The 288,358-nt window shown below is 40.1% G+C and overlaps 2 protein-coding genes across 2 annotated transcripts in view; one reads left to right on the top strand and one right to left on the bottom strand.

Annotated features, from left to right (window-relative positions):
• The window catches only part of Cftr (CF transmembrane conductance regulator), a 145,743-nt gene extending 61,272 nt beyond the window's left edge, over positions 1-84,471 (top strand). Inside the window, exons 10-27 of the mRNA XM_051151883.1 lie at positions 2,311-2,517; positions 6,693-6,884; positions 26,245-26,339; positions 29,242-29,328; positions 31,982-32,690; positions 34,388-34,516; positions 38,603-38,640; positions 39,439-39,689; positions 42,867-42,946; positions 45,520-45,670; positions 47,114-47,341; positions 50,944-51,044; positions 62,790-63,041; positions 68,430-68,585; positions 77,180-77,269; positions 81,981-82,153; positions 82,728-82,833; positions 83,967-84,471. Of these exons, the coding sequence (XP_051007840.1) occupies positions 2,311-2,517; positions 6,693-6,884; positions 26,245-26,339; positions 29,242-29,328; positions 31,982-32,690; positions 34,388-34,516; positions 38,603-38,640; positions 39,439-39,689; positions 42,867-42,946; positions 45,520-45,670; positions 47,114-47,341; positions 50,944-51,044; positions 62,790-63,041; positions 68,430-68,585; positions 77,180-77,269; positions 81,981-82,153; positions 82,728-82,833; positions 83,967-84,167 (3,246 nt within the window). The 3' untranslated portion in view covers positions 84,168-84,471. The remainder of the gene's footprint in view (positions 1-2,310; positions 2,518-6,692; positions 6,885-26,244; positions 26,340-29,241; positions 29,329-31,981; positions 32,691-34,387; positions 34,517-38,602; positions 38,641-39,438; positions 39,690-42,866; positions 42,947-45,519; positions 45,671-47,113; positions 47,342-50,943; positions 51,045-62,789; positions 63,042-68,429; positions 68,586-77,179; positions 77,270-81,980; positions 82,154-82,727; positions 82,834-83,966) is intronic.
• A 40,165-nt stretch (positions 84,472-124,636) lies between these two features.
• On the bottom strand, positions 124,637-276,445 carry Cttnbp2 (cortactin binding protein 2). The gene is made up of 23 exons (XM_051151881.1): positions 276,258-276,445; positions 263,674-263,781; positions 210,417-210,638; positions 197,805-199,431; positions 191,717-191,920; positions 190,208-190,307; positions 188,096-188,246; positions 185,029-185,280; positions 173,184-173,301; positions 168,640-168,915; positions 166,727-166,822; positions 165,585-165,664; positions 157,230-157,316; positions 157,048-157,147; positions 148,849-149,001; positions 147,874-148,061; positions 140,903-141,081; positions 137,685-137,884; positions 137,187-137,363; positions 134,933-134,996; positions 132,636-132,768; positions 131,310-131,408; positions 124,637-124,981 (listed from the first exon to the last, which is right to left on the bottom strand). Exons 1-23 carry the CDS (start codon positions 276,336-276,338, stop codon positions 124,736-124,738), a joined length of 4,941 nt encoding a protein of 1,646 aa, XP_051007838.1. The 5' UTR covers positions 276,339-276,445; the 3' UTR covers positions 124,637-124,735.
• Between the last annotated feature and the right edge of the window lie 11,913 nt (positions 276,446-288,358).

The raw sequence follows: 288,358 nt of genomic DNA, 5'->3' as shown, positions 1-288,358 counted from the left end.
AGCAAGTATCAAGAACAAACAGACCACACTTTACAATTTTTATGAATAGATAGATACTGTATTTTTCCAAGTATAAGATGCATTGGACCATAAGATACACTCAATTTTTAGAGCAGAAAAACAATAAAACCAGCAATTGGACCAAAAGGCGCACCCTATTTCCACCCACCCCCGCCACTTCTAGGGGAAGAAAGTGCATCTTATGGTCTGAAAAAGACGGTAGGTAGGTAGATAGATAGATAGATAGATAGATAGATATAAAAAGGAGGGATTGCTGAGTGATGGTGGCAAATGCCTTCAGTCCAAGTACTCAGAAATCAGAGGGTGGCAGACCTCTTTGTTCAAGGCCAGCCTGGTCTACAGAGTAGGTTCCTGGGAAACCAGGTCTACACAGAAAAACCCTGTCTTTAACCCCCACCCCCAGGAAAAAAACCAACCCTAGGAAAAGGAAGCGTTCCAACTCAGATGTGATATGTGATTATAGTTCCTATCATACAGCTATATGTGATTTTTTTATTTCTTATATATTTCATATTTTCTGAAATAAGTTCCTCTGCAACAACAATAAGAAGTAGTGGCCACAATTACCTGACCCTGATCTGAGACATTACTAGACTGATGTCTCATTCATTGTGTATGAGGTTCCATCTTCCTAGACCACCCACCTATAACTATTTCCTGGTCTTGTGAAATGCCACTAAAATGTAATCGAGCAAGCATGTATATTACTTAATATGTAAATGTTAAATCAGTTGCTCTGCTCTATAGTTCCTTAGGACTTAGTAATATTTTTAATTGTAGATTCTCACACATTATAATTAATTATCTACTCATGCCTCATGCTCTAATGCTGTAATTTTTTGTGGGTTGAATTATTTAACTAAGTTTTCTAGATTGCTCACCCTGTTCCCTCCCTCCCTCCCTCCCTCCCTCCTCCCTTCCCTTTTTTTCACACTGAAGAAAGACAGTTCTCTGATGAGAGTTGAGTGGAACTACCTGTGTGACAGAACAGAAGTTAGGTTTGCATTGTAATTCCACTCTGTGAACTACATATTGTGACTGATCATTTATCCTTCTGATCAGTGTCTACAGTTTTAAAAGAGGAAGATTATAACGCTGGCCTCATATATTATACTGAACATAATTTAATGTTTATATACCAAGTCCGTAGGAAAAAAGGATATATGTATATATTCTTCTTTCCTATAGTGTTGGTATCACACACACACACACACACAAACACACTTTACCCTTTAAAACCATGTGCATTTTAATTATATATTATAAATTAACAATACATATGTATTATAATGGATCCTGAACTGTGTGTTTCTTGAATTGATCGTAAAATTATCTATGAAAATATCTGTAAATAATTGTGTTGGAATTTTAATGGGAATTGCACTGAATCTGTACATTGCTTTTGGTAAGATGGCCATTTTTAATATATTAATAGTACTGATCCATTAACATGGGAGATCTATCTATCTTTAGTTATCTTTTTCAACTTCTTTTTTTTCCAGAGACTTGAAGTTCTTGTCATACAGGTCTTTCATTTTCTTGGTTAGAGTTATAAGATATTTTATATTACTTGTGGCTATTGTGAAGGGTGTTGTTTCCCTAATTTCTTTCTCAGTTCATTTATCATTTGTATACAGGAGGTTACTGATTTCAAGTTAATTTTGTATCTGGCTATTTTGCTGAAGGTGTTCATCAGCTGGAGGAGTTCTTTGGTAGAATTTTGGGGGTCACTTGTCTATACTATCATATCATCGGCCAATAGAGATACTTTGACTTCTTTCTTTCTAATTTGTATCCCCTTGATCTCCTTCAGTTGTCTTATTGCAGTAGCTAGGACTTCATTTACTATGTTGAATAGATGTGGATAGTGGGGACAGCCTTGTCTTGGCCCTGATTTTAATAGAATTACTTTAGGCTTCTTTCCATTTAATTTGATATTGGTTAATGGCTTGTTGTATATTGCCTAGCAATTGGGAGCAAGGCTGTCTCTGACATGGTCGTGGTTGCCTGCTTTTGGGTCACTTTCCCCCAGCAGAACGGCCTTGTCTGGCCTCAGTTAAAGAGGCTGCACTTAGTCCTGATGTGACTTGGTGTGTTGGGGCAGGTTGCTACAGGGCAGGGTGGAGGCTCCCCTTTTCTTAGGTGAAGGGAAAAAAGAAATGGGGGAAGGCGATGGGAGGGCGAGACTGGGAGAAGAGGAAGGGCGTTGCGATTGGAATGTAGAGTGAATAAATAAAATAATGAGAACAAAAGAAAATACCTGAAAACACTTCTTTTTGATGTGTCTAGGGATTTGGGGAATTATTGGAGAAAGTACACCTAAGCAATAAGGACAGAAAGCTTTCCAATGGTGATAACCACCTTGGTGTTAATGGCGATAACCACCTCAGTTTTGGTCATCTCTGTCTTCTGGGAAATCCTGTGTTGAAAAACATCAGTTTTAAGATAGAGAAAGGAGAGATGTTGGCTATTACAGGATCTACTGGAGCGGGAAAGGTACTGTCTCTTTAAATTTTTAATTTTTTTTGAGAAATTCATACATGAATACTGTGTTTACATAATTTCCATTCCCTATCTCCATCTCCATCTCCTTCCTGTTCCAACTCTTTCCCCTCCTCACTCCCATTCAAATTCATCGCCTCTGTTTTGTTTATTACTATTACCATATATAATGTACTAGATCTATTTTGTGTTGTTTATATGCACATGTGTTTAGAACTAATCACCTGAAATTGGAAAAGCTATCTAGAAGCTCATTTCTGGAGAAAATTGATTCTCCCTCTCAACAACGTTTGTTTGCCTGTAATTTTTCTTCTAGAGGATGGGACCTAGGTCACCATGTCGACTGATGATGTCATCATGTAGGACTTGTTTAGGTAACAGTTTTTTTTTTTTTTTGATAGGTGTAGCAATATCTCAGTTCTCTGACTCTTATGATCTTTCAGCTTTTCCTCCACAATTTGCCTTGAGCCTAACTACTGAGGTTGCACTGTGGATGTATCAATTGGGGCTGGGTAACCCATGATAAATTAGTCTCTGCTTTTTGACTAGTTGTGAATCTCTGCAATAGTTTCCATGTACTGCAATGTGATTTTGATAAAAGAGGTGAGAACTCCACTTATCTGTGTGTATAAAGATAAGTACTGGGAACTCAGTTAGAAATTGTATTAGTTTACAAATATGGCAGTGGTAGCATCTCTTCTAAGGGCCACGTCATCACCAGGTAGTTAGTTAGGCTTACATTACTAGATTACTAGGTATGAATTCAATAGTCTTAATGAGTTGACCTTGGGTTCAATTAGAGAGCTGTTGGTTACCCCAAGGATGCCACTGTTGTACCAATATAAGTGTTGTATATTGCTAGGACAGTCTTTTGGGAGGGTGCTATTCCTCTTCATTAAGAATTAAGTTTACCATTCATTTCTCCATTTTCTTTAGTTTGCAGTATATGCAATATTTCAGAGAAATTCTTTTATCAACATAGGAATATTTGAGTGTAATGTTTCCTTAAAATATAAATTGTTTCATTAATATTTTGGTCAGGATTTTAGTTATTCACATTATTTCTTGTGACTTTTTTCTATATCTTTATATTTTGTATAAAATTTAACCTTGTCATACATATAGAGGACTTTCAGTAAACTATTGGTTTAAAAACTATCCCTTTAAACATTATTTACTATAGATCTAAGTTTCAGAGCTGGTACAAAAAACATCATGGTTTAGATTTGATCTCTCTCTCTCTCTCTCTCTCTCTCTCTCTCTCTCTCTCTCTCTCTCTCTTTCTCTCTTTCTCCCCTGTCTCTCTTCTCTCTCTTTCGTGTATGTATGTATGTATGTATGTATGTATGTATGTATGCATACGACCACTTTTAATTTATAGATTTTTTGTTGAATGGACCCAGTTTTCCTTGTTGTATACGATATCTCAAGTGAAAGATTTAAAAAAAATGTTATTCAGTGCCTATCCTACTCCCCACCAAGTCCCAAGAACAGTCTATTATGCTTATATAAATTTATGGTCTTTGGAGAGACATCTGACAAAATCTAATCTGCTAGAAGGGAAAACTGTGCAAAGATCTAATTTCACTGCAAAGAGGCTTTATCTTGAGGCATTATCTGTCATGCAGATAATGGTAGACACTTGATTTCTAGTCGTTACCTAAATAACACAGTGAAAGACCAAAGAAATGAAATTTGACTTGAGTATGTGCTTCCTGATGTTGGGCAGCAAGTATTTGCTGTGGAGATCTATAAAGCAGATCTTGTTGCTGTTAGAGTGCTGTTTAGAGTATCCTTCAGTAATGCATAAATATGTAAGTCCCTAAAATCTATTCCAGGATATAAGGAAGGAATGAGTGTGAAAGCAAAGGAGGAAAAAACAGAGGAAAGAGAGAAAGAAGGAAGGTGGGCTGTTATAAAATAAAAATGAAAATTGAAGATCCCGAAAGGGAATTTGTTTCTATTTTATATTAGTATATTAAAGAGGGACAGCTTTATTTTGAAGAGTTTTATCTGAGAGTTTAGAAATAAAATCCACAAACAATTCTAATTATTGTACATTCTGCTGCTTCTTCTTTTCAGTAGTTTCCCTATAAGTGACATGGGCTTTTTAAATAAAGTAGCTGTAGTTTTATATTTTCTTCTTACAGAAAAGCTTGCTCCTCAAGTGTTATTTTTCCCTCCCTTTCTGATATGCAATTAGTAGCAATTTTCAGTATTAAAACAAAATGATGCTACAGGAGTCTAAACTGATACAAAAAGCCACAAATGACCTAAACCAGACTTTTGGCTTAGAAGAGCAATTTTGTGTTACACAAAATTTTAAAAATGAGTTGTTCTTATACTTAAGATCAACATGTAAAGTAAATGTAAACATAGCTTTGTAATAATGAATTATTGATTACAAGTTACTGAAAATTGACCCTCAGGCAATTCTATGAAAAACTGGTGAATAAGTAATCGCATTCTGAGACTGCTCTGACCTCTCCGGAAAAGTTGCTATGAAAACAGAGGAACGTGGAGTGTGATAACTCAGTCAGGGACTGTTTAGTTGCAATAATAGGAAAGAAAACTTTATCATGTGCCTGGGAAAAGGGTCTAGCCACTATATAGGTTTTAATAACTGAAATATTAACATTCAAGGTTAATTTTTACCTCTCAATTTAATAACTTGTATGATGTACCATCATATAGTTACAGACGTTTTATATAGGTATTTTCAGAGCAACATGGACATGTATTAAAGCTTTTTAGTCTTTGGTTATAATTTTTTTTTTAAGATATCTAGTTAAGTGAGAAAAGAAAAGCAAATTTTTTGTAGTATGCTATATTAATCCTACTAATTCAAGAATACTAAGGAATCTCTAAATTATGATTTTTAGAAAAATTTGTACTTTGTTCTATTGGTTACATTTATACTATTTATGCATGCTTCTTCTTCTTCTTCTTCTTTCTTTTTTTTTACATTTTTAACACATAAGGGATTCTGATAAAATCAGTACTTTCCTTTCCCTTACTAGCTATTTTTCTTTCTACTAAATGGTGTAGTGGGTTAAGAGTACTTTCTGTATAAACACAGCGACCTGAGTTTGAATTCCAAACTCCCACATTAAATTTTTTCTTAAATGGGCGTCGGTGCACCTGTACATTGATTGAGAGGCCAAGACAGTAGGATCTTAGGAGATCACTGGCAGCCAGTGTAGCTGCAACTACAAGTTTTGGTTTACTGAGAAACTTTACCTCCAGGAAATAAGAAGAGACATAGAATATACCTAATGTCCTGCTCTGGCCTCCACATACACACAGAAGGGTGCAGGCACCCACATATTCATATTTAGGCAACACACACACACACACACACACACACACACACACACACACACGACATTCAGGTTTTCTTAAGGAGATAAATTTTCTATTCCTCACCCTTCCCTGTTGCCTGGTTTATATATACTTGGTTTTTACTAAGGACTCCTCTTGTAGAGCACATAAAATATTTTAGTTCTTTTCTTGCTTTTTTATTTTTATAATTATAGAAAAGTGGCACACAAAGAAAGCATTAAAATTTTTAGCATTTAATTTTTAGCATTCATTAAAGATGAAAACGAATTTTCTTAATAAGATGGAAATACTTCCTTATTTTGTGTGAATAATATTGATAAGTCTTCATTTTATGATAGTTCTTTTTGCTTATTTCTTGGGTTGTCACAAAAAGTGAGGAAGGCTGTCCAGATGTGCTTCTTGTCTGCCTAATATCCATTTAAAGAGGAAGATAACACTGAACCTACATTAGTTTATTGTGATGAATAAGCACACTCATATAGTTATAGAGCATAGAGGCAGTACCTTCCAGTATGCTCTCAAGAAATGTTCACTGCTACCAAACACATACCTGCAAACCAATCCCAGCATATTTAAGTAGGGACTCAACTCTTGGTGAACTTTGATCATGAATGTAGTGCATTTCCCTCTGTGTTGCCAATATCTTCCATTCCCTTTGTATTTTCAGGTGCCTAGAAAAGTTCTTCAATCATGATGTTCTCAAAAATTCTATAATCAAATGTGGTAATAGACTCTTTAAACATTGGAAGACTTCTGATTAGAATAATTAGAGGCAAGTAAAACCAAGTAATTTGACCAAACAACTTAGCAATGATTTCTATTTGTAGACATCACTCCTGATGATGATTTTGGGAGAACTGGAAGCTTCAGAGGGAAAGATTAAGCACAGTGGAAGAATTTCATTCTGCTCTCAGTTTTCTTGGATTATGCCGGGTACTATCAAAGAAAATATCGTCTTTGGTGTTTCCTATGACGAGTACAGATATAAGAGCGTCGTCAAAGCTTGCCAACTACAGGAGGTAAACAAATTTATGAAAAATGCTGACTGTATTAGCTACTTGTCTCATTGTTATGATACAGCCCTGTGACAGTGCAGCTTGAGAAAGGCCGGGTTTAGTTTAGGTTGCTGTAACAGGAGGATACTGTCCGCTGAGGCAAGTGAGTGAGATGGCTAGTCACATTGCGCATCCATGTTCAGACGCAGACAGAGAACTGGAATTGGGGCCGCGGCTGTGCATCAAGGTCAAGTCCTAGCAGGCTGCTTCCTCCAGTGTAGCTCCTCCTCCTCCTAAAGCTTGTGTATCCTCCTTAGCCTCGCCCAGCTGCAGGCTAGGTGCTCAGACACCACTGTGGCTATTTACATTCAAACTGCTGCACTGATTGTGCTCATTAAATCTTCAGACTATAAATCAAGCATGCCTCTAGGAGTAAGCTATAGCCAGTGGGTCATAAATAAAACCCATGATTCCTACTTTAAGCTTGCACATTTATAAGTAGATGCAGTTTTTTTTTTTTTTAGTTGCATTTGGGTTTTGTAGAGATAAAAATTCTTTACACACTGGGTATCGTACATCATGATGCAATCCCAATACTCAGAAGACTGAAGCAAGATCATGAAGTTGAGCCCAGTCTTTGCTGTATACTGAGTTCCAGACCCATCTGGATTGCATGGTAGGATCATATAAAAAACAAACAAGCCAAGACTCTTCATGATCAACAGTAGTATTTTGTGTGTACTCTGAGACCACTGTGGAAGGAGAAGCTATCTTATAAAGCATTGGGTTAAATTTGAAGAAGATATCCATGATCTCTCATAACCCCTTCTTTTACAACCTGGAAGTTGACATATTCTGGGTTTGTTACCAGAAAAAGATCTGTTTCTAGAAGGGTCTTTGTGGGCAAGAACTGGAGGACGTGATAGGTTTTACCTGGCTTATTTATGGGGCCTAAGGGGTGAGGTGGGGTGATAGTTCTTGCTAGATTTAGTTTTTGCTTTGAATATGTATTTTTTCATATAAATGATTTTACAGATGGTATTCTGAGTCCCCAAAGTCAATCTATAAAAACGTATACAACCTAAATATAGCATTTACACATTACTGGTATTAAATTTATATCTGCGAGTCTCTCATCCATGGGACTAGTATTTCCACATGGGTAGGTCAAGGGAATATTTAGTTGAAGAAGATTGTGTATTTTGAAAGGTTCCTGTATTAATAATGGAGTATTATATGGTATTAAATTATATCTCAAAAATGCTGTTAAAAATAATAAAAGGAGGAAAGTCAAAAATATATTGTTTTTCTTTTGGTTACAATGTCATATTAAAATTCTTTTAGGGCATATGATTTATGTATTTTAGTATATTAAAATGGTTGTGCAATGATGGTCACGGTTTTAATACCTCTAAAAGAAACTCCATACCCATTAAGAATCAAAGTGTGTGTGTGTGTGCGTGTATGTGGATGTGTGTGTGTCTGTGCCAGCTCTAAGCAACCATTAATCTGTTGCCATAGTTTCTCCTGTTCTACATTTTATATAAAGGGAATTTATTGAGAATTTCTTAAAAGGATCCAATGTAGTTTTTCTAATTCATTCCCCTACTGTCTTCCTTTTAAATTCTTCCATACTGCCTCCAACCACTTCCCCACCCTCATCTACACTCCTGTTTAACCCTCGGTGTTTAATCAGTGCTCCCACTGAATGGCTGTATACCCAAGCATATACTGGCAGCTCTAAAGAAATTTTAAAGTAGAAATAGTCTCTATCTAGAAAACACCTACTAAGAATTGTTGTATTTTTAGACAGTATACCAAAAGTGGTAGAAATAGATCAGTAATTAATTTAATTGAAAACAAAACAAAAATGTTTTAGGAGTAAAAAAGAAAAAACATAGACTCCAGCTGTGTCTGCTAAGAAGTAGCCTCCAGATGGAGAAGAGGGTAATATCCTTAGTGAAATGGTTCTCTGCTAAGACCACAAGAAAGGCTCATGACCCCGAGGATCCTTTATTAGTAACATTAGAGCTATGATAAAAAACAGAGAAAAAGTTAGGCTGGACATAAGAAGTAGGTGAATTGGGTCTGATTGTTAAGATTAAGTGAGGAAATTGGTGCCCAACAAAGCATTTGGTTCAAAATTCTTTCAGTGAACATTATTTTTGTTTCTTTTGAAGTATAGAGTCATACCACTACAGAGAAAAACAGGAGAAGTATCTTGAGAACCGGCTGCTCTTAGTGAGTGAATACTGTGGAGATAGAGTGGGTAAGGAAGAGGAGGAAAGCCATGAAACCAAAGAGTAATGAAATGAATATGAACTTGATATTGGCATCACTGGTCATGGGAAAAATGACAACAGTGGTGTTTTAAAGTTTTTGGCTTGCATGACATAGTTAACAGAAGTTTGGTATCTATCTATGGTAGAAATCAAATGATAGCAGATGTGGGGGGCTTGGGGAATGTGGACATACTGGCTCTCTGCTCACTCAATATCAGTGAGAGTTGGAAGTAATCCCACTTCCTCTGTGTGTGTGTGGGGGGGTGTGTTTTAATACAACAGTTATCTGCATGATTCCTTTATGTCAGACTGTTCTGGTTTGATTTTTGGTACTGTGATTTTGATCAAAAGCAACTTAGGGGAGGAAAGAGATTATGTGGCTTATACTTCAGGGTCATAGTCTATCATTGAGGACGTCAGGGAGGGACTTGAAGCAGAAGCCAAGAAGGAATGCTCTTTGTCTTACTAACAGGCTTATGCCTTGCTAGCTTTGTCATACAGCCTAGACTACCTGCCAGGAAGTGGCACTGCCCACAGGCAGGCTGGGTTCTCTTACATCAATTAGCAGTCAAGACAATGTCCCTCAGGTAGCCACAGACCAGTCAGTCTGGGCAATCTCCCAACTGAGATTTCTTCTTCCCAGTGACCTCAGTTGTGTCAAATTAACAATAAAAACTGACTTCACTGTAGGAGGGTCATGGTGTGTATCACTGGAACACTTAGTCAATCTTCATGTCAAAGGATTTATAAGACAAAATTTGGGGATACATACCTAAGGTTCCAATTCCCAAATATTATGGAAATTGTTGGATTACTGTCAGTGATGGGCTTTGAGCCTACTTGGATAATTCAGGAAGCCTGTCTCTAAGAGAAGGCTTCTTGAAGAGTAAGTCCAAAAGATAAATAACATTATGTATGAAAGAAACTGAATAGAAACTTGGGGTTTGGAACCACTTCCTTAATACGGGGGGGGGGGCGGTATAAGCATCTTGGTAGAGCCAGAGTGTAATTAAGGAGGCTGAGTGAGCAGGAATGGAGTTGGGGAGCTAGTCTTGGGATTTCATCTCGAAGAACTTTGAATTCAAGAGTGCTGCTAGAGGTTTGACATTTACCCCTGTCACTCTGTGGTGATGGAGAGCAGATTTAAGGTGGTGATAAGAATCATGCCAGGGAGTGGGTATTAAATGAGCCAATTCAAGACAAGTTAAAGTATATAAATGCAGGTTTATTGGGAGCAGCTCTTGCCAGATTCACCAGTCCCAAAGAACAGAACCAGAGAAGTTGCCGTGCATGGGGAGACAGAAAAGTGTGCCTGCAGAGAGAGATAAAGGGGGCAAAGGTGAACCAAAATGTCTGGATTATATAGTGAAGAGCCTCTGGGGGAAGGAAAGGCCTGCCAGTGGACTGGAGAGTTCGGGGTGGAATGCAGGGTATTCCAGCTATGCCCTGTAGCAGGTAGGGCCAAGAGGACAGCATAAATAGCATATACTTTGAAGTTGTACAAACCTGGGTTATAAAGTTATTTAACTTGTTCAAATACTGGGATTTTTCCCTCTGCAATATAAATCTAATATTCCCCTTTCTATAGCTGAAGGAGAGTTCTCTAGTACATAGAGAGTAAAGCACTCATTATTATTACTGTCAGTCATAATAGTAGTGCTCTGTTCATGCTGTGGCTAGAAGGACAGAGACTAATAGGAAGCTATTTCAGTTACACGGATTATGGTCATGATGACAAGAAGAGACAAAAGGTATGCAAAAGAATTGTGGGAAAACAGGAAGGTCATGTCTGTGTAATTTTCATTCATATGAAAGGACATCAGTAAAAAAAATGGCCATTTATGGAGAATAAGTTAGTACCACAAATAATTTTTTAGAAGGATATAAATTGGTTAAAGATGAAGAGATCTGAGTCTTTGAACAACTACCCGAAAGGGGACAAGCATAGGTCATGGCTTCAAGAAGGACACAGAGACATGAGAGAAAGGTAGAAGGGTCAGAGATTTGGAGGGTAAATACTAGGTAAAGACTCAATAAATACTTATAAAATGGTTATTATCCCTATTTCTCATTTTAAGAGTATTTCTTACACAGATCTTTATTCAGTTCTAGAATATTTCCTGTTGTTTTGCTTTCAAGTATGACTTCATTTTTATTATTCTCCAAAACTTCCTATTAACTGTGTTGAAACTATCATCTGCTCTGTCCCCTACAATGCTAGAAATTGAATTCAGGCCCTTGCTTAAGCTCTATCATTTTATCCCTAGTTATACTCCAAATTCCTCATGATTTCTTGTAACTGTTTCCATTTCATTTGTCTATGCTTTATTCTGAGTATCTAGGTTCTATTTCTAAAATTTTTATTTTTGAGACTATACCATTATATCATTTTCCCTTTTTTCCCTCCAAACCCTGTTATGTACATCCCCCTCCACCTTGCTCTCATTCAAATTAATGCCCTCTCTTTCTTCAAATGTTGTTACGTAGACTACCTTCAACATTCCTTCCCTGCTTGTAGTTCTTTGCCTAGGATTGAGGCTCCTGAAAATTTCCCCTTCTACATTAACATGTCCATTGGCATCATTGTTGTTATTGGTTATCTTCTTAATTTACAAATTACCCTTATTTTTCTTAGTTAAATTAAATGTCAAAGCTTTTTTATTGTTAAAGAATCTCTAAGTCTTTGTTCCTTTTTGTCCTGCTGCTTTTTGCAACCAGTTAGAATATTTAATTACCTTATGAAAGGCAAAGGCACACAGGATTTTTCTTAAATCACCTTGAACTTTAAAATGGCAAATGTAGTTTTACAAGGAACTAATAAATATAACCTATATTATAATTATTTTATTTATTTATTTATTTATTTATTCACTTTACATCCTGATTGTAACCCCATCCCTCCTCACCTCCCAATCCTACCCTTCCTCTCTCTTCCCCTTTCCCCTATGTCTTAGGAAAGGAAAACTCCCCTTCCCATCCACCCCAGCTCATCAAGTCACATCAGGACTGAGTGTGTCTTCTCCCCTGTGGCCTGCCAAGGCAGTCTCCCACCAGGGGAAAGTGACCAAAAAGCTGCCAACAGAGTCCGTGTCAGAGACAACCCCCAATAGTAAATCCTTACTGGGTGACTGTTTTGGAAATGGTTTGTGGTACATGTTAGTTGAAAGAATTTTGTTCAGAAAAGGCTCTGTGAATGTTAGTCTCAGAATCTGAGCAAACACTTTCTTTAAAGCACACACTTGTGAGCATCTAGAAATGATTGTGCTTGTCTGACAATAGAGAAAACTATCACGAGCCTCTCCAGTTTGTAGTGACTGAAAAGTCCATGTTTCTGTTACATAAAGGCTCACATTTTGGATAAGGTCCGTAAAGAACATCAATATAGTATAATCTCTATGAATATTCATATAATCTCTACTAATCCCTTTTAAGCATGTAGGAATTTTGATCACAGGAGCACAAGATACCCACAGGGTCCTTGATGGCTAACTAGCTTGGCACCAACACAAGAATCCCTCAGTATAATTTGTGGGTAGTCCTGCTTGCCAATTCCAAACATTCATGACTCCATTTTCATTTTGACTGCTGAAGGTGATCTGTTTCCTAATGTGCTGCATGGAGGCTTGGAATTAGAGATGAGGATGGGGCCTATTCCTCATGTTTGTTTTTGTTCCTCTCTAAGATCTTCAAAATGTATGTCATGTATGTCATGACGCTCATGTCCTAGGAATAGGTTGGTGTGTGTGTGTGTGTGTGTGTGTGTGTGTGTGTGTGTGTGTGTGTTTGGAAGGGCAATACATGCACAACATATTTCACATAGTTTTCTGATATCAGTTGGTTGTTGGAAATTATTCACTAGATAAGACAAGTAAAAGCCTTTATCACAGGGAAGGGCACAGTGGTAGTTCTGTGTTGATAGAATAATAATTTATAGCATGCAGTCTCAAATGAATAAGTTATGTTGGTATTTTTTACTTTTGACCTCTCTTTGGGGGAAAACTTCATATCCAACTTTATAAAAATGAATTTGAATCTAGATTATAATATAATGGACTTGTAGGTGATTGAGAGTCATTTGCAAAACACTTGTGCATCCTTGTGTCTGTTGACTGTTTCTTCATTTTCCTTCATGGTCTTTAGGGTTTTCCTTGATAATTAAAGGTTCACTACCCAGCATTAGGAGCTGTGCTAGCTTTAAAAAAGGTTTAGTATAATTAAACCCCAGACAAATTACATATCTTTATGAAATTATAGTCCTGTGTCAGTACTGAGAGAGACAGCTTAGACTGTTCTCTTGCCCACCTTTCCTCCATCGCTTTTATCTTTAATTTCACGTAGCCCACTGACAAGAGAATTCTAGACATGCCAGTGTTTGGGTAATAAGTGATTGGACTGTCTCTACTCAGTGACTCATTTTCTATAGTAGTACCTGGGTTTGGAGGAGTAATTGACTTTTATAATACTGTATGGGGGGGAGTAGGGATGGGGCATGTGTAGAAGAGGCCAGTGGCTTAGGATATGTAATTGGGTTCCACAAAATTGTGTGATGCTTTTCGAACCACAAAATGATCCTCAGTAAGTAGACATCTACCCTGACAGACATTACACGGCATTGCAGCAGAGATATTTACTATGCAGACTAAAGCAGGTAAAAGGTGCGTACCTTCTCTTCCATACCTGCTTAACAGTTTTTGTATTTAACATGCTAGAGAAAATACTGAGAAGGAAATTGCCAAGAATTCACTAAAAGATTAAAAGAGAGAATTTGGCAAGAAGTAATGAAAATTTGGGAGGGAAATGAACAGAGAAACATGGCTGTTGTAAAAAATAAATTCCATCATAGAAATTCCACATGACTAACTGAATTTGAATTTGACCTCTGGGTCTCCAGGTGCTGCCAAGACCAACCTAGAAGAAGGTGAGACTTAACCTTTGAATAGTCAACTTACCAAGGTAGGATAATTCACAACCCTACAGTAAGAAGTAATGAAAAGATAAAGGTGCCAGGGCTTAGCATTTGCAGTAGCTCAGACATAATGGATAGCCAAAGTAGATATCTGACACACATTGAACTATGTCCCTTTCAACCAGAATAAATCATATTGACCATGCCCTGAGCTACCTATAATTTTCTGCTGATCGGTGGTTAGAAAACACTGGATATTATTTACTGTAACGTGAAGCCACGATACTTTATACAACTACTGAACCAGAACTAAATGGGAATGCCATAGTGCTTTATGGCCTGAACTCTTATTTCATTTCATTTGAGCCCTGGAACTTAAAAAATAGTTAGTGACTATACAGAACTGGCCCACTGAGTTGTCACTTCTAATTTATTTAGTGACAGTTTTACCCAGTCTGCAGTTGGGGCGAGAATGTGCTGATTTCAAACTGTAGTCTAGGCTTTGGGTCTGAAAAGCATGAAGTTTAGGAGCTAATTATGAGGTTAACAAATCAGGGTTCTTACGTCTCCAAAACCAAAATAGCCAGGGATTGCTACTCCTAGTGCGATTTGGTCAAGCCACCCGAGCGGTAGTGTAGGAATATAATTACAACTGTCTGAGAAAAACTACCCTATGAACAGGTAGTGAAACTGGACTATTTAGGCCTGGCCTTCAAAAAAATTTAGGCCGTAAAACAGAAAATGTAACAACAGTAAAACTTCCAAAGACAAAAATCTTTTTATAAAATTCTTATGATTTATTTTCCAGTTTCAATCTTTTTAAAGAAGTAGGGATCTAGAGTCAGAGTTTTTCATATTTAGGGATAAATAGTTTGATGATAAACAAAGACATTTTTAAAATATATAATTTTAGATCCAGGAGGGTGCTCATAAGCAAGATATCTGAAGCAAGATTTTGACATCTTACTGGACTTATAACTCTATAGGTGTTCTTAGAATCTTTTCCAGGAAAGGGACCTTGGTGTTTCCAGAGTTTAGTAGAAAGTCTTCTCTAGGCAGGCGGATTGTACTACCACTGTCACCATTTAGAAGTAATCCCATAATGAGAGGATACATATTTTTATTTATATTTTATTTATACCACTTAGTTCATATTGATGAATTAAAAAGAAATCAACCTGAACAACTTTTTGTTGAGTTCCTATTGTAATCATGGTACTGAACTAAGCATCTCACATGTCACCTGCAGGTATAACAAGAAACTTGTCTACAGTGAGGTTTTGCCTACAGAAACTTAAAGCAGGAAGACATATTATTCAGTGAATACTTATGAGTAAAAGTACTGAACTAATAACTATACCAGGCTCTGGGAATTACATTGATGAGCAAGGCACAATGCTTATTCTCAAAGAAGTTTTTTTTTTTTTATGTTAGTAGAGAAAAGGAACAATTAGAGGCTAGTGTAGGTTGATATATTCTTTATTTCTTAGGGTTCTTACATAAGGAAGTAACAGTGTGGTCCTAACAGATCAGGGAAGTTTCCCCAAGGAAGTGACATCTAAAGTGAAAGATGAATGAAGAAGCAGAACATTTCAGGAAGGGAATGGACTGGACATGGGCTGAGAACCAAAAGAAGACACTGCACTAGGCAGCTAGAGTTACTGTACTACACATTGAAATAAGCACAAATCCTTTGGCAACATGGGGAGCTGTATGTATGCAGTATAGTACGCATAGGAGTGAAAAAAAGGATAGGTGATGAGAGGTGAGTCGGTAAAGGGTAGGTATATTCTGAAGAACCTGTTATGCTACAGTTAAGAAGTAGCATTTCATATAAGGGTTATGAGAGTAACAGAAGGGTTTCCATTAGGAGGCCATACTATATATTTACCTTTTACAAAGTTCTGAGCGTAGGGTGGAATGGCTATGCTCTAAATTAAAGGAGTAGCAAAGCTAATGGCAGGTAGATAATTTTGGGGGTTGTTTCAGTGATTCAGATGATAAATAAAGTTGTCCTACTAGAAAGGAGAAAGACAAAATAGTTCTCATTATAAAACTGTACAATACATATTTAATATGGGGATTAAAAAAGTGGTATTAAAGATATGGCCAAGTTTTAACATTTTAATTTTATTTAATAAATTTTGAATTTTATTTTTTTTAATTTTTTATTATTAATTTATTCTTGTTACATCTCAATGGTTATCCCATCCCTTGTATCCTCCCATTCTTCCACCCCCCCTCATTTTCCCCTTATTTCCCTCCCCTATAATTGTTCCTGAGGGGGATTACCTCCCCCTGTATATGCTCATAGGATATCAAGTCTCTTCTTGGTAACCTGCTGTCCTTCCTCTGAGTGCCACCAGGTCTCCCCCTCCAGGGGACATGGTCAAATGTGAGGCACCAGAGTACGTGAGAAAGTCATATCCCACTCTCCACTCAAGTGTTGAGACTGTTCTGACCATTGGCTAGATCTGGGTAGGGGTTTAAAGTTTACCACCTGTATTGTACTTGGCAGTTTATTAAGGTAATTGACACATATAACACATATATTTGTCATATACTGTATGATATGAAATGCATGTAGCAAGTATATATATCTGTAATTTGCATGTTACCTAAAGAGAATATTTAAGTTATACTTTCTAGGTCAGGTATTATGTACTATACTTGTGATCTCATTACTAGGAGACAGAGACAAAAGGATTCTCCAAAATTAAAGTCAGCCTTGTCTTTGTAGTGAGTTCCAAGCAAGCTGGGGCTACAGGGTGAGACTATGACAGAAACAATAAACAAACAAATAAAACCACAACTATTCACTGAGAAATGACCAAATATAAGATGTAGTATGCCTGTAGCCACCATGCCACACATTAGATCTCTAGAGCCTCTTCGTCTTGTCTAAGATATTGCATCCTCTATATACTTTCCTATTCTCCTCTCCTTTCCTCATCAAGATTTATCATAGCCATCCAGGTAGATGATGAGACTATTTGCTGAATCAAGCTGATAAGATTAAGACATCGTTCTTCATTATGGAAATTGGAAGTGATATGGAACCATGAGGATGACCTTGATAGAAAGGTTTGGTTAGATATGGACATGAAGGTATCCTCAGCCTATAGATTATAAATGAAGACACAGAAGAACATGAGGGTACCAACGCAGATTATTGTCAAAATATCTAATGGATGATAGACTGTCAATATTTAAGAGGTGGCAAGTGAAAGGGATTTAAATGTAAATAATACAAAGAATGGGCTAAAAGTTAGTACTATGAATATAGAATAATGTAGCTGGGAAAGTCAAGGAAAGAGCATGTTTAGTAGACAGTACTCAACAGTGGGATTTTCTTTGGAAAGATTAGGGTTAATAAGAACTCATTAATTTTTTTAATGTATATAAATGTGTATCAAAAAGTATACAAATTATTAAGACGAGCAGCAAGCAGGCAAGGCATACTAGCAGAATATATAAATAAACTCAAGCTTGTTCATAGTTAAATAGTCCAAGGGGAAGAAGCAAGCAAAGGCTCAGTACAGAAAATCAGACATAACTTACAGCGTAAAAAGGCCAAATCCATAGAGAGTGTTAATGAGTCTGAGACCAATTAAGTGAAGGGGACCTTCCTTTGGAGAATTAAAAGAATAAAAATAAAACACTGCATATGAAAACATAAAGTCAAAATAATGGGAAGTTGGAAGACTTCATATTTGTATTTATTCAAACTTATTTACCAAGCTGCTTTGTGGCATCATTATTCTGGTAACTAAAGACACAATTAGACAGGATCTCTGCGTTTAGCTACTCAAAGGAGGTAACATTAGTACAGCATAAAACAAAAACAAAAAAACAACTGAAGTCAGCTCTAGAGAAGCAGAAGATTAGATCGGGACATCAGAGGTGGTGGGTTTGAAGCGCTTCTAAGAAACTTGAGTTGCAAGAGGCTTAGTGGCAGGGGAAACACAGAGCAGGAATGAATTCATGATGTTCTACAGAAGTAATGTGTTCTTTTCCCCAAGATTGGATTTGTCCTTGCATTAGGGGTGGGCATAACGAGAGAGTATAAGGAATTGGTACCACTTAAATGTCCGTAAGGTTAAGATAAGAATTATCCAGAGAGTTTTCATGTACCTACATTTAAGGACAATTAGACAGACTTTGAAATGTGCTATCTAGAAGTCTATGACTAAACGAGTCTAAATGAGGCATAATGGGATTACAGACAGTGACATTTGAAAGGATGCTTGGTTGGTTGGTTGGTTGATTGATTCCATTTTGTAAAAGCCAGTGAGGTCCAGTTCTCACACCATTCTCTAGGTGAAGGGGAGTTCAGAAATCTCAGCACTTTTCTATTCTTAGGGACTTTCAACGGACACATTAAATCAGTGTACTCCTTGGTTGTTCTTTTAAGAATGATTGAGCTATCCATTTTGAATTTGAATACTGATCTATACACTAAAGCAATACATAAATACTAATAGTTATGTTTATATTCACAGGCTCACACACACATTAAAACTGGTTCTAAAACAAGAGTTTTGTTTGTGTGTACATATGTATGATATGTATAGGTATGTGCTTGCCTGTGTGTGAATGTGTGCATATCATGGTAAATGTGCAAAGTCAGATGGCAACCTTGAATACTGAGCTCTACTTTCCACCACGTTTGAGGCAGGGTCTCTCTCTCTCTCTCTCTCTCTCTCTCTCTCTCTCTCTCTCTCTCTCTCTCTCTCTCTCTCTCTTTCTCTCTCTCTCTCTCTCTCTCTCTCTCTCTCTCTCTCTCTCTCTCTCTCTCTCTCTCTCTCTCTCCTCTCTCTCTCTCTCTCTCTCAACAGCTGTGAGCTTCTGAGCCTCAGACAGTTCTCCTGTCTCTACCTCTTGTCTTCTAGTACAGGCATGATGGGATTACAGACACTTGAGGTACTTTCTAGTTTCCATGTGGGTTCTGGGTTTCCAAACTCAATTGTCAGGCCTGTGGAGCAGGCAATCTACCAACTGAGCAAGCTTTCCAGCCCAAAGCCTTTAGTGTTAATATCTACTGTAACACCAGTTTGTATATTTTCTCAGTCATTATAGAATTATATTAAATACTGACTTTAGTTTTCTGCTATAAGCTGTCAATATACATTAGTGAAGCCAAATCTTTTTATATTTAAAATTGATGAAAACTCTCACAATTTTTTCTAGCAGGGCTTGGTCTTCTTCCAGTATTTCTACATGCTGCTATTTGTAATATAGTTTGACTTAGGTCAACAACATATCTAGTAGACATAACTCAATTTAAATTATGAACTCCTTAATGCTTGTTATGAAGCATACTTCAGTTGATCTATATCACAAACTATTGGGTAGTTGTCAGGCATACACTCACATGTACAATCAGCTATGTGAAGAGATGTTTACTAGGTTTTCCTTTTCTTCCAGTGCTTTCTTGCCTGTCTCACATTTTCCCACCTTGACTTCTTTCTACTTGTATTTTTTTCCTGCCTTTCCCTTATATCTCTCCTCCACTGCCCAATTTCTGTGTGCACAAAGCAAGGCAGTGTTTAGGGATTTTTAAACATTAATAACAATGGCACTAATCACCCAGTGATTCACCGTTAAAGATCTGCTTTATTGAGCGGCATTACCCTGAAGTACATGTTCCTGTAGCCCTAGCTTCTCACCACCTTCCTCCCCACAGAAATCTGTATTGTCAAGGTTGGTCTGAAAGAGATAAGCCAGCCATAAAAACAGTTTATGGTATTTTCCTATCTTCAAAGCTGCAGGAAGCTCAAATGTACTCAGCAAATATTGCTCAACGACACAAGACTATTAAATCTAACACTCCACCCTTTCTTCTGAAAAGCACCCCTCTTCTCTCTTTCCCTTTTCTTCCTTAGTATAACAGTCTATATCATTATGGCTCTATTTTGTGATCAATTTAGAACAATTGAGCTTCATATTAGGAAGTTTCTTAACTTCTGGTGTGTTTGGTATAGATGAATGATGCTGAGATGATAAATATTAACTTTTTAAAAAGAAATCAAGTAGTAAATGTTAATAAATGGAATATACCACAATGAGCCTGTTCTCCACTCCTTAATAATAAAATAAGTTAATCTTTATTGCACACATATTATAATATTACTTTGACCCTCTCTACTGTGCTTATCTCAGCATTTTCAAGTGTTTTACAACCTTAAACACACACACTTGTGTTGTGTGCACAGACTGCTTTGAAGCTGACATTTGCCTTTGTGACTAGCCCATAATAAAGGAAGTCAACTGAGAGAACAAATGTCTGATGAAGATCTCAAGCACTGGCAAGCGCCACTGTCCTGGGTTGAATGCAGGTTCCCAGGTCTGGTCCAGATTCCTCTGAATAGCCGGAAGTGCAGCAGTTTAACAATATCTCTGTGTTTCTGATAATTGGCTCAAGAGCCTCACCTTAGTAACTAGTTATGTAAATATTTGATATTATTTGTACATAAACTACACTGAGCTGGTGGGAGAAAAGGGAAGACAGAAAGTGATATAATTCTATTTTACTAAAAATTTTATTATAAAAAACTTGAATGGGGGGATAGAAAGTCCTGGAAGGGACAGGAGCTCCACAAGAATACCAACTGAGCCAACAAATCTGGGCCCTCTGGGGCTGGACTGATGTGCCAAACAAGGACCATGCATGGAGAGGACCTAGGCCCCGCACTCAGATGCAGCCAACAGGCAGCCCAGTCTCGATATGGGTTCCCTATTAAGGGAGCAGGGGCTGTCCCTGCCATCGACTCTGTTGCCTGTACTTTGATCACTTCCCTCTGTCAGGGTACCTTACTATTTTGCCACAGAGGAAGAGGATGCAGGCAGTCCTGATGAGACTTGACAGCCTGGGTCAGATGGTAGGGGAGAAGGGGCTATGATTGGATATAAAGTGAATAAAAATTTAAAAATAAAATTGAGTTTAAAAATATAAAACAAACCTTGAATAAACGAAATATCAAAATTTAAAATGACAAAGAATAGTTTGAAAGAAAAATTTCTAATGTTCTCCTTCAGTGAGAATATTCTTTGATTGTGTAAGATTATATTTCAGGACAGATACACTTTTATTAAACAAAATTCTACTGGATATTTGATTAGCGAATGCCTTTATTTCATCCGTAGCACCAATTAAAAAAAATAAGTAAAATATAAAAGCTAATTTTTATACAAGGTCAAATATTATCTAATATCTTTATCTAGGACCCTTGTTTCAATGGGTGATTTTCTTCAAGAGGTTTTGTAGATAAATCAAACAATCAATCAATCAATCAATCTAAAGAATTTTCAGCATCAGCAAAGAAAAGTGGCATCTGTCCCTGTGTGTCAGCTTACTCTGAAAGCCAAATGTGTTTGTGCGGCATTTTAAGGAGCATATACCATACCCCAGTAGATGAGCACACCGCATATATTTATTGAGCAACACGAATTGATCTAAGGGGATTATTATTTATAACTACTATCATCATCATCATCATCGTTATCATCATCATCATCATCATCACTGGTTTTTTGAAACAGCGTTTCTCTGTCCTGGACTCCCTTTGTAGACCAGGATGGCCTTGAACTCACAGAGATCTGCCTACCTCTGCCTCCTGAGTGTTGGGATTAAAGGCGTGCGCCACAGGCCTTACTTTTATGTTTGCTTTTGTTTTTTTTTTTTAAGGAATTATTAATAAAAATAAAAAGACCAAGTTTGAGTGAGATGGTGTTGGGGGCACTAGGGGAAGTTAGAAAGAGGTAATTGTAGAATTTATATGATCAAAATACATTGAATAAATGTTTGGAATTTTCAAAAAGAAAAATATTTAAAAAGATCCTCCCCAACATGGCTGCCCAAACATGAGTCGAACAGTAACAACACCACTGGACATGCCAAAATGGACCGGGGAAAGCCCAACAGGCCTCAGTGCTACATCAAAACTGTAAGACACTGAGGAAGCTGGAAGGTGGTCTTCTTCAGGGAAGAGCACACCAATTGGCTGTCCAGCACCAAACAGACAGCTCTGAAAACATACAAAATAATATATTACGAACAAACAGGCTATATTTGGGAATATATATGTATTGTGTATATATATATATGTATGTGTGTGTGCATATACATAATTGTATATGCATGCAATAGCAGTTAGTGGTAAAAGAACCATGGATTTGAAAGAGAGGGAGCAGCATTTGAGGAGGGCCTAAGGGAGGACTGTGAATGGATAAATGTAATTATATTGCCATTATAGAAGTGAAAATAAAAGATTAAAAAAGAAGCCCTAGTGATAGCCAGGAGTAGTATCAGTATAACAGTTTTTAAGTTGTAACCTTCACATATGGGGAAAATCTACTATGAAATCTGAAACCAACACCCTTAAGATAAATACATTACCAGATTTAAGTGTCCTTAGTAGTCAGCAAAGATAATGTTTAACAATGCATGCAAAGCAGAACACTTTATGTTAAATCAAACAGTGTCAAGTACTCATAAATCTGCAAATGGATAGGGCATAAACTGTGTAATCAAACCAAGTACTCCCATTAATGGGCGGATATTGGCAGTGCTACTGTGTTAGGTTTTAATGAGCTTACTCTTAGCTCTCAGTATACCCCACTTCTGTCATTTCAGTCTCAGCAGCTTCGTCACTATAGGTTTGGAGATCGTCATTCACTAAGTTAAAGTTACCCACATTTCTCTTCACAAGTGGTTTCACTCCATATAAGGAGGCTCCAAACTTTGACTCAACACATCAGTTCTGTTTTCATACCATTGAAAATTAAGTCATACCACATAATATGTTTATAGAATAGCACATTGATATGACAGTACCCTTATTATGTTAGAAGCATTGTTAGAAGCCTAGACAACATCTTAGTAGGACTTTTTAATCCCAGCATCCTAACTCTGCCACAAAACTCTAAGCTTCAGCAATTAGAATAATGATCCATTTAAAATATTAATGCCCACATATGCATGTGCTTACTCATGGACAGTGTTTCATAGTATTTTTTATTCAGTTTAAAAATATGCATAGTAATATAATTTGTACACATTATTCTCTAACTTACTTGGTTCCTCTTACCTTTTTAAGATATAGCAATGTCTATTTATATGTTTATTGATTTATTTAGATTGGAGCGCATGTATATGTGTGGCAGAGGGCTTATGTGAGGTTTGCAGGAATCAGTTAATCCCTCCACCTGTGAGTCCTAGGGACAGAACTCAAGGCCTCAGGCTTGGCTGCAGAGACCTGCGCCTGCTGCGCTTTCTTGCTACTCTCATTTGTCTTTTCCTGCTATATTGTTCATATGATGAAAACTTCTGAATATTTCTCTTTTGCACACAGGCATGTCTTTTTCTGTCACAGAAGATAGATAATAGATGAATTGTTAGGTCATAAGATAAATACACTTAAATTTTCACTGGATGTTGCCAACTTAAACTTTGAAATAGCTGTATCGATCTTCAACTTTGTCATCAATTAATAAGAATTTACCTTCATTCACATCATTAAAGCTCCTGTTACTGACTTTTTTTCTCATACTGATTTGTAAATCACATTTTCTCTTCTTCTGTCTCTATTATTCTAACTTAACAGTTACATGGTTGTATAATATATTATAAACATATTTTCAGATTTATAAATTACTTTTATTTCCTACCCTTTGCCACTTTTTATAAGTTATTATGATGGTCATAATATATGTTGCATAGACCATTGCTATAGGGAACATAATATATGGTGTTATGAGTGAAGGCACCAGTTGTGTTTTGAAGGTTTTTTTTTTTTTGTTTGTTTGTTTTTGTTTTTGCTTTCTGAGTTTGTCTTGACACTACCTCTACATTCATGAATGTTTCTGGCAGGATTACTAAAGTAGATTTCTATTTTGAAAACATGAAAGGTATTAGTGGATATTTGGCTGCTTTGCCAAGTCTTTCCTTGGGCTGCAGTGGTGTACTGGTCTTCCATACCAACCATCTACCCTTGTACTTTAGGACTGGAGTTACGCTGAGCTCCTCAGGCTTCCCTTCTTCCCTGTGTGCTCTCTTTTCCACAGTATTTCCCTCTGTAACTCTTGGATATTTGATACCACACTAGAATTTGTTTGGAGAACCTAGAAAGATAGCTATATATATTACATTGTCATCCTCGGCTTTTCAATGGACTCAAGGCATGCTGAACAGTCACATTTTCTATTCAGGAAAGTAATGTGTTAGGTAAATTTCCTGAAGCTTCAGCATCTTCATTATTCTAATAGATCTTTTGACATGATCCTAAAATATCTCTAAATCTAAAGCTGTCATAACAAAGTAACCAAATATTTTTAGGTTCTACTAATGGCGATTACTAAAGTTCTGTTACATTTTATGACATATGTTAATTGCAAAAGCTCTTTTAATATTACTCTTCATCCTGATCAAAATGGTTTTTACAGATTTGTATCTTCTTTTACAGACACGTTAATTCACTGCTGTTTCTATTGAAAAACATGACTTAGCATGATGAAATGAGTGAACTGTAGACAAGCATGTAAGATAACTAACTCTTATAGCAAGACAGCCGTCTAAAAACATAACTGGGAAACAACTTACTTAGTTTACAATAATGGCAAACATTAAAATACTTAGTGATAGTAATAGCTGTAATGGGACATTAATAGAATATGAAGAAAATTACAAATCTTATTGAAGTATTTAATACAATATCTGCATTTTAATTTAGTGCTGCAAACTAAAATCCTTTGTAAATGCATAATATATAAAAGCTGCAAGTAAATTCTAATGAGATTGTCTTAAACTAAAATATTTGAAGTATTTAACTTATGGGCAAATTGCCTTGGTTGGAATTCTGGCTTCATCAACTATGGCCTTGATACAATGGTATTAATATTTCTTATATTTGAGGACCAACTTCTGCATTCAGTGTGCTCAAGTCAACGCTTGAGACTAATTTCATATTATTGTAATAGTTCAAATGGTTACTGTGTGAAACCCTGACCAATGAAAGGTGACTATTTTTGAGTAAGGATTATGTTTTATCAGGTATTAAGTAATATGTAATTCCATTAAATATCAAGGCACCCAAAAGTCTAGAAAAGTAACAATACGGGAATAAAAAATGGATGAGGAAAACAAGAGAACTCAGAAATAGGAATGATGACAGATGATGCATGCATCAGTAAAACAGTATTCATTTGACGGATATTATTGCCTCTTAACCAATTAAAGTTTGATTAGACAAATATAAAATTGTACCTTAAGAATTTTAAAAGTAAAAGGTGAAAGGTTTATAAGATCTAAAGAGAAACCAGATTTGATCACTGCCCCTTGGCAGAGAGATCCTATGGGAACACAAAGAAGGGTGATGCAGACTCTCCAGGTGAGACCTGATAGGCTGTGGTCAGATGGTAGGGGAGGAGGACCACACCTGCCAGGGGCCATGGGCGGAGGGGCGGAGGGTGGGAACAGGTTCACACTGCCTGGAATCCTGGACTATTTCTTAGAGATGCAGATCTTCTTTTACTATGCCTTCTGTGTTGTTGCCACAGAGAAGCTCATTTTGGGGGGTGGATTGACAAGTGTGACCGGAGAGGCAGCCTGGGTGGGCAAGGACACAAAAATATCGGACATGGATGAGGATGTTTGTGCTGCTGCTTGGGAGGTTAATGAAAGGAATGCGCAAATAAATTGACCTGTCCTGCTGTCAGACAATAAAGATGCCTGTGTACATACAACTAGATTGTGAATAGCTTTGTTTCAGTGTTTCTTATTAACAGACTTATTCAGTGTTTTGACATTTTTTGAAGAGTAATTTTAAATTGAAAGTACATTTTAACATTTCAATAGCCTTTGAGTTTATTATATGATGGGCTTATGGGTAGTCTCCATGTATAAGCATTCCACAAATGCACATTTATTTTAGTTTTTATATTTTACAAAACTTATTTAATGATAACATTTTTAAGTGAATAACATTTTAAAATTGAAAAAGAGTTTTACATCTAAACTTTGGCCGTGTTATTTTAACCAGCAGAGTGAATTGTGTTTGAAATAATTAAGGCACAGGTTAAACATTTGAATAGTTGATGCAGCAGTAAGATATATAGTTGCACCTGGAGGAAAATGTGTTTTTCAATGTCAGGTTGAACATACTAAATTTTCTTTCTGGTGTTATGCTTTTGATAATAGGACATCTCCAAGTTTGCAGAAAAAGACAACACAGTTCTTGGAGAAGGTGGAGTCACACTGAGTGGAGGTCAGCGTGCGAGGATTTGTTTAGCAAGGTGAACGTTTAGCTCTTGGTCCAGGGAGCATTGCTGTGCATATCATGCATGTACAAGCCCACGTACACATGTCCCTATTGCCTTGTATTCTATCTCTGGGATTGGCAACTTCTTTTAAGAACTATATAGTATATATTATTCAGATTTGGCAAAGATGGTGGCTTTTTTTCAAAATGTATACTCTCGTTTTTATTTGTCCATACTTGTTGATTATGCGGCATGGATTGTGACAAACAGAAAACTATAGAATTCTGAAGAGAACAGCAAGGTAAAATTACACGTTTCTGTTGATCCCATCATGCATCTGTCTTTTCTCCCTGTCCGCAGATAGCTCTGCATCAGGTTTCTGTGTATGCTTTGATTTAGACACTATACATTTTCGAGTCTTAATTTTTAGAACGTAATTTATGATTTTATAACAAAAATAGTAAGGCAAGTGATGTCACTAGGATTAAGACTCCGTGTTTGTTTGAGAAAAAGGACAAGCTCCCAGTGTAGAACTCATGCTCTTCCCATGCTGGTTTCAGAATAGGAGGATGACAGGTGCATGCCACCACACTCAGCTAAGCTTTATACTGAGCATGCCTGCATTTGTGACGCTGACTGTCTTCAGGGTCATGTTTAATTCTTGTCAGAAAGAAAACATCTCATTTAAATTGTTGCTTCTGCTTAAAGACAGTCTGGCATGTGGGATTTCAAGTGGTCTCTATTTTAGTTAAACAACATTATTTTAAATACATTATCAAAGTTGTTAATGAGAAATTACATGGACTCAGTGGTATCTTGGCATCTTGGCCTCTTTTCTTACTTTGCAAACCTAGAAGAGTAAACACTAAAGAACTACAGCTATGTCTTGATACCACTAGCACCACTCCGTGTGTGTGTGTGTGTGTGTGTGTGTGTGTGTGTGTGTGTGTGCGTGCATGCGTGCGTGCATGCATGCATGCGTGTGTGCGCGCGCACGCGAGATCTCAAGCCCCATACAAGGCTAGAAGCAGAAATTGTTCTCTTTGTTTTATGGAAGAAATCACGAGATAATTGAGGTAGTCAGACATTAACTTGCCAAAGCCACAAGGAAATGCTATAGTCACTATTTGATCCAGGTCATCTTGACTCCTTACATTAAAGTGTGCCTTGATCTTGAGAATCCACTGGGAGATCAGATCAATAGTTACAGAAAATTCACAGATGAGATAATTACTTCATAATCATTGAAAGTTAGTTCCCTTATCGGTGAGGCAAAGATCATGTGTTCAGCATCACATTTGAGGTTTAAGCATGGTACATGACTTCAACATAGTATTCATAAGTACTAATTGAAGATTTAGTTATATTTGCTATACATAATGTACTGTACTATACAAACACACACACATCTGCACATACATACACACACCACAGCACATAGCACATACACACACCTGCACGCGCACACACACACACACACACACATTGTTTACTGCTACTTTTTTCCAAATATATATGTTATTTACTTTTATATTATGAACACACAAGTACATTTTAATCATGAGAAACTGCTAATACATGTGAAGGAAAGATTTTAATCTATTTGTATTGCTATTCATTCACCAATTTCAGAGTAAATTTTACAGAAAATCACTTTATTTTGGCTCCCAATTATTGTTTAAGATCAAGAAGTCATATCCAGTGATGGTATCTCATTGTCAGAGTCTTGATACAGCTCAGAAAATCATATGTCAAGAAAAAAGGAGTGTGTGTGTGTGTGTGTGTGTGTGTGTGTGTGTGTGTGTGTGTGTGTGTGTCTCTCCCCTCTGGTATCTCCCTCCTCATAAAGCCACCATTACCCAATCATGAAATCCACCTTGATGATCTTCCTTAGCCCTAGTCATTTTCCAAAAGCCCCACCTCTGAGCATCACTGTTGGCCTGTTTCTGCCCCCTTGCTGCCTCACAGTGGATTAAGACCCTAAATTAGTTTCAACTGAGACCAAGTATATTTAAATTATAAATCACAGAGAAATAAGTAAAAGCCTAATATGGCTAAAGACTTGGAAGTACATTTTCTTGAGTCTACTAGTTCTTCCAGGTTACCTTCAAGATGATTAAAGTATAAAGGGCCATTATGGTTTTACTTGGAATTTTTGCTATTTCTACTTTGTTTCATTGCTTGTCTTAATTATGTGATGATCAAGTCCACTTTAAAGACAAAAGTATCAGTAATTACCCTTTAAGGCATGCAATATGTAGCTGGGATAGAGGTAGCATTATTAGTAATCATGCCTGAAAATTTGAAAAGTTATGAAGAAATTATTTCCTTTTTGTTCATTTGGAAAATATGCCTTTATGTCACTATTGTAAAACAACTCTAATTGTTTTTATTTTAACTTAGGATAGATAAGACGTGGGGGAAGGCAGTTCAGTGGTGAAGAGCATTGGCTGCTCTTCCAAAGGGCCCAGGCTTGGCTCAGAGCATCACAACCATCACTTCACAATCACCTGTAACTCCACCAGGGAAATCTGCTGACCTCCACCGGCCCTGCACACTCATAGTACACAGACATGCAAGCAAACACGCAAGCACACACAGACCTTTAAAAAGGAAGTTAAATAAAAAATGTATTGCTCCTTATTGTGAGTCACGAATCCTTCGCTTATGTGTAACACATAGGAAGGAAGTTCAGGGACATATGATAGGGAGCAGATGAAACCCTTGTTATTTACTTAGTGCAACGTGCGCCATTAACACCTGACAAATAGAAGTTACTAACAGTGCTACTTCTGCCCTGTGCTGTGGGACATGCGCTTTGGGTGCAGGACTCTGATGAGCATTCTGTAACACAAGCACAGTGTTTAAAATATCTGTTCTAAATGAAGTACAAAAAAACGGAGGGACCCTAACTTTGTTTCCATTTTGTTTATAGAGCAGTATATAAAGATGCTGATTTGTACCTATTAGATTCTCCTTTTGGATATGTAGATGTTTTAACTGAAGAACAAATATTTGAAAGGTATGTTCCATGACTGAGTTACTTATAATGCTCATGCTAACAAATGTAGGTAGCACGGCAGGATACATATTTGCTCTAGAGCGATATCGCCGCCATTTCTATGACTCAGAACAATAGAATACAACACAGCCCTTCATAGCCAAGGTTGAAGATTGAAAACTTTTCTGATGACCACATACAAAGTCAATTTCTTTTATTGTTATTCTGTTATAACAATTGATAGTTAAGTATTTTTTACATTTTGCTATCTTTTTAAAAATTATAAGTTTTTTATCAAATATTTTTACATGTACATTTATATTATTATACGCATATATAATAAACTACCTACAGCAAGAAGATCCAGGAAACAATAATAAATTATATGAAAGTTACACACGTAGTGTTTTTGGCAATTTGTATTTGGCAGCCTTGAAGAAAACATCTTTCCTATCTTGCTGTGTCTAAAATTCCAAATGTAAATCAATATCTATCATATCTTGTCATTATCAACTTAAAACATCTATCTAGACCTAAAAATCTTTTGCTATCTTGAGATATGTCTTCTGATATTTTAAATTTAAAATTCCATTTACCTTTCTTGATTGGTATTTTATTTTAGTTTGCTGCAGATAGAATTAATGACTACTTTAATGGTGAATGAACATCCGTTCTTGGATGCCTCTCCTGGGTCACAGAAAACATGACTATATACTTCCTTAAAGCTCTTATTAGAGCCCAATGGGCTTGCAGTCTTATAAGAGCTGTAGTTAGTCATATGATTTGATTTTAAATTTAATAATAATTTCATGAGCAAGAAAGTAGCTTATTATAGTACTTTATTATAGACATTATAATATTCTAGAAACAAATGTTTGTTTGTTTTTAAGTGATATGATGTATGTGTGTTAAAATGATTTAATTATTGGTTTATCTCAAAGTTTTACTTTAGAACATTGTCAATGGTTGAAATGAATCTAGTTTGTTTTATGATATGTTTAATACGTTTTAATTCTGGCCTTAATTCTGGACTACATTTACACATGAAGCCAACAGAAAGCCCTTGTTCTGAAGCTAGTTTTATTTGGATGTCAAATAATGTGGCATTATTTTGTTTGACATTTTCAGCTTATGTTTCAGTTGAATGGTATATATTAGCATGGTTTATCTAGTCCCAATCCCAAGAACATATCATCCTGATTTCTAAATGAAATGCCAGCTCCCATCAACACCATCTCAACCCCATACTTCTCAGTTTCCATATTTGCTCATAAGCTTCTGAATTAATCTTTTGTGAAGAAGTGCATACATGACAAGGTATTTTAAAATTCGCTTTAATCTTCTCTTGCTTTTTTCAATCTAATGAAAAAGGCTGTAGAAGGCCCTAATCATGTTTCTATTTACCTTAAAGCTTATTGCACCTCCTTCAATACAGCATTGCATTTGCATTTACATGCCTGTTATCTTCTGAGTCTCTAAAGTTCCTTTGTAATGGTCATTGCATCAAGTTCTCTGAGTTCATTACAGTCAGAATGCTAAATAACCATGACCACTTCAAGCATATAATGTAAGAGAAGCATTTTCTAAGCCACTACTAAAAATACAAGAGCACAAACTCCTGAGTGGTACAGGATCATACGAGTTCTGCATGATGCTTTAGCAGGAGGGTTGCTCCAGAATTTTACACGAACCATTCTACTAAGTCCAGGCACAAATTACCTTTGCCTAGATTATTTGTTCAGATCTTCTTGGAGTCATTTAGCTACTTTTGTTTGCTTTGCTTCACATATAATAGAATTTAGCTTCTTTTATGAAGAGAAAGGGTGATTTTGAATTTAAGGGCCAACTGCTCCCTCATCTCTGGGTGTCTCTGCTTAGTGCCAGAAATATGAGATTGCACCATAGTCTTCTAAACATAATTGTCTTTTAGAAGTCAGTTCCCAGCAAATCTCTCTAGTTTAAGACAGAGAAAATTCCATTAAATGTAATGCCCTCCAATGCTATGTTTATGATCTGTGACTATATTAACAGATGACTTACTTTCATCAACTTAGCTAAAGTTTTTATTGTTCATATTTAATGGTATAGTAATGACTCTCTTTTTTGATATTTTAATGCATAATAGAAACTGACCCCCCCCCCTAGAGAGTCTACTTCATGATTTACTTTTAAACTATAGGAAAATTTTACTGGAAGAAAGTTAAATTGATTATGTACTTCTTAGTGTTTTGGTTTTTTTTTAACAGATTAGTCATATGAAATACAAGAGAAAATTAATTAAAAATTTAAATAAACCCAAAATCTCTGATGCTTTAGAAGTTATATGGAAATATGAAGTTTCAGGAGCATCTACCAATCCCTTTATTTTCTAGAGAAGTAAACCAGAACCTAAGGAATATTGATTTTGTTAAAACCAGATACTTACTGATTATTAAAAATTGAATTTCATTCTGCCTACTAGTATTCACCCTTACAGGAAGATGTGCTATTTCCTACTATAATTTGAGAGGTACCTAGTAGTTATCATGGAGTACTTACCTATATGACCATATTAAGTAAAGTAATAAAATGCTCCCATAGAGATGTTATTCAATGAAGCATTAATAAGATGCTAAAATTAAATATACAGCACTATTCATGAATTAACATCTTATATCTTTTTATATTTCCAAAGCTGCATCTGTAAATTGATGGCCAACAAAACTAGGATTTTGGTCACTTCTAAAATGGAACACTTAAAGAAAGCTGACAAAATACTAATTTTGCATAAGGGCAGCAGTTATTTCTATGGAACATTTTCTGAACTACAAAGTCTACGTCCAGACTTTAGTTCGAAACTCATGGGGTATGATACTTTTGACCAGTTTACTGAGGAAAGAAGAAGTTCAATTCTAACTGAGACCTTACGCAGGTGCTCAGTAGATGATTCCTCTATCACCTGGAACAAAACCAAGCAGTCATTTAAACAGACTGGAGAGTTTGGAGAAAAAAGGAAGAGTTCTATTCTAAATTCATTCAGCTCTATAAGGAAGTTTTCCATTGTGCAAAAGACTCCATTAGCTCTGGAAGGAGATTTTGATGAGCCCCAAGAAAGGAGACTGTCCCTGGTTCCAGACTCTGAGCCGGGAGAGGCTGTTCTGCCTCTCAGCAATGTGATCACCACTGGCCCCACATTTTCAGGCAGAAGAAGACAGTCTGTTCTGGATCTTATGACATACACACCCAGTCAGGGTTTCAGCAGTCTCCAGAGAACCAGAACTTCCATTCGGAAAATTTCCTTAGCCCCCCAGATCAACTTAAATGAAGAGGATATATATTCAAGGAGATTATCTGAAGAGATTCCACTGAACATCACTGAAGAAGTTAATGAAGAAGATTTAAAGGTATGTACCCTCCAAGTCTTAAGATGCACCTCATCCTCGCCCCATAGTTTCAGTAAATTTTGTTACACATTACATGTTTCATGCCATTCCATTTTGGTCTCTGGGGTAAAGGTGCAAAGTCCAATACCTATGTAAGCAACTTCAAAATATAAAACAACTTTTTCTGGTTATCATTGAAGTATCATCTCCCCACAAAGTGTTGTAAGCCAAAACAAGATGTTAGTATTGAGTCCCTTTACCAGGCTCATGATGTGATATTCATCTTTATAACTTAACAATTGTCTGCTTTAGAGTTTTTCTGGGACACAGTGGCATATTTTGCATTTATGTAGGCACCAAGCAGCACTTCTAATGCATGGCCTTGATAAAGACTACAGACGCCTGGTTTCTTGACAACATAATTCACATTCTTGCTTGAATTTAGCTAGTGTACACTTTGTAACTTTCAGCTCCGTCTTATGTCCTGCATTTTTGAAAGGTTTCTTTTAAAGAAGATATGTGAAGCTCAACATATATTAGTGCCAATATTCAGACTGAAGTTAAGAAGCAAAACGACTTCTCTTAAAATAGAAAGCAATGAAAAACTGGAGGACTATTGTTTACTAAACAATGCATGTGCCTTAAGGAAGTGAAAGGAGTCCTAGTAGACTGGCATACTTAATGGCACCAGTCTTTAAAACAAAGTTACCTTTTGGACAATTATAAGTCCTTTTGTGTATCTGGGCCAGAGCTCATTCTGTTGTAAAATAAAGGTATATAAGTAATTTTTACAAATAAACATTCAGTATTTCATAGTTTTAAAAAGTTTGATAAAAGATAATTCATCTATATGATTTAATATCTAAATGAAACTTCCATATTGAAGTCTATAAATGTTAGTATGCATCTTAAAGAATGATGTTTTGACTAATTATGTTGCCAGGTCATCAATTACTTCACCTTCTCGGTAACACACTTGCCCTTCACTGTAATTGAAGCTCATATCATTGCCCCGTTTACAGAGAAAGAAAATCAAGTTCAGAGAAATTCAGCAGCCAGGACCCATTCAAACATTCTAGGATGTTGCTTGTAGGTATTGAATTTAAATAGAGGCCAATTTAATTACACAGCCTAATTTTTAATTGGTGAACCTTACTCTCATGTAACAGGACTTCTTTGTGAGTCTAATGTCACCTAATGAACATCATGGATTCTACAAGGAACAACCCCATGATTTTCCTTTAGACGCTATGAAATCTCTTTATTTCCCCTCACATTTTAAAAATGTATCTTCTGAACGACAAAGGCTTCTAGAGGAATATATTTAAGACTAGAGTTCTGGACTTTAACTCATAGCTGGAATATGCAACATAAACCAGCTTTTTAAAATAAAAGACTCAATAGCTAGAAAGTTGCAAACTGCACTTGTCTATGGACCATTGAAAGAAGTTAAGTCTTGAAGAGTTTGGGAACTTCAATCATTTAGCAGAAGGTGCGGTGCCAGAAAGCATCTAAATGCTAACGCTCAACAAGTGTTTCTTACTTTTCAAAACTATCTTGCTTCATCAGACATCCTACTTGCTGTGGCCATATAGATTTATATTTTTAAAAGCAACTTAGCTGTAAACTGTACTGTTTCTTTCTTTCCCTGAATTAAAAATAAAGCCTCAGTGCAGCATGGACTAGGACTGGTCTCAGAATTGCACTTCTTTTCTCAGGAGTGTTTCTTTGATGATGTGGTGAAGATACCCCCAGTGACGACATGGAACACGTACCTCAGATACTTTACTCTCCACAAGAGCTTGCTTGTCGTGCTGATCTGGTGCTTGATTGGTTTTCTGGTTGAGGTGAGAATGTTTGATTATAAACTGTTACTGTGACTTTAAGGATAGTTAAGAAAGCTGTATGTATTTCTCTGGGCATGCACACATAAGTGTACATGTGTGCCTGTGTGATGGTAGTTTCCTATACAGGTCATAGCTTCTGAAAATCAACAAGAGCTGATGAGGTGGCTCAGTGGTGAAGGGCACTGGCTGCTTTTCCAGGGGACCAAGTTGCTTTACTAGCACCCACATGGTGGTTCACAATTGTCTGTAACTCAAGTCCCACAGTATCTGGTGCTCTTTTCTGGGCTCTGTGAGTACTGCATCTATGTGATATATAAGTGAGCATATACTCATGCATACAAAACTAAGTCAAAAAATTTTAAATCCACAATCAGGACTACTATTGATATCTTAGTATTTCAGACATAACATAAAATATCCTTTAAAATATACTGTATATGAAGAATTGTTCTAGAGTAAATTTTATTGGGAATGTTTAATATATTCAACATATTTTAGGATTTGTGCATATTATTAAAAGGTTACTTTAACAAAGCCAATAACTATCATTTCAACATTTTTTGTTCTGTTAGAAGAGTGACTAATTCCCACATACCTACCAAGTACAATATAGTTTTATTACCTATAAGCCTCGTGTTATTTGTTATATTTTAGTACATTAGTTTTTGACAGATTCAAAAGCTCAGTGTAAAAGGAATGCATATGAATGGAAATTAAGCACTGAGAAGAATTATAGATGTTTGGTTATTAACTGTGCAGGCAGTGACTCATATGGTGGTGATTATTTGTCTGTAGCACCTTTGTCTCAGGCAGCGCCCACTGAGGGAGGCTTGGGCACCTTCCGCAATGACATAATTATCTCATTGTGTGTTGACCTGCTACACAAGTATGCACTATTATTACTTTACTCTATTACTATGATAAAGTACACAATTAGTTAAAGAAAAGAGAATTAATTTTGGCTTAATTTTTGAGGGGATATATTCCATGGTGGCTGGGAAGGCAATACAACAGGGGTAGTAGGTTGGCAGGTCATATTGCAAATACACTCTGTAAGCAAATAGTGGGCAGGAAGTAGGGCCAGACTGTAAAACCTGAAGCCTGTCCCCAGAGACCCACATACTCCATCAAGGCCCAAGAACCCAGATTCCACAGCCTCCCAAAATAGTGCAGTGGCTTGAGACCAAGAACTCAAATACTGGAGCTTATGGGACATTTTACATCAAGGCGTCAACATTCACCTAAGAAAAAATGTACCTTGTCATCTGTCAAGAAATTAACTATTAAAGAGAATACAAATACTAACTGAAAAAGGGCGGGTGGTGGTGATGGGGAGGGCAAGGCAGGCTAGGGCAGAACAGGGCAGTGCAGGGGAGGGAAGGGAAGGAACAAATGTAAACAGAATTCAACGATGCTCTCCTCTAGGCAGAAAACAGTAGAATAGCATGGGTTTTTTTGGTTGGTTTAGTTGGTTTGTGTGGTTAGTTTTTGGTTTTTGTTGTTGTTGTTTTGTTTTTGTTGGTTTTGACAATATCCTATAGACATTAGCCAGTTAAGTAGCTCTCAAAATGCTGAATTATAAGAAAGCAATAGTAAAAAATATAATCATTTTAGATGATATGTACAGTTGTACAGCCAAACAACAGTTAAATTCCTTTCTTTCAGTCAAAATTTATATAGATTTTCTTTTAGTCTAAACTTTTTTCTTAGTATCAATGTGTACATTTGTTTGGTTATTGGAATGCTTTTCTGGTACATTCCATTATGGAACAGGTGTCAATCCACAGTTGTAGTTTAGTTTTTATAAGCATTGTTGAAGTCCTTAGTGATGAGGAACACAAAAATGCATATCCTTCTCCATCAAAGCAATTTACCTAGTTTTAAGCTTCAGTAAAGAGTTTTATTTTGACTTAATGATTTTATCCTATTCATTAAGTATGTTTCACATTTGTAATATGAAATATACCCAGTGACCTAACCCTGTCTTTTCCTATTTTTTCACAGTTGCTAAACTAGTGGAGAAAGCAACTGGTTATTTACTTTGCTAATGGTTTTTTCAGTCATGTCATTTTGAAAAAGTATATATTTTGTACATTTTCCCTAAAAATCAATGCCTTCTGTAAATTCTTATTAACACTGAGCAAATAGACTAATATTTCTATTGTGTCATGCTTTCTAGTGGCCCTTCTTGGCAGTGTATCATGGACTAGAAAGGGAAAATGTAAACAAAGGATTAGAGGATGTTTGCTGTTTCCTCTACAATAACCAGATGGTATTTTGAGTGCATCATCTGAAGGTCCTGTTCTCTGCTCTGTCTTGTGGCCTTTGAGGTTGTCAGAGAGCTGCTGTTCTGCTCTTAATAAGGAATCCCTCAGTGGCTTCGCATCAGCTTTAAAATGGAGGTGTAGTGCAGTTTCATAACACTATATTTGCTGTGGATGATGGTAGTCCTCTTATCTCATCTTATTGTTGGTAGATGTATATTTTAGGGCATTATTTGTCCCACGAAGTATGTGAAACCCGTGAATTAAGAGTACATGGAATTCCATGATATGGGACAGTGTTTAACCTTTCCAGCTTAGAAATGAAAGATGACTATTTATTTTGCTGCTGCTACATCTTAATCACCCAGTAGTATCCTTCTTTCAAAAACTCACATGAGCTATATATAGTCAGTCTTAAAGCATTTGGAAGTAAAAAGATAGCATGTACTCTACTGTTTCTCTAACCCAGAAAAAATTTTCCTAAAGACCTCCTAGTTAGTCTTTGACAATGCTTTTTTATTTATTTATTTTTAATTTATTCACACCGCCCCTTGGCAGAGAAGCCCTGTGGAAACACAGAGAAAGGGGATACAGGCTATCCAGATGAGACCTGAGAGGCTGTGGTCAGATGGTCAGGGAGGAGGACCACACCTGCCAGAAGTCTAAGGGAGACAAATAGGGCAGAAGAGGGAGAAAGGATGGGAACAGGATGCTAAGAGTGAGGGGATTACAATCAAGATATAATGTAAAGAAATTATAATAAAAATAAAAAATAAAATTTATTCACTTTATGTCCGGATTCTAAGCCCTCTCCTTGGGACCCTCCAGGTCCCTTCCTTCCTCCCTCTTCCTCCTATCCAGTGTCCTAATCCTCAGCAAGGGAGAGCCTTCCTCTCCTACCATATTAGGCCACCCACATAATCAGTAGATAGAGTTTGGATTGGTGAATCCATGTGATAGACAGGAAATAACCGTCCTAGGATCTAGGCCCCTCCTTAGAAAAATTTAGAAAAGTTGTTTGTTGTCCTGTTGGTAAATTGGTATTTCTGGGAACTGCTCCTATTCGGAGTGTGTTGGCAATGACTGTTACTAACTTTCCTAATTGGAGGAAAGGAATGAGAATAAAAGCTGAAGAGTGTCTCAGAACATGTGCTCCATTTAGAGGCTTGAGTAATTTGATTATTCTGATGATAGAGGAAGACATTTATATTATATATAAAAATACTTTGAAAAGCTTAGAATATAGCTGGGCTTCTTGATTTGCATTGACTTTAGTCTGGATAAAACAGAGTTTTTGTTGTGAGCCTAACCTTACCAAGCTGAGCCTCCTGAGGGTGGGACTGGGAAGACAGGAAAGAGCAGGCTGGAATCATGCTGTAAAGTGATTAAATACATAAAAATAATATAAAGCAGATTCTTTTTCTTTACTAACAGAATACATGGAGACTATGTGTACAGTGAGAAAACATGACAAAATAATGCCATTGGATTTTCATCATAAAAATAAGATAAACTAAAATAAAATGTATTATTTAAGTAGACAACTCTTAACTTTCATGTAGGATTTAGTAAATCCTGCTTGTGGGATAAATGAGGGAATGGAGAAAATGAGTTAGAATGGAATTCCATAAGTTTAATGTGCTCTTACATTAAACTTTACATATAAAACAATTGCTGAAGCTATTGAGTACAGAAGTACAAAGCCAAGTCATTGAGAGTGGGTGCACTTTGTTGTTGGTCGTATTCAATTTATAAGTGAGTGTGGGAAGCATAGGTCAAGATGCTAGAAAAAAGAATAAACTGTGGATTGTTCCATTTCCAGGTGGCTGCTTCTTTATTTGTGTTGTGGTTGCTTAAAAAGTGAGTATTGCACACATTACTGTTGATTGTGTTTTGTTTCCATTTGGAGTTTATAGAATATTTCAATATCTACTATGTTTCATTGCAACCCCCCCCCCCCACCCGCAATACAAACAATCTTCCAGATTATAAGAGGAGAAATACAAGTTCCAGTCATTCTTCACTTTCTAAGATTAGGTTCCAGGGCAAGAACAGTAAATTCTCAAGCCCTATATGTAAAATTGTATCGTATTTTGCATGTGTCCTCTGCATGTCACTACATGTTCTTAAAGACATCTTTAGATTTATATGGTGCCTAATATAATATAACTTTCATGTAAACAGTTGTTATAATGAATCATTTGGGGAAATGATGACAAGAAAAATACGTATGTGCATTTTCAGTAAAGATACAGTTTTAACAGCCATTTCTTCAGTCTGTTGATGGCTGAATCCATGGATACTCAGGAGATCCACAAGGCTTACTTTATTTGTTGACATTGTAAGCTATTCAGTGCCTTTATCTCTTCTTTCATTTCTGACATATATGTTGTTTTCAGCTTTCATGAAATGAGAAAAAAACACATGAAAAAACATTTCACATTTAATGTTTTCCACTAAATATTTTTGCTCAAATAAGGAAGAGTTACATCTATGTCAAATATGAGGAAATTTAAAACATTTTTGCAATACAAAATTTATAAAGCTAAGAGTGTAGTCTCTTTTAAGCCAGTATTTCATTTTTCTTTATATTTATTTTTATTAATGATTCAGTTGATATGTTTGATTGTTGAATAACATTTTTCCATTGTTTTACAGCAATCCTGTTCAAGATGGACAAAATGCTACTACAAATACAAATAACACCTATGTTATTATTATTACCAATACCAGCTTCTTTTATATTTTTTACATTTATGTGGGAGTGGCTGACACTTTGCTTGCCCTGGGCTTCTTCAGAGGTTTGCCACTGATGCACACACTAATCACAGCATCAAAAATATTGCACCAGAAGATGTTGCATTCTCTTCTTCATGCACCAATGTCAACCTTCAACACACTGAAAGCAGGTACTTTTGATTAGGTGTATAAAATGGAACTGCCGCTCACAGGCTCACTTGCTTCCTAGCAGCAGCATAGCCTTGAACACAGGCATCTGCCCCTTATTCAACCACCTTATTTTACATTTCTAGAATACTGCAGGTAAACATACCTGTGGCTCCCAGATTTCTCTCTCAGATTAGTAGAATAACTCATTTTGTTACCATGTGGTTCTACTGCAATGGCCTTAGCGGAATCAGCCTCTTTTGGATAATTTGCCATTTTTCTTTTGGCATACTTGCTCTAGCTTTTCCCAGGTGTTATGTTGTCATCTTTAATATTGTTTACAGGAAGAAAAAAGTTGAAGTTGTTATGGAAAAATATAAACTCTTCCTATGAAAAGTTATCTTGATGGGGAAACTAACTGCTTCATGTGACTCCTCAAGAGTGGCCATATGAATGCATTAGAGAACTTGTGGGAGCAGCAAGATATTTTTAAAATATTTTGAGGCAATTACAGTACATGGTACTTGGTATCATGCATTTGTCACCAATTTAATTACAGTCACAGAAAGAATATTAGAAAAAAGGAACCAAACATTCTAAAACCTATGAAGGTCTTTGAAAGTGTGTTGCATTGATTCCCCTGTGGATAAACTCACATTTAAAGACTATGTAGATAATAAGCTCCCTCAGTGCTCTGATGGCAGTCACTGGGTATCCTGCTATGTGGCAGTAAGCCAGGGAAGGCCTGGCACATAAAAATGAATAAGGTATCATCCTTGTCCCAGAGGCACTCACAAACAAGGAGAGATGTCAGACAGAAATTACACTAAATGTAGAATAAGTTACAGAATTCAGACTTTTTAGCATGATCTAGTCCTAAAAACTTCAAAATAAAGGCTCATTAATTCTTCTAGTTAACAAAAGTTAAGTGTTGGTGGACTGGAAAGATCATTATATTTATCCTGGAGCCCTTATTCCTCACCAAGGTTTGCCTCATTTGCATATGATTTTGGCCGTCCTCTTTTGTTCTAAGAATGTTGGAACTAAGGGAATGGCCAATTCACTTGATCCAGTGACTTTGCTTGTATAGAATTCTGAGACCCTAGTAGGGTAGGAGTTTTCCCATGTTTCTAGCAGAGTAAAACATGGACCATGAAATACAGTGGAAAGTACACAAACATTTGAAGCTTAGTTTGGCCACTCACGGATGGTAATGATAGCTGTTAATAGCCTATGTGAAATAAATGTTAGCTTCTTCCTGCCATTCCTTTCTGTGGGGTGTTGTTCCCAGAGGAAGTGTACCCTTCATTCTCCCTCTCTTCCCAGAGCACCTCCTCTCCTAACTCCAACTCACAGTGCATTTTCAGCCTTCTCTGTTTCCCCATTAGTGACCATTTGTCCCCCCTCCCCCAAGACTTTCATCTGTTTCTTAGACTACTTCCTAATCTCCTTTGCATCATTTGTGGTCCTCCTTGTTTGCCCTCCTGAGCACTAAATAGCTCTCAGTGCTGTACATGAGGTTTTGCTTCCCATTATAACAAATGCTATTAGGTTCTTATACTTGGCAACAACTACTTGGGATTTTTCCTAGTTATGCTCTTCAAAATTGACCTTGATTTTTCTTCAGCTCTTTGATCTTCATATGTTAGTTTCCTCCACTTTGTCACACTCAAATGACTTGGCAACCATATAGACATATAATATAGGTCCTCAGCAAAGTGTAGTTATATTAGCAGAATACTACTAGTTTAAATAATATTTGAAATATTAATATCACTATGATGACACTTTTTTGCCAAAGCAAATTGTTCAGTGACTAAATAGTATTACAAATGTCATGGGATGTATGTCCTTTCTCTCAGTTATTTATGGAAGGATATGCAAATATCCTTAATGAATGTATTAACTAGTGTATGTCACATGTCTGTAGAAGGTTTTTTGCCTTGGTCTGTGGGTCATGTAAAATAAAGATGAAATAATCCTATTGATCTTAAAAGTCTACCATCTTGGAAATGAGATAAGACATGTATACATATGAGCAACTGTGATAAATAGCACATGTGGTCTCTACAATTCAGGCGTGTAGACAGGAAGAGCTTGCTTCCAGATGCAGTAAATACCACTACTCTCTTGCAGCCAGGGTATAAGAGATGAACCAGGGAATATGTACAAATTTGATTAGAAGAGATGAGGAGGAAAGGTTTTTGATAGATGGAAATGACACATAGGCAAAGTAGAGAGGCATGAAGAGTAGACTGTCTAAAGAATAGACACATTTACCTGAATAGAAAAACCTAAGTTAGTTCAGAGCATATTATAGGAAAGTATTAAGTATTAAACAAATAATTTTGGACTTTACCCTGCAGCTGGTAGTGAATGAATAAGCTTCACTGTTACATTGTTGCTATAGTATACTTTATCTAATTGATTGGTTAGCTCCTTTTTAGACAATGAATCCCCGAAGGACAGGGAGAGTGACTTAGTCACCTCTGTTATCTCTGTATCCATCATTGTCCCAGGCATGTAGTAGACATGGAATTTTTAGTTCATTGAGGCAACAAATAATCACGACTGGGGAATTGGGGAAGGGGGATGAAGGAAGAGGGAGGGAGGGAGGGTGGGTTCAGGAGGAGAGGAAGGAGGGAGCTATGGTCAGGATATAAAGTAAATAAATAAATTTAAAATATTTTAAGAAGACTCATATGTGAGTCTGGAATTTAAAACACAGGTTGAAGCCTAGATTGCCAGTGAAGAAGATAGAGAAGAAAAATCCATCTGTATGAAAGAGTCAGCTGTGAATTCTGGAGCAGTGCATCCACAGGGCAGAGCACCGGGAAGGGACAGAGTCTATGCCTTCTATAGTGGAGCTGAACATAAAGAAATGGTGAAAACACACCCATTAAGCTACTTTGAAACTCAGAGTGGCAGAAGTAAGGTTTGAGTGGTAAAATGACTGAACATTCCTAACCTTAATTATAGTAAGAACGTGAGCCTGAGAGGGCTCTTTGTTTTATGAAAGTTCAAAACTAGGGAAACAATAGCTTAAATACATAGTTAGACATTTGAACAAAGCTAATATTTAATAAGTTCTTGATTTTTTGATTAGGTAAATGTTTTTGCTGTCCTCCAGATTTAGTATGAAATATATTACTGTCCTTTTAAAAGTGACTACTTTTTGAGAATTTTTATTTGTATCACAGGTGGGATTCTTAACAGATTCTCCAAAGATATAGCAATTGTGGATGACTTTCTGCCTCTTACCATGTTTGACTTCATCCAGGTTTGTAAGAAAAATTTTCCCATAAAGTTTTATCAGTAGTTTCAAAAAGAAGCAAGTGTATTTTTGCTACTTTTTCCTATACTAGTTGAATTCCTGGCTAATAAATAAGTTTTATGAAGGGCAGTGTTTAATAGTTCACAAATTTAGTAAATTCAGTAACTAGGCAGGTCTGTTTATTTCAGCCAGACCCATGATATAATATTATCCACTTGGATTGACTTGCAAGACACAAAAGATCATTTTCCACCAAATTATTGGCCATAAATCTGACTGTGTGATAGAACACACCCTCTATTCCTTAAGTCCCACACTGAAGTGAAGATGGAGTTCCAGCAAAGGCTACACTCTAATCCAGCTTTGCCCATGAACACCTCAACTTAAGTTAGCTAAACAATTTCCCCACCAAATGGGACTTAGTGGAAGGATGGAAGAAAAGGCTGGGCTGTTGAAAACATAAAGGAAAAGAAATATTCTGACTCTATGAGGGCTATCCTTGAGTGACAGTTGTGACTAGACCCTCCGGGGTAGCCATGCTGTGTGGCTGACTTCCAGTGAGTTGAGTTAATAAAAGAAGATGGTTGGTGGAGGTGAAAGTGACCTTTAAGATGCTACATTAGGACTTCAAAGTCACAGGTCTCCAGGAGAGCTGTAAGCTGATACCCTTGCCTGCTGAACTAGGTACAGCTTTTTTAACTCCCTGATGGTTCCCTGAAGCTTCAGAGAACAAATGCACCTGGAGAAAAAATTGGATCATAACACTGCCCTTATTGGGATAATACATTCTTATGGATTGTCCCCCCCCCTCTCCAAAATAATACTGCATTTCTCAAAGAACATGAAAAAATAAGGACTATTATCTTCATGTGTCTACACAAGCAATATCAGCAGATGCAGAGAAATGAGCTGTTGGTTTGCCTCCTCTGAACTGATTGACATAATCAAATACACTTAGGGTTCTAAGTAAACTTTATTTTGGATTTCCTTCATTTCTGCAGCACCTGTTAGACCCATGTTTTGATTCACATACTCAAAAGTGTTATTTTGCGTGTGTGTCTTTAACATGAGACATTTGTTCCCCATTCTAGGAGGGTAAACCATAGGTCTATCATATAAGTATACTAATCTAATATACACTAATAAAATATAACGCAATGCAATATAATATAATCATGTACAAACTGGAATGTGGATATCGATCTGAGTCTGTCTGCAAACGTATTAAAAATGGTGCTGAGTGATTTTTTGTTTTGTTTTTATGGTCTGTTAAGTGTTTTCTGTCAATTTAAAGTTCACCTCAAATCTGGGAGAGCTACTTTTCAAATATTTACCTTACAAATTAGAGTTTTTGACATTTGTGATGGCTTTCAAGTTCTTCGGTGTAGCTTGAACAGTTTTAGCTCTAGTCCTAGAGCTGTTAAAGCTTCACAAAGTAGCAAACCACTCAAAGATTTCCATAGATCTGAGGTCAACCCTACTCACTTCCCTGCAAGGCACCAACTAGTAAACCAATGGAAACTAGCAGAGAATTACCATAAGGAAGTTACACTAAGTTGCTTGTAAAAATAACACACACTTGCTGTACATCTATATGGTAAACACCAGTGAGATGTACTGAGTTTACATACTAATTCTAATTTTCATGGAGGTAATATGGTGAGCTGTCTGATTGGATAGGCAAAACTCATTTCGATAGTATGGATAGGAAAAATGCTTAACTTCGAATTAAATCCATCCTCTATAATCTTTTTGAGTTATTAGAGTATCTCCAATTATTACAACAGCAGTTGAGTTGAGAAGAGAATAAAACTTATTAAATAATACTTCTCTCAATATTTAATATGGAAAGTTAGGATCAAAAAAGTGGGCTTCCCTATATGACTAAACCTATATCTAAAATAAGTATTTGAAACTCAAAATGTCCTGTTAAGAATGTTCCATTTTTAAAATTTATTTATTTATTATTATGTATACAGTGCTCTGCCTGCATGTACACCTGCAGGCCAGAGGAAGGCATCAGATCACATTATAGATGGTTGTGAGCTGGGAATTGAACTCATGACCTCTGAAAGAACAGTCAGTGCCCTTAACCATTGAGCCATCTCTCCAACCCCCAAGAATATTCCATTTTTAAAAACCCTCCTAACAAAATCACAAAAGATAACATTTATAGTAAAATTTCAAAAGTTTAATTTTTCAAAAGACTAGATGAAGAAAATCATACTCATTTAAAATTTACTTTTTATACAGTTTATAATATCTGATAAAAATATCCTAAGATCAGAGAGTACCATGTAAAGTTTCAACAATTTAAGTATCAGCAAACTACACAGTTTTAAACACTGTTTTAATATAACTTGCAGAATCTGCCTTTGAGCTAGTACCTTCCTCATAGGATGCACATTTATTATTATTGTTATTGTTATTATTAATTAATTTATTATTATTATTATTATTATTATTATTATTATTATTATTATTATTAAAGCAGAGTGCAAGAACATGTGTAAATATAACCTTGTCCACCTTGCAAAGTAAAAAACTCACTCACCACCATGTGTTCTTTGACCCCACAGTTGCTGTTCATTGTGGTTGGAGCTATAATAGTCGTCTCCGTTTTACAACCCTACATCTTCCTAGCAACTGTGCCAGGGCTAGTAGCCTTTATTTTACTGAGGGCGTACTTCCTACATACCTCTCAACAACTCAAACAACTGGAATCTGAAGGTACAACATGGGACGGATTACAAGGTTCCCCTGGAGTTAGGGGAACCACAAGAGCTTTTTGTGATTCACTACCTTTATCCTACTTTCTAAAAAAAGTTTTAATTTCTAATAATAACAGTGATGTGGGGGGGGAGAGAGGTAGAGACACAGAGAGAGAGAGAGAGAGAGAGAGAGAGAGAGAGAGGGAGGGAGGGAGGGAGGAGAGAGAGGAAAGAGTGAGAGAGAGAGAGAGAAAGAGAGAGAGAGGGAGAGAGGAGAGAGAGGAAAGAGTGAGAGTATCTGTGTGGGCATACGTGTCCATGCAGACAGGTGTGGGAACCAAAGGCTAATGCCAAGCTATCTTCATAAATTGCTTCTCTTCTCTTCTCTCTCTTTCTACTTTTTTTTTGTTGTTGTTGTTTTGTTTTGTTTTGTTTTTCAAGACAGGGTGTAGCCTTGACTGTCCTAGACTTGCTTTGTAGACCAGGCCAGGATCTTACAGCAATCTGCCTGCCTCTGCCTCCCAAGTGCTGGGACTAAAGGCGTGCGCCACCACACCTAGCTTCCCATTCTTTGTTTTTGTGAGTTACTCACAGATCCCGAAGCTTGCTGTTCAGGCCAGCAAGGCACCGGGTCCCTCAATATCTGCACTACAGATATTCAGTACTGGCCCACTGTCTTACATGTTTGTCTGGAATCTGATTGAAGCCCTTGTGCTTGTGTAGCAAACATATGCCCCGCTGAACTCTCCTCATGCCAACGATGATTTTTGAAATGTGTAATAGAACTTATAAACTATACATGGATTGATTTTTTTCAATTAATAAGACTTTGTTTTGGCTTTCAAAGAAGTATATAACCTTACCATGGTTATCATAGACATAATTTCTTACATTGTTCAAAGTAAAAAGAAAATAGCAATGCTATTATTCCTCATAATTTCTTCCAGATTTCAAGTGAAAACAGACAGAATTCTTCCCTTCGACTTGCTGTCTTCAGACCTTTCCTTAACGTCTTGACTTCTTTTTGTTAATCTTTGCTTGAGCTCTTTAGGAAGCATCTCTTTCAGAAAAGGCTTTGGTGAGGGGCTTTTTTTTTTTTTTTTTTTTTAAGAAAATAAACTTAAAGTGTGTTTCTGCTTTGAATCAATTCACAGAATTCTTCATTGAAAGACTTCGAAAATTGACTGTTCTCAGCAATTAGTAATTTAGGATTAACCAAGTAGTGACTATTTTTTTCCAAGAAATGTGAGTTAACAAGGAGAACAGTTCTGTGCTGTTATCACCCATGGTTGGCGGGTGAAAGGGAAGGGCCATGCATTTAACAGTGAGCCCTTGAGCGCCCCTAGAACCATTGATGCTTACAAAAAGGTTACCCTTAAGTTAATCTTCGTCAGAAACATGGTGATAGAAATTCCATTGTATATTACAAGCTTGACATGATCTCCTATGGGGTGATTCACAGGCAGGAGTCCAATCTTCACCCACCTTGTGACAAGCTTAAAAGGACTCTGGACACTTCGAGCCTTTGGACGCCAGCCTTACTTTGAGACTCTCTTTCACAAAGCTCTGAATTTGCACACTGCCAACTGGTTTATGTATCTGTCAACCTTGCGCTGGTTCCAAATGAGAATAGACATGATTTTTGTCCTCTTCTTCATCGTTGTTACCTTCATTTCCATTTTAACAACAGGTACTGTGAACTTATTATTGTTAAACTTTGAGCATTTGGGTTAACATTTTGTCAGTGAATAAAATGCTGTATTTTTACATTAAAATTTAGATGTTTTTTAATTTTTAATTTTTAAAAATTTAGATGTTTTAAAATAAACTTCTGGAGCTTATTAACCAGTACAAGTAAATTATTTGCATTTCTATAGTTTTGTTTCCAAATAATTGATTTGGCTTAAAGGATTATATAGTATTTTCCCTAATTTTATTCACTGTTTTAAAAATAATGACATTGAGTCCAATAGGAAAAAATGTGATTGACAGGAAAAAAAGTCTCTTCTTGCTAATGTTGGCAAAAGGTCAGATATCAAAGTTAGTAAAAAAAATTATAAAAGAAATCTCTGAATGGTGGAAGAGACGAACATATATGTGCACTTGGGCATGTTCATGTGCACACACACACACACACACACACACACACACACACACACACACAAACACATACTATCCTTTCATCTTCCTATAAAATTTCTTCTGTTGTAACAACTACTTGTTGGTAAAATTCTTCGTCTAATATGGATTTTGAATGAATAAAAATTGCTACCGAAATGAAATAAAAGGGCATTATGTTTTAAAAACAAAGGCTCTGAAATTTAAGATCTTTGAGTGAAAAGCACAATGTATGTCACAATAAGAAAAAAATTATACATATAAATGAGTACCTCTATTTTAAGGTGTTTCTGAGTCAAAATCTACATATAAAAGATTATATATTATATATATGGCCAAAGTTCAGAGGGAATGCCACACCAATGCCAGATTTTCAACATTATTTGATTGTAAGAACATAATTACTCAACACCAAATGAGGCACCCCTGGGCAAGTTATCAGAAGGCCTGATGCAGCTTCAGGGTGAGTGTCACAGTTGGTTACCTGGAGCAACCAGAACAGGCGCTGCAGCGTCAGGCTGCAGCGTCAGGCATAGATAGGTGTGCTTCTATCTCTCTAGCAGATAGTAGCCTGTGTTTACTTCCTTGTATGGATGCTTCAGTTCTCTCTGTGTCTCGGTCTCTCTCTCTTTCCACCCGTCTCTGTCTTTCTGTCTCTCTGTCTCTCTCTCCCGCTCTCTCTCCATTCCTTCGCTCCCGTTCCCCCTCTCCCCTTGCCCTCTCTCAGAACATTAGCTGTCTTCATTTAACAGGACCACATGAACTTCACGTGGCTTCTCCACTCTGCCTCTTGAATTAGCAGTAGAGCTCTGCTGTCTAATGCAAAGTTCTAGAGAGAACAGAAATGAGATTCCTTCTGGTTTGGGGCCTTCTGGAGATAATGCAGCTGCTGAGAGAATGCTCAACTTTCCACTCGTTGCTTTCTCCTTGTGTGGCTTGGAAATGATTCTATGAAAAGATTATACATGGGTAGGCATATTTGTGAATTTTTAGAAGTACGGTCATCTTGAGATCTTAAAAATAATTTAAGGAGCAAAGTATTGATTATTTTTATATAAGCTAGTTGAAAGGGGATCAAAGATGACTAAATTACACATATTAAGACTTATTAATAACCTCAGTACTGAGGAAGGCAGTGGTAGGTAGATCACTGAGTGCAAAGCCAGCCTGGTCTACAGAGAACAGCCAAGGATATACAGAGAAACCTTGTCTTGAAAAACCAAAACCAGCCAAACAAATAAATAAACAAACAAGCCAAAACAAAACAAAAAAACAGAAGCAAAACCAAAAACCACTTATTAACAAGTCACTCAAGCTTAAAGTCAGTGTTCAAAAACATTGAAGTCAGCATAGTACAGAACTTCCAGTAGGGATGAGAAGCACAGCTCAAGAACCCAGCCATTACTCTTTTATTGGTCTTATTGACCAATAAATGATATTAACTTAATTTCCTTATATGTACAGACACACACTAATATGTCTCCCATAGTAATGAGTGTAATAATTTGTGCAAAACAGTGTAGTCTTGTCTGTAATAAATGCCCAGTAACTATTATATTGCTTGTTGTTATTACATTTTTTATTTTCTTTTTAGCCTTCAGAACAAAAAGTGTACAGGGGCCCTGTATGAACTTCTAACAATTTTCAGTACATTGTTTGACGCTGACAAAGTGGACATGTGCTGTCTATCGTGCACCTAATTTGGGGAAAATGTAAACCTGAAAATTTCAGTCAGCAATAGGAAGGCTTTTTATCTCTGTGTTTAACTTTATAATTCTTTAGTGCTACATTCTAACCCTATCAGTTGGGACATGATAACCTGAAATAATAATAATTCTTGAGCATTTACCTTGGAAATTTTTTGTGGTGATAATTCTGAAATTTTAAATTTTAATTAATTGTTCTTCCTAATCCTAAAATAAATTTACTCTAGAACTACAGGTTAGCACTGTTCTTTTTAGACATATTAGTCTATTTTCTTCTTTCTTGTAATATAATTAGCAATCATCTCTCTTAAATGGCTAACGTTAGTGTTCTGACTGCCTGGTGACACACAAAGTCTGCTTTCTTCCGGACAGCCTCTGCTTAGCTAAGTAGTGACCCTTGCAAATGGGCTAAGCATATCTGCCCCTGCTATTCAAGTACATGTGGCCCTCCTTTGACTTTTTGTAGAAGGTATCATTTGGACCTGCAGTTTGTTTCCCCATCTTGTGTTCAATCAGAATTTGTTTTTATTGTTATATGCAACATGTTACATACAATTATGTCACATACCCAATAGCAAAAGTCCCTTCAAGACCTAAACAGCACTTAAAAGTGGCACTCAAAGAAAGAATAGGCAGGCTACCAAGATGAGACTTGATAGCCTGTGACCATAAAGTGGGGGAGGAGACCCCCCTCAATCATGGACCTAGGGGAGGGCAATAGGGTGGGAGTGGGAAGGAGGGAGGAATGAGAGGATACAAGTGATGGGAGAACAATTGAGTTGTAATCTGAATAAATTAATTAAATGTGAGGCACCAGAGTACGTGAGAAAGTCGTATCACACTCTCCACTCAACTGTGGAGAATATTCTGACCATTGGCTACATCTGGGAAGGGGTTTAAAGTTTACCTCCTGTATTGTCCTTGGCTGGTGCCTTAGTTTGAGCGGGACCCCTGGGCCCAAATCTGCCTATCATATTGTTCTACTTCCTGGTGGCACTCAGAGGAAGGACAGCAAGTAGCCAAGAAGAGACTTGATACCCTATGAGAATATATAGGGGGACGTAATCCCCCTCAAGAACAGTCATAGGGGAGGGGAATAATGGGAAAATGGGGGGGGAGGAATGGGAGGATACAAGGGATGGGATAAACATTGAGATGTAACAAGAATAAATTAATAAAAAAAAAGAAAAAATAAAATAAAAAGTTACCATGAGAACTTCAAAAAAAAAAAATAAATTAATTAATTAATTAATAAAAAAAATAAAAAGAAAAAAGTGAAACACTTTCCCAGTATTCAGTCACTATTTGATTTTAAAAATTGGTTGAAAGCTTACTCTATGAGGGCATGTGGAGTCACTAATATCAGCATTAAATTTAAATTTATTGACATGCAATGAGAGATATGAGTAAAGTAATTCACGGAGGAGAGCAGTGACATGCACTTTGTTGAACCCTCTTTCCTATCTAGGTGATGGAGAAGGATCAACTGGCATCATCCTCACCTTGGCTATGAATATCATGAGTACTCTGCAGTGGGCCGTGAACTCCAGTATTGATGTGGATAGTTTGGTAAGTTGTTATTTTTAATTTTATGAAAAGTCAAGAAAATAAAAAACAAAAACAATTGGTAATAACATCAGGGCTATATGTATCATCCAGTTTAAGAAATAAATGTTAAGGTAAATTTAAGGACATAACGCATCACACATTAAGCTGTGGCATGATCTATGTTACATCCTCATGGATCATCACTGTGAACATTTGTGCCCATGTGTCTTTGCCCAGGAGTTTTCCAAAGCAAATCCCAGGGGTGGACTGAATTACTGGGAATAGAATTTCCCTAACCTCGATTTTACCGATGCCAAGTTACTCCCTGGTCTGTTGTGCTAGAATATACTTCCACCACGAGAGCATGTATATACTTCCAGCAATACTTCTTATTCAGACATTTTAAAGCTTGCCAGTCTGATGAGTGTGAAGTAACTACTGAAATGTCAGGATAACTTAATACCTATTCATTGTTGATCATTTGGGTTGTTTGTTTGTTGTTTTTCCTTTCTATTAAGTGCCTGTTCATGTTGTTGCCTTACTTTTCAACTAGATGAGTTGTGTTTGTGTTGATTTGTTTTCCATAACTGACTTGTAGGTGTTCTTTAATCCTGGACCAGTTGCCAGTTCTATATATTTGAGAGGCCCTGGAGCCAGTGGCTTTACATATAGTGTCACTTAATGAAAGGAAATATTGAATCCAATAGAGAGTATTTTATTAATTTTTTCCTTTATGGCTTGTACATTTGGTATCTTATTTAAGAAATCCTTCTGTTTGTTAGGTTTCCACCTTCAGCAGCCTGACACTTTTCATGGTGTCCTTGTCTTATTTTTACAATGTCTATTCTCAGTGATTGTTCCCTCCTAAGTGTTTGTCATTGTTCCTCCCCTTTGTGTTTGATTGATGTTGTCTTGCATTTGTGTACTTTGTATAATTAAAGACCATATTCTGGCTTATTGTATCTTCTACCATAGACTGAGATCCAAGAGTGATATTTTTGTGCTAAAATGGTGTCAAGAACTATTAACTCCACAAGAAGTGAAAGGATACTAGATAAATTTCCCTATTTATAATTTAATAAAAGGCATATTTTCAGTTAGATGATAGAATTGGCCTTAAAAATTCATCACTGACTTCTTTTTAAACTTTTTATTACATTTACTTATGTAATAAATAATGTAAAGTAAAGGATGTCCATGCCATAGCATGAATGTAGAGTTCAAAGGAAAACTTGTGGAGGTCAGTTCCCTCTTTTCACTATCTGGGTCCTAGAGACTGAACTGAAACCATCATTCGGCTTAGCAGCAAGTGCCTTTCCCTGCTGAGCCATCTTTGCTGGCCCACCGTTGAATCTTAAGCTTTTGAACTACATTCATCCATTCATTATTTCATTCTCTAAGGTCTAGAATTCCCAGTTAAGAATCATCGTAGAACTCCATTTAATTACATTTTCAGACACACATTCATGTGATGATAAAATTTCCTTAATCAAATTTTCTCATAACAAAAATCATAAATACATCTCAAGGGAAAAACCTAAAATCTTTTAAAGCCTCTTTTTGTCACTGTGCCTTTATAGTTTACTGAGGTATCTTAATAATTCCTTGAAATAGTTTTCTTGATTTTTTTTTTAGTTAGACCAGTTCTGAGTCTTTTATCCATACTTCTTGGATGCATTTTTGTTTTGAGAGCTCTTATAAAGAGCACTTAAATACATAGGGTGTAGGTAAAGAATATTATATAAGTGCTGTGTTTCTATTTTTTTTTATTTTTACAACTGTGACTTTATAATTCTAAACTCTTGTGCATATTACCTATTTCATTCCTTTAAAAATATCTGTTCACCTTGTCCATGTAAAATTCCTCTTGCAACATTAATTTTCTGACTTAATGTCATATCCAAACTTTCAACATTGCAACACAGTGTTGTCATCTACAGAGTTCACACTCGAGATCTGTACAAATGAGCTACAAAGCCAAGTCACACACATGCAAGCAAAGGTTTTCAGTAAGTTTAGGATTTTGTGTTGGGCTTCTCTTACAGCTATATTTGTACAGCTGGATGTGGCCTGGGCACTGTGGGCTGGAGACTCCTGTTGGAACAGCACACAAGGCTGTCACAACCCTTACTCAATACATTTTATTCTATGTGTCTAGTGTCCACAAGAGATACTTTAAGGTATTTAACTTTGCCAGGCTTTTCCATGGGTTTGCTAGACTTTGTAGCCTGTTCTTTGCCATTTTATCTTTCATGGTGTATGAAAGGACCTTCACAGGGACCTATTGTGTCTTATGATACAGTCTATGAAAAGTAACAGTATTTGCATTTGATTACATTTTCAAAAGTTACCGTCTTTTGTTTGAGATCAAAGAGCACATGTGAGTTTTCATTTCCCTGCCAAGCGATGCTGGTGGGCCTTCCTGGCTGTTTATGTTCCCTTTCTGCTATTAACTCCCATCGTGCTGCTATTACACTATTGCTAAAACTACTTTGCAGTGCTCTTATTTTCATTTCTTCCTTTGGCAGTCAGAGAGGAGAAAGACTGAGCAGGTCTGCAGACTTCACATCTACATGATGTAATACCAAGGTCTTACATCCTTAAGCCAGTGTGATGTCATTTTTACCTTACTGAGTTTTTAAATACATTTAGAATGATTTCAGTTTAAAATGGAACAAACACAATGTTTTCTTTGCCACACACTTCATTGTAAAACTAGATACAGGGCCACGCAAGAAGAGTCTTCAGAACTGGAACAATTACTTCATTTACCCATCTGCCCCAATTTAAACATGGATGCTGACTCACTTTGACTATGTAGTTGTAAACATGGTAGTGTAACTTTTTTTTCTTTACCTACCTACAGATCCCTAGCGTTCCTTTTCAGCTATTAAATCCAATATCACAGTAACACAGCTACCTCAAGTTATGTTGTATTTATGATTATATATCTGAAATGATGACACTCAGAACTATCCATCAACCCTTTTATTATGTTCTTGTAATAATTTTTTTATTTATTCCCAAAGACAGTTGTTTCCTTTATTCCTGCATACCTTTAGATGTCATAATAATTCTATTCTTTAAACTCTCAGCCAATGACCTTCCTATCTCACAGAAATAAATGTGTATGACCAGAAATAATTCCCTTACTGCTCTCTACTAGCTGTTTCTTAATGCAGCACACTGCTAGAGCATCTTCCAGTGGACATGACATCTCAGAGCACAAGGTCCTATGCAGGCTTATGGGACCTCTACTCATATTTACTGTCCCTCCATGTCCTTCTGCATAGAAGCAAAACCTGTGTAGTTGCCTGCCCTTGGGAAGATTTATCTTGCTAGTGAATACTCTCATTTGGTCTCTAGTTCCTATTCCAACTGTTTGACCTGTATACAGCAAAACTTATAAAGGGATTAACAGTTATTTTATTTCCATCACCCATGCACACGGCAACATCTTTGCCACCTGCAGTTGCTGAGCAGTATTTTCCATGGATCAAGCCTTACACTCTTTCACTCTTCTGCCACTGCCTGGACCCCCATCTCATGTATCTTCTAAAACATCATTTGCATTACAGCTGTCTTCTATCTGCATATCTAACCCTATGCTTCAAAGCCGTCTCTTGACGAAGCATAGATTGATATGTTTAGTATACACCTCTGTATTGCTCTCTAACAATGCCCAGCTACCATCTTGGCACCTCATGCATCCATAAAGCACACTGCTAGATTTGACATGCTGGGGTATGAATTCCTGTACATCAAGTCATAATGCACACAAGATCTTAAGTGATCATTAAAATGACACAAAAATTCTACTCCCTTCATTTGCTTAGAAAGCTAAATAAATAAGGGCCAGTAAGGGTATAAAAGGTGGCATTTTAAACTTAGCACTATTAAAGCATTGGGTGACAAAGGAGTTGTTCACACATAATTTCTTCATTTGATAACCATATCCTTCTATCGACCACATAGGAAACAAAAAGTGATCAATCTAAATATGTGAATGCTACTGCCTTAGCTCTCCAAGAAGACTAGCAGAAAAGCATACCCATTTCCAATAGATGATTGTCCTACTGAACTGAACTCTGTGTCCCTAGTAAAAAGAAGGGAGCCACAAGGTTAAGGACAACCAGCTCACAGGCTTCCATTTAGATCACCGTTAATGAAGTTCCAGAAAGTTCTTGTATGGTTGGTGCAATCTGAGAAGAGTTTTCTGTCAATACAAACTCCCTCTGTTTCTCCTTTGTCCTTTCATCACCTGTGTTTATTTTGGGTTCTACTGAAGATCAAATGACTAATTGTAGAATGAGCAAAGCGAAGTGTGGTGGGAGAAGACAAAGGGAATTTCTCTTTTCTTCATGACTGCTGTTACCAAGTGTTCTTGTAATGAAAGCAGTTTCTGTTATAAGGATCTGACTGAGGAATTAATTTATCCTCTTTGTGTTTTGCCTCTTTTTAATGGTAGCTTGAGTGTGCTTTGCTGTCGTTCTTACAAGTGGTGTATTTTTCAAGACTTACTACCCATCTATCCACAAAAAGCCTTATATTTCTTTCTGGCTCAGACACTAAAAAGCTGTGTGCCTTTAGGCAAGTCATCGTTCCTCATTTCCAGGGCTTTACTTTCCTGTTCTTTAAAATGAAATGGTTTGGTTAGGAATATTTTCAGATTGCCGGCAACTTGGACATTCTCTCTCTCTCTCTCTCTCTCTCTCTCTCTCTCTCTCTCTCTCTCTCTCTCTCTCTCTCTCTCTCTCTTCTGAACTCTTCCACATAAAATGTAAACTCTTAATGTATATGTAGAAATTATTCCAGATCTTAGGAAAACCACACACCAACTCCTTCCTGAATGCTGAACTCCATTGAGTGTTAACCTGCAGTTACTACAGCTGATCAAATTTAACTCAGTGTGTTCCTACTGCCAGCGAAGACTAAATAATGCATTATATTCTTGAACCTTGAATTAAGAGAAGAAACTTATGAGCTCCCTCAGGAATTGCTGGAGTGTACAAAAATGTGTGATAAGCTTGGAAAATTGCTTACGGCTTTGTGCATGCCACTTTAACTTCCTGGTTTAGATTTTCTCATTTGTAAAATGAAAGAATGGATTAGATCATGTGTTATCAGTCTGGCTGAGAAAAAAACATGAAGAAAAAAAAAACCACTAGAATAAAGCTTCTTCAGGTTCAGAAAGGCCAGTGAAATTAGTTCTTCTGCTGGGGGCAAGGTGACAGGACCTGTTGTCTGTGTTTTGAAATGTGCCCAGGTGATTCTAATGTGTGTCTGGGCTTTTAAATCACTGGATTAAGTGATCTTGCAGATTCATTTTTGCTTTGATTTTCTGTGAGTTATGTCACAAGGACTAGCAAACTTTTTCTATTAAGGTTGAAATAGGGAATGGTTTCGGCTTTGTAAGCTTGTTGGCTTAACACACCAACTAACCGACTTTTGTAGGACAAAGTGATAGACGTGTGTGTGTGTGTGTGTGTGTGTGTGTGTGTGTGTGTGTGTTGTTTCATTATACTTTGGTAATTAATTATTATTATTTTCAGTTTTTATTTTCAAGGAGTTTTTGGTTTGAGAAAGAGGGAGGAAATAGGAAGTTGAGTTGGTAGAGAGGTAGGGAGGAACTGGGGAGAGTAAAGAATAAGTTCAAAATATATTGAATAAAAATATAAATATGTCATTTTAATAAAAACAAGTCTCAAACAACAAATTTTGTATCTTATCGATATTTCAATGTTTTTCTCTAAGCATCTAGATTTTGAAGTATTGTAACGTCTCCAAAGCATTCTTTCAGTTAGCATCATATTTTTTATGTAGTGTAGATACTTATGTAAACATCATTCATTGGGAAAACACAAAAAATGTTTGCTAGTGGTCCTTCCATATGCTACTAATCATAACCCTTAGACCAGGAATGAGCAGAAATATGGCCAATAGGCAATATTCCACTCCATATGCTTATATATTACCTTGACCAACTACTTCTGTGCATGAGGCCTGTTTGGGGGTGTGGCAGATATACCCAGTGACACTCCATTGAAGAAAACTGATTTTCCCTTTCCACACAAGTATCAAATAGTTTCTTGGTTAAGGGTGAGACATTCATGTCCATGCCCCCTTATTGGTGCTGTGATTTTTATCTGGTTTGAACATGTGCAGGTCTTATGCATACTATCACAGTCTCTGTGGGTTTCCACATGTATCAGTCCTGTCCTTTCTGGGAAATGATGTTTCCTTAGGATCATCTACCACCTCTGGCTCTTACATCTTGCTACCTCTCCTTCCTATAGATCACTCAGCCCTGAGAGGAGTGGCTCTCTCATTCTCTGCATATTGTTCAGTTATGGATCTTTTGTTAATTAGTATCAGCTGCAAGAAAAGGCTTCTCTGATGAGGCTGAGTGAGGCACTGATCTACAGGTTCAGCATTATGTCATTAAGCATTTTATTTTATATTCTTGTAGCTGAGTAATAGTAGTGGGAACTTCTCTACAGCCATGACCTATCTAGTTACATTATTGCCCACTTTAGCAATGTCATGTATTGCATTTCATAAACTAGGTCTTAAGTCCAATGGAATAATTGTTGGTTAGCCCATAACACCTGTGCCACTATTGCACCAGCGTATCTTGCCCTGTTACAGTTGCAGGATTTGCATATGGATGATATTGATTATTTTACTTATTTATTTTATGTGTATGGGTGTTTTGCCTGCATCTGTTCACCACATGTACACCTGCTGTCCATGGAGGCTATTAGAGGGCATTAAACTCCCCTCAAACTGGAGTTAAAGACAGTTGTTTGCTGCTATGTAGATGTTAAGAATCAAACTCACATCCTTCCGAGGAGCAGCCAGTGCTCTTTACAACTGAGCCATCTCTCCATCCTCCTCATAATCTTTCTAAAATTAAGAATGGCATTTTTGTCTAGTATTGATGAAATTTTAGGTATGGAAAGTAATGCCTCTGTTGTTATGACTTTGTAGTGTTTGGCCATTGAAGCATAACTTTCTTATCATGACTTCTAAACAACCAAGTAAATATAACAAATATTTCTGTGAGGCATTTCTGGATTCCTGAAGTGACTGTGGTGATGTGAATCACTAGCTCATAGATGAACACTAGAATCTCGAGTTATTTTCTTGTTGACAGAGTGGCATTGCTTGTAAAGTAACATCAAGAGGAAGCTGTTGAATGGCTTTTTGTTATTGCCATCATCTTACTGCCCTGATGCTGAGGTTAGTACCTTAGGCATCATTATAAAGATGGTGACATTCCATTTTAAGGATCAACTCTTCCTAAAGATGTTCAGGAGAAAGCTCTTAATGGCTCTTAATGAAATAATATACTAACAATTGAAGCAGACGAATCTCAAGCAAACATTTCAGTTTATTGGGTACATCTCAATTTCATAGAATTATGTAGAATTTGTGCTCTTAAATTTTCCCTCCATAATTAAAGAATAGATTCAGTGCTTTAGCACTTGGCTCTCATTTTGTGTTTTGCATTCAAAGTGTGAGAAAGGGTGCTAATCCCTTGCCTAACTTCATTGCAGTTTAACTGTAGCGACAGGGGACTTTTCCTTCCTGAGCAGGGTGCCCCACCCTCCTTTCCCCATATAGCTCCTATGCACAGGAACTTGATGAGTATTCTATTTCAGCCTTAATGATAAGTGCCAACTCTGTCCTACGTCCAGTACCATGACACCATGGTTCTTATATATCACATAGATATGTATAGTAGACATTCTTTCAGAAGGATTAATTGAAATGTACAAGTTACATGAAAGCAAATGGATGAGACCAAAATTAATCAGTGTGTTGTAACTTCTGTCCAACTGAGAAGATGAGATAAAAATTCCCAGTCCTGAAGACATACCTTAACAATCCTTTCAGCATTGCCAGTATTACTGCATAGGAGAGAAAATAGAGGCTTTATTAATTAGTAACAAAGGTTTACATGGCTTCATGGTGTTAAACACTGGGTGACCTGAATATTTCATGCTTTGAGTATAAGATATACTGTGAACAATTACTAAAACAATTAGAATAGGTTAATCACCAAGCCAGGAGACATAAGCTTTTGGTCTTCTCACTTGTATAAATCCTATCAGAGATCCTTAGGTGAGTCAGATTCCTATCACTGTGACAAAATACCTGATGCAAACAGCATGACAAGATGGAACATTTGTTTGTCTCATAGTCTCAGAGGTTTCGGTACATGGTTACCTGTCTCTATTTTAGACCTGTGGTGAGGCAGAACATCATGGCAACAGGGCTATGTGACAGAGGAGGCTTCTTACCTCATGTTAGCCAGGAAATAGAGTGAGGGCATTAGGATGGTGGATATCCATCAAGGACCAACCCTCAGGGACCTACTTCTCCTCATATTCTGTACCTCTCAGTGTTTCTATATGTCCCAAAAGCTCCATCCTCTTCAGTCCAAGCCTTTAGCATTGAGGGGCATTTATAACCCAATTTGTAGCAACTAGGTTTAGGGAAAAGGTAGGTCCAAGGGATATATAAGATTGATCATTGCCCAGATGGAGAGAGGGTCATTAGCATGCCAGGGGCTGCCTCTGGCATTCTCCATTTAGGACGTTGCTAGCTGGAAGTCCTGTTTCCAGGAAGGATGGGCCTTTTACTTTTTGGCTTGACAATAACAACTTTGTATTTACTTTGATGTGTATAATTGGAGTTTTTCTTTAAAAGGATCCACCAAATTGCTTGAGCTTTTCACAAACCTGAGATCCATTTTTATAGAGGATATGAGTCTTTGACAGTGAAATCAAGCATACAACGAATACTACTTGAAATTTTCTGTAGATAAAATTATTTACTATGTGAATCCTTTTGTTGAGTAGAGAGTAGAATTCTGGCTAATTTGAGATCCAAAAAGGTCCCAAGTCAAGTTGAGCTCTTACATGCACCTTTCTGTGCTCTCTGTCTCTCTGTCTCATTAATGTTCCTATCTTGTCTAGAAGAATTGTCTGGGAGACTTTGTCTATTTCTGTCTTCTCTGTTTTGTGGAACTTTTTCCTGGTATCTTCCATGTCACTTAGGACATCAAAGTTTAGTTATAAGTCAGGATACCATGTTATTTAAGGCTTCCAAGTTGCCCTTATTCATGGACAACCTCTTTTCATTCCCATATTGTGGACTGAAGAGGCTGACAGTTTCTCAGCCATCCTAAGACTATAACTGCAGATTTTTTTTTTTTGCAAAAAACATTAAGTCTTCTGTGTTTAGACTAGAGACTTTCATTTTTATAAGAGTTAAAGTCATGGTTTCTTGTCAAAGCTGACACCTGAGCCTGAGCTTAAATGATCAGTGTCTTGGCAGCCATGACTACCTACAGGTATATATATACCTTATGGGGGCCTTGGCCTTTGAAGTTTAAAAGCCAATGTTCATAGGAGTAAAAATGCCAAACTTTCATAATGTCTTGACTATGAAAAGCCATCTTTTGAAACTTAAAGACTAGTATTGACTTCTCTGCTCTGGTTCCTATGTGACTTCTCCAGTTAGAGGCAGTCACCATGCTGACAGCCCTCTGATTTAGAGGAATTGGTTAGTGAGTGGCCTATACCATAATGTCGTTTCAGTAGTTACAAAACTGACAGTGATGAAAGTGCCTGCACTTGCTACTTTATCTGACTGTCAGAAAATGTTCTAAGATATTAAACTGAGCCACACTTTGCTCTGATGTTATAGAGCATGTTCACTATTAACAAAGAGTGTCTTGGGCAGGGATATTTGACGATAGGAATAGTCAGACCTGGGGGGTCATTTTCAGCATTTATACTTTAAAGAACAAGTTACAAACTCTCAATTTTCATGCCCAGTAAGTATGCTTCATTTTGCACGTGTAATATTAGATGTTCTAGATTTGTTCTTAATGGTGACTGTCATTGATGGAGAGTTAAGTTATATTTCTTAGGCCAAAGAACTGTATATTACCTTTCAAAATGGCTAAAACCTAGGTGTTTATTGATTTGTATGTATTTACTCATTATATACTCATTCATGCCTTCATTTATTAACTGTTTGAATAGACAGTATCTACTGCATGTTAACATGTTTTAGAAGTGTCTTAAATAAAAGTTGTCATAGTTATTTAGAGCAGTATTTGTTTTTTTTGGGTTTTTTTGTTTGTTTGTTTTGGTTGAAAAGCTGGACTATCCTGAAAACTAGCCAAATTCCTTCATTTCTGTGTACATCAAAATACACTTTATTAAATATTGTTTTGAAAGATTTATAAATCAGATTGTTGCATTAACTTTTCCTGCAGAAATGTGAACAAACATTTTTGCCCCTAACAGACCCTGAAGACAGACCAAAGTAAGAGTTTCATCCGAGTCTGACTTGGTGATAATGAGTTTTCTGGGCTTACCATAATCATGGATGGCATGTTACTTACAGGCTGTGGAAACTGTGAAACTGTCTTACACACCATAAATTCAGCTCCATAATGGATGATGACCTCATTGAAGCTACCTCATGATTCCTACTCCTAGTTAACATCCCACTTCCTCTCGTCCCATATACTCTAGGGTCTCCCAAGATCACTTACAGCTGAAAGGGAGGGGAAGCAAGAGGGACTGGTGGTTCGAATTCCAGGTGAGGGTCTAGAACTCTACTCTCCTCCCTTTTACTAGGGAGTCTCAAAAGCTCACTATTACTGTAGACCTAGCTGTCAGTGTATTTTATCCTGCTTATTTTGCCACATGGCCACCAGGCCCAAGGACATCTCCACTCTAAGGTGATGGAATAGTCGTGTCATAACAGGAAGGAGAAGCTATTCTACAACCATAGGTCCATATTTAATTGAAAATATAACCTTTATATATGGCCACATTTTGCTAATGATGGAAATTGATTTTAAGTAACTTTTACTAAAAGTGTAAATTTTTAACTTCCTACCTGTGCAACAATGTGAATTTGAACATTGTAGACTCATTAAAAACTCACTAAGTGTGGGGCGCAGTGGTGCATGTCTGTAATTCCAGCATTCAGGGAGACAGAGGCAGACGGATCTCTGTGAGTTTGAGGGCGGCCTAGTCTATAAAGCAAGTCCAGGACAGCTAAGGGTACACAGAGAAATCCTGTCTGGAAAAACAAATCCAAAACAAACTAAATGGTCAGGTGTGGTTGCACATACCTTTACTCTGAGCACCCAGGATGCAGAAGCAAGCAAATTTCTATGAGTTCAAGGCCAGGATGGTCTACAGAGCAAGTTCCAGGATAGCCAGGGCTACAAAGAGAGGCCTGTTTTGAAAAAAATTGAGCTAAACATCAGGAGTCTATTCATAACTGAGTTGACACAGAGAATTGTAGAGAGTTGTTAGCAAAAATGGAGAGAAGCACACAAAACTCTGCAGCGGTTTAGAAGTGTGCTACATACTGACTGCACAGAATTGTGCAGTACTCTCAGAGTGGGGAAAATATTTCTCTTTGACATCACCCAGGCCCTTGAGAATATTGTGGTTGTTTGTGTGAACTATGTACCTGAGATTTAAGCAATCACAAAAATAAACACATCTCTATAGAACCCAATTATATAAGTCTTAGTCGATTCACTGCTTAAGCTTTTAATTATATCTAATTATTCCCTGTTACTTCACTGAAAACCCTGTCAAGTAACAAGTGACAGGGAGCTTCCATCATAATTTACAACTCATTTTTTTTTTAGGTGACATCAAGCTAATTACAGTACTGTCTACAGTTCTCAAGCAAACAAAAAACCTGTTGTTTTCATTTCAGATGCGGTCTGTGAGCAGAGTCTTTAAGTTTATTGATATTCCCAAAGAAGAAAGCGAGTGTGCCAAGACAATGGAAGGGCCACATGGGGAAGACTCGTCTCATGGTTTAGTTATTGAGAATGAGCATGTGAAGGAAAGTGATGCCTGGCCCTCCAGGGGTGAAATGGTCGTCAAAGACCTCACGGTGAAGTACAGAGATGATGGGAACGCCATATTAGAGAACATTTCTTTCGCAATAAGTCCTGGCCAGAGGGTGAGATTTCAACATTGTTTGTTAGTGAGTCCCAACAACCATAGCAATGTCTTAGTGAAAACCATTTGAATAATTATATAATCAATATTCTTTCTATATGGTTGATGGTATTACTGTGCAAAGTCATTATGTTTCATATGAGATTGAAATTACAGAGAATCTATACAATCAGATTATTGTCCATGTGACCATACTTGAAGGCGACTGTACTTGCAAAATATGTAATCAATTGCAGATTTTCCAGCTGAAGACGTCGTTAAACATATAACATGTGCCCAAAATACAACCAGCACTATGAACAGTAGCAACAAATTGGTTGATCATCACAGTGCAACTTTATCCAACCCTTAATTAATCTATATGAAACATTAAACTTCAGTGACTTTCTTGTGAGCAATGAGTACTTATGTCTTAGTTCCTTGGACTGCCCTGCCAGTCACTCACTGTAGGCCATGAGCATCGAGAGTGGTAGGCACAAGTGCAGTTGTACGTGCAGCCTGTTCCTGCCTTTGTTCCTTACTCTTCTCTTTATCCCTAATTTTATTTTCAATTCTTTTCTTTCTGTCACTGTTACTATTGTATGATTCAAGGTCTTTCTCTTCTCTTAGCATAGTAATTCTACTTTTGTGAATTTTTAAAGTTTTCTCTAGTGTTCACAATATATATTTGCAGTGAGTCCAGGTCCAGTTTTAAACAGTAATGTTACAACATAAATAGCATCAGTACATTATAGTCCCAATCTCTCCCTCCTGTGTTTTATATTCTTTCCATGGTTCTTTGTGTATATTCACAGGTCATATGTGAGCAAATGCATGTTTCCTGTTATAGCTACTGAGAGTAAGAACAGTGCGAGTTTTCGTTTTGCCGTTGCTTTATTTACTTCCCAAATGGTTCCTTTATTCATTAAGATGCAAGTTTGAAAATTCGTATAGGTCTAAGTTGCATCATTCCTTTTCTCTGAAGAACTTCTCTTAACCTATCTTTCAAGGTAAGCCTAATGGCTATACACCGCCTCTGTGTTTGTTTGGAGATTTCTTTCCTTCACTTTCGAGAGACAACTTCACAAGGTATACACTCCTAGTTTGAGGCGGTCTTACTTTTCCTCCTTTCCTCCACTTATTTCCTGATTTGGTGGTGTCCATAAGGATATAAGTAATTCTTATTTCAATTTTTAATAAGTAATGTCGTTTCTTCCTCTGGTGTTCTTCAAGAGGTTTTCTTTAATAATTTTTGAGGTTTTGAGATGATGCGCTGTAGTATGGTTGTTGGGGCTTTGAGCGATATTTTGCTTATTTTTCTTTGAACATGTACTTTGAGGGAAGCTTCTTAGTAACTATTGTTTGAAATATTCCCCTCTATCCTTCCCAGCCTCCTTTCCTCCTCCTTTCCTTCCTTCCTTCTTCTTTTATGTCTTCTTTTACTTTCTAACATTTACTTTGTATATAAGTTACACTTTTCCTAGTTGTACGATGATTCTTGGATCTTCTGGATTTTTTGCTGAGGCATTTTTGATGTTGGCTGCTTTTATTAACATATCCTCAAGCACAGTGGTTCTTTCCTCAAACATATGTAAACTGTTGATCGTTAGCTCATCAAGGTATTCTCCTTCTTTGTTGTACACTTTTTGCTATAGCTTTAGGATTGTCTTAGAATGACCTCACTCTGTTTGCTAACAAACCAGCTGTTACTATGTGCTAATTTTTCATTAATTTTAGTTATTTTATATTCCCAGTCTATAAATCACAGTGTCTTTTTCACACCCGGCTTTGTTCTATCCTAATATTGTTTGTTTATATACTTTTTTCTTTCAATATGTTTCATATCTTTTTCTTAAAAGGTAAACGTATATGATGTGCTTCAGAAAGGGACTGTGATAATAGGCTGTTAGTAATATCTTCAACTGTGGGTTTGTAAGTGCCACCAGATTATTCACCCCTTTAGGTAGTAAAGAATTGTTAGAGTTGCCTGGCACTAAATATTTCTATTTCCTAAAATCAGTTGGGATCTGGGAAAAAAATCTCTACTAAGTTAGACATGATAAAATAGTCTCACTCAAGAACAGGTTTTAAATGGAAGACAATATTCCGACCATTCTGAGATTGGTCACTCTCTTATGTGGGTGTGTAAAACCTAAAAGACAGTCCTCTGGTGGTCTTGTGAGGTCACTGGAGGGTTCCTGGCATTGCTTCCTTCTCCAAGTCCACAGTGAGCCTGGGATGTTTTTTCAGTAGAGTTCTGGTACTGGCTTGCTCAAGGTTTCTGCTTGCTGTTTTCAGGCTGGTAAATTGTGACTGTCTGAACCTGCTTGTTTTTTTCTCCAGTCATGGGGGAATAGTGGTTTGCACTGTGGCTTTACCTATCTGAAAGAAAATTTGTTGATCAGCTTCTTACTTTAAATGGAGGGACCTGCCAGTTAGTGGTGGCACACACCTTTTAATCCCGGCACTTGAGAGCAGAGGAAGATGAATCTCTGTGAGTTCAAGGCCAGCCTGATCTATAGATTGAGTTCCAGGACAGCCAGGGCTACACAAAGGAACCCTGTCTTTAAAAAGAAAAGAAAAAAGAATATTGATGTTCTCATCAAATCAACATGCCTGCATACATTGTTTGATTTCTTAAACATATACTACATTCTGCCTTTAGGAGATCTGGTATGAGCCTGCTGAATTGTTTAATAATTTGAGTAGTCCATCTTATCTTACTAATAATAAACAGGTGTATGAACATATTAAGAGTCTCAGTTATAATCACCCCATCAATCTAAGTTTCATTTTACTGGCTATCTTGGTTTCTGGAGACCACAAGGAAATGGGATAATTATAGTGCATTCCCCTCTGCCATTAAAGTGCAGGTAAGGTGCTTTAAAGAGACCACACCACCACTGCAGTACTCATGACACAAGGCAGTTCCTGCTTGGACCCATTCAGCGCTGACTAGCCTTCCAGACCATAGTTTGATTTCTCTTGATCCTAAATTTGTAGAGATGAGGTGTGTTAAAGCCACTTAAAAAAAAAAAAAAAAAAAAAGCAAAAGCAAAAACAAAAACAAAAACAAAAAAACATTGACTTGTACTTAGGATTTGTCTAAGGAATTTATTTGCAGGAAGTGTTCTTACAAATAAGAAGGTAATATGTGACAGTTATCACATTTATCACAATTATCACCAAGATGACTTTGTTAGGGTATAAACCAATTAGATTCCTTGCTGTTAAAAAACTTGTCAGACATAATTCATCCCGTACTTTGATGTGAGAAAAGTGGAGCAGTTGCCAAAGGGTTTAAAGTTAAAGAAAGTATTTATTATTTGCCTCTCAGCACAGTATTATGTCAATATAAGAAATGAGCTCGTTGAAAATTTCAATATTTCCTCCTGGAAGAAATACAGTGTGGTCTTTACCCTACTAGGGATTCATACACTAAGGTGCTTTCTACGAAATATCCTTTATATGCACTGCGGTATCACTTTCTTCTGTTGAGGTTCACTTTTTTTCATCCTATGCGTCACCTATACTGACATATTCTGATTTCGTATATAATGCTTTAATGCAGTGTTGGAAAAATCATGACAAATGGTGAATGTGTATGCGCACAACATGTGGTAGTGCAGAAATGGGAAAATGCAATGTGGAAGTCACTGAACAAAACTAAACAATTCTATCACTTATTTGTAAGGTGAAATCAATATATATGTTCATTTATTTGCTCGACTTTCTGACTATCTTTCAGTCAACCCCAGTAACTTTTCATTGAGAACCTTCTTTAAGCCAAGTGCACATTGGTCCATCCATCCATTCATTCTTCCATTCAGTCTTTTCCTCATATTTACATCCTCCAGTCTGTCAGCTAACACAAGTGTTCATTATCTAAGCTCACCATTATCCCAGATGGAGAAACTGGGAAAAAAATTGAGTAAACTATGCAGCCTTTGTTGAATTTATATTCTTTATATAAACCCAAGAAATAGAGAAATTATTACAAAATTCTTTTGTGTAACATCTGTTTGATCATATTTTCCCAAGAACAAAAATTTATGAAAATTACCCTGTAGAGCTCCTTTGATGGTTAGGAAGGAAATTATTCTTGCCATTATTCTTATATTTTTGGTTGCGAGCCTAGCCTTTAATGGCCGAGCCATGTCTCCAGCCCCTTGCCATTATTCTTTACTGGCTCATCACAAAGGCCCACGTTATTACCAAGTTACCTATAAATTCCCAGCAAGTTACTCTTAATATTTTCATTTATTGTGGCCTATGTCATAGTTTGATTTTGTAAGTTATTGCTAGCCTACAATGAAATAAATATATAACCTGCAATTTAGAAATTCATTTTTATAATATACTTAAAGTGCTAATTTGAAGTGTATTTTTTAAAAAGACAATTCTTTACTAACCAAATATATGTGAAGAGCACTTTTCAAAAAGACAGTTTTTCTCTCCAAAGCTGTCAGAAGTTAGGAAATAGAGGAGCACCGAGGACAGGATGAACCACATTTTAAGTGCTGCAGATATGCAGCCGTTCATTCTTGGCTAGTTAATGGTTTCAGCGAGCTAAGCTTATATTAGAACAAAGAGTGTGCACTTTAAGGGCTCCCTAGACTGCTGCACTCATGTAATAGGAGGCAACCTCAATCCTACGCTGTGCTCTTGCAGCTGTGATCCTTGGGTAGTGAGAAGAGTTTCTTTAATTTCCCTTTTTTCCTTCCTGAAGTTTCCTTCCTGCCAGAAAGATTATGTGTTAGCATTTGATTTGAATATTGCTGAGGAGCTGAGCGATATTGAAACTTCAGCTCAATATGCATTCTGTGGAAATATATATTTTTAATGAAAATATTCTTATATCATCAGGCCTTAACTTGACACTGCTTAATTTCTTAGGGGCAGAATCCCTACCCTATCCACCTTTAATGCTGGGGCCCAAACCCAGGACTTGTATATACTAGAAAAATGTGGCTGGCTCTACCAGTGAGGAAACAAATTAAGTCCAAGGACAATAACCTAATGTTAGACCTATTTTGGGCCAATTTTCACATTTGTATCCATGTTTAAAAAGTACCTCAGGCTGTGCATTCCTGCTTCCGGTTTGAGCCCATCCATAGAGCTGATTTGCATTAACTTAAGTGATTTTTATTTTTCCTTAACTCATAATTGACACTTCTAGCCCTTTTCTTATTAGTAAAAGTTAGTGGTTAATGAAGCCAGCAGCAGGAGTTCAACCTTGTAGGCCAGTTTCTGACTTCAGCTCCAGATTATTCTTCTGTGTACTGATGAGGAGACTGTGTGAGAAGGCTTAAATGAACATGCAAGAACAGAAATGATCCCACTGGTTGTAGGTAAAGAGATGTAGTGTGTTACCCTTGGCGCAAGAGTAACCCAACCTGTTTCATCCTAGGTTGGCCTCTTAGGAAGAACTGGCTCCGGCAAAAGTACCTTGCTGTCAGCATTTTTACAATTGTTGAACATTAAAGGTGATATACAGATTGATGGTGTCTCATGGAATTCAGTGACCTTACAAGAATGGAGGAAAGCTTTTGGAGTGATAACACAGGTGAGCACAAAGATGTAAAAAAAAAAAAAAATTTAAAGAAAAGCGTAAGAATTGACGTTTTTATCATTATTTATCATTATTAAGAAATCCTTATCACTCTGCAAAATATATTTGATGGGTCCTGCCATCTCTCTTACTATATGCAAGGAAAGTGTAGCATGCAGAGTGGACATCTGGAACTTGGTGTGGTGTGTATCTGTGAAATGTATTGGTGATGCGTCTATGCAGCACAATCTGTAGCAGGGGCCAGGGTCATTCATGGTCAGCGGCTTCAGAGCCCTGCTTCAATACTCAGAGCTCCAAGTGTGCCATGGCAGACCATGGCTAAACACTATGCCGGATGTGAAAGACGCAGCTGCTATCATGAGCCCTGGGAAGCATGACACAGTGCAAGTGGAAATGGAGAGCGCGCTGACTGTCCTCTGGAAAAAGCTATGTCAGATTAATTTAGAGATTCTTGTATATCAGTCCTTGATCTGGGTCATACAGGATTTCTAACCTCCCCACTTAGTGCCATACTGTGTGAGTTACTGCACACACTGACTTCCTGTGTAGAGGAGAAACAGCAACAGGTGTAGTCAAAATGACCTAAATGTAAACCAAGAGACGGCTTGCTGAGACGGAAGCCAAAGACAGTGCAGTGTTTCTGTTGGTCTTTGCCCTTTTCTCTGAGACTTTTCCTCCTTTTGTTCTGTAAGCACAGAAGCCAATACACTAAGATGGTTCTCTTAAGTGCTTCTCTACTTTCAGCACAAAATTAGCATGCTGGGAACATTGCCAGGTAGACTGACTACAAATCTAAACAAGAAAATGCTTGTAATTCTTAGTAATGATCTTCACAGAACATTTGCACCTTTCAAGTGGTAGGACCCTAAATATTGTAACCGCCAAACTGGTGCTTTCAGTTTGTTTCTATAGCATGCCATTTCCCCAGAATCTTCCTCCTTGCTGAAGTTATGGAAACACTTTTCTTCAAAAAGAGAAGAGGGACTGTCAGAGGGTCTAAAGATAAACACTAGAAATACAGGTTTCTGAGGTGATGGCATTAGGCGAGTAAGAATGCTGAAGACGGTGGAAGGGAATGTGGCTGTCAGAGAGGCACTGGAAGGGAACGTGGCTGTCAGAGAGGCAGTGGAAGGGAACGTGGCTGTCAGAGAGACAGTGGAAGGGAACGTGGCTGTCAGAGAGGCAGTGGAAGGGAACGTGGCTGTCAGAGAGGCAGTGGAAGGGAACGTGGCTGTCAGAGAGGCAGTGGAAGGGAACGTGGCTGTCAGAGAGGCAGTGGAAGGGAACGTGGCTGTCAGAGAGGCAGTGGAAGGGAACGTGGCTGTCAGAGAGGCAGTGGAAGGGAACGTGGCTGTCAGAGAGGCAGTGGAAGGGAACGTGGCTGTCAGAGAGGCAGTGGAAGGGAACGTGGCTGTCAGAGAGGCAGTGGAAGGGAATGTGGCTGTCAGAGAGGCAGTGGAAGGGAACGTGGCTGTCAGAGAGGCAGTGGAAGGTAATGTGGCTGTCAGAGAGGCAGTGGAAGGGAACGTGGCTGTCAGAGAGGCAGTGGAAGGGAACGTGGCTGTCAGAGACGCCGTTAAGCGTCTTTAACCAAGGCAGTGAACACTTCGCCTTTGTTGTTCTTGTTCACACAGTAGGGCAACTAGAAAGGCCAAGCTCTAAAAGTTCACTGCTTTTGCCCTTCGTTGTGCCTTCTACACAATAGAAAGGCTCCATCCTCCTTGCTAGTTCTGCTTACAGACCCAGAGGACAATGGAGTGGGCCAGAGTTAGGAAAATCTGTCCTGCTTTTCTGCTTAAGTGAATCTTTAGATTTGCCTCTGTTCATCTCTGCTCTTTTATAGCTTCGAGGTTTACTTAAAAAAATTGAAAAAGAAATGTGTTTAAAGGGTCCTTCAGAAATGCTGATGGAGGGTGTATAGCTCCCTTTCTCGGCATCCTAAGAACATCTGCTAGCGTGGTTAACATTGTCTTGGTGACAATTATTGAAGGTCCTGCAAATACCTAGGAAAGAGAAAGAGGACCAAGTCCTTATATGTTTGATATCTAACCTCAGGGCTACTTTTCCTTTTCTACCTTTTCTTGGAAAGTAGGAAAGTAAGAATTACAGCATGCTTTTTCTTTTCTGGAGTTTGATCTCTAGAACGATAAAAAGGAGAGGACCAAGTATTCAAGGAAAACTAGTTTGGTTTGCTTTTCCATCCTTTCCTCTCTCCTATGTCTCTCATAACAAGGGCATACTTCACAAGGTCTCTCTCACTTTGAGCTAGGGTACTGTTGAAGATTCATCAGCTACTGCTTTTCAGACACTTGAAACAGGTTCTTTGAAAAGAATACCTTCTCTCATACAGGGACCCTGAAACATTAGCTAGGAGTCACAAGATGTCATTGGTTTGAGCAGTCCTAGCAGGTTTTTCCCTGTTCTAGTTTAGTGCCTAGGCAGCAATCTCAGGATACATACAGCCCAGAAGACTGCATGAGCCTCTTTCATTTGTTCTGCTTTGGCTGCAAGTCCTGTGCCAAGAAGAGGAGGCAGTGAAGCTAAGACATGGCATCTCACTGGCTTAGACAGAGCACCAAGATGAAAACATTTACTAACTGGACCTTCTTAGGCAGATAATTAATGAAAAGCAGTTGTTTTACAGCTTCAGTTACAAATTGGGATGCTGTAAATTCCTCTGAGTAAATGAGTAGAACTTTTCTATTGTTGTAGTGTGTATGAGACGGGGAGAATGTGTGGGTGTATGCATCATGGCCCCCTTGTAGAGGTCAGAGGACAACTTTCAGGAACCAGGACTCTCCTGCCACCATGGAATTTGGACACTGGATTCAGGTCATCAGGATTGTGTGGCAGGTGTTCTTATCCACTGAGTCATCTCCTTGGCTCCTTTTCTTAATGGTTTGAAAATACTCAATATCCACTCATCATTCTCACCATAGACAGAGTTGGGACATCTTTTGCTTTGAAAGATCACAGATAGCAGCATGTGTAGAGAGAAATTACGAAGTTGGTGGTGCCACCTTAAAATTCACCACATAAAATTATTGTTCTTTGTGCTCTTTTTAGTTATATCAAATGTAGAGATATTGCTTGTCCTTGATATGCCAGAGAGGTTCTCGTCCACCAGTGAACTTCTAGTGAAAGACTTAAAACGACACTCTCTGTCATATGACAGAAATCAGAAACAGAAAAAGTAAAAAGAGAGAAACTGAAAATTAGCAACTAAACATAGGTGTCTGTCAAGATTTGGCCTAGTGAGGGAGTGTGTAAGCAGTGGCAAATGCCCAGACCCCAGGCCTGCTGTCACTGCTTCCAGGACATCGGTGTCCCTCCTTTCCTGCTGCGTGGCCCCTCCTTTCGCTTCTTGCTTTTTCTATTTCCAGCAAACATGTGAGTGTTTACGTATCATACTTTATGAATTGAGGAAGTTTTTTTCTTCCAACAAAAATGCTCTGCTTTTACTGACCACACCCAGATGAGATCTCAAACCTTGTTTATGCAGTTCTGCTTGCACTTCTACTCTGTCTTATTTTCAGATTAACTGCACATTCCTTTTATTTACACGATTTAAATGTGGTGGTCACAAATTGGAAAGAGTTGTAAAAAGAATGATAGAAATACTAAGTAAAATCCTTTTCTTCTGAAATGACTCCTCTGCTGTAAGACATGGAACGTGACACCTTGCATGAGAGGAACTCAGAATACATTGCTCTGTGCTGAATCACTAGCCGCTGCTGTCTCGCACATTTGTGGTTCTTTCAGCACTTGGGTTCTAATCTATAATCTTAGGTCATTGGTATAATTTTGCTGTCTTAGTTTCCTTATTTGCAAAATGGGTATAATTAATAACAATTCCTTGTGCTTTGTAGGAATTAAATGAAAAATATTTAGACTCTTTCCACATTGCTTAAGCATTATTCAGTATTGTCATAGTTATTGTCTTTAATTCTATGAGGTAAAAAAATATGTATCCCTTTTCTTTGTATAAGTATGAATAAATGAATGTGGGCAGTTTCACAAAGAAAATTTTAATGAACACATGCCATAAAATGTCATAAAGTTTATAGGTTCAGAAGGATTGGGTACATGAGGTTCCAGGTGGGAGACTATGAGCAAGCTAAAAGATAGGTCAGATTGAAGGGAGAGGGAGAAATGTCAAAGGGAATCACAGGTTAGGGCATATTGGAAGTCATGGCATGGTCCAGTAGGAAGAAGCTGCATCTCCTGGGGTAAGGGAGGGCCTGGAGAAGATTGGATTAAGCACTGGCATATACACGATGGACTCTCAGATGATCATACTGTGACGTGATTACCTAGAACGTACTGAGTAGACAGTTGGCCAGAGTGCAGAAATCAAGGGCAGGCAGAAAACTAACTCATGATATGCTTTGATTAGAAAAACATTTTTATGTATTTTTAACATTTTAATATTATAAGTGGACTTCTAGGAAATTGTAGTTTTACTGTTGTACATGCAGTTTTTTATATTTAAATGCCATATGCATAACATCTATATAGTTATAACCTGTTAATAGTTCTGAATAGAAATATTTTGTTCATAGTTTTCTACCTGATAGATGTTTAAAGCAAACCAATGATTCATTCTAATGCAACTAAGAGTCCTAGTGTTTCATACTGGAATGGATTTCAATTGTACAGATGCAGTTTGTACGAAACTGCTGCAGAATTCGTCAGAGGGATTGTAACCACCGTTATATTTACAAGCATTGGGCCGCATTTCAAGGGCTATTTACGTATGCAGAGGCAGTCACCTCTCCCATTTATCTACTTTATAGTAAGTGAAATCACCACATAAACTGAATTGCTTTTTTGTTTTCATTTGACATCTAGTACTAAAGCCTGTTGCAATGATATGTAATCAGCCATGGGAAGTCCATGTAGGCCCAGCTGCTTCCACAGTGTTTAGGAGTGGAGGAGGCAGCTTCGGGGAAGAGATTAGTCATGTGGTGAACAAAGGAGATCTCTTTATTCTGCCCTGAGTCTTAAGAATTGCACTTTATAAAAAAATAAATAAATAAATTTTAAAAAAAAAGAATTGCACTTTATACCATACATGGCATTAAATAAATATCAAATATTTGCTTGCCCTAACATTCTTGTTAGTGAGTGGTTTATTACAATGCCAGTATGGGATCCCTGTGATTGAGAGCTTCAGGTGCTTTTTTTTTTTTTTTTTTTTTTTTTTTTGTGCACAGAATCTGCGTGTGCCAGTTGGCCAAACCGTTCCACTTGCCATGGCCTTCACTGTTGAATTTATAAACCAGAGAGAGTTTAGCTTGACCTCCAGAGACCTTTCCGTTGTCCAGAGGGTTTTGTGGGTATTCAAACAGTTTAGGGAGCAGAAGTAAGACACCTGCTGGCACCGGGAAAGCAAGCGACTGCCAGATTCTCTTTGAATTACAGGAATGGAATGTCTGATTGATTGCATACAATTGAATTCTAACAGAACCAGTTTTTTCAGTCAATTTTTCTTTAAAATTGGATATGTAGTCATTACCTTTTACTAGACATGAAATTATGAACAAAAGACCTGCAGTATAAAAAGTCCACCATACCTAAATCTTTTAGATGCCTAACAATTTTGTTTCTGGTTAAAATAAGCAGATTATTTAAAATGGCATAAATTTAATAAACTAATATAGACTATTATGAATAAAAGTTAGTTATGCTATTTCTGAAGCAGCCATGAGAAATCGTCATATATTAAATGGTTGTTAATATTATGCTTTAAAGAACTGTGATTCTTGTAAAGCATTTGGGTCACGTTTAGTAATGGGGGTTTTCTTAGCACACACACAGACACAACACACCAGACACACACGCAACATGCACACAAACTCACACACATCCCTGTCTCGGTCTCGGTCGCGTCTCTTATCTCTGTGTCGCTTGTCTCTCTCTTCCTCTCTCTCCTCTCTCTCCAGCTCCCTCTCTGCTCCTCTCTCGTCTCTCATCTCCTCTCTCATCTCTCTCACACACACACACACACACACACACACACACACACACACACACACACACCTTTATTAGCCAAAACAATTGCTTATTGAAGTAACTCTTCAAAACAGAGGAAAAATAATACTTACTCCGATTGTGATTGTTTTGTAATTTACTTCCCCACATCAGCTCATCAAACAGCTCATCAACTTTTGCTGAGCCAATTCAAAGCTTATGCCTAAAAAAAATGAAAGTAAAGACATGGTCTTCAAAGAGCTACAAGCATTAAAAACAGAGAGGTGTGCATAACCTCGGTAGCTTTCTTTGAGACATACAACCTGGATTGGTCTCCAGCTTCCTATGTCACAAAGGGTAACCCTGAAATCATCTTCTTTTTTTCTACCTCCTGTGTGTTGGAATTATGGGCATATGCTACCATGCTCAGTTACTAACTTCTGCGATGAGACCCAAGGCCCCTTGTAAATTCAGTAAGCAGTTTTTCCAACTGAGCAACATCCCCAGCACCTAAGCCTAATGTTCTCTGAGAAATAAAAGTATAAGAAATAATTAGAAGAACTGCTTTGGTTTGAGGATGAGGAACAGGGCCCTAGGCAATGAAACTTAACTTGAAACCTGAAGGCTATAGAGTGTCATGTGAGGCCATGGAGGAGGAGCTTCCAGCCAAGAAGAATAAACTATGTTAGGACGCTAGTAACATCCATGTGGTTAGAGGATGGAGTGGAAAGGTGTTCTGTGATCTTGTGACTAACTTGCAGATATTGTGCCCTAAGTGAAATGGAAAATCATTTCCACTTACCATGAATTACTTGAGTGTATTGTAAGAGAAGCAAGAGTGTCAAGAAGGAAATCAATTTAGGAAACCCGTTCATTGACACAGAAAGAGCTAAGGATGATGTGCACTATTCAGTGGGAACAGAAATTGTTAAATAGACTGATTTGACATATCGTTTGAAGATAAAATAAATGACCAGCGGCTCATTTCATGTAGGTAGGTTGAAGAGTAAGATGAATCAGGAGTGATGCTCAGTTCCTGCTGTGTACTGAAGCAGGGTCATATTTCTCTGATTTACAAAGCAAGGAAATGAAAGAGACTGGGTTCCTGTTTACAGCCATACCTACCCAACCAGAACCAGACTACCAAGGCATTGTTGCAGGCCACATTCCCTTTAGTAACTGTCTGTTTTGAAGATAGAACATTTTGTCCATTCGTTTCAGTCTTGCAGGATGCTGGCGTTATTCGGTTTGACCAAGTAAACATTTCTATTGTCTGCTTCAATTGAATCTGTATCTCAAAGGTCAGAGAGACAACCAAAATACTGAAAGGAAAGAAAGTTACTTTAGACATTAACATCAAAATTATTTTGCCAGTCTTCAGTGTGAACAGAGAGGACTAAATATTATTTTTAAAATATTACTTATTACCTGAAATTTCTTAAGCCTGGTTTTCTCTTAAGCACATGGCCAACCTAAGTGGAAGTGACACTGCAAAGGCAGCGTCTTGATGATGGCCGTGCACTTCTCTTTCCACACCCAGAGCAGCGTCTTGATGATGGCCGTGCACTTCTCTTTCCACACCCAGAGCAGCGTCTTGATGATGGCCGTGCACTTCTCTTTCCACACCCAGAGCAGCGTCTTGATGATGGCCGTGCACTTCTCTTTCCACACCCAGAGCAGCGACTTGATGATGGTTGTGCACTTCTCTTTCCACACCCAGAGCAGCGTCTTGATGATGGCCGTGCACTTCTCTTTCCACACCCAGAGCAGCGTCTTGATGATGGCCGTGCACTTCTCTTTCCACACCCAGAGCAGCGACTTGATGATGGTTGTGCACTTCTCTTCCCACACCCAGAACAGCGACTTGATGATGGTTGTGCACTTCTCTTTCCACACCCAGAGCAGCATCTTGATGATGGCCGTGCACTTCTCTTCCCACACCCAGAGCAGCGTCTTGATGATGGCCGTGCACTTCTCTTCCCACACCCAGAGCAGCGTCTTGATGATGGTTGTGCACTTCTCCTTCCACACCCAGAACATCTGCCTCTTTTCACCAGCACACATACCCCTGAACAAATGGTTGCTCTGTGATCATTTCTGAGTTTCAAAGTTGCCCTTCTTCCTGTTTCTCTCAGTTCTTATAAGTAAGAAGATGTGTAAACTTATAAACTAAATGTGTGTATGGAATATGCTTCTGTATGTTAACATGGTTTTAAAATGTCTTAGGAAACTAGTTTATCAATGCAATCCAAGATGAATACATAAAAAATAGTACTTTGTCCTGGCAATTTAATTCTAACTCATTGACTTGTTTACATTTGCTTACAATGAGGAATATTAGTGGAAGAAGACACTCAATTTTCCACAATATGCAGTAGCCTCAAGTTCCTTATTCCAAGTATATTGAAATTAGAAAAAAGATATCCAAAGAGTTTCAAATGCTGCAATATTTTTTCTTTAAAAGTGATATAAAGCAAATACAGAAAAGTATAACTAGCTAATGAATACTTGGATGCTCCTTTGTTTCATTTCTTAGTTGAAATATTTTGGAGTAAAGAGGGAAACATTAAAAATGTATAAATTAATCATACTTTCTAATTTCTTTATTATTATAGAAAGTATTTATCTTTTCTGGGACATTCAGACAAAACCTGGATCCCAATGGAAAATGGAGAGATGAAGAAATATGGGAAGTTGCTGATGAGGTAAGCATGCTAAATGAAATAGTTTTCGAAGAGGCAGATCATACACACAAGTATGCTGCCATAGGTGATACACACTTTTTCACATTTACCTCTGTGTGCTTCTGTGAATGCATGCCCATGTGTATACATACCTTGACAGAGCAGTGCTCTACTTTACTGACACAACCATGTTTTGATTTAGACTCATCCCATCTTCTCAGGGGAGTCAGTCCTTGTATAATCTGCTTGTGTGTTCTAATGAAGTTCTATAGACTCAATTGTTCATAGACAAGACACGTTTATCTCACCATTTTGGAGACTAGGAAGTCCAAGGTTAAGGAAGCAGAACGCACTATTTACTATCTGCTAAGACCCTACTTCCAGTCAGTTCAGAGATGTATTTTTTGCTGTGCCTCACTTGGTATAAGTGGTGAATGAACTCTCTCTCTATTTCTTGTTATAGCGCTAATCCCATCTATGGGGTGCTCAGGCCCCATGACTGAATCACTTCGCAAACATCTTTTCTCTTAGTAGTGCTACCTTGGCCATTGAAATGTTAACATGAGTTTCTGAAGCATGTACACATGTGGATCTAGAATTCCCTTCTTCACTCCCCTCCAAATCATGTCTTTTTCTTATGAATATATATTAATCCATCTCAACAACCCTCAAAGTCTTAGTTCATTCCTATATCAGTTTACAGCTGGAAGTCCCAAAATTTTGACTCAGCTAGATCTATGAAACTTTGGTCATTAGGTTTTTCTTATGGGCATTCCACCATTTCCTGCACTTTGGCCATTGTTTCTCCCTTGCTGTTCTTCTTTTTTTTTTTTTTTTTTTTTTTTTTTTTTTCCTTTCTCCAGAGCAGACATTGCCATGAGCTTTGAAGCCTCTAAGTGCTAAATGCTAACCCCTTGAGTAACCAACCTTAACCTTCCCCTAATAAAATGCACAGTTTTCATTATCAAGGTTTCCTTATTACCCAGCAAATGCAAGGTTTTTAAAGAAAACATTAACTAAATTGCTGCTGACATGCTGTAACATCCTTGATGCAGTTTTACAGAGTGAACTGTAAGAATACAATGTACTGGGAGAGAACTTGGGGCAGAAGGTATGAGGCTTTATAAAAACCCACAGGTACTGCCAAGTCTCCATAAAATCTGTAGGAGCGCAGAATCATAAAAGCATCTAAAATGTTTGAAGCTATGCTTGTAAGACTTGTATTTCCAGTATAATACAGATAGCCACATAACTCAATTTTGTCCATCTGTCCATCTTTAGATATATCTTCTCACCGAGCCTCTTTTTAAATTTTTGTGTCATAAAGCTGCTGCTGCTGCTGAGCTAACCTTATTGTCCCATGGACTGAGTTAGCGTGACAAAGTTTTTTTGTTGGAGTGACCACAAAGAAACGTAAGCACCAAACCCTGTCTTACAGCAGCAGGAAGAAGATCCCACAAATCCTAGGCTTTATTCCTATATGGTTGATGATCCAGTATAGGCAAATTGGGCCACGTTGGGGGTGTGTCAACCTACTGAGACACTGGGACAAAAGTCTTAACTAACCCTTCTGGGCTGCTTCAGGGCAGCTCCCTCCCCTGTGAAGCTCTGCAGAGCTTTCTAAAAAGCCTGCATCTACCCTCCCTGTGCCACTCTATTTTCTGCTAGACAGCTAGCCTGTTGTACATTGCTTACCAGGACCTTTGTGATTTGGTCTTTGCTGCTCTACTCTCAGCCCCAATATCCTCTGTGTCCTATGATTCAGCACTGTGAATTTTAACTTTCTTTAAAGCACAGAATGTTCTCTGTTCTGTGGAAGAAGCTGGAGGCAGCTGTTTCTGCTTTTCACTTGCTGTTCTCTGCACTTGGGAAAGCCTTGCAGTCCACTACTCCTGTTCCCTCTCACATTCAAGCCTTCCACTACACATCACTTCTTTCTGAAACCCATCCTGAGCCTCCTGAAAGGAGACTTTCCTACATGTATCCCATGCCTTCAGTTCTTCAAGTTTCCTACACTAGATCAAAATTCACCTAGTGACTACTCTACCTCCTGTGGGACTCTGCGTTCACCAGGATTATGGACTCATCCCGCTCTGTATTGAGCCTGCAGTGACTGGACCCATGGGTTGTGTGTGATAAGTACTGATTGAATAATTGAATACATGGAGAATCCTTTATTTCATGTAAAATGTGTCATGAAAATGTTCTCATGCTTGATGAACAATAGGTATTGCCATCTTCATTTCAGTAATGAATTGCCTTGCTAGGATGGCTGGTGAGTGCCGAAAGGACTGCAGCCCTGACTGCGGAACTCTACTGCTTCAGGCCGTTTGTGTGATCCTGGAACCTTTGACTCTTGCTGTTAGAGTGCCGGGATTTTGTTTGTTTGGTTTTGCTTGTTAGATTATTTTTTTAATTTGCCATTTTACACATTAATCATCAAGGGAATGGTTGTAGAAACTATCTAAAGAACAGAAACAGTCTTTTAAGTGGGACTTGGCAGAATGGAATCAAAAGGCACTGAGAGGTCTATTTTTAAGTGGCCCAATAGTGATCTTGCAGGCAAACACAATTTACCTATTTTTACTTTTTCTTAATGTCATACAACATACACACAACAAACAAACAAACATAAATCCCTGTGAATACTATGGAATAGTTTGGTATAGGGAACTGATTTATCTATCCACAGTTGGGAACCTTTGACTTTGTAATTTGATGGAAGGTTATAAAGCCGTGAAAATTTATAGAGTACAGTACATAATGTCAGAGATAAACACTAGACTAATTCATTCATCCTTAAGTTTTAATGCATAAAGACTGTTTTGTTTGCCTACAGCATTGCAGGATTACAGTAGCTATTAAATGAATGACTGAATGGATGAGTGGGTGGATGGATGGATGGTTTGAGGCTGAGAGTGCTCCTAACTGAAGAACACATGTTTACCTTCAAGAAATATGTGGTCTAACGGGGAATCATGTCAACACAGGATTCCTGTCTGTTCTGTGTATAAACAGGGATGTGTAGAAGGTTATTCAGACTGAGCAGTAGAACAAACTCTGAGAATGTTGAGATGTGTGAAGAATTAGAAACCCATGCTTCTGAGCACAATAGTAGGTGTGTGTGTGTGTGTGTGTGTGCGTGTGTGCGCGCGCGTGTGTGCATACATGTGTGTGCATATGTGTGCGTGCGTGTTTCAGGATGTCTTGGTTGCCACATGAGAACACTTACATTTTATTCATCCAGGAAAAGAACTATTATAGGATTTAAAACAGAGAAATAATACAATCTCAGATCTGCATTATTTATGTGATGTGTTAACAATTTGACTCATTGATACTTGTGGTATGATGGTTAAGAAATGTCAGAAGGCCAGACAAGACTCAGTGTGCCAAAATTGACAAAGAGAATTAAATAACTGGGAAATGTTCTAGGCCAGAGATAGGCATTTAAAACCATTAGCTTGAAGGCAGACATTGACACCATGTAAACAACCAAACTCTGGAGATAGACATGGGTTGGTATTGGGCTTAACATGCAAGAGGCAAATTTTATATTGAGTCTCCTGAGATCCACGAGGGTAGCTTTCCTTGTCTAATGTGCCTAAGTTCCCTACTACCTCAGAAGCCTTTTAAACCTTAACTGGTTTACACAAAAGGTAGTTTAAGAAGCTGTGTGTTTGAACTTTCCATAGTGAGCACATATGAGCCTGGCATAAATTGTGTTAAATTGTGTTGTGAGCCACGTCTGAATCCATCTCCAAGATCAAGGGCTTTTTCTGAAGGCCTTAACCAAGCCTGCCTATGTTAGAGTTCTATGGATATATGTATCTTACCTGCACATATGAAATTCCAGATTCCTGAAGAGTAAGAGATAATCCTATCTGTATTTAGCTCTTATATACTCAGTGGTTCTTAGCAAAGAAGACATAATGTACATGCATTTAAATAGTAATAACCACTGAGACATCTATAATTATGTCTTATTTTGACAGAATGATTTGTAGATCTTTTACTTTATAACCCCCCTTTAAAATTACAATTTAAAAAATATAAGCTATTAACTCTAAATTAATCCTCATATTCTGTCCTGACATCTAAGAGCCTACAATTTTAGTTGTGTTCCATTTTTAACTAAGAAACTTTTTACTTATGAGAATGTTACCAATTTCTCACATATTTTATAAGTAAAGGAGATAAGCATTGGACTGTCATGTAATTTTGAGAGTTCCCCAGCTAGTTCTTTCATGATATTTCTCATCCCTTATTACAGATAAAAGGTGAACAAGGGTCATGTTGTGTCTTCCATGCTTGTCAATCTTGAATCCCTTTGTCATCTACAATAGGATGTCATGATGGAGTGCATAACTGTGTTCTCTGTTTTCTTTAAAGCACACATTCCATTGACAGGTATAACTGGGCATCACTGCCTATTGTGGAACATGGCACTTACAAATGCACACTGAATGAGTTGTGAATGAAGTATGGGGCTGAAAGAAATCCTCCAATTAGCTTAGAGCAACCAGTATTATTAAAAAAAAAAAAAAAAAAAAAAAAAAAAAAAAAAAAAAAAACTTTGATTTAATCAAGCTAAGTGGGAGTTGGGAGTTTGAGGTGATGTGAAATTTCATCTGTGCAAACTCATGTGTATTTTTAGCCACTGGAGTGATTTTTGTTCTGTGGTATTTCGAGTGCCCCTTCTGAGCACAGTGCTTTTCTTTATTTTATACAGGTTGGACTCAAATCTGTGATAGAGCAGTTTCCTGGGCAGCTCAACTTCACCCTTGTGGACGGGGGTTATGTGCTAAGCCATGGCCACAAGCAGTTAATGTGCTTGGCCCGATCTGTTCTGAATAAGGCCAGGATCATACTACTTGATGAGCCCAGTGCCCATCTGGACCCCATGTAAGTTCCAGAAATCCTTTTATGTAATAGCACATAGAGTCATGGAAAGTTACTTCATGTTGATATAAGTTCCATTCAGCTACTATGCCTGCAAGTAGGGGCTGCAAAATAATTGTCCAGGAGAAAGTCCCTATTTAACATGAGCACAAGTACTTATTTCCTTCAATAAGAGCCCCGTTTTCTCTCCTAACTGGAGTCTGGAATTTCATAAAACTCTTCAACCTCATCAGCACACGATGAAGTATTACATAGATGTACACACTCTTACCACTTCCCTCTGCATCCTATTTATATCATAAATGCATTCATAGCACAAATTAATAGCTGATGATGAATCTATGTATATATAGTTTCTTTTTATGAATTTTATAAACATTTGCCTTGTTAGTGTACTAAATACTTAGAATGTACCCTATTAGCAGAAAGCTGATTGTGGCTGTCTATATCAACATTATGCTAAAAGTATTTTTTAAGTAAAAAGCTAAGTCTATAAAATACTATGCATATTGTCAAAGACAAAGGCAGATCATTCACACCCTGTAATGCTTTATTTTGTATTTTCTTGCTTTGCTAGAACATACCAAGTAATTCGAAGAGTTCTAAAACATGCCTTCACTGGTTGCACGGTAATCATTTGTGAACACAGGATAGAAGCAATGTTGGATTGCCAACGATTTTTGGTGAGTCTTTACACTCATTTGATGTTTCACTCTCCATTTATTTTAACAATTGTGCATAATAGTTACTGTAAACTATATTCATGTGCCCCTTCTTATGTATATCACACATCTACCAGCTCTCCTTGGTGTGTCTACATCAGTCTTTTCCTTTGACTTGAGCTGTGAAGTGATATTGAAATTTAGCACATCTCCAGTGGTAGCATATTACTCAGTGACACTGTAGATCAAATATCTGTGCTTTTGGATCTTTTTCTGGGGGAACAAGTCACAACATGAACTTTTTTAAAGTCCCTCTGTTTCTTCCAATAATGAAACTTCTCATGGGGAATATACTGGGATGGGCCTTATTGTTGGTAGTTTTAATGTTGTAGTAAAGAAGCCTGTTTCGTCCTCATCACTACCAGAACTCAGGTTAGTGTCTATGTCAGCCACCTTCTCATTTTTTTTCCCCCAAAATATCACAGTTCCTGTTTAGTCACAAGGAAGTCCCAAGGATCATGTAACATTTTCACTTTCCCAGGGCTTTTGAGTATTCTGGAGGAAAATGTTCTCTGTTAGTTTGCTTGCTTGTTTGTTTACTGAAGCATTTCTATTCCTCTTATTACCCAGCTGCAAGTGACTAGAGAGCAGGCCTGTCTCTTGTTCTGCTGGGGTCAAGGTCAGGGGCTGGGTAAGGCTCTCTGCGTTCTGGCCTCTGGCCTCGGGTCTGCAGAGCTTTCACATGCATTGCAGGTGTTATTCTCAGCCACACCTAGCCAGTTTGGAATTGGTAGGCCTTAGACCCAGTTGTGAACAAGTTCAAAGTGCACGGCATGTGTGCTAAATTTCAACATTAAAGTTTATATATATATATAGCTCAATTTAAGAGTTTATACGAGATGGAGCATGGATGTTTCTCGTTTACCAAGCTCCTTAAGTTGCTCTCCCATTCTCTGAAGGCGTGCAGTACCTGGTATTACATTAAATTTTAAAAATCCACTCGCAGCATTCACAGCTAATTTCACAGATGTGAAAATTAAGTAAAATAGACAAGGTTCTGAATCCTGTGTTTTCTGCGGACTTCTATTCTCCTGGGCCTGGGTCTGTTTCTGTGCTGCACTGACCTGATCTTCCACTGATGGCCTTTTCTCTAGGTCATAGAAGATAACAATGTGTGGCAGTACGACTCCCTTCAGGCACTTCTGAGTGAGAAGAGTATCTTCCAGCAGGCCATTAGCTCCTCAGAGAAGATGAGGTTCTTCCAGCCCCGCCACTCTAGTAAGCAGAAGACTCGGCCAACAATTACTGCTCTGAAAGAGGAGACAGAAGAAGAAGTACAGGAAACCCGTCTCTAGTGGCTGGGGGGCTGGGGAAGCAGCTCCGTGGACCTGCGTCCGTCCCCAGGACCCATGCAAAGGGACGAAGCCAGGCGTTCCCCATGCTTCTAACCCCAGCAGTGGGGACACAAGGCAGCTGGATCCCTGGGGCTCTTGGCAAGCGATCCTAGCCCCAAAGAGAGTTCCAGGCCAGGCAGCTGAGGAACAATACCTGAGGATGTCCTCTTGCCTCCACATGCAAGTACGCACACATGAACATACACACACACACACATATTAATGAACACAGACGCAGAAAAACAAAGAAGAAAAACTAAAAAAAAAAAAAAAAAGCCAGATTCTAGAAAGCAGTGCAAATGATGACGTATGATTGTCTGCTCATGGACTTGGAGGAGAAGGACCGCGTTGCCTGTGCCTTCGAAAACAGGGTGAAGCCTCCACCTTGTTTTTTAAAGAGGCTGATTTGGAAGAGAAATCAAGAACATTCATATGGAACTGGGTAACTGGCTCTCTAGCAGTGGTCAAATGTGTGAAGGGCACTTCAGATACAGGACGGTGGACCGCTTGTGGTTTGCAAGCCAGATTTTCCTGAAAACATTTGCCCCCTAGCAATAGCTGGAAAGGCAGCTTTAACTGCCATCCAGGGTGGCTGTTCAGCTTATTCATCAGTGCAGCAGGTTAATTTGTGTTGTTGAAGAACTGAAATCATAGTGCTTAGAGATAAGATGAAGTAATGAGATCAGAAACAGTGGCTTATATAGCCCCATGTCCCATCTTTCTTTTCTTCAAGATATTTAGAAACACAGGTGTATTGCTTTCTATACATTGTCTGTCCCATTCCACACAAATGCCAAAATACTATGAAAACACAGGGCGGTGTGGAAAGATGCCCCACTCAACATCTAGTAACATCTAGTAACATCTAGTAAGCCATCAAGAATAAGAATGTCCAGATCCTGGAAATTAAGGGTACTACCATATATCTAAACAGTCTCATTATCAGCATGCATCCCTGACCTAGGAAGCGAACTGCTACAGCCACGTGGAGGGGCCAGGGTAGTCTCCATGGTATGCCAGGGAGTAACAGACCCTTACGTCTTCTGAAGTGAAGGAAACTTGTGTTAATGCGAACAAGTGCGGCCCTGTGCCAGGTCCAGGAGTTCACAAGTAGACAGGCAATGGCTGTGTGCTAGAGGCTCATGGAAAGGACAGCAGTGTGTTCACGTTCTCTCAGCTAGCTGTGTGTACTTCATACTTTCTCCACAGAGTTGTGGGGGAGACACTCTGAGAAAGATATAATCATGAATTAGTTTTATATGCTGTTTTATAATTTGTGATGCAAAGGAAATTTTATCTGGGAAATATTTATTTTAGTAGTAATGTTTCAAACTCATATGTAACAATGCTGTATTTTAAGAATGATTAAATAATGACTTATATTTGTATAAAATGATTTTTGTATTTGAAATGTTGAATTTTTATAGCACTAGCTCTTTTTAAATGGTAGTGAAGAGGACAAGGATGATAAGGACCAGTCACTTTCATGGTGTGAAGCAGTGGGAGTGATGTAAAGCTTGTACCCATGTGTATGATTCTCAGACAGCACCTATTCCCTCTTAATGCAGCTTTGAAAAGCATGGTTACCAGAAGTTAAGATGGTCCAGTCATGGGCACATCAGCTTCTGAACTGCAAACTAAGCCTTAGAAGAATGTATTATATTTATTACTGTAATAGAATATCATGTGTCAATAAAATCCTTTTGTTTGTGTGAAACTCATGTTTTCAGATGTGCTCACCTGGTGCGTCTCTGCGCTCCCTAGCTCTCCTCTCTGAGCTTCTTGGAATACACATCTTCCTTTTAGATCTAATCTCTTTGAGAATCACAGTTGAATTAGAGCACAAATCATCAAGTTGTGTCTTTACATCTCAGTCAGATATTTATAATATGTTTACAATTTTTATTATTTTAAAGAATAGTTCAAAAGCACTTTGTAAATCCACATAGCTGTGTAATTATCAGTACTATTAACTATTCAATTCTAGATGAAGATTTTTTCAACCTGAAAACCTGTTTTTGTCCACGAGCCAATAACTCTTTTACTTGCCACCCATGAATCCATGAATTTGACTTTTGCTTTATAACTCTGAGTCTATCTAATAGGAATGAATCTCCATTTAGTCCCCTTGTACGTACTTCTTTCACTTAGCATATCTGGAAGACTCAGCCATATTATATTATGTGTCAGAATTTTCTTTCTACTCAAGGATAAGTAATAGCCTATATATAATGTACTATAGCATTATATATTATATTCTATATAATATATATTATATATGATATTTTGCATAGCCATTCCTCTGAAAATGGGCTCAGGTTAATTCTACATTTTTGACAAACTAAATATATCAGTGAACATGAGTATACAAGCATCTCTTGATAACTCAGTATACTTCAAGGATTTTTATATTAGAGGCATAGAGGACACAAGAGATTTATAAGTAAATAATGTGTTACTTTTTTTTATAACCAATGAGTCTACATGGACACATTATTACCAAAAATAATGGCTTGTTTTATTGGTTCTCAACCTGTGGGTCATGACCCCCCTGGGGGTTGAATGACTCCTTCACAGCGGTCACATGTCAGATGCCCTGCATATCCTGTTCATAACAATGTGTAATGGTAGCAAAGGTATACTGATGAGGTAGCAAAGGAAATAAATTTATGGTTGGGTTCACAACCACATGAGGAACTGTATCAAAGGGTTTCAGCATTAGGAAGGCTGAAAAGCACTGGGATAGCTAGTTTTTTTGTTTTGTTTTGTTTTGTTTTTGTTTTGTTTTGTTTTTTGTTTGTTTGTTTTTGTTTTTGTTTTTTTTTTGTCAACTTGGCACACGATAGAATTATCTAGGAAGGGGACCTCAATTGAGAAAATGCCTCCATTAGACTGCCTATAGGCAAGTCTGTGGGTCATTTTCTTGTTTGAGGATGAATATGGGAGGATCTAGCTCACTGTGAAGGGTGCCACCCCTAGATAGTCCTGGATGGTCTAAGAAGTCAAGCTGAGAATCCATGAGGAACAAGCCAGTAAGCAGCCCACCCATGGCCTCTGCTTCAGTTCCTGCCTGGAGTTCCCTCAGTGATAGACTATAAACTGTAAACTGAAACAAAGAATTGACTTCCCAAATTGCTTTTAGTCAGTGTTTTATCACTACAACAGAAACCTTCTCAGGACAATGTAAAGCAGAGCTCTTTTTTTGGTTTGTTTTGTTGTTTGTTGTCTTGTTTTGTTGTTGTTGTTATTGTTTATTTTTGAGGCAGTATTTCTCTGTATAGCTTTGGCTGTCCTGGGCCCATTAATAGGTGCAGTGGTTAGAATGACACTTGAGAATTAAATGGCTTTAGATAAGCAGAGGGGTGTGAAGCAGCCAAAGTTTCCATCAGGTTAGAAAATATATGTCGGGGGGGGGGGGGGGGGGGAAAAGCAAGATGATGGCATTTGAAAGCCAACTTACAAGTTTACAATAAAGGCTGTAAAGCACATTGAAAAATCCTGGGAGATTTTGTTACTCATTGCTATCCTCAATGCTTTAATGGGCCCCGACGTGTAGTCTCTAGTCTCTGCCTCACTTGAGAAGTTTTATGAAGTTCACGTTCTTGGGTCGTAGGCTGATTGACAGAATGAGAAACTTTGATGATAGGGACATTGGCGTGTGCTTTCATCTCCCTCCAACTGCGAAAACAGTTGGTGCAAAAGAGTGAGGGTAAAAATGAGGCTGCAGGGGTCAGTTAGTGGCTGAGTCCAAGAGTTAAAGCCATCACGTCAAGATCACTGGTCCATGGGGATGATACAATCTAATCTAATGCAATATGAGGCTTTCCCTCTGCACAAAGAAGCAATAAATCTTCTCTGAGGAAGGAGGAAAGAAGAGGAATAAAAAGAATCTTAGAACACAGAGTAAGGAGACTGAAGCCATTTTCCAGATGAGGATTTCCTGGATGGAGTCAACTAGAAGCCCCAGTCATCCTGTTCTCACTGTTCTCCCATGTACCACTCTAACTAAATGGTAAACTGCCAGCTTTTCTTTCCTTCCTTTCAGTTGGTCATGAAGTTTATCCCTCATTATGTGCATTGCTCAGGGTTGTTTTCTTTACAGTACTCATCCCTTGTTCATTGTGTAATGCTCCATTGACTATAAAAACTCGTGATCTGAGCCCACTGTGTCTGAGATGTGTGCAGCTGTTCCTGTTTCCTTCTAGTGAATGTGAGCATGCTATAAGCATAGCCAATCCTTTGTTAACCTGCATATGGCTTCAAAGTGTGCTACTTGGAGAGATCACAGAGCTGAACTGGACGTCTGAGTCACTCTTACACTCTGTTGTTGCGAGGATATTTGTCTGACATTTGACACGATTATTAATATAGTTGAATTAATACCACACTTGCTACTGGTTTTTGTCTGTGACTCATTCTTTTCCTCCTCCTCCTCTTTTCTTATTCTTCTTTTGGCCTTTTGAGGTTGTACTGAGCACTGTGTATTTTCCCGTCACTGTCCTTTCTTAGCAGAGCAATTATTGTTTCTTGTTAACGTTTTAAAATTGCTCTAGACTTCACAAGTAATTCACATGTAATTAATATCAGCCAATACAACACTGTGCCCATAGTGTGAGTGCCTTAAAACAGCAAGCACTGTGGCTGGGCAGACGGCTCGGTTAGAAGTGCGATTATGCAAGCATGAAGTACCAAGTTTGGATCCTCAGCACCCACATAAAAAGCTGGGGAGGTGGAGACAGGAAGATCCCTGGAGTTTGCTGATCAACCAGTCTAAGCAAATCCAGGAGCTTTGGGGTCAATGAATGACACTGTCTCAAAAAATAAAGTGGAAAGTGATTGACGAAGACACAGGATGTTGACCTCCAGCCTCTCTGTGCACATACATGAATGCCCACGTCTACCTGCACACATTCACACACATGTAAATACACAACACTCCACAAATATGGTGTCCCTTGTTGTCCCTATTCCCACTGTTGTTACTCATTTTGTATATACACACACATATTAACATATGTGCTTATGAATACACTATGCTTTTTAAAAAACTTACTTTAGATTAAGGAGAAAAGTAAAAGTGGCTCTTCATCCTCTGAGGTTTTCTCCTTTATAATGTAAATGAAGTTCTGATCTTTTTTACTTTCCTTCCCTAGGAAGAATCATTTAACGCTTTTTGCAAGGCAGGTATTTTGACAACCTGTTTTCTCAAGTTGTTTGTCTGACAATAGTTTCATTTCTCCTTCACATTTGAAGGATTATTTCACAGGCTACAGAAAACTAGATGAAATTTTTCCCCTCTTTCTTTCAGCACGTTAAGAAGTCTCCTGGCTCTCTTTTTGCTGGAATGACTTTTGAGAAGTCAGGTGCAGGCCTTTCTTTGCTTTTCCATAGATGGGATTCCCTCCCCCTGCCCCCCCCCACCTATAGATTGTTTCAAGTTTTTTCTTTTTCCCTTTGAGTTTACTGGTTTCACTGTGATGTGCTTGTGTATAGCTAGGGTATTTTCTTTTAAATGGTGTTGATCCTGCTTTATGGTCTCTGAGCCTCTTGGATCTGCAGTTTGCTGTCAAACCCAATGTGAAATTGAGGAAACTTTCTAATCATTATTAAACTTCGAAGCGTCGTCTTTCTCCTCTTTTGATATTCCCACAATGCGTAATTGATGCTTTAAAAAAAAACTGTCCCACAATTTCTAGCCACTCATGCCTGGTTGCCTTTACATTTTATTGCTTTTCTTCTTTTTATCTATTTTTCAGTTTTGAGATTTCTATTATCAAATTCTCAAGCTTAGAGATTCTCTCCCCAGCCATGCACACCATATACACTTCTCTCCCTCCACCTCTGAATGCGGGGATTACAGGCATACGCCCCGAGAACTGGCTGTGTGGTGCTGCGGATCAAAGCTGGAACTTCCTGCAAGCCAAGCAGTCACTGTCCATTAGTCTCATCCCAGCCCCAATACATCATTGGTATTAGTGGATTGGTTCAAGTTTTTGATTTGTTTTGTCTTTAGCTTTGCTTTCTTATTCTTCTCTAGGATCCCGTCTCTTAGCTTACACCTGTTCTCTGCATGCTGCCTACTCTTTCCATGACAGCCACAGCATATTAACATGGAGGTGTCTTTAAATTCTTGGTTTGATAATTACTACAGTATTCTTGCCACATTTGACCGTGGTTCTGATGTCTGAGTCTTATTCTAACTATGCCTTACCTTTCTTAATGCGACTTCCTAGTTTTTGCTGAAAGGATGGCATGGTTTGCCAGGAAAAGAAAGTGTGGAGAACAGACCTTCAGTAATGCAATGGCATTTGGAGGGGGCGTTCTTCTAGCTTTTTGACTAGGTCTTAGTCTTTTGTAAGCCAGAGCCCCTAGACTGTTTACTGTAGCAGGACTTCTAAGATTGTTTTCCTTCTCTTTAAGGGAAAAGGCCAGATGGAGCTTACATTGTTTATTTCCCTTCACTTACACAGATGTGACAAGACCCCAGCAGATTGGCTTCTGGTACAATGGTTTGGTCTGAGGGAAGGCCGTTTTAAGTACTGAGTGAAGTGGGACATTGCAAATGTTAATTTCCCTTGGACACAAAAGAGGGACCTGTCCAATGATAATGTTTTCTACCAAGTTCTTGGCAATACTTCTCCAGCAGCCCCAGATAGCATGGGTTCCCTTAACCTCTGATGTCTCTCCCTAGAACTCATAACTCTCGTCTACCCAGAGACTCCTGCAATTTGTCAATTATGATTCTGGTTTTCTAACTGTGACAGGCTTTTTCTTTACTGTTTTCTGAGGTAAGTAAATAATCTCTAAGGAAGGACAGCAGGCTACCTAGAAGAGACTTGAAACCCTATGAGCATATACAGGGGGAGGAGGTCCCCCTCAGTCACAGTCATAGGGGAGGGGAGTAAGGGGAAAATGGGAGGGAGGGAGGAATGGGAGGATACAAGGGATGGGATAACAATTGAGATGTAATATGAATAAATTAATAAAATATTTTTAAAAATAATAATAATCTCTGCGCCCATCTGCCTTTCCAGTTTGGGTGATGGTGGTTTGACCCATGACCCATGAATTAAGGGTCAAAATCTGTGTTCCAAATCAGGTCTAGCCACCCATCCTCCAGAAAAAAAAATTTATATATATTGAAAGTAGTAAGTTGAAAAAGGAGGTTTAATGTGGCCATGTTGTGAAGTGGGACAAAGAGATACAGAAAATCCCCAAGTTCATCTTTGGAATTCTAAAGTGAAATCTAAGGTCAGAGAGCCAACGATATGCACATCTAAGCACATCTGTCAAGGTGTGGTCCCATCCAGCCAGGGCCCATCGTTGTCTCAGTTTTAGTCTCCTCCTGTAAGGACATCTGAGCCTTGTGAAACCTCTTGGTGAGAGACAAACTCACCCTTTGCTGGCTCCCTTGGAGAGCTTCCTGGGGAAATTCCCATTTCTTTGAAGTCCATTGTTTCAATAGCCTGATAGTCATATTAAAAGATATAAGTGTCTCTTTAAAAGATTTCATTTTCTACCAGGTAGTTCCAAAACCAGGTTTGATTTTCTTTTCTTTTTTTTAAAATTTTAAATAAAACTTTAGTTGTATACTTGCTATTTTTATTCACTTGCTCTCTCTAAATGTTGAGTTTCGAGCTTACTTGCTCACTTGCATCTCATGCGCATTTTCCTTATTTGTCAGCCTGTTCACTTCATCCCCATTATGAGAGGGAAGGGGGGAAAGAACTTGAAACTAACACATTTCTTTCAGTAACCAGGGGCATTCCAGGGTTGGGAAACTGCTCCCTACTTGAATGAAAGACTAATAAAACCCCTAAAGTAAATATTTTAGTAGTTGGCTAGAAAAAGAATCTCAAATAATATGTAGAAGACAGTTTAGAGTGAGGTTTCTAAAGAGTTCATTGTGAAACCTGCTTGGCCTGTTAAGGTAGGTGTGAATAATTAACCCCTTACAAAAAAAAAAAAAAAAAAAAAAAAAAAAAAAAAAAAAAAAAAAAAAAAAGACAGCAAGGGAAAGAAACCTTTTAAATATAAGGGAGAGATTTGGGCTTGCAAACTCCCAAGCTGTAGGCTGGACATGATAAGCTGATTTCAGGAAGAAACCTGAGCTCAGAGTCACTTTCTCCGACAGAGAGCGCGGAGTTGATGTCTGGGTACCAGAGCAACGGTTTCGTGGCAAAGCTTCCAGTTTATCCCTTACTCATTCCAGGGAATCATCATTCTCTTTTAAGTCCTGTTCACTAATGCTAAGTGGTGTCCAGAGTTGTGGAATGTGTGTTATGCACATTGAAATGAGGTTTGTTTGGCTTGTTTGGTTGGTTTTGGTTTTTGCTTAAATAAATATACTAATCTTTTCATACATGAAAAAGGAATAAAAGAATGTAATAATTTAAAATATTTTTCTGGGTCAAAAGTTTCCATCCAAGTCAAATACATCTGTTGATCAAACTACAAAATTTATACAAAATGCACAGCTCTACTTTCAAGAACTGCCCCCTAGTGGATATTCAGTTCAATTGATAAGGACAGACAATTGCCCAGAGGAGTATCTGCCAAGCCACAGAAGTGTATGTGGTCTCTCTCACATGTACTATAATAAATCTGAGAGATGTCTTGTCATTGAGCCATCTTGTGCATTGGGAATGAAGCTTGACTAGCTATGGTGGTAATAAATTAGTCTTCATGTTCTGTGTCACTGACATAGGACTAGGAAGAATGATTTTTTTCATTATCACTTGCTGGGTAGATTGATAAATGGAACCAAAACTGAATTGTATTTTGACTGACAAATATTGGCAAAAATTCTTTTACAATGGGATGCAAAAAAGCATTTTTCAGTTAACCTGTGAAAGTAAAGAAATATTTTTATTGTAATGTAAGGAAATAAATCTTGTTTTATGAAAATAAAGAACCAATACTCTTTCCATATCATCTTTCAAGTGGCCCTCAATTCCAGCTGTCTCTCCCCACATTCTGTAATATAAAGAAATATATCTTGTTTTATTAAGACAAAGAATTAATACTTTGAACCACAACTCATTTGGAATTCATCTTTTGGTCTAAGTTTTGTAAAGTAGAAGCAAGACTGCTTTGACAGCCATCTACTTCCCCTTTGTGTCCTCAGAGGAGGAGGCATCAGGTACTTTTTAATATACTGAAAAACAGGCTACATAAGCAAATTTGTAATCATGTGCAATCACATAAAAAAATCTCTCTATTGTCTTTCTCGATGAAGTTAGAATGACTAGCCACCTGAGTAAAACCCTTTAAAGCAATCCTACAATGCCTCTTTTATTGTTTTACATTGAATTGTCAATTAAAGCTTTAATTTCTTGAAAGTTTTGGATATATACAAGAGGAGACCTAGAGATTCATGTTCTTTCCACAGAGCTTCAGAGTTATCAATTCACAGACAACATATTTCCTCATACTTCTATTTTATTTTGGGGAAAAAATATGACCCGCTAAATGTGTCTCGAGGCATTCTTTCTGACTTTTAAAAACCATAGCCACATTAGCATCACCATGACTTAACAAGAGTTTTTAATATGCTTAAATATTCACACACTGTATAAATGTTAGAGTATAGGTAATTGTCTCTTTTCACAGGGCTTACAAAAAAGTGACTGTGTGGTCTCAAGAGGTGGCTCAGCACTTAAGGGCACTGTCTATTCTTCCAGAGGTCCTGAGTTCAATTCCCAGCAACCACATGATGGCTCACAGCCATCTATACCCTCTAATGCCCTCTTCTGGTGTACAGGTGTACAGGTGTACATGCAGATAGACCATTCATATACATAAAAAATAAATAAAACAAAAAGTGACTGTGTAAAAATAATTGAGAAAATTTATTGTTGTTTCATGACATTGAAATTGTTACACATTTGCTTAACATTGCTGCTCTATTTACTATAGCAAAGAGTTGGAATCAACCTAGTTGTCCATCAAAAGATGAATAGATAATGATAGTTTGGTATATATACACACATGCATATATGTAGATACATAATGGGGAGATACTACTCAGCTCAAAAGAATAATTAAAAATTTTGCAAGAAAATGGATGGGTTTGGAATTGTATAAAAATGAGTCAACACAATCTAAAAAAAACTGCATGCTCTCTCTTGTATGTGGTATCTAGTCAATAAATTTATACACATAATTTAAACAAATATGGATACCATATAACATGAAGAAAAGAAACAGGAAAGGCTAACCCTAAGGGTATGGGGACAACAGTGAGTACAAAAAGTGTTATCTAACTCATCACACCAAATACCAGGCCCAAGGTGCAGGAAAGCCCTCCCCAGGGACACTACCAATTGGAAAGAACTAGAAAGGTGGTTCTGAGAGTGGCCTTGGAACCCTTGCCATCAGGTATTACCTGTGACCTCCTTAGAAATGTGTGTTCACTTTTACCAACCTACCGAGTCAATCAGAATCTCTGGGGCTATGCCCAGAAATCTTTTTCTGGAAAAATCTCCAGGCAGTTTTCTTCAGGTGCTAAGGATCAAGTCCAGGACCTCTTGCATGCCAGGCAAGGTCTCTTTTAGGATGATACAGTTTGAGCCCACAGGTGTGTTTTACAGTGAAATTTAAAACCCCTTGAACTAGAGTGTCTGTCTTTCTGGCTGATACTAAGGAGATAATCACCACAGCATTAGGAACATTAGGAAAACCTGGAAATGTCGAACAATGCTGACGTAACGGCCCATTCCAAACTAGTGAAAGAATTCCCAGGGGCGTGGAGTTGATGAGATTGAGCTACTGACAAGCACAGAAACCTCTGAGGAGACTCTCCTGTAAGGCATGTGAGAACTCTGAACTTGCTGGTGGCTGGGCCAAAGATGGGCCTAAGAAGCCAATGATGCTCCCCGACTGGAAAATAAGGCCGTAGTTTTACTGAGGAGACTGGAGCTGGTCAGATGTTGACAAATAAGGTAGGCCAAGACATTGTCCTGGTGGGCGCTTCAAAGATGTCCCTTTAAAGAGTGAGGGCAACTTCATGCAGGAATTGCAAACTAAAAACTCAGTGGATAACTAAATGCCACGTCTGCTCTAGATGTTAGAATACAGCAGTTAAGTCTTTGAGCTCAGGGAGCTCGTGTTTTGGTGGTGGTGGTAGGGGGGAAGAAAAGAAGGTTAAGGTATGGTCTGTAGGAAAAGAAAGTGAGGGAATTAATTATTTGGATAATAAATTATACTTATTGACTGAAGTCAGCAAATATTTTCTAATGACTTGGATACTGGGTAGGAAAGAAGAGGGAGTAGCATTCTCAAGAGTGCCCCATGCAAATTCTGGGTATGGCAAAGGGCCAACACGGAGGCGCTATATCCAGGTCAGAGAGCAAAGCAGAAGCATGCCCGAAACGCAGCGTCAGAGCACCAGCGGGCACGGCTCTCCACACGAGCACCAGCCTTACTCCATGTGACTAAAGTATTGGAGTGGAGAGTAAGGAGAATGGGACACATTTAGCAGCCGTATTCTCATCAGGCTAACACCAGGCAGGTATGAAACCAAGGAGACGGGTTAGGACTCTACTGAAAGAAGTCTATGGAGACAGCAGTCTACAGCCATTGCACTGAGTTAAAACCCATCTCAGCTTATCTTGGAAGCTAAACAGAGCCAGGCCAGTCTTGGATATGAGGGAGCTGCTGGCACCACATACGGCCAATACTGAGGCTAAAACAACAAAATCTGCCAGCGTAGACTGTAGAGTAGGAAGAAGGGGACAGTAGGATGAGACTAAATTTTCTCTAAGGTGTCATATGGATGGAATATTTTGTTGAGACTGAAGCATGGAGGAGAAAAGAGGGCTGGAGGTTAGGGTTCTGGAGTGTTTTAAACATGGTAAATATAAGAATTCAAAGTAGAATGACAGTTGATACATGAACCTGAAGTTGAGAGAAATCCAGAAATACAAATACAGCAAATACAAATCTCCAAAATGCAGATCTGTAGATTGTGTTTAGCACTGGAGGCATGAACCAGGTGCGTGTTTCACCATTATCGGCACGTGAAGATAATGAGATCTGTAGACCCTAGGGTGCCTTTTTTTATAACATTGACTCAATACCGGCAGCTTTATCTATTTCTTTTTGAGATATCTCCATGTGTGGTTCAGGCTTAGCTGCAAACTGAGTGTGGGTGCATGGATACACACAGATAAGGTGCTAAGGATTTTACCCAGGGGCCTCATGAATACTAAGCAAGTCCTCTACCACTGGGCTCTAGCCACATGATTCCCAGGTGATCTGTAGGCACTTTAAATTGCTAGAAAGCCTCGCTAGGTAAGACAGCTGAGGGTTTGAGTAAATGTAGTAGGGACAGTGTGAACCAGTGCATCTTGGAAGGAGATGGAAGCTGGGGTGACATAGAGGGGAGAAATCAGGTGTTCAAATCCAGCTTGAGAATGTGTTTTAAGGAGAGTAGCGGTCAGTTTTTAATGTTGTAGGTTAATTAATAAACAGAACTGTTGACTGGATTTAGCAATATAAGTGCCATATCTTATTCTATAAGAACATTTTAATGGGATTCAAGATACTTAGGGGAAAAAACCCTAAAGGCCATGAACTTTGGTATTCATAAATTTTGTCTGGAAGAAAGGAGAAAAATGGGTAGAAGGGCATAGAGAAATGTCCAGTGCGGTTTGTTTGTTTTGAGATGGAATATAGACCATCTTAATTGTTTAGTGGACATGGTATCAGTCAATTACAGGGAAAGGGGAGCTGATGGAGCTGGGGAGAGTTAAGAATTGTTCAGGATAACTATAATAGGTTAGAAGGGATACAGGGCACAAGGGCATCAATTTTAATGAGGAAGTTGGACAGAGGCAGACATTTAACAATTTTGTAAAATGATAAAGTATGTGGATTTTTTGTTTTAGAACATGATTTTGAATATAATTGATTTTTATTAGTGAAATAAGTAAAAGTCATCAGCTGTCAAGAGGATAGGAGGAAAATAGAGAAGTTAAGTAGGAAATACAGAAATATGGATACACTGTATCCATGGCAGCTTCTTCCAACCTTTGACAGCCATGCCAACACACAAAATAAGACCATCTGATTGGCAGTTAAAGGGAAACTTGCGGGTGGGTGTAGTGGTGCCTTTAATAACAGCCCTCAGAGGGAAAGGCTGGCAGATCTCTGTGAACTTGGGTCCAGCCTGGTCTACATTGTGTGTTCCAGGACAGCCATGCTACACAGGAAGACTGTATCTCAAAAAGGTGTGTTTGTGTGTTGGGGGGGGGGTGCATGTTGCTGTTGTACTGGAAACTGGTACATAGTTGAGGTTGACTAAGTCCTCCCTATGTGCATACCATAGCTGAGGAAAGCAGTATCACGTGGCATCCTGGTTCCACTCGGCACATTGCTTGGAGAGAGTTTGGAATCCTAATGAAGCAGAGATGGAACCAAAACATGAAAGGAACCATATGCATAGAGATCATGTATCTAAGATGAGATTGGGCAGAATGGTTGGTTGTTTAGCTATTATAGTCATTTAACAAGTAAAATAGATTTGACTTAGTTTGGTGTTATGTCTAGAAATTGTAACAGAATGGGCTATATTTTTGATCATCCACTGCTCATTTGATTAATTGATTATTTGTTTTTGAGTGAGGGTATCAGAATGAAGTGATCAGTGAATAAAATGCCTCATATTGAAGTCATGACTGGGATGCAAGAACTAAGAATGGCAAACTCTGCGTGGAGTGGGAAGCTAGGGTACTATAGACCCAAAGAGGTTGATGTGATGAGAAGGAAGTTTCTTGAAATCATTATTCTCACTGGCATTAAAATCACACAAAAAATGATCTCACTAGGGGGGTGACAATGAACTTTGGAAATCAAAATTGTAATAAATGAATAAAAGTGGATGAATCATACTCTCCACCGTTGAGTGGAGAGTGAGATCTGACTCTCACACGAACTCTGGTGCCCCTTTTCTGACCATGTCCCCTGGATGGGGAGACCTGGTGGCACTCAGAGGAAGGATAGCTAGTTACCAAGAAGAGACTTAATATTCTGAGAGCATATATAGGGGGAGGAGGTCTCCCTCAGTCACAGACATAGGGGAGGGGAGAAGGGGAGAAATGGGAGGGAGGGAAGAATGGGAGGAAACAGGGGAAGGGCTAATAATTGAGATGTAATATGAATAAATTAATAAAAAAAAGAAAAAGAAAGTGGATGAATCCACAAGTCTATACAGTACATGGCATTTTCAAGGGAGCTTGAATTTGTGTGAGTGATGTTGAGGAGCATGGAAACTGTTATCCTCCACCTCCAGGTTTTGGTGGTTCAGGATGTGTGGGAAGAAAGCAGCCCACTTGAGAAGGCCCCAGGAAGAAAATGTCCTCATGGGAGTAAAATGTTCCTTAGCAGGATGTAAGAGAGGAAGGACCCAGCCACTATTGCTGTTCTTATGGGCAGTGGTGCATGCACAACTCAGGACAAATCGGCAGCCTATCTGACACTAACATCAGTTTTCACAGAACCCATTTCATTGGGAGCAGAAAGCATTGTCTCTTTCTCTTTAGTATAGCCAGGGAAACCCTTGACCTCCCCTTAACCAGTTCTTGAAACTTTGCACAAAATGATCAAATCAAGAAATGAAATTAGAGACTCAGGTCTTAATCCTCTGTTCTGAGATAACTCATGCTTGTAAACTTCCTGCAAGACACTCCTATGGAAAGCAGTCTGACAAACCTCTTTTCTGATCTTAACACTGGTCTAAATAATAAGCAGCACTCATTCCATCTTAATCTTTCATGTCAGGACGTGAGACGTTGGTGTGGATAGAGGTGCCTTCCACTGTACATGTGTCATATAGTATCAGGGAAGGGATTAGTGGCCTCATAAATGTTTGGATTCTTTTTGTGGATCTCCACATTCTATTTTCAGTGACCTATATGACTTTATTTGTAACTTGTCATGATAAATATCCTTTACAAAAACACTGAGGCCTGTAGAACAGCTAAAAATGTCTCAGGATTCTATCCAATTTCTGCATCAGATTAGATGTTAATGATAGCCACTTGTTTTTGAGTGTCTTGTGTGTCTAAGGCTTGTGTCATTCTATATAGTGAACAGTGACCTTGAACTTTTGATCCTTCTGTTTCCTCCTCCCAAATGCTAGATTTACAGGCTTTCCCTACCACTCCTGTCTTATGTGGTGATTGGGACTTCTTTAATGTTCTATCAACATAGATAAATCCCAGCTCCTTCACTGGTTATCTCTTTGCTTTCAAGGATGACTCAGTCCCAATCAACAGCAGAGTTATAGCAAGTGGACACCAACACTGAAAAGAAGGTTTCCAGTCAATTATGTAACCTAGGTGATATTAGTGCATTTTACTTATTAAAGTCAGTCAATATAAATCAAGTCATCTGGGTTCTCAATGTAAATCAGTTACTGTCATAACTAGAGGGGTGTCTTGCGGTTAAGGTGCAGAGCTGGAGGAAACAAAGGAGGTTAATGGGCTGTTTGCAGTATGCGGTTCCAATTGAACCTGATGTCATTAATTCTGTAATGGAACTAAATATCAACACCTCCCCAAACCACTAGGTGAGGAAACATTTATTTATTTATTTGTTTGTTTGTTAGTTAGTTAGTTAACAACAAAACCTTCAGAGATACTATGATGAGCATGTATCAGAAGAGTCTTACAACTTTAGAGACAAAGACATTAAGAACAGAGATGATCATTATTTAAGTCTACTAAAATCCAGGACTATTTCCAATTCTCCTAGGGTCTATCTCATGCTAAGAGCAATGTGATTTGCAAGATATTATCCTTGTTTTCATCCCAGAAAACCAAACTCTTTTAAAAACACAAAACAAATTACATTCTTTTCCCCTTTAAACTAAAAATGTCTTTAACGTTTTTATTTGCATTGTCTACATATCTAGGACCCAAATCTTGTAATATATTTTCTTTTTGTCCTTTGAAATGAAGAGAGGCCAAATCCTATAACATACAGATATAAATCTTTTTGGTTTTTTGCTTATGTTCAGCTTGCTGTTTTTTCCCGTGTTCTTCTTCTTTTTTTTATTGAAAAATAAAATCATTCATATTACATCTCAATTGCTATCCCATCCCATGCATCTTCCCATTCCTCCCTCCCTCCCGCTTTCACCCCAGATATAAATCTTAATGTTGCCATATAAACATGAAACAGAATCCAGCAAGGGCACATAATGCCTAGTGATTACACTTCACTGTGTGGTTGGAAGAGGCTCAAATGATGCCTAAATGGAAACAAGATGAGAAGGCTGGTATGAAGAGTAAGTCAAATGCAACCAGCTGGCACAGTAACTATCTTCTTAGCATTTAAAAGAGACTCTGTCTCTGCTTTGGGTCTTGCCTTTTATATTACTATTCATTTTGTTCTCAGAAAGGCTCAGCTCCTCTATTTTATTTGAACATATATCTTATTTTGTTAGAAGAGTTTCCATTAAATTATCTTGTCACCCCCTACTTTACTGTCTTTCTGTGGCTCTTGCTTCATTAAAGATCATTGCCCTGGGTACAGTGAATCTTTCCCTTAGGGAAAGTATCAAAGAGTAGGTCAATTGGCCTGAGTAGGGTCTTTAGAAATACTGGTATTTTCTTTAGAGAACTGTGTATCAGGGTTTGGGTAATAATAAGTAAAGAAGTTACCACAGTGCCATAAACAAATGTGAAAGAAATACCTTTGCTGCAGCTACTTTCTGGATGTCAGTCATCCACGTGATTCCCATCCACATCCTTTTGATTTATGGGAAAGTGCCTTCTTTGTCCTTTATACCAAATGGGTCACTGCTTTCAATACTTGGATGAGAAGACTAGAGTGAAAAACAATAGCAGCAACAACAACTATCTACGTCAATGACGTATTTCAACATCAGGATTTCTTTCCTCTAATGAACATAACCAATGAGACTTTGCCTTGCTTAGGGTAGTGTGGGTTAGGCAGGCATAGGCAGCAATTAGATTCCTATGTGAACATCCACCAGACAGATAGGAACATCGGTTTGTGCTTACTTTAGTGGAAGAAGAGCTTGAGGAGAAGCAACTATTATGTTGCTCAGATTGCAAAAGCCATCTTAATAGACATGATAGAGCAAGCTAACAATTACATTAAAGATGAAACTGCATGTGGAGCCGGAAAGGTGGTTCAGTGGTTAAGAGCACGGCTGCTGGGCTCTTCCAAGATCCATTCCCAACTCTACTTGGCAGCTCATGATCATCTCTAACTCCAGGCCAAGGTGACTGCACACCCTCTCTTGGCCTCCCCAGGAACCACATGTTTGTATTATGTAGACATATATGCGGACAAAACACTTATACTCAAAAACTAAAAATAAGTAAAGATTTAAAATATCTCCGAAAGAAGACAAAGTCATATACCGTGTTACTTTTACACTGTTGTGACACTCTGTCTGATATAACCTAAGGTAGGAGGCTCTGTTTTCATCCATGGCTCTTGAGGTTTCAGTCCACAGTTCTTGACTGTACTGGTTCTGGCTTGTGCTGAAGCAGAATATGTTGGCAGTAGGAGCATGCAGCAAAGGTCACTCTCACCTTATTAAGAAAGGAAGCAGAGTATGAGGGAGGGAGGGAGTGTGTGTGTGTGTGTGTGTGTGTGTGTGTGTGTGTGTATGTGTGTAGCTAAGCATAGCTCACAAAGGCATGTTTGCAAGGACATACTTCCTTCAGTGAGGTCTACTTCCTAAAGTTTCTAGAACCTCCAAATCTAGTACCAGCATTAGCAAGGGGTGGGATACACCACATCAACCATAAGATGACTTAGAGAAAACAAATGTAAGAGAATCCCATCACTGTAGCTTGCTTAAACTGTAAGATAAACTAGTTCCACTGATGTCCCCTATGAAATGGACCCTGTGGAAAGGAGAAAGACTTAACCCCATGCCAAAACCAAGGGTCTTATCTAATAGTGCTAGGCATGCTTAAAGGAGCTCACTTTTGATTCAATGTACAAGTTAGTTCTCTGTCAAAAAGGAACAAAGAATAAAGCCAACCCCCACCCCTAAAATCCAAGCATCCCCTAGAGACTTCTGCATACTGTGCTGTACCTAACTGGGTGTGGTATGGGACATGCTAACAATAATTGCTGACTCATAAAGGCTGCCTCACACTATGTGGCTCAACTACTTTCCTGCTCTTGGCTTCCTGTCAGTTGAGGTATTAATGGAGAATGCTTTCTCACTTACTAGTTCTAAGAATAAACTCTTAATCCTTGACCTGAGGAAGTGACTTCTAATTTCTTCAGACAAAGCTTAAGAAGCCAGACCAGATCAGGTGATTTTCTTACCCTGAACCACTGTGTCATTTATGAAGAAATCCTTAACATTCCTACTGGAGGACGAATTTTCAGATCACACTAAAACTCTTTTTATCATCTTTTTTATAGTGATACAATTTTATCTTTGTCTGTGACTACACATGTATGTTTATGTGTAGGTGCTTATTGGTGTAAGAATACTTGTGTGTGCATCCCAAGGTCCTGTGTTCCTTGGGAGCCTTGGATTTTGACCTAGAGTTTCTTGGTGGCCCCTAGGGTAGGCTGGCTAGCCAGCAAGCTTCAGGTATCTTCCTGTCTCTGTCTCACCAGCACTGGGATTAAAAATATGTGTCAAAATGCTCACATTTGTTTTCTGTGAGCTCTTGGGAGCAAACTCTGGTCTATGTGCTTGTACAATATAAATACTTTATTTATTGAACTATCTTCCCAATCCAAAGTCTTCAGTTTTCTATTGTTAGTGACGTTACCACTGCTGTAGACCACTTCACCAGCATGCCCAAGGTCACAGGGTTGATAGCTGGCAAAGTTAAAAATAATGACTTTTTGTTGTTTAAGAGTGGGATGTGGACTTTACTAAACCAGCATATTCCCTAGCTACATTCTAACTATTTGTCCTTATACCCACATATAAGTATAGCCCTCTCTTTCATCAAGAAAACTTCTCTTTGCAACAGAGAAATACAAGTACAGGAAACCACAACCAATCAAAACACAGACTTGAGCAGTCAGTTCCAACTGATACAGCTATGACACAACTGCTGCTCAGCAATCATTTCAGAAGAGTTTGTGTGTGTGTGTGTGTGTGTGTGTGTGTGTGTGTATGTGTGTGTAAAAGATTGTAAGAGCCAGAGGAATGAGGAATTTGCTGTGAGATTGTTTCTGACAGAAGCTACACTCATAAAGTCTCACCAACTTGCCTGCCTAACCATGAGCTGACCAAAGAGAACACCGGTCAGCATCGTAACTGGCTAGGGAAAGCCCGTGAAAGAATGGTGCGCTGGTTTCCTAAGGGTATGTTCAACATGGTCCAGAGAATGATCTATAAAAGTCAAATGTTTTGCTTTATTTGGGAAGTTTATTAGCACAAAAAAAGTAAAAGCAGAGATGACCAGAGTATCCCGAGAGAGCAAATGAAGGTAATATCCAGTTGGGTGCCTACAAGATCCAGCAGGAATTGGCTAGAGATGCTGAGGTGAGACAGCCATGCAGAAGTTCCTGGCATACAGAGAATTCTTTCTACAAATAAGCCTCCCAAGACTAAAATTCTAGCTAGCTTCCCATTCCTTCTACAGGCATTTCTGTGTCATGGGATACACAGTAATAACATCTATGGGAAATGGCCTACTTTCCAACTTCTCTCAAGGTCACTATGTTTTTACTGCTCAGTTGTTTTACTGCCCTCTTCCCTCCTAATCACTGTGTTAGACTTGCCTGGCCCCAGAAAAAAGACCCTGGAGGACACTTTGAGACGAACATTCTTGGAAAGGGAGCCATTCCTCTTCCAGAGTTACCTTCATAGTGAGTTTGGATAGTGCACGCGACAACTTTTCACTGTTATGCATACCCCAGGCTGCTATATATAACAAAGAACCACAAACTGAGGGGATCAAATCATTAGAAAGTTACTCTCTCATACATCTGGTAGTTCAGAACTACCCAAGGTATTATCAGGACAATGTACCTTCTGACGAATTTCCTTTGTACTTCTTTTTGGTGTGGCTTGATGTTTCTTAGCACATAACTGGATCACTTTACTCTCCCCTCCCATTATCACAAGGAATTTGCTTTCTGTGCCACTGAACAGGTCAAAGCTTCCTTCTCATCTTTCTGGATGTTTCAATCCTTATCCTAAAGTACCTTCTGAATGACCAATAGAAAGCTGCAGTGTGCTTATTTGCAAGACTGGTTTCAAGATTGCTCTTTAAGGAGTTCCAAGTCTAGCTATGTGGCATTCTAACTACTCAACATTCTTGACTTGATAAGCTTTTACAAACTTGAATTCATTAATGACTGCAGCATGCTGTCTCCAATGTCCTAGCAGAATGGCCATGTTTTGTCTGATTGTATGCATTTCTCTGAGCTTTGCTGTGCCAAGTCAAAGCAGCAAACTGGTCTCTCCACCAGTTTCCCTGTGGCGATGAAGTAACTTGTGAAAAGATTCTTATAAATGTTTGGATAGTAAGTGGATGACTTGCCTCAAATGGCCTGTCCCACTGGAGAGTGGAGCCAGTTATCCAGGGAGACGGCATTCCTTCAGGTGACAAGTGGAGAGGTGAAGTTACACTTTGATGTGTTTATACAGATGTTCTGCTATCACAAACCCTTTGGGGTGGACCCTGTGAGAGCTGCAGGGTGTGAGAAGGAGATCTCTAAATGGCCTGTCTCCTGTTGTTGCAGGACAGCCTTTGTTGCAAGACACGAGCTCCCTGGCATTTACTCTCTTTCTTTGTAGCTGTGGGTAATGGCTCAAATAAAACAGCCCTTTTTTTCTCCCCTTAAAAAAGACATCTTTGGCAGCTGGGAATTAACCACTCTGGCTGGAAGCTATGAATCTCCAAATTGGAGGCAAAGATACTATTTCCACACTGCCCAGTGGTGGAAGAGGGACTAGTTGGCCCTTCAACATTTAAAGTTAAGCTGTACGGAACACACTGATGCACTTTATTTGTTAAGAGTTAATAGAGTGTGCCCAGAGAACACTTCAGTAATTAAGGAAAGAAAAGAATGACTGTATGAAGTGACATGGAAAGAAATGGCTCTTCTTAGAAGGTTGAAATCCTTTTAACTCCCCCCCCCCCAGAGATTTTCTAAGCTTACACGTAGACTTAATGAAAAGCATCAAAGTGAAGGGAGGTGTGTGAAGTCATGCAAGCCACTGAAGGGGTGAAGTGCTAGAGTAATTAACACAGATTAAAGGGAAAGTCAGCTCTTTCACGATAAGGTTTTGTGTGCCTGTAACATGATTTGATTTTATTTTGAAACAAGATATTTTCCTATAGTCCACAGCTGACCGGAGGAGCTTTCTGTATAACCCAGCCTGACCTTGAACTCTTGACTTTTCTGCTTTTTCCTCCTGAGGGAATTATTGGCTGGTGCCATCAAGCCTGGAAAGTATTTAAATTTGTGATGCCCAAGTAGCAGGCACAAGATCTGACTATATATGTTAGAGGCTTCCAGGAGGAAATATATCTCCGAAGAACAAGGAGGCATAGCAGGAAGCAGCAGTGGTGGTGGTCGGGATCCTTCCGACCTTAATGTGAAGGAAACAGAGAGTAAGGAGGGCCATGTACATTATATTTTGAGGATTAACGTAGTTCTAAGGAAAATTTGGACAGTCCCATGGAGTGCCAAATTCTAGTTTAAAATGTCTCATGTTTTACTTACAGTCCTTACAAGTGTCGCAATCCATATTCAGTCATTGGCCAGTAACAGCAGGCAGGAGGAAATCAAGAGAGAAAACCGACCCAGAAGGGAGTAGCTGGGGCCATCAACCATGTTTTTCACATTACGAAATTAAGTCGTACAGTTCCTGAAAATGCTGATGTAACTATAATATGTTTTGACCTCAAGGAAGAAATATAAAGGAAAATGAGTGATTCTGGGGTATGGCCATGCTTAACTTATCTTGTAAGCAAGAACCACTATGGTTAAGTCTCGGTAGGGTAAGAGGGAAAAGAAATAAAGCTATAAGGAAGGACTTGAGTTATGAAAGCTTGAAACAGAAAGGACAGAAGGAAAGGCTTAGTGTTCTACTAGGTGTCCTTGAGAATGGAAGCTCCGAGGGACTGTGGGATGTAGTGGCCAGATCATGGCATGGGGATGGCTTCCTCCACATGGACATCTCAAGATTAAAGAAGGTAAATTTTATAAGTGATATATTATTATCCTCACTACCCTAGGTTCCAAGGATGGTTTGGTTTTATAATTCTGAAATCTCTAATAAATTATCTCTCTGTTAATTAAACATACATGCAAAAATATGTTTATTGAGAATGTATAAAAATAATCAGAAGCAGAAATACTTAAACATAGTAAAGGAAATTTACTGTTAACATCAAATTAAGTGGAGAGAAACTCAAAGCAAGTCTGCTAAAATCAGGGACGAGACAAGGCTGTCCTTTCTCTCTGTATGTCTTCAATATAGTACTTTAAGTTCTAGCTAGAGCAATAAGTAAAGTAAAAGAGATGAAGGGGATACAAATTGGAAAGGAAGAAGTCAAAGTATCACTATTTGCAGATGATATGATAGCATACATAAATGACCCCCAAAATTCTACCAGGGAACTCCTACACCTGAGAAGCACCTACAGTGAAGTGATTGCATACAAGATTAACTCAAAAATAAGGTCAGTAGTCCTCCTACATAGAAATAACAAATGGGCTGAGAAAAAATGAGAGAAACATCTTTCACAATAGCTACAACAATATAAAATATCATAGGACAACTCTAACCAAACAAGTGAAAGATCTATATGATAAAAACTTCAAGCCTTTGAAGAAGAAAACTGAAGGAGATATTAGAAAATGGAAAGATCACTCACGCTCATGGTCAGTGGTATTAACAGTAAAAATGGCCATTTTACCACAAGCAATCTACAGATTCAATGCAATCCTCATCAAAATTTGAACACAATTTTTTTACAGGCCCTAAAAAGACAATACTCAACCTCATATGGAAAGACAAAAAAAAAAAAAAAAAAAAAAAAAGATAGCTATAAACCAATCCTATCCAATAAAAACATCAGAAGGTATCATCACTCCTGATATCTGATCTCAAGCTGTACTACAGAGGTGTAATAATGAAAACTGTATGGTATTATTAAAAAAAAAACAAATTGAAGACACAGATGTAAATCCACTCATATATGGACACCTGATTTTTGATAATAAAGCCAGAAATATACAGTGGAGAAAGGAAAGCATCTTCAGCAAACGCTGTTGGTCTAACTGGTTGCCAGCACATAGAAGAATGCAAGTAGATCTACATCTATCACCCTGCACAAAGCTTCCAAGTGGATCAAAGGCCTCAGCATCAAGCCAGATACATTTAACCTGGTGGAAGAAAAAGTAGGGAAGAACCTTGAATACATTGGCACAGGAAAGAACTTCCTGAACAGAACACCAACAGCTGAGGCTCTAAGATGAACAATTAATAAATGGGACCTCATGAAACTTAAAAGCTTCTGTAAAGCAAAGGACACTGTCAACAGGACAAAATGGCAACCCACAGAATGGGAAAAGATCTTCACCAACTCCACGTCTGACAGAGGGCTAATAAAAAAAAAATGTATAAAGAACCTAAGAAACGAGACATAAACAAACGAAATAATGCAATTAGAAAATTTGGCATAAATATAAACAGAGATATCTCAACAGAGGAATTTCAAATGGACAAGAAACACTTAAACAAATGTCCAAGATCCTTAGGGAAATGCAAACCAAAACAACTTTGAGATTCCATCTTGTCAGGGTGGTTAAGACCAAAAACAAGTAACAGCTCATGTTGGCAAGGATGTGGAGCCAGGGCAAGACTCCTCCATTGCTGGTGGGAGTACAAACTTCTACAACCACTTTGGAAGTCAATATGGTGATTTCTCAGAAAATTGGAAATCCATCTGCCTCAAGAACCAGCTATACCTGGGCATATACCCAAAGGAGGATCCATCCTGTCTCAAGGACATTTGCTCAACTATGTTCACAGCAGCTTTCTTCATAATAGCCAGAAACTGGAAACAATTTATTTGTCCCCCAACTAAAGAATGGATAAAGGAAATGTAGTACACTTATACATGGAGTATTATTCAGCTGTTAAATGCAGTGACATCATGAGATATGCATGCAAATGGATGGAAGTAGGGGGAAAATCATGCTGAGTGAGGAAACCCAGACCCAGAAAGACACACATGGCGTGTACTTGCTTATAAGTGGATATTAGCTATAAAGTAAAAGACAATCGTGCTACCATCCACAGACCTAGAGAGGCTAAGTAACAAGGAGGGCTTAAGAGGGGAGTGGAAGGACAAGGGTCTCCCTGGGATGGAGAAATAGATTTTGCCAGTGGTCTATGGCCTGGTGAGTTTGAGAAGAGGTAGGACCAGGTAGGGGGGATGGAGGGAGAAAATACTGGGAGAAATGACTAGAATTGGGGCCATTTTAGGGGCAAGGTGGAAACCTAGTTCAATGGAAACTCCATGGAAGCTTTGAGAGTAGCCCTAGCAATGACTCCTAGTAATGGGGGGCATGGAGCCTGAATCAGCCATCTTCTGTAACCAGGCAAGGCCTAAAGTTGAGGTGCTGGGACACCAACCTAGACACAAAACCTTCAATCTACAGTTTGTTCTGCCCACAGAGTTTGTTGGGACTGAAGCCTAGCAGAGTCATCATCAAAGAGACCAGAGAGATTTCATCCAGCAACTGATGGGAGCAGATGCAGCATCCCACAGCAGGGGACAATTAGGGGGATCTTGGGGAAGAGAGGGGAGGAAGAATCAGAGGAACAGGAGAGGTCAAGGAAACACCAGGAGAACAAAGCCCACAGAACCTACTGACCAGGACTCATGGGAACTTAAAAAGATCAGGAAGCCTATAGTGGTGTGACCTAAACCCTCTGCATATGTGTTATGGCTGAGTAGCTTGGTTTCTTGTGGGAATCCTAACAGTGGGAATAAGGGCTGTTCCTGACCCTTTGCTTACTTGTGGGACCATGTTCCTCCTACTGAGTTGCCTTGTCAGCCTTGATGTGACGGTATGTTCCTGGTCTTATTGTAGCTTGTTATGTGGTATTTGGTTGATGTCCCTGGGAGGCTACTCTTTTCTGAGGGGAGGTGGGGGGGTGGATCTGGGGAGAGAGAAGGAGGGAGGAAGATTCTAGGAGGAGGAGAGGAAGGGAAAACTGCAGTAAGGATGTAATATATGAGAGAAAAATAAAAAATAGATATTAATTAAAATAAGAATGAGCTTCTGAGGCCATCCCTATGCTGCAAGGAAAACTGTGACTGGCAGTATCAGAGAGGTCTATGGGATTTCAAAGAAAGTATAGACTACACAAGTAGATGCATGAGAGGGGATAACTATTGAGGTGACTTTGTCTAATAGAGAGAGGGGGTCACTACATCAGGTCTGTCATCTTTGTTGTCTAGTAGATTATCCAGCAGTGTGACTTCTTTGCCCTCTTTGTCCTTCCTATTTAGGATCTTTATCTGAGCTGGTGAACACTTCCTCCCTGGAATGTTATTGAGCTGCTCATGTGTTTTTTTGAATTGGCCTTGTCACATGCTTAATTGTAAACACAGCTGAGTAAATCACGTGTGTGTGTGTGTGTGTGTGTGTGTGGTGTGTGTGTGTGTGTGTGTGTGTGTGTGTGTGTGTGTTTGTGTGTGACACTTCCAGGAATGTCTCTGCCTGAGTATAACTGATACTGCTGCATTTGTTTTTTTGGTTTGTCCCCAAAGTTAGCATGTTTGCATAATGCCTATTGCCCTGAAGTATTTCCCTCTGCTAAACTGTGCTATCCTTGCTCGGTTATATTCTTGGGTGGAAATTTATGCCTGCTTGTACATAGTAGTGTTAGTGCATGGTGGTTGGCTTGAGAAGGAGAGAGCTCTGCTGTATTATCTAATCCTCTTTTATCAGTAAGAAATTGATCCGAAATACTGATTGTTCACTTTAATTCCTGTGTTGGTTTTCAAGGAGTTATTTGAATGATATTTTCACCTCTTAGTAATCTGTAATAGATTCGGCTTCTATCATCCCAATAATAAGAAAACATTATTGGGAAAAAGAAAGCAAATTGCATTGTCAGGGCCTTATCTCATAAAAATAAATGTATTTGCAACATATCTGTTTGTGTGTGTGTGTGTGTGTGTGTGTGTGTGTGTGTGTGTGTGTGTGTAGTATAAATGTACCTGTGTACAAATAGACTTTTATGTAGAGGCCAGAGATCCATGTTAGGTGATTTCCAGCTTAACTTTTAAGTTGTACGTGTGTGTGTGTGTGTGTGTGTGTGTGTGTGTGTGTGTGTCTGTGTGTGTGGTGTGTGTGTGTATGTGTCGGGGGTGGAGTATGTGTACCATATATACATGTATATTTCTTTTTTCTCTCTCTCTTTCTCCAGAGCTGAGGACTGAGCCCAGGGACTTGTGCTTGCTAGGCAAATGCTCTACCACTTAGCTAAATCCCTAACCCCCATGTAGATTTCTATGGAGACCAGAAGGGGGCATTAGAAGCCTGGAACTCAAGTTACAGATGGTTGTGAATTGCCCAACGTGGACGCTTAGAGCCACATTCAGATCTTCTGCAAAAGCAGCAAATGCTGTTAACCATTGAGCCATCACTCTAGCCTCTATTTTATATTTTGATCCAATGGTTCTTGACTGAACCTGAAAGTTACCAAATGGCTAGACTGGCAGGCCAGTACACTTTAGGGGGTTGTCTGTGTCTGCACCTCCAGTGTTTTAATAACAGACCTATGGTACTGTGCCCTGTATTTGTTGTTATTTTGTTTTTGCTTGTTGTTTAATGGGAGTGGGGAGATCTTTAACATAGATCTTCATGTTTGCATAAGCACTTTCTCTGATTTGTTATTCTGGGAAATGTGCCTATTGTATAAGGAGGTTAGTCAAAGAAGTTTTAAATTCTTTATATAAATTCTACATAGTCCATTATTTAAAAGTTCTTGGCATTATTATCTTCACTGTCAGTGTTAAACAGCAAACTTCAGTCTAGTGAAGGTATGTAAAATCTTCCATAGTCTTCTTCCAATGTCCTATTATAGATAGCAGTAAATGTGCAAATGAAAAATCATGAAACCTTATCCATCATACTAATGCCCCTAAGGGACTTTTATGATAAAGTTCACTCAGCCAGGGCTTAGATGTTACATAATTAGTGATTTTCCATCCTTTCTGCTTTCTATCTAGAAGTAATTTTGGGAACAAGCACATCTTATGTGAGGTTCTGGCATTGGCTTATTAAAGTAACTATTAAAAAAAACAGGTATCATCTTTTAAGAAACCATGTATAGCTGAACAGAAAGGAATGGACTTGTTCTAGTATAATCCTTTTGTATTAATATTATTTACCTTAGGATTATGACAATGTATCTATCCTTAGGCAGCAGGCTATGATGTTGCCACTCAAAAAACAAGTATTCCGTGTGATAAGATGGAACAGGAACATGTTTGTCATAAAGGAAGACTTGCAAGGACACCAAGATGCTGAGTAAGGTGTAGTCTCCTTTTTGATGTTCTGGAAACATTCATATGAAGATACTCATGTGAAAACTGTTTCTCTTCTTCTGAGGACAAACTCCAAGACTTTACTTTACACTTCAGTTTTTCCCTTGAGGGATGGAGAAGGGAACTTTCTTTTGAGTTAAGGCTTTCAGGTTTTAAGTTTGAAATTTCCAGTCTCTGGTCATTAGAATCTGTAGAATCTGTGGCAATTCAGAGGCTGATTTCATCAAGTAATTTTAATTTTGATCCAAGCATCTTCTAGAGCCCAGATTTGGCAGTCCTTTCCAAAATATTTTCCAAACAATGCTCACAACTATTAGGTAAAGGCCAGGTGAATACATGGAGCCAAATGCTTGTCATCTGGCTTAGCAAGGAAACAAGCCAAGATTTGTGTAATTGAATGCCCTCGTAGTTGGGGGAGGTTCACATGGCAATCACCTCAAAGGTTTGCTTATGGTTGCTAAATCACTTGTGACATTGGGCTGATGTTTTACTTTCAGGTGTAGGCTTCCTTCTCATCTACAAAGTAAGCTAGAAGGAGCACTTCAGTGGAAGAGAAGGAGCACTTGAGTGGTGTCTTCCACTGGTCAGATGGCATCCCTATGGCACACTAGCTGCTTCATCTCCAAATTTAACTGTGGCCCTTCTCAAGACATGGCTTTGGATAACATAATCCCTCCCTTCCCCTGCATTTCTGTGGGGGCCTTTGCAATTGAGTAAATAGCTCAGTGCCTAGAGTTAGGAACCTGCCAAAGGAATTAACCATGAATCTAAGTTCATAGGTATTTAGTTGTTCTGATTCTTTTCTCAAAGTCTTCAAGAGAACGCAGTAGCCACAGCAATATGCTAGAGACACAGGGCACTTCTCTCCAAGCCGTGATGTGCTAGGGCCATCCCCACTGCTAAACCTTTTCAACCTGTCCCTGGTTTACCTCATGTAGAATCCCAGCTGCATCTTCTACACAAAGGAGGAAACGCTGAGTGAATCAGAGTTTACTCTCTCATCAAGCCTCTTCTGGCTCAGCCTTCATGGCCAGCTAACCCTCTTTGTCAATACACAGAAGTACTGTATCAGATCAACACTTGATGATGAGATGCTAACAAATGAGATTAAAAACTTCTTTTCAGCCAGGGATGGTGGCATACGCCTGTTATCCCAGCACTTGGGGAGGCAGAGGCAAACAGATCTCTGCAAGTTCGAGGCCAGCCTGGTCTACAAAGCAGTTCTAGGACAGCCAAGGTTACATGCAGAAACCCTGTCTTGATAAAAAGAGAAAAGAAAAACATCTTTTCATTATGATCAATAATCAAAATTTAAATATATTTGCTAAAGATAAGGCTGTACAATCTTGTTTTCTATGGAACATTTTATTATACAATTGAGAATAAATTAGTTATGTATAGATTAGATTATTTAGAAGACAAGAAGCTAGGTTGCTACTTTTGTTAGTGTGTTTTTTAAAGGACTTATTGGAATGCCTTATTCTCATATGGGAACAATATTAGTGAATTTGTTCATTTGGTCATTATAAAATTTGAAAGTTTTTAGTGTATTTGGAGTTATAAAGCCATCCCACAATGAGATGTATTTTTATTAAAGACTTTTATTATTAATTTTTTATTTAAAACAAAATACTTGGTTTTATTTGGCATTTTATATATGTATTTCATTGTACTTCATCCATTTCCACCTCATTACCATCTAATTTACATTCTCCCTTCGTGTTGATCCCCTTCCTACCTGCGAACAGTCCCATCTCCTATTCTCATGTCATATATAGATTGTTTATATATCCTTACTAAATCCCACAATGAAAGAAAACATACTTGTCTATTTTTATCACTTCAAAAGGAAACATCATACTTTTAAGCTCTCAAAATCCCAACCTATGTCCCATAGATTTAAGAAACACCTGACCCTACTTCTGTCTTTACCTATATATGATATGCTACAGAGGTCTTGTATCCAGTGGGAAGGGTTTCTTCTTTTTGAATTTAAAAATATTTTTTCTAGATTAGAATTTTTTCCCCTTCCCAGTTCCATGGTGTAAAGAAACAGATATAATTTTTTGTCCTCTGCTTTCCTTATGAGCAACATAGTTATAATTGAACACAACTTAGGCAGAACAAATCATAGTATTCAAAGCTTTCTCCTACACCCAAAGCACACCACTGAGAAGAGTCAACTCCACCTACATTATGGTTAGAGGATCCCTTTGGGATTGAAACAGACTTTCTTTTTTACAAATCTAAGTCAAAAATGGCATAGTGTGGTAGAGTTGTTTTTTCCTTCTTTCTGTTACAAGACCAAAAAACTGACCAAATTAATTCAAAGAGAGTAGTGTGGCTCATGTGATGATGTGTCTCCGGGTGCCCTTGGTCTCATTCTATCTCAGTCCTGAAATTAATAATGATTACAACCTTTTCCAATCTGTCAGTAAGGCTGTCTCTTTCGTTTTTTGTTTGTTTGTTTGTTTTTTGTTTTTTGAGACAGGGTCTCTCTGTGTAATCCTGGCTGTCCTGGACTCCCTTTGTAGACCAGGCTGGTCTCGAACTTACAGAGATCCTCCTGCCCCTGCCTCTCGAGTGCTGGGATTAAAGGTGTGTGCCACCACACCCAGCTAAGCAGTCTTCGTATCTACTGGCCTTTCCTTGTGCTACTCCACTCACAGCAGGCTTGCCCTTGAGCTGACAAGATGAATTAGTTCTACCAGTTATTCATTTGACATAGTGATGGAGAGCGTGCCTCTAACTGAATTGAAACTTCATCCGAGAAGTGATTATCTTTGCCTCTGACTGGCCTGACTACATATGAAGTCCTTATATTCAGGAAAGCATTGCCTTTACCTGGAGCACTTTAGTAAAAAGGAAAGGTAGATGAGAAACAGGCAAAAAAAAATACCAGGGGATTGAAGAGTACTTTGGCATGTTGTAGAGTCTGGGGTTTATGATGATTGTGTCGCCACGAATCAGTTTTATTACTTTAAGCAACCACTCACTGCCATTAGGTTTTGACTCATAATTCAGCACGGTTACAGAATACCAGAAGAAGTCCTAAAAGATCCCTAGCTAAAATGTCTAGCCCATTGACGAATTAGCTGGACAACTTAGCATTAAGCTGATGTGAGTAGGCATCAACTGCAATTAGTATACCTTTCACCCAGGAGAACTGTGTCCTCTAGCAAAAGTCATCATCTCTGGAATCATGTAGTTGTCTGCTATCTTTGATATGGAACATTATGAGCCAAGTAATGGCAAACTTTCTAACTCGTTGTTGAACTATCCCACATGTACACAGATGTTTAAAGGTCTTAAAATTTTCAGCTTATTTATTTTACAAAAATGCCATGCTAGATATCAAGGTGTGTTTAACACTTTCTTAGTGCTTATATTAATCTTTGCAACTGCTGGAAAAACAGTGAATTTTTAGGCATATCAAGGACCAATAAAAAATAAGCTAGAACAACTGATGCTTTTGATACCTTCTTAAAAAAAAAAAAAAAAAAAAAGACAGGCGAGGTAGGGGGAGCTATCATCTTGAGTTAGGAAGTGTAGATTTGAATGGGAAAAGGGTCAGTACCAAATAAAGGATCTTAAAGTATTTGGTTCCTGTCCTCACTAAGTAACAGGCAGCTGGTTTGTCTCATGGTATAGTTAAAGGAACAGGGACAAACCAGAAAATACCTGGGCATTAAGAGTCTTTTGTCTTAAGTTTTCAATAAAGAAGCAAATATATAAGAACCTCAAATTATGGAGACTTAGAAATCTGAAGTCAAGAATTCCAACTGTTTTATAAATCCCACCCAAACTTACATAATCTATTTAAGATTTTGGCAACACAAATTGGACTTTTGACTTTGATATGGGTGAATCACTCATATAAGAGTTTAAAGCAAGAGCTCTTAAATTTATGGCATGCTCTATGAATCTGGATATGAATTTCAGATACATTGAGAAGGAGGGAGTTTTACCTAACCCACAATAAATACAAGTCATGGAAAATTCTATGTAACTGGTGACACTTGAAGCATATACCTGTCAATGTCTCTTCAGAAACACTCTGCTGGTTAGAGTTTACAACACATAAATCAGCTAATTTTCGATGGTGGGTGTATCTTGATTAGAAATTAGATGGTAGGCATTCAAATTACTAACTGCTGGCCTGCTCTCCAAGATCTAAAAGAGGTGCTGACGTGTATCAGTCAAGTCAGGCATGAGAAGGAACAGGATGATAATGGATAGGGAAGTTAGGAGATTTGACTGAGCAGGGCGTAGGCCTACTCAGAAATAAATAACAAACCACAAGACTCCTAAGACTGACTTGACCTTCAGTCATGGACATTGCAGAAAAGATTAGTTGATACAGTAATGGTCAAGTACTTTGGGTAAATATTGGGTTTAAAGACAAAGATACTTGATATGTGTTTGTGGGCGTAAGTGAGAGATAGACTAGTGTTTAGTACCTCAAATCATGTGAAAGGAGATAGTACTGTCAATTCACAGAGGAACCTGAAACGCCTCACCCAAAATTTAGTTCAGATATCAAAACTGATGATCATATGTATATATACCAAAAAGGTATGAAAATGTTTAGTCGGGTTTTGTAAGGTCTTCTGACAGAAACAGGACAGAATCCTAAGCAAATCGAGAATAAATTGAGACAGATGGAAATTGTGGTCTTAGCTTTGCAACTCCTATGGGTGGGTTTGAATCTCATAACTTCCATGGCTGTTCACAAGCACATGCCCCTCCAGTTCCAGGGCATCTGATGCCTTCTTCTGGCCTCTGCAGGTACTGCATGCCTGCACGTGGTACACATTAACTCAGAAAAGCACACACACACATTAAAAACAGAACAGAATTATGGTGGTCTGGACCATATGTGACTCTGTTTCCTCCCACTTTCAGGAAAAAAAAAGGGGGAATGTTGACTATTTAAGGTGCCTGGTGAAACAAAGAAGATCTCTGGTACTTTCATTCCAAATCGGAATCACAAGACCAAGAAAGAAGGCTCAGTGTCTGTCACATGATCAATGGCAAATCATTGAAAGTGGAAACAGGGATTTGTATTACACCCGTTGCTATGCTTTACTGTATCACAAAATACCATGACATATCACATTTTATTAGGATGATACAGAAATAAGGAAGAGAAAGAGAGAGAGGCAGGAACATCTCCTTCCTCAGGTTACACCCTTAGGCGCTACATGCTATGCTAGTTCTCATTTCATTACTTACAAGATTAGTATTGAAAATTCCTATGAGCATATACACGGGGAGGAAATCCCCCTCAGGAACAGTCATAGGGGAGGGGAGTAAGGGGAAAATGGGAGGGAGGGAAGAATGGGAGGATACAAGGGATGGGATAACCATTGAGATGTAACAAGAATAAATTAATAAAAAATAAAAAAAAAGAAAATTCCAGAACAAATCATTAGATCTGAAGAGCAAAGTGCTTAGAATAAACTCCCACACACTGCTTTCACATTAACAAGAAGTTAGTGGAAATATTAATATATTTGTGCTTAAACACCCAATGAAAGATTTGTCATGAGGGAAATATTGTTTCTGCCCCTTGCCTCAGGAAGCTAGGAATTATATGAAGTTAGTCTGTTTTCAAAAAAAAAAAAAAAAATAGAACCTCCCAATAAGTGGATGATCAGTACAAAAAAATAATAATCAGTTCTAAGTCAGACTTGAGTGCTTGTTGTCTCCTTAAAAAAATTTTTTTTCGACTTGGATTGTGGCCAGGACTGCTTAAATCCTAAATTGGAGGGTATTTTCAATAATAGAATTCATTATTACTACCTATAGAGAGCATGTTATATGAAAGGTATCCTGAACTAGTTCTTCATGATTGAAATTTCCCAACCTCTTACCAGCATCTTCCCAAACATTCTCCAACCTCACCTCTGGGAGATGCTATTCCACTCTCTGCTTCTATGAGCTTTGCTTTTTTCTGAGCCGCTCCATGCCACACAGAACTGTGCAGATGCAACACATTTGCCTTTTGTGTTTGGCTTCTTTCCACTTAACATGTCATCCTCTAGGTTCATCCATGTTGTCATGAATGACAGGACTGCCTTTTCTTTTCAGACTGGCTCAGCTGCCACTGTGTATTTGTACCATATTTTTTTTTTTTTATCTTATTACCATCGGTGCTTTAGTTTATTTCAGATTTTTATCTGTCACAAGTAATGCTACAGTGAACAGACTGTCTCTTCAGAAGATGGATGACACTCTCTTTGTAGTAGCATTTCAGGGTAATGTGGAATCTGTGTTTCCAAATTGTGCGCCTGCTGCCCTTGCCTGCCTGTGTGCACATGTACAGGTCAAAAGAGCCCGTCACCTCTCTCCTTCTTTCAGTCTCTTCCTTATCTTTGGAGTTTCTCACCTAACCTGACACTTGGCACTCCACCTAGGCTGGGGCCCAGAAAACTTACACAATATGTCTCCGTTCCCCAACAATGTGGTTATAGGAATGTACAGCTTTTCTCTAGCTGGTAACTAGAACTGAGATGTTTTTTACTTTTTCAGGAAGTAGTCTTACCCATCCAGTCATCTCCTAAGGCCCTGTATTTTGAATCTAAGGAGCTTCCATGCTGTTTTTGGCTATATACCAAAGAGCATGGTTTTCAGTTTGTGCCTCCTCCAACAATGTGCAAAGATTCCTTTTGTCACCCCATGATCCCATGTTCTCTTCAACGTTTATTATCATTTTTTATAACAGCTGTTCTAAAAGATGTAAGTGCCTATTTCACTGTGGTTGCATTTGCATTTCACTGGTGAGTACTAGTTTTGAGTATTTCCCCTCATATACTTATGCACTGTCTTTTGCAAAACATCAACTTATTTGGGTCATTTCCAAAATTTTTAATTAAGCTATCTTATTTCTTTCTGAGTTTCTTCTATATCTCGGATATCAATAAATATGACTTGTAAAGATTGTCTTCTTTTTCATAAATTGTGTCTTCAAGCCATGATGTAGCTTTTAGATTTAATGTAAGCTCATTTGTCTTTGCATAAAATGTAGTTGCTACTGCAACTTCTGTTATGTCTAGTGTGTCTTGATGTAGTACACCCTCCAGACGTCAAATCGAATATCAGGTCCCTGGAGACCACGCTGCCCTAAGGCTTTCCTCCTCCATTATCTGTACTGGCTCCACCTTATCACTCTACTGATTTCTTTTATAGAATATATATAACAGGAAAGAGTCTTTCCTCACTGCTTTACCCTAATAGGCTGTAAAGTTAAGATAAGAGGAGCCTGGTGAGCCTTAATCCTTTATTCTCAGCTCCTGACACAATCAAGGTTTGAAGCCACTGTGAATGGATAAAAATATCTAAATTGAGGAAGCCTTATTCCTAGTTTTCTGAGATAGCACCAGATAGATTTCCAAAGTGGCTGTACTAGTTTGCATTCCCACCAGCAATGAAGGAGTGTTCCTCTCTTTCCACATCCTCGCCAGCATGTGGTGTCGCTTGAGTTTTTGATCTTAGCCATTTTGATGGTTGTAAGATGGAATCTCAGAGTTGTTTTGATTTGCATTTCCCTGATGACTAAGAAGGTTGAGCATCTTTAAGTGTTTCTCAGCCTTTTGATATTTCTGTTGACAATTCTCTGTTTAGACCTGAGCCCCATTTCTCAATTGGGTTATTTGGTTTGGTGGTGTTTAGTTTCTTGAGTTCTTTATATATTTTGGATATTAGAACTTCATCAGATATAGGGTTGGTGAAGATCTTTTGGAATATACCCAGAAGATGCACCAGCATACAACAAGAACATTTGCTCAACCATGTTCATAGCTGCCTGATTCATAATAGCCAGAACATGGAAACAGCCTAAGTGTCCCTCAGTAGAAGAATGGATAAAGAAACTATGGTACATTTGCACTATGGAATACTACTCAGCTATTAAAAACAAGGAATTCCCAAAATTTGTGGACAAATGGATTGAACTAGAAATGATCATAATGAGTGAGTTAACCCAGAAGCAGAAAGACTCAAATGGTATATACTCACTTATATCTGGACACTAGCCCAAGGGGCATGTCCCATGAAAGTCTTCACTCACCAGGAAAGTGGGTCAGAGGGGAGGACATCCTACTGGGACTCTAGGTGAGAGAAGCATGGGAGAATGGGGAAATAGAAGGATCCAGAGGGTCCTACAAACCTATAAGAAGAACATTATGATGGGCGGATATGGGTCCAGGGGTCCTTTGCAAACTATGGCACCAGCCAAGCACAATAAACTTCAAACCCCTACCGAGATCTAGCCAATGGACAGGACGTTCTTCACAGTTGAGTGGAGAGTGGGGTTTGACTTTCATACGAACTCTAGTGCCCCATATTTGACCACGTCCCCTGGATGGGGAGGCCTGGTGGCACTCCGAGGAAGGATAGCAGGCTACCAAGAAGAGACTTGATACCCTATGAGCATATACAGGGGAGGAGGTCCACCTCAGTCACAGTCATAGGGGAGGGGAATAAGGGGAAAATGGGAGGGAGGAAGCAATGGGAAGATAGAAGGGATGGGATAACAATTGAGATGTAATATGAATAAATTAATAAAATACATTTAAAAATATCTAAATTACCCCAGGAGAAATATATTCTTTTTTTTTTTCAAATTGATTTTTTAAAAATTTACTTTAAATCTCGGTTGCATCTTCCTCTCCTCCCCTCCCCCACATCCTCCAGTCATCACTTTCCCCTCAGAAAAGGCGAGGCCTCCCATGGATGTCAACCCGAGTTGGCATATCAAGTTGCAGGACTAGACACAGTTTTCCTATTGTGGCTAGCAAGGCAGCCCAGTTATCGGAAAGGGATCCAAAGGCAGGCAACAGAGTCAGACACAGCCCCTGCTCCTGCTGTTAGGAGACCGAGCTGCACAACTGTTACAGATGTGCAAAGGGCCTAGGTCTGCCCCATGCGTGCTGTTTGATGGTTCAGTCTCTGTGAAGAAGAAATATATTCTTGATTCCCTTCAAATGCAACCTAAATAACCTTTTCTGTTTTTCTAGTTGATTGTCTTTTATCACTGGTAATAAGAACAACTGCCAGCATTTGGTTCCTAGGGAAAAATATGTATTGTTTCCCTCTGTTGGCACAGGAGAGCCCTGCATTGTTAAAGGCCCTCTTCTAAGCTTTGTTGTAAGAGGCTAGACTCATGGTTCCTGATATTGGGGGTAGTCCTCATCATTAAAGGCAGGCCAGATATATGGCGGAGCTGTGGAGTCCCTCTATGCATGCTGTACAATGTCTTCTCCGTATCCAGCAAGCATCTTCTGTTCATAACTCAGTGTTTATCTGGTTTAACCAAAGAGGGTGTATGTATTCTCTAGCCGAGTCTGTTGGCACCGGTCAGATTTTTTTCTTCCAGAGAAAAACTGACCTTGCAGAAGAATAGAACATGCTTTTGTGGTTTCACAGGCTCATTTTCTGTGATGGATCATTTTCATTAAGAATGGATGCCTAAATAAAGACTAGGCTAGTGAACTGAACTGATTTTCCTTAAGGGTAAAACCTCTCAGAAATAGTTCATCCATGTAAAACTGACTTCATGAAAATTAGCAACTTTTACTAGTAACCATGTGTGGTAAAGTCTCTTTTTTATTTGCACAAGCAACTATAAAATGGATTAGCCTATTCTGGAGAAACTTGCCTTTAAGTCCAAATGAATGTGAAAATCACATGTGATTTTATAGTCATTTTTCTGGTTATTGTTTCAGAGAACTGAAGTTTAAAGATGTGAGAATCATAATGTAGTTGTCAATACTTATATTTGAACTATTACAGTTGGGGAAAATGTAGGATGCCATAAAGGTTGCTTCTTAAGTATCTGCTCTGTTCATTATTGCATTTTTTTTTTCCTGTCCACCCTTCTACTGATTCTGGACTTTGTCAAAAACTTGTTCTGCTGGTTTCTAAGCTGTTTCTTAAGGTGTTAGGTTGAAAGTTTTTGTTTCTTTTAATCAAATGGCTTCAAACTCATGATCATCCAAAGTTCTGGGATTACAGGTGTGTGTGTGTGTGTGTGTGTGTGTGTGTGTGTGTGTGTGTGTGTCACAATACCTGGCTTTGAGACCTTTCTTGATGTAGATGCTAATTGCTATAGGGCGTCTTTCTGATCTGTTTGGTTGTGTCTCATGTCTTGATATGTTGTTTCTATTCTTATTTATCTTATATTTTACCACTTCTCTTTTTGTTTCATTGTATGTCCAAGAGTGTTAGTTAGCATACATTTCTAAGATTGTTGTTTAATATTTTTCTCTGTTATTAATTTCTGGTTTCATTCCTTTGGGTTGTAACAATGTTTGGGATCCTCAAAATTTTTTCCCCATAACAACTTGTGGCTTAACATGATCTATCCTGAAGAGTGTTTTGTGTTAGGCAGAATAGTCTCTGTATGCCTGTCAGCTCTGTTTGGTCTAAAGAGGAGCTTATGTCTGCTGTCTCTGTGCTGATCAGTCTGCCTTGATGATCTGCCCGTCATTGAACATAAGCTTCATAATCCCACTGTACAGCCTTCTCTTTTTCTTCACACGTTGGCTTTGTACATAACACAAGGAGTTCTGAAAGCATTTGAGACAGGTCATCAACCCTGTCCTCGAACTCCTGATGATCTGCTCCAGGCTGCCCCGTGCTGAGAGTGTGTACATATCAGTTACTGTATCCATCTAAGCGGTGTGACATTGAATCATTACTCATTTTATGAATGAGTGAGGCCATCAGAAAGGCTTTACCGTGTGCTAAGGTACTATCCACGCACAGCCTTTACGGTTGTTGTGATCCTCATTTGGCTACATGTCAAGTAACCTGCTCGTTTACCCCAGCAGCTTTTATAAATAACAGCACTTCATTCGGCCACAAGGTCGTTTACCATTATGACCATATCTAGATGATTGCCGACTCACTCTTAAACTGGGTCCCATCAAGTTCCATTATATCCTACTGACATTTAAACACTTAGGAACATAACCCACAGTCATAATTTAATGTACATGGATATGCACTCATAATCCACATACTGGGTAAATATGGTTTTTTAAAGTTTTTCTTTTACTATGATGACCTTGACATTTTCAGATCTACTAAGTTCTGATCTTTTAAATGAATTATGATTTATTAAATATCGTGACCTATCTATCAGTAGGCTTCTATTTATGCTTTGAAAGCCCTTGATCTGAATGCTCTTTTTAGACATTATGCTGCCTGCCAACCAATTATAAAAAGTACACTTGGAATTTGACGAGACGAAGCAGCATGGATCAGTTACTACAGGTCACCTCAGTGTTTCTCAAATTTGATTTTGTTTTCTCACCTTTCATCTTTGATTACACTGTCTTGCTCCCAAGATTAGCACCTTTTTTTTTTTTATAATTAGCACCTTTTTAATGAAAACACTTGTGAGTATCAAATACCACCTGGCATGCGGAATTTGGGTTGAGTTCAACATCATCATTGTGTTCGAGTCTGGACCCACTTCCCGCCCCTCACCTCTTACTTCGACCTTTGCTCTAGTTTTCTCTGTCCACTGCGCCTTTTCCTGTATATGAGGCTGGCACTATATTCTACCCAAGACTCCCTGGTGGAGAGAACATCCAGAAAGAATGTTGCCGTGTGTTGCACTCTAGTTATTCTCTAATGAAAAGGTTATCTTCTACTTGTAAGGATACAATTGCCACCACATTGTCCCCTAACATTTGCAGATGTTTTTGTAAAGAAGTTTAACATAGTATTCATGTGTGTATGTTTAATGTGCATACTTACCCTGATCCCTTACAAAGCTTTCATGAATGAGCAAATGCTGTTTCATTTGAAAATTGTATTTTTTGCTAGTTGGGCTCTATTGGTCTGCTTTTATTCTAGCCAATATCTATCTATCTATATCTATCTATCTATCTATATATCTATATATATATTATGATATTGTAAGAGTAATCTGGTGTGTGGATGGCTAGTGAAACAGCAGCATGCTAAATGGAATATCACACTGCTTGCCTTCCAATTAGAAAACTGTTGCATGAATAAGTAACCAAGGGCAGCTACAGATAGGAAAATACAGCAAAATAACTTCACTAATTCAAAATTTTATTTGGTGTCAAAGTATCTTAACTGTGAATTGGATAAATAATTTCACCATTAATTTTAGAAGACACACTTCTAAAAAATATTAGCTTTATTATCAGTGTGCTATTAGAAATATATTGAGAGAGTTAACTCCAAAATCATTTATTGACATCTTTCCTTATGCAGGTAACTTTTATATCCACTTAGGTACAAAAGTTTTGTAAGAAAGATAACACTTTTATTGCATTATAATTTCATATTTACAAGTCATAATGCAAACTCAGAAGCATATATATGTATATATATGTATATATATATATGCATGATGCAACCAGATGGCAATGTAACCACTAAAAGATTCAAAATGTAAAACTAGAATTTTAACAGGCAAAATACTTCATATGGCTTTTAATGGAAAATAACTGTTTAGAAATGTTTTGTATTGCCCCATTCGAGTCATTCCCTATCAGATGAACATAAAATTATCATCACCATTCAAAATGGTCCATTTTACCTAGGCCAACCTTGTACACAGGTATGCAACTTCTGTAAATATACATATATGTACATATGTACAAATAGCAATATACAGTACACAGACATTTTTGTTTTAATACCCCTGAACAACTTGATTAAAGCTGTTACAATGTTTCTATTATAAAACTACTTGGAAAGTTGACATAACTTCATGGGATGGAAGTTTAGTTCTACAGAATGAACAGAAAAAATGTTAGGTTATAAATACATTCTTTACAAAAAAACTGAATAGTGGTCCCGCACTCATCCTTTATATTACAGGAAAGTGTTTTTTTTTTTTTTTTTTTATTCGTTTGAAGGTATGTACATCTTCTTATTCTTGGTTTCTGCATGAAATATACAAAAGAGGTTAAGGTGATCGTGTTGTAGGCAGGCCTATTTGTTAGGTTTTTCTGCTTGTTCATGTTTGTTTGCGTTCCAATTCTCTTCTTTGGAGTTGTTATTGATTTCTAGTTGCCTTGTATTACTGCTGCTGCTGCTTCTTTTGGTGTTCAGGGAACACTGGGCGACTTTACTTCTAGGAACTGGAAGGAAAGATTTAACTCTTGAGACACTCAACTCAGTCTTTGATTTACTGTTGCTGCATTCCGTAGTTTGATGGCTGCTGAGAGGACTGGCTTCCTGGAAGAGAGGAGAAACCAACCGGTTTATCAGAGTGGCCCAATTCAGTTGTTAGTCTCCGCCCCCACCCCGTCCCCGCCCCGCCCCTTTATGTCTGAGCAAACTTGCAGGAGTTCTCCCTGTGTGGCAAGAAGTAAACAACTGACTAACAGTAGACTTTCTGCTTGATTTTTTGTGAGGCAGGCTTCCTAGCATCACCGTCCTCTTAAATAAATATTTGCCCGGCAACAGAGAGGATAAAGCCAAATTCTCTTAAGTCTCCATATCAATAGGAATTTCATACAATTTAATACCTGAGAACATCAAACTGGACAAGCTCAATTGTTGCAGTCTAGATACCATATGTCTTCACCAGAGACTCACTAGTTCCAGGCTTGGCTTCCAGCTGGTGGACTTCTGACTTTAGTCGGACCACTGGGTTTGTAATGTGTTGGGATTGTTAGGAAAAGGTGTGAACTGTAGATGGAGCTGAGTTGCACAGAGTAAGTAATTGACTGTGTATCTTTAATGAAGATCTATCTTTAACATTTCATTTACATTTATGTGCATGTGAGTGGCTGTCAGGAGACGTCAGAGCACAGGACAGCTTGCAGGAGTCAGCTCTCTTTCTGTACCTTGTAGGTTCTGGGTATTCAGGACCTCTGTCTCTTTCTGTGCTCCTTTGACTCTCATGGTGTTCTGTTTCACCACCGGCCCAGAAACAACACCCTTTACAATCATTTCTCTTAGGTATCTGTCACAGTGACAAAAAGCTAGCACAGCAACCAAGTACTTTGTAGGCAGATCTCCACATGATGTGACCCTGGACAAGTCACATTTTTGTATTTCAGCAAACGGGTATTAAGCCTTTGCTAGACGTTAACACTGTGCTAGTTGTGTGACATACAACAAAGAACATTAGAACACTGCTCTACTAGACTGTACATTCTAGTAAAGTAAGCTGCTGCTTAGCAACTCTGTGACCAGCTTGGTCAAGATCTCCTATACATGGTCATACTCTGGTCTAACTGTTTAGTGTTACAGAAGCACTGTAGTCACCTGGCCAACATTTCCCACTTTCCCCACGTGGAATCAGATGGCTTAGATAGCTGGGAGGGGCTGTACAGTCAGAACAAGGAAGTTGGAAACTCCCCATGTTTCCCCAGTTTCATTCAAGGTCCTTTGGCCTATACCATATTAAAGTGGACAAAGCTTGGAGATAGTGAAGATTGTTTTGACAGTAATAACTCAACCACACACCAATGCAATCATGGAAAGATTTAAAACTAGGATTTAACAGACGAAACTAAGATGACTTGGAGTGGAAAGCAACAGTCTGCCTTAAACTGGCCATGGTATCTTCTCAAAAATCTGAAGTCACAAAGGATGTTAGCCACACTGCTGGAATCAGCTGACCTCCCAAGATTCAGATTTAACTGGTTTGGGATGGGGCATAGGGATGTGGCTTTAAAACATTTCCCACGTGTATAAAGTGCACCTAAAGTTCAAAACTTACCTCATCTCATCAAGAACCTATTTCTGCCTTATGCTATTCAGTGATGCCACTGCTCTGAGACGTTTTCATTCACACAGTTGGTGATCTTTCCTTATCTTACCTCCTATTCTGTTTGAACTGTCACTAATTAATTCGCTGTCACCTTTAGCTCTCGGTTATACTCAAGGACTGCATTTACACTCACCAATCAACATAATTAACCTTGGTTGCAACCTGCAGTTTTAATATAATCTTTCTAAGGCATCTTCTTTGGCACAGTCCAGGTTAATATTGTTCTTTCAACTCCACAGGAGTCGTCATTTACCTTTAATATCTGCCTTCCTCTTCTACCTTATGTAATGTTCCCTGCAAAATAGGTAAATAATTATGGAATTTTGACAGTGTTGGTGCAGGGGAAAAGTGAGTGTGCACGAGGAAGGCAGTTAAAGTACTTATTAACTGCAGAAGTCCCAAATTTTTAGGCATGTCCTAAGTAAGTCACTAAAGTCTACTTCAAATCTCCTTTCCGCTCCATTTATGTTCTATTAAAGTCCTAATAAGCTTTCCATATGACCACTGGTCACCTCTAAATCTTTGAAGTGAAATCTACTGGCTCCAGGTCTTCGGAGCCAGCTATTTCAGAATGCTAAGCCAGCTGCGAGCAACTCTGATACACCGTTGTCTGGGGCTTTCAACATTTTCTCAATAAATGACAAGCAGTGAGTTGGACAAGATGAAGTCTAGAGCACATGCTAGGGAAAAGAAGGCTAGGCTGTAAATGTGTGGCCAGTAAAAGAAAGAGCCTCCTTTCAGACAAATGTGCTCTTTAGGGAATAATTAAATGGCTATATTCTTTTGTTTTAGGACCAATGAACTGCAAGCGAGCTAGGAAAGAGGGTTGAACTACACACACACACACACACACACACACACACACACACACACACACACACACACACACACCAGTCTGTGCTCTACTGCAGCTCACAACATGCTAATGGTGCAGTTGAAAATGAAAGAGACCTGCAATCTTCTTAGTTTGATTGGTTTTCTCTGAAAAACTGTTGATGCTACCAAGTTGTTCGCGTAGGAGGCATCCTTTCATAAGCTTATGAATTGAATGTTTGGCTTCCAGTACGACTTTGGGAAGTTCTAGAAACCTCAAGAAGTAGAGTTTAGAGAGCAAAAAGTAGGTCAGTAGGGCTTGGCCCTTGGAGTTTCTTGTCTTTGGCAAACTTCTGTCTTATTATTTCCTTCCTGTTTAAAAACGAAGTAAATAGCTCTCCTTAGCCACACACTCCCTTGGCCATGATGTTCTGCTTGAATACATGGGCCAAGAAATCTTGACCTAATATCCCTGAAACCATGAGACAACTATTTCCTCCCTTACACTGTTCTGGTTAGAGACTTGGTCACACAAAAGAGAATACTCAGTTTGTTGTGAATTGGATAGATAGAATCATGTGCTAACACGTAACTGTAAGACCACAGTAGAGACACCATAACTTAGCATCATGGAGCTGAATCGCTGCACTAGTAAGGTCACTTAGTTACTCTTCCAAGAGACACGGGAAAGGGAGGACCCACATGGCTTGGAGGGATGCAAAGTGAGGAGGGAGGAAGTAGAGACAGGTGAGTGTGTGTTTGTTCTCCTGCACTCTTCAGGGCAGGTGTTCTGGCTGTGGACGGGAGCCATCCCCACCCCAACATGTGCCTTCTTTCTTCAGTTAAGCCTTCCGAGAAGCACTCTCACTGACACAACAGAGGTGTGTTTCTATGTTGATGTTAAACCCAGTGATGCTGAGAAGATTATAAGTTGGGGATTGGCCTTATGTGATAATTTGGTCTAAAATACAGTAGACTGCATGTTACTTAGTGGTACACCACTGTCTAGCATGGGGGAGGGCCTAGACATTTTCCCTGCCATAACAATAGGAGGAGGAAAATGTTGAAAAATAAATATATATAGCTATAATATAGAAATAAAAGGGTAATCTCACCATTTTTGCTGAATTTTCTCTGGTAAAGTACTCGGTAAAGTACCAAGGTCCCAAACAGAAAAGGAGATAATGTGGTGTGTTATTTTTAAAAATAACTTGTTTATTTTTATATGATGATGTACATTGGTGTTTTGCCTGTCTGCATATCTGTGTGAGGTGTCAGACCCTGAAGTTACCTGCCATATATTAAACCTGGTCCTCTGGAATCAGTCAGTGCTCTTCACTGCTGAGCCATCTCTCCAGCCCCACGTATGTTATGTTTAAGTCTGTCTTTTGGTCTGTATAAGGAAGACAAGCAGAATGAATATTCAAATTGCTAAAGGTTCTCTCATAACAGCTAAATATATGTGTGGGGTGTCCAAGCTGAGTCCGGCTCTGGAGGGGGCTAAGTTACACGGAGGCTCACTGGGGCTTACTGTAGGTCACAGACATTCAAGGTGTGAGTATGAAAATCAGAAAACATGCCTATAGAGGGTGAAGGAATGCTGTTCCCAGCACCCTGGCAGCCAAGTATAGTTTTAAGATATCTTTCCCAAAGATCCTCAAGCAGGACCCTTAAGGATTTATAAACTATCTTGGCTTAAAACTTCCAAGGTCCCTATATAACCCTCTAACAAAAGCTTAATTTATTTCCCTAAAGTTGTTTTTAAAAACTATGTTTAAATCAGAACAAGCCATTGATTCAGTACTAAGCATTTTCTAGAAGGTAAGACAACAGGGGGGGGAGACATGTGTTGCCTGCATACAGGACTGTGCCAGGGGTTAGAGGGAGGAGGGCGAAGAGTGGGAGAAGTGAACGAACATGAGGTAGAAAAGTTAGATGAAGGTATATCAGCCTCTTTAAGAATATATTTGGGAATAAAGAAAGGGTGTAGACAGTAAAGACGATTAAAGCTACATTTTAGAGCTCTGGATATTATGCCTGGCTACACATGAAAATCTAGATCCTGTCTGTACCTCAGTCTAATTACACCAGAGCATTTAGAGGGCAGAGTTCAGGAAGTGAAGATTAAAAAAAAAAAAAAAAAACCCTTCAAGCAGATGTCAATGTGCCACCAAAGATGAAGACTTTTGCTTTCAAAAGATGAGCCTGCATTTGCGTCATTTAGATGGTAGGAAAACATTTACCGTATCGGTCATTTCTACTGCTGATTGACTTGTTTTGTTGTTTTGATTAGGAAACAGTTACAGTCCTTCACTGTCAGATCTGCAAGGTGCGAGCAGCAGGTTTTTGATGGAGTATGCCTTCTGGCCATGAAGGAGAAAGTAATTTCAGTTAATCCAGGGCACTCTCACCTCTAAAGGGAGTTACTTCCTGATAAGCAGAGAAACTGGGCATGGGACCAAGAAATGCTAGGTGAATCATAAATACGGCAAAAGAGGAAGGGTGCGGCCAGCAAAGAGACAGCTGTGGTACTTTGCCCTCTGCTGGCGGTTCCTGGGAAAAGCATCATCTAGACAGGAAGGGTCTGTGCCAGTGTCTTCACCATAAGGACGCAACAGCTGTCCTAAAGCTCACAGCCAACCACATGTTTACACCTCAACACAGTGCTGAAGAGGCCCGGCAGGATAAAGCACACCTTCAGCTCCCTTCTAAACCAACACTGTCCCTTTTGCCTGTAGCTTATACCATTTTCAGTACTATGCTCCCATGGACAATGGCTGATAATAGTAAGATAAGGCTTCTCTATCAGACATTTAAACAAAAAGCATCATGGCCTAACAATTATTTTTTTCCAGTTCAGGAGCTTGAAGACTTATCCGTTCTAGGAAAGGAAAGCACTCCACCACTGAGGTATACCCACAGCCAACAGTTACTAATACATTCATAAAAAATAATGACTTTGTACAAGGGGGAAATTGTTCACTATTCCATTTCTCAAGATGCTCATGGCTCCTTTCTCTATGTGATATAATGAGTCCTAAGGAAAGTTTCTAGGGCACCAACCAGAGCCCAGAGAAGCTATCACACATACAGCGAACTGAGGATTTAAAGATGGCAGGGCAACCTATGAACAAAATATTTTTGAGCCCAAATGCTCTATAAGGATACAAGTAATGTATTAAATTGTATCTGGTAGGGCGGGAGGTATTTATAGCATGTTATTTATTTTACTTCGGACTTCAGCCCACTTCCTTCCTTTTAGTACTCACATCATTAACCAGAACTGGAATCTAATGAAACAATGGGGCAGTAGAAGCTATGAATCCAGGACTGTCATATAACCAGCTAAAGATTAGTCTTTAATAGTTCCACCTTGCCCACTTAAAAGTCCTACCTTCTGTACTCTGCCTGTCTTTGTACCCATGGGTCTTTGTAAGCCATTGTGGGTGCAGATGTGAACAGGACAAATCCTCTGTATCCTCACAAAGTGATGGGTAAGGTTTCATCCAGGGTTCCCACTCACCCAGAAGCCCAAACTGTGCTGTCTCTTGCATGGGTTAACAGAATCTATATGAAATTTGACTTTTCTGTTGGCTTTTCTGACTTGATTTGGAAAGACTGTCTCTCACTTTCATGCAAAGAAAATGAGAAATCTTAAGTGTCTAACATCTTTAGGTTATTATTCCGCCCTTACTGTATTTAACTCAAGATTCACCAAACGCAAGAAATCTTATGCCATTTATCAAACAAAAATGAAAACAAAAAAATGATCTTAAAATAAAATATTTTGAAATATACTATCAAGTAGTAAGAAAAGCAGGTCAGCATATCACCCAAACATTTAAAAAGCTTAGTTGATTCACATACACTTTTCCTCTTTATTCTCTCAGTGTAGGTTACAAAGTTGAGTTGAGAAGTCAGTTCCCTAACAAACCTTTTCCCTCTCACTTTGCAGAGAAAAACATTTACCTTCTGTGGCACTGGCACCCTTGGGCTAACAGGTCCTGAGGACGCAGGGTTGGTTCTTGAACTATCAAACTTCCTTAAGTCATCCCTGGAATCGGCAATCTGGAAGACACATAGTTCACCAAGTCAGGCCTCCATTGTTAGAATGTGTCTTGCCTGAGGCCCAACTAAATGGTGCCACAGAAAAGCTACAGAAGAGCAGACACCCACCTCCCAAACCTTGAAAACCTCTAGAGAAGATGTCTCCAGACTCTGTCCTGCTCAAAGGACATTTTTTAAATACCGAAACCAATCTATTAAAAAGGTCTCTCTCATGAAGAGCAGAAGAACTTTCCAGAAAGAAAATGTTCACTTGGCAAGTTAAAAAAATTTAGTATGTGAGTCATTACACCTCATTTTTCCTGTAGAACTTTAGTTCATTTCCAGGAAGGTCAGGTAAGGGAGTCATTTCTACTTTTTCCGACAGAGTTTAGCTGTTCATCTAAACTAGCTGAGGCTTTCACTGGACTCTCGGCATGTTCTGAATGTCTTTGCTGCCTTCCAAGTAAAAGTGTTTTTGGAGGAGGCTGGGCCAAATGTACTGCAGATATTAGAGTGCTAAAACAGGTTCAACTTGATGCCATTAATGCTTTCTTTGCCATTTTGCGTAACTGGTTTCTATTTCTGGTTCTCAAATTTCACAGCTTAAAGACTATGACAATACATGTTACACAGGACCATTCCTTTTCTTATTTGTAAAGAATATCATTGTAGCTCTTGTCTACAACTTGAGTGTGCTATGAAGCTTGTCTCTTATCGACAGCCTATGTACCAAATTGACAATAATAATGTCTGAGGAATTCAAATGCAGCTTTTGCATAAAGCTACTTATGGAGACACATACTGAGTTCAAAGTCAGCCTAAGCTACCATAGCCAGAAAGGATCTGTATCAATCAATACATGAGGACAGAGATGTAGCTCAGCATAAAACATTTGACCAGCACGCAAACCTCCAGGCTTCATCCCCCACACTACACAAAATCCCTCCCAAACAATCAAAAGACTGCTCAAACATATACAGTGACTTGATTTTTGTTGATACAATTCACATACAATTTTAAGATCAGGTGTTTCAGAAGAGAACAGCAAAGCCCCTACTGTCCAATGGCTTGGAGAAAAATGTATTTTCTGAGCCAAGTAAAGTATTACTTGATTTATAGCATCAACAATGATACATAATAAGACATTTCACTTAAAGGATGCACTTTGGGATGTGGTTTCCAACATCCTGTTGTAAAGGTCAGGCTCTACTGGAAGGAGCCCATGACTGGCACGTGAGGACTACCTACCTTGCTTATGTCAGACTCAGATTTGCTGGAGCACATACTTTGGAGTTCTTTGACAAGATCTGCTTCATCATCTGAACCCAAAGAGAGCCTGTGGTCCAAAGTCAATGTCAGTGAGAGGTCATTCTGTAAGGACCTAATATGAGGATGGGAGGAGAGTTTTTCAAAATGAGAACAAATAAATCAGTTACCAAACAGAGAAAGCTAGACACTGTATCTGCTGATCTTTGAGATGGAGTTCTCAGTATCTCCCCAAGTATCTCACCAATGTTACCTAGCGTAACAACTACCCTATGCCAAGAGATGAGAATATTAACTGGCACTCTCTCAAGACACTGTTAACTTCCAGCCAAAAAACTCTCAGTGGGATAACAATTGTTTTTCTACAAAGAAAGCTGCATACATGTAAACGATCCCACTGCCCTCTCCCCCCCCCCCTTTTTTTTTCTGTCTCTCAGGTCAGATAAGGTAAAGTTATAGCCATGAAGTTTCACTGACTTGCCTACCCAAATGTGAGTTGAACGAGGTTGACACCAACAGACATGCCAAAGTGGACAGGAGAAGCCTGCGAGGCCTCAATCTGATACAAAGGACTACAGAAACCCAACGAATGCTGAGAACGGGAGAAGTGGTCTTCCCCAGGACAGAGCAATGCCAACACAATACATACATAAATGTGCACACATATAGCAACACATTCATAAAAATAACATTATACAGACTGGTTATACCTAAAGAAAAGAGAGGCCGTGAATTTGAAGAAGAGTGGGAAGGGGTATATAGGAGGGTTTAGAGCACTAGTCTCCCTAATGCTGCGACCATTTAATGCAATTCTTCATGCTGTGGTGACCCCAACCACACAATTATTTTGTGGCTACTTTGCAACCATAATTTTCCTACTTTTATGAATAGGAATGTAAGTAGCTCATATGAAGATAACTGATATGAGGCCCCAAAGGGGTTGTGATCCATGGGTTGAAAACCATTGGTTTAGAAGGAAGGAAGGGTTAAATGTGATTGTGTTAATCTCAAAAAAATTATAAAAAGTTAAAAAAAAATAATAAGCAGGGCTTTGGGGGTGTGTGTGAACAAAAAATCCACTTCAAACTTAAATCTGCCATGCACTAGTAGCACAGCCAAGGCCAGCCTGATTGTTTTTTCCTTAGCAGCCCAAGCCCTGAGTTCTCTTCTTTGACAAAGGATCCTCAAGCCGTTGTTTAAGGTTATGGGAAATTTACACAGCCTTTGGTATGTGACAGTCTTGGGGGAAAGTCAGATAAAATGCAGGCTTGTTTACCTCTCTGCTGGAGTGAGCAGGCTACTGCAACTATCCAAATATTTCCAACTTACAACTAACTATATCTTTCTTTGTAGTACAAGATATTTGTAGCTGAAATAATCAATAATACCATAGGGGCAATATACCTGAAATGATCACTATAAACACAGTACTTATTTGTAAATAACTAATGCTGTTTCTGTAAATCTACCATTAAAAAAAATTATCCACAAGCCGAGTGTGGTGGCTCATGCCTGTAATCCCAGTACTCAGGGAAGCAGAGGCAGTTGGATCTCTGAGTTTGAAACCACCCAGGTCTACAAAGTGAGTCCAGGACAGCCAACGCTACACAGAGGAACCCTGTCTCAAAAAGAAAAGGACAACCAAACAAAACCCAAAAAAAACTACCCACAGTCCAAATCAGTGGTTCTCAACCTCTCTAATGCAGTGACACTTTAATGTAGTTTCTCATGTTGTGGTGATCTTAACCATAACATTACATTTGTTGCTATTTCATAACTGCAATTTTTCTCCTGTTATAAATTGTGGTGTGAATACCTGATATGTAGGATGGTCTTAGGCAACCTCTGTGAATGGATCATTCACATTCCAAAAGGGTCATGACCCACAGGTTGATAACCCCTGGTCTAAATACTCATAAATGTAAGGTTTTCGTACATGTTTGTTAAATGATCAAGTTTGATTTTTTTTTAAAAAGTGAAGCCTGTTCCTCCAGCTTTATTCAACAAATTAAAAGGAAAATGGGCTTTATACTAAGCTTATGGAATGTAACAAGATTTTGTTTAAAGCTTGTATTAATGCATTGTTTTTCAGCTAATAATATCTATTACTCCAAAGTCATATCAATGCACAACAGCTGCACAAAATGATCTTGGCAGTATCCCAAATACTTAAGACAATTAACGTCAATTAATTATTAAACTCAAGTTTTAATTAAAGTTAATTAATTATTAAACTCAAGTTTTCTTTGATGCAGAGGGAAACTTGAAAGGGAACTTACTGTTGCTTTGACAGAGAGCTGTTCCTGTTACAATTCAGATGTGGTACAGTCTTATTTCTCACACCTGTGGAAAAACAGCCATTTTCAATAGAAGGGATCATTATTCCTGTGGGGTCATAACTCCATAGATTTAAAGAAGCAAAGCAATCCTGGAGTCTGCAGCACGGGACTCTGGTGTCATTTCCAACACAGTAATGGTTGGAAGGTTGGAGAATAATTGTTTTACTTATGGATATTTATGCTGAGGTCAATGAAATTAAAACAGCCCGAGGCTCAGTTTAGGAAACCTGACTGTTTGTTGCTATCAGAGGCTCCTCTACTCAGTAGTTGACCTACTGATGTATTTAAAGTCTTTCTTCCCAAAGTACCAAAAGAGGAGTCTAGTGCCTGCTACCTCATGGTAATTATAACCAGGAGTAGCGTGTTATGTGTGTGGCGTCAGCAATGTGCTTGTAAAAAATTAACTTGCTGTAACTACACATTACTCAGAAATTGGGACTATTATACAAAGAACCAAGGAAATCAAACCATTGTTTTCCAATATGCAGATTATGGGCCACTTACGAAAAAAGAAAATATCAGGCTGTGTGTATACTAGCGTAAGAACATTTGTTTGTATCAGGCATATATTGGGTATATACTTGCCATGATGCAATGTATTTCCTACTAGACTACAATCAGAAATGTATGCAAAACAACACTGTCTTTTAAGACTTGAGATATATTTCTATTACTCCAAATCTTAAACATACTAAAACATTTAGGTACTTGTGAGTGAAGCATAAAATTGTGTAAATGTGGCTGATACAAATTTTCTATAAAAAATATTTCAGGCAGGAATGTAACTTATTGGTATAGTGTTTACCCAGCACACTCTGAGCCCTGGATTTGAATGCCACAGCCACAAGAAAAAAAGATTTTGAGAAGTAAACTGAATTTAAAATGTTTCATTGAGAACAGGTCCCAAATATCACTGCACTACTTCTTCACTCATCTCGTCCTATCGCCCCGATCACTGCATAAGTGTCATGGTAGGCACTGATGTACAGACACCTATATCCAATATCAGTGGGCTTCTCGTTAGGTCTGTAGCGCAACAGGTGGTCCTTACTACCTCTTATGAACTTGCACAATGATCTGATAGGTTCTTTTCTGTTCCTTTCAGACCTGGTCCACTTGCAGATAGTAGCAAGAGCTCTCTCACCAGGCAAGATTTATGTCAAAACCCAAAACCAATGCAAGCATTGTAATTATGTGATATAATTATTTGAGAAAAATTATTGCTATAAAGTTAAAACAATCCAGTACTTATCAATGAGTTATGTACTTCGCAAATTTTGTTTCTGGATTTTATAAACTTCTATGCTGCCATAGTCAGCATAAGCTGCTGAAGCACCACTTCCTTACTCTTTCAGCAAAGTGTTCATGTTTTTAAGTATATCATGTTTGATACTACAAACAATTCTAAATCAATGAAATTATGATTTATACTATAATTATCCCATTTTTGACACAGGGTCTTACTAAATAGCTCTTGCTGGCTGACCCAGAGCTCACTACGTAGACCACCCTGGACTCTGCCTCCACAGTGTTAGAACTAATAAAGTCATGTGCCACTATGTCTGGATTAATTAACATCTTAACAGAAGATCTGAGTTGTCTAAATTATTTCCACTGGATTGTTTCCTTGTTCTTTGTGTTGATTCTGGTTGTAAATGCTACAGCACATGGTGACAATGTTTATGGTTTATGTAATTATTTGGGTCAAGTTAGTAATTTCTTGTAAAGCCCATAAGGAGTTTCTGGATGTTTTTCCTGCTCCATATCCAGTATCTAAAATTGTCTGACCCTGTACATACCACACAGGAAAACAACACTCGAGTTGATTCACTCATAAATGCCTTACACTAATATCAAATATGCTTGTGCATGTAGTTTTTCAAGCTAAGTTCAACTAAGGAATGACATTATATGTAAAAAGAGCAAAATAGAGTAAAGCCAATAAATTTAATTGTGGAGACCAAGAAAACAAATTTGCTTTAAAAATAACAAGTTGCCGATAAATGTTCTACTTCTGGTATGAAAGTGTTATCTTTCAGGTAGAAGGTTCCCAGCTATGTTTTGGAAAACTATTACATGGGTCATTCCATAAAAACTGTGAACTGTACAACTAAAGTTTTTGACAGAAAGTAGTTTTAAGAAGGAAAGCCCACTTGCATTCAGAAACTCGATCATGCAGGCCTCCCATGCCCACCTTCATGCTTCAGGTCAGGCTTATTCCACGTGGGGGAGGAAAAGTGTCCAGGCTTCTTGCGAGGACTGGTGTTCACCTTTCTCCAGGCACCACCCTCTCCTTTCTTCTTGCTGTAACTGGAAACTATGGACAAAGGGAAATTTCCTCCTTTGAAGTCTGCTACATGCTGGTCTAGCTCTGAAACGACACGCAGAACATTTTTCTAAGAATAAATGACAACAAAGTTTCATAGCACAACCTGAAATACATTACCAATTCTTAAATCATGGGCTTGTTAACAGTAACCAAGCTGGAGTTGTCTGGACTGGCACAGACTGTACTGGAAAGTCTAGAATCAAACATGTGCCAGTAATTAAAAACAGAAAGAGTTCTGGTTCAATGGCATGAGCAGTACATTCATTTCTCTAGTTACAAGGAGACAAAGGGCTACTTCATAAAAACCAAATTTCAAACAGTGATAGAATGCAAATTTGTTCCTTCATGTGCCGCCCTACATACCTGCCCTCGGAAGGGGACAGCCATGCAGAACGGCTTTATTAAGCAGGATGCTGAGAGCAGCCTTCACCACAGCCTGCTGTCCTTGGCTAGGGTGTTTCTTAGAAGCTGTCTGCCCAGGTTGTCTGTTCACACAGGCTCTTGACAAGATTGCTTCTTGAACTCTGGGAGCAATGACAGCATTCCACAGCTTAGACATCCACCTTGCAAGAGAGGAGGGAGAAGCCTCTTAAAAACTCCATGCAAGTTCACAAAAGAAGCAGACCTGGAAACTGAGCAAAGTTACCTGGCACGTTTCTCTTGGTTGGGTACATGTTGCGGTTAGTTGTATAATAAATAAAATTGTCCAATACCTAAGCCGCTTGAATTTGTCTCAAGAGTAGTGTATTTCAAGTGAACCTGGAAGCAATAGGAAGTATCTACAGGATGGATGAAAGTGTGATAAAGATGTGGAAATGAAGGCAAAAGCCGGACGTGGTGGTGCACGTTTTTAATCCCAGAACTCGGGGGGCAGAGGCAGGTGGATCGATGTGAGTTCGAGGCCAGCCTGGTCTACAAAGGGAGTCCAGGACAGCCAAGGGTACACAGACAAGCCCTGTCTCAAAAAACCAAAAAGAAACAAGAAGGAAGACATCAATCCAATACACATATTTCTGTAAAATCCCTGTGTCTAAATGTCTTACATTTGCTTGACACATATCATTAATAATAAGACACATGTGTATTTTAATATTTGAGCTGAGATGTACCACTGATGATATAAATGTTGGCCCAGTACAGGAGGAGCTCCTCACACATGTACACACACATGGCTCAGCCCTGTGGAGAACCCGGACATCCGGCTTCTGGTGTACCTCTTAGCTGTAAGCCATGGGGGCTGTGGCTGAATATGGAGCAATCAATGCTAATTACAATGTCAAGGGTTTCACAGCATTACAAGTTACAAGTACTGGAGAACTTGCCTAGCATCTATGAAGATCTAGTTTGATGCTCACCATCACGTGATGAAGGAAACCAAAACCTGTTAATATAGTTAAAGGATATGGAAACAAAACAATGTCTCTAAGGATAGAAACATTTTTAAAGCTGTCAGATATCAGATATGGGCATACAATTTCAAGCTTTCTCAGAAGCTCTTAAAGCTGATTGATTGTAAGAATCTGTTAGTGCTCAGTTACAGATTATTCCAAGGAAATTATAAAGCAATAGCGCACAAAGACAAACTCTTGGTGTTCTAGGGAAGCATTCCCTTCCCGGTCTCTGGTCCTTGAATACGCTCGGCAAACACCCTACCTGACCAACACCCCAAACCTCCAACATTTTAGTATTCAGATTATACCTACCTACAAAAGAGTGCTGAATGTGTAAAGATAGGTTTGGTTGGAAACGGGGGGGGGGGCAAGATGACAATTTTAGGCATTTCTGCACATCCCATATCATCTTTAATCCTGCAATATCTCCCCAGCCTTGAAAATTTGAGATAATGTCTCTTGCAGAGCAGAGGGCAAAGCAAGAGAGATTGTAATGTTTTCTTTCCAGGAAAAAGCAGACAAATTGTTCAACATCCCTCTTCAGATGATGATGAGGGCAACGTTCAGAGCCATAATGCAAATGCAACATTGCCTCAGTCCCTTTGTGTCACTCAGAGAACTGAGGGGAAGCTATGTCATGCTGGCTGTGGGTGACAGTCACGTGCTATCATAGCCACAGCAAGATGACAGAGCGTCAGACTGCTAGCAAGACAACATCTCCATGCCTACACAGTTCCTGGGCAAAGGCTGAAATTGGTTCCTATGATTCCAGAGGCTTTGGATGTCAAAACAAATCACCACCAACAACAAAACAAAACAAAATCCAACTTGGTTACATTTAATTATGATGATGGAATAATTATCTCTGAGATAAACGTGGATTTCTGTTTATCAAGGTAATGCCACATCTATTTCTCTTCCCCTCCCTTCCCCCAACTAACTCATTACATTGGTGGCTTTTCTTACAACATGGAAGATACTTTATTTGCATCTCCTGCTTTCCAAAACAGGGTTTTTTTTCTAAGGATGCTAGAATTCTCAGAGGCCATCATGCTGCCCAGCTGAGCTGAATGGTGACCATTTACTTCTTTTATTCCATCTCCTCCTGTTCCTCTAATTCCTTAGACTTCTTTTATACATGCACAGTTCTTGTGTGCTGCCTCAAAGAAAGACAGAGTAAGTGCCAATGAAGGAGGAGGTTTGTCAACTCCTCTCTTAAGTGCTGGGTTTGCTCAGTTTAGGGAAGGTTTTCTTTTAAATATTTGAATTTTCTGTAGTGAGCCCTTGCCAGAAGCTGGGCAGCAAGCAGTAAATCACTCCAGGAAGGTGGGTCATTGTGTATTGGTATATATTCACAGGGAAAAACTGCCACTGATGTTAACAAATATAATTTGTTACTTAGGATGCACACATATAACAGACAAGCCTTGGTCCCTCTGTGCCAGGTGTACGGAATTGGCATTCTGTGCTAACGACAGGAGATGGCAAAAACAGTCTTGTTAACGGTTTTAGTCTCAAACAAACTAACTTTGCCAGGGGTCCTACTTTTTCCTGTTATTGTGACACATACTATGACCAAAACAATTCAAGAGAGGAAAGAGTTTATTTCATCTTCCAGGTCACAATATCATCGTCCAGGTCACAACATCACTGAGTGAAGTCAGGGCAGGAAAACTGAAACAGGAACTATAGAGAAATGCTATTTGCTTGCTTGACCACTGGCTCGTGCTTAGCTTCCTTTCTTCATAAAATTTATTTTATGCTTATGTATGTGGGTGTTCTGCTTCTGTATATATCTGTGTTCTGTGTGCGTGCAGTGTCGGGGGACTGGGAGTGCACTGGGAACCAGTTACAGAGGGTTGTGGGCTTCCATGTGGATGCTGGGAATTAAAGCCAGGTCTGGAAGAGCAGCAAGTGCTCTTAACTCCAGCTCCCTTAGCTTGTTTTCATATACAGTTAAAGACTTCCTGCCTAGGGATGGTAACACCCATAGTGGGCTGGGGACTCCTGCATGAATTAATAGTCAAGATAATCCCCCAGGAACACGCCTATAGCCCCATTCAATCTAGGCAATTCTTCTGTCAAGGATTTTCTCTCGGATGAGTATAGGCTGTGTCAGGTAACAGCTAAAATTAATAAGCATATTGTGACTCTGTCTTCAGTAGGTAAATAAGAAAAATTAGCACTTACTTCACTGTTGCTTGGGAGTGTCCTGGGACTACTGGACAAGACAGGAAGTACTTTGGTCCAAGCAGTGCTTCTGGTGTACCCAAGCGGGCCAGACAGGAGTTGAGCTGCCTCCAGACAGACAAAGCCCAGTCCACAATCTTACACACAGGATCACAGGGTGAGGGCAGCTGACCTCTGAGCTAGAGACAGATGGAACACAGGGCTGTGGCTTAGATAATGTTTCTATTTTTATTTTAAGGTCCAAAATTAAAAAATGTAGACTATAAAACACAAACCTAGCTGAATCTGAGATTACCTTTGCTTCAGGGTACATGCAGGAGGAATCTGTAAAAGCAAATTTTGTTTCTTGTGTAAGATGTTCACCCTAGGTATGTCGACCTGTCAGTGTCATTAAGTGTTGCACACATTCTCCCACCTGGGCATTTTGACCCTATTTTACATATCAGAATAATGATGCATAAAGAGGCAACACCTTACCCAAGGTTACAAAGCTAAGAGGTGCAAAGCCCACCTGAGAGCTTATTTATAAAATTGAAAAACAATTACGATTATGGCCTAAGGTGATGTTTTGAATATGTATACACTCTAAAATGATTAGTTCATACTACCTGGTATATCCATCATCTCATATCCAGGAAATACTTTTAAGTATAGAGTAGCTATATTCCTCTGTTCCTAATGGAGAAGAATGCTGTTAGGCACAATATCTACGAGAAATAATACAGGAGCATATCACACTTAAAAACATGTTGAGTTGATGAGATGGTTCAGTGGTTAGGAGCACTGGCTGCTCTCACAGAAGACCTAGGTTTGATTCCTAGTACCCACATGGCCACTCACAACTGTCTGTAATTAAAGTCTCAGGGGACCCCTCTTGGGGCCTCTTCAGGAACTGCAAGCATGTGGTGCACTGAGACATATATGCAGGAAAAATACCCAGACACATAAGAGAAAATCTTAAAACCTTTTTTTATTGTTACTGTTAATTACTAAGCTACAGGCAGGCGCCCTTTCCCTCCTGAGGTTTAGCATTGCTGGCCTCTGCTCAAGCTATATTCTCTGTGCTCAACCATGAGTAAACAACGAGGGACCAGACTTAGCTGTATGGGAGGACAAGGGGGGCAGGCAGCTAGCAGGCGGAGGGGTTCCTTAGCTGACTCTTCAGGCCCACATGCTAGCAAGGGAGAGTAGGGCAGAGTTCCCATGGAACCACACTCCACCCCAATTCCCACAGTGACAATGAGGTTTTAAAAAAACTTTTCAATGACTCTTCAAAGAGCTGCTTGCCAAGATCCCACTGTTGTAGCTCCTCATCAAGAAGCATAATTTCTAAAAGGAGAATGGGATTTTCCTTCTCCTAAAAGCTGAAGAAACAGGTGTGTGCCTCTCTCTCCAAAGTATAGATGCTACGTATGGATTTTGTCTTTTTGCAAATGGCTGTTATGGGAACAGCAATTATCATTGGATAATACACTGAAGGCTGATGTTTCCTTCAGGGGTCTTTTGGAAAACTGGTCTTATAGTTATTGCATGTTTTTATTTCCTTGATGCATATTCACTTAGCATAAGCACAGTTTTGAAGAGATGTTTAGAAACTTGGATATCATATTTGTATTTGTATGCCTTCTGTTTCTAAGAAGCAATGATCACTTCTAAGGAAAACAAAGCATTGTGAAGTCAGGTTTAATTGTTTTATTCTGGGATAAGGATGGAACCCAAAGCCTCTGCACACTTTCCCAGTGAGCTGCACCTCCGTGGACTGTGCAGCTCATGAACTACAGAGAACTACAGAGCAGAACAAATCATATTCAAAGAGAAGAGGTCCCCATTAGTCACAGTCATAGGGAAGGGGAATGGGGTGAAAGCGGGAGGGAGGGAGGAATGGGAGGATGCACGGGATGGGATAGCAATTTAGATGTAATATGAATGTATTTTTCAATAAAAAAAGGAAAAAAATGGAAAATTATATATATTTCACGTAAGCCACAAAAAAAAAAAAAAAAAAAAAAAAAAAAGGTGTGTCTTGAGCTGACAGAGAGTCAGCCACTATCCAAGGACCGAGGGAGGATAGCAAGCCATACAGCAGGCACTCTAAATGCCTTCCCTTAGTGACTGAAGATACGTTTTACCACCTGTTAAACAAATTAGCTGGGCCAGGCTCATTAACCCAGGATCCCCTCCAGACTAACTATCTTTAAGTACAGATTCAAGCTTTGTTGTCGTTATTCAAAAGAAATGCCTAAATACAGTGCAGTTAGGAACCTAAGAAATGAAGTGTGGCTTAGGCCAATCTTGGGCAGGATATAAAGGGTACCCGTTAGCCAGAGGCAGAAATAACATTCTATGTGAACTGGAGAAGGAAGAGAATGATCGCTGATATTCCCAAGTAACAAAATGGGTGAAGTGCTCGCCATGCAAATATGAAGACATCAGTTCGATCCCTAGACCCACATAAAAAAAAGTGGGTGTGGTGGTACACGAGCACAGTCCAGCACTGGTGAGCCACAGGCAGATGGATCCCTGGCCTTGCTGTTCAGCTAGCTGACCCTCCTGGGAGGTTAACAAGTGAATGGAGGAAGATTGGAACCCAGATCATTTTACCTCACCAAGATCTCTGGATGAAATGAAGGCTGACATTTCACAGTAGCAACTGAGTTTTTGGTGTGTGGCTATGACAGAATTTTACTGTCTATAAAAAGTACAAGAATCAGGAAAACATTTGAATTACAGGATTTGTGATCTTAAATTTTTTGGTTTTATGCATTGAGTATTTAGGGAGATTTGTTTGTAAGGTTGCAAAAATTCTTAAAGTCTTAAAGGACAATTAAATTATTTAAGAAAGTTAATTACTAAGTTATAAAATGTCCCTTAAAGCAATTGTGGAATCTTGCTGCCTGTATACATGGAAAGGCAAGAGTTTGGACATTTCAACCTGAAGCCATCTGGGAAGGTGGGACTTCATGCCCTGAGTATGTTTTAAAATAGATTGCCTGATATTTATATTTAAAATATTTTAAAAAGCAGTGCATTAAAAAATTATCCACTATGGCCCCATCACCTGGCAAGGGTGGTGACTTGTTAGGGCCTTTCTATAAAAACATGAGCTTCATGAAGGTAGATAGGGCCCCACTCACTCCACAGCACCAAGCCAGTGGCAAAGCTTTACTGAACACATGGGAAACACCCTTTAGACACATCTCAGACATGTCTGATAGAGCTCATCTCAGTGTGTGTGTGTGTGTGTGTGTGTGTGTGTGTGTCTGTGTGTGCGCGTGCATGCACATTCCTAGGGAATCAAAGCCAGGCCTCTGACCTCCCACACAGGTGCTCAGTCACTGAACTGGCCATTTTAATTTGTATTATTTTGAGACAAGGTCTCACTAAGCACTCAGAATCACCATAGATTTACTCTTTAGCAGAAGCTGGTCTTTACCCTCATGTCCCCCCTGCCTCACCATCCTGATGAACTGGCGTTGCAGGCCCGTGTTTACAATCCTGGCCATCACACAGGGCTCTGATGATCAGTTACCACTTAAAGCCTCTGGCTGGGCTGTTAATGGTTTGCCAAGGGGTGATGACATTGGGGAAAACATAAAGAGTTCTAAGATGCATAACTAAAAACAAAAAACAGTCAGAGGCTGAAGTCAGATGCCATGATTGTGGGCAGGATGTGTTCAGTTTGGTTAGACATAAGGCATGAAGAAGATGGCATTCCCCTCGTCTCTGCGGACTACATGAAACAAAAACAAAATAGAGCATCGTGTAGGATAGGGAAGACTTCCATGCATAGAGAGAACCTCACTAGGCCTGGCAAAGAGTAGGTATTCAATATTCAAACATTTTTTGAATTGATGAAATTAAAATGATGACTATTTCACATCTGTGTGTGTGAGGACAGTGAGCCTGGATCTGTGTGTGTGTGTGTGTGTGTGTGTGTGTGTGTGTGTGTGTGTGTGTGTGCGCGCGCGTGCGCGCGCGCGCGCTCGTGAGGACAGTGAGCCTGGATCTGTGTGTGTAAGGACAATGAGCCTGGATCTGTGTGTGTGTGTGATGACAGTGAGCCTGGATCTGTGTGTGTGAGGACAGTGAGCCTGGATCTGTGTGTGTGTGTGAGGACAGTGAGGCTGGATCTGTGTGTGTGAGGACAATGAGCCTGGATGTGTGTGTGTGTGTGTGTGTGTGTGTGTGTGTGTGTGCGCGCGTGAGGACAGTGAGCCTGGATCTGTATGTGTGAGGACAATGAGCCTGGATCTGTGTGTGTGTGTGATGACAGTGAGCCTGGATCTGTGTGTGTGAGGACAGTGAGCCTGGATTTGTGTGTATGAGGACAGTGAGCCTGGATCGGTGGCATCTCTGCCTTGTACTATGCTTCAGCTTTTAAGTAGTTTCCTTAAAAGGGAGATCCCAGTTAAAGTGCTAATTTTCCTAAGTGTATACTATTGTAAGTATAAAGGAATTTGTCCTCAAAATTTTAGGTGTAAACATTTAACTCTGTGATCTAATGAAAGCATAATAATTTAAAAATTAGACTGATAAAATCAAGTTTCCTTTTGGAGGTTTATAGAGTCCTTGAAAAGACAAAGATTGACTTACTCTTAGCAGAAATCCCAATTATTAGAAAATAAGAAATAGTCATCAAATTTGTATTTTATAAAAAACCACAGTTCATATAATGATTTTGCTTTACCAGGCAATTGTGGTATCAAAGTAGACATGAGATGGTGGTGATTACCTGCAAGAAACCTGCACAAGATTTAGCCAGTCAAAATTCTAGCATCAATAGAGAGAGGCCCCAAGGCTCCACCCCTAGCAGAGGCTAGCCCTTAGCAGTGAATGGTTGCTGAGGAAAGGAGCCATCACTGCCAGAATGTGGCTACTGACAGGCTGTGGTGCCCAAGTGGATGGGCCTACACTCGCAAGCACAGGGGCAGTGTCCACTGTCTTATTAACAGTAAAACAGAGAGCTTGAAGTTGGGAGGAAAGCATGATGGGAGATATTAGGGAGTGGTGGCCGAACATAATGAAAATACACTGCCTTAAATGTGTAATATTTTTAAGAATAAGAACATCATTTACATAAGGATCAATACAAATATTGGTAAGTTCTACATGAAGGGATGGGTTGGCTAAGGAAAAGAAAGAGAGCACAGCATGGTTAGCAGTAACTCTGTCAGTTGTGCCCTGTGCTGCCAGTAGTTTTGCCTTTTATGACTTCCATTCTCCTCAAAAGACAAAAGAGCTACATGTCTTTCACTTTCTCTCATATTCTTCTTGAAAGAATTCTGATATTAGCATTATAACTAGAGAGAGCTAAATGCTAATTTCTCTCTAAAGATGTAATTATTTTTTTATTAAATATTAGCAAGAAGCCTAGCATCTTGAAAGATGTATTTCCTTACATCTCTGAAAGATTTGGGAGAAGAGATAATTATCAACCACTCACATGCTTGTGAGGGTTCTGCTTTCTGTGCTACAAGACTTCAGCTGTTTTGCAGTAATCATTTGTTCCCACTGTGTGCTTGCTCCAGGGAATCGGCCTGATCAGCTTCGGAAATGATCCCTGGGAAATAAAAGGCATCACTCTTCTTGCTCCCTATTCCGTGTGTCACATCCCACTTTCAAGTGCTATGGGCAGCAGCAGCAAGAGGCTCTTCCCCACCTCAGTTCATCTGAGAGCTGCCAGGGGGTATGTCACTTCGACAGAATTGAAACACTTACGAAAATTACCTTTAGCAATGACATATAAGTATCAATATTGCTAAAAGTAAAATTAATGGAAGTGTTGGTAACTTGAAAAACTTCAGATTGACAAGTTTTTAACTCTACTTTTCCTAATGACTTTGCTTTAGCCACGAGAATATATTTATGAGTAGGCAGGAGATTTCTCTAGTCAGAAATTTCAGATACCAATTTAAATCACTGGTGGCAGGCCGTATTAACAATTCCTAAGTCACCACAAGTTATTCTTACCCACACCACTCTTCCTATATGCCTTCTCACTACACTCACTCACTCGTGAGTGCACACTCACACACAGAATTTTGATAAGGCCTTGACAGAGTTTTGGTGCCTTAGCCATGGTCTACAACTATGGGGAAGGCAGTTACAGTCACATTACAGAGAAACTTAAGGTTTCTGCGAGTCTCTAGAAAAGATGCTTTTCTCCATGGTAATAACAAAGTTGATGCTACATGCTACCATGCCCTAGTTTCTGTCTCTGCATGCCTTGAGCATGGTGTCAAGCATCTAGTTCTTGGCGGGACAGTCAAGTCCATGTGGGTGGGAGGGTTGTTCTGACATTGGCAGCTTAGAATGTGCTATCGTTGACATGGCACTGCTCTCTCAATGCTGCCAGTGTACAGGACCGAGTGAGAGAACGTTACCCAATGAAGTTCTGTCACGGCAAATCTGCTCTGACAACACTCAGATACCAGTCCAGTTCCAGACTATTAAATAACAATATCTTACATTTGATCAGCTCAGCTGTAATCTTATATGGGAGATGATGAAATAAATATTTGTATTTTCTAACCCATTTACCATCATAGTGTATAGCCTGCCTATGAAAACAGCCTAGGTAGAAAAGGGGGTGTCCTCAAGGCTCTGAGGTGTCTGTGAGTTTTCCTTAAGAACAGTGGTTACTTTTCAAATCTACCTTTCTACAACGTTTGCAGCTTAATGCGATTCCTAAGGAAGTGGTGATAACACCAGAGAAACCTGTTAACTTTTTCTTGTGCACAGTATTATCCCAAAATGATGACAACTGCAGTATGCAATATGCATAATGAAGCCACCGTGAAACCCACTTTACTGCTCTTGGTAGGGGGCAGTAGCTCTTGTGAGGAGTTCAATTCTGTTAATACTCACAGATTATCCTAGCCTGGGGCCCGCACAGTAAGTGAACTCAAGCCCAGCTGTGACCTCCCATCTCCCACCTCCCACCTCGGCAGGTCCACGGCTCTGCTGGTTACCTTGCTGACCACTTTTCTTCGTAAGACCCTCTGCAGCAGTCCTTGAATGGGCTCGCAGTCCCACCGCAGCTGAACCCAACGGAAGTGCTGCTGCACCAGCAGGTCAGAGCCCTGGAGGCAGGCCTTGGCAATGGTTCCCACCAGAAAGCAGTTCTCGTGGAAATAATAGCATTCGGATGTTCCGTTTCCTAAAAAACCAAGCCACAATTCAACCTCAGCCATTTGTGTCTTGTGCAAACGTAAATAAAGAACACCAAGGATATAAACTTGTACTTTGAGGACAGAAAGATTAGACAGATACGAAGACAGGCAAGCACTGGGAATAACTCAGCAACTAGAAACTCCTCTTGGCGTGGGCTAGACATAACACCCATTGCTGAACAATGTGCATAGCTACCTAAAACTGCCGCCACATTGAGCTGTATCTGTACCCGATTTAAGGAATGAAAATAACTTACTCTTTTAGCAACCCTTTTGCTAAAGCTCTTTTTCTGTCCAAACATATCCTGGAACACAAGCTGAGCCCCATGAGCAATGCCAAATTCAGTCTAGACTGTTTTGGAGTGCCTGCACAGTAAGGTAAAACTGTGTCAGGCAAACTTTTAGGGAGAATTCCATACCTATGCGTAACTGGAGCTGTATTAAAACTCAGGTGCATTGTGGGAAGGGGCATGCCGAATGAGAAACGGCCTATGTACAATCCAAATCTTTTCCTTTAGAGACCAAATTTATTCTCTTGAACTTCATTGAAAGAAACTACAAACAATAATCAGAAGCCTTGAGCTTCCTTCATGTGGCCCTTCACATGGCCCTCAGAATGTTTCCTTTCTATTCTGGACTATTGGTTTTGAATAAAGTTTCCGCTCTTGGATACATCCATCCCTGAATAAGAAGCTCAGAAGCCTAGCCCCCAACCCATGGTTACGACACCACAGATGCTGACCAATCTGATAGCCGGTTTTCTCCACCGTTTACCTCTTTGGAAAGTACACGGGCTTTCAGTGCTGCGATTTTCCAAAGGTGCCAAAAAGTCCCCCAGTAACTCAGACAATGATGATTTTTCCAAATTTTCTAAGACGACGATTATTTTCTTCTTAACAGGAGGCTGCTTCACTGGGATCAGACAAGCTGCGGTCAGAAACAAAATTAGAGGTTAATAATTTTGAAAAAAAACCTATACAAACTGGCACCAAATGCAAAATTAAGAAGACAAAGCATTTACAAAAAACACAGTGTAGGGGGCATGCTCTGGAAATGCTGGGGTTGATGGCTGCAGGCCCAGGAACCTCTGTAGCATTACTCAACACAGCTGAAGATGCGCAACAGGTTCACCCCTCTTCCATAGCATATCCTTAGCTGAATCCACCCAATGTCCAGCAGCAAAGGCTCAGGGAAGTAAAATAAAAGGAGTCCACCATTCCCAAACTGGAAATGACAACTCTGAGAACATAGAAAGTTGTCACAAACAATTCATTAAACAAGTCACCGTGGGATATTCACAATATGAGTTCATCTTATATAAAATTTGAAAAAAAAATCAATACTAAGGGTTTAGTCTGTGGATTTAGAGACAGGCAACAAAATCATAAAACCGCATAAAAAGCTGGAGGTGGGGCTCCACAGTATGATGCTCCCTTGGTGAATGTGAGGCCCTGGATTCATTCCCTAGTGTCTTAAAAATATTACTGAAAAAGTATTTCTACAAAGGATAGTGATGAGGCTGGAGGAATGGTATTGTGAGCAAGAGGAGACACATAGGTACATTCTGGAAGCTGAAACTACTTAAATTCTTGGCTTGTTCAGTGGCTAAATGGCTAATTTAATTAAACATTATTCTTTGATCTTTGTGTGGAATGTTTCATATGTATGCTTCATAATATAAAATGTTAAGAGCATTGAGTGGCCTTTAAATTGCACATGCATCGGATGTCCATAGCATTAATAGGCAAGGCTTCCAGAGATGTAAGCACACTGGCTCTGAGAAGTGATCAGATTAAGGTATCAGAGGCAGTGAGGAGGCGGTCCAATCCAGTGTCTCCATCCTTACCATTCCTGCCACACAGGATGGGCAGAAATGACTGCATATCAACCCACATTGAAAGATGTAAGCTCATGGGAAATTTTTACTAACAAGGAGCAAATAAGCCAGGATAAAAACATAGTTAACACATGCATGGTGCCTACCAGGCACCCACATGTCATTACCATTTTAGTTAAAACATGAAACCAGCAATTCCTCTACGACAATTAATAAGAAAGTAATGCATTTAACTTCTTATAAGACTTCAGCTGTTTCCACCATAGTCAAATTAAGCCTCAATGAGGAACACTCAATTTAACGTCTTTGTGGAGAATTCTACTTGTCATGGATACTCATGGGAGAAACTTGTGCATTTTCTTCTCATTCCTACAGACACAGTGGACTTTCTCTCTCAAAAGAATTCTTGAACAATGTAAGTGAACCTCGTCAGCTACACATCTTTAAAAACAAGGCGACAAGCAAGAGCCATCTTGCAATTTCCTTTTATTCAGGGGTGGGCATCACACTGTTGTCTGACATGAGCTTCTATTCGGTTTCAACAACACGCTATGCTTCTCCAGGTTCAAGCATTATCACAGAAATATATGTCTGTGCACAGCACTTGAGGCCCAGGCAGAGTCTGAAGCAATCTGGGGCCACATAGAGAGACCCTTTCTTAAATAAATAAACAATAAAACATGCCCAGATATTACATATGAGTGTACATATTATAGAAGTGTAAGAAATTATAATTGGTTAAAATAGTAACAATAGACAAACCTTTCCTATTTAGAGATTTTAAAAAGTGCTATCTATCCCATGGCTTACATTTCTTTTCCTGTAACGTAGATCTGAAGAAGTCCAGATTTTCTCTGATTTGTGTCAGGTGTACAGCTAAGGCAAGCAGCTCTAACACTGCGGCAAAAGCTAGAATGTATCAGTAAGAAACCTGAATTGCATTTCAACAAATGTTCTCCCAAGTGTCTCCTTGCTACAGGAGCTATGTGTCCGGTGCACTGGTAGAATAACTATAGATGCTGGTTACAGCTTAGTCCTAGAAGGGACTGTGCATCAAATCAACCTAGGGAGATATGTAAGAGAAAGCTCGTTGGTGCTGAGCTCAGAGCTAAAGGCGCCACACTAATTCAGTGGGCTCAAGCAGCCACCTCACCCCTGTGGTCAGCAGCCACACAGCAGAGGCTGCAGCTTCACTCTGTGCTCATGGGAAAATCACCTGGGATCCACCCCTTGCCTTATCACTGTTGTTGATTTAATAGAGATGTGCTGGGCGCTGCCATTTCGTACAACTTCCCTGTGACAAGGAAGTACTGCTAAGGCCAAGATGTGCTGCACTACCCAACAGTGGTGACAGAAATGAGATGTGGGTGACATGGAATGAGTTGTGAGGGAGTTCATCACCACTGCTGATGGTTGGTGGAAATGCTTACGGGAGGGGATAAAGAAGATTTGACTCCTGCTCTGAGATCTTGCTCAGTGTAAGAAGATTTACAGGAAAAAAATAAACAGAAAAGAAACAAAACAAAACAAAATAGAACAAAACAAAAAACCCAGGAGGTCTAACTGCTGTACTGAAGGCAAGAGGTGAGAAGAGCCTCGACCAAGTAGATAAACCAGGGAGACATACTTCTGTAAAGTAGAAAGTCATCATGAGACAAGACAGTATGCCTGCATTCCACCTTCAGAGACAGGCAGAGAGGAAATGCCAAAGACAACCTTGAACTTTGAATTAAAGTAGAGGCTGCACAGTTAATGGAGGCAGAGGGCATATGAGCAGTCATGCTCTGGGGAAGAGAATGTGGTGACGGTATGTGTAAGATCTGATGCTTCTGAAGTGGGGAGCAGCGGTGCTGGGAGAAAGGTAAAGAGGAAGTAAGGACAAGGAAGCACACTGGCTATAACATCAGCTGAACCTGTAGATGTGTGAGAGGACAGGAGCATGCGTGAGAAAGGACACCTTCATTTCCTTGATCTACTAGGAAAGATGGCATTGCTGACTCAACTCACAGCAAACAGGATTTGTACCTGGAAAAAAAGGGAGGGATGAGCAATTGCTGTTCCTAGTTCAGTGACCTTACTTGTTGAACTTATTTGTGTGTATCTTGGTCTGTCATGAGGCGCCAATGGAGGGTCAAGAACCGAGAATCAAGGAGTGAGGGTATCGCTGGTGAAAAGCATCTTTAACCCTGCTGGCCTCCTGGCCTCAGTCCCTCGGTATCAACCACTGCTCTCTGTGGATGCTTTTCTTAGTCTAGCATGTGCAAAAGTAAGCTTTAGTTTCCTTGACAAACAGCGAGTATCTAATTCGGGTTATTTAGCATATCAAAATGTTTTTTAAAAATCACATAAGTGAGAACTCATTACCAAATTTTAAGTTTTAAGGTTTTTTTCCAGCATGACAGATTTCTGGAGACATGTAAGCCACTCACCCCATCTGATTCCTGACGATGGACTTCTTTTGTCATGAAGCTTGGAACACAGCTCTTTGAGACCCCTTTGCTCTATGCTACTTTGAAGCTCATTTCTGAAACTATTCTTCCCCCCTCCCGCCCCCCCCCCCCCGCCCCCGACAGAGTGCTCTGTCCCTGTTTTTCTCCTGTGGAGATTGGCCATGCCAACTAGACACCTTATGTTCACAGCTAAATCTCAGGTCTGTAGAGTCTCCCGTTAAAATCCTATATGGTTGATATAGTGATTTAACACTGCTTGGTCTGAAAATAGTTAACATACCACAAGTGTAGGGAAACCTCAAGTTTATGCTCACCCCATTGGGAGCTGAAAATAACCCCTTTCATACCCTGCCCACCTCCAGTCTCTGCAGGGACAATGCTCTGAGAGTGAGTGCGGAGAAGCCTTCAAAGAGCTGCCAGCAATGCAGGGCCCAGTGAGGTAAATTCATTTATGGAGGCTTGAATTAGCATTTTCATCTACCATTACTACAGTAATTCCAGCCTTTTTTTTTTTTTTTTAACTTCTAAACATGAAATTTCTCCAAGGATTTCAAAGTGTTATTTAAAAATGTCGTCCTACTGTTTAGATTTTTCTTTTTCCTCCATGTTGTGTCACATGTAATTTAATGCATCATTTGTCTTGATGACCCAGCTTCATTCACCCCTTGTACTGCAGAGGAACCTGAGCCAACTGCATACGTATTGACACCCTCCTAGCCAAACAACAAAGTCATGTGCTGTGGCTCTCACCAAGGATAAAGCGAGAAGGAAAATGTCATCTTGAACTATGCGAACACAAGGCGGTTCGCGCCCCTCCACAAGCTCCCTCGTTCTTCCTGGCGTGCCTTTGTTCTTACTCTTTCCCTCACTGGCTCCACTTCATTTTTACTCCCCAGGTAAGTTTTGGATTCTTAAAGCTAAATTTATCTATCTTCTCCTCCTCTTACTTACTGGGCTGTTTTGCTCTTTTATGCAGTCTCTGTGGCTCCTTTCACAGTTTACCCCTCAGACATATAGACAAGAACAAATACGTGCTATTCTTGGTGGAAGATAAAACTCAACATCACAATACCAGTTGAACCTAAGGGGCTTGTCTCATCTTTGAAAAAGGTTAAGACTCATCTGCACACAGAACATTCCAGATCCGTGTGTTTCTCTACAATGCCATCTGAGAACTTCATCTTTTTTTTTTTTAATTAATTTATTGATTCACTTTACATCCTGGTTGTAGCCTCTTTCCTCCTCTCTTCCCAGTCCCACCCTCCCTTCCCCATCTCTCTTCCCCTATTCCACAGAAAAGGGGAGCCCCCACCCATCCACCCCAGCTCATCAAATTGCATCAGGACTGAGTTTGTCCTCTTCCCCTGTGGCATGGCAAGGCAGTCTTATCAGAGGGAAGTGATCAAAAAGCAGATAACAGAGTCCATGTCAGAGACAGCCCCCTCTCCCCTTACTAGTGGACCCACATGAATCCTGAGCTGCCCATCGGCTACATCCATGTAGAGGACTTAGGTCCAGTGACAAGAACTCCATAAGACGACTAACAGAGCCAACTAACCAGGGCCCAGTGGGGCCTGTGGAGTCTGAAGCAGCAACCAAGGACCATGTATGGACTGTATGCTGATCTTCTTGAAAAAAAGGGCAAGAGTCCAGTCTTGACAGACAAGCCCTAAACCTCATTACTCTGAATGCTAGGGTACAAGAGGCTAGGGAGCCCTTTTGGCTACAGGGATCTGCCTTCCCTTCACTGAGGCCTTCCATTACTCCTTTACCAAATGATCGTTCCTGGCTAGCTCTTTCTACTTGAAGAAAGCACAGATACCCACAGGCCCATGACCCCTTCTTGGGGCTCATTGGGCATGCCTTGCACTGTTCTGAAGCCATTGTATTCCCACCTGTTCTGTTGAGGTACACTCCATACCATCTCTTTTCTGCTCACTAGTGAACAGCACTGGGTCCCATCGAAAGAATGAGAGTGGTGGAGGAGGTTTTAGGCACGTAGAGAAGTAGGCGCAGGATGACAAGCTAGGCCGCAATGTTCCTGATGTAATATTCTAAAAACGTTAACTTTTATTCTAGAGTCTTTGGAGTGTACTATCAGGGAACGTTTATGAAAGCTTTTGTCTCCTGGAGTAATCCTCCAAGAGCCACTGAGGGGGACTTGCTGAAGAAGCAAGAAACGGCGAAATAAGAATGGCTGAGGGGGCCATAGAGCCACTTGGACAAGAAGTGGTGGGGCAGGGAGGGGCAGCTAAAGAGTGGCAGCAGGAACAGCAACAGTAGGAGGAGGACGGGGGGGGGGGGGAGCAGATTTGACAGAGCTTAGAGCCAGGGAGAGGAAGGCAAGTGAGGGACCTGAAGGGCTCAGGCTACAGATAGGTCACTGTAGACAACAGCGCAGCAGGCAAACAGCACCATTCTGCTCTTTCTTTGCTATTAAAAACTGAAGGAAAATACTGATCCTTATAAATCACTGAGATAAACGTGTACCTTTCTTCTGTATTCAGAGATAATGCAATCTTTCCTATTCTTTTTTATTCAAGTGAATTTAGAGTGAAGGTGGATCTCTCTCTTTTACTTATTTACTCAAGAATATTGTTCAAAATCTCCACCTTGGGGCTTGTGGCATCACTCTTACCCAGAAGCACCAGGTGCTGGGTTTGATCCCAAGCACCACAGTAAGCAAAACAAAACTCCCAAACACTGCATTTTCCAAAGTCAAAGACCTCTATCTTATGGCTTCTTATTTCCTGTCCAATCTGTTCAAACTGCTACCTCCATTTCAAGCAAATATTACTGAACAGGAAAAAGGTGTTCTTTTTCCCTCCTTTTTCTTACCAGTGCTATCTCCTGCAAAAGGACAGACACCCAGTCACTCAAGCATATGGAAGAGTATAAGCCACAGAAGGAGCTCTCAAGGTTACGATGTAACACAGAGTGCAAGGCCAAAGCCCCAAGAGTTCTCCTACGGCTAACTCCATAGTTAGGTTAGGCGCAGCGACCGAAACAAACTGTACAGATGTTTCCTAGAGGATAATCTCACCAAAGAAGGGTCAGAGAACCCCGCCAGGGGAAGCTGATTTTAAGACGGGGGGGGGGGGGGCTCTCTCCAAGTTTCCAAACTGGGAGAGTTCTTTATAAAAAGATGGCGAACATCGATTCTGCACATGGAGTTGGTCCCCTCTGCACCCTATATGCCTTACTCTCTGCTTTCCAGCCTTCTTAGATGTCTATGTTTAGAACAGAGTTTAGTCTGTACTGGACCATCTACCTTGTCTGGGTGAGAACAAAACATTTCACATTTTTAACCTTGATATGGCACAGCCCCGAAAGCTGAAAAGCTGTCAGGAACTTTTGTTAAAGAGTTAAAGCAGAAATGGCTGGCTAGCACACGGGAGCTTTTAAAGAGCCACAGCTGGGATTGAGGAAGGCTAAGCTCCAATCTGACTGCTTGAGTTTGAGTCCTAGTCTACGTGCTTGCTGCGGCATCACTGGGTAAAACATGTAACATCATGTCAAGTGCTTTCAGGAGGACCAACCAGGGACACTGAGTGGTCTATCAGAGAGCTGTCAGCTACAAAGACAGGCTTTAAAATAGGGCGCACCAGAGTAAAAGTTAATAAATGTTAGCTACCATTGAAATAGCATGAAGGAAAATAGCTTTCTGTGTCTATTTCCTGCTTTCTGGCCAAAGACTAGTCTGTGAGGCCAGCAGACATTAAGATTCTAAGAGATTTTCCTCCTTCCAAAGTGTACTTCAAGGCTTAAATTATCCTCAGTTGTTCTCCCAAGTCATTTATTTCATGACTTAGAATCTGAAGGTGATTTTTGTCTTCTTAAGCTTGGTCTATGGTTGAGTCCTGGACCACAAAGTAACCCCATTCATCACAGTCCAAAGACAAGCCCTCTCTACTCATATGTAGAATGCCTAAACTCATCCTTTTGGAATCTTACAATGTCTCCCCCAAGTAGGTCTGTTTCTAGACCCTCTTGGAACTAGAGTTGAATCTAGTTCAGCCTTGTTTCACAGCTGTGCCATTCAGGGTATGCCATCTTCACCTGTGGTGAAACTTGGGGTGTCAAGCTGTAAAAGACCTCATGAATAATTTATAGTAACAAATGTGTACATGTGGCTCTGCTACCCTATTTGTGGGGATACAATGACAACGATGGCAGAGGACTGCTGTAGAGGTCAAATGAGTTAACTGCGATGCGTGTGCCGAAATGCTAATCAATTGCACACTAACGGCCAGCTGAAGACAAACGTTTGCTCTTAGAATGAGAATAATGAGTACATCATTACTGGAAATGTGTGAATGACAAGATTTACTAAACCTCAATCTATTTATTTCATTTTTAGCGATATGCAGCACCAATTCTAAGCAATGCCAAAATGTGATATGCAGCCCTTCCAAGGGGATCTGCTTGCACCCCCTCTTCTCTTGTTGTACCTCTGCTGACAGCTGCGTAGCACGCTCAGAACAATGAGTGGGCTATAAAAATAAAGAATAAAATTCAGGATGACCAACTAATACAGTGGCATACACAGTGTTCACTTGGGCTCTCAGTGTTCACCTCCATAGCTACTGAATAACTAAACAGTTGAATAATTGTAAAGATTATTTTCTTGGAAAGCAAAGGACATGCCTTCAAGCTATCACAAGCAGGCGTCTGGAAGGGTCTTACCATTACTGACAAACACGTCTACTAGCTGTTCCTTGGAGAAACCTGGATCCACTTCGGCTCTCACGATTTCACAGGGGAATCCTGCAGCCATCTGTCTGTGCTGTGGTCACAAAATAGGAATATTAGTTTTCTATTCATCCCAGTTTTCAAAGGAGATGAAACTGTATGAAAATAGTCAATACCTTCATGCAGAGGGCAAGCTGGTATGCTATGTAGTCTTGCAAGCTTCCTTCTGGGCCATGGAAAATGACATTATGATACTGTTCAACCTGTTCGAAACAAATAAAAATCCTGGATGAAGATGCTAGTTTGACAAGGGAAAGAATGGTAGACAAGGATGGAGCTCCCAATTATCCTCAGGGATCCAAAAGAATAAAGCTATAGGAGAGTAGCACTGTTTACTAGACATGCGAAGTCCTTTTAAACTTGAACTGTGTCTCCCCTTCCCAGGAAACTAAGATGAACTCACAGAAGCTACAGGAATACGTCCAGGGTAGGGGGTGTGCAAATGATTGCCTGCCAATCGTTACACGATGAGCTAAAGAGGCTCCTTCTTTAGAGGCCTCCTGATGGTGAGCTTAGGACTGGGTGTTAGGGTATGAAAGACAATGTTTCTGATAGCCACAGGTGAATTTTCTCTGAAGTTAAACGGTGTTCTGTTATTGGCAAGCCTTTAGTATGAACTTACTAATACTTATATGAGGTACAGTCATGACTATAGCTGCCCAGGGAATGTAAGGTTCTAAAAAACATAGAATGAACACAGCATTGGCAAGGCTGTTTTCTGTGGTATTTGTGACCTATCAAGCCTATGGTAGGTATGCAGGCTAAGGCCAAGACTGAAGCAGGGACTTCTCCAGAAACAAGAATATTCTGGAAAGTAGAGCTGAGGTTCAGTGTTCAGGCTGCAGTGTTACAGCAGCACAAGAATCCTTGGGAATAAATTATAATTGAAGAATATTACTGAGAAATAATTGTTTTCGCTTGTATTTATGGGTACAGAATCCTTAAGAATATATAGGATTATATCTGTTATTAAAATGTTGATGAAATTTATCTAGCTATGGCCTCTTAATCTCAAAGTTAAATAGACTCTGTGAAGTTGGGCCTTTTGGGGGGGGGGCACTAGCTTAGGAAATTTTTCCCATTACGTTTTTCTAATATCGACTGGTTTTCTATATTTCTAAGGACCATGTACCGCACTATTCTTGGTTCTTTCTGAGTGCATCTGTCATCTTATGCCATCACTGTATCTCTGACTTTCTGGCTGGCATGTTGAGAGAGCTCCTTGTGATGGTCTTATACCACGCTGAATATTCACTGTCTCAGTTTTACTCTGTGCTGGCCTGAGGACAGACTTACATCACGACATCTTCAGTTACTTGTTTAGCTCCTTATTTCACCCAACTTCTTCCCAACACCGTTCTTATTCATCCTAGGCCAGGTTTTACCTCAAGTTTCTTGTATTGATTTCACAGTTTTATCTCTTTGTATTCTAGAAAACTGTTCACTTGTTGGGGCTGGTTTTTCTGTGACTAGGGTCTGTACTTGCCCCCTCTCATTCATACGTAGAAATTCTGATTGGAACTAAGGTGATAGAATTAAGAAATGGTGTCCTTGAGAGGTGGGCTAGCTGGTTTTTATGTCAATTTAACATAAGCTAGAGTCATTTGAGGGGAGAGAATTTCATTCATTCTTTTTTTAAAAAATCATTTATTTTGATTATTTTTTAATTTGTTCACTTTATATTCCAACTGAAGTCCCCTCCGTCTCTCTCTCACCCCTTCCTCCCCTGGTCCTCAGAAAGTCCTCTCCCCTAACATCTGACCTAAGCATATCTAGACTGCCTGTATCCTCTTCCTCTGTGGCCTGGCAAGGCTGCCCCACCAGGGGGAAGTGATCTAGGGAGTGGGCACCAGAGTCCATGTCAGAGGCAGTCCCTACTCCCCATAATATGGGACCCACAAGGAGACTGTGCTGCCTGTCTGCTACATCTGAGCAGAGGGTCTAGGTCCTCACCATGCATGGTCCTTGGTTGGTGCATCAGTCTCTGAAGAACCCTCCCCTTTTCCACCCGGATTTTTTTTTTCCTCCATTAGTCTCCTTGTGAAGAAAATTTCAGTTGAGAAAATGCCTGCATAAGCGCCCGCTGTAGGCAAACCTGTAGGGCAATTTCTTAGTTAGGGATTTATGTGGGAGGGCCTAGCCCATTGTGGGTGGTGGTATCCCTGGGCTGGTGGTCTGGGGTTATATAAGAAAGCAGACTGAGCAAGCCATAAGGAACAATCTAGTGAGCATCATTCCTCCATGGCCTCTGCAGCAGCTCCTGGTTCCAAGTTTCTGCCCTGTTTGAGTTCTTGCCCTGACTTCCTTCAATGACGAACAGTAGCATGGAAGTGGAAGCAAACTAAACCCTTTCCTCCTGAACCTGTGTTTGGTCATTGTGGCAATAGTAGCCCTAATTATGACAAGAGGTCTCAGCACTCTCATGAGAAGCAGCAGAGCAAACCCCTTGCCCTGCCAACCTTATTAGGACACAGTAAGAAGATGCTATCTAGAGCCAGGAAACAGAACTTCACCTCATTGTATGTGCTGCTGCCTTGGTCTTGCGCATCCTGGCTTCCAGAACTATGACTATAAATCTCTTTTGTAAGCCATCCAGTCTATGACATTTGTCAAAGCAGCATCTACAGAATGGCAGTATTCTTTTACAGGTATGGCACTCACATTTTATTGTTTAAATACTGTAGAAAAACCATGTGGAATTTGTTACAATGACACAAGAAGTGGGTGCCACTGCTGGATACAGTTTGCTGGCTGAAGCCCCTTAGGTCACTGGGTAGATGCCTGACTCATGTCTATAATCACTGATTAAATGATAGGATCCAACATTGGTTGCAACATCCTGCTGCCCAACAAGACAGATAAGCACACCAGGATGACTGCAACTGGTCCTCTCCAGCTCCAACAAAAGTGATCATGAGCAATGCACCTCTTGGGGCTCAGCAAGGTCTCAGCAGTCTCCATCAGCTTCTTGCCCAGATGTCTCTACGTCTCCTAATGGATATGGAAAGATTAACACTGACAGAGTAGAGGAGACTCTCATCCTGCTGCAAAAGTGGAGCCTAACTGCTCAATTTATTCCCTGATGTCAATCTCGTAGATTTGAATCACCAGGATGATGGTACAGAAAGGGTGCTTCCTAATTATTTTCAGGGAAATGGCAGAGAAGTGAGCCTCACACTCCAAAGGCAACATGGAAGTCTCAGGTTCTCGCTAGTGAAGACCTCACTTCTGTTTTTCTGAGGTTCTGTCCCTTTTCAAAACATACCTTAGTGGTAAATTGTGCACTAGGTACAGTTGTCCAGGTGCACTTCTAAACCAGAGCTCTCCAGACCTCCAAATGAATCCCAAATTGCTATGATCTGGTGAACAGAGTCTCTAGCACAAGGAATCAATTGTGTCACACCAGTGAAATGGATTACAGATTTTCAGGATTTACTAAACATACCACCCCCTGAGATTTTCAGCTGGCCTTGTAATTTAATCTTGTTTCACTGCTGAAAACAAGAGTGCTCTATTCATTACAGCTCTCCTGTCACGCTGTCTACACTTCCTGAAGGCTGATTCTGAAGTCAGCAAAATACCCAGCTTCAGAGATAAGCGAGATAAGCTATCATCAACGCTGACACCTCATCTGTTTTCACATATACAGCATATACACATAAACAACTTAAAACTTATTGAAAGGACCTTTTACTAGCAGTAAACTCTTTATGTGTATGCTTTATAATACCCCCCATGAGGTACCATAAAATATAAACAAACAAGCTTGCTATGTAGGTAAAGAGAAAATGCACAAAATTCCTGGTCACTTGTATTGTAACACATACTTTGCAATTATGATCTCTTCACATTTCAAATATCGCCAATTCCTTTGAACAATGATGTATAGGTATAAGATTATCATTTGCAATCAACCAAAAATTAATTACTGGAGCAAATTATAGACAGCTCATTGAGATTGGTGGCCACAAGAAAAGCTTCGTCAAGGGGACAATTCATCCATTTCAGAGTTACGTCACATTTTTCCAAATGTCAGACTCTTTGGGACAATGTAAAACTATGCCCCATTCTTCCAGCAGAGGGCACTACATCTAGAAAGACTGGTTGGTAAAGCTAATACTGTTTTGGATGGGGCTGGTGGTAGAAAGGGTTTTGTGTAGAAAGGAAATCTGTTTGAAAAATGAAATCAAATTCAGCTTCTAAAATTATAGCCTCAGCCAGTCACCAGAATTATTCTGCTACAGTGTGACACTTTTAGTTATTAGTAAAGGGACAGTGGCCTCATTATCATAATTGATACTAATCCAATTTATCCTTGTGTCTTCACATCCTGTTGGGGTCGCATATCACATGTCAATCTGGGCTTTGTAAAGCACAGTGATTCTGGAAACATGCAACCTCAACGATGGCCTGTCCATTATTTCATTTTTTCCCCTCGACAATGTTCTTCCACATAATGGAAATCAACACAAGAGCTCCATTACTGTACACGTGGCAACTGAAATGCATCTTCAGATTTGTGGTATTTTAAAGCAATATAACCTCAACTTTTGTTGGGTGTCCCACTTGTCATCCACAGTCTGGGTAAGACATGCTGCACAGAGACAGTTTCAGGTCAGCTATGCTGAGACATTGACTGCAGAAAAGATTGGAAAAATAAAAGGACTCTACTGTGTCAATAAAATTGGGATAGCTGTCACTTAAAATTACATGCTTCACAGCTAGGAATTTCATGGTGACACACAATTTCAAAGACGTTATTTACTATCTTTGAGGCATGAGTGCCTGTTACTGTCACCTGAACTTCTATCACCAGTCTCAAAAGTCACTCCCAGGTATTTGAGGCACATGTTTGAAATAGTAGCCAAGCAACTCTACATTACTTGATGAGAAAAACACAAAAACTAATAATAATAATTGATAATTTTGAGAATTATTGGAATTTGAGAAGACCTACCAATGGAGTTAGAATGTATGTAATTACGTAGAAGTCTGCATTTGGGATGTTAAAAAGAAAAAACTGGATTCCTTTGTATTTTGTGATTTGTACCAAGTTTTTGCGTTTCCTATTTATAATGGAGTAAAAGGAACACAAGAGACATTACAATTTATATATGCAAAGTCACAGAGTGTATAATACAGTATTAGTTTACTGAAACTATAAAAGCCAGTATCATATTTGTTCACTAATGTCAAATAAAAGTCAGTCCTGTTTTGGTTTTGTTTGTTTGTTTGCTTTTCTGCAATAGGGTCTCACGTTTGTAACCTAGGCTGCCCCTCGGACTTACAGCAATCTCCTTGCCTTAGCTTTAGTTCTTCTACGTTTGCAGAATCATACTTCCTGGTCAGCTCACTCGAACACTTTTCTGTTTAATGGAATGAAGTGTTACAAAATAAAGTGTGCTTGCTAGTGTCATCTCAACTTGACACAAGCTAGAGTCCCCTGAGAGAAGGAAACATCAATTAAGAAAATGCTTCCATAAGACCAGGCTGTAGGCAACCCTGTATGGCATTTTTCAAATTAGCAGTTCTCGGGGGAGAGCCCTCCCATTGTGGACGGGGCCCTTCCTTGGCTGATGACGCTGGGTTTTAAGAAAGCAGCCCTCCTTCATGACTGCTGCGTCAGCTCCTGACTCCATCTTCCTGACTTTGCTGCTGCAGAACTGTAGGTGAAATAAGCCCTTCTCCCTCCAAGTTGCTTTTGGTTATGGTGTATCATCACAGTGGTAGTAACCCTATTCAAGACAAGTTGGTACCAGGAGTGGGTATTCCTGTGACAGACCTGACCACGTTGTTTTAGGGAGTCCTGTGGAAGGATTTGGAAACTTTGGGCGAGGAGACCCATTGAGTATTGAGAGCTCAGTGAGCTCTTCTGTGGGATCTTGGAAGACGCAAGTGTTGAAAGCAGTGTAGGTGATGGAGATCTGGTTTGGGAAGTTTCAGAGTGAAAGAAAGACTCTGCCTGGCCTTTTGTGTGAAGAATCTGTGGTGTCTGATCAGCTGAAGCTGAAGAATTGGCTGTGATTAATAAGAGATCAGAACCATTATTATAAAAGGAAAAGTTCTAATTGAAAAGTAATGTGTTTATGTGCCAAGATGAAATGGAGGTCAGTTGTCTCCATAATATCTGGCTATAGGCAAGCCTGAGCATCACTTTCTTAATTAGTGATTATTAGGGGAGGTCCCAGGCCATCGTGGCTAGGGCCATTCTTGGGCTGGTAGGGCTGAGTTCTTATAAGAGAGCAGGTTGAGCAAGCCAGTAAGCAGCACTCTTCTATGATGGCTGCATCAGCTCTTACCTTCAGGCTCCTGCCCTCACTGATTTTGTTGATGAACTGTTATAGGGAACATGGAGTAAAATAAACCCTTTCCTCCCTAAAATGCTCCTAGTCATGGGGTGTCATCACAATAACAGTAGCCCTAAGACAAGAGCTTTAAGTTTGTCATAGTTTTTGGATTGAGACAATTTAGCCCTTGGTCAAAACCTTGCTTAATATAGAGATGTTGGGAGGGGATTAGGGAGAAGAAGTGGCTATACTCTCAGCCTGAGGCTCACACTCCTGACAATCAGGAAGACATACCCTCAGCTTCCTTTTAAGTAAAGGCATAAACTGGAGTTCTTCCTCTTGGGACTCTTTGATGCTTTGGGGGAAAAGGAACACATAAAAGCAAAGAGAGAAAAGTGAAAGTGTCCCACAGAGAGGCTTGATTAAGCTTTACCTGTCTGATGGTACAAGGTGGGTCCCACTCTGAGCCCAGATTTATCAGTACATAGCTTCATAAAAACATTAACTTAAATCTAATGGAACATCTTGTGTAAAGAGTCAGTCAAACTATTTTTGAAAGGCTGCCTAAGGGATCCAGTGGAGCTTTTATTTACTTATTGTCTTATGCTATTCCTATTACTTTCAGTAGATCTCACTCAGACACAGGCACTTCTGCAATTTGGGTTCCATCAGTGACAATGTGTGTTGCTTTTGATCATAAGATTTGTTTAATCTCTCTTTGCCTTACTTATTTAAAATGGAATAACATTACTGATCCTGTAAGGATATTATGAATAAATGAGATAAGTAAAAATGCTTGGCTTGTTACCTATCCCTACTAAGTATGTAATGGATGCACCATATTTACTGGTCTGTTTTGTATCTGAATTTACTGATTTCCTTGATATTCATATTCCTTTTAGTAACACACTGCCTAGCTTCAACAGGGAAGATAGTTACACCACAGCAGGACCCACCTGCCAGCACAGTAGGGACATGACCTAAAATTCTGATTCATGGGCTGTGAGCAGAAACAGGAGGATATGGTGTGAGACCCTGGAGCTGCCATCTTGGATGTTTCCCCTCCCCAGACCTCTCGCCTGCTGTAACTTAGAGATGTGAAAAAAATAAATAAAGTTCAGTCCTTTTTAACCTCTAATTATTTGGTTTCTGTAAAAGAGAGCAAATCAATATTCCACCTGATATGAACTTATTTACTCAGCTTTAAATTATAGATGGAGCAAAGATTGAGGGAATGGCCAACCAGAGATGACCCTACTTGAGACCCATCCCATGGGAGGGAACCAATCCCTGACACAATTAATGTTACTTTGCTCTGCTTGTAGATAGAAGCCTAGCATAATTCCTCTGAGAGGCTTCACCCAGCAGCTGATGGAAACAGATGCAGAGACCCACAGCCAAACATTAGACAGAACTTAGGGAGCCCTATGGATGAGTTGGGGAAATGAATGATTAAGGGATCAGAAGGCACCAAGGACTTCACAAGACGATCTACAGTGTCAACTAACCTAGGTCCATGGGGGCTCACAGAGACTGAACCACCAACCAAAGAGCATGTGTGGGCTGGTCTAGGCCCCCTACACACATGCAGCAGATACCCAGCTTGGTTTTCATGTGGGCCCCCCAAGAACTGGAAGAGGAGCCATCTTTGACTCTGATGCCTGCCTTTGGTTCCCCTTCCCCTAACTGGCCATCTTGTCTGGACTCAGTGGTAGCTGACACACCTAGTCTTGCAGCAACTTAATGTGCCAGGGTGGTTTGGTACACAAGGCAGGAGAGAGGGACTGGGAGTAGAGGAGTTGGGGCTGTGATCAGGATGTAAAGTGAATAAATAAATTTATTAGTGGACAAAAATGGCTTATAATAGGCATTTTAGTATATACTACTACTCTTTTCTATTTCTATGATTTGGTGGCACATCCTTGCTCAGGGACAGGCAATATGTTTCTACACAAATTAAAGCACTTTAGTAATCACAGGTAGTCTCTCAGGGTCAAAGAAATGGGCATCTGGATGATAAGGTGACAGGAATCCAGGTCAATGATGGACAGTCTGCTAGGGAGGAGGATGCTGGGGAAAACAACACCATAAGCCAGGACACAGGGTGGGTGGGCTCCCAGTCTTATTCACAAGATGGGCCACCTGACGGATGTTGCCACAGTGGTGACAGCAGTGCCAACATACCAGCCTGAGGTAGTTCTGCAGCATCTGAAGTGGAATCATGGACGTGTAAGTCACACTACTCAGGCAGCCTTCCTGGGGACCTATGAGAAACATACACAGAGAAAGACAATTGGCCTTTCCTTGTTCAGTACAGAGGATCAAGACACCGTGCAAGCTACCACGAAATAAACAGGATACTCATGGACTTACAGGAGCTGACATTTGGCCAAGAAACATCAGAGTAACTTTAACACCTGTGTGCTGGTTACTAAACAGCTAGTGCCCTTGGGAACCTGAAAGTTCCACAGTCCATTGTGTCTCCCCGAAGGAGGCCCACTGACCTTTTTAGCAATTACAGCCAGGACCTCCAGAGTCCAGCTGCCACTGGGGAGCTGTGCCTGCAGGCTCTTGGGCTCCGTGCTTCCCCATTGGTTAGCCACAGTTAGCACAGACAAGCTCTGCCCCCAGCCTACGTTCTGCCTCTCTCTCAACACATCGCTTGAACTGAAATAAGTTTTCTAGGGTGGATACTCAATTTTTCTGAAAGTCTATTCCTAAGTATGGGAGGCACATGAGGAAATCGGCAGCCTTTTATAATGCAGGGCTAAGAAACAGTAAATATACCACATGCTGGTACAGCAATCAGAGACTCGCTTTTGTATATAAATTAGAAGTGAGCAGAGTGATAACGTACTGGACTGCTATGATCATTGAGGGGGATTACACTTATGTCATAAATAAAAACACAGCCTGAAAATAGTAGATACTTCGTCAAATTAATGTGCACCATTGTAATGATCATACCAGGCACACGGCCTACTTGACAGTGACAGCAGCCATTTCTCTTTTAACACACTCTGCCACTCCCAGCAGCATGCCAGTTTGCCTTCAGGTTGTTTCTGATGAGGGACATAATAAGAGCAGCAGCAACCTGCGAGCAGGGCAGACATGACCAAGGGTGACAGAAACATGATTTCTAAGTCGTCCCTTCCTATCAGTCAGATGTTTCAGGAAACATCTAACCACCTCATTGGAGGGGCCACACAAGTACCGCTGGAAGCAAAAGGACAGAATCGCTGAGGTTTAGGGACTGTCCCAATGAGAGCCAGTGGCAAGGCCCACACTCCTTAGGAACTACAGTGCTTTGCCAAATCAATCATTACCTGACAAAAGCACAGTGACCTGTTCCACCTTCTTCTTCTTCATGAAGTCCCATGGGGACTGGGAGAAGCTCTGACCAGATGACCATGGCACACTTCCTGGTTGGAAAGAGGGAAATAGAACATTAAGGAGAGCCCAAGTGATGCCTTCATCATGGTGAACACATTCTCCTCTGTGAGCTGCTAAGGAGCCAGAGCTTCTGAGGCCAGGGTTCATCCAAAGAGCAATTGACTCCCCAAGGACAGTTTTGCTTCAAGTCAAAGGGAAAGGTGTTCACTATTTAGACTTTTAAAAAATGATAATTATGGAATTATCTAAAGCACAAAAAAATATATCCACATATTTCCAAGCTTAAGTTCTCACAGATCTCATATCTTTAGCCCCCTGCCTGCTTCCTGACATCCCAGCGCTTTGAGAAAGATCTGATCCTTCACCACCTGGTCTCCGAGTCATTTTCCAGCAAAATTTGCAAAATGTTTTGTTGTTGTTTCAGGATCTCAGACCAAGTATTTCAGTTGACCTGTTTCAGGACAACCTCAGAACTTGTACTTATCCCTCTCCCTCTGCGTATATGTTGACCTGAAGTTCCCTTCATGGTGACACAGAAAATTCACTTATGAGTGTTTAAAAATAGCATCAACTATAAGCTGGCTATAGAAAGACACTAAGCTAAGCTATCTAGTCACAAAACTCAATGACTTTTAGAACTGAAACTCTACTTGGGCATGCTACAGCTCTGTAATAAGCAGGGGCCAACCATCTGGCATCCACTGTTCACAGAAGCACATTCATTGGCTGTTGGAAATATCCAGCACTGTCACCAATTTCCAGATTAGCTCAAAAACAGCAGGTGCAGGGCCACCTCCTTCAGGACACTTTTGTCTTGTCTTAATGTATCAGACTTCAGCACAGAGCCATGCTCTGAGCAATACTATGCTAGGTCAGCAAAATGTGTTCTTGAGACATAATAATATTTTAACTATTATTCCAAAGCTGTCGTAAGTAAGTTACTCTAAAGCTAGTGGGAATATATTTTAAAGCAAATGAGTGAGAAAGTTTCAAAAACATCTTCTATTATGAGCTGACGCATAAAAGCAACAATAAAGACTTGTCTTTCTTCATTTTAACCGTTCTTTTTAAACATGGTATTGTAGGACTGTTGGACACTTATGCTTCCCTCTCGGAAAGCCTGTGATTTGAATCCTGGCTCTTTAGCTCAATAGGCATGTACCTTTGGGCGAGTCTTCTAATACCTAGTTAGCGATCCAATGTGGCTTTGCTGTATACTTTTTATAAAGCATCAAGCACAGACCTTGAAAAGAGGATTTCTCATAGATGTTCATTTAGATCTAAGAAGAAAAATAAACCAGCCAGGGACACCAGAAAATAGATTTCATCTTTTGAGGTTTCTCTGTAATGTCTGTCAAATAGAAATAAGCAGTTACCACTCTGACCTATCCCATGTGGAAGCTTTGCATGTATCCTTATTAAAGGGTTTCCTTCCATTCTGGACTGCACTGGACTCCTGTCCTGGGCGTAGACTGTGGTCATAGCACAACACACCTGGCAGAGCCTGAGAGCAAACCTGGAGCTGTGTTCAGAAGCTGTATGTAGGCAAGTCTCTGTAGTGTGGTTAGTTTCTTGCATTTTTATGGAGTACAAGTGTAACAACAACGCCTCGTCAAAGGCTTTCAAGCTACTTCCTCTAACATTACTTGAGGCAATAAAACCGTTTTTATATTAACAGGCTACATTATGTAATGGCTTCGTTGTCAAGGCTCGAGGTTTTCAGTACTAGCAGCTGCCGCAAGCAAGCCTTGAATGTGTTTTATCAGTGAGCTATCAGGCTACAAAGCTTATGAACATAAATAAGCCCAGACGTTTAACTTTCTCTTCACTTCAAGGCTGCTTATACCTAGGGTGATGGATTGTATACTGCTGGTGCCGAGACCGATGCAGGAGTCAGTCGTGTTATTGAATGTCCCATCTTCCAGACTCCACCATCCATCAGAAGAGATGGCTTGGAAATGATTTGTCAGAGCTTGACTCACTGCTTTTGAAAAATCTTCCCATGATGTCTGTTTGCGGATATTTAAAGCACATATTGTGTGTTCACATTCAAAGTCGTCAAAGCCATCGTTGCTTGGTTGAATTTCACCCACGGAAATCCTTAAGGGTATTTTAAGAGCATCTGTTGGAAGAACAAAGAGATGGAAGTTTAGAAACAGCCTTGATAGAAAAAAAGCAAAGCTATTAAATAAAATCAGGAGATGTGGAGATTTTAAAAATAAATGAAAGGACAGCTATCTTATCCAACATTAAACTAAGTCTTCTTGTGCTGTGGCAAATACTGCTTTCCCAGTCTCCCCACAGCCTGTTTGGGAGCATATGGAGTGAACATTTATCATTCCGTGTGTCTCAGCCTTTCTACTTCATTGACTCTTTTCCCTTCAGCAAGATTCTCAGGCTATTAAAAAAAAGTCAGAAAAGTTGTGAACCCAAAGTCTTCCTTGATCTTGAGCTCTTTATATTGTAGCTCTCTTTACAGATCATGTCAAGAACAAGTTGGGATGCAGTTCCAAAGGTCAGTAGCCTTAGGCCCCTGAGAGTCAGACAGACCTGAGTCTGAGCCCCAGAAGCAGCTTTCTCCTCACTGTGTGAACTTGGTCAGTGGCCCTGGTCTTGCTCTCCCTCAACGTTTTCCACAAATGCAGAAAATATACAGAGAACCATCATGGAGAGTGATTAGTTTTTTTTGTAAGGAATGTAGTGAGTTCAACATAGCATCCAGTGATAAATACTAGTGGGTGTTTGCTACGTGTTCAGCGCTGTCATAGGACGTTCTGGCTCCGGGGGCTTAGTGCGCAGTAGGCCAGGGTTCTACTGATCAGCTCTAACAGCAGAAGTTTCCAATGACATTTCCAGTCTGCATGAATCCAACTGCATGTACGCAGCACCCATGCTCTTCCATTCCCATGGACTCAGTTACTAAAAATCACTTGTGTTCGTTCCTAAGCCTTCCATGTCTCATCACATAATTAATTAATTTTAATATACTGTTGAATACAAATATTTCTATTACAAAAACAAAGTTGAAAACTTTAGAGATATTCAATGAAATTGCTGGAAAATGTTAACCCAATGAGGCATAAGTAAAACAATTATATAAATTGTAAAAACGTAACAGTTTCTACACAGCTATTGCCTTGGGTTTACTTCTCATGTTCAGATGCTCAAGACTAAAGTCACAGAGGACAGAGCAAAGTTGTACTTTGTTTTGCCAAGAATCTACACATTTCAATAAGCAGAATCTTTTTTTTAATAAGCAGAATCTTTACTAAAGACTTTCTCACAGAGTCAAAAAGTTATGTAGTATGCTTTAGTACTAAAATAAAATGCATCCAGTGATCGACCTAACACGTACCTATGCCTAAATGGCCAGTACTAACTGCATTTAGTGTATTATTAAGAAAGAAAGAAACAAAGAAACAAAGAAGGAAAGAAACTGAAGTTGAGAGGGGGACATAGCGTTTACCCAGTATGAGTTGGGAGTGATACCGAATATGAACAAAATATATTGTAGATATGTGTGAAAGTCTCAAATAATAAGTTACAAGTCACATAAAAAACAAGTGAAATTTAATTTTAATATAATAATTAAAATAAAAAGCGAGTGTACAAGTTTCCCTTTTTAAAATGGCTTTTCCACTAACTTACTATTATTTTATTTTCCAATTGTCAGTTGTGTTATCTTACCACCAGCAGCTGACATGCCTTTCCTCTGCTCCTGACAGAGGATGCTGGGCCTTCCACACCTCTCTCTGTCCTCCTCCCTTTAGTATCCTTCCTCTACAGACGCCTCTGCTTTGTTAAGACCGTTTAATGATGGACTGCTTCTGAACTGTCTTCTGTTTTTACTGTCATTGCCCCGCCCACCCCCCCACCCCGCCCAGAGCCTTCACCTCATCTCAGTCCTGTGACTTTAAGCGTTTTAAATGTATCTGACAGACTGCTGACTGTCACAGCTATATGTCCAGTTCATACTGTCCCCTAGAGTTCCTCCTGACTTGACACAGATCTCAAATTGACACATTCAAGCCACTCCTGACCTTTATTAACCGAGCCAGCTTCACCTGTGACAGCCTTTGCTGTAATGGTGGTAACTCCACCCTGTCGGGTGCGTGGCTAGGCCCCTTGGAATGACCCATGAGTTCCCTCTTTTCTACCTTACATTTTGTCTACCATGGAGTTCTGCTGACTTAACATTCTGTATCTTTGGGACCTATGTGATTCTCATGGCCCCGTGTGGTACAGTCCAAGATATGACCCACCATTTATATGTTAACAGATATTCCTAATTCCATACATGACTTCGTACAACATAGTTTCAACAAAGTAGCTGGTGAAAGCTAAAATTCACATCGTATCTGTTATTCTCCAGCTGTAATGAGTTCTTATGATCTTATTTTCCAACGGTCAGTTGCGTTGAGGGTCTAGTCTCCTTTTGGTTCCGTGACAAATACCCTAACAAGAAGCAGCCTAGGGGAGGAAGGGGGCTTCTGGCTTACAATTCCATGTCATGCTCCTTCATTTTGGGGAAGTCAAGGCAGAAATGCAGATTCATATCCACAGTAAAGAGTGGGGAAAAAATCATGGGTCCTTGCTTGCTTTCTTCCTTACTATAGTTACATTTTTTTCCCTTTCTTATATTGATCATGACCTTCTGCTTAGGGAATATCGCTGCCCACAGTGGCCTGTGTCATCTTATATCAATTAACAATCAAGACAACCCCCCACAGGCCAGCTGGATCTAGATAATTCCTCACGTATAGACTTTCTTCCCAAATCTGCCAGCGACAATAACAACCAAACTGGGCAGATAGGCTCAGTGGGTGCAATAGAGGCAATGTATGTTTTGGATATCAAATCAGTTTCTGATTGGATCTAAAGCCCACTCTGCAGGAAGAAACAAATGGCTGGGCTGTAAGTCTGACCAAGAACCTTTATAAAGCTCACAGTTTCCAGAAGTAAACCTATTATTTTGCTAAATGGATACAGCATAACACTGACCTTGAAATTTTTATCTCTATACCCACAAATTAGGGCATATTTCAAACCACTCTGGAGAATTTTCTTTATGCAGTGGACAGCAGCAATAAATTCAAAACTCACTCCTGGTCAGAGATCAGGAAAGTTATAGGAGCCAGAGGCTAAGGAGAACCAAGGCAAACTGTCTCTTGGACATGGGAGGCCTGCTCATTCATGAATTCACAATAACTGTGGTAGCCTAGATGAGACCTGAACAGGACCACACCAGTCAACATTCCATCATCTATACAAGAGGGGCTTATGGGCACCCACTCCTAGGTGAGGAGCTCTGGGTAGTTCATGGTTGATTCAAGAGGAAAACCCAGTTTTCTTTAAGGACGAGGTTGCTCTCTGGTAGGTCAAACATAGTCCAGTGAGTACCGAGTGCCCACGCATACATGGGCAGCACAAATTAGACCAGGAAGGTTATTAAAACTGAGGTACATGAAGCTGGGAGTGGGGTTAGGGAGAAGGCAATGGATCTGTGATACATATCTAACATAGCTTTGCTGGTTCTCAGTATTCTGGAGGTTGAGGCAGGAGGATCACTGTGAATTTGAAGGCAGTCTGGTATACATATTTAGTTTCATGTAAGGAGATGTTACATAGAGAAGCTCTGTTTGAAGGGGAGGAAAAAAGAAAAGAAAGAATGGAGGGGAGAGGGGAAGGGAGGAGGGAGGGATAAAGAGGAAGCAAGTGAGGAAAGAGAGGCCAGGAAGAGAAAGATAGATCCGTATCTGAGTGTAAAATTAGAGGTTAAAACATTATTTTAGATGTTAAGGTTATGCTCATACTGAAGAGTAATAATAATTACTGTAACAATTGCCTTAACAGCTAGATTGAGAGATAATCGATACAGTATTTTCTATGACCTGGCATTTCATATTCACAAGCCTACAAGGGAACTTTTCCTAAAATACGCTAAGGAGCATGTACATGCAGAGCCGGAGGGGCCCCATGAGATCATCAATTATCTGCAAAGACTGGTAGGTAACCAAGTGCTGGGAGGCAAACCTCTTGCCAGACTCTTAAGATCAGCTGATGTAGAGTGCACAGCTGGGATTCCTCACCTGGCAGCCTACTGTCTCCAAAGAGTCAGCGAAGGGAGGTGGGGTGGGCAACAACTTAGCTTGTTCTCTCAGCTTAGTCAGTTAAAAAACCTAAGAAAGCTAGCACTGTTTGTACAGCAAAGACCTCTGCAAACTAATTTTGCTTGGGGGAATAACTGATGGCATACTCAAATGTATTATGCAATAATTAAGGCTCAAATAAGTTAAGAGGGTGAGTCCATCAGAGCTGCACTGATATCGCTCCCAGTGTTCTGGAGGCCCCAGTGGTGTGGCAGGATGAACAAGCCGGAACATCACTCACTCAGATTCTCCAGCAAATGCTTGCAGTCATCAGTGGCAACATCATGCACAGTCCGATTGCACTTGTCTCTCTTTTCCGGCTCTAGCCCTCCATGCCTACACAAGATCTCTAGGCAGTTCTGTAAAGACAAAAGCACTATTACATCCATGTCCAAATCAATAAACCCGAGGGAGAAAGCCAGTTTCTGTGGCAAGCCAGGTGATGAAGAATTCATACTTGGAGGTGGACATGGTGGCACATCCCTATAATACCCATCCTTTGGAGGTAAAGGCAGGACAGCTAAGAGTTTGAGACCTGTCTGGGATATATATGGCTTGACTTGGTCTTACCCTTAACTATCAGGGTAAAAGCCATCCCCAGTTATGTAAAAGGTGTGTTGGGGGGCAGGGATAAGGGAGGGAGGGATAGAGAGAGACAGCAAGAGAGAAAGGAACAACAGACGAACAAACAACAAGCAAAGCAAAAATTGAAAGTGATAATGGCTCAGCCAATTCAGGTATCAATTGCCAAGCCTGATGACATACATTAGATCCTCACATGATGGGAGAAGAGAACCAGCTCCCAAAAGCTGTCTCTAACCTCCACATGTGTCATGGTGTACACACACACACACACACACACACACACACACACACACACATTTCGATGTACCAGTATATTTGAGTTGCTGGAATTGAAATATCTGTACCTGTGAAATCTTTCCTTCTTTCTCTCCCTTTTGCTTTACTAAGGATGGATGGAACTCAGTGCTTCACATATGCCAGGAAGTGACTCTCCTCCCCACCACTTGGTTAAAGACTGTCAGGCAGCCGGCATGCATGCAGGCACTCTGCAGCATGGCCAATTAGACATTCTGCAAAGCCTTCTCCACTCCTGGTGTAGAACTGACTTTTTGTTTTGTAAAAAAAACCTTTCTCCTTGTAGGTTTCTAGGACCCTCTGGATCCTTCTACTTTGCCATTCTCCCATACTTCTCTCGTCTAGAGTCCCAATAGGATGTCCTCCCCTCTGACCCAGTTTCCTGGGAAGTGAAGACTTTCATGGGACATGCCCCTTGAGCTAGTATGCAGATATAAGTGAGTATATACCATTTGAGTCTTTCTGCTTCTGGGTTAACTCACTCATTATGATCATTTCTATTTCAATCCATTTGTCCACAAATTTCAGGAATTCTTTGTTTTTAATAGCTGAGAAGGACATTCTCCACAGTTGAGTGGAGAGTGGGGTATGACTTTCACATGTACTCTGGTGCCTCAGATTTGACCACATTCCCTGAATGGGGAGATCTGGTGGCACTCAGAGGAAGGATAGCAGGTAACCAAGAAGAGACTTGATACCCTATGAGCATATACAGGGGGAGGAAATCCCCCTCAGTCACAGTCATAGGGGAGGGAAGTAAGGGGAAAATGGTAGGGAGGGAGGAATGGGAGGATACAAGGGATGGAATAACCATAGAGATGTAATATGAATAAATTAATTTAAAAAACCTTTCCCTTCCTATAAAATAGTCCACTTGCAGTACAATATCCCCATGAAAAGCACACCGCTATTTATCATGGAGGAATGACCATACTGTATGTCTAATTTGAGAGGAACATGTTGCCTGCTCCATGCTCCTATTTGACCTTTGACCCCTACCTCAAAACTATTTTCTGATTTTTAATATTAGTGATTGCTCCAGCTTATATGTGAACTCCGCATAAACGGAAATATACTGCAGGTACACCTACATTTAGCTTCTTTTATTCAATAGAACTTCTAATATTCATCCATGTATTACTATGCATAATTGAATTTGACCTAAAGAAGTATTCCCGTGTCGTATTCCTGAATATAAACATGCCTCTAATTGGTCCTTCATTCTCTGTTGATGCATAATTGGGCTCAGCTATGGGCTTTCCAGGGCCTGTCCTGTGGCACACAGATGCAGGAACTATACGCACTAGCATATAGCACAGGACTTCACTGCGCAGGCCGTGCCTCTGTGCTGGGTTAGGACACACTCCCAGCACTTCCCGCTGTACCAATGTGCATTCCCAGGAGGCCCAGGTGTGAGTTCCAGCTGCTATACATTGCCCCCAAAACTTACGTTAAATTACAATAACTAAGTTCACAAATACAGAGGGTTTCTAGGAAGCAAGAAGAAAAACCAAGGAAGTTGGAACTATCACTTAAAATGCCACGTGACCAGAAGCCTTGCCGTTCTGAAGGAAGAAGTTACATAGAGGGCCCTTTCAAGCCTAGATTTGAATCATGCCCATGGATATGATCCTATTTACACACAAGGCTTGTAACATTCTGGCTTCAATTTATTTATCTGAGTTTCAAATAATGTCTCTCATAGGACTGTCATGTGACTGGAACAAAAGCTGCATAGAGATTTTTGATACTAGCATGAACTATGCTCCCAGTGCTTATTAGCAGCAATAATCTATTATAATCAACATTGACAGGTAGAAAACGTTCCCAGTAGTTAGATAGCTGATAAGTTATCAGTGCACACAGCAAATATTAGTCTAAAGATAATTTAGGTGATGTCACTTTCAATTATTTTTTTAAATGATAGAAAGGTACATCACAGATTTGCAAGTCTCTCAAATTAGGATTCCTTGATCCCTGACTTCAAAGCGAATACTTCTAGTTGTTACTGCGTGCATGTAGGGCGGTTGGACATAATAGTAAGTGCTGCCTTTTTATTTGAAGGAGACAGGGCAGATGTGTCAATGAAGTTGATGGCATCCAAACACTGCCATAGCCCTAATCCTCATGGGAAAAAAAAAAAAAAAACGAGATGAAGGTTTTGACTCAGCTGGCCCTTCACTACAACTGCAGCCATGACACAACACCTCAACGCATGCTAATGTTCAGGCAGCTTCTGACAGCGCAAAAGTAGTCATGAGTCATGCATTATAGGGATATGTTGTGAGAGACTACACTTCCACATACTGATATGGCTGAATGTCACTAGGGATTATAATCTTATGGGTCCATCATGTATGCTGTGTACCAATGACTGAAATACTGTGATATGGTGTGCGACAGACGTGATGTTAATTTAACTATCAAAACACACTTATATAAAGTACTACACTGGGCACTATGTTAAGGTTATGGGTTCTGAGGATAAGTAAGGTACGGGTTCCATGTCTCATGGAGAAGTGAAAAGAGTTATAAAGAGTTTGATATAGGGCTGGGAGGTAACTCAGCAGTAATGCAGTTGCCTAGCAAGGGTAAAGACCTAAGTTTATAGCCCTACCTCTTACAGCTGGATATGGTGGTATGCATCCCAGCATGCCTACAGCAAAAAGGGAGGCAGAGACAGAACAGTCACTGGAATTTCAGTGAAACTGGCACAGGTAATAAGAAATAGAAGAGTATCTCTAAGAAGGGAAAACACTAGAATGAATACTTGAAGTTGCCCTTTAATGGCTACACAGTAGCATGACATACATGTAGCCACACTCACACACACTCACACATGTACACACACACAATGCACATATAGACAAAGATTTCTTTTAAGTTACCTATGGGGAAATATGAAGAAGAAAAGGGCCTGCATATTATATACCTAGGTAACAAACACCTAACACAATCTCTTAAAAAGATAAAAGGTTGTTTGAACTCAGTTACACGGAGTCTCTCATTCTTGGTCAGTTGCTTGTGTCGCTGTTGGCTTGTGGTTGGGTGGCAGGGATGCGAGGGAGAACAAAGCTAAGAACCTTATGTTGTTGACTGGGAAGCAAAAGAAACAGGAAAAGTCAAGTTCCCAATATCCCCTTCAAAATAAGGGTCCTATATGACTAGAAGACTCCTAAAAAGCCGCAAAGGCTTACACCACCTTTGGAAAACATTTATTTAAACCATAGCCAGGGAGCTGCAGATATAACAGCAGGGGATTCTTACTTTACAGAAAAATAGGAAGACAAAAAAAAAAAAAAAAAAAAAAAAAAAAAAAAAAAAAAAAAAAAAAAAAAAAAAAAAGAAAGAAAGAAAAAAAAAAAAAAAAGAAAAGAGAAAAAGAAAACTACCTTTCCTTCTTCCTGGATTCTACATGAAGGGCACTTGAATGAGGAGGAACCACGCTGTGATAACAGTTTCTGGAAGCAGGCCTGCACAGGCAAGCGTGCTCTACCCAGCTGTCCAAATGGATGAGTTTGAATTGAAGTCCTATGGAGATACATCGGCTCTCAGAGAGACTGACAGCCTCGTCTCAGGCTTCATTTTCACTCTCATCCCCCTTGTCAGAATGTCATCTTCATTTCTGACCATGAGCCCAGAGCAAAATGGAGAGATTCATTATCGCAGAGAAAAACCAGAAGAGATGGTGAGAGATGGTAGGAAGGCACCTGTACAGACCTGTAGGGGGAGGTCAGAAACAAGGTACCACTGCCAAGGAGATAAAGTACAAATTTGAAGTTCAAAGTGGGAGAGATAAAATCAAATTCAAGGCAAAGAGACAGAACTTATGATTGGTCAGAGGGAGAAAGCTAAAGAAACAAACAAAAAGAAAAGTTTGCATCATGCCCAGCTAAGTGCTGAGAACAGCCTTTGGCTGTGGGTGTACCCACTGCTTTACTGGGGGTGGGGTGGGGAGCAGAAGCTATTAAGACAGACACACTAACATAAACAAGTAGGTAGACGTAGGTGTGCATTGGTCAAAAGAGAATTGTCAGAGGGCAACTGGAGAGCTGCGTGCTAGACAGCGTGGGTGATCTTGGGTAGATATGGGTTGTGTGCAAAAAGGAAAATGCTATGATCAGCTCTCTTTTAAAAGCTGATGGCCCGAAATTTGTGGATAAATGGATTGAGCTAGAAATGATCATAATGAGTGAGTTAACCCAGAAGCAGAAAGACTCAAATGGTATATACTCACTTATATCTGCATACTAGCCCAAGGGGCATGTCCCACGAAAGCCTTCACTTACCAGGAAACTGGGACAGAGGGGAGGACATCCTATTGGGACTCTAGATAAGAGAAGCATGGGAGAATAGCAAAGTAGAAGGATCCAGAGGGTCCTAGAAACCTACAAGTAGAACATTATGATAGGCAGATTTGGGCCCAGGGGTCCCGCTCAAACTAAAGCACCAGCCAAGGACAATACAGGCGGTAAACTTTAAACCCCTATCCAGATCTATCCAATGGTCAGAACATTCTCCACAGTTGAGTGGAAGAGTGTGATATGACTTTCTCACGTACTCTGGTGCCTCACATTTGACCATGTCCCCTGGAGGAGGAGACCTGGTAGCACTCAGAGGAAGGACAGCAGGTGGCCAAGAAGAGACTTAATACCCTATGAGCATATACAGGGGGAGGTAATCCCCCTCAGGAACAGTCATAGGGGAGGGGAATAATGGAAAAATGGGAGGGAGGGAAGAATGGGAGGATACAAGGGATGGGATAAACATTGAGATGTAACAAGAATAAATTAATTAAAAAATTAAGAAAAAAAAAGAAAAAAGAAAAGCTGATGGTTGCATGTGAAAAATATGCTGCAAAAGAAGAGAGTGAGGAAGCAGACCAGCTATTTAAAAAACAAAATTAAACAAACAACTGTGCTTGTCCGTTCACCCATTGCTTCAAGAAAGTATTTCTGAGCCATAGTCTCTGCTAGGAACAGTATACATAAAGATGAAAAAGAAATGCTTATAGAAGAGAAGAAGGACAGAGAGAAGTGTGCAGACAATTACAGTAAGATACACCCTACTCTTGAGCCTGAGACATCAACCAAGATATTATTTTATGCAAGCAGGGTCAGGAAAGGTGCAGAAGCCATTTGAGACTATGGGGACTATAGAGGAAAGCCAGAGAGAGGTCAGTCATTTATGTGGGTTATACACAGCACACACAAGGAAAAGTGACAGAAGTGCATGTACTTGTCAGAGGCCAGTGAGAAGGGGCTTAACCATTATATCAAGAGGAAGACACTATCGTATGGGTGACAGAGCCATATAAGGATATGAAGTAGGTAAATTATATCACCACATTTAGCTGTTAGATAGATCCCACCCATGGTTACATCAACATGGTGGAGCCTGCAACAGAGCACAGAATGCATCTAAAGTGCAGAAGTGACATCATAAGGATGGGATGCATGGAGCGAACAATCAAAGTTGATCTTCTAAGATATAAGACCTAGAGTTGTGCTGATCTTTTGAATAGTGTAAGGGAAATGGACCAGTAAACACAGAAGCTTTCATCTCAGGTAAACGAAGAGATGAGCAGGCAGAGTTGTAACCATGTTGAAACTTTGGTGAAACAAAATCAAACATGGTCATCAATAGGGCTGGCATGGACCTCTCTAAACTGAGATTGTTGAAGAGTAATAGCCTGCAATGAATAGTTCCATTGGAACAAGAAGAATAAACAAGACCACACTGGGGAAACAAAACGTTTGGTTCCTTAGGTACGGAGATGCCCTGAAAACTCAGAATAAGCTTCCTGGACAGTGTCAGAAAATACTCAGTAGACATAAAGACAAGATTTTGGAATACTGAAAGACTGTATTCATGGATGTCAGTGAAAAAAGTACAGAGTGACAGGGAAAAGGAGTTTGAAGCCAGATAGGTGACAGCTGCAAGTGGAAGGCATAGCAGGTCCATGTTTTGGTTGAGCTGTTGAGCTGGGTAATATTTGTGGCCCCATTATGTTTCTGCCAGTCAATCATTGGTGCCCCAAACAGCCAAGCATTCGTTTAACTCTCTCCTAATGTTCTATATGAGTTTTTAAGAAAAGCTTCCCATTTATTTACGTGTAGTATAGAATTAATTTTTTTTCCACTAAAACTTAAAGGGAAAAGAAGATTAAAAAAAAAATAGAGATCAAAGAGCTAGAGGCCTGGCTCAGTATAAAGACCTCTTACGGCTCTTGCAGATGATCATAATTCAGACCCCTGCACCCCAGTTGGGCAGCTCAGTGCAGCCAGGAACTCCAGCTCTGAGAGTATCGGAAGGCCCTGGCCTTCATGAGCACTTGAGCTCATAAGATCTCCCAACAGAAAATGCTCTGCGAAACCGGCCATGGTGGCTCCTGCCCCTTTATATGGGAGGCTATGGCTGGAAGATGACTGTGAGTTTATGGCTAGTCTGGGCTACACAGAGAGTTCTAGGCCAATATGGATTGTAGAGACCTCCATATCTCAGACAAACCAATAAAGAAAATATAAGGAATACTTTTTTTAAAAGGTAAATGAATAACAAGATTTGCCTGGGAACTTAAGTGTTTCTCAGTGACAGAGGAACTTAACTCCAGTGTCTTTCTTTGGCAGGACCTTCATTTCTCAGAGATCTCCCAAGAGAAGAGAGGGCAGAGTCCCACTCAGAAGTACTTTCTATCTCTTTCCAGGATGCAGGGGAAACTAAAAGGGCCTTATGCTGGTTCAGCCTTCCCTCAGGAGCAGTTGAAACCAGCTTGAGATGTGAGCGATCTCCTGTTGCTGGCCAGGAGTCACAGGAAAACCAACCAGGACTACAAAGAGGCAAACTCTGGTGTGGGAACTGAATTCTCCATAAGTCGTTTTTTGAGAAACTAATTTAACCATTTTCCAATACTTCTCTGCTTCGCATATAAATGTTCAGGGGCCAGAAAGGGTGAGCCCTGTCCATTCAAGCTCTGAAATCCCACAATTCTCAGTTGAAGTCTGAGCAGTTTCATTATGTCGTTTTCATAGATGCTTTGTTTTATTAATCTTCACTACCCTTCCCAATTTTTTTAGTCCCTCTCCATTTCTTAACCTCCTTCCCTCCTCTTATTTTAGTCTGCTTTTCTGTTGATGTGATGAAACATGGTGGGGGAAGAGGCCCCCTTCTGTCAGAGGTCTAGGGGAGGGGAACAGGATAGGAGAGGGAGAGAGGGGGCACCCGAAGATACAAGCGAGGCTATAGCAGTTGGGACGTAATCTGAATAAATCATAATAAAAAAATTTTTTTAAAGCAACTTGGGGCAGAAAGGGTTTGTTTCGGTTAATAAGTTACAACCTATTATGAAAGGAAGTCAGGGAAGGAACGCCAGACAAGAGCCTGAAGCAGAGACTATGGCGCGAAGCTACTTACTGGCTTGCTCTCCATGGCTTACTGAGTTAGCTTTCTTATAAAAGCCAGGACCACTTGGCAGGGGATGGAGGTGAGGGGAAGGAGTAGGTCGCAGTGGGGGAGGTGGGCTCTCCCTCCCTCCCACATCAATCATATGTGTAGGTAACATCCTATACATATTCCACAGGTTCACAGGCAGAAGTGATGGAAGCAGTTTCCCCTTCAAGGTTCCCTCTTCCCAGCTGACTCTAACCCTGTCACGCTGCTGATAAAACTAACCTGTACACTCACCTGGTATCTCCTGCTCGCATTTACTGCACTGCTGGCTGCCCACTACTCATTCCCAAGCTCCATTGGCTCCTTTTTTTTTTTTTTTTTTTTAAATTTATTTGCTTTACATCCTAACTGTAGCCCAGTCCCACATTTCCTCCAGGTTCCTCTCTCCCTCCCCTCCCCCCATTCCCCTCCCACTAGTCCTCCTAAATGGGATCCCTTCCTTCCTACCAACTGACTCCAGCCTATGAAAAGTCTCATCAGGACTGCCTGCATCCTCTTCCCCTGTGGCATCCCCACCAGGGTGAAGCAACCAAAGTGCAGGCAACACAGTCCATAGCAGGGACAGCCCCTGCTTCCCTTAATAGGGACCAAAATGGAGACTGAGTTACATATAGGCTGAGTGTGTGTGTGTGGCCGGGGGATGGGGGATGGGACTTCGTCCTCTCCAGGCATGGTCCTTGTTTGGTGCATCAGTCTCCACTGGCTCTCTGGGCCCAGATTTGTTGGTTCTGTTGGTCTTCTTGTGGAACTCCTGTCACCTCCGGTTCCTTCTATCCCCCTCCCATCTCATTCATAGGCTTCCCTACTCTATGAGTTTGCAGCTGCAGCTGTGACTTCTGAAGTAACAAGTCCCAAACGCGTGTCCTCACGTCTGACTTTTGAACCTGCCTTATAGAGTTTGTTTCCAGTTGAGTAACGTATACCTACGCTCACATGCCTATAACAATAAAAACCTAGGCTGTGTAAGAGAGAGTATACATGGTATGTATGTTTCTGGGTCTGAGTTTCTTGAGCACATTACCTGCTCTGCAGAGGCCAGAAGGACACATGTGACCCACTGAGATTATTTTCAAGGGTCAATGGTGATTGTACTGGAACAAGCCCATCACACACTGCTAGCTGTGATTTACTGTTTCTGAAAACCAGCCTCAGGGATTTATTATAAGTGGATACTCTGGGAAAGCTATCTCGGCCAGAATGGAAACATTGTTTTAGACAAGTGATACAGATATATTTTACAATGCTTTTGGCTAGAAAGGAAGGATGTGGAGTGAAAAAGAATAATGAAATCAGGAAATCTGGGCTTCATTCCCAACTGCTATCTATTAAACCCTCTTGGGCTTAGATGTCCTAATCATAAAATAAAGAGGTCAAAATGGAAGATTAAATGCCACTCCAGAGCCTTAAAAAAAAAAAAAAAAAATCTATTATTTAAAAAGCTTAGCAGCGTGCGCTGTCAATCTTTCCTTAAAATGTCACATCAAAAATTGATCTCTTGCGTTTAAAAATAAGAGGATACTGAGGAGTCGTATTCTGAGAGAACGAGGTCGTACTCCTGTTACACACACTGAAGGAACACCCACGGCTATCTGTCAGGGTCTGTGGAATCAATGGAAATGCCGTGTTTGATTGTCACAACTCAGGGACTGAGAAGAGTCCATACTGAACTGGCCATGCAGCCACGTCTTGCTTCACTGAAGGCTAGCTCCACACGGGAGGAGGTAGGGCTGGCTGAGATGCTCTGCTGTCCCTCTGCTCTGTGCCTGCAGCCCAAGTGCAGTCATAACCCACTCCTAGCCATCTCACAGAGATGTCATTCATTCATTCATTCATTCATTCACTCATTGTAGGAGATGGTTGTCATGTGAGCAACAAGCTACCTTTTTTTCACCAAGATTGACAGACTCTGAGTACCTTCTTTTTCAAACTGAAATGACTTACACTTCCCGCTTTTGTCTCCTAAAAACATTTATATCATATACTACTGCATTGCATCAAAATGTTGCACACACGTCTTAGAATTTTTCTTTCCTTCATGTGAGAGTAAAATGAGGCAAAACGTAAGCTAACAAGCACTGCACAAACCATGCCTCTTCTCTCTCTGTTTAAAACTCACACGGTGAAGTGCATGGTGCCTGCAGTGGTCCTGACAGTTCCAGACAGATTTCCGTGTGGAATGAGTGAATCTAGTGTTTAACTCAAGAGGAGCTCAAACCACCTTCTATCTCCCTGAACAATGCTTTGTCTTTGCTCTGAAAAAAAAAAAAAAAAATCCTAGCCTTCCACCCACATCTTTCCCATGTATTCTGTGTTCCATCCCTGGACGTCTATTTATTCGTGTGTATGTGTGTCTATATTTGTGTGTCTGGGCATATGTGTGCGTACATTCTTGCCTCTGTCTGTGTGCCTATGAAGGCCAGAGATTGACTTTGGTGTTTTCTGTTGCTCCCCACCCTTCACTGTGAGGCAGAGTCTCTCTCTGAGCGTGACTCTTGTTTCGGCTGGACTGCCTGATCAAAAAGCCCTTGGGATCATCTGTCTGTTTTCACACCCTCAATACTGGAGTTGCAAGAGCATGCTGCCAAGCTCAGCTCTTATTGTGGGCGCTGTTTATCAAAGTTCAGTTCCGTATGCTCGTGGGAAAAGTACTTCCCCCACAAACCATGCTCAGCCCCAACCTTGAACATTTCTATCTGTAATAATTCTCATTGTTACGTATGTTGTCACCACCCTCCACCACTTAGTCTCTTCTCTCTGCCATCAGTTTATTTAAAATCCCAAATGGTCTAAATAGCACGGCTAAATTAACTACTTTAAGCGGGAGAACCACTACCTTAGTTTTCTAAAACCTCCCACTAGCTGAATATTCACTGGTAACTTTGTGTCAATCTCCTTATTGCAAGTTACTAAAGGCTCCCACACCAGGAATAAGACCCCTCCTAGTCATCCTATTTCAGTTCTCCTTATCACAGGTGGAGCTGCTAGCTAGCTACCTCCCTGCTACTTCTATGTCTCTAGTCTGTCTTTTTCTTTTACCCGAATTATTCTCTCCAGCGGTCTATAGGGCCCCAAGTAATTTCTACCCCATTTAGAATGAACCATTTCTGAAGTGAATTTCCCTAAAACCCTGTTCTTTAAACCATGTCCTCTGTTTTCCCACAACACGAACTGAGGCATGGATCTGATGGCTGCCCACCACCTAGTACTCTGTTCCCTCATGCTACACGTGCAACTTGGGCACTTGCCACTGGTCTAAGAGTAAGAACAAATTGTCTCTGCCAGCATTAGCATGCACAGTGGCCGGAGCTCAGGAGCTTCCTGATAGCTTACCGGTATTATTGGTAAAGCCTACTGTCACTAATGGAAAGAGCACGAGAAAAGACCTTCCATTCTGAGGCTCCCTTTAGACATCAGTATTTTAACTAGTAAGTGGCCATGAATTTTTACATTAATACTCATCTTTCCTTTCTAACACAGATGAAATGAGGTATAGGAAATTACTCTTGTATGTCTTATTGAAAGACTCCAACAACAACAACAACAACAAAAACAAGATTTGTTTTTTTAAAGAAAATTTTGTGTCCTTGACCATATTTTCTAGAGAGAAAGCAATGTCAATTTGTACTAGCAGCTCATTTTCTGCAATGGTATTACTCCATTTCTAATTACTCAGTCTAAACACACCAGATCAATAACAGGCAGCTATGATGCTCATCAAATTTACAAGTGCGTGATGGGCGGGCTGCTAGCAGACATACCTTGAAGCCTTTGGAAGCAGCGATATGAGCAGCAGTCCAGCCTTCTTTGTCAGCGTGGTTAATGAGGTCTGCAGGAACCACAGGTTTGGATGTACCTGTAGGGCCCTCGCCTCCATTCAAGGTGAACCAGCCTGACTTGGGCTCCTCAGCCCTCAGAGAGTGTCCACCAGCTGGCACTCTGTGGTACATCAGGAGCTTAAGGCTATCCACGTTACCAGTGTCCACAGCTGCATGAATTGGTGTCCAGCCATCCTGAAAGAAAATTGACCCAGGGTAAGGGTTGATATCAACATTAATGATGAGAATGGTGTTATTTTAACGTCCATGTCTAAATTCTCTTGGGTCAGGACCCAAGGACGGAGACAGTCTACTTCTGAATATTCCTGGTGCACTTAAGTTCTCTGACTTTTATTGGTGATGCTATTTCCCACAACTGCGGTTCATTTTTGCTGTTAAATAGTCATATTCACCTAACAGTTACTGTCTGGACTGAGCAGGCACTGCCTAGTCTCCTGAGTATTATGCTTGACCAACCCGAATCTCACTTTAGTCTTGAAAAGCAGAATGAATTTTATCCTAACAAGATTTTTTAAATTATGGGCTGTAATAATGGTATTAATAAATTAGTAAGGCACTGAAGAACACTGCTGCCAACCAGTTCAAGCACAGTGGCCTAGTTTGAATGTCTCAGGGGCAATTATTCCAGAAGGAAGGTTCTAGATAGTAAGCAGAAGGTGGGCATGCAGGAAAAACAACGGCAAATAGCTTCACTGGGTGCCTATGGCCTGCACTCAGTGACTGCTGATTTTTACAGGGATTCCAGTCAGTACTTACTTAGGAAATGGTTCTACTAAAATCACTGAGTCCATTTTCTAGAATGAATGGCTTTGAGTCCTCCTTGACCACTTAGCTGGCTGCTTAACGGCCAGTCTCAGTGCAGCGGTGCTCAATCCTGCAGCCTCAGTACCCTTTGAGACTTAGTTAGAAATGTAGATTTCCCCAAGCCTCTCTCCAAATAAAACGTATCTGATGCTCGGTGGTGAAAGGCCATGAAGCCTACCCAATACGCCCAGCAAGTGAAAGGGATGCGCTGAAAGATTTTGTCTAATAATTGATTTGCTTCTCTACCTTTATAGCACAGGCTTAACATCCTTTTCATAGAGAATTTCATATTGTCATACTAAATATATTTCAATGAGCTACAAAGTTTTTGTTTTTTATGTGTGAGGAAGGGTCTCACAGTGCAGCCCTTGCTAGCCAGATACAGTCCTCTGGCCCCTGCTGCGGGAGTGCTGGCATTATAGGCACACAGCGCCAGAGCACTGCTTTTTCAACAATGACGAAAAGGCTAAGAAAGCCAGTCACTGAGTGGGAACCATCTCCATGTAGGCTAAGTATTATGATCCTTTCCTAAAGCTGACCCTTGAGGACCCTTTCTCTGTTCTGCGTCGCAGGCCAGTGGAGTTCAGTTGACCAAGACAAGACCACCCAGGCAACTAACTAGAGCAGCATATGGTCTGCACTGCAGTCAGGCGCAGCGGGTTCCTGCTTTCTTCTCCAGGATAATGAACATCAACCTGATGAAGGCCACAGAGAATAGGTGCACATTGCCTTCCTAATGCTCTAATTTCAAACAGACTCTCTAGGGAAAAAGTAAAACAAAAGAAAAACCTTTCAACATTCCCCTTTCTCTTGTTATCTTACCATTAAAAGGAATAAGACATAATTATTCCCTGAGATCACTTATCAATTATACAGTATATTTCTTTGTTTGTAAACATTCTGTTCAGCTCCCTTCCCCTACCACAAAAACAAAACAAAACAAAACAAAAACTAGCTTGAGGGCAAAGACCTCTGTTCTCAGCAGAATATGAGAATGTAGTAAATCTTCCGTAATATACTATTTACTTATCCAGCATGATGATGAAAAATTCATTTGTCTACCACAGATAAGGTAGGATTTTATAGTGACTATATACAAACACCACATATTTCTTGGATTATATATATATATATATATATATATATATATATATATATATATATGTATGTATGTATGTATATATAAAACGTAACAAAGAAATGTGGAAGTAAACTACTTTTTTTCAGATTTTTTTTTTTTTAAGGAGAATCTGGAGAGATTGTCAGTGGTTAAAAACCCTGAATGTGATTCTCAGCACCCACATGACCCTTATAACTCTAGCTCCAGGGGATTTGATGCCTTCTTCTGGACTCTGTAGGAACCAGGCATGCACGTGGTTTAGACACACCCACAGGCAAAACACCCACACACGTACAATGACAATTTTTAAATTGAATACAAATTTAAAATTAAGTAAAAATAATTCTGTGATTTTATTTTCAAGCTCTAACAATAATGTGCAATGGGAAATATTCATACCTGGCGCCATTTTATCTTTGCTAATAATGAGACTTAATGATGAGCTCCTGTCAGAGAAATTATGTAAAAACATAAAAGGCCTAAGAATATTTGTTCAATGAAAAAAACTTTCTCTAATTCTGAAATACCAAGAGCATCTTTTGTTTGTTTGCTTGTTTGTTTTTTGTTTGTTTCTAGGCTCAAAATGTGAATGACTAATGAGGTAAAATGGACAAGATTTTTAATTAGCAGGCCAGAGACTCAGACAGAGGTCACTTTCCAATTCAGCACCCTTATAGTGGAGGGCGACCTAAGAAGTCTGTTTCCATGTGCAGCTGTCCTTTAGCATCTGTGGGAGACTAGTTTCAAAGGTACACCCCACCTTCCCCATAGCCTCGGAATCCCCTCATGCAAAACACTATAGGTAGCATTTAGACAGCACCTACGCACATCCTTCCACACACTTAAGTCCTCTCTGTATTACTTATAATGTCATCTACAGTGCCAACACTATGTAGCCAGGTGTTATCCTAGCTTGTTTAGGGAACAAAGAAAAAAGTCTGTACATGTCATATATATATATAATATAATATATATGATATACACAAGTATTTAGTTTTCAAACCCACACAACTACTTTAGTCACAGTATGAATGACATATGTTACTCTCCCAGTTGGACACTTACTCTGGTTTTTAGACTCCGGTCAGTGCCAGCTTCCAGCAGGAGTTTGATACAGTCTTTATTTCCATTTTTACAGGCCAGGTACAGAGGTGTCTGTCCTCCAGCAGCAGCGTGATTAATGTTGGCATCATATGCAGTTAGTAATTCTATACATCTGCACATAGGATTATGATTAGTTACGTAAAAGTGAGGAGTCACCTGTAAAGTGCTCCCCGATCAGATACTGAACGTAGATGATGTGCACAAGCAAGCCTGCATAGTGACATATATCAATTGTTTTATTTACACCAAATCAGTTATCATGAACCTTATTTGCATTGCTAACACTTTCATATGACTAAAAGCTACACTGTAGTCTCTAAATTTATGGAAAATTTAAATCATGCTTATATAAATGTTCAAGCCTAGCTCATGATACCTTCTAATCAACTTTCGTAGCTGTTGTCCTTGAAACAGGTTGGATCAAGTTACCAACTTAAATGGTGTAATCGTACTTGGTATACATTTTATTTGTGACTCAAAATGTTTTGTTTTGTTTTGTTTTTTTTAGTCTTGAAAAAAGAAAACCATGAGGCTGCTGAATCATTCTGTGATTTTTTTTTCACTCAAGAAAATGATTATAAATAGCATAGACAGCAGGGCACCATGTGCCTCCTCTATAAAAAGTAGCAGGGGGCTGGGAGCAAGGCTGCCTTGGGAGAAAGATGGAAGAGGCTGTGTCTTTGGGCGGTAGCTGGCTTCTGAGGACACAGAGCTACACAGAACTGCTCAAAAAGAGGAGGGGGCCACACCAAGACTGTGACTTAGTGACCAGTTCAACGCATAGAGATAGAATTTGAACAGACTGAAGGATTTGGCTTCGGGGGGTGGAACTTTTTTCCCCGCTCTAGTATTTGGCTTACACATGTGTTTAAAATAAGTAACATGTTGGCATATTTGTGTAGCATGTTCTTTAAATTTGCTGATTCCTGAATTTCCACAGGGTCCCTCCTTCAAAAGCCAAGCTTCTGTTCTATGAGAGTGACATCCTCCAACCAAGGAGTGTCACAGATGCCTGACGATGTGGAGGTGACAAAGGCTGAAGCACAGGCTAGGAGGAGAGATCTGTTTTGCAGGACACAGAATATAAAAGCAGGGCCTGTGTTTTCCAAAACTAAAGCCAGGCTGATGAGATGCATGTTAGATACACGAGAGAAAATGGCTTAAGACACTGAAGGATGCATTTGGGATACTATAGAATACACTTACAATTAATGGCACTGATAATTTTATAAACCATTATTTTTTTTAAAAATTGTATAGTTTGAGCTGGATAGATAGCTCAGCTGTTAAAGGCTAAAGCTCATAACCAAATTGCCATGGATTCTGTAATTTGTTAAAGACTATTTCTCTTAGGCCAGAAGGGCTTAAAGGTGGCAGCAGTATATATATTCCGCACAACCTGCCAGCTCAGCACAGATGGGGCAGCGATCCAGCTATATTCCATTACTACAATATAGCTCTTAGTTTTGAAAAGTAATCCCTATATTTAATGACGTGGAAGCTCCTTTAGAAATCATTGTCAGGGCATTGTGCTTATTAATTAACAGATGTCCTTTGTACTTGAACTGCTTCCAGTGTGCAAAAGCCTTGCTTTGATTTTTCTCTTGATTGTGAGTGATTTGGGACTGTCTATCAAACAGCTCACCAGTCAGACCACAGGACTATAAGAAATAACAGAATTCTGTTTCAATGCTGGCACTAACAGAAGCTTTTACAGAAGACAGTAATGCTCTCGGCATTCCTTACTTGTTTTCCATTGGTATGCTATAGTTGACCTTTTCCAGAAGCAAGTTCATTGTTGTCTACTTCAGACACACACACACACACACACACACACACACACACACATACTTCCTTCAGATACAACACTTAACTATTATTACAAATAACAGATCTAGGGTCCTGCTTTGCATTTGAACACTCAACTGTGTTTGGTAGATTTATATGTCAATAAATATTAAGAAGTCTTTTAAATACTTAGCAGGAGTGAAATCTGTGTAAAATATTTAAAAGGGGGTCACTTTCGTAGAAAAAAAAAAACCAAAAACCAGAAAAACGAAGAGCATGACTTACTCAAAATGTCCCTGAGCAGCTGCGGCACACAAGGGTGTGAAGCCATTTTTGTCAGCAGCGTCGACTCGGGCTTCTGCATTCAGCAGCAATCGCACACAGTCTGTGGGTATTTTTTTTAAACAGAAAGTCACTTTAATTTAGTGCAGTAATAAGCCAAGTTCGCTATAAGCTGTGGGGAGACCCCAGTGGCTGCACAGCTGATCTGACCATTCTGTCTTGCTGGATGTGGCGTGCCACGGACTTTCACATGGAAAGCCCTCTCTTTCCCTGAACACAAGATATCTCCAAAGCCACCAAGACACGGTTTGTAAAAATACAAACAAACAAACAAACAAAAAACCCCACCAAACTGGTAGATTCTTGATCAGAGTTTCTCCAAAATAATGTTTTAGAGCAGAGATTGAGACCCATTCACCAAATTGTATTTATCTGGTCACATACTCACTGCACGATTGATGCTGATTTAGTCGTCAAAGTGCTTACGTGTGGGTCATCCTACACTGAGGTACTTGAAGATCAAGGAGAGGCCACACAAAGTCACCTGACACATAAACATCACTAACAGAAAACTATCATACATAATACTACATAATCTAAACTTAATTTCTCCGCAGTGAAGAAAATGTCCCCGATGATTCTGAACTTCAAACTTTAAAACTACTGAGCCTTCTAAGCTCTGGAGAGAAGCATTTCTATCTGAGCCAACCAGGAAGTAGTCCATGGCTCACATACTCTATTAATTTAGGACTTGAGGCAAGCCATGTCTTTTTCTGTACGGCCACACGGTTTAGGATATCTCACAGGATTTGCATCTTAAAGAGCAAAAAATTCTCAGTCTCCACTGACATATCATTTATAGTGCTCTAAGATCCCATTTCTCAAAAACATCTAGATAACTATAAATGATTATAAGGCCACTCTTCCTGACTAGTAAAACTTACTCTCACCGTGGCATCCACTCAACACGCTAATCTGAATGGCACAGATGCTTTGCTTGTCTTGCGTGGCAGGCATTCTTATCAGAGAAATCATGGTTCATTGCTAACGTGTGTTTTTGTTTTGTTTGGTTTTTTAGACATGGTTTCTCTGTGTAACCTTGGCTGTTCTGGACTTGCTTTGTAGACCAGGTTGGCCTCAAACTCACAGAGATCTACCTATTTCTGCCTCCCCAAGTGCTGGGATTACAGGCATGTACCACCATGCCTGGCTCTAAAGTGTATGTTTTAGAATCTCTATGTGGACAATACATTTCGTTGTACATAAACAAAAATGCACTTTGCTACTAGCTCTGTCTTTTACATTAAGAGACTATATAATTAGGTCCTTAAATATCCATGAATTTAAAACTCGTGTAAAAAAAAAATTATCCATTCGACCCTTTAAAAGAAAAGTAAAATCCAGCTGCACTTTTTTGCTCACAACAGTAATTTAAGTTACCTCCCATCCTTTTGCAAGTGTGATGGGGTAAGATCTTGTTGGGTTTTGTTTTTTCTCTTGTCTTGTTTTTACCTGTATGTCCATTCTTAGCAGCAGAATACAAGGCAGAATGGCCATCTTCACAGGAGTAATTCATGTCCAGTCCTTCTTCATTAAGCAGCATTGATAATAAAGTGGCATTTCCCTGGGCAGCAGCTTGCTGAAGAAGGGTGGGCCTGCCAGCCAGGGGGGCAGGACCACCACTCATTAGCAAAGGGGTTAGGGAGGGTGACCAGCCTGTAGGTTAAAGTGACCCTAGTTAGAGAGCAGGAAGGACAAGAGACAGACACTACCATGCCTTTTTGAATCACACACACAGACATGAACACGTATCCCTAGAGGATTACATGGGTCCTAACATTATCAAGCCGTTAATACTTTCTTAGCACAAATCCATACTGTTATTTTCAGACTTTATATCTGCTGCTAATTAAACTAACATTTATGGTGACAAGTTATTTTTAGTTGTCAGTCTGGCACAAAGAAAAGAGTTAAAGAAATGATTAGTTTTAGGAAACCAAGATGTCTACCACACTTCACAAACTCAAATTTCTGTTTGAAATTTAAAAGCATTTAAAATTTTAAAATTATGTAAAGGTTATCTTAATTTCAATACTGGTATGGAAATATAAATATAGTAAGTGTAAAAATGCACCATAGTTAGAAAATTTCTTCAACAATGTTTCTAAGATAAGTATTTTATACAAACCAGGAAGTGGGCCTTACTCTATCAAGGAGTTTACGTTCCTTGAATTTCCATATTTGGGAAACAAATAATAGGTGTTAAAGGCCACAGAAGTACAACCTATATAATATGTTTTGGAAACTACTGTTTCACCATCTTCAAAGCAGGGCTAGCGAACTTTTTAAATTGGCCAACAAAGCAGGACTCTACCATACAGCTTTAACGAAACCTCTACGAGTTACGGTTAGACAGTTCTCATGAGTATTTAGCAGCTGTAGAGGAGAAATCTGCTAAGAATATGAAGTCGGCTGCATAGAGCCTGGAAACTTTTCTGAATCCTTCCTTGATCAAAAGGCTGTAAAAACAGTAAAGTACAAATGTTTATTCAATTGTAGTTGTGTCTTTTCAGCTTAAATACAATGAGCGAGCCCCAATACTTTGAAGAAGTCCTGCACATGGGTACACATATATATATATTCCTCAAGGTAGGCTTTCCCTGGGTATACGTGACATTCCCTTCAGAAAGATGCGATCAGTGGATGGATGCCTTCCTTTCCCTTCTGTGAGGTGTTACTTGCAGTAATAAGGATGTACTATTTCAAGACATGTTTAATACCAAGGTTTTGGCTTTAAATCCTTTTGGGAAATATTTTAAAAATACTTATCAAAGAACTTTCTCAGAATGCTTAAAATTCTTTCTAAAAATAAATCAAAGAGAGGCCATTTATGCACATAGAACTACATAGAATATTAAAATTATATCCTTATAACCACTTACTTGAATACATGGACAATTTATTCTCTTATCATATCAGGTCAGCAATGATAGTCAAAATTAAAATTTTTATAAAATCCAATATTTCTCAAATCTTTATACTATTTCCCCATCCATATTTATTAGATCTTCTTAGAAAAGTAGTATTTTTACTTCATACTTACAAGAAGGCTCCTCTCTGGTACATTTTACCTTTTGTATTTTCTTAAAAACAAACAAACAAAAAAAAAACAGGCCCACAAAAATTAAATCAGTACTTATTAGAAATGGATGATAGACAGAAAATTATAAACACCAAGGTAGGATACCTTGACTGTAAAGCAAACACAAGCAACAGGAAGGCATCACACTACTGTCCCAGCAGAACAGGGGAAGGGGGCCCGCTTCATGCTTTCAACACACACACACACACACACACACACACACACACACACACAAACACACAATCAAGCGTGCGCACATACACACCCACACACGTGCGCGTGCGCACACACACACACACACATACACACACACATATGTACACATGCACCACACACTCGTTATCTCATCTCTCTGTAGATCTCACTCAAGGAATGTTGGTTCTTGATATTCTTACATGAATACCAATGTCTACATACTAAAGTGTGCGCCTCTTTGAACGTTTGTTTTCATTTTTCCTTTTTTTTTTTTTTAAACCACAGTTCTAGGCTTTGGGGGGAGACAATACAAATACATATTTCCAATTGTTTTAGATAGAAATATTAAACTATGTATATAATTTTTCTGGAAGACCCCACAGATGTGAAAGGTAAAATGTTTTATTCAAAAATGTTCTTAATCTTTAGATCATTAAGTGTCATCATTCTCCTTATCATATTCAAATGAAGCTAGTATCAATTTTTTTAGAGGATTGAAAAAAGAGCTTTTAAATATTCACAAAATAAAAATGTTTTGTAAGTATTGTAAATGTTAAACTCTTAAATTCTAAACAAATGTTATAATTTTACTATTGTTTTCATTTTTTCCTAGCACAATTTATCTTAATAAATCCCGTTACAAATATAGGGAGAATAACATAAAGACCTCACGACAACACTAGTATTCATCTGAAATTCTCAACAGGGAGAGAAAGGGTAATATCTGGTTAACTGGATTAGTAATGGCAGAATAGACCCGAATGCAGACCGCTACTCTATGGCTGTTACAGAGTCATCCAGCTACACAGCTCAAGGCAAACATTAGTAGCAGTGAGGAGTTCCCATAGCAGGCCACGAAACAGGTGGGGACATGCAATGGCAGAGGAGGAGGGGCTGAGAACAGCTTCTGGCACCAGCTTCAGAGGGTAGAGAGGGTTAAGGTCACAGCCCAGAAACATCCTTATGTTCTGATTTAGCCTTCAAGCCAATTATACATGAGTAGACTTTCAAAATATATATATTTAAGGAAGGAACCAAATGAAATAATATTCATAAAATAAATAACAGTAACAAGAAAAACCACCACAAAAAAAGAAAAGAGAAAAAAAGAAAAAAGAAAGAAAGAAACAGAGGAAAGTGTGCAAGGGGTTGGGGATTCAGGTGCCCAGTGTGGTCCCTGCTTTAAGCATCTTTATCTAACCACTGGAATATGTATGCTCATTTGACAAGTTCAGGAGGAGTAAGAATTTCTAGTTCATTTAGAATTTAAAACTTATTTTTAAAAGTTCACGGTTTGCTGTGAAGTTGCCTCGAGTTCATGTAATTTACAATGTGACCCATTAAGATGAGAGTCTTCTGTCATTCCAGCTCTCTTCTGGGATGTCACATCGCTGTTATCCGACAGAAGGCAGCAGGGACATTGGGGCTCTCAAGAGAAAAATCCTGGTATCCGGGGCAAAGAGGAACAGTCCCATCCATGAGGAGAAATCAGAGCATCCTACAGTTGGGAGATATTCTTAATTTGATGCTCGAGAGTGTAAGTTTTGGATGGCAAGGCTAATAGCCCAGAAATGGTTTCTCTCCAGGATTACAACTACAAAAGGGCAGCATTAGCTGAATTTGCCATTTGAAACACAGCTCAGCGCTTGCTGACATGATCACAGAAATGGGAAGAGATATCTGCTAGGCATCTGGCAGGTGCACTCTGTCCCTGGGCCTTGCTCCTAGCAACTGCAATGGTGCCAGGGGATAGTTAATGACCTCCTATGGGCTTAGGAGCTGGAGAGATGCATGCTCATCCAGGCACAGCTGGGTTAAGGAGGAGGATGTGGGGAGCTCTGGTGCTTCCTAGCTTAAGTCATGTGGTGGTAAGAACTGTAGTGCAGCTCAGTAGTGGACCACTCACCTAGCATGCATAAGGCTCTGGGTTTGATCCCCAGTGCCACCAACATGATCTTTAAAAAATAAAAATTGGAACAAACTAAATGCAATGCTGGTGAAATATGATCTAATTTGGGAAGCTTAGGGTAGCTCTACACCTGCTATTGAATTCTATAATTATCCAAGCTTGCATTTTTGCTCTCAGAGCACATAAGAATGTGCCTACTAAACACCTGCTAAGGGACTAAGACCTCTGGTGCCCACCCTTCTGCCCTAAAGAGGCACACCATATAATGAAATCAAACAGAAGCCTGTTATTCCAGCAAAGGTCATCCTGTAGTTCTGAGGACAGTAGGGCCAAACCAGAAAATTGGAAACAGAACACAAATAACTCTCTCTACATATCTTCAGTGGCTGCTACTTCGTCAAAATCTCTATTAAACTCTCCTTGGCACCTTGGATATAAGCAAAAGGTGTGTTTTTGTTTGTTTTGTTTTGTTTTGTTTTGTTTTGAAGAATTCTGGCTTCTTTATCTAGACTTCCACTGAATACAGAACAGATTGTTTGAGCAAATATTTAACAGATTAGGAATTAGCCAACTTTTAAAACTTAACTCAAAATCCGATGGGTAGTATGCTCTGAGGTCACACATGATGGTTTTGAAGCTTTTCTCCTAATAACTGAAGGGTGTCTGCAGCTGGACTTGGGATTACAGTGCCTACCAAGGCAGCAGCTGGCAGAGCCTCAAAGCATCAAAGAACAGGTGTCTTTGTGTTTAAAAACAAAACTAGCTGACAGCATTCATATGCCCTAGAAAGTGTTGCTTATCATGTGGTCTATATAGTTACATCAGAACACCTTCATGGCTCCAAATGGCTTTGCAGCCTCTGCTTTAAAGGTCAAAGGATCCATTTTTTGCTCCTTCGGATGGTATCAAATCTCTCCCTTCTTAGGGTAGGCTTAACTAGTGGGAGAGCCTACATAACTCCAAGCAATACGAAGACATGTCAAGCCTAATACAACCAGTTTGGAGAAAAAAAAAAAAATGGAACCTCAAATGCCTATAAAGACATCACAAAATGACAGTAAGGTCAACTATAAATCAGGTTCTCCAAAGTGCTAAAAGCAACACTACCAGTCAGGCAGAGATTAGTCATGTTGCATCAAGTTCAGTGCCATGCCTTGATATGTTATGATCTCCAAGCCTCTTTCCAGCCACCCTCCCTCTGTGCACTATAATCTCCAACTTAAGGAAGAGAAAACTTGCTCAGTATGAGAAAGATTATCAAAAACACAGTTAAATACCACAGAGCCTTAACTCTAACATCAGTCTGTAACTCCAAAATCCATGCTGTTTCTGATTCTCGGGTTTGTCCCCCAAAGCTGAGCTTCACCTGGGATGGCATGTGTTTAGAGGCCAGCAGGCAGTATGAAGCTCTTGGTTCCTCCACTAGGGGGCGGTACGTACTGTGGTACATGCTTTCCCTTGTAAACGTGATGCTATTGAACTTTTCCTTTTGTTTTTAGAGCCTTTCACTTTAGAGCCAATAGGATCTAGCAACCCTACTGTCTGATGACAGCACAGAGTGCTCCAGTGTGCTACCAGGGCTTTGACACCAAGCATGAGCCTATGTCAGCCATGCAATGTCCCTTGTGCAACTCCCAGACTTAGCAACTTCCTAATGCACTCATGCAATGGGAACCTTCATGTGGTCCATGTTGGCACGGAAGCCATCTGTGCTCAAGTGTTGGAAGATAATACCTTACCAAACAGGGAACATGCCATTCAACATAAACTACACTTACAGCAGAAATTTATAAATACTCATGGTCTTTTCTAAGGATGACAAAGGGACATTCATACCAAACTGGTATGAACCTTCAGAATCTAGTAATTACAGCATAAGTCCCCTCCTCCTGCTAATCCAGAGAGGCATGAAGAGTGACTTGGAAGGACTTTTCCTACGGTATCCCAGAAGGAACAAATTGAATGTACACTGAGGATGATCCATTAATATTGAGGTCTTATGAGATAAATATTTAATAGGAAGGGATACTCTTTCTTCCCGGAAAATGTTTCGGTCCCTCTAAATTAATGATCTTTGTGGGCTTCAAACCACAATTTTCATGTTATTTCAATTAAAGCACTAAGCATGATCAGACCACAATTCATAGAGCAAGATGAATCACCATCACCCCAGAACCTTAGAGAAAATTACAAAAAAGAAAAGAGAAAAAAAGAGGAAAGAAATGGGAAAATGAGGGATGAAGTATTAAAAACATTTCAAGATGGTGTAAAAGAAAATTAATACAGGTGAGAGAAGAGGCCACATTCTTTTAAAATAAAGTTTAAAAAAGCGAATAAGATTTTAATCCCTTTACCTGATGCTGTTACCAAGAGGCTGTCTGAGGCACCGGGGCTACGGGATGAGGCACTAACAGGGTTTATGGAAGAGCACAAGGCAACGGTGGTGGGGATGACAAGGGAGCTGTCTGAACATGCAGGTTGGTTCAGTCCAGGGGTTTCAGCGGGCCAGGCACCCACCTGAGATGTGGCCAGGGCCGAAACGGGACAGCCTGCAGGTGCCACAGTTAAATCTATGGACGGTTTTGGTGGCAGCTGCGGGGAGGATGACTTAGGGATGGTCTCCTCGGTTACTACCTTGGTCCCCTGTGGCAAAGTGGAGGGAGGCGAAGCCACAATTTTGTTATCAACTTTGGCCCCTGCGTTGGAGGCCCTCAGTTGGGGGTGTGGTGGAGAAGGAGTTTGGGAGAGCCCTGGCTTTTTGGGAGGGATAGGAGGAGGATTTCCTCTGTCAACTCGTGCCGCCCCAGGAGTCTTTAAACCGGTTCGACTGACTGGAGGGCAGGTGCCAGTGTCTCCTCCTGGAGATACTCCAAGCCTTGGAGAAGCACCTGCTTGAGGGCTGGTAAATCTTGACAGTGCTTGGGTCACAGTATTCCGAGCCAGCTGCTTGGCCACTAGGTTGTCACGGCTCGTAGGAGAGACATCTCTTGAAGGTGGACTTTGAGTAGTATTTCCATTCTGGTCTGGGTCATTTGCGTTGCCTTGAAATCTAAATCTAGCCGCTTGGATTCGTGGGTTGAGACCTGGATGCAAAGGTGTGTTGGCACACGGGGAATGTAAACTGGGGGCTTGCGAGTGGTTTTGGGGAGCTGGGCCTGGTGTCTGAGCAGTGACAGGGGCAGTGCTACTAGGGGTTGAGGGTGTACTATTTGATGGATCAGGAACAGAGCCTGTGCTTGGTCCATTTTCCTCAATTTTATTTGCACTTGGCGGTGGGGCAGTAGGTAGAGAGGGACCCAAGTCACCGTGGGAAGCCTGCCTGTCAATACTGGGTCTGACCATCAGGGCACTGGGGCCCACATTGCCTTTTGTGTTTGTGGGGACTAGGGGGCTCCCTGTGGAAGGCTTTACGGGTACTGTCAAAGGCGATTTCTTCACAGGGTCAGCGCTTTCTGTCACTACATCTGTCTGGGAAGCAACAGACTTTGTCATGGGCCCTTCTGTCGCCACAGATACGGAAGCCAGGCGCCTATCTTTGGTCTTCCGTGGGAGAGAGAGGCCCAGCTTGCCGTCGCTGCTTCCCTTTTTCATCTGCTCCATCATTTTCTTCATTTTCTCGACCTCCTCTTTGAGGCCAGCAGTGTGCGCTTCCTCTCGGCTAAGCTTGGCACGCAGCTGCTCCCGTTCCGTGTCAAACTCGGAGCGCTGTTTCTCCCACTGAGCCTCCATGCCGGAGCTTCGTTGTTTCTCGGCCGAGAGCTGGTCTTCTAGTTCACCGGTCTTTTTCTTTTCCTCCTCCAGTTTGACCAGGACTTCCTCCAGCTTCTGGGACTCCTCTATGACTTTGCCCGAGAGCTGTTTGCACTCCTTCACCAGCATTAGGACCACATGCTTGTTCTTGCCTCTCTCCTCCTCCAGGTGGGCGGTCAGCTTCTTGTGTTCCTGTTCACGGGCCTGGAGCTGAAGCTTTTCCGTCTCCAACTAGAAGACATTCAAAGGGAAGCCTGGATTAATAGACAGAATGTTCTTCTCTCATAAGAGGGCTTTTTTTTTTTTTTTAATTAATTTCTGAACAAGGGCATGGTTTGGGTTAGCAAAAGCACCACAGTTGGTTATGATTTTTTTTTTTAAGATAGTATTTAAAAACTCGTTAAAATGAGAAAATTGCTGTAGATGGCTTTCTGGAAAACACCTACATTGCAACAAAGGGAAATTGTTTTAATCTATTCAGTTTAACCACAGCGCAGGAGAGTAACAGTAGGATGCTTCACATTGCCGCACGGAGCCCAAAAGGGGCTATTTCGATGAGTACAGATCAGGAGCGAAGTGCTGCTATTTAATAAAGGTTCAATGGCTGGAAATCACGGACTGATCTTTGAGATACAAAATCAGGATTTAAACTCCAAGCTCCTCATTTGCTAACATTATTATTGCTAAGTCACTTAACATCTTTAGTACATCTTTTAATGGGCTGGCAATCATATGAAATATCACATAAGTAGATGTTTAGGATAAAATTATGAAGAGTTAACAGATTATTTTATTAGAGTTTCTGTCCGTGCTGGTGAACCCACACGGCCTCACCTTTTCTTTGATTTATTTGAATCCTGCTTTCCAATCTCGCTACTTTGGCCCTCCCACCTCACCTTTCCAACTAAGGAATATTCTCCTGGTGGGGCCACAGGGGGCCTCATCGCTCATAGAGGTTAAAGAAGATTTAGCCGTTTGCAGATGAAGAAAGAGTGTTTTATCTCCTCTCGATGTTGAAAACAAACACGTGGACATTACTTCCTGTGTTTTGTATCACAGATATTGTGGGTTTTACCAATTGAAGAGTTGTGACAATTCTACATCAAGCAACATTATTCTGGGTGTCATTTCCTCTTCCCCCCAATAGCTCCAATAATAACGATCTCAACTTGTGTACAGTGGTTTTAGACACAATGCAACCTACAGGCTGTAGCACAGCATAAAAAGACTTGCATTCATTAGGAAATCAAACGATATCTGTTACTTCGATGTGGCCTATAGTTTAGTGGTTTCAACACAAGCTTTTAATGTCTTCTAAGTAAAGACAATACTTGCTCAAGTCAGATTTTAGCCATCTAAAGCAGAGGAAGCAATGTTCTAAGGGCTGACAACTGCAGTCAGCCCTACTGGGGCCCAGCTGGGAGAATTCATCACTCTCTCTTGCAGTGTCATAAGGCCAAAAGAAAAAATGGCTTACTGCTCAGCCAGCGGCCACTTAGTATTTATTTTTGATCTTTGGGATAGTGTGTGTGTGTGTGTGTGTGTGTGTGTGTGTGTGTGTGTGTGTGTGTTTTCTGTGTATACATGTTTGCATGGGTGTGTGCATGTATTGTTGATGTGTGTAGGCCAGAGGTTGACGTCTTCTTCAACCATTCTCTATCTTATTAAGATAGATTCCTTCATTAAACCCAAAACTCACTGATTTGGCCAGTGCTGGGACTTAAGACATATGCCACTGGGACAGACTTTCACATGGGTGCTGTGAACTGAGCTAATTCCTCATGCTTCCCGGCAAGACCTTTTATCAAACCACACCCCCAGCCTGAAGTATCACTTACTGACGCTGAAACGTGCATTGAAAAGCAGTTCCTGAACAGGACGGAGGAATGAGTCTCCTACTGGCCATTAACAATACTTATTTTTTATTAACTAATTTATTTATTCTACATCCAGGTTGTAGCCTCCTCTCCTCTTGGTCTCATCCTCTCTTCACACCCCCCCCCATTCCTCAGAAAAGGGGAGCCTCCTTACCCGTCCACCCTAGCTCATCAAGTCGTATGAGAACCGAGTTTGTCCTCTTCACCTGTGGCCTAACAAGGCAATCTCACCAGGGAGAAGTGAGCACAAAGTAGGCAATAGAGTCCATGTCAGAGGCAGCCGTGCTCCCATTATGAGTGGACCCACATGGAGCCTGAGCTGCCCACTGGCTACATCTATAATAGAGTCCATGTCAGAGGCAGCCGTGCTCCCATTATGAGTGGACCCACATGGAGCCTGAGCTGCCCACTGGCTACATCTATAATAGAGTCCATGTCAGAGGCAGCCGTGCTCCCATTATGAGTGGACCCACATGGAGCCTGAGCTGACCATTGGCTACATCTATGTGGAGGACCTAGGTCCAGTCCATGCATCATCATTCGTTGGTGTTTTAGACTCCACAGACCCCTCTGGGCCCTGGTTAGTTGGCTCTGATGGTCTTCTTGTGGCACTCTTGTCACCTCTAGGGCCTTTTACCCTTTCCCCCACTTTTCCACTCCCTAGCAACTCAATGGGGCCCCGATCCCACTGTCAGTCACTCTTCCCCCACTGTTTTCAGCTTCCTTGACCACTCATTACAGCAGAATATTTCAAATCTTAGCTTCTGTTGATGAGATGTTACCGGCAGATGCTCAATGAACTCTTGGTATGTCTTCATGGATTCCTCTATGAAGAAAATTTACTCACAGAAAGAATGGTTTCCATCTGTCCAGCATTATACTTTAGTCATTAACTTGATCCTTCCCAGCCACCTCTTGGACTTGCTCCATTAGTTAGCACATTTCTCCTTACAAATATCAAACATCTGCTCTGTAAATCTTCCCATCAGTACAGAACACACTATCTTGCCTTGTTTGTGTTTTAGAGATGAGGAGACATATTGCCAAATTTCATTCCGAGCTTCTCACTTGTGTGGCCTTGATAAGTTATCACTAGAAAGACTGGTTCCATGTGGCTCCCTCATTGCACAATGGAATACAATAGTACGCATATGTTAAACATGAATCACAGGAGGCAAGTGTTTTAGGCTGCTATACTAAAATGGAGACACACTATAATTCCGTATAACTGAACAGAAAACTGCTATCTTGAACTCACCTTCCAAAAATACAACATCAAAGAAACAAAGGCCAAAGGCTCAGTGGCAGAATACATGCCAAGCATGCAACAGGCCCTGGGTTCAATCACCATTGCCCATTAGGGAGGAAGGGAGGGAGGAAGGGAGGGAGGGAGGGAGGGAGGAAGGGAGGGAGGGAGGGAGGGAGGGAGGGAGGGAGGGAGGGAGGGAGGGAGAGGTGGAGAGGGGTCAGACTCCAACTATTATTGTCTCCCCATCCCCTCTTTCCAAGGAAAGTTAACTTTGAAGCAGCCAATTTGCCTTTTCTCTCTTTTCTCTGCTTTCTTTAATTTCTCTGTCTATAAAATGAACTTCACCTATTCAGCCATCCATCACTCATTCTATTTTTATAGAATGACTAAAATTGAAAATAAAGTTAAGAACATTAAAATAAACCACTGTAGTTTTATTATTGCTTTTTTAAATTTTTTAAGCATGGAGCATAGTGCTGGTGGCTAAAAGAATGCTTTTAGTTTATAATATAATAGCTAGCTGTGTTGTTTAGGAATATATGACTGTGAATATTTTTCTTTTTACTTAAACAACAAGTTACAGAATTGACCATATTATTTAAAGAAATAAATTATACGAGGTACATTTTGACAGTCACAAAATATGCCACAGAAAGTGTGACCATCAATAATAGAAAAGTAATGCTTATTCAGCTAGCTCTTCTAAAAAGAATACATCTTTTAAAAAGTTACGATGATTTGAGGGTTCCTGCGAGGAAAAAAGGACATAGGCAGGAAAACAACAAAATCCCACCAGGAAAAGGCCACTAGCACTAGGTGAGATTGAGCTATATACAGCCTCTCTTTGGGGCCACTTCTGCTAGCTCTGGAGACTGAACTTGGGGGTGCCAGAACTTAGCTATCATGCTTGAGAACTTGGGTTCAATTCTCAACATGATTTTTTTTAAAAAGCTATGTTTCTCAATCTTAAACCTTAAGAAATAACAACTCAAACAAAGAAAAATATTGAGTTGTGAAGGATTTTTGCTTTTCTAGCATCAAAGAAGTGTTCAGTACACAGAGTATGGAGTCTTGGAAGCAGGAGATCCGATCCTGCGGTCTGTAAGGCCTGGGGATAGGGCTCAGCAATAAGGTGAGTAAGCCACAGGCCCACTGGAAGCAGAGGCAGCCAGTGCCTGAGGCAGTGGGCAGAGTTCTCTGGATGCTCTCTGGCATAACTTAGCTTCTGTCTCATGGGAAGTAATGACATCATGGCTTCATAATATGCTGTGATGGCGCTTCTCAGTTGTCAACTTGACTAGATCTCATATGAAGTATAATAGCAAAGCATCTGGGTACACATGGGAGAATTTTTTTTAATTAAATCATTTGCAGTAGGAAGACCAGAGGCACTTTTAGTCTGGATCCTTTGAGGTAAGAAGATCCACCTTTCATCTGGGTCATACTGGCTGGCAGTTTATATAAAGGACATGGAAGGAGGACGTTTGCTCTCTTTGCCTGCCTACTCTCACTCTCACTGGAAAGGCCCTTCCTTCGCTGCCTTTAGAGCCTACTTCTTCAGGATTTCAGCGTGTACTGAACACCAGCTGAGATTTACAGCCTCATGGACTGAACAGCTGTTGAATTATTAGACCTTCCAATGGTAGACAGCCAGTGGTGGACTAGTTGCTGTACAGCCTATAACCCGTTCAAATAATTCATGTGTATGTGTGGGTGGGTGGGGTTCTCTAAAGGAATAGAACTTTTATATATATTTTAATTTATTTTGTTTTACATATTTATTTTAAATATTTTATTGGTTAAACTAAATGTATTTAAAATATATAAATACATTTCAAATATATAATTAAATATAGTTTATATATTAATTTATTTTACATATTTAAATTCATTTATACAAATATAATTTATATATTAATATAATGCATAAGCCTATGATGTGTTATATATTATACATATTCTATTACATAATGTACAATACATATTTTCTTATGTATTATATTTATATTCTATAAGCTCTGTTCCTCGAGAGAAGTGACTGATACTTATACTAAAGATGTAATAAGCTAACCGTTTAGAATATAGCATATCCTAAATAAATACTGTTTTGGCATATTGTATCTCAGAAAAGCCCTTAAGCCATGTGTATTACATTGCACAGTCCTGAAACTGCACCTCATCCTTTCCATGGATACTTTGATTCTCTCTCATATTAAGTTTTCATCTTAGCAATAAAATAACCTTATTTTAATATATTTTCAATGGTAAATGTGCACTGGTTTAAATGTGGATGATCTGAACATTAGTGGTGTTTCCATGCTTCCGTATAAACAGGAAACAATCCACCTAACTATATGTGGTGCCCAAATACTAGATACTTCTGGGGAAATTAAAACTTCTGAACTCCATTTATTTTATTATCAGATCTAGTAAAAAATAATCACAGACGTATCAGATATTGGGACTATGTAGTAAATTTAAAAATACCCAAGTGTCCAGTTTGCTTAGTACCACTGTTCCATACTTTACATCCTTTCAGGTAGGGGCTGAGGAGCTCTGCAGCATAGGATAGCCAGGCTTTCTAGCACACAGTGCACTGTGTGGCGGAGCCTAGAGGACGACGTGAGAAGGTGGGTGGTGGCTCCTGGAATAGCACTCAGATGAGGGCCATGAATGAAGAGGCACCAAGCATGTGCATTCACAGAAGGAGTGGGAAATTCTGTAGGTGTGAGCTCAGCAGCCACATACAGGCCACTATCTGTAGTTCAAAGCAGAGGACAGAGGAGAAACAGTATGTCCATTTATAAAGTGAGGAAGCAGCCTGTGTGTTTGTGGCAACCCAAAGTCCTACAACAGTTAACAATGCCTTACTGTTGCCTCGAACTTCCAACTCTCATTGTATCCTGGTGTTCATGACCTCATTACCCCTGTGATCTGCTCAGTGCTGAGAAAGAAATATGTAACTATTTGTTTAAAGGTGTCTGTTTCCCTTTTTCTATCTCATCAAGCCAACAGTTGCCTGCGTGGAGCTTTTCAGCCACCCCTTTCTTGTAAACCTATGAAGAGAGGGAAAGCAAGTCCTGGAAGCCAGGGTTTTGCTGCTTTCTGGATAAGGCACAAATACCTCATGTAACAATCTCAACTCCAGGTCTGTAAAGAATTGTGTAGGGATTTTGGTAGGGATTGCATTGAATCTGTAGATTGCTTTTGGTAAGATGGTCATTTTTACTATGTTGATTCTCCCGATCCACGAGCATGGGAGAATCTTTCCATCTTCCGATATCTTCTTCAAATTCTTTCTTCAAAGACCTGAAATTTTTTCATACAAGTCTTTCACTTTCTTTGTTAGAATTACACCAAGATACTTTATGTGATTTGTTGCTACTGTGAAAGGTACTGCCTTCCTAATTTCTTTCTCAGCCTGTTTGTCATTTATATACAGCAGGGCTACTGATTTTGAGTTGATTTTGTATCCAGTCACTTTGCTGAAGGTATTTATCAGCTCTAGACGTTCCTTGGTAGAATTTTTGGGGTCACTTATGTACACTATCATATTATTCACAAATGGCGCTTTCTCAGAAAATTGGGAATAGTGCTACCTCAAGACCCAGCTATACCACTCCTGGGCATTTACCCAAAAAATGCTCCACCATACAACAAGGACATTGGCTCAACTATGTTCATAGCAGCTTTATTCGTAATAGCCAGAATCTGGAAACAGCCTAGATGTTCCTCAACCAAAGAATGAATAAAGAAACTGTGGTACATTTACTCAATTAAATACTATTCAGTTACAAGGACATCTTGAAATTTGCAGGCAAATGGATGGAACTTGAAACAATCATCCTGAGTGACATGACCCAGACTCATAAAGACAGGTACGGTATAGTCTCACTTATACGTAGATATGAGCCCAACATAGAGGTCCTCTGAGAGACTGCACCTATCTGGAGATCAGGCCAAATATTGGGACTCAAAACCTGACTCTGGACAGAGCACTGAGAGTTGTATGAAAGAGTGGGGTGACGGAAGGACCCAAAAAGGTCAGGAGCCTCACAGGGAGACCATCAAAGGCCAGTGGATCTGGACACAGCCGGCGGGGGGGGGGGGGGGAGGGAGCTGCACAAACTGATGCACCAACCAAGGACAATGCATGCAGAGAACCCTGTTCAGATGCAGCTGATGGACAGCTCATTCTCCACTTGGGGAGGGCTGCCTTAGACCCTCTGACATGCACTGTGTGGCCCACAACTAAGATAAAAGCAAGGGGATAACAATCAGGATGTAATGTAAATAAATTACAATAAATTTAAAAAATCAATTTAAAAAAAATCTCAACTCAAACCCACAGTCTGAGTCCACTGGGTCACCTTCATAGCTGCCTTAGAGTGTTCCTGGGGCATCAAAGTCTATTTTAAAATGCAGTAAGACATTATACAAAAGACCCTGGAATGTGCTGCAATTATTCCGTCAATGTGCAAAGCATGGTAAACACTCTTCCTAAAAGTGTTGTTATGGGTGGCTGTCCCCCATGTTAGTAATGGATAAACATCTAAAAAGCAATTTAAGAGAGAGTTACATATGTGATAAGCTAGCCATTTCACAATGAAAAACACTGAATACAAGTGGCAGAATAAAGTGCAATTATGCAAAACAGGAAGAAAGGGCACATAAAAGAGAGTGAACAAAATAATTTGGTTTTGGGATCAGGAGAACTACTTGTTGTTTCTTTGTCTAGCATTAGAAATCACTTCCCTGAGAAAGTTCTCTGCTTTAGGATTCCACTCTACAGAGTCTGAATATTGCCCATCAGTCACTTTCCCGATCTTGCATGAGGCTGGAGAGAGGGTTGGCCAATCGCATGTACCTGTGATAGACTTCCTAGAGGAAGTAAGCAAAATGAAGAGTCGTGGCTCAGAGGGCACACTCAGAACCTTGAGCAACAGACAGCCAGTTCAGCATGAACAGGGCAGAGGAGCAAGCCCTAATGTCCAGCTTACCAGCAAGACCTGACTGCTGCCAACCAGCTCTGCAAAGAACATTTGTCATGATGCTGCCTAGTAAGAGCTCAATGCCCAATATGCCGGTCATACTGAACCAAGACATAGAATGACTAACAATTCTGTATGCCAGTCAATAAACAAAATTACCCTTTCTGCCTAAATCAAGACACACTGGTGTCCTGTGCTTAAATCCAAGGCTTCTGTTATGCACGTTTAGTGCTAAGAAGCTGACCTAATTGTGCACAGCTGCCACCTTGAAAACAAACCATATCTAATATAGAACTGAAATTTTAACTGGCAAAAAATATCACTACTCTGAATTTCTCAAGATATGATTTTGGCCTATACTTAAAAGGCTTTGTTTACATTTTGTATTTCAGGGATAGAAATTATACTTTCAAACTATAAATAATATAGTGAAAAAAACATAGATTTTTTTTTCTTCCCAAAAGTCTAAATAAATACATTATGATAAAAAATCTATTCAAAGATGATGAAAAAAAAAAAAAAAGATGATGAACAAGATTTAAAAGAAAAAAAACAAAAACAAAACAAAACAAAAAAAACACAGATCCCAAATTTCATTTCACCATGTTCCTGGCACAGGACAAGGAGTAGAGTGCCCCAGGCAAAATTCCCCATGCAGCCTTCTCATTAGCGTATTCAAAGTGGTTTAAACGGCTCAGCCTATTTGCCAAGTTGACTCCTGCCCAAATTTCTCTGGCACACAAATTGCCATACAGATAACCCTCCTATTAGTCTCAGCAGGAGCCAGCACATGCATGAGCGCAGAGCTCCTTCTGGGCCTTGCAGGCCCAGCCACAGCAGCACATGGGCCAAATGTCTCAGACTCACCAATGGATGTGTCATTTTCAGATAATAAACACTTGAATCGTCAAGCACGAGGCCTCAGCCTTCGCAGACTTCCACAGCAACAACAGAGCCAGGTGTGAGAGTCCATGAGAATAATGCATTTCTCAAACTACAATTTACTATAGACAAGGGAGTTGAAGGCATTTGGTTAAAATATTTACTCTCCATTCGAAAGGTGACAGATAATTTTCTTGTTACAAAAAGGATGACTGTGGGGTTTCTGGTTATATCAGTCAGTATTTTCTTTAGTACATACAAGACAGAATACAAAGTGTAAGTCTTTTTTTCATACACTGAAATCTACTGGAGGAAAATCTTCTTTAAATACAAAAAGCAGCAATCTCCACGCAAATGCCCTTCACTGAGACTTCACAGCCAATGAATCTGGCCATAAAAGAACTCCTGTATCCTGTTATACAGGGGAGGCAGGCCCACTGGTTTGTTTTTATATGAGCCTCTCAGGGCCCATAGGACAGAAACAGTTTCCTTTCACTGCCAGCCAGGTTGGAAATGACCCAGTCATTCAGAAACAAACAGGATGTGTGTTGATTAAAGAAAAAAGAGTCAACTAGATAATAAAATCTTTGATCCAACTACAAATAGGCCATTTATTTTCTAGAAGTGAAATGCTTTTAGTGAAATCCAGAATCTAAGTAAAATTCTGAAAATTACACATTTCAGGTAATAAGTGAAAGCAAAATGTTTTCTTAAGTTTTGATAATGCAGCATAAAATCCAGCAGAAATCACTCATTATTATCCAGCTCACTGGACACATTAAGAACATAATTGAAATGTATCGTCTCCAAGAAATATAGACGAGCTTCAATGACATCAGCTGCAATGCACTGGCTTTGCTCATGTGGTTTGTGGGGAGCACTGGAGACCTCCAGAGACCTTGGTGGTTATCAGAAGGATTGCTAGAAGGCCTGCAGAGTCCAGAGGAAAAGATTTACTTCCCACCGTGGCACACTCTGCTCTCTTTCACTCCTTTTTACCAGGTGCTTTCGTTTTCTGCCATGTGACACGTGGATAAAAAGATGTGCTTTTATTCTGCCTCTATAGGAGAGTTCTGGCATTCACATGTTAATGAAAGATAGGACTGCCACAAAAACACATGTCTTAAATGATAATATCAGAACTATTTATAGTAAAGCCCACTGAGGCGATTGTCTACCATGTGTTAAATGTGAAATGTAAAGAATTCTTTGAAAAGGACTGATTGAAGAAACACTGCTTTATGCTTTAGTGATGGCAGAAAGAAACTAACTGCCCATTTTTGTTCCAATTATACCAGAGAGCAACAGACTCTCTGAACTACTACTACTTATAAAAGGAATAATAGTTTTGGCAGCTTATTGGACAAAATAGAGACTTCCATTTCTTTATGGCTGACTACAGCTCTCTCTCTCTCTCTCTCTCTCTCTCTCTCTCTCTCTCTCTCTCTCTCTGTGTGTGTGTGTGTGTGTGTGTGTGTGTGTGTTTTATAAAATCTGTCTTCTTTGAAATATGTTCTCAAGTATAAGAAGTGTGTGTATGCTAGTGATGCTAGCGGGGAGGGAGAAGACTGGTTCAAATGAAGGTATGTGCTGGCTACATTTCTACAACCATCAAACCCCAGAGGTGAGTTTGCCACTAGCCTGGGTTTTAAGATGTCAGTGATCATTCTATTCTTCTATTCAGCTGCTTTTATTTTTGTAAAGAAATAATAGTGAATAAAATAACAAAAAAGTTCTATTTGTAAAAAACATCTATAATTTCAATTTTATTTTAGGTTAAAGAGTTTCACATATCATTGAAGATTATTTCATCTTTCCATTCTCCTGCCTCAACTTTCCAAGCACCTGGGATTGCAGGCATGGCCCACCATGCCTGCCTACAGAGAAGTATTTTAAATAGATTCTAGATACAATCAGTTGGGGATGCTTGCGTGTGCCCAGAGGGCCCTACTTGAAAAATAGAAGAAAGCCACTGTGTGGCTAAGTACATTGTACTGCAGCAGAGAAAGGAGACACACTCTCACCAAATCCATGTTTTAAACATTCCATGAAAATATCCCTTTGTCATACTTTTATGATTTAGTTATTTTTTTAGATAAATTTTGTTCTCATAAGAACTTACCCTAAACCTTCCTAAAAATGTAATATTCAGGCACCACCTGAAATGTTTTCGCTGTTCCACACTGTTATAGGGAAAACAAATCAATATCTCAGTACCTTTTTTTGCCTGCTCTCAGCAGCAGCCAGCTGTGTGGACATCCTTTCTTGCATTTTTCTGCAGTGGGCCATGACAGCTTCAAGAATGGAGAGTGGGTTGGTGCAGACTGGCTTCTCTTTGTCACCAGCACCTGCTTCATAGTCTCTCTGGAGTGCCAGGAAGGGGTCATTTAAATTAAATCTTCCATATCTTTCCTGGATAAACACCTCCTTCCTGCGAGCCTACAACAAAATTGGAGAAATAAGTTGAAAAAAATAAATGAAAATAACAGGAAGATATTTATCCCAAATCTTTGTATTCCAGGTAGTACTCACGGTTGTTATTAAAGGCTGACAATGTTGTCAGGAGGTAAGCTGAAGCCCAGAGGAACTCAAGTCCTGACAAACCTAGCAAGCCATTTGGCCTATTTGTAGTGTCTTCTTGTTGCAATTTAGATGCTGAGTGTCCCCAAAGATCTACCATGTGGAAAGCTTGGGGGCCCAGGCCTTGGTGCTATTGGGAGGTGGTAGAATCTTTAGAAGGTAGACAGAAGGCAGACCACTGGGAATATGCACTTGAGTGGTATTAGGACAAGACTAAACTTTAATGTTTGGCTGTGAGTCTCAGCATCTGTTTCCATCCGCTGCTGAGTGGAGCCTCTCCGAAGACAGCTGTGCTAGGCTCCAGTTTGCAAGCATAGCAGAGTGTCATGAATAGTGTCAGGAGTTGGCTCTCTTCCATGGGGTGGGCCTCAGGTTGGCCACATATTGGTTGGGCATTCCCTCAATCTCTGCTCTATCTTTATCCCTGCACATCTTGTAGGCAGGGAAAATCTTGGACTGAAGTTTTGGTGTGTGAGTTGGTGTTCCCCTCCTCCACTTGGAGTCCTGCTTAGTTAGAGAGTGGCCTCTTCAGTCTCCATGACCCCTGCTATTAGGAGTCTCAGCTAGAGTCACCCCCATATACTCCCAGGAGCCTACCCTGTAGTAAGCCTCCAGCTTGTCTTAGAGATGCCCCTGTCCACAGGAACACAGGGAGCCTTGTGGAAGAGTTGGGGGGAGGGGATAGAAGGACCCAGAAGGGACAGGCGCTCCACAGGAAGACCAACAGAGCCAACTAACCTAGGCCCATGGGGGCTTGCAGAAACTGAAGCATCACCCAAGAACCACGCATGAACTGGAGCTAGGCTCCCTACACAGCTGTACATGATGGTCTGCATATGGGTCCCCTAGTAAGAGGAGTGGGGGCAATCTCTGAGCCATGGACTCTGTTGCCTGCTTTTCAATCACTTCCCCCTGATGGGACTGCCTTTCCCATTCTTGTTGGAAGAGGATGTACTCATCCCTAATGCAACTTGAGGTGCTAGGGTGGGTTGGTTGTGGGGGACTGACTCCCTTTTCCTGAAAGGTAGGGTGGGGGGCTAGGTGGAAGAGGAAGGGTGGGTGGAATTGGGAGGAGAGGACAGATGGGGCCACATTTGGGATGTAAAGTGAATAAATAAATTAATTAAAAGAAAAAGACTAGACTCTACCTCCCCCTTTCATGTCACCTAATAACAATGTTCTCAGTGGTGGGGAGATTGACCAGTGGGTAACAGTTACACAAGCACGAGGAACTGAATTCAATCCTTAGCGCCCATGTTGTGAGCCAGGGGTGAAGCATACAAACCATAACCCTGCCACTGTGAGAGGCAGAGACAGCTGGACGTCTGGGACATGTGGCCATACAACCTGGCTCATAGGGAAAGCCCCAAGTTCAGGCAGAGGCTATGTCTCAAGGGAATACGGCAGAAAGTAATAGAACAGGGTACCCAATCTCCTTTCCAGTCTCTGCATGTGCAAACATACATGTACATATAATACACACATGCACACACACATGCACACACATGTACACACATGTACACACATACACACACACACACACACAGAGGGTGAGAGACAAACAGCGAGAGAATGGGTATGGATCTCTTTTACACTAAAAATGATATAAATAAAACTTTTTCATAATGCTCCCTTCCTTGAAAGGTCTGAAATTTTAGGTGTAGTTCTTTTCCAGTTTAACATAAAACCCCTGAAGCTGGAGAGATGGCTCAGTGGTTAAGAACACTAGCTGCTCTTCCGGAAGAATCAACTTTGATTCCCAGCATTCACAGGGCAGCTCACGATGGCCTCAAGCTTGAGTTTCTGGGATCCAGTGCTCTATTCTGGCCTCCTTAGGTGCCAGGAAAGCATGTGGTGCACAGATACACATGCAGGCAAAACACTCGTACACTTTCAATAAATAGATATGTAGGTAGGTAGGTTACATATAGATAATAGGTTTAAAAAATGCTAAAATAAAATGCTTAGAATGTCTTTTAAAAATAAACTTCATGCTCATTACCAACTATTTACATGTATTCCATAAATTTCTATGATTAAAACAATTCTAGACAAAGTAAAATTAGATATGTTGATGATAAAAATACATTAGCAAACAAAAAAAATCTCTATAACAAGAGATGGTAATCAAGCTAAGTTACAGCCATAAATAAATTTGCTTGGCTTTTTTCTACCTGGAAAAGTCATTAAGACTATTCGGTGAAAATGAATTAATTTGTAAAATTCTTTATATACAAAAATATATCCATACTTTGTAAAGTTTGTTCAACTCTAAAGCCTACAGCAAAACTAAGGGATTAAATTATAGTCTTCTTGTTGAAGGACATTAACACATAGTTCACCGAGAAGAACGCAACCCTGCTTTACTCCAAATGTCAGCCCATCAGTGACAAAATTAATTTCTCACTTATGTAATGGCCACTAAATGCAATATTCTATAAATACTCTACGATGACTGCTGCATGAAATGGAAAATAGTAGCAATACACTGAAGACTACCTATTTTCCCTGATTCAGGTCATTCTAAAATAGACACTAAAAACATGTACTGACACGGAAAAAAAACCTAAATTACATTATATCAAGACGAATTTTCTCAAATGTCAAATGTTTTCTCAAGAAATATTGCATACAGTTCCCTTCCTTAGTACAGCTGCACAGAACTAAGACTTTCCATTTTTAGGTGACTGTCAGCAAGCCAAAGCCAGATAAACACAAGTGCTGTAACACAGAGAAATCTAACATTTTTTTTCTATTACCAAATTAGATTAAAAAGTAAAAAGCATAAAAGGTTCAGTTTCCTCAAACTGCCTTTCAGTAACTTTCAGAAAATAATTTTAAAATAATAAGGTTTAGGAGTTAAAATAATTTCATGCTTCTAGGTCCTTCAAGGTGAATCATATAATCAACACACAGATTGTCACTTCAGAGATGCAAGTTCAAAAATCAAAACCATGTTTGTATTCTCTTTCCCCTTACTATTTATGTGATGCACCACCCCGGGATACAACTGGATAAGCATGTGGTTTTTCTAATTGCTATTATTTAATGGAAGTCCTGCAGTCATTTTACGTCATCCCGCAAGCCAAAAGCCACCACAGGAGTGAGAAGGAGGTACTGGGACAGCCTGTCTGCTTTTACCCAAGTTTTCTTTCCCTTAAGCCCTCTCTGAGTTGAGAGCACTGGAGGTGAATGTCCATGGGAGATGAGAGAGCTATGGGTGCCCTTGACTGTCTCCTTACCACCCGGGCATGGAAGATGTGTCTAGCTTTCTTCACAAAAAACTTGGTGAGTCAACAGGATCACTTCCTTTCCCACTGTTGGGGCCCTTCTGCCCAGTCTCTTCAATGCATGTCATGATTTAAGACCTAAATAATATTGGTATTACCTAATCTCCAGGGCTCATCACAAGATGGAATATTTTGTTCAAAGACCATGAAAATTTTCAAGGTGTCAATAACATAGCATTCAACTTTGTGTGGGGTCTGAAAGCCAGGAAGGCATCTCTCCCTGCACTCTTTATGATGCATCATTTGGGGTCCAGCTTCTGTTGGCTGAGGCTCTCGTTCTCTCCACACTCTCATTGCCACCAGGCTCACGCCGATGCTGCCATGCCTACTGTCCTACCTGGTCCCTGTGAATTACTCATGCATCTTTATCCAAATCAAAGGTCAAAAGCAGTTTCTGTAAGATGGCCCTCATTAGCCAACTCTCCACTTCCACAAAAATGGCTGCTGGTTCCACTCTACCTCCACTTGGCAACCCAGGTCTACAGCATCACCAGTGAGTCATCAAGTTGGAGTGTTTTGTATGTTATTGGGGACTGAGCCCAGGACCTTGAACAAGCAAGCACTCTACTACCATGAAGTATATCCCTAGCATCCCTAGCATGTGTGAATATATGTGTGTGTGTGTGTGTGTGTGTGTGTGTGTGTGTGTGTACATATATATATATATATATATATATATATATATATATTTTTTTTTTTTTTTTAATACAAGTTCTCACTAATTTGTCCAAGTTGGCCTTGGACTTGCAATCCTTCTCAGCCTCCCAAGTACTAAGAATTGCAGCCCTGTTCCATTATGCCCAGCCTAATTATTTTCTTGAAGTCATGTTCTCTCTCTGTGTACATATATATATATATATATATATATATATATATTTTTTTTTTTTTTTTTTTTTTAATACAAGTTCTCACTAATTTGTCCAAGTTGGCCTTGGACTTGCAATCCTTCTCAGCCTCCCAAGTACTAAGAATTGCAGCCCTGTTCCATTATGCCCAGCCTAATTATTTTCTTGAAGTCATGTTCTCTCTCTCTTTCATTAGTTTAAATCAATCTCCCTCTCTCTCTCTCTCTCTCTCTCTCTCTCTCTCTCTCTCTCTCTCTCTCTCTCTCTCTCTCTTTCCTCTCTGAGAGGCTTCATCCACTAGCTGATGGAAAAAATGTAGAGACCCACAGCCAAACATTAGACAGAGCTTGGGGAGCCCTACGGAGGAGTTGGAGGGATGCCGAAGGGAGACAGAGGTGTCCAGGACTCCACAACAAGACCTACAGAGTCAACTAACCTGAGAACATGGGGGCTCACAGAGCCTGAGCCACCACCCAAAGAGCACGTGTGGACTAGACCTAGGCCCTCTGCACACGTATAGCAGGTACACAGCTTGGTCTTCATGTAGATCCCCAACAACTGGAGCGGGGGCCCTCTATGACTCTGATGCCTGCCTCTGGATCACATTCCTCAAACTGGGCTGCCTTGTCTGGCCTCAGTGGGAGAGGATGCACCTGGTCCTGCCATGACTTAATGTTCCATGGCAGGTTGATACCCATGGGGGACCTCCCCCTTCTCTGAGAAGGAGAGGATGGGGAAAGGGTACATGAGGGGGAGACTGGGAGACCGCAGCAGGGGCAGTGGGAGAGGAAGGGGGGTTCCAATCAGGATATAAGCTGAATAAATAAATAAAGGGAGGAAAAAAGCCTTACTTTAGGTGTTGAAATTCCATTCCATAGCACAGTGCCTCCTTGGCATGTGTGAGACCCTAGTTTCAATTTTCATGATCAAAATCAAACAATAAAAAAAATTTTCAATCTGGCCAGAGCTCAGGTTGCCTTCACCTGGCCTGCTGCACCAGGAACATCTAGGTTAGATCCCTCCCCACAAATCCCCTGCACATTAGGTGCCCTGGGCACGCTCATCTACTCTGAGCTGCATGCTGTCCATGAGCTCCATTTCCTTCCCGAGGTCCAGTGCACCAGGAACATCCAGGGAGAAGCAGATGGCAAAAGGCCAGCGTAAGGGCACAGTCAACAAGGCCCAGGGCAGTGTGGCAGCAGCAGAGCCACCTATGCTACTACAGCAAGCCCAGGGTATCCTAACACAGCTGAATCACAACAAAATGACCTTAAAGACCTAAAAATGATCTTATGAAGACCATAGAGGCCTCTAAAGAGGAAATTAATACATCCCTTACAGAAATACAGGAAAATACAATTAAACTGGTAAAGGAAATAAGTAAAACTTTTCTGAGACTTAAAAATGGAAATAGAGCAATTAAAGAAAACAAAAACTGAGGGAATCCTGGAGATGGAAAATCTGGGAGAGAACACAAACAACAGATGCAAGCATCACCAACAAAATACAAGAGACGGAAGAAAGAATCTCAGGTATAGAAGACACCATTGAAGACATAGATACATTGGTCAAAGAAAATGTTAAATCTAAAAAGTATCAACACAAAACATCCAGGAAATCTGGGATACTATGAAAAGAACTTACCTAAGAATAATCAGAATAGAAGAAGGTAAACAGTCATTCTTAAAGCTTATTCTTAAAGCTGAATGACTTTTTGATTCCTGAGTTAAAATTAATTTGGGTTTTGTTGTTGTTGTTTTTGTTGCTGGGTTTTTGTTTTTGTTTTGTTTTGTTTTGTTTTGTTTTAACATTTTAGACATAGGATTTTTTGGTGTAGCCTTGCTTGGCCTAGATTCACTTTGTAGATCAGGCTGGCCTAGGATTCACAGAAATCCACCTGCCTCTGCTTCCCAGTGTGCTGGGATTAAAGGTATGCACCACCACACCTGGCTTAAAATTAATTTTTGAATCCCATAAAATATATCTATTGAGAACACATTTTAAGTTTTTTCCAATAGCTTTTATAGTTTGTTAATATTTAACATAAATTTTTTGATACCATGAAATAATTTTATATGTTTCGTTGCTATAATTACTTTTGGTTTTAAAATTGCTTTGTTTTAAAATTAGCATTATCTACCATAGTAAGCATTATCTACTATACTATAATCTTATTAATGTATCTTTGAAATAAGTAGATGGGAATAAAGAAAATGTGATATATACATATGCATATTATATGCAAAAGATATTATTCTGTGATAAAAATTAAAATTTGACGTTTGTGGCATTGTGGCTGGAACTGGAAGACATTAAGTGAAATGAAATAGGTATAGAGAAAAATGTTCCATGTCCTCACTTACACATTGAAGCTAAAATAGAAATAGAGTAGAACAGTGGTCACTGAATGCTAGGAAAGATGGAGGCGTTGGATATAGAGAAAGGGTAAGAGACAATGAGTGCCAAAATAGAGATGGGTGGACAGAACATCCCTCACATCCTGAGTCACTTGGTGGCTGAGGACAGTGTGTAGAAATTACACATTCACAAATAATTAGTAGAGAGAAGCTCAAAGTTTCTTCCACTACAAAGAAATGATAAATATTTAAGAGTTGAAAGTATAAACAACTGCCCAGATTTAAATGTTACATATTATGTATAGACATTAAATCAACCAAAGAAAGGTCTTCTATGAAGATGCACAATAATTTGCATCAAATAAAAATGTAAAGATTTAGCAGCTTTAATGACCTGATTTTGGCATTTGAGAACATATTTTTAAAAATCTTCATTCTGAAAGTATTACATAATTACGCAAAGTATGTAAATACACAAGCACATTCATAAACATAGAAATGTCAGTTATTTGGCTTTGTCAATATGGATAGACACTAACCATTACAATAAGGCACAAGATCCATATATTAGGTTTCTTTAAGGATAGAAACAGCAGGTGTACGTGTTGCTAAATAGCTATCTATACATATTCCTCACAGCTCCTGATTTTGAAATGAAAGAAATCAAGGAAGACTCATTTGTTTTGTAATCCATCTTGCATTTAGACAACAAACCTGATCATGTTTTTTATGTTCCGAAAATCAAGACACATCAAGTTTCTGTGAATGAGCATCATTGAACATGTGTGCTCTAAGTTAACCCCGACACTCATGCTGGCTAGGTTCAGTTCTCAGGTAATAAATTCATTTTATGAATACACAAAAATGTCTTTGTTTGTTATACATAGTCAACCTTTCTTATATCTCTGTCTTTGTCATTATAAGCAGTGTTTATGGAAGTATGTAATTCTATGATTTAAAAGGCACGTTTGGGTCCACGCTACTTCAGAATGCAATGGTTCACCTTGATCCAAGAGTTCAAAGTCATGGATTAAATACAAGCACAGCCTGAAGACAATAAGCTGCAATAGCTGCTACACTTGATTTTAACCAAAAGGTGGAGGAAGAATGTGCTATCAACTCTCACCGCATTCCTCCAATGACAGGTAGCAGATCATCCACTCTACAACTGACGTTTAAAACAGCTTCATGTATTTAACACTAGAATAGCATGTCAGATTTTTGGAGCTATGACAAAATAACCTGACATAAGCTGGTGGAGGAAAGATTTATTTGGGCTCATGGCTTGACCCATAGGTTACTTGCTCTGTACCTGTGGTGAAACAGAGCATCGTGGAGAGAGCAGCATACGGCAGAAGCTGTCCATCTTTGGTAAACAGGAGAGAGGAAGGAAGGAAGACCCAGGAGAAGGTTAATCCCTGGAGGACTTGCCCTGGTGACCCACTTCCTCCTGTGAAGCCACAGAAACTTCCAAAATAGTACAACCAGCTGGAACCCAACTCTTGAATAAACAAGCTATTTCCAGACCATAACAAATAGCTTTTTTTTTCGTACTAATAGTATAAGAGAGGTGTAAAATGTTTTGATATCCATATATGCTATAAAAGTGGATGAGTTATTTCCACATGGAGTTAGAACGTGGTTGATCCAACTAGATACCTGAGGAGGTTTAGTAACTTGGAAGCATTGGGAACTTACTACTGGGTTGTTAGGGGTTAGTGACTACTTAAACACCTAACTAGCTAGGAAGCAAACTTGGAGTATATTTGGCATGCTATCAGCCATGCAGAATGGTAAACTTCTGGTGAACTATTATTAGTAAAAGGTGTTAAAGTCTATAAAAAAAAGTGTGTGATCCATTTTGCTACATTACATACATAATTCAACTGGTTTGGCCAGCAAGACATCAGTCTGTAATCTCTGACTTCTGCCAAGAATCTACTCAATTGTAAGCCTCACTGGTCTATGCTTTCCCCTAGCATTTTCCTTTGCGCTCTTCTCAAATGGACTGCTTTTACTGCACTGACACAGTTAACCCAGCACGAGGAAAACAACACATTCATAATGGATGCTTGTCGGATGGCTAAAAGTAGCACTTAACAGACTTAAGCAAACAGAATGTGTAGCCAAAAGCCTCCTGAGGAAAGAGCTCAGGACAGAGGGTCAAAGTTAGAATCCTCAACATAGAAATAATTCTAGGTGGTGGCAAGGGAGGACATGTTTACCACTTGACTAAGACAGAGCCTCAGGGGTCCCAGGAAGGATGCAACCATTTGATCTAATTTTGAATTGATTCTTGATGAAAACAGTTTCAAGAGCACCATGAGGGGGTGGAGGGGGGGGTGGGGGGTGGGGGTGGGGTGGGGGGCTGAAGTATCTGTCCCTTGGTTCACCTTTTTTGTGTGTCTGTGATGGCTATTCTTTGTCCTCCCAAAGTGTATCCAGCGTAGCAGGTGCTCTGTCAGTGTGGGCTTTTGACAATAGAACCTTTGCAGTCACTTTCTGCTACAACCCCTCAACATTGCATTTTCATGATCACCCTTATTCTCTAAGCTTCTTCTTTGCCCCCAAAGCATCTCCTGTTCACTGCTTCCACTTCTGAATTATCTTGAACCAAGCAGAGGCTTTAGATTTGAGTGAGCATTTGGAGCTGAACACATTTCCAGAGCATTTACAATCTTTTTACCTACTTTTCAATAAACATGCTTGGGTATCCATCTTAACATTTGTATACAAAATTTAGCTTTCTTAAGATACTAAGTAACAGTATATTTTTAACGTCTGTCTTGCTTGAGACATAGCCTAAGCTGCTCCTGAATTCACTATACAGCTGAGAATAATCATTAACTTCTCCTTCCTCTGACTCCCAAGGACTGGGATTACAGGTGTGTACCACCGCAGTGGGGTTTACAGTGCTAGAGAAAATTTTAGTAACTTGGAAACTCTGGGAACTTACTACTAGATTGCTAGGCGTTGGTAACTATTTAAATGCCTAACTAACTTGGCAGCAAACTTGGTGTATATTTGGCATGGTATTTGCCAAACACTATATATATATAATAAATAAATCAATCTTAAAGAAAACAGAAAACAGGAAGCAGAGAGAGTAGCCTTGGTAACTTCAAAGCCCACCCCAGTGACAAACCTCCTCCAGCAAGGCCACAACTCCTAAGCCTTGACAAACAGGCCAACTAACTGAGGACCAAGCATTCCAATGCCTGAGAGATGGGAGAGCTCATTCATCAAAACATGCAGTTTTATGAAATCCTGTGGAGAAATCCATAGGCAAAAAGCAAAACCTCAACCATTGCTCTGATTGTCAGTAAACACTGTTATGTAGTACAGACTTCCTTTGTTTTTCATTGCTCAAAACAATCAGGTAAATTAATCTGAAAGAAGAAAACAAGGAATCCTTAAAATGGCCAGATTTTTTTTTATTGCACATTGCCATGATTTGGATCTAGAATGTTCCCCAAAGCCAGGTGTGCTAATGGCTTGGTTCCCAGCTTGGTGCTACAGGAAGGTAAGGCACACTTTAAGAAGGAGGGCTTCGTGGGAGGTTTAATTAATACATCATGGCCTGGCATGCTTTGAAGGAGACTGTGGTACCTTATTCATCTCCCTTCTCATCCTCAGTGATGAGGTGAACAGTTCATTATATAACTCTCCAAGCCCGGGGCACTGCTCTGTGCTACACCACATGTACACCACAGGCCTAAAGCAATGGGTCGCTCCACCCACCTATCGCCTGGAACATACAAAACCATGGGCTAAAGCAAACCATTCCTCTTAGAAATACTCAGGTGTTTTAGCACAGCACTACATAGCTAACATACCTGCAATCCACTTGGGAAAAGAAACTAAAATTTACTCTGGGGGTTGTATTTATAGTGTTATGAGAGATAACAATGGTCCGTGTATAAACATAAACAACTGAAATCAATTTAGCTTATAAGAAGTTGGAATTACATATACAACTCATATTTATATAAAATAACTTAAAAATAGTAATATAAGATTACCTTGTTAAGAGCTTAATGTTCACTGTTTCTAATTTTAATTAATTTCCCCCTGACAAATGGTCTAGGTAGAAGCCATCATCTTAATTCATATTTTACAGAAAGCAGAACAAGGCTTAGAACGAGTCACCAAGCAGCATTAGGGTCACTCAACAGGTACTGGTATTCCACCTACACAGTTTTATTCAGAGCCTATACTTCTGAGCACTAAAAGACAATTCTGACAAGAAAAATTTGGACGATAAGTAAAGGTATACACAACTCTACTTAAACCACTACAAAACAAAAACAAAACAAACACCAAGGTTTAAAAGGCAGAAATAAGACTATTCAGGAAGTTAGGGCTTTGTATGTGGTGTATGTACAGCCAGCCTGACCTGACCACATCATAACATTTAATCAGATGTAGCCAGTTTTCTTCAAGACTCTTACAGAATATATCATACGTGTGTAAAATAAAACTTGACACAATTAAGTGGTTTGCAGATGTCTTTTTTTCTCCACAAAGCCCTGATAACCTCAAAATTAAAAACCAGACACCAGTGCACCATATTGCTTGAAGATAACTGAGAAAACTTGTCTGCATCTCTGAACAACCCAACACGGCTCTCATGCCTTGGGTACCAAAGCTATTAAGCCAGGCTTGATGGTTGAAATGAAGAGTCCAATCTGACAAGATAGACTTTCAGAAAAACAGAAATAAGAATCAGTCTGAGGACAAAGAAGCAAGTATGAACAAGGATTTTAATGAATAGTGCATTCAACATGTGAATAACTAAATGTACATTGCCACACCATGCACAAACAACACACCCTCAACTCAACTCCTGGCTTCATTAATAAAAAGAAAAAGATGTTCTGAACTGGAAACCAACTGTCCTCCTGGGCTCACTTTTTGCTGAAGTTCATACAAAATGATCAACAGACTGAAGCAGACGTGTTAGGGCCTAGCGATGCCTCAAAGAGATGACTGATAGAGCCATGGTTGTGTTCTCGCAATCTGATGTCAATATCTGATATTTAAGGAGATATTTCATGAACCCTCAAAAGATATAATATTTTGGTGTTCTTCATCAGTTTAAAATTTAAAGACAATTAAAGACATGTTACCATTTGTATGTGATGCCTAAAACAATAAATTATGGTCATTATGATAAAGACATTAAGAGCCAATCCTATTCCAAAGATATAATGACTTGCACAATATTGGCATTAAATCTCTGTCTCCAGTGTGCATCAAACACAGGCTTAGAAAACAATCATAAGAAATGTAGCACAGGGATTTGTAAGTCAGAGAGGTAATTGGCTTCTAAATGGTTTCATTCTCAAACCCTAGCTATTCCAATTCAAAACTGAGATGGGACAACAGGGATATTTTTTTTTTTCTTTCTGAGCAATCAACATCAAAACTAAATTCATGCAGCCCTAATCTGTCTTAGTGGCAAGGAGTTTAAGCACAGTAAGTTCAAAGAAACCTGAGGAGGTCCTGAGAGAAGAAGGGGGTGGAAATCTCAGGTGAAAGTACAAGAAAAAGAAAAACAGAGATACCCATGGCCCTCAGAAATCATTACTTTGAGAAGTGCCAGGGGGACGGGGACAGGGGATGGGGGGGGGGGGGGGGGCGGCGAAACCAGCCCAGGAGGGACATTGCTCAGTCACACTGGCACGTGCCAAGTGCCTGCTGATGATAGACAGTAGAAGAGCAATGTAAAAAGTCATCTTGTTTTTTTGTTTGTTTTGTTTTTGTTTGTTTTTAGAAAAGGATACTCATCGATCTCCAGTCATCAAAAGGCTTTAGAAAGTCACTGGATAAGAATGGAAATTAAGTTCTGGAGTTATGAGTAAACTGTCGAATTACCCCAAGAGTTCATTCCCATGGTTCCATGCAAAGACCATGCCTCCATGCGTGAAGACAGGCAGGAGATACAGAAGTGAAAGGGGCTTGCCGTGCATGCCACACCCTGCTGTGCAATGCTGGCTTATGCTAGGGAAGACACAGGTTTTTGACCGCTGCCTCTGATCTCCCTCTACACACAACCTTTCTGCCGCCTACTCATAGACATCACTCTATGTGGGTGGACCAAAGCCGTCATGCTACAAACAGTATAGCGCATATTATAAACCAGAAATCAATGCTGACTTACATTTACTTGTTTCTGAGGGTAAATTCTAGAAAGAATGTTTCAATAAGCCATACATTTTATGTAGCCCCTTTTAATGGAATTCATGAATTGGATTGTTTTAATAGAAACAGTCTTCTCTTCCAAATTCTCTCTACGCTTTACTTTTGCCTTACATCATCTGGTACACATTGCTCAGGGCTCATCTCAGCCAGACACAAAGGGCCATGCTCACCTGTAGAAGAAAAGATCCCCTTCTCCCCAAACGTTGTCAAGAGTGGCCTACAAGTACCACACTCTTTTGCTTTCCTACCAAGGGCCAGTGGTACTAGGTTAGCAGCTAAACTCAGGAATTGTCCCAAATTCTGTCTAAATACTTCACATGAGGCAGCCACAACTCACTGATTGGAGCTGGGGTGTGGATGAGCAGATCTCTTCTGCCATGAATACCGAATCCTAACATTCAAAGCAAAGCTCTAATTCCTTCGTGTCTTTATGACTTGGAGCACAACCAGCAGAATACTCTCCATGTAGTAGTTACATAGAAGGATGGTAGAAACAGTAATGGTTTCTATTGCTGGAATCAATCATTACCTAAAATTAATATAAATGAATATTTAATATTAAAGAACATATATAAAGGTACTACTACTTAATATTAACAAAAGAAACGCAGTTTGTACTGTTCAAAACTTATTTAAAACATTTAAAATGTCTTTGTTTAAAATAACATGTTTACTGAACAACATGGGAAAACAATAAAATGAAAACAAAGTCATCAATAATTCATTCATCAAAATACAGTGACAAGCTATTTTTTTTTAAAGGGCATAATAAAAACCATTATTGAGGACTTTGGAGATTGTATTTTATTTCCCATTATATTGTCTAAGTATGTGTGACTCATTTTAAAAATGAATCTATTAAAGTATTTCAAATAGAAATTCATAACATCTTAACATTAAAAATCATACATAATATTTACCATTTTGGTCATTTTCAAACTGCTTTAACAAACCTGTGTGCAAATACATTATTAATAGACACATTAATACTGCTGGAATAAAAAAAATCTAAATATTTTTAAGCCTTTAAATTACCAAATTACTTATAGAAGTAATAAGTAATTACCAAATTACTTACAGAAATTTCTAATTTATTAATTATTACATATGTAAGATTGACTAGGCCTTCTCACTTTAGCCTGTTCTAGCCATTATCATTTCATCTAGTTTGTTGGTGATAGTCATGGTTGTGGTAGGGTAATTTAAGTAAGCATTTCTCTATAACCTCAAATAGCCTCAAACTTGTGATTCCCCTGCCTCAGCCTCTTGAGAGCTGGGACAGTAGCTTGCACCAGCACATCTGGCTCACCTAATCTTCTTTAATGAAGTATACACTCTTCTCTTTCTGGCAGGAACACCTAATGATTACTAAACACTAAGAACTCTCTGTGGATTTGGAGCATTGGTCCTTTACCATATGTATCATGAATATTTTCTTTAGCTCTATAGATAACTTGTTCATTTCCTTAGATATGACTTTTGAAGATGTTTTTCATCCATGTTAAACATTTTTAAGTTTCATGATGTTTTGTATGCTAAGAAACTGTTATTTTATGGGCATCTGAAAAGTTTTTTCCAAAGGTATTATAGGTTTAGGTCTTATATTCATCTATTTGAAAATATTTTAACTAATTTTTTTTATTTTTTTTAAATTAAAATGTAACTAAATTGCTTTCTCCCTTTCCTTTCCTCAGCCCTGCCCTACAGACCCCTTGCTCTCTCTCAAATCCATGATGCCCATTTGTTTTTATATGCATACGCACACCTAAACATATACTCACACATATATGTATATAAATACATATATATGTGTGTGTACACACACACACACACACACACACACACACACACACACACACATATCCTGCTTGGTCCATATAAAGCTCCTGGAATATATATGATTTGATACTCATTTTGAGGTAACAGAATTGGGGGAGGTGGTTTCTGGGGAGGTAGCTCAGTGGCAGAGCGATTGTTTAGCATGCACAAGCCCTGGGCTACAGCTCAGCACTAGGACAAACAAACCAGCACTAAGGACATCTTGATGTCTAATATCCACATATAGATCCAACTTCCAATCATCTCCTGAGAAGGGGTATCCTTTCCTTAATGAATTTCTATGATGGTTTGTTGAAAATACATGTGTGGATCAATTTCTGGAATTTTTATTCATTCTCTTAATGAATATGTATATTTATTTGAGTTATAATAAATCTTGAAGTCAGGATAGGTAACTCCTTCCTTAATTTCTCTTTCAAAAAATGCCGTTGTCATTCCAGGACTACTTGTAATCTATTTATTCTATTCTAATTAATTATATCAGTTTTTATTTAAAAGCTTCTTATAATATTTGCTTTGAGGATGCCTTTATATTCTCAGCAATTTTCTTTTTATTTGTTTTCAGTAAAACAGCTTTGTCTCAGAAATTTTTTGTTAGGTTGATTCCTCTACATTGTATGATTTGTATCTCTTCTACAAATAGAAATTTTCCCACTTCTCTGTTTTTGTTTTTTACTAATACAGAAATACAACTAACTTTTAAATGTATTTTTCTTTTTTTATTAAATATTTTAACATACACATTTATATTATTATACATATATACAATAAACTACCTATAGCAAGAAGAACCATGAAACAATCAGGAATTATATATATATCCTACATTCGTAGTGTTTTGGCTATTTGCGGTTTTACTAATTGTGAAAAATGTCAAGCACACATAAAAGTGCAGAACACAACCGATATTCAAGTACCCACTACCTGGCTTCAGAATATGTAAATATTAGATTATGTGCATTCCTGTAATCCCAGCACTCAGAAGCTTGGGGCAGTCTAGACTATGTAGAGAGTGTCTGCATAAATAAATAAAACTTCGTATTTTGTAAATTTGATATAATGACTTGTTAATGTTAGGCACTGTTCTTGGATAATTCCTTCAGAGTCTCTCAGAAGCAATGCTGTCATTCGAATGTGGCATGAATCCAGAAGTCTTGCATTTCCCAGTGGTCCCACACTGAAATGACAGTGACTTCCAGCACAATGTTTAACAGACATGGTACAGTCTGGCACCCTTGCCTTAGTCCTCACCTCAAGAGCAAAGCCTAAATTACACAGCTCAAGTATCATGATGTCAGCTGTGCAGCTGGCCCTGAATGCTGCCGGATAGGCCATAATGGCTTGACGTCTTTCCATGCCCCAGTCAAGAAGAGCCACCACTACTTACGAAGATGCAATCAATTTGCCCATGGACAGACATGAACTCATAGCTAACACTTAGAGAAGCATGCACAAATATGATACTGTGGTTGCAGAAAAAAAAAATGAACAAGGAATTTACTATGAGATAATTTTGAGGAAGTTAGTGGGTCTCTACAGCAGCACTTAATAGATGAAATCGGTTCCAACGTGGGCAAACAATGAGTTCTGCAGTGTCACATTTGGAGAAGGGAGCCATTGTGAAGCGGCTGATGTCATGAGCCTTGCCTTAGCACTGGATGTGTTTCTCAGCTTTCGGAGCAAATTTAGAGAGAGGCAGAGAGAAGTACTGACTGTAGCCCTAAAATAGCAATTGAACATAAGCTGCTCTTTGTGGAGGTTCTACACTATGTTCTAAGTTTTCTACAGCTTCTCAATACGGGGCAAGCTGGGACAAGCTTCTCACAAATGATCCCATCACAGAACTTACAAAAATCTGCGTCATTTACTGAGCAAGGAAAATAGTAGTGCTTACAAAGAGATGACTTAGAACACCCAGAAAACGGGTAGGCGAGGATTAAAATAAGGGCGAAATCTCTGACTAGCCTTTGATTTCAAAGTCAGTGTTTGAAAAAGAAGACTTCTGAAGGGTGTGAAACTGCTGAAAGAAATAGCTGCCGCCTTTGGGGAACGGAATATCCTTGGGTCAAGCACTCAGGAATTTGGTAGATTTTTCTGGACTAAAGTCTTTCCTAAACATTTCCACAGTTTTTGTGCATGTCCTTCACATTATGTCACTCCCTAGAAGCATTTGTTTTTTGGTTTTTTATTATGTTTTTAGAAGGGCACTAATAATAAAAGCAATTACAACATCTTGCCTTTATGAACAATTAATTAGCAGATATCCAAATAGACAAGCAAACAAAAATCTCAGGGGATACAAAGCATGGTCCTGGAAATATCTCACTATCTCAGGAATAGCGTAGATAAGTCTAGAAACTCCTAATTATTTTGGACATGGAAAAATAAATATGGACATAGTGGTGGTTGTGGGAACATCATTGAGTTAAGAATCCCCAATGAAAAATATTCAAAGGTGAGAAATTCAAATAAAGGCAGCATCTTGTCTGCTAGAGATAATACATAGATAATTTCTGCAGGGAGGCCTTATGACTACAATTTAAAATTTGTAGCTCTGGGAAACAAGTCATCCTTGTTAAAAATAAAATTCTTCAGGAAACAAAGAAAATAGCAGAGGACATTTTGTTATCACTATGGTACCCAGCTCCCGAGTCCTGACAGAGCAGCCTGACCGGCCAACCAGGGATTCACCAGTCATAAGAACTGTTGAGCATCTGGAAAAAATAGACAGAAGGCACTCTGCATCGCCACCATCTTCCAGCCGAAGATGAGTCACCATATTAAAAACAATCAAGGGGAAAGGAATGTCAACGGTTTGAATGCACTTTTTATTCAAACTCTGCCAGTAACTTTTACTGCCATTAAATGGTTCCCTGGTCCTTCAGAGAAGGTACACCTCCTGCTATTCCCCCAGGGTAAACCAGAAAGCTTCTCAGGCTGTTTGAACTGGTGCTTTATACAGATGGGCAAAACAGAGAAGGCTGTGCAAGTAACTCGATCCTGTGCTTGCAATGAATCCAGCGTCTGTCTTCTGGATAGTGACAGACATGCAGGCATGCGTGTGATGCTCCCCACTAACTTCAGGTCAGAGGCACAGCAACTTGGCTTAAGGGTGAGGCCCTAATGTAGTTCCAGGAAGATGAGCCTGATGAGAGCTGCTTGCAGGAACTGGGAAAATCCATTTGGATTTATGGAGTTTATCTTACTTCATGGTTTGTAATATATTACCAGCTAGGAAAAATGCTTGATGAATCAAGCGCACGGCACAAGCTGGATGCATTGTTCATATTAACTTGCATGGGTCTCTTTTCACTGGACTGTTTGTGTTTGTTTTCATCAGTGAAAACTAGGCTCTCTGCTAGGCTTTTAGTTTTATATTACCTCATCTATTTAACAAGCAACGAATTTATCAAGCAATGTCTACACTGCTTCTCTCCTCCAGCATCCAGCTCCCCTTGTCTTTCTCATTCTGCTGGGCATTTGTGAGCAGAATATCAAGGGGTTGGTAGAGCTTAAGCCACCTGTGACTGGGAATAAATTAGCGAATGCTGCAAACATAGGCTCCACATGGCAAAATGGTAAAACACAGCAATTCGCTCAGAAGAGTGCCGACCCAGACGGAAGGGAACCATTTCCTGAGTCTCGGATATGATTTATGACTGGCTACCACTGGGTTCTGAACAGAGGAAACCTGAGCAGCCTTTTAAAAGTCTAGTCTTGTAAGAATCTGCTTTCCCTGCTCCACATTACATCAGCCACTTTCCCACTGAATGTGGATCTCAAGCCTGCAAGCTTGATGGTGGTAGAGGAGATGACGCCACTCTTCTGTGTGGGAGGTTTATTGTAGCGTTGCTGAACTTCACTACAGGAGGAGAAAGGGTTCTAGGTACCTGCTCTTGCTCCACGCTGGGCAGTAACTGAAAGTGTCTGCCTCTCCTCTACCATACCCTTAGCCATCTATTAATACTTCTGCAGGACATATAGCTCATAAAAACAAGTTAGCAGGAGACCAAGGGACTCTACATCTGCCTTGAAACTGTTGCCAGTTTTTAAAGTGTTCCTGATGACACAGAAGTGGACTATCAGTCCACGCAGGCAGCACTATTGGTTCAGACTGAGTCCTCATTTCTCTTGGGAACATTTTCTTTGTATCAGTGAGATGATGCCACGTAACTTTGGGGAACACAGTAGGACTATGGAGGAGGGAGCCCACATGCTCTTAACCCATTCCTACTCATCCTGTCTCTCCATCTGGCTGGCAGAAAAAGACAAGAACATGATTTAACCATTCTTATTCTACACTGAGTACTCCATATAGGAAACACATCTCTGGTCCTGGTCACACAATCCTGTAGTCAAACTGACAGATGCAATTGTATATGAGAACTGCCAGAGCACATAAGGCACCCTGATGGTTGAATTAGCAGGATACAGCCATGCACTTAGAAGATCCTGCTATCCTAGATTCTGCAAAGACGGTTTTGCCTCTATGGATTGTTATTAAAAATTAGTGCCAGGCATATGGTACTGCAACTGAGTCTGAGAAGCAAAGGGTGACATGTACCTGGGAACAGTGCCCGGCTTGCATAGACACAATCCCTACCCATTCCATGTAAATAGCAATAGTATTCCCCAAAATAACAAACAAACAAAAAAATCAATTTATATAAATACCTGAATATCTCATTTCAAAAATAATTAATTTTGAAAGCAATTTAGCTTTTTCAATAGTACAAAGCGAGTTTGTTTATAACAGTATCTTGTTAAATATCCCAGGCTAGCCTAGAACTCATTACATAGACCAGACTAATCTTACTCTGAAGGTTAACCAAGTGCTAACCAAGTGCTCGGATTGCCTGCTTTGCAATGCTGACGTAACCCTCTCTGATACGCCCGCAAGTGTACAGATTATATAACAAGCAGTCAAATGGTCTCCAAACCGAGGCTAAGAACTGAATGCACACATCTCCGAGGTGTTTTGTGTCACAGCGGTTTTGATCTCTGTCTGCAAAGCCAAGGGCTCCATGGAGATCTAAGGTTGAGAAATTCATCAACAGCATCAACAGCCTCCATCCCAAGATCAACAACCCTGTTCATTCACGTCTGTGCGAGCAAGCAGAGCAGCAGTGGAACACATCAACGTATCCGGCACTGCCATTCCTTTTCCTTGCTCTCTGAATGTCAAGGACACTGGACTCATTTGTAAATGACAGTAAAGAATGGGGGGCGGAATGCAGGGGCAGCCAGAGCTGAGACACCACTGGGAAGAGGGGTCTGGGAAGGTGGCAATTACTCCACAGCTGATGGCTTTGTCATACCACGTGACTGCTCCTCCTTTACTGTGCTGTCTTCATCTCCTCTGGAGTAAGTATACCTCCCTTTGCTGGCTCTTGTTCCAGAAAGTTGTCTCTTCTGCCCAGGAAATGGACACCTCCTTTCTAAATTCATTGAAACACTAATGACTGATTTTGCCTCACAAAGTCACACCAGGTATTTATATTTAAACTGCCCTTTGGGGAGGAATTGCCTAGACAACCAAATGGCCAAAAGAGCTTACTGACTAAGAAAAACACTAATGATGTTTCCATATGTAAGCTTTTTTAATTTTACTTTGTTCTTAGTGTGAGTAAAATATCTATTAGCTACTTTAGCAACATTCTAGAGCCCAATTTACAGACTGATAAAATATAAAATGGCTTTTATAATGCTGAGTCTCCAAACTCACTGAGAACAATGTCATTATCTAGGAGACTCTGAACCTGGTAGGTAAGCAGAAGATTCAAGATAACCTTCACTGAAAGTGGCCCCTCCAGAATACTCCACACTTCTCTCTCTCTGTCTCTGTCTCTGTCTCCCTCTCTCTCTCTCTCTCTCTCTCTCTCTCTCTCTCTCTCTCTCTCTCTCTCTCTCTCTCCTTTTCCTCTCTGTGTGTCTTTCTCTCTGTCTCTGTCTTTGTCTGCCTGTCTGTCTCTGTCTGTCTGTGTGTGTGTGTGTGTCTGTCTGTCTCTCTCTCTCTCTCTCTCTCTCTCTCTCTCTCTCTCTCTGTCTCTCTCTCACACACACACACACACACACACACACACACACACACATGACCCCAGTGGCTCTCCTTGGCTCATCCTCTATTCTATCAACTACTTTCTCCACCCACAGTAGAGCTCATGTTTCTAGTTTCCGCCATTGCTTCTTACTTCTTTAAGTCTACGCACTACCTGCCTGTGTTCTCTCTACAGCACACAGCAACACATCTGAAGAAACTCAGTATCTGAGGTCTCCAAACCTGCCTTAGCACAAGCAGCCAAGACCACTGCACCTTCAGGAGTTGCATCTGTCAGAGGGAGGCCCATCCCTAGTGGTGGGTTCCAATTTCCACATTCAGGATGGAGTCCGCTGTCTCTGTTTGCAGGCTCCACTCCTATGTATCAATCTACCCCAGGTTGAAAATAAACAGATACAGGCTCTTTTCTATGTCATGCTTTTCTTATCAGCACAGTACAATATTTTCCGAGTTTTCATATTGTATTAGGCATGTAATTCTGAGATAATTTAACTGACAGAGATTAATGTTCAGACCAAGTATATACAGATTGTATGACAATACCGTGTGAGCACCAAACAATTTTCATATTCACAGGGAATTCCAGAATCAGTTTCATTTAGGAGCATACTCCTGAGCCCACCTCCCATCCCTAACATTACCCTTGCGCCCCTCCTCTTGCTGGTGTGAACTACTCACCACTCAGTTCCTCTCGTTATCCATCCTCCTTGCCCCATCTCTAACGCTATCAGTTACATCTGTGCTCTGCCGTTCTTCTCCCTATGCTCCTAAAAGTGGTACCTTGTATTCAAATGCAAGTTACAGAACCTTAAAGTCAACTAAATATCTTGCCTTGAATGTTTTACCTTGATCCTGAACGAGTGGTCACAACCAAATCTGTCACTGTTTTCGCTGTACACCCTCTGCCCCACATCATCTGTGTTCTGCCTGTAGCTCACCTGGAGTTTAGACCTCAGTGAGGTCACTTTCCACTCTCCAACGCACAGCCAGCCAGACAAGGCGTATGTAAGTAGGCTTTGTCTACACTTCCTCCCAGCCCATTACCGTCCCTAACAATCCACGGCCATCACCACATCTCTATGCTTAATGCCTCTCTAGGCATTCCTCTTTTCTGCGGGAAGGGGATGGGGGCCCCGCAACAGAGGTCTGCTCTACGTTTCTCAGCTCTGGGAGGCTCCTCGAGGCTCAAGAAGTATGCCCAAATACTCTTCAAGATTTTCTCGGTGACTTTTGATTTATTATATATACCACCCCATAAATCTGCACATTACCTCTTAAGCATTTTGTGAACTATATGTCTCCTTTCTGTACTCTCCATGTCCTGACACTAGTACACAGCTTACGAAGAGACTGTCCTTACAGGACAAGCCAGTCCTTACATAAGAAAACAACCCTGCATCCAGCCTGTGCTTGTTTGCAAGCCAATTTGTGATCCCCCTTTCCTTTCTTTCGCCTTGACTGAATTCTCATGCATCACCATGCTATTTGCTCACCTTAAACATCTAGGGGCCTAGTATTGGACAGATAGAATAGCACCTGTACACATCGCAGGAGCCTGCTGGCCAACTGTAACTCTGTATGCACGGCTTCGATTCCTTCCCATTTGAACCATGGTCAAAGCTCTGGCTCTTCCGTTCCTAATACTTCTCCACATGCTCCCTGAGATACTGCACTTTCTGTATGTAGGGTCCTTTCATATAAAAATGCCAGTCACAATGAACAGCATCTGCATCTCTTACCATATATAGTTAAAAACAAGCCCTCTATTCCTTTACAGAATAATTCGTAACTTCTGAACTATTTGCCTAGTACTGGATTTGCCATGCTATGTCATGCCAAAGGGCTATGGGAAATCATAGTGACCCTACTAGAGCCTGTGTCTGCTCTATTGTTCTTAGTAAAGTCTTTCTCTACTACTCTGAGGCTGTGTCCCTTCTCTGTGCCTCCACTGTACTCGGTACCTAGCTTTTTACTAGATCCTTGCTATTCTACAGCAACGTTATTTTCAGGCAAGTCCTCTCTCCTACCCTCCTATAGATATTATGTGCTATAAGAGAGATCTGAATCTACAGATGTTTATTATGAACATCTGGCCTGGTGTGTCCTAAATACTCAGTGGGTTCTTCATTAATCAAATGTGCATTGCCAATGGCAGTACCATATCAGATAATGGTAGCAATTAGCTTTGTTGCTTTGAAATAGCTTTCAGATGAAAATTATCAGCAAAAGAAAAAAAACATTATTTTCACAGAATTTACATCATCTTAGGTAATGTAATCCGGAGATGAGTTAAGTACAGGAAAGAGAGCATATATCCATTATATGCAAATACTATGTCAATCTATATGCAGAGCTGGACCACCCATAGCTTGGGGTATCTGTGAGTAGTTCTGGAACTAATTACTAGAACCGTAGACATGATTTACTTTCAGTCATTTAAACCACCCCCCCCCAAAAAAATAGCAAATGCAGGTAACCTCTCAGCAATTATTTAGTCAAATAAACTTCCTTCCTCATCTGTGTTCTATGGGTATTTGAAGTGAGTGTGGGATTAATTGTAGTCCTTTCTCCATGGGCTGGGAAGCAAACCTAGGGCCTCGAGCACATTAGGCAAGATCTCTAGCTGAACCACCTCCCAGCCTCATGCGGTGCCATTTTTTAAAGTTTATATTGCCAAGTTCCCTCAAAGCGGAGCAATTCTCTTTCAGCTAGGGACTGACACTGATTTGACTGGCATTTCCCCCACTTAAGACCCTATGCCTGCCCATTCTCTTTAGGAAAGACACTGCACAGCTGTAAACCTGAGGGCCCCATCCCTATGAAAAGAGTTTAAGATTTAAATGAAAATTTGTCAGAATTCCAGGGAGCACACAGCTGGGGAGAGAATATGTGCCCATTTCAACTTCCAAGAGGACGCTAAAAAGTTCAGCACTTAAAAATGAATAAGCGGTGCTCCTTAAAAGGATGTTTCTCCTTTCTACATTGAAAAATAATCTCATTAAAGCATCTAAGTCTATTGTTTCCAATATGTGAAGACATGCCTGTTATCTGTTCCATTTCTTCTGAACCCAAGGATAGGAATGCACACAGCAGCTCACATGGAGAGTGTCTGCTAGGTTTACTTGCGATTTAAAACCCAAAGGGAGAAGAAACTCAAACACTTCAGAAAGCAAACGATTTTGGGCTTCCCTTGTTTACTGAGAGCTGCCTCTCAGAAGTCCATCACAGCAGCCCTGGAGTGTTCCAGTTTTCTCTCTCTTTTCAGACAACTGCCAGCATCAATAGAAGGAAACACAGCTCACAATATGCACATCCTCGGGTTCAGCTTTAAACTGGAGTATGCCAGCTGCCATATGGATGGATGCTCTGAACACCCAAGCCCACATGGGAGGCAAGTGAAATGACATCTTAAAAGTATCTACAGGAATGACTCTCTCTCTCACACACAGCACCAAGGGCAGCATAGAGTTACCCAGTGGGTCCTACCTACATGAAAGAAATGCATAGTAACTCACAGACCCATCTGGTTTAAAGAGCTTCTGGGAAGAGACTAGAGCTTACTGGGATAGAAGCAGAGAACTGGGTCCCAGAATAGGGGCTCTGCCTTCTGATCAGCTAAATTTGATGTTTGGCTCTAAAATGTCCTAGTTTGGTGGCCTTGTTCAAATTGCCAGCCACTCTGAGCCCTAGTTTCTCCTGTGCAAAACAGAGAAGGACTCCTAAGTCACAAGACTGTTAAGGAATAAAAGATGAATGGACAGCACAGAGCGTATATTGTTTGACACCATGAGAAGTGTCCATGTCCGTCACATTTAAGAAGAGAAGGTCCTGGGAGTGTTACCTAGGAACTACCCAGATTGGGATGATGGTTGCTTAGAGGCTGATGCTTCCACGTTCTCCAGCGAAACACAAGCCGTATCCTTAGACTAGCCAGCAGGAACTTCTGTTAACTTTTTTTTTTTTTTTTTATGATTTCATGGCTTCTGAAATTGGATAGAATGTTAAGAATATTGACCCTATCCCTGCAATTCTATCACTGTACTTTACAGAGAACACAGGGCCAGTATTTCACTGATGAGAAATCAGGCTTAAGACTCAGTCAGATCTGACTGCCATTTTATTTTGGGCCCCTTAGTCACACCATACCTAAAGGCTCATCCTGAGATTATTCAACTACATAAGCCAAGATATTTCTTGGGATATATTAGACCGTCTAATCTAATAAGCTCCTTAATAGGAAGGCCTTGAGTTCCACATTCCACAGTGTCACCATCCTCAGGACAACAAAACACTCACGTGCTGGGAGTACTTTCTCAGCAGCTCTGACTAACAACACTGCCTGCCAGACCTTGTCTGATCCTGATCGCTGCCCTTGCTACATCCCTGTTGCTTTCCACCCTTATACTCCTCCTGACATTTGCCTAAACCAGTCTCTCTCTCTCCCAGGCAAGGAAATCCAACTACCTGCTTAGAAAGGATGTCCTAGGTCCTCCAGAAAATGGCACATACCCCAAACTGTGGCCCCATACAGTGTCCTGCATCTTCAGGCCCACATTTACCTCTACTTTATGACTTGACCCAACTCAGTCATCTCAGAGACCTATAAATAAACAAACCATTGTTCAACAGCCTCTGATGTTGTTGGCTGATTTTGTGGCCACTTTAATCTGAAACCATCAGTTTAAGGGATGTAATTCCCTAAGGGGAAGACAGCCTCACCTAGAGCAAGTACCACGTAAGGCACAGGGTAAGAAAGATGTGCTATGCGTCTGCCAAAGCCTCCCCAAGCAGTTCCCATGATTAGCAAGTACCAGGGAAAAATAGGGTAATAAGAGCAGAAGAAAACACAATTTAAATCCAATGATCCGATCTTCACAGTGCCACACGTCCCCATACAGGAAACCAGTGCTTATTTTGAAGAATGCCCAGTAAAAAGCCACCCCTGATGCTGGTGCCATTATTGTTGAGAGACATAACCAGACTTGTTGAGGGTGACCTAGAAAGATCATAAGCAGTTCTTCTTGACAAAGACTATTTGTTAAAAATAAACTGTTAAGAACTTCATTAGCCTATAGTAGCTGCACTCATCACAGCAACCATCTTTAAGACTTCTTGATAATTAAAAATCTTTTAAAAAAGATTCAATCATCTTTACAAACATATATAATACATACTAATATATTATAATATATTAATTAAGATAGTGGCAAATAAAATACAAGAAACCCACACTAAAATAAAGCTTTTAATGTTACCATAGTAATATAAATTTATATAGTAGCTGAGTACTCCACAATAATTTTTACTTCTTTAAAGTGTATCCTACACTGTTGATTAAAGTACACAAATGATTCCATTAGAGTGTTACAAATATCTCCTAAAATGAAATTCTATAGATTTCTAGTCATTTCTTAAAGAACCACAAATGTTCAAGTTAAGGCTTTTCCCAAGCACCCTGTCCAAAGTAGGAATCTGTTATTCTCTGAACCCAAAACCACAGCAGTTTAGAAGGATTCTTACCTAATCTCCTGGCCAGGTAGTCCATAACCAGCCCCAGGGGTCAGCAGTAGGAAGTTTCCCTCTTGAGTCCTGACCCATACCACCACTCTTACGCCACTCGTTCCACTTGTAAATGGACACTTCAGGAGAGGCCATACTTATATTTGTATTTACTGGTCGCAATGTCCCAGCTTTAGTTTCCTCAATAGCTAAAGCGATTAAAGGAAACAAAACTCTTCAACATGCTTATAGAGTGATGAGCTACTTTACTTAATATAACAATTTAATATTGGTTTCAGTTATGCCATTTAGACTGTTACTATCTAATTGTAAGCATTTTGACCACATGACTAATTTAATAAAGATGCTGCTTCTAGTCTGGCATGCTTTGTGCATGCCTATGATCTCAGTAATGGCTGTCTCATACACAAAAAAAACCTGGCTTGAAAATTTAAAAAAAAAAAAAAAAAAGAGTCTAGACTTTTCCACCAATTATTCCGAGTCTCTCTAGAAAAGTCTGTTCTCTCCAGAAGGAACCCCAAACAGTGAGTTCAAACCCCAGGTAATCAGAAGTAGTGCTTACATCCTCATAGGGGAATTGAAACACCCAGTGCAGACTGGAGAAAGAACGGTCCAAGGCAGGGCCACAGCTGAATCTGAGCAAGCTGAGTTCTATAGGCAAAGCAGTGTGGACTATAGTGTCCCCAGTGTTCTGCTCTCTGAACCCTTCTGTACCCATAAAACTTATCAAGGACACTAAGAGTTTTTACTTATTTGAATTATAACTAATGGCATTACTTTGTTAGAAAATGAAATAAATTGTAAACTAATTCATTATTTTCAACAATAATGCAGTTTGGCACATATTACTATCAAGCAAGTTATTAGCAAGTTATCGTGTATTCCAAACTCAAAGAACTTAACCGATAAGGCACTGCTTTGTATTCCTGTGTATGTCTTTAAACCTGTCTCAATAAATCACATGTAAGCTCTTTCCTATTCTTCTATAAAAGAATAATGTTCTCTCATTACAGAGTGAAATGAGAAAGAGAAAATAAGAAATACTATTGTTTAAAAAACCCACTTGACATCAAAGAATTTTTAGAAGAGTTTTAGGAATCCTTGGGACCTTGAATCACAATTTGAGAGTCACTGGTCTAATCTCTGCTCTTCTGCATCTTTTCTTCTATTAAACCTCCTGGATTCTTTCAGCTTTGCATCAGTTTTGCTATGACTATGAGAAGCCTTTTGTTTACATTTGTGCCAGAGAGGCAGTGAGAGAACAACAACTTCCACACAGCCAATGTCAATGTGAACATAGCTTCAGGACCAAAGCACATTACCCCAGACCTCATCAAAGACAAAGTCAGTCTCTCATGGAAAGCTAGAGCCCATACAGTGACGGCCCCCTTCCCCGCCTCCACCTGTCATAGCAACTATATGCAGGAGAACTCTGCAAGAAAAAAGGCTGGATGAAAACATAATTATAATGCTACACACATAAAGACTCTACCAGCTGGTATAATCACTTTAAAGGTCTCAGTGGGAAAATTACAGGATATTAAAAAGAAGATAAAGTCAGGATGGAGAGATGGCTCAGAGGTTAGGAGCATATACTCAGCTTTCAGAGAACCTGAGTTTGATTCCCAGTACCCATATTACTTGGCTAACAGCTGCTTGTAACAGCAATTCCAGGGGATCTGACCTCCTCTGTGGATACTGTAGTACTTTGCACAAATCCATACACACATACAGACACACAAACACACACGTATATGTATGTATATATAGAATTAAAAATTAAAAACAGAACAATGTCTAAACGAACAGAAAGCCAAAGCCCAAAACAGGAAAACAACAAAGACAGTGACAACAAGCTACCCATTAGAATCTGCATCTAGGACAGCAAACAGCAGGAACACCACTAGAACAGCATGACAATCAAAGCACCAGCAGCTAGTGGAGAAGTGAGTGATGTGATACGGAACACACTTTCTCCCAAGGTCTTCCAAGATAGACTGTGTAGCAGTAGGGAGAGATGCCTACTGGCTCTAGACAAAAGCGTACTAAAGATCACAGGAGAAGTCAGTAGTACTGCGAACCTGCCCTTTTCTGTGGCTCTAACATCATCTAAGGGGGAAAAAAGAAATGGAGAAAATGCACTCACCTAACGTCTGGGCATTTCTGTATAACATGGAAAAGGTAAAGACAAACAATTTTTATGTTTATGCAATATTCACTAACAGCCCTGCCATAAAGAGGCATCTATGTTTAACAGGGGGACTTTAAATTAATCTAACTCCACTAACAAAGCAAAGTTTTATATATTTGGATGCAACAGATGAACAAAATAAAGTCTTTTCTATTAAAGCTTTCATCATAGAGGGCAATAGAAACACAAAAATCATATGGATATATGTTGATTACAGATGACTGTAGAGCTTTCAACCCTAAATGGAACATCTGTATTATCCTGAAGGCCCACAGAATTCTGTGGAAGAGGGAGCAGAAATAATGCGCCAGAAGAGTGCCTTGGCATGCTCCCATGCAGATACAACATAGTCACTGCAGTACTGAACACACAAGAGCAAGGACACCTGCACAGCACTGAACCCTTCACATTACATCAGCATCCCAGGACCACACCCGTTCCTACAGAGCTATGGGGTACTGATATTAATGGCTGCTGTGAGAAGGGCTGCCTTGCTCTTAAGGCTATAGCCACTGGGAAGCAGGAGACATTCTGAGGGGAAAGAAGGGAAATAACGGCCTAATGCGGAGTGAATATAAACATGATATAGTGCACATATTTATAATAGTGCCAAAAAGATTTTCAAAAGTAAAATAAAATAAGAAATATGTACCAGTATGCTAAGCACTTAAGAGTGTTCATACAGATAAGAAAACTATATGGGCATATGTAACACTCCCAATGTTATATATATGTGTGTGTGTGTGTGTGTGTGTGTGTGTGTGTGTGTGTGTGTGTGTGTCTGTGTGTGTCTGTGTGTGTGTGTCTGTGTGTCTATACATATATATATATATATACACACATGCATATATGTGTGTGTATGTGTGTATACACATTTATAAGTTCATTTAAATTTTTGAATTGACAAGTAAAATGGCATACATTTATTATTTAGTTTAAAACAGAACAAATGGAGATTGGGAGATGGCTCAGCCATTAAGAGCACTGGTTTCTTTTTCAGATGACCCAAGTTCTATTCCCAACACCCACATAGCAGCTCACAAGCACCTGTAACTCATTTTCAGGAGTTCCAATGTCCTCTTCTGGCTTCTGAGGTACTAGGCACACAATGAGTGCACAGACACACATGTAGGTACAACATCCATATGCATAAAATAAAATATAAAAGAGTCTTTAAGATAAATATAATTTTTAAAGTGAGTATACACATTGTATAAGATGTCGGTAAGTATAATGGTGCTAAATAAAAGAGGATGAGGCCTTACTTGTGTATAGGATGGCAATTTACATTGAATGGTCAGAGGATAGCCTGCAAAGAATTAATTAGGAGTAGGGTAAGCTACTGGATCGGGTCTATACAGAAGAGCTCTGTCAGCAGAGAGAGAAGATATAGAGGGAAGCTGCAAGGCTAGACTGGGCAAGAGTCCACTAGAGCTACAAAGGAATAAACACAAAGTGCTAGGACATTACACAGAGATGTGAGGCTGGGATTAGGGTGCAAAGAAGGATACAGTACAGCTCTGAGGTTTCTAGAAGTCCTCTGCAATTATTCAGAGAGAGAGAAATGGTAGCCACTTGGAAGCTGTGAGCTAAAGACTGTCATGATCAGATGAACGTTTTAAGAGGATCACTGTGAGTCTATGTATACAAATATAGTTTAGGTGAAATTTGCCCACAACAGTGACAATGTTCCCCCCAAAAGCCACAGACTCAACCTGTGGTAAGAAAGTAAGTAGAGACTACAATGAAGCAAGTACAGAAAGAGGGAACCGTTAGGATACTATTAAAACAATCCTGATCATCTAGGTATTGGAATGGGCAGAACAATGCACCCCATGCTGCAGGATGCCTGTGCCTTAATTTCTAGTTCCTGTCAATATATCCTCTTACATGGCGAAAGGAATTTTGCATGAGTTTGAGGCCAGCCTGGTCTACAGACAGAGTTCCAAGTTAGCCAGGCTACACAAGCCAAACATGAAAAAACGAGGGGAGGGGTTGTAAATTTGATCTAATTAAAGATCTTGGGATGGGATGGGAAGACTTTCTCAGACTATTGCAGTAGGCACAGATGTGATCACAAGTGTCCTTGTATGAGGAAGACAAGGTGCCTCTGTGTGTGTGTGTGTGTGTGTGTGTGTGTGAGAGAGAGAGAGAGAGAGAGGGAGGGAGAGAGAGAGAGAGAGAGAGAGAGAGAGAGAGAGAGAGAGAGAGAGAATAAGAATAGAAATTACAAGTCAAGGTCAGAAATATTTGAAAGTTGCTTATTGCTGGTTTTAAAGACAGAGCAAGGATGGATCATAAGCCTGGGAATGTCTAGGAAACAGGAAAGCAGACATGACACCTTGCTTTAGACTGCAGTTCTCTGCAAATTTAAGATAATAGATCTATGTTGCATATTAGCTATAAGCTCATGTTAGCTTGTTACAGCAACAACGTTAACATAGCAAGTCTGTGTTGTCTAATAGATGGTTAAGTTCATGTTAGCTTGTTACAGTGGCAAACGAAGACTAATACAAAGTAATGTCATAGGAGAGAGTGAGGTGCAGTAGGCTTGGGATGTGTGTGAGGACTAGAGTCAACAAGATGTATAAAGAGGTTGAATGAGAAATGTTGGATGAGGAAAGAAACCAAATCTAATGCCACAGCTGATGTTGTTTTCTCAACAAATACAAAGATGGATTAACTCTGGCTAGAACAGTATTGCCAAAGGCCTAGTTAGCATAGACTCGAGGAGAATGCAAGAGATGGAATTGACACTAGCGAACAGGAAACAATGTCATTAAGTTGCATTTTGACAGGTAAAGGAAACATTCCAAAAGCTGGAATGAAGGAGGCTCAGTTTGAGGAAAGGTTTGATGACATGGAAGAGTGTAAGGAAGAATCCTTAAGTGTGTGAGGGGTGCAAAATGAAGTACCAGTGGCTAGCATCACCTAAACCATCAGCATCAATGGTCTGCTCAGAGCAGAAAGAAACATGACCATGTGATCCCAGGTGAAAGGGAACTGGTGGATGTAATCATCTTGTTGTCTCCTGTTAAACTCAAAGAACATAAGTCAAGTGAGAGTGGAAGAAAGAAGAGAGGCTCTGAAGGTCTCGGAGCAAAGAGAAATGAAATGATCTGGAAGAAAGAGATGAGTAATAGCACCAGGAAATGTCATCCAAATTCCAGCTAGTACACAAGGCCAATCAGAGGGCAAGGCCATGTATTTAAAGTGATAGAACACAGTCAATTGGGCAGCTCTTCTCTAGCCTCATGTAACCCACTGGTCATGTGAATAAAGTAGGCAGAGTGCTTAACAAGTAACAGCATTTCCCTGGAGAGGATTGGGAAAACTGGGCCATCTGCAAAGAAGAAATGAAGCAATTGCTCATGACATCTAAACGAAGGAGGAGACGTCAAGACAACTGTGGTTTCATTAATGCTGGGCAATGATTAATTGTTTCAATGTTAAAGAGCATCTAAGGACACCATCAGAGTATATTGTGAAAGCAAGTGAGTAGCCCAATTACTATGCATCTTGTGCATAGTACTATGCACTATGTTATCTGTGTTCGTTAATGCATAGGTGGAAAAAAGTTAGTTTTGAATGATGGAAAATTCTCCTTGTTAGTGCCACAGTGACAGTTTATGAACATTTATTACTTTAGTACTAATAGAAGAAACCTATAGGTGGCATTTTAAATAGCACAAGTGGTAAGGTTTCTGAAAAATTATGTCAATTACAATGGTACACTCATAAATTTTCTCTTCTGGGTGTGAGCTTCTATAGCAAACCTTACTAAATGATAATCATCATCTCATAGCAGCTGATACTGTCTGCACTGGGCCTGCATAAGACTGGACTTGTCCACAGTCAGTTCTGAGTACGGAAAGGGCTCACAAGGCCATATCCCTTCCTTCTGAAGCACTGGCTGCTGATAAACTCTGGTGGAGTACCAGTCTTTATCTCAGGTTCCCTATCGACAATATCCATAACAACAGAGATGGCCCTGGTTAAGCTTGGTGCACCACACTATAAAACATAAAATACAAATATGAAAAAAAAAAAGAACCTGTAGGGAAAAGGTGGGGTCGACAGAAGCATCAAGGCAATAAGAGAAGATTGTGGGAAAATTAATCAGAATATATTATATGCATATATGAAATTTTCAATGAAAAAATAATTTTAAAAAGAAAATATGGTCATAGAAGGTCTGTTACTCGTCAACTTGCATTCAGATAATACTGACTCAAGTAGACACAACTCCTGCTGGTTAATTGGCCATCCTTTCTGATTTGCTGATGCTTATGTGGTTTTTACTATTAAATATTTTTAGAATATTCACAGATAACAGCAAAAGAGCTGATGAGCAATGTGGAGATGAGTAGGGCTGCCTCTTAAGCTACAGGAAATGTAAGACAGCTATGAAGACTCTTAAGGGGGGGGTGGTGAATCTGATCAAGCTACATTTTATGAAATTCTCAGAGAATTAATATAAATACTAGTTTTTTAAAAGACAGTAGAAATGTTTTTAAGTGCTTGATTGAAAAATGAAGCTATAATATGAAACTATAAAAACTGTGTTGGGTAAGCTGTTTACAACCATAATTGGTAGTTAAGCTTATTGGAGATCTTTTAAGACAGTAATGTAGCAATCAAATAATTTATACATGTTCACATGAAAAATGGGAAGTAAAATTTCCTAGTAGGTGAAGGATCAACAGTTACTAATGAGAAAAGTCATGTCATAGAAAAGCTATAATCCCTCATGGGGGGGGGTGGCGGCGTGGGTGAAACACAACTTTAAAATATCACAATTCTGCAGCTAGAGGGACAATTTAGTAGTTAAGGACACCTGCTCCTCTTGTGGAGGACCTGAGTTTAGTTCCTAGCACCATTATGCAGGCTCATACTTGATTAACTCCAGGGACATCTGATGATGTCTTCTGATTTCCACAGTACACGGTACCCATATATACACACAGACAAAACACTCATCAGAAACAAATAAATCTTTGAAAAAAATTATAATAGTCTCTCAAGTTAAGAAAATTATCAAGAAACATTCAAATATCAGGTAGAGCTTGTTGCTACAATTTATAAAGCAAATATAAATGGTCACTTATCATAAATATTTCTGTTAATAAAAATATTAAAAGCTCTTAATTGCTGTTTTTGTCTGGCAATCTCCAGCCCTTAGTTAAACACATCACAATCTGAAGGCAAGCTTGCTGAAGACTATGACCTTTGCTTTAACAAATATCCTCTTGTGACCGTGTTTCCACCTTAAAAGGGCAGCTTAACTTGCTATGAAAAAAACGGTGGTCAAAGGTCACCAAAAGTTATACTTCTTTACAAAGCAAAAGGACTTACAGAAAATTAAAGACCTACAGAAATATATTGGCAAGGCCCTACAAAAGACACACACAGGTCTCTCGAAGGCAGAAAGAGCTTCTAGATGACAGAGTTAACAAAGCGCTAGTAACCTGTTAAATTATTCGAAGCGTGCCAGGGGCCAACACAGCACAGACTCTGAAAGCCTTGAGAAGCAAAAGCCTATAGGAAACCTGTAAGTCCAAGGACACGGACACAGAAGCTGGCTAATCCTGTGAACCCGTGGACTTCTAAATTGAAGTCAAGTGACTGGAGGAAGTATTTAAAGATACCAATCCACTGGTATTAAAAAAAGCTGGTCTGCTGACAATCAGCAGAGCGTCAATTCTAAAGTGCATCTATAAATTCACAACATAGAAGCATTTGCATCACCGGCAGCTGTCATACATCCTGGGAACGCTATTAGACGCTGACGTCATATGACAGCAACTCTCATGGTCTTTGAGAAACACTGGCATAACTGTTTCCATGTTCAAATTATTATAGATATGGCTTTGCCTAACTGTATTTGAATAAAAACAATCTACTCGTCCAGTGGGAAAGTGAAACAGCAAATGAGATGGCATCCCACTGGTCAAAGACTGACATATAGCCCATCTACTTTCTTAGATGAGCCACTGAAGACCCTGGTCCAAGTAGAAGGAACATTCTGAGTGCTGCCCCTCCCCGTTTAGGTCATCCTTCACCTTCCCTTTCCCAAGCACCTTACCTCTCACACCCGGAAACACGCAAAAGCACTCATTTTTTTTTTTTTTATTAATTTATTCTTGTTACATCTCAATGTTTATCCCATCCCTTGTATCCTCCCATTCCTCCCCCCCCCCATTTTCCCATTATTCCCCTCCCCTATGACTGTTCCTGAGGGGGATTACGTCCCCCTATATATTCTCATAGGGTATCAAGTCTCTTCTTGGCTACTTGCTGTCCTTCCTCTGAGTGCCACCAGGTCTCCCCCTCCAGGGGACATGGTCAAATGTGAGGCACCAGAGTACGTGAGAAAGTCGTATCACACTCTCCACTCAACTGTGGAGAATATTCTGACCATTGGCTAGATCTGGGAAGGGGTTTAAAGTTTACCTCCTGTATTGTCCTTGGCTGGTGCCTTAGTTTGAGCGGGACCCCTGGGCCCAAATCTGCCTATCATATTGTTCTACTTGTAGATTTCTAGGACCCTCTGGATCCTTTTATTTTGCTGTTCTCCCATGCGTCTCTCATTTAGAGTCCCAATAGGATGCCTTCCCCTCTGTCCCAGTTTCCTGGTAAGTGAAGGCTTTCGTGGGACATGCCCCTTGGGCTAGTATGCAGATATAAGTGAGTATATACCATTTGATTCTTTCTGCTTCTGGGTTAACTCACTCATTATGATCATTTCTAGCTCAATCCATTTATCCACAAATTTCGGGAATTCCTTGTTTTTAATAGCTGAGTAGTATTCCATAGTGTATATGTACCACAGTTTCTTTATCCACTCTTCTACTGAGGGACACTTAGCAGGAGACAACTTCCTGAACAGAACACCAACGGCCCAGGCCTTAATGTCAACCATTAATAAATGGGACCTCATGAGGCTGAGAAGCTTCTGTAAGGCAGGAGACACTGTCAAGAGAACAAAGCGACAGTCTACAGACTGGGAAAAAATCTTCACCAACCCTACATCTGACAAAGGTCTAATATCCAAAATATATAAAGAACTCAAGAAATTAAACACCACCAAACCAAATAACCCAATTGAGAAATGGGGCTTGGAACTAAACAGAGAATTCTCAACAGAGGAGTATCAAATGGCTGAGAAACACTTAAAGAAATGCTCAACCTCCTTAGTCATCAGGGAAATGCAAATCAAAACAACTCTGAGATTCCATCTTACACCCATCAGAATGGCTAAGATCAAAAATTCAAGCGACACCACATGCTGGCGAGGATGTGGGGAGAGAGAAACACTCCTTCATTGCTGGTGGGAATGCAAACTAGTACAGCCACTTTGGAAATCTATCTGGTGCTATCTCAGAAAAATGGGAATAGGGCTTCCTCAAGACCCAGCTATTCCACTCCTTGGAATATACCCAGAAGATGCTCCAGCACACAACAAGAAAATTTGCTCAACCATGTTCATAGCAGCCTTATTCATAATAGCCAGAACATGGAAAAAGCACTCATTTTATCATCATCAGATCTGACATTTCTACCTGGTCACACCTTCAATTTGAAGAGAAACAGAAAAAAATTTTTTTTTCTTTTTTAGACTGGAGTTCTCTTCCTGTTTTTGTTTTCGTGTCAAGAAACATTAATGCCCCAATCTTTGGTGCCATGCAGCAGTTCAGCTTCTGGTTTTGTTTGTTTGTTTGTTTTTGTCCTGAGCTTCAGTAGGATATTTTTAAATGAAAAGGATGGCTGTTTGTAATATCTGTTTTATATATTCATAATAATGTGTGTGTGTGTGTGTGTGTGTGTGTGTGTTCTCTGTTTTTCTGTTTTTAATTGGGGGTACAGTAAATTTTAAAAGCATGTCATCCTAGACAGTCATGTTTGACTTTAGTCAAACAAGTCAAGAGCGCTCCTTCAGCACTACCCCCCTGACCCCTCCCCCCTCCCCCGCAAGTTTCTTCTAGAACAAAGCTGGGGCATGCCACATCAGGAGTGGGATAATAGGTTTTGGAGGAGCAAACCTGAGATTATGAGGAGTCACCAACTGTCCTTTTCATTCAGAATCCACTCAGAGCTGTTACACAGCTACAAGGCATGTTGGCCCTCTTGCTTCCTGGGCCCAGAACTTTCTGGCTGTTGCATTTCTCCAAGCACAAAGTCTTTACAGAGCACCCAGCATTCACATCAGAGTTCTTCAGAAGGTGGTAGGCATCCTTATCACAGGGAAGGGCTTGTAAAAACAAAGCATTCTTCCACCCCCAGAGTCTTCAAGTCAGCGGGGTAGGGTGGAGCTAAGAATTTGCACTGCAAACAAGTTCCCAGGTGAGGTGCCTGCTGCTGGAGAGGAAACCGCCCTGGAGAACTTATGCCTGGGACCACTCACTCCATCGCCCAGGTTAATCCTCTCTAGACACAGTGCCCTGCCCATCATGCTGTGCACATCGGCGCCTCAGCCTGCCACTTAGTACCTTCTCTTTTCATACAGTTTTAGAAATTCCTTGAGTATTTCATATATTCATACAATGTATTTTGATAACATTCACCACCACCACCACCACCAGCCCCTAACTCCTCTTTTGAGATAAAGTCACAAGGCACCGTCCAGGTTCCATTTACAGTCCCTTCACCTCAGCCCAGGCTCACCAGGAGTCTAAGTCTGCCGGGTTGCTAGCTCAATCAGCTCTCCCTGGTGCCCCTCGGCTTAGTTCCCTTTCCAATGTGCGCAGCACCTGGATCAGGCTGTTCAGATTCGGACACACTTCCCACAAATCTCTAAAGCACGTGGTCTGCAACAGAGTCCTGCAATGTCACCTCTTTCCAGGAGCCATCATGAGCACCCCTCTCATTTGTACTTTTACCTTATCATCAGTAGCTACTGTCCAGCTCGCCTCTACTAATTACACAGGTGAGCAGTTAAGAAGAGACACCACAAGTCAAGCTTACTAGACGCTTTGCTCTGTGACACAGAACACAGCACTGGACCATGAGCCTTGCAGGGATAACAGTATCTCTCTCTGAAGGTGCTTGTGGGGATTGAATGAGCTAATTTACATAAAGCACTAAACTAAACGGCAGGACTGGCAACAGATAGGGCCCAACAGATAAAGGTAGCCAGTCCCTGAAAGTATCAGTCACGCTCAAGTTCTATGGCATTTCTCTGAGGTGAGCTCTCTTCAACCATAGTGTTGTGACTGTCTGACCAATAGAATGAGACAGAAAGTGGCTGTGGTCTAGGCCCTAAGGAAGGAGCAGTGTCCACCTTCTGTTCATGAGGAGGCTCCCTGTCTCCCTGTTGGTTCTCTGTCACTGTGTGACAAAGGAGCCCTGGCCAGTAGCTAGTGGGCTCCGAGCAGACAGTAAACACTTAGGGGAGCCACTCTGAATGTAGAGGGTCCAGCAGAGGCATCTTGCTACATGAGGTCCAGGCAGTACGCTGTCTTCACGCAGCCCAGCCAAAATTGTACATTTCAGAGCCGAGTAAATGACTCATTGTTTAAAATCATGAAGTCCTGGACCGCTGTGTCACATCAAACTGAAGACAAGACAGGACACTAGCCATCCTTTCTTTCCTCAAGCAGAGCAAGTCTCCAAGCCAGAACCCTGCAGAAGGCTCATCACAGCTTTCAGACATTTCTAGAGGGAAAAGCCAGTTCGGGAATCCCCTTGTGTGAGTAAACGTACAATTTCCCCATGAAGAGTTCCTTTTAACCTGAGAAAAGTGCTACCTTTTGCCAGGTGAACTGAAGTCCTCAGATGAAAGCCTTAACTGTGTGTGTTGCAGAGTCCACAAGACCGGCTGACTAGCTGGGATTTTGGAAAATGATCTTGCACTTACCAGGGTGGAACCTGTTGATTACGGTCCGCGTCCTGTCCTACACAGTAATTTCCATATGAAAAGGATTGTCTAGGCGGTGCCAGTTTCCTTTCCCCCAGCACAGTGCCTGCTATGGCAGTACACGCCCCAAGGAATCTCTATTACTTCAGTGTTGAATGATGATTGCTGAGGAAGGTTCTGACTGGTTTCCCGGGAGACACAAATCAAAAGTCCTTCAGGAAAAACAAAAGCAAAAACTTCTGCCCTGGTACCCAGTTGTTTTATGCACAGAGTTTTCTCTTACAAGTTAGGAGCCAGTGCACACACCCAGGGAACAGTTATTTGAACTCCCCCACCCAGGTCTACTCATGCCCTGCTGCTCCCCCCACAAGCACGCACACACCATGTGTCATCTTCAGAGTTTCCAGGAGTGCAGAGCTTCCCAGCACCACACTAACAAGCGTCAACCGTAATTGATGCCTCAGATCCATTCTCTCCCCTTCCTTTGTCAATCTGTTTCCAAAAGAGGCCAGCATAATCTCCCTTAAGCACTATTTTTAACCGTATCCTTTTCCTACCCCCAAAGCCTACCCAGAATCTCAACTGTCAACTGAGTGGAATTTAAACTCATTAAGGTTTTAACACATGAACAGTGCCTATTAAGGTTTTCCAAATTCTTCCGCTAATTTTCCAACCAACTTTTCCTTCACCAAGCCCAACTGACATCTTATTACCACTTTCCAAATGGGAATGAAACCCCGGGAAGCATTGGTACAGCCATGCAGAGACATGGCATGTTAATTACTTCTTAAATAGAACGAGTTTATTTTTGTCAAGATTCCTCAGCAGAAGCCTACTGTCTTTTCTTTATTTATTTATGTATTTGATTCTAGATATACAGCCCAGACCTCAGGATCCTCCTGCCTTGGCCCCTAGAGTTAGGATTACAGGTATGTGTCACCATGCTTACCTGATGCATTTTCAATGTGTCCCTCCAGGAAGGTGGTAACTTCATGGTAACTTCCATGGGTTATTTAGAGACTTCTTAAAAAATAATTAAAAACTTATTTCAGACCTGGTGGCACTCAGAGGAAGGACAGCAGGTTACCAAGAAGAGACTTGATACCCTATGAGCATATACAGGGGGAGGTAATCCCCCTCAGGAACAGTCATAGGGGAGGGGAATAATGGGAAAATGGGGGAGAGGGAAGAATGGGAGAATACAAGGGATGGGATAACCATTGAGATGTAACAAGAGTAAATTAATAAAAAAAATTTTTAAAAAAGAATAAATAAGTAAATATGACTAAAAAAAAAAACTTATTTCAGGGAGCTGGACAGATGGCTCGGCAGTTAAGAGCACTGGTTGCTCTTGCAGAGGACCCAGGTTCTATTTCCAACACCCACACAGAGGCTCCTGTGATTCCTCTTCCATGGAGGTCTGATGCCATCTACTGACCCCCACAGCAACCAGGCACACAGGTGAGGAACAGACATGCATGCAGGCAAAACACTCATATAGTAAAAGAAACAAAACACAAAATTTTAAAAAGTACTTATTTTTATTGATTTAGATTTTATGAAAGAACTGCATTTTAATAGTCTAAATTACCTAAAAAGTCAAACTTTTTCACTGAAGGTGCCTCTGTCATTACTCTGGTTTTCACCTTCCACCTTCCATAGCTAGCCAGAGCTATTAAGTGAAGGACTGCCTTTAGGGCACAGTCCTGACCAACACAACTTCAAAGCATTCTTTTATTTTGATTATGCCATCTGGAGAAACTGAGCATGACCACAAAAGTTCAGCCTACCATACCCAAAGATGTGCCTACCGTCTTTTCTTCTTGGACTAAGACTCTGTACCGAGCATGCTCAGAAATGTTCCCCTTAAAGGAACATGCTTGGTGATTTCAATGCACAGGCTGCCTGGATAAACTCCCCCACACTTTGGGAAGCATTTCCATGTGCTCTTTACCTACTACGGGTTATACATTTTCTTTACCTTTATTTTGGGGTTGTGCTTGTTTTGGTTTAAATTCGTCAAGATGTGACTGGATTGTATTTGGTTAATCACTTCTGATTGGGGGGAAAAAAGGTCAAAAGATTATATAACAAAGTTAATACAGGGGGCGAGAGGGTGGGAGTGCTATAAATATAGCGTCACTGTATGAAGTCTTCAAAAAAGAATAGAAAGCTAGTGCAACTGCCTAGAAAGGAATCTAGGCCTACACTTAATAGCTCAACTTATTGCCTGCTCTTTCTTTTCTTTGTGTGTGTGTGTGTGTGTGTGTGCACGCATGAGTGTGTGTGTGTTTCAGATTCAAACCAAAAGCCAAGTTGAGTGCATGTATATATGCGGCATGAACTATAACAACAGGCGACAGGTTTTGTCTTAAAAGTGGGAGGAGGGTCGGGATGGAAGCGGCTGTCTATTGGCATTTGTGGCCCATTCACAGAAATCTGTTTCCTTAAGGTACATCAGGGAGAGCAGCATTCACGGGCACACTCAGAGGATGACGGGATCAATGTAATTACAGAGTCTAAGCTTTATATGAAAATTAGTGAGGAGCAAACATTAATAACCGATGATGCTCTTTTGCAATGTCAGAAATTCCATCCAAGTAAGTTCTTAGAATTCATGAGAATTCCTTTCTGTTTATAATTATCCACAATCACCTGGAAGGGATAAGCAAACAACTAAGCATCAGACGACTAGCAAGTCTTTGTAGCAACAGTTTCTGTGTAGCTGTTTGACACTTACAGCTGCAGACATGCATGGCGGGGGGAGGGGGGCAGGGGACATTCTAGAAATCTACAGCATTTAGACAGAGACAAAGAAGCCAGGTCTAGGCAAAAGCTCAACTTCACCGAGGATGAGCATGCCACAGTGGAGGTTAGACGTCAGACAGAAAATAACACGCTTAGTTGTGGTGTCTCCATTCCTAAAACATGGGTGTTATCATCAATCTCAGGGGATTTCACGGAGATGGAAGATAATGCAATGTGAAGTGTCTGGCTTATAAACAAACCCTAACACTGTTAGGTCCCTTTCCTTCTCCAGATGCTTACATTTCACCCCGTCGTCAATTTCAACAACATAAAGGGTTCGCTGCTGTTGGATGGAAGAAAGAGGTTATGGGGGAAAAGCTGTTTTACTTTAAAGGAACAGAACCGCCTCTTCTGCATTGCCTACTTTTAGATGGTAGTAGTTAGAAACAGAATCATTCGTGCATACTTGAAAATAACTCCATCAAAAATCAAAAGATCTACCATAATGTAGATTATATCCCCAACATGTAGAGATATGGGGAACAGAGTGAGCGGCCAGAGGGTGAGCTCATATAGTAATTCACAAGTCTCAGCACACTGTGGTCAACGTCAAGAGCTCTAAGTTAGTACAGGACCCTAACTGTAGCCATGTGGGGAGCAGAACAGCAAGGCAAAGACAAGCATACACTGTGATTCGCTGGTCTGATTTTCACTGTGTCATTCTTCACAAGTTGCCAACTCTAAGCGTTTGCAAGATTCCTAAATCCTACTCGGAAGAGAATGGTTTTGTTTAAGAAAACGCTGGCTGACAACGGTAACAAAAGCTGTTACTCTTCCTCAAAGGCACACTCCTGATTGGCCAGTAGGCCCCAGACAGCAGCTGCCCCCACCCATGGAATGACTCTGGGCCTCACTTTTTCTAGCCTGATGGTGTGACCTTCCACAAAGCCTGTCTGATTCTACAGATACTCCCCAGCTTGCTTCAGGCTTACTGTGAGGAAGGTGGATCAGAGTGATTGCTTTGGCTCTTATCTGCCACTCTGATTTGGAAGGGTGCTGTTTCTACACGAGGTTAAGAGCAAATGCTCACCACAGGAATCAGGAAAAGGGAAGGAACCACTATCTGCCTGAGACTTTTCATAGTTCACCGAGAGGAAAAGGTGTGTGGGTAGGATCAGGGGAGGTCTTACCAAGACAGATGGAGATGCAAGTTTGTTTGTTTGTTTATTAAGTACCCTGGACTTCATTATAGATTGGGTCCTGTGACATATTACAGTGTTAAATCCTTAAAATACAAGCAAGTCTACGACTAGGCCAGTCCAGAGTTGTGATATGAAAACATCTATCCATCCTATTTAGTTAAGCGTGTAACTGCATATCTCATATACAAAACCCAGAGTTAAAAAACAAACAAAATAAATAGTGATGATGCTAATCACAAAAGACATGAAAACAGAGAGAAGAGACTATTTTGGGGGAAGTGTGGGTGTTCTAAGAAGGAAATCTAAATGGGGGTATGAAAGATAAAAATATTTCATGAAACATAATGAAACTCATTGTCTTGTAAAATACACCAATAAAACTTAATTTTTCTGTCCAGGTTTAAATATATATAACCATGTTTGATTTACACTGCATTAAAATTATTATCTGCAGAGATTTAACCATTGAAGCTTAGTGACAAGCCAGGTGTGATGCCCAAGAGACTGAGGCAGGAGGATAGCCTGAGTGAAGTCAAAGGAAGACAGCCTAACATCACAACAAGGTCTCATCTCTAACACAAATGAGCAGAAAGCCATAAAGACAAGACTCATAAAGGGAAACACCCATATGAGATGCAGCTCCATTTTGATGCATTCACAGTACATGGGCCAGTGCTTGACACCAAGTGGGGTCTCTGCTTCGTTCCCAGAGTGATTCCTCAGAAGGAGTCCAGACTGACAAAATGCCTGTTGATTCTAACGTGTTCTATTTGTATGAGGCTATGAACTTATAGCAGACCCGCTGGTAGTCTGCTCAAATAAGCCTGTCTGGATGCTTGAGGACTGAATGAATTCAGGATTTTGAACACAACAACTATGTGTTAGAATATATAGTTGGCTTACATTCTTTAGGGAGAGGCTATCAAAAACTCAAACCCATGCAATTTAAAAATCTAAAGTGAACTGAGGTAAACTAGATTTGGAGAACATGAAGTCAGAACATTGTCTTTCAAAAAATACCTCATGGGGAACTTTCCTTATCCATCTTTATTTAAACAAATCTTTGGTAATATTCATAGTCACCAAAATTAATGATCTGAAGAAAACACTTTGTTGCTAAGCAATGAAAGTGACGAAGAAGAAGCATGGCTTGGAAGTCTTGGAAAACCCTCTGAGAGACTTTGATTTCTCATGTGACGCCTAAAGAAATGCTGTGTAAGCACCCTGCCTCTCCTAGATATCTCCAGCAGTTTGGGAATTGGTAATATATTTAAATTGTTTACAATTAATAAACTGAAATTTTTATAGAAGAATTCAATGTACTATAAGGTTTTTAAGAGTATGCAAAGTCGTTTTATTGTTCCAACAGCTTGCAATCACATTTTATTTATTATTTATTTATTATAATTTATTTGATTGACATGCCAATTGTTATCCCCTCCTTTGTACCTTCCCGTTCCCACCCTCCTTCCCTCTTCTGCCCTATTCCCCTCCCCTAGACCTCTGTACTATAATTTTTTAAATGATCATTTTGGGAAATGCACACTAATCACTCATACTTGGGCACTCCCGTGTCTTCTCACATGGCCAATGGAATAGAATGCAAAGCCGTGTCTGCCATTGTCTCACCCCAGCTTGGATGCTTCCCATCTCTCCTCATTCATCCTCCCTTCTGCAGATGACATATCCATTCACTATGCTTCCTCTGTGAAGACCTCTAGCCTCCACCTTTGCCTGACCTTTTCTTCCAGCTGAGCTCGCATGTCAGGCCTAGTGGCATTCCTCCTGTCCATTACCTCCTGTCCATTACCTCCTGTCCATTACCTCTTGTCCTCTAACACAGTCTAGAACTGCACTCCCTCTTCCAAGATCTCTCAGAGCATTTGTCCCTTTCCCTGCATAACAAGAGTTTCAGTTTTAATGTCTATTTCATTTTTTAAGAACAAACCAGATGCCACTAGCATGAGGCTGTTTCCATACTCTGGTTGCCATGTATGGAATTCCAGTTTAAATTAGTATATAAACACATCTAAAATCTAATTTAGATGAAAAACAACAACAGAGTGATGACAATCATGGCCAATCAAGCCTCAGTCAATCCCTAGTCGCCAACTGAGCAGCCCATGCTCAAATAAAACAAAGGACTAGCAGAAGCCAATCAGGCTATTTCTATACTTTATTTTCTTGTTCTGTCTATAAAGACTCACTCACAGCCCATGCTGCCCTGAACCTTTGTGGTTACCCATTTTATAAGACCTTGTTTTGCTTGAGTAAACTCTCAAGTATAACTGTGGAGATTTTGAACTTGCCAGTTAAATGCCCATCTCATTCACTGGAGTCTAAGATCAGGCCCTTCTTTTCTGCTGTGCTCTTGATTTCCAGGACAATCGAAGAAAATCACAAAGTCAGTAAATATCCATTGAATGAATGAATGCATATATCTTCTCATTGTCTTTCTCCATTCTTTTCAATTACCATTTGAAATATAGGTTATTGCTATCCTCATTTTATTTAGTAAAAAAATGATTTCTACAGACAGTGACATGGGCCTACTGTCTCAGACACTTAGGAGGCTGAGGCAGGACAATCACAAGTTCACAGCCATTGTGCGAACAAATCAAGACTCCGACTCAAAACCCATAACTATAGGGCAGGAGATCAGTAGCAAAGTGCTCATCTTGCATGCTGGTTAGGTTTTGTCAACTTGACACAAGGTAGGGGCATCTGGAAAGGAGGAACCTGAGAAAATGTCCCTATCTGTGTGGTCTGGAGGCAAGCCAATTGGGCATTTTCTTGACTAATGATTGATGCAAGAGTGACCAAGCCATGGTGGCCAGTGCCACTCTTGGGAAGGTGCTCCTAAATTGGATCAGAAAGTATGCTGAGCCAACTGGGGATGGGGTAAGGCAGAATTCAGCACATACATACCCATGGTCTCAGCTTTAGTTCTTGCCCTCGGGTTCCTGCCTTGAGTTCCTACCCTGAAATAAACCCTTCCCTCTCAAAGTTGCTTTTGGTCTTGGTACTTATTAGAGGAACTAAAAACAGACTAGAATAATATGCAAGGGCCTGGGTTCACTCCCCAGTACCACAAACAAACAACTCAAAGCAAACAACAAACAGCCAAAACCTCCTTACAGTTTGACTCAGAAAATTTGAAAGATAGAAAGAGAAAACTCTTAATTTTTTTCCCTAAATGGTACAACTAGAGAAAAAAAAAATACAAAGAATCTGAAAATGTTGCTCAAACTCTTATTATCTTTTCCTAACCAAGATAAAAAATTAAACATAAATATAAGAAAAAAGTCTTACACAAATCCCTAACTTGCACCTAGCCTTTGGGTGTTGAGACAATATGGCTAACACATTACCAAGATGTCTGAAAGAACATTCTGTTTTTTCGGGTCATGCTGACTGGATGTAACTGTACTATCTGCCTTCCTACCTGTAACTCTGACAGGGTGCTGCACCCAGTTTGGAGAGATACATCACCGTGTTCCACAAGCCTCACTGGCAGCTTGCTTTGCTCACAAATACTTCCATAATGTGTTGGCATTCAGCAAGGACACACTGCTCAGTTATTTCTATGGCTCACTAAGTGGGCCCAGATGGGTAACCCAAACATCTCGCTTTTATGGCATCATCACTGTGGCAGTAGAGTGGAGATGGAGAGGTCAACAGCAAGATTGACATATATGTCAATAGAAACCAGAAGCCCTTGTCCATCTGGGCTACACACAACAAACCCGGCAGGTGCAAGAATAGCCTTCCATATAGAAATAGGAAAGTTGATGTTATTTCAGTGGCCTATAAAAGGTTGGGCAGGAGCCGTGTGGTCCAGCACTTTTTCTAAGTGGCTTTATTTTCCCTGCTTGTATCCTACTCCTATCCTCAAGAGTTCTACCCTTTTCTTAGTAAATCATCTATTTCTTACTACATTGTCACATGTCCCTGGCACACTTCTTTACTGGAACACAAGAAGCAGGAAATTTCAGAACGTGATCTTTGAACTTAGGCATGTGCTTATAACAGCCCCTTCATTTTCTAGCATATAGACTGGTATTTCCCCTTGTATTCTATTTTTTAAACTAATGGTAACTATTCACTAAAAAAAAAAAAAAAAAAAAAAAAAAAAAAAAAAAAAAAAAAAAAAAAAAAAAAAAATTCTCAGAAAGAAATAAAATAGAGAGTCTCTGTTTTTGTCTTACTAGATATAACGCAATAGTATTTAAAAGTCACTGGTTATTTGTACTTTATGAAAACTAAATTTGCTGCAGAAATGGCATGAAGCCCAACCAATGCTTCTCTCCTTTCTCTTGTCATGGAGAAGTCTTATCTCCATGGGTGGGAAAGGAAAGGAAAATATGTTCTTGTGAGTTCAGCTCTGCCTATCAAACCCATGGGTTAAAATGAACAACACTCTTTGGTCAATTGCCAGCACTCTTAGGAGAATTTTGAAAGACAAAAACATTCATGTTTTACTTAGTTGGAACCAATGGAAAGCCAGATTAGTATTCCTGTATCAACACTTAGGGGATGCTCACAATGCACTGCCATTCAGTAAGAGCTGCTTTTACAGCCAGAGGAAAACACAGTATTCTGTATGGGACTAGGGACCTTGGTCAGTGCAAGGTGGATGCCTGCCTATTCTGAGCTGCTCCAGGCTAACTCCCCGGCACCATATGTCCTGCATCAAGGTTCTAGTACCGAGCATTACAATCACAAGCACATTTCACTTTGAAAAGTAAAACACTTAAGTTCTAGGGGGAAAAAACTATACTACAATTTCAAATAGGAAATTATGTGGCATCTACAAAAAGGTCATAAAACTTAATAAAATGAGTATTTTCAGATTTAACCTTTAGCTCTGAAGTGTCAGTGTTTCACAAGGAAATCACTGCACCATAATGTGTTCAAATCAGTTAGAGTACTTGCATTCATTCTTTTTTTCCCAATATTGTTTTTAAAGTAACATTTCTACTTCAGAGTGGTGTTGACCCCATGGGAGCAATTGTGCCTCTGGTAGGAGGCCTTCCTTGCTCCCCACAGCTGGGGATGTGGTTGGCAAGCATGGGGTGCAAGGCAGCCAGTGAGGAATGCTGCTGACCTCCTGGAAGGGTGTTGGATGCTCTCTCCTCCCTTCAGAAAAATGCAGTCCCAAATATCAACAGTCCTGAGACCAAGAAAACCTGCTTCCATTTAAAATAACATCACTTAACAGCCTTAAATTTCGCTGCATGTTGGGCCCAGTGAGCAGGTCAGGCTTTTGTTTTGCTTTTATTATAAAATGAAAATCAAACTATAAAAACTCTAAACACACTCAGTGACAGTTTGAGAACAGCAAAGACCGTCTTAAATAACACAACTGGGAAGAATTGAATTTGGTGTAGCATGTCTCAATCTACAGGCACTTTCACTTCATTTTTCTGCCTGCTATCTAGTAGGTATTCAATGGGTACACTTTTGTTTATCTTTGACGGAGTCTGACTATGCAGCTGGCCTCCAGCTTTCAATCCTCCTGCCTCAGCTTCCTGCACTGTGATCACAGTCAGCTGCTACCCTGTCCTACTCTAGGAACGGTTGAGCATAACGAGAAGAAAGTGGCATGCTGAAGGCGGCCTGCGGTTCCCCTCCGCCCTTTCCTCCTACTCTGTACTGGCATGTGGAGCTGCCCCCAATCAAGTGTCCACCGCCCAGAGGAGCCAACTCCCTCAGCAGGGGAGTAACACAGAAATAAGCCTGGCAGTTAGCTGAGGCCTGGCACAGGGCTCCCATCACTCAGCTCCACAATGCCGAGAAAGCGACACGGACTTCTACTATAACTTGGGCCTCTGAAACAGCTGCCTGTTTGCACAGTCCCATGTATTGGCATTTCTGTCACCCGAATAGTCCCCAAGGTTACCAGAGCTGGAAGTGCATTATATGTAAAGAAATGCTAAAATGGTCAAGTTTTTAAAATTCCAATGCAAATAACTGAAAATCTGACTCCTACAGTTAGCCTATTTATAAAGTTTAAGAGCAGGATTTTCCCCTGGAAACTGGAGAAGCCATGTTGTTTTGGGGTTTTTAGCGTATGCTTCCCCCCCACCCCCCACACCCCCCACCCCCGCTCAAACTAAGGCACCAGCCAAGGACAATACAGGCAGAGGACAATACAGGCGGTAAACTTTAAGCCCCTCCCCAGATCTAGCCAATGGTCAGAACAGTCTCCACACTTGAGTGGAGAGTGGGATATGACTTTCTCACATACTATGGTGCCTCACATTTGACCATGTCCCCTGGAAGGGGAGATCTGGTGGCACTCAGAGGAAGGATAGCAGGTTACCAAGAAGAGACTTGATACCCTATGAGCATATACAGGGGGAGGTAATCCCCCTCAGGAACAGTCATAGGGGAGGGGAATAATGGAAAAATGGGGGGGGGGATGGGAGGATACAAGAGATGGGATAAACATTGAGATGTAACAAGAATAAATTAAAAAAAAAAAAAAAAAAAAGCAGGATTTTCTATCCTTAGTACAGCCAGTTTTCATTTATCCCATGTAAAACGGATGAAAAAGAAGCATACGGGAAACCTGCACCTACTGATGAGGAAGTCAGTACTGCTCTTTTTAAAATACAATTTTCTTCTTAACAAAAGTGTATGTTCTTAGAAATGGGCATGGTGGTAGATGCTTGCAATCCTAGCACCCAGAAGGTTGAGGCCAGGGGATAGAAGTTCATAGCCATCTTCCTGGCCTAGATACCATGACCATGTCTAATATATATATATATATATATATATATATATATATATATATATATATATATATATATATTAAGTGAATACTGTTACAAAGCTATTTACTTTTTATATTGAAAGTATTTTCTGTCTTAAAAAGAAAAGCATCAAAAATGCCAAGATAGACATTGCAATCTGTCTCACCCCCTTCAGACATATTTATGGACTCTTCTGAAAAGTCTATTGCTACTTATCCAATGATTGATGAAATCTTTGTAACCTGAAACTCAAAACCACCAGGATCATGTGATTTAGAAAGTGAAACAGCTTGGTCCAAAACACATTTTTAAATTCTAAAGAATTTGGATGTGGCTGGCATGGTGGCACAGGCTTGTTTTCCCAGCACTCAGGGCGGCCGAGGCAGGTGGATCTCTGTGAGTTCAAGGCCAGCCTGGGCTACAAAACAAGTCCAGGGCAGCCAGGGCTACACAGAGAAACCCTGTCTGAATAAAAAAAAAAAAAAAAAAGAGGGAGAGAGAGAGAGAGAGAGCGTGCGCGTGCGTGCGTGCATGCATGTGTGTGTTTGGATGCTTCACAATACAATCATTTCCAAATCTAATTAATACAGTTCAGGGTACAAATTAGTTATCCCTTATTTTAATTATTAAGCTCAACTATCCAATTTTTTAATTGAAAAAACAAAATGAACTTCATATGCAGATACATGGTATACTAGCTACTGATTAACAAGATTTTGGTTCTTAATTTGTAGATAAATTTATCAATTAACAATGAAATGAAAATTTTCACATCTTTCCTTCTTTCTAGGGCATCGATCAGGCAGCCAGTAAGTGACATACTGTTGCACAGTTAAGGAAAAGGCAACTTAAAGACACATTTAGACCCAAGTCAATAATTGATGAGTACAGTGGTAAATCCCGGCACTTGAGTCGGCTCCAGGTACCACAGGTATGTGAAAATTCCATTACTCCCTACTCCTCAGACCAGATCGTCTAAATATTTAAATAAATCATAAACATCACTCTGTTCAAAAAGCTCTTAGGAAGATCTCACACACTGAATTCCATAGCGGTCTGTGTGACACAGCAGCAGGCTCCTGTGTAAGCCCATGTGTGGTCTTGGCCAGATCATCTCGGGCTTCTCTTCGGTTTATTTGATTTCAATCTTTAAACATAGGGAACTGGTCTCAGCTAGATCTTTCTCATGGGCTATGTTGAAGCAGGACAGAACATTCCTGATTTCTCGTTAATTGGCTCCTAAAGGACAGGGAGGTGAGGCTAACACACATTCATGATTTCGTTTTTTTCTTTTTACATTTTCAGTTTTGGTTTTTTTGAGACAGGGTTTTTCTTTGTAGGCCTGGCTGCGGTGGAACACACTCTAGAGACCAGGCTGGCCTTGAACTCAAGAGATCTGCCTGCCTCCAGGAATTTTTCTTTTTCAAGTCCTCCCCAAAGTTTTAAATGCCTCTCATTAGAACTTTCAGTGTGACTATTTTGAGACAAGAGAGGGGTTCCTTTTTATCAATAAGCATCTTATTTAAATTACTTTTAAAATACTGAATTTTCTTGAGATTCAATTCCCATGTAAATGTACACTTTCCCTCCCCCACCCCCCGCCGTGTGTGCCTGTCTTTATCTATCTATCTATCTATCTATCTATCTATCTATCTGTTTCTGTAATTTTTTCTTCCTTTCAGTTTTGTTTTCTTTGACATAAGGTCTTACTTTGAGGACTGCACCTGCTTTGAACTTAAGCTGATCTCATTGCCTCTACCTCTCCAGTGCCAAGACCCATCACAGGCATGCACCACCAGGCCTGGCTAAACATGCACTCTTGTTTGGGGAAGTCTATCGGTCGTCATTCACCACCCCTCACTGTATGAGCCAGCACTAGGGCAGGCTTGGATCAGGGTTCCCCTGAGACTGTGGTTTTACAGCAATGCTATGAATAGGTGCAGTCGGCCATCAAGTTCATCATATCTTCAAGTGAGCATGTACATAAATGGAAACTCGTATTTTTTCTATTTTCATTTTATTGAAAAGATTTTTCATGCATTCTGATTACAGTTTACCCTCCCCCACCTCCTCCAAAATATCCCTTGCTTACTGTAAGTTACTTTTCGATTAGAGAACAGGAAATGTATGTCATAATGAATTGAGAATTTTACTTTTTAAAAAAAAAACACCAAATTATTATTTAAACACCAAATTATCCACAATACCCATGGTGAGCGAGCAAAGCACAACAGAAATGTTCTATAAGCCTGAGAAATGGGATGTGATTAGGGTTTAAATCACTGACTGTGTCACCTCAGTTTCTTGTAATTCAAACTCGGGGGCTCTATGGAAGACAGTCACTTGACTGCTGGGGAATGTTTACCTGGACTCTTCCAGTTAGCAACACTGCAATTAAAGAAAGGTACAGATGCTTTCTAAAACAGAAAAAAAAAAAAAAAAAAAAAAAAAAAAGACTCTGCTAAGTGCTCTCAGGGTTGTATAAGCAGTGGGAGGTTACACAGGGCTGGTGCGTATTACATGTTAACACAGAATAGAAAAAAACAAAAAACAAAAGAACAAAAAAACAAAACAAACAAAAAAACCCTAAAGACAAACTGAGGTCCTGCGTTTCTGTTTAGCTCAAGAGGTGACTGCATTCTGTAGTAGTGTCACACATGTTAGTGCTACAGTCTCAGTGTGGAACAGAACAGACAACACGCACGCGCGCACACACACACACACACACACACACACACACACACACAACCAAACTGCAAATGAGTAAAGGTCCTTATTCAAAAGGCTGTATCCCACCTCAGCGCTGGCTCGCTGATAAGACAAGTGAATCCCCACTGTATGAACAGATTGACCTTGGTCATGGAACTGATGGTAAAGGACACACCTACTTTACAATTTCTAGTATTTGAAATTCAGGGATATTTCCACTCCCACTCAGGACTAAGTTCTTACCCACATACAGCTGGGTACACCTCTACACTGCTACGTGCACCCCTGCACAGCTTAGTACACCCCTCCGCAGCTGCACTTACCCTTGTGCACCCCATGTGACGGTCTGTCATTCCTACCTCCCTTCTCTACCATGAAAGCTCTTGTCAAAGACAACAGTCAGCTGACATTTTACACATTCTTACATGTTAAAATAAGGCCCGTAGGACAAAGTTTAAGGAAACAATCTTTAGTGAAATAAGATAAGCCCATGCTTCATATTTAATAATTGCAACCCTCATTGCCAAATAACTGAGAGCCAAGATATATCTGATTACATACAAATGAACATAAAAGGGGGGGGCACGAAAACCAAGCCTTACACCTCTGTGCCGGGGTGTACCCAACTGTACAGGGGTAAGACTTGTCCCGAGTGGGAAAGGAAACAGTTCCTGAATCTCAAATACAGTTGATTGACACAGGGCAAACAGGACAAGATAGGGAATTTCCAATCAGAAAACTGTATCAAGAAAGTTTAACATTGTTTCAAAAAAATGTCATCGAGGCATTTGTAAGCTTTTATAAGCTTTTGTAAGCTATTATATAAGTACTTTTAAGTTATTGAAAACTCTGATAAAAATAATTTGAAGGCATGTACATCTTCATTTTAGCTATGAGTTTTTTAAAATGAAAAACATCATTCATTACTTACATAGGAAGTAAAAAGGTATATTATCCATAATATTTTTATAAATGACTCTCTTAATTTTCTCCCATAGCTATCATACACATACAAGACACCAAAATACTAATTTTCTAAAATTGCATGTCGAAGGTCCAACAAGTATGTGACGCATCTAAGGATTTCTGATTAAAACAATGGACTTCTCAAGTCCCCCATTTTCAGTGGTTTATTCTTAGCTTTCTATCATCTCAACACCCACATGACTTTGCTTTGTCTTGTTAAGGTTGGTGTTCTGAGTGAGGACTATACATTAGCCAGGTGTAACACCTTAAATACAACAGATTCAAAAATTAAGAGGGAAAGTACCTCTGCCTTTGGCCCTCTAAGAAATGTCACTCCTAGAATGTTCTTACCCTTAGGGCCTCAATGACAAGGTCTCTGGCTTCCAGTTCCCCTTCCATCACACTGAGGAGCATCCGGAGCTCTGACTTGCTGAGGGTGTCCACATCAAACTCTTTTTTCTGTAATGCAAAGTGAAAAATGTTGTCAATACAAAATAGTCCCTGAAAACGATGGCTTTCCGGAAGCTAAGCATGGCAGCTTTGGGATATCTATCTCAAGTACTAGGAAGTGGAAGCTCTCAGTTCCCTGGAGCTTAATGACCAGATGGTCTAGCCTTGACAAACTTTAGGCCAATGTGAGGCCATGTCTTTACTAAGGGAGGTGGGGTTAGTGCCTGTAGAATGACACCCAAGATTGTCCTTTGCTCTCCACATGCGCATATATATATATATATATATATATATACACACACATACACACACACATGTACATTCACACGCTTGTGCCTAAAATGTACATACAAAAGAGAGCAATAAAGAAAGACATGGGCAACCTATGGACCATTTCTATCCAGTGGCTTAATGCAAGACTGATGTGTGATCTACAGAAAACCCTGTACTGCCATTTCTGCAACTCTCCCCTCAAAAGAGATGTTGTTGTCTGACTGCCTAAACATCTGGACTTGGAATTTCTCCAAATTATGTGGCACAAATTGAAAAGTCCCTGGAGACTGTATCAAAACAGGCCTGGCTTTGGGATGGGGGGAGCTAGTATAGAGTACAACAAGAAAACACAGATGCATTCCTTGGAGGGTCCCTGACATCGTGGCTCCTGGGAAGTTATTATAAATTCCAGGGCATCCAATAATAACAGGTCTTGTTTACAGAACACTCTACAGCAGAGGCCAGCAGCTGGCCGTCTACCCAAATCTGGCCTGCAGATGTGTTACTTGGGCCATGAAGAAAAGTTTCACTTCCCGTTTAGCCACTATTGGAAAACCTGAAAATATTACTAAGCACTACAGAACTCTGCCTTCTCTTCAAGTCAGAAGTCTGGGCATTCTCAGATTTACAATCCACAGAGATGAATAACAATTGCCCCTTTCTAAGGAACACATTCTTTGTCATATTGTCAAATCTTCACACACACACACACACACACACACACAGAGAGAGAGAGAGAGAGAGAGAGAGAGAGAGAGAGAGACACGGTGTGGGAGGGGGCTGAACCATCATCTATATATAATCATCTTGACTGTAATCCTGTGGCATTGTAATTAAGCTTCAGAGATAAACTAACCTATGTAGCTTCTTGCCGCTCTATAAAGAAGGTTACACTATGGCTCAAGGGCTAGAGAGGTAGGCTTCTTAGAGACCCAGGTACACTGTGAGGAGTCTGTGCAAGGGTTGTGTAATCCTACTCCATCCCCGCACTCTACTAGCCCTGCCATTTCTTCCTCTATGGCCTTCCCTGGTCCCTACTTCCTATCATTACTGATTCTACATTTCTGCCCTTAACACTAACCTCTTTGCTTATGCCTTCCACACAGAGGCCTTCACATCTGTTTTATAGCTGGAGCTAAGAGAGGAGCAGTCAGCATGTTAGCCAGGCTTAAGTTAGAGTATGAGAGGCCCTGTAAAACACCAGCGGTCCATCTGCTCTGCGCAGACACTCTGGATAAACCCATTCCCTCCCTAGTGGATGAAGACAACCTAGTTCATCACCAAATGTCTCACGGCACGAAAGCTCAGTTGTTCTTCATGGCATTCTAGCATTTGACTGCACATTTGTGCAGCACTCAGTTTTTTCCAAGGTATTTTCAAAGAACTAAGTTTAACCCATGGGATGCCATCACCTCTATTTTTACTTGAAGAAACTACAACCCACGAATCAGAAAACATAGCTAGGACACACAAGTAGTAACTAGTGAACAGGAATGCATCAGCTGCGCCTGTGCCCGGCTTATCCATGCACATGATACATAGAACCAAAGTTCCAGAATGGGCAGTGTGAACACCACACGAAATGGGTGCATTCTGTCCATCAGCCAGTGAGAAATGGTGTGGCATTTAAGGCTCTAACACCAGACTATTTCTATGAATACACAAAAGGCAGCACAGCAAAGGCCCTGACTTCAGAGACTGTCACAACACATGACCAGAACCATTCTCATTCCCAAGAAGCCTTTAGGAAAGAGAACCATGATTCACAGTGGAAAGAGACCAGGCCTAGATGGCTCTCCAAAGCAAGAGTGTTCCTCCTAGTTAAGTGGCTTTCTTTTTACATATACATGAAACAGCAGTTATTGGCAAGGCAGAGCCTAAGGATGGGGAGAAAGAAGTAAACCTACAGCAGACCCAAGGCTTCGCAGCACTGGAAAACCACTGTCCGGTAGGCCATTGTAGAGATATTCCCAGTAAGTGGGACAGTCCAATATACCATCTGAAATTCTGTTCCCACAAACAGAGAGTTATCACAGATGATCATATGGTCCAGAGGTTCTTAAATGTCAGCATGTGGGTGGAACACTGGAGACCTGTTCTTAGAACACAGCCAGGCTCTACTCCTAATTGATTCGGTGCAGGTGGGGGTGGGTACAAATTTGCCTAACAAGTTCCCGATGACATTGAAGGATGGAGGCCACTTTGAGAAGCATTTCATTGAGTAATCTGTTTTCCCGAAAATCCTAACACCCACTCTCTACATTTCCTCTGAGGACTGCACAAGAACATATGTATAAAATTAAGCACAGGGTAAAGATGAGCAACTGCTATTAATAACCCAGATGTTTTGTGTAGAGAAGAGCAGGGTATTGCCTAAGTCTATTTTTTTTTTTTAATTCACCAAATCAAATTGAATAAACTCAGCTTACTGACTATGATGAAAGACAGACGTTTACCCTGGCTTTTCCCCACTGAAACTGCAATTCCTGTGTGCTTTACGGAATGATGTTTTATTAATGCTGCTGCTTCTTCTTCTAAAGATTTTTAATTAATTGTGTGTTTTATTGTTCTTGTTTCTTCGAAGCTTTATGTGCAAAGCTACTTTAAGGACTAATAAATTGTAAAAGACAGTGCCAAGATTATGATTCATGTTAAGAGTCAGGAGAGCTTGCCCTGCTTCCATCGTCAGCAGCAAGGCACGTGACCTGCAACCAATTCTTCTATTTTTCTATATATCATGTCAATAAAAAGGAAATCCATTAAAGGCAGAAGATGCTACTACTAGTATTCTTGCTGATCCACAAATGTATCATCCAGAATGTTAAAAAAAAAAATGTCTTCTTCCACCAACATTAAATGACATATTATTTTGAACATACAATGCATCTGCTTGTTTCTCCCCAACTACACCTAGTTCTGCCCCTGCTTCCTCAGTAAAACATTACTAAATGCCTAGATTCAACAGTAAAATTCCAGTACTATTTTCAAATTGCTATTTTCCAGTATCCGATGCTTTCTCCATTATTCTAGTGAAATGGGGAAAGAAAGTACCTGAAAAAATGGTGGAGCTCTAAAGACTCTGGCTATTTGATAAGTAAATTAAAAGTACTCTGGAGCTTCTTACTAAAAAAAATAAGGATGAGCAAACTCAGAAGCCAGTACCAGGGACAGAAGGGTAGGAGGGATGGATGTAGGCTAATAAAACTAAGCATGCACCATGTACAAAACGTCACAAGAAAACTTTGTTACTGTACATGCTGATTAGCGCACGAGCACACAAACACACACACACACACACACACACACACACACACACACACACACACACACACTGATGATAAGAGCCTCCTTTTAAAGAAGGCTATATGTATTCTGAGGCCGTGCTTTACCACTGAGCTATACCTAAAATTCTCCTTTAACTTTCCACTTTAAAACAATGTCTCACTGAGTTGGTCAGGTTGGCCTTGAAGTCACTCTGTATCCCATGCTCACACTAAACTCGTAATGCTCCTACCTCACTCTTCTGAGTCACTAAGATTACAAACATGACCCATTAGCCCTGTGGGGGGAGGGGAGGGAAGAGAAACAAGTCCCTCTGAAGTGGCTTTAGAACTTAGATATGAACAAATCATTAATGCATCCTGGTTCAAGACTAAAATGAACTATCCTACATCTTATGATATTCATTTTAAAACTGCCGTGATAATCTAATTCCCAAAGAAGACAGATGTCAGAACATACTGCTATTCACATAATGACATTAAGATCTTCAGAGCACCGATGAAAACAAGACTGCCCCTGTCCCAAATACCAAGAGAACCATGTTCAGACTATGCTTTATCACTAACCCCAATTTTCCCAATTTAAAAGAAAAACAGAAAACAAACCAACAACCAATCCAGATTACATTATTTCAGTGATACAAAGGAAATAAAAATAATGATAAAACCAACAACAAGAAGACGTAACCAGTCTGCCAGACTGAGTTTATTTGTCAAAAAAGCCCCATATATCCAGGAAACCTACTTTTCTGAACACCTACTGTATAAAAATTTGCCAGAGTCTGGTCAAACAGAGACAGCATCTGCCTTGGGATATAACAAGTCGTGCCTATTAATTTACTGTGTATATTTATCATGGTGAAAAGCTGCTTACTAGCTTGTTCTCAGAGTCACAGTTAGCTACCTTTCTTATATAGTCTACCTGCCACAGTCTATAGATGTACCTCCCATAATGGGGTGTATCCTTCTCCATCAATTTATCAATTAAGAAAATGCCTCATAGATATGGCCATAGGCCGATTCCTCAACTGAAGTTCCCCTTCTCGGGGGACTATGGATTTGTGTCAAGTTGACAGCTGACCTTAACCATAACAGTTGCCAAAAGGCCTGCAAGGGATATTCTGAGCTACAGAGGCAGAAGTGCCCCCTCAAACATTTGCCCAAACACATCGGTCATATTAGTGATGCTTAATAAAAACGTATGTAATAAAGCACACAGCCATTTTATTTGGCTCTTCCTTTCAACACCAAGTGCTCCTTTCCCAGTTAGAAGCATGTGACCAATGCCTTTGTGAACATAAGTAGGAAGATATCTGGGAAAGAGGACTTGAAGAGAACACAGGAGATGGAGATACAGGTGGAGGAAGGCCAGGAGAACAGTCACCAAAGAGTGGCAAGTCACTCTATCTGCTCAGCCTTCCAGCTTCTCGAGGAGAGTGCTGGAGTAGTCATTTCTAAACTGGGGGTACTAGACTAAGTGGTCTCTAAGATCTCCTCCCACCCTCAAGTGCCCTGATTACATGTGCCATGGGGAGAACTGCATTACTGGATTGAGGAAATCTTTGGGTTTTTTGTTTGTTTGTTTGTTTGTTTGTTTTTCCTTGAGACTAAAAGCTTTTGAGGAGTTCTTGAGAAAAATTGATTTTTTCTTTTTGCTCTAAAGTTACATAAGTGTCTTTTTTCTAGTTTAATACTTTATGCTAATAACTAGTTGCATTCACAAGCATAAAAGATTTTCTTAGAGAACAAATAGTGGTTAAACAGAAGTAAAATCAATGAAATATATTGAAACCTCAAAATATTTGAGTGCTGTATCAACATGAATAAAAATTAAGTGCAACTCTAATTATTTAGGGTGTGGATTTAGCCATTTATGAGAGTTCTTTCTCAAAGAAAAAAGTATATGGCCCTTAGGACTTCAGTCTATTTTTAAAACTCTATCCAGGTGTGCTGGCTCATTCCTTGGTCTACACACTTGGGACGCTGAAGCCAGATTGCTAAAAGTTTGAAGCCAACTTGGCCTGGGCTATGGTAAGTCCTGTCAGAACAACAGAAAGACCAGAAAACAAGAGAGAGGTTTGGGGTGTTGCAAGTGTATCGGAGGGGAGGGGAGGGGAGGGGAGAGTAAGTGAGGGGCGACTCTTTCACCCCTGCTTTTGCTTTCACCAGCCCTCTTTCTCATCTCCTCATTTGGCTGCCACCTTTCTTCAGCAAACAGAGCCACTTTCATGTTTGTATGCTCTTGTAGGTTCCAGACATCTTTCCACTCCTCAACCTTAAGAGTCTGTTATATTTCTCGTGTGGCAATCAATCACGGCCTGCCTTGTGCATTTTCCCAAAGTATTAAACTCATCTTTAGAAAACTCTATCTCCCCGCCCGTACTAGCTATCAAGACAGCAAGAATAGTACATCTTTGCATGCTTTTATCTAGCATGCCCCCCTTGACTCAGTATCAAAGAGAAAGCATGTTATGACATTAAGTGCAACGTTGCAGTGGCTCCAGGAGCAACTAAGACACAGTATGACACTCTACTCTAGGGGCTGCTGAATAGAGACACCTTCCGCCAGTCACTGGGAGTAATGCTCACTAGGGAAGGAACTAAGGAAGACCTTAAGACTTGATGAGAACACAGGGCCCACCAGGAACCTCAAGGCAGGCAACCCTGCCTGAATACTTTCACATAAGACAAGCAACTCAGGATTGGGAGGAGGTAATAGTAATAAGGAAACAATGCCGGGAAGGAAACCTGGTAATGGCTGTAGCTAACTTTAACCAGGAGAAAGCTGGAGGGAAAACAGAAAAGTGGCTCTGGCACTTGGGGGGTTTAATTCAGCCTTTTCCTCCTGTTAGATTTCCTCTTCTTCCATTTCCTCTTCAGAGAAAAGAAAGAACCCCTATTTCAGGAAACAAGCAAACAAAGCAAAGACAAAAAGCACGTATAACTCCACGAGAACTCAGATTTCTATGCAGCCTAATGGGAGACTTGAATCAGCCCCTTGGTGAAAAGCCTTCCACCTCTAACAAGCACCACAAAGGAGTTTGTTAACACGTCACAGAATGGGTCTTGATTATCTGCAGGTGGCAATTGCCAATGTGATCATTTTCAGATAAACCGGGACAGAGAAAGCAAAAATTGTAGCCTTGTAGCTACGAGAAGCCCTTTTGAGGAAAAAATCGGGTCTTTGGCGTCATCTTGCTGCCTCTTTGGTGACATACAGAGATGCCAAAACAAAAATCACTTACAACCAAGGACCCACTCAACAAATTCTGCACCCACAATAGCCTTCAAATAGATCCTCAGCCTGCTAAACGTGAACAGCTTTGCACTCAAATCACCATTCTTACATGGTCCACAACATGCCACATATAGCAGGGGTAGTCTTTGGATAAGATATTTAAAACAGCTACAACTAAAATCATAACAGACCTTCACTATTAATGCTTTCACAGCCATTATTCTCAGTAACTCCTGAACAGGAAGATAAGAAAGAGAGGCAGACAGAGAGGGAATATAAATGTAGGCACCTGTGAGTGCAAACCAAAGGCCAACCTTGGGAGTCACTTTTTGGGTGATGACGGCACCTTGTTTGTAGAGACAGGTTCTAGCACTAGTCTGAATCTCAGCAAGTAGATGAGCCTGGCTGGTCGTGGCTTGTTGTGGCTGGCTGAGCTCCAAATACCCCCTTGTCTCTGCCTCCCTGGGTTAAATGCGTATCACCATGCTGGGCATTCTTAAGTGAGTTTCCAGGTCTTCACTGACTACAGTATCACTCCAAGCCAAGACAAGGCCTTTTAAAATATTATATAGGCCTTGCAAACAGGCAATCAGTAGAGAGAAATCTAGTCAGGTGTCTTCAAACACAGCCTCTTTTCAAATGAGCTGAGGTGGCAGGAGCTATGAGGCCTGGACAGAGAAATGACGCCACCTCAGTAGGCTCGTTCTAAGCTGGATTCTAGTCCCACATTCCATGTACCTGTCTACTGTTCCAAAGCCTTGCCTAACCTCTTTTTTTTTTGGACTTTTTCTCTCACCCTATGAACCATCGATTCCTTCACACCCTAATGAGTGACTGGGCTTTGACTTTAAGGTTGGGAAAACTCAGGAAGAGAGTAGCATGGTCAATATCTTAAGACCATTCCATCTTCAGCTTCAGTCATCATGGTGATGAAAGAACCAGAAAGAAAAAAAAAAAAAAAACCTGACAGTGTTGAAAATCAAAATTTGAAAGCAGAAACCTGGAAAGCACTTGATAGGTCATTGAGAAAAGCAGTTGAGAAGATGGAAATGTGGAAATGAGAACCGGGCTGGTGTGGTGGCTGAGCACTCATCTTTCCAGCCTTGTGACATGAGTCTGACCCCCAGACTTCAGAGATGGAAGGAGAGAACCAGGGCTGGTGTGGTGGCTGAGCACTCATCTTTCCAGCCTTGTGACATGAGTCTGACCCCCAGACTTCAGAGATGGAAGGAGAGAACCAGGGCTGGTGTGGTGGCTGAGCACTCATCTTTCCAGCCTTGTGACATGAGTCTGACCCCCAGACTTCAGAGATGGAAGGAGAGAACCAGGGCTGGTGTGGTGGCTGAGCACTCATCTTTCCAGCCTTGTGACATGAGTCTGACCCCCAGACTTCAGAGATGGAAGGAGAGAACCAGGGCTGGTGTGGTGGCTGAGCACTCATCTTTCCAGCCATGTGACATGAGTCTGACCCTCAGACTTCGGAGATGGAAGGAGAGAACCAACTCCACAGAGTTGTCCGTTGACATCCACACATGAGCTGTGGCACGTGTACCACCCCTCCACCGTACAGTAAGTAAGAAATATTTAAAAACTGAAATGCAAAGGCCGGAAGATGTACTACAGTGACAGAGTAATTGTCTCATCCTGCCCAAGAAAAACAAAAGTTGAAAGAGAAGTCAGCCAGTCTGTTGATTCGGGGCCTGAAACATCTGGAATGTTAACTGTTATAAACCACTAACCAACATCTGCATTATAATCTTGTAACACAGGGTATATTTGCCAATTAGCTGATCAAAATCAAGTATCCATCAGCTTCTACGGAGCGTGACTTAACAAATGAGCTCATACAACTCTCCTTGAAGGCCGCCACTCTCTCCAAGCCATAGCCTGGATGGTCCCATGATCAACAGCAGCTCTCTGTTATTGCTGATAAAGCACTAATGCCGTAAAATGTCTTCTCAGTGTATAAACTTATGGGGAACACATGACAACAGAACCAACTGGCGATTTAGCACTGGTATGGATTCAACCACAAATGGGGCAAATGGTTTTAACACAAAATTGCTCCTATGAGAAATTTAATAGCAGCAATAATAATAAAAATAAACAGAACAGGTGCAAACAGAAATATGCAAGCTGTTGTTTAAAAAGCGACAGTGTAACGTGTAAAATAATATCTCCATTCTAATTTTTCAAATTTCGCAAAACCTAAGCTATTTCCTAAAACCTATAGCTGAGACGGTGACATCTCTCCACTCAACTCTGCAAGCCTTTGACATGGGACATCTGTGAGGGAAACTTGAGAAATGGCCATGGGTGCACCCCACTTTCTGCCATCTCTGTTTACATCCTCCCTCTGAGGGTCCAGCACAAATGTCCTCTACCATGGACTACTTCCAGTGCTTTCCATAAACAGTTTGAGATCCTTCCGTTAAGAAGCTCTCTGTGACTGTTGACATTGTTTGTGCCATCTTCTCAGTGTACCGCAGCCCACTGCAGGAGCACTTCAAGGGATTAAAGGCAGGGAAGATGCTGCTGCCCAGGATGTTTCCACCTTCACAACTGATGCGTGCTCTCTTCATGTTACTTCCCTTTAAAAACCGTGCTATCAAACTTTCAATATTCCCCAGCAACTATATAATGACAATTTCATTTCTCTCAAAAATAAAGACCAAAACTAGCTAAGAAGGTTCCTTTTATTGCATTTGCATTCAATACTGTAACCTAGAAAACAACATTTTTAAGGTGCTGGCATTAAATTTAACACTGATGTGTTTGTAACATTTAAACCAAGAGGAATGCTGGATGGCCCCCCAAATACAGCTCTAAATGGATCTCCATTTTCTTCTCAGTCCCAAATACCACAGTGACAATAAAAAGCAGATTTCTGTTTTCCATACTGCCAGCCATTCAGAGTTATTTTCTGAGCAGAAATAGCAATATGGCCTATAAAAGTCATCCCATTTGGCTAAGGTACTGAAAATAACCCAGGCTCCGGGCATGGATCACAGCGTAGACTATTAATACAATCCTATTGAATAATGTAGCTGTTAGCCAGCTTCACACTCCAGGTGCTTTCAGGATTTACACAGAGACGGACAAGGATAACAAACTAAATTTAAAGCACTACACTGGAAATTATATTAAACTGTAAACTATAAATTAACCTGGTTCCTAAGCAACAATCTAAATAGAAAAAAAAACAAACAAACAAACAAAGAAGAAGAATAAAAGAAAAAAACCTCTGAAAACACGCACTCTCAAAAATAGACAACTGCTTGCTCTGGCATTTCACTAGCTTGATCCTACCAAATGTGTATATAAAACCCCACAAGATGTAAACCAATTTGAAATGAAACAAATCTCTACAGGGCAAAAAGAGAATTGCTCATTAAAATTCTGTATATTAGATTCTTTGTTGGCAAAGTGCAAAATAAAGCATTAATTTTAAACCATTAGATAAAAAAAAACAAAAAACAAAAAACAACAACAACAACAAAAAAAAACCAAGTATAACAAACAGAATTACTCCAACTGGCTTTTATTTAAAAAAAAAAACAAAAAAACCAACCAAACAAACAAACAAACAAAAAAAAACAGGCTAAAGCCAAGTGGGGTGGTGGTTAAGGCCTAAATCAGCACTTTAGAAGGCAGATACAGTAAGTTTTAGCTACATGTGACCCTGCCTCAAAATAAATAAAAATCAGTTTACTCAAGTAGCTAATGTAAGAGTCCCCTTTTCAAGTCCAAACTACTTGTAAAATAATAATAATAATAATAATAATAATAATAATAATAATAATAATAATAATATAGTTCAGTTTTACCGAATAAAAAGTAACATAATTTTTACTTAAAAGTAGATACTTTAAAAACCTTAAGTCCTGTTACTGCAGGTTGGAAGCCTACAGGATGCCATGGGAATAAGGAGATTCTTTTCTGGAGATTTTTTGCCTTTGCCCTTAAGAAGAATAAAACAATCAAGCGGCTAACTTATCAGCATCTGAATCAGGCTCCTGGCATTTTAAAACAGTTGACAGGAACACTGACCTTGTTGGCACAGAAGCATTCCTGACAACACAATTTTGTTTACAATCTTGTATATCACACATTATAAATCGCGTGCTTCAGTTGGTTTGTTTAGTGGTTGAAATCTCGTGTGGGCACAAAGCAGTGTATTCTAAGTAGATTAAACTACCCACTTTCCTGGGAGGGAAGAAGCGCGTTCTCCCACACCTCCACTTCCCCCCTCCTCCTCTTGGAGAGTCAAACATTCAATAATTTCAAGTTCCCAGAGGGCCTAGTTTTGATAGCCACTTTTCCCGTTGTCCTTCACAGAACGAAAATAATTCACAAATGGAAAGGTTTCATTTGAAATGTTTTACAAGTTCTTATTAGCAAAGAATGGAAAACTCAATTTCCCCCAAAAGCTTTAGCCCAGAAATCTTCCACTTTCGCAGATGGGCACTAGGAGCCCCCCCCCCCCCCCCCCCCCGCCTCCGGTTCTGCTTTCGCAGCTCTCATTCCCCCTTCCACCTTCCTCCACATCTCTTCTGTCTCATTCTAAGCCCTACCTCCGGAGGTGGGAGGAAATTAAACAGCTCAGGTTGTTTACACCTGGTCCTGCCCTCTGCTGCTCAGACCCGGACACGGTTCTGGAGGTGGGAGACACGGAGTGGGTATCCTTGCGAGGCTCAGCTCAATCTGTTCTGTCCCACTAGGAATCCTCCGAAAGAGCTGCGGGATTTGGCCAAGAGCGGGAGGCGCCCCCAGACCTGCCTTTCTTAGCAGATCTTTGCAAATCTTGCAAAAGCTGTTTCCCAGACCTTCGAATGTTTTCCAACCTGGCTTTGTGGCTCGAGACCCCCATACAGAGCACGGAGGGAGTGTCTGCGTGTGCAGACATTGAGAGTAGCAAATAAGGTGGCAGGTACGCGCCTAAGCAAGCCAGGACCTCAGGGAAAGGGAACAATGTGTTGACTCCAGGTTCAGGAAACCTAGCTCAATCTGGCTTTGGCTTGAGGAGAACGTCCCTACAGACTACGGGCCAAGCAGTAGGCTTCCAGGATCCAAAGTGCTGGCGCTCGCGGGGCCTCTCCTACTGTCTCCCCAAGACACACAAACCCACACACACAAAAGAGCATACTGCCCCGCTCCACATCTGCCTGGCGATGGTTCGCCTCCCTTATCGGCTTCCCCAGGTCCTCCAAGAGGTGTCAGGCACCCGGAGACTCGCGTTCGCTCCGCGACCCGGAGAGGTGAACAATGGGGGCTGAGATCCTCTCTATAAGCACCCCGAGAGTGCGCAAAGGGGTCGCCAAGCATGCGTGAGGGGAGCTCCCAACGGGCCCCTATCACCCGGTGGTGGGGGTGGCATCACCCATTGGAACCCGCTTCTGGCCTTGGGGACACCCCGGGGAAGGGATACCCGAAGGGCATACCCCGGGGAAGGAAGGGGCATCCAGTGGGAGAGGCACACGAGGAAGTAGGTACCCCGGAGAAGGAAGGGAAACCCCATGAGAAGGGATACCCCGGAGAAGGAAAAGGAACCCGAGGAAGTAAGGAGCACCACGGAGAAGAACAAGGCATCCTAGGGAAGGACGGGTACCCCACTGGGAGTGTCCAGCGGGGACCCTGGCACCACCCCCAGCCCGCGTCTACACCGTTCCCGGTGCCCAGGGGAACTCGGTTACCGCCGCCTCCGCCGTGGCCCCCTCGGAGTCGTCCGGGGCGCGGGACAAGTCGGGCTCGCAGCTCGCGCCGTCCGTCGCCATCTTCCTGCTCTAGCGGATCCGAATGCGAGCTCGGAGCCGCGGCGGGGCTCAGCTCTCTCCGCGCGGGCGGTGCTTAACCCGCTGCTGGCTGCGGCCGCGCCGCTCCCAGCCCCAGAGCCTGGCCTCCCCCACCCGCCTTCCCGCACCGCCTCTGCCGCTTAACCCTCTGCTCGCCAGAGACGCGGCGCCCCGCCCACCCGGCCGCCCGCAGCAGTCGCTCCCACGCGACCAAGAACCAGCACGCGAGCCGCGTGGCCGCGGGCTGATGGGGAGACCGACACCAGGGATGGCAGAGAAAACAAGCTTCCTCAAGGGGAGGCGACGGGCTGGCAAAGTCTTTATTAGGCAGCGGGGGCCCAAACCGATCTGGATGCCAGGATCCTGAATGTGAAATTTAAAATCGAGGATTTTAATCCCTCACTTGGAATAGCTCCATTTTTGAGGTGCCTTTATTGATATTTCCCAGCCCTTATCGCCTGGACATGTCTATCCTCTTAGTTTATACAGTGGGCTTTGTTTTACTGCATTTCCCGTGCTAGTCCTCTCTAAAACCTCCAACTTTCAGCTGAAAGTCTGTATCCAGATGTTTTTAGCATCCCTTTGTGGGTGCCTTTCTGTTCAGTTCTCTTTTCAAGGAAGATGGAGCCCCCCATCCACACACACACACACACACACACCTCAAGCCTGAGGTCTCTTCTGAAAACCGCCAAGTATCCAGTGATATCTTACTACTTTTGAGAGAACAAGCAACTTCTTTCGTGCAGGTGAGGATTCAAGGACACACACACACACACACACACACACACACACACACACACACACACACACACACACACACACACACCTTTGTCAAAATGATCCCTGGAAATCCATGGCGGAGTTTGCATGAATGAGTTAGGCCAAGCGCTTAATTCCCAGCTCATGCCTCTAATACAATTCTTACCTTTCCTGCTACCTCCCAGGATCTGAGAATCTATCACCTTATTGAGACCACATGGCAAAGACCTCTCCAAATCTCCAGGTCTCAAAACTGCTGAAAGCACAAAATCAAACAGGAGGTGTTCAAAATGTATCTCCAATGAAACCAAATCAACACACAAGCCAATCTCACACTTGAAGTTCTGGAAGATGAACGACTGGAGGGTTCGGTACAAGGGCTACAGATCGAGAAGCCTTTAAAAGGAGCAAACAAGACAAAAACAAAGACAAAACAACAAAAATCAGGCCGCTCCTAACGAGGGCTTCTGACAAGTCCATTATTCACTTTCCAAACTGGATTCGAACATGAAACAAATCATAGGAATTATTTTCTACAAAGACATTGAAAGGAATTGGTCAACGAAATATAAAAAGTTCCCCCTCAAAAGAGAGGTCCAGGCAACTTTCACCTAGCGCCCAGGGGTTAAGGGTCAGAGTTCAGGATCCACCTGTGTGTTATCCTGACTGCAGGCTTCCCTTTGTTTGCTCTCTGTGGCTTCACTCTGACCTGATCCATGGTGTACCCTTGTCCATCACACCAGCCTCTTTCATTTAATCACATACGCCCTTGAAATTGCCCCATATGAGACTGCCTAGACTTCTAAGATGAAAGCATTTGACAGTAAACGACTTTAAGATGATAGCAAATATTTAAAATTAACAGCTAGGATTATTTCCTGTTCTTTTTGAAAGTCATTTTTGTATATCACTAGGCCATCAATTTTCTTAATACTGATGTTGAATTATTGCTCGAAAAATTAGCTGGCACGCTTGCTTCTGAGGAAGAGGCAGGAGGATAAAACACTGTGTTTCACTTAGGAATTAAGAACAGGTATCTAAAGCACCTTATTTCTAGGAAGCAGATATTATATACTTAGATGTGCATCTCAATTTTTTAAATGCCTCATTTATTTGAAGGCATTTTAACTGCATCATTGGAAAGATATACGTTAGTGTCATTCTAAATAAAATCCAAGCAAACTTATATCAGGAGTCAATTCCTGGATGCTTTTTTGCTCTTTTGTTTATGTGTGCTATGTAAATGAAAACATATACAGACATTAAAAACCAAAGCACGCCACACGTTCTAATTGCCATACCCACGACAACGTGTGGAAGAGAAGCCGAGGCTTTTCCTTCTGTCTTGAGACTGCCTCTGCTATGGACTGGCTGAGCATCCTGGGGTTGTGTGCAGCAAAGGAGGAGGGTTTAACTCCCACACCAGTGGCCTGGACTGGGGTTACCCCTCCACTGGAGAATGCTTGTTTTACCTCCACCCCCCCCCCCCCAGTGAATTAGCTTCCATTGCTTTTGTAAATTAACTCTTTCTGCACAAAGACAGTCTGTCTCTATTGCAGTCAAAGCAAATAGATCTGAAAGGAGAGTAACTTGATGGCTCCAGAATAAAACTCCTTTGACAATTCATTAAATAGCTAAATAATAATAACCATGAAAGACATCCCAGGCGCAGAATTAAAAAAATAAAATAATAAAATAAAATCTGAAAGGCAGAGTCGAAGAAGGAAGTTACAACTAGAAGAGGAAGAAGAAATTCCCATACTGGAAGCGAACCAGATATTTAATCCAGAGACTCTCTTCTGCATTAAGGGAAATATTAGTGTTTTATTTGCAATATATTCAGTATCTCCACCTGCATTTTAATTTGTCTTTGTACATAATGATGTCTTCCTGAAAAAAGAATCTGAGGCTCATTGTTTACCAGATGGTGGGAGAGAGGTGCTTGTACAGAGTTTGTATAGGATACACTTTAAAGGTTCCTTTTATGACCAGAGAAATGAGTTGTTGAGGCTAGGAATGGAGACAGTGGTTGGGAAACCGAGTGGCTTTCTGATTAAACCCTGTGCTTGGCTTCACCAGCCACATCCTCCATCCCACAAAGCCAAGAGCCCAGGGAGCTACACATCATGATGCAAGGGGAGGTTTTCTTCCATGGGAAAAGATAAAAGAACATATGCACACTCTAAAACCAGCCCCATGCAAGAGAACCCTTTATTTCAGTCAAATGACATTTATGGTAATCCCAGAGAGCAAACCATATGCTATAATGTCTTAACTTTGCCAAATGACAAAATTACCAAGTAACAAATCATTTCTGACTACACCCCAAAGACTATAGTTATACAACTTAAGTGGTCCCTCCCACACTTATTCCTGTCTGCATGAAGTGACCAATCTAGGGAGCCCCAAATCTTAACTTCAAAGATTCTGAAGGAAAGAGCTTAGACTAGCTCCCAGCACCCCCATCTAATGCATAATTTTGAAATCAAGACATTTGTCGGAAATGGGCTTTCATATGACCTAACTACATTCCCTCATAGGTAACTTGTTATTATCTGCATGTTCTAGAGGCTCTTTGCAGGGCTTGTTCAGTAAATGTAATTTGTATCTAGTTAGCCATTCTTGTCAATAACCTATGGATTTGGAAGGCTCTTTCACCAACTGTAGTTGGTGTGTGCCAAGGAAATGCAAGCTAATTTTATCTAAGCTAAAGCAAAATGTAATTAGGAAATTAAATCTGCTATGTAGGAAGCAAGTCAATGCTAAATGTAAATCATTATAATCACCCCTTTTAGTACCATCTCTACTAGTTAGGGTTCTCTAAAAGAACAGAACGGAATGAATAACACGCATACACATATGGCATACACACACGTAGTGTACATATATACACATATATGTATACACATATATGTGGTATACATATATGTTATTTCTTAAAGTGGCTTGCATATAGGCTGTGGGCCATGTAATTCAACAATAACTGTCTCCTGACTGAAAGGCAAAGAATCTGGTAGTCCTTCAGTTTACAAAATGGGATATCTCAGCAAACCCAACCTGATGTTGATCTTCCAGAGGACTCCCAGAGAGCTGCCAGCCTTCAGTCTACATTGGAATCCCTAAGAAGTATGTTCTAACACAAACAAAGAAATATCTCAGCAACAGGATAGATGAACTTGCCAGCAAGAGTAAGAGTAAGCAGGTAGAAAACAAAAGCTTTCTTCTTCTGTTTCCTTTTATGTGGGCTACAACCTGAGTGTGTGGCCCAGGTTTAGGGTTTGTCTTCCTTCCTACATTAAATGATTGGAATCTAATCAAGAAAGCATGCCCAGCTTCATGAAACTTAGCTGACTCCAGATATGGTGAAGTTGAGAACAAAAATTAGCCATCATGCCATCTTTAACCAGGATCTGTGTCTGAGAATCATTTAGTTGCCAAAATGGTGTCCAAATACCACGGTTTGGGGCGAGGGAGTTCGTTTGTTTGTCTTTCTTTTGAAATGGGGTCCGACAGACTGTGTTACTCAAACAAGGTCTCTGTCTCAGCCTAATTTTGAACTTCCCAGTCCTCCTCCCTCAGCCTCTCAAGGGCGGCAATACAGATTTATGTTGTTGTTAATTTACCCGTATTTTACCAATAATTATTATTACGACAGTGTTTTCTAACCCACCAGCAATCAATCAAGACACAGACACCTGTTATAACTATATAGCCTTAGTTAACCTGGGGCAGGGCAGATATTAATCCCCTAAACTACTTCCCATGGTGGGGCAAGTGTGGGATCCCTGCCCCAATCCCATACCATCTGCTTCTAATAATTTCTATCAAGCCACATCCCATCCATAATCCCAAATACTTGCAAATGTTCATCTGAGCCAAATCTCCATCCTTAGCAGCCACGTGCTTCTCCTCCGCCTAACCCATGGCACAACCTTTTTCTTCTCTCTCCCAGTCTCTTTTCCTCCCCAGATTCTCACCGTCTCCCCCAGCCCTGGACCCTTAGCCATGCGTATCCCATTTGCCCTGCCCAGGTGTGAAGGCCTTTTGTTGGTCAAACAGGTTAGGCTCTTAGGCAAGGTACAGGTGGGTCACAGAGACAGCAAGCACTAATTAGCATCAAAATACATCAGATAAACCTCCAACAGATATAAGCCTCATATCCAGTTCATATGCTAGATTTTATTGAAGCAGGATAGATATAAATGAATTGTAAGACTATCACGCCCTGATCCAGTCCCTCTAATAGACAGCAAGACCAGCGCAAAAAAAAAAAAAAAAAAAAAAAAAAAAAAAAAACCCAGGTAGAGGTCATTCCACTCTGCTGGCTTCTTTTCCATCACTCCTTGTTGGTTTACACTCTTACCTGCAGAAACCACTTACAAGAGTAAGTTGTGGTGTGCGAGGATGTTTTAGTACAAAGTCATTGTGGAAAACACAATTTTAACAAAAGAATGTGGCCCACAGCTGCCCCTCAACCATCTGAATTGGAATTGGATTTGAGCTTTTCCACTGGTTCAGCCTCTTTTGCCACCCTGCAAGCTTGCAGTATGTAGTTACTAGGCAACCATGAAAGCAGAAGTGTTTATACCATTAGGCATTAATTATAGCAGAGCTGTATTTTTCTTAGAAAGTTTTAAAACCATATAAATAGGCTGTGAGATCCGACCTTTCTTGTCTTTGTTTAGAAGTGCAGAGCCTGTTATGAAACCAGACCTTAAAATTTTCCTTTAATGCTAGGTATGTGCTATTCAATACAAGAGCAAATGCAGTGTTCAAAGAATTTAAAAAGAAGCTAAAGATGATGCTTTTCAATCTTAATAATTAATGCAGAAAGTGCTTATGCTTGACTCAGGATTTGCTTAGGCTACAGACACATAGTTCTACATAAAATTATGAAGTGAACCAGTCTTTGTACACTCTAGAAAAGCACAATTTGTGTATTTGTAGTTAATGGAATTTCTAATACATTGGATTTTTTGAGACATAAATTTCACCTCACATTGCCCCAAATCCCAATTGGCAACAATATTTACTTTTATCCTTCAAGATAAAACAAAGCAGCTAAACAGTTCCTATCAGCTGGGCTCACTTTAAAGCATGTGAAAATGTAATGGCATTATTTGAGAGGAGATAGCATAAATATTCATACAGAAGTTGAATAACCAATGAATACAAAATACAATTTAATTCATTGTATTTATGAAACAATGTCATAGATAGAATTAAAGGCTTAATTATATTTATAAATTGAGCTGAATGAGGGAAAAGACACTGGTATTGCTAGATTCTGGGGAAGATGAATTCATTTGTACGATAATAAGGAAACTTACATCTGGGATTTAATATTTTCCTACTGAAAATGTTTCATGTTAACAATAGGATATGTGTATTTTTTTATGAAAATCAGTTAACCTTATACCAGCTAATATTAACTCATGATATCATCATTCAGTGTTTATTATTTATCAATTTCAGCATTAATATCATCTATCTAAAGAATTAATTTAATTGAAATATAAATTATACCACTACTTTTTCCTCCCTTCCGTATCTCTTTTGGATCTCCACACTGTCAGCTCTCAGCCTCGCCCTCTGAATGACCATTCAGATTACAATGGAGCCTTGTGTAGCACCTTTCACCTTGCATCATCCCTCTACTGGACATGCGGTGGCCATAGATGTCTACTAGGATGTAGCTGGTGACTCCACTACCCAATTTTTTTCTAGTTTTTCAAGTCAGGGTTTCTCTGTGTAGGCTTGACTGTCCTGGACCTTGTAGACCATGAACTCACAGAGATCCAACTGCCTCTGCCTCCCCAAGCACTGGGATTAAAGCCACTGCTTCCAGACCACTAGCAGATTTTTTAAAAATGAGCTGTTGACAGGGGAGGAGATGAATGACTCTGGATCCAGATTCCTATGTGTGAGCAGTTGGTAAAGGCATCTCACACACCAACCACGCTGCATTGTTCTGCTTTGACCACAGAATCCTATTTAGAATTGAGACAAAAACAAAATTCTAGATTTAATCATGAGCGGTAAAGCAATCACATATATAGAAGGAAGGTATTTTTGTAAGTGTAAATCAGGACAAAACTTGACTTTAATGCAACACAATATGTCCTGTTTATGATTTTGCCCTTTTTAGCTCCTAAGTCTTCCAGATCCTGTTGTCTTTTGGCTCAAAATTCTAGAGGAAATGGAACACTCAATATTTGGACTCTCTTCTCTGAAGTTTCTTCCACTCTGAGGTTGTATCTTTCAAGTCCCTAGCACTTAAGCAACCTTCCAAACCCACGTCTGCCTCCTTAATCCAGTAAGGCATATTCTTATTTCCTAACTAGCCCCAAACCACCCCAACCTTTCCCTCAAGAAGCATAGCTTCTGAAGCCTCGCTTAATCCATGTTTGCTGATAGTCATTTCATATACATGGTTCCATTTTATTATTTTAGAAGGAGAGTTGGCTCAACACAATCTACTGTGTCACAACTGGAAATGAAAATCAGAGAAAGTGTTTGTAGCAAAACATCCTCGTTTCTCTTGCCTAATTGAATTATAGTTAGGCTTATAGTTCTTGGATTTATATCTGGGAGTTGAGTCTAAGCCTACCTTAGACTCTCCCCTGTCCCTTGACAAATAGAATATAGGTACTGACATATGACCTCATCCATAGTCAGACACAGTATGCCAAGCTGGCACTAAACATTAAAGTTGTGAGATTTATCGCCACCAAATACAAACCCTGTTGACAGTTCTTAAGATGTAGTACTGTTTTTCTTATTTGTCGGAAGTGGCCTGCCTGCCTGGGTTTAAAGATTGTTATTCAGAAGAAAAGAGGCTAAGGGTCAAATGAGCCTGTTCCAATGATTAGAGGTTCTCAAACATAAAGATTCTAACATATACTTTGAGTCTTTGACACATTATTCCACAGTTCAAGGTTAAATGAGGATTGGTGTGTTTGCAGTACCTGACACCAAACCAGCATCCAAGTCAATTGTAGATCTTTATTCCAACTTGTTGGATGGTTCCAGTATGATGGCAGAGGAGTGCGCTGATGCACAGGCGTGTGAAGTCAATGCTGCTACCCCCTTCTTTTGTGTCCTCGGCCTCTTTGGCATTGTGATAATACTTAGGGAGCCTTGTCTCAAAAAAAGGTGATTAATTCATAAAACGAAATACACAGGATAGTTAGGAGTGAAACTCAGAGCTCCAACAGTAGATTTGATCCCCATAACCACAAATGCATGAAAAATTCAAAAGAGCTGTACAGCAAACTAGATAGGAATGAATTGGGTCCTCATGTTCTTCTGGAGAGTGACTTACAGGCTACGATAGCTTCCCAACCCGAAAACATGCTTTTTTAACTATTACAAATGTCTTCATTATAAATGCCATGATTTTAAATAGATATTAAAATATTTATTAATTTGCTGACTTCAAGAGATCAAACTCTACATTTAGTAGGCCAGTTAAGTTACCATAGGAAGAGAGAAAACAATGTGTAAAATACAGTGTTACTTACCTTAGTCCTCCTCCGACGGTATTTCAGGCTTTTCCTGTCTTTTAAAGAATTTTAATCTCTCTAACACACATGCAGTTTTGGAAAGAAATTCAAGGAATTCAATAAAATGATTGCACAAATATACCACTGCTCTAACAAGGTCATTTGTGTAAAATTTTAATTTCAAATCAAATATTACATGATATTCCATTAAATATTAAAAGCCCCATATATACTTGGAAAAGTCTAAGTAGAGACACTTCGGAGGGTTCATTTAAATTAGAAAGGGTTCATTTAAATTAAGTTGGTTGTCATGGCATACTTATTTTAGTGTGTGTGTGTGTGTGTGTGTGTGTGTGTGTGTGTGTGTGTGTGTGCTTATGTGTCTGTGTGGGTGTCCCTAGAGGACAGAAGCCAATTTTCTTCAGTTTTTTTCCCACTCTCCTAATTAGAATTTCTGTTCCTGTGATGAAACACCATGACCAAAAAACGAGCTGGGGTGGAATAGGCTTATTTGGCTTACACTTCCACATTGTAGTCCATCACTGGAGGAAGCCAGGAAGCATGAGCCGATGCAAAGGCCACGGAGGAGTGCTGCTTACTTGTTTTCTCCTCATGGCTTGCACAGACTGCCTCCTTATAGAATCCTACACCGTCAGCTCAGGTATGGCACCACCCACAATAGGCTGGGCTCTCCTCATCAATCACTAATTAAGAAGAAGCCATACAGCCCAATCTATGGAGGCATTTTCCCAATTGAGAGTCCCACCTCTTCGATGACTTTCGTTTGTGTCAAATTGACATAAGATCATCCAGCATGCCTTCCTTGTGATATACGGCTTCTCACTGACCGCGGAGCTCAGAGAATCGGCCAGATTGCCTTGTAAATGAGCTCAAAGGATCGATCCACTTGTCTCCATCCCCTAGTACAGGAGTTGTAACAAGCCCAGTGCCCAGCTTTTGTGTAGATGCTGAGGATATAAATTCAGGACCCCACATTTGTGCAGCAAGCATTTCACTGACTGAGCCACTTTCCCAGCCTCCATGGAAATGTTTTCATTAAATAGTTGTTTGAAGTTTGTGTTTAGAATATTACTAGGCATTTCATGGAACCGGTGTCACAAACTTTGATCATATCTGGGATGTCAAATCTGAACTTATCATCCTCTAAGCCCATGGACTAAGTGAGCAGATGTACTATGCATGATTTATATAATAACTAAAAGCCTGAGCTTCTAGCATGTACACATCACAGTGGTACATAGAAAACTTCCACCTGACAATCTCACAAAGGGTCAGAAGACCTGAGTCTACCAGCTCATTTTGAATCTGTAGGATTGAGGGAAGGCTTCACGCATCTTCTTGTAATCACACCACATGGCTGCCTCCCATAGGTTCTTAATGAAAAGCACTATAGCTCAAATGCTCTCAACAACCCTCCAAACACATTATTTGTTTCCAGTTTTTGAAACTAGAAGAAAGAAAATAGAGTATAAAAATATATCTAACTTCTCTAGATCACGTCAGTGTAGGTTTGATAGTCAGCACTGGAACAAGCACTCATCTCTATGTCATCGACTATCAACGAGTCTGCCCATGATGTAGAAAGCATTCAGAGAAGACTGGTCTACTTGCCAGGGCAGACGGAACGTATGAAGCCTTTGCTCTCCAGGATGCAGCCTGTACAAGCAGTTGTTACACGTTTGGGATGGAATGGAGTGTCACTAAAAATAAGCCATCCTAAACTGTGCTTTCTGGAAGTGGGAGTAGGAGGGCACTACTAAAAATGTGAGCAATATTTTTTTTTTACCCAGTTTGGGCTACTCTTACAAAAGATCATAGACCAGGTGGTTTAAGAACCAGAAATGTATCTCTTACAGCTTTGGAGGCCAAGATGGTCAATATTTAGGTGAGGACACTAATCCTGATTTGCAAACTCAGTAGCCTTTCATAGGTAAGTGGGCGTGTGTGTGTGTGTGTGTGTGTGTGTGTGTGTGTGTGTGTGTGTGTGTGTGTAACAAAAGTGAGAAACACTGGAAGGGAGGGAGAGCAGAAGAGAGAGAATTTCTTGTCACTGAACTCTTGTGTCTCCACCCTGGTGATCTAATCGGGCCCTAGTCATGTCTCAATGGCTTTCCCCAAATAAGACATGTTGAGGGTTAGAACATCGACATGCAGATTTGGGGGGACACCTAATCTGAGAAGACTTGGAATCATTGATTCTGCCCCCATCTTCTTCACTTGATTTCCAGTGCTGAGGAGACTGTAAACTTCTTGGCGCTTCTATCAGGTCTTATTTGTGCCGCTTGTGCACCTACTGTGCTGACATTCTCCATCAGTGTCACAAGGCTGAGGACTACCTACTCTGTGCAGCTCCAGGCTGACTGAGGAAACCGTGGACCCTGGTTGTTTAAAGTGCAGGGAATTTGGTGCTGGGTAACTTGCTCCTTGGTGGTGGTTGCTCTGTGACCCGAAGAAGATCCCTGGTGTTCAAGGAGTGAGTTTCTCTCTGTATAAAATAGAAATGACCATTTCACTACTTTTTCTACAGGATAGTTAAGAGAACAAAATGAGACGAATATGGCCTAGTTCCCGGATGATTAAGAGCAGCAGCGCACATAGCTGTGGACTTGACCTGCTTTCCAACCTTCCCATCCAGGACTCTTTCATCTGGATGCTTCCAGTCTCATCCTTAAGAAAGTCTACACCCCTGACTTGAGATGGGCAGTACTGAACCTTCTGTCCCATGCACACACATAATTTTGAGCTCTTCATTAAGGATATGATCCCCAGGCTTAAGCACAGCATGCCTTTCCTCCTCGTTACCACATGTTTTAAAAAGTGCGATTTCCCCTGTCAGAACACATTAAGATACCATGGTGACAATTGCTATAGAAATGCTACATTTAGAAAGAAATGAAATCTCAGTTTTACTTCCTAATATCTATGCTCAACAACCGAAACTGAACCTCTGTGAGCTACAAGGCTGAAGACGACCATGTGCCCCAAATCCCTGACCATACTCAGCTCCAAGACATTAAATTCCACATTGTCAGGCTTCTCAGAAATTATACACAAAATGAGGTACTGTCTTAAAATATTTCCTGGGACACAAATAAGCTGGGTTAAATTTGTTAAGTTTTTTTCCTTTAAAAATATAATTATGTGCTCGAATCTAGGTCAGAGTTATTAAATCAGTGGTTACAAGGGCTAGGTACATGGGATATGTGGCTTCCAATGGCCAGGATTAGGGAACTGGGGAATAAGGATGTGGGCTAAGACATTCATACAGGCTCTGCTTAATGCAGAAACAACAAGCATAACAAAACAACTTCAGCAAGTAGTATGAAGTAATACAAACCTGGTGATGTCCAAACATGTCATTTTCAAAAGAAAGAAGAAATTAAATGTTAGCGTAAAAAATTCCAAATTAGAAATATGTATGTCAACGAAATTAAAACATGATGTTAGTTTTCTTTTTATTTTGTTTTTTTATTATTTAATTAATTTATTCAGATTACTTCTCAATTATTTTCCCCTCACTTGTATCCACCCATTCCTACCTCCCTCCTCCTTCAAACTATAAATACTGAATGGTTCCCATCAAAGCATTAACTCATGTGTTGCTGAAACTGTTGCACTGCTTAATCAGTTACACATTGTAGCAAGCATTGCTCAGAATCACCTGTTGTCACACATTGCTGAAGAAGCAAGTTATCTCTGAGTTGTCTCTTCATGCCT

This window comes from Acomys russatus, chromosome 10 (genome assembly GCF_903995435.1).
Source record: "Acomys russatus chromosome 10, mAcoRus1.1, whole genome shotgun sequence".
Taxonomy (NCBI): domain Eukaryota; kingdom Metazoa; phylum Chordata; class Mammalia; order Rodentia; family Muridae; genus Acomys; species Acomys russatus.
This window is presented reverse-complemented; position numbering and strand designations above follow the sequence as displayed.

What these genes read in the sequence shown, in the direction of transcription:
- Cttnbp2 (XM_051151881.1), bottom strand. Translation starts at nt 276,338, where the DNA reads ATGGCGACGGACGGCGCGAGCTGCGAGCCCGACTTGTCCCGCGCCCCG. An exon ending in CCTCTTGGTAACAGCATCAG is followed by an intron (nt 191,921 to 197,804) that starts GTAAAGGGATTA and finishes TTTAACCTACAG; the next exon opens with GCTGGTCACCCTCCCTAACC. An exon ending in TGCAGAACTACCTCAGGCTG is followed by an intron (nt 157,317 to 165,584) that starts GTATGTTGGCAC and finishes TGTTTCGAACAG; the next exon opens with GTTGAACAGTATCATAATGT.